The sequence below is a fragment of the Daphnia magna genome, linkage group LG4 (assembly GCF_020631705.1).
Source record: "Daphnia magna isolate NIES linkage group LG4, ASM2063170v1.1, whole genome shotgun sequence".
Lineage (NCBI taxonomy): Eukaryota > Metazoa > Arthropoda > Branchiopoda > Diplostraca > Daphniidae > Daphnia > Daphnia magna.
The window spans coordinates 6,191,782-6,476,257 of record NC_059185.1 but is presented as its reverse complement, the minus strand read 5'-3'; the positions used below and the strand labels follow the sequence as shown (position 1 = coordinate 6,476,257).

The 284,476-nt window shown below is 40.2% G+C and overlaps 17 protein-coding genes, 9 long non-coding RNA genes and 5 pseudogenes across 41 annotated transcripts; 20 read left to right on the top strand and 11 right to left on the bottom strand.

Annotated features, from left to right (window-relative positions):
• Positions 1–2,848: 2,848 nt before the first annotated feature.
• Positions 2,849–4,222, bottom strand: LOC123471258. The gene is made up of 2 exons (XM_045172361.1): positions 3,021–4,222; positions 2,849–2,947 (listed from the first exon to the last, which is right to left on the bottom strand). The coding sequence occupies exon 1, from the start codon at positions 4,057–4,059 to the stop codon at positions 3,232–3,234; it is 828 nt and encodes a 275-aa protein (XP_045028296.1). The 5' UTR covers positions 4,060–4,222; the 3' UTR covers positions 2,849–2,947; positions 3,021–3,231.
• A 10,226-nt stretch (positions 4,223–14,448) lies between these two features.
• On the bottom strand, positions 14,449–16,099 carry LOC123471193. Its single transcript, XM_045172162.1, has 4 exons — positions 15,985–16,099; positions 15,167–15,180; positions 14,992–15,093; positions 14,449–14,898 (listed from the first exon to the last, which is right to left on the bottom strand). The coding sequence occupies exons 1-4, from the start codon at positions 16,097–16,099 to the stop codon at positions 14,449–14,451; spliced, it is 681 nt and encodes a 226-aa protein (XP_045028097.1).
• A 4,810-nt stretch (positions 16,100–20,909) lies between these two features.
• On the top strand, positions 20,910–22,162 carry LOC116936184. Its single transcript, XR_006645282.1, has 5 exons — positions 20,910–21,220; positions 21,292–21,615; positions 21,693–21,867; positions 21,926–22,012; positions 22,078–22,162. It is a non-coding gene; the product is annotated as an uncharacterized LOC116936184 (long non-coding RNA).
• Positions 22,163–22,200: 38 nt separating this feature from the next.
• LOC116923166 lies at positions 22,201–23,630 on the top strand. Its single transcript, XR_006645366.1, has 6 exons — positions 22,201–22,282; positions 22,344–22,568; positions 22,623–22,709; positions 22,766–22,858; positions 22,916–23,072; positions 23,129–23,630. It is a non-coding gene; the product is annotated as an uncharacterized LOC116923166 (long non-coding RNA).
• Positions 23,631–26,904: 3,274 nt separating this feature from the next.
• Positions 26,905–28,728, bottom strand: LOC123466292. 2 transcript variants are annotated; one of them, XR_006645281.1, is made up of 7 exons: positions 28,418–28,728; positions 28,126–28,362; positions 27,977–28,051; positions 27,663–27,899; positions 27,427–27,582; positions 27,147–27,354; positions 26,905–27,082 (listed from the first exon to the last, which is right to left on the bottom strand). XR_006645281.1 is itself a non-coding variant. In XM_045172104.1 (6 exons), exons 1-5 carry the CDS (start codon positions 28,491–28,493, stop codon positions 27,431–27,433), a joined length of 777 nt encoding a protein of 258 aa, XP_045028039.1. In that variant the 5' UTR covers positions 28,494–28,728; the 3' UTR covers positions 27,340–27,365; positions 27,427–27,430. The 2 variants fall into 2 exon arrangements, 1 of the variants encoding a protein (XP_045028039.1); XM_045172104.1 differs by lacking the exon at positions 26,905–27,082 and having other exon boundaries at positions 27,340–27,365.
• Positions 28,729–33,950: 5,222 nt separating this feature from the next.
• On the top strand, positions 33,951–35,215 carry LOC123471207. Its single transcript, XR_006645383.1, has 4 exons — positions 33,951–34,259; positions 34,335–34,760; positions 34,827–34,908; positions 34,969–35,215. It is a non-coding gene; the product is annotated as an uncharacterized LOC123471207 (long non-coding RNA).
• Positions 35,216–36,280: 1,065 nt separating this feature from the next.
• LOC123471139 lies at positions 36,281–36,833 on the top strand (annotated as a pseudogene).
• A 21,521-nt stretch (positions 36,834–58,354) lies between these two features.
• On the top strand, positions 58,355–59,590 carry LOC116920658. The gene is made up of 2 exons (XM_032926765.2): positions 58,355–58,711; positions 59,300–59,590. The coding sequence occupies exons 1-2, from the start codon at positions 58,355–58,357 to the stop codon at positions 59,588–59,590; spliced, it is 648 nt and encodes a 215-aa protein (XP_032782656.2).
• Positions 59,591–132,381: 72,791 nt separating this feature from the next.
• On the bottom strand, positions 132,382–133,699 carry LOC123471066. Its single transcript, XR_006645000.1, has 4 exons — positions 133,568–133,699; positions 133,172–133,476; positions 132,868–133,100; positions 132,382–132,809 (listed from the first exon to the last, which is right to left on the bottom strand). It is a non-coding gene; the product is annotated as an uncharacterized LOC123471066 (long non-coding RNA).
• Positions 133,700–148,317: 14,618 nt separating this feature from the next.
• On the bottom strand, positions 148,318–149,100 carry LOC123471138 (annotated as a pseudogene).
• Positions 149,101–158,787: 9,687 nt separating this feature from the next.
• On the top strand, positions 158,788–160,841 carry LOC116920649 (annotated as a pseudogene).
• A 724-nt stretch (positions 160,842–161,565) lies between these two features.
• On the top strand, positions 161,566–161,928 carry LOC123471117. Its single transcript, XR_006645070.1, has 2 exons — positions 161,566–161,733; positions 161,791–161,928. It is a non-coding gene; the product is annotated as an uncharacterized LOC123471117 (long non-coding RNA).
• A 1,785-nt stretch (positions 161,929–163,713) lies between these two features.
• LOC123471116 lies at positions 163,714–168,473 on the top strand. The gene is made up of 8 exons (XR_006645069.1): positions 163,714–163,856; positions 164,003–164,078; positions 164,145–164,244; positions 164,865–164,950; positions 165,220–165,445; positions 165,511–165,671; positions 165,729–165,836; positions 168,248–168,473. It is a non-coding gene; the product is annotated as an uncharacterized LOC123471116 (long non-coding RNA).
• A 4,774-nt stretch (positions 168,474–173,247) lies between these two features.
• Positions 173,248–174,695, top strand: LOC123471508. Its single transcript, XM_045172949.1, has 4 exons — positions 173,248–173,379; positions 173,471–173,775; positions 173,847–174,079; positions 174,138–174,695. Exons 2-4 carry the CDS (start codon positions 173,481–173,483, stop codon positions 174,663–174,665), a joined length of 1,056 nt encoding a protein of 351 aa, XP_045028884.1. The 5' UTR covers positions 173,248–173,379; positions 173,471–173,480; the 3' UTR covers positions 174,666–174,695.
• Positions 174,696–174,871: 176 nt separating this feature from the next.
• On the top strand, positions 174,872–176,112 carry LOC123471509. The gene is made up of 4 exons (XR_006646067.1): positions 174,872–174,992; positions 175,064–175,100; positions 175,210–175,407; positions 175,534–176,112. It is a non-coding gene; the product is annotated as an uncharacterized LOC123471509 (long non-coding RNA).
• A 671-nt stretch (positions 176,113–176,783) lies between these two features.
• On the top strand, positions 176,784–183,615 carry LOC123471507 (bifunctional heparan sulfate N-deacetylase/N-sulfotransferase-like). Its single transcript, XM_045172948.1, is given in 21 exon segments — positions 176,784–176,966; positions 177,386–178,045; positions 178,601–178,807; positions 178,986–179,139; positions 179,205–179,303; positions 179,364–179,567; positions 179,733–179,936; positions 180,043–180,169; positions 180,250–180,365; positions 180,429–180,544; positions 180,614–180,683; positions 180,781–180,909; positions 181,108–181,289; positions 181,361–181,446; positions 181,449–181,571; positions 181,665–181,710; positions 181,712–181,802; positions 181,862–182,013; positions 182,135–182,311; positions 182,379–182,499; positions 182,580–183,615. Coding segments are annotated over 20 exon segments (2,808 nt in total). The 5' UTR covers positions 176,784–176,966; positions 177,386–177,779; the 3' UTR covers positions 182,718–183,615.
• Positions 183,616–187,241: 3,626 nt separating this feature from the next.
• LOC123466322 (acyl-CoA Delta-9 desaturase-like) lies at positions 187,242–190,202 on the bottom strand. The gene is made up of 7 exons (XM_045172940.1): positions 189,998–190,202; positions 189,011–189,315; positions 188,810–188,940; positions 188,502–188,707; positions 188,289–188,426; positions 188,178–188,225; positions 187,242–188,109 (listed from the first exon to the last, which is right to left on the bottom strand). Exons 1-7 carry the CDS (start codon positions 190,006–190,008, stop codon positions 187,779–187,781), a joined length of 1,170 nt encoding a protein of 389 aa, XP_045028875.1. The 5' UTR covers positions 190,009–190,202; the 3' UTR covers positions 187,242–187,778.
• Positions 190,203–191,262: 1,060 nt separating this feature from the next.
• Positions 191,263–196,051, top strand: LOC123471506 (bifunctional heparan sulfate N-deacetylase/N-sulfotransferase-like). Of its 4 annotated transcripts, none has more exons than XR_006646061.1 (6): positions 191,263–194,085; positions 194,461–194,665; positions 194,772–195,084; positions 195,148–195,263; positions 195,333–195,402; positions 195,504–196,051. XR_006646061.1 is itself a non-coding variant. In XM_045172945.1 (6 exons), exons 2-6 carry the CDS (start codon positions 194,658–194,660, stop codon positions 195,639–195,641), a joined length of 645 nt encoding a protein of 214 aa, XP_045028880.1. In that variant the 5' UTR covers positions 194,260–194,295; positions 194,461–194,657; the 3' UTR covers positions 195,642–196,051. The 4 variants fall into 4 exon arrangements, 2 of the variants coding, with proteins under 2 accessions (XP_045028880.1, XP_045028881.1); XR_006646062.1 differs by having other exon boundaries at positions 195,460–196,051; XM_045172945.1 differs by lacking the exon at positions 191,263–194,085 and adding an exon at positions 194,260–194,295.
• On the bottom strand, positions 195,798–199,342 carry LOC116922117 (acyl-CoA Delta-9 desaturase). The gene is made up of 7 exons (XM_032928544.2): positions 199,100–199,342; positions 197,568–197,872; positions 197,367–197,497; positions 197,060–197,265; positions 196,847–196,984; positions 196,736–196,783; positions 195,798–196,667 (listed from the first exon to the last, which is right to left on the bottom strand). The coding sequence occupies exons 1-7, from the start codon at positions 199,108–199,110 to the stop codon at positions 196,337–196,339; spliced, it is 1,170 nt and encodes a 389-aa protein (XP_032784435.1). The 5' UTR covers positions 199,111–199,342; the 3' UTR covers positions 195,798–196,336.
• A 1,087-nt stretch (positions 199,343–200,429) lies between these two features.
• Positions 200,430–205,557, bottom strand: LOC116933908. 2 transcript variants are annotated; one of them, XR_006646065.1, is made up of 3 exons: positions 205,512–205,557; positions 200,989–201,122; positions 200,430–200,912 (listed from the first exon to the last, which is right to left on the bottom strand). It is a non-coding gene; the product is annotated as an uncharacterized LOC116933908 (long non-coding RNA). The 2 variants fall into 2 exon arrangements; XR_004400389.2 differs by lacking the exon at positions 205,512–205,557 and adding an exon at positions 201,312–201,534.
• Positions 205,558–207,722: 2,165 nt separating this feature from the next.
• Positions 207,723–209,913, top strand: LOC116922123 (protein unc-119 homolog). 2 transcript variants are annotated; one of them, XM_045172947.1, is made up of 6 exons: positions 207,723–208,248; positions 208,487–208,694; positions 208,777–208,890; positions 209,197–209,308; positions 209,368–209,540; positions 209,615–209,913. In XM_045172947.1, the coding sequence occupies exons 2-6, from the start codon at positions 208,511–208,513 to the stop codon at positions 209,758–209,760; spliced, it is 729 nt and encodes a 242-aa protein (XP_045028882.1). In that variant the 5' UTR covers positions 207,723–208,248; positions 208,487–208,510; the 3' UTR covers positions 209,761–209,913. The 2 variants fall into 2 exon arrangements, with proteins under 2 accessions (XP_045028882.1, XP_032784441.1); XM_032928550.2 differs by having other exon boundaries at positions 207,729–208,248; positions 208,505–208,694.
• An 875-nt stretch (positions 209,914–210,788) lies between these two features.
• Positions 210,789–214,079, top strand: LOC116922107 (protein germ cell-less). 4 transcript variants are annotated; one of them, XM_045172937.1, is made up of 13 exons: positions 210,789–211,136; positions 211,200–211,224; positions 211,376–211,474; positions 211,575–211,587; positions 211,661–211,744; positions 211,809–211,960; positions 212,573–212,703; positions 212,765–212,937; positions 213,065–213,272; positions 213,362–213,468; positions 213,560–213,671; positions 213,746–213,845; positions 213,897–214,079. In XM_045172937.1, exons 1-13 carry the CDS (start codon positions 210,988–210,990, stop codon positions 214,011–214,013), a joined length of 1,470 nt encoding a protein of 489 aa, XP_045028872.1. In that variant the 5' UTR covers positions 210,789–210,987; the 3' UTR covers positions 214,014–214,079. The 4 variants fall into 4 exon arrangements, with proteins under 4 accessions (XP_045028872.1, XP_032784419.1, XP_045028873.1 ...); XM_032928528.2 differs by having other exon boundaries at positions 210,790–211,136; positions 213,746–213,836; XM_045172938.1 differs by lacking the exon at positions 210,789–211,136 and having other exon boundaries at positions 211,198–211,224; positions 211,665–211,744.
• Positions 214,067–215,574, bottom strand: LOC116922125 (histone H2A.V). Its single transcript, XM_032928552.2, has 5 exons — positions 215,419–215,574; positions 215,196–215,273; positions 214,973–215,086; positions 214,521–214,650; positions 214,067–214,458 (listed from the first exon to the last, which is right to left on the bottom strand). The coding sequence occupies exons 1-5, from the start codon at positions 215,419–215,421 to the stop codon at positions 214,364–214,366; spliced, it is 420 nt and encodes a 139-aa protein (XP_032784443.2). The 5' UTR covers positions 215,422–215,574; the 3' UTR covers positions 214,067–214,363.
• A 282-nt stretch (positions 215,575–215,856) lies between these two features.
• Positions 215,857–218,836, top strand: LOC123471505 (RNA-binding protein squid-like). 4 transcript variants are annotated; one of them, XM_045172942.1, is made up of 8 exons: positions 215,857–216,148; positions 217,312–217,352; positions 217,425–217,552; positions 217,617–217,763; positions 217,842–218,082; positions 218,167–218,274; positions 218,355–218,414; positions 218,515–218,836. In XM_045172942.1, the coding sequence occupies exons 1-8, from the start codon at positions 215,943–215,945 to the stop codon at positions 218,589–218,591; spliced, it is 1,008 nt and encodes a 335-aa protein (XP_045028877.1). In that variant the 5' UTR covers positions 215,857–215,942; the 3' UTR covers positions 218,592–218,836. The 4 variants fall into 4 exon arrangements, with proteins under 4 accessions (XP_045028877.1, XP_045028878.1, XP_045028876.1 ...); XM_045172943.1 differs by having other exon boundaries at positions 215,858–216,148; positions 218,355–218,405; XM_045172941.1 differs by having other exon boundaries at positions 215,858–216,148; positions 218,355–218,429.
• A 4,741-nt stretch (positions 218,837–223,577) lies between these two features.
• LOC116922142 lies at positions 223,578–227,600 on the bottom strand. 3 transcript variants are annotated; one of them, XR_004393896.2, is made up of 5 exons: positions 225,839–226,958; positions 225,466–225,775; positions 225,265–225,397; positions 225,066–225,200; positions 223,578–224,997 (listed from the first exon to the last, which is right to left on the bottom strand). It is a non-coding gene; the product is annotated as an uncharacterized LOC116922142 (long non-coding RNA). The 3 variants fall into 3 exon arrangements; XR_006645856.1 differs by having other exon boundaries at positions 223,578–225,200; positions 225,839–226,959; XR_006645857.1 differs by lacking the exons at positions 225,466–225,775; positions 225,839–226,958 and adding an exon at positions 227,516–227,600 and having other exon boundaries at positions 223,578–225,200.
• Positions 227,601–231,008: 3,408 nt separating this feature from the next.
• LOC116922115 (pro-epidermal growth factor) lies at positions 231,009–242,605 on the top strand. Its single transcript, XM_032928539.2, has 8 exons — positions 231,009–231,432; positions 233,486–234,077; positions 236,117–236,419; positions 239,628–239,817; positions 240,459–240,520; positions 240,657–240,792; positions 240,871–241,148; positions 241,240–242,605. The coding sequence occupies exons 2-8, from the start codon at positions 233,933–233,935 to the stop codon at positions 241,275–241,277; spliced, it is 1,152 nt and encodes a 383-aa protein (XP_032784430.2). The 5' UTR covers positions 231,009–231,432; positions 233,486–233,932; the 3' UTR covers positions 241,278–242,605.
• Positions 242,606–243,886: 1,281 nt separating this feature from the next.
• On the top strand, positions 243,887–245,499 carry LOC116922133 (ubiquitin-conjugating enzyme E2-17 kDa). The gene is made up of 6 exons (XM_032928561.2): positions 243,887–244,056; positions 244,484–244,547; positions 244,725–244,756; positions 244,821–244,898; positions 244,959–245,064; positions 245,207–245,499. The coding sequence occupies exons 1-6, from the start codon at positions 244,033–244,035 to the stop codon at positions 245,344–245,346; spliced, it is 444 nt and encodes a 147-aa protein (XP_032784452.1). The 5' UTR covers positions 243,887–244,032; the 3' UTR covers positions 245,347–245,499.
• A 240-nt stretch (positions 245,500–245,739) lies between these two features.
• On the bottom strand, positions 245,740–246,925 carry LOC116922124 (vesicle transport through interaction with t-SNAREs homolog 1A). Its single transcript, XM_032928551.2, has 5 exons — positions 246,652–246,925; positions 246,538–246,593; positions 246,420–246,481; positions 246,015–246,356; positions 245,740–245,959 (listed from the first exon to the last, which is right to left on the bottom strand). Exons 1-5 carry the CDS (start codon positions 246,687–246,689, stop codon positions 245,801–245,803), a joined length of 657 nt encoding a protein of 218 aa, XP_032784442.1. The 5' UTR covers positions 246,690–246,925; the 3' UTR covers positions 245,740–245,800.
• A 136-nt stretch (positions 246,926–247,061) lies between these two features.
• On the top strand, positions 247,062–248,006 carry LOC116922127 (60S ribosomal protein L34). 2 transcript variants are annotated; one of them, XM_032928555.2, is made up of 4 exons: positions 247,062–247,199; positions 247,325–247,394; positions 247,591–247,788; positions 247,856–248,006. In XM_032928555.2, exons 2-4 carry the CDS (start codon positions 247,330–247,332, stop codon positions 247,950–247,952), a joined length of 360 nt encoding a protein of 119 aa, XP_032784446.2. In that variant the 5' UTR covers positions 247,062–247,199; positions 247,325–247,329; the 3' UTR covers positions 247,953–248,006. The 2 variants fall into 2 exon arrangements, with proteins under 2 accessions (XP_032784446.2, XP_045029235.1); XM_045173300.1 differs by having other exon boundaries at positions 247,106–247,129.
• Positions 248,007–251,947: 3,941 nt separating this feature from the next.
• LOC116922138 lies at positions 251,948–252,962 on the top strand (annotated as a pseudogene).
• A 13,539-nt stretch (positions 252,963–266,501) lies between these two features.
• Positions 266,502–268,452, top strand: LOC116920647 (annotated as a pseudogene).
• The last annotated feature ends 16,024 nt before the right edge of the window (positions 268,453–284,476 follow it).

Below are 284,476 nucleotides of genomic sequence, written 5' to 3'. Positions count from 1 at the left end.
CATCAACGACAAATAAGGCGACAACAACAACTGAATTAATAAGCTAATCAACAACACATCAAACATAGAAAAACGCCATTAACGATTATAAAATATACTGATTTTTTGTTGATTGATTGGCATTTTTCTATTAAAATCCTGTCATTGATTTCTGCGCTTTTTTTGTCACCTTACAGCACACTAGCACTAGTGACTGAAGGCGAATTTAGATTTTTCTCTCGTAGTGTAAACTTCAAGGGATAGGAAAGGGCTCCAAATAAAAATATTTGTAATAAAATAAAAAAATTATACTATTAAATAAAGAACGCCGGACTTTTTGGTGCAAAAAAAATAATTTCGCGTAGTTCAAAATATTTTATTTTCCTTGGTGAAAAACGCGGTTTTAACACAGCGCTTATGGGGTAAAAGCTCGTGTCCTTAATCGATGAACGAGTGTGTAGGGGCGTGGGGGTTGTTCCTACAAAAAAGTCAAGTGTGATTGATTTGAAGATCTATTCTTAAGACTGATCAGAAAAAAGGAAAAAAAATTCTATCTCTACCCGTTAAATAGTAATTTGAGTTTTAGTTACACACGTAGTGCCATAAGAATACGTGGAAATAGAGGGGGGTGTTCTTTATCATTTGGTGGGTACTGTATAGTTTTAGAACTCAAAAAAAAGAAGAAATTTTTTTTGCGGGAATGAAGAGCAAACGAAAGAACTATAGAGGAAAAAGAAACTAGACTTAAGGCTATATTATTTATTGAAAAGAATTGTAAATAAATGAAAAGCAATCATAGATATATTTCAGTAGCAAGGTTATCTGAAGTTTTAAATATCCTTCCCTTAGTAAAAATGAATACGGTAGTTAGTAATTATCCGGCTTGTTTTCCGTTGACCGTCTAACCCATAGCAGCCTGTGAAAAATAAACCCACCTTTGAACCAATGCTTTAACATTTATTGCTGGTTTCCATCAAGAGGTATGTCACGGCCAGTCAACATGGTTTTTTAACACCGTGTGCCTATGTGACATACATCACGGGACAGTTTTTTGGTAATTTACAATTCTACCACAGCCTGTAGAAAACAAATAAGTTTTAAGTTGTAATTAGCAAGTATGTAACCGTTTCTTTTTACCCTTGAAATATTATATTAAATATTAATAATGCCAAATAAATTACACTTTTATTCTTTATTATTTCTTGGTGAACTCTTTGAACTTTAATTAGTTTACGTAGGAAAGTAACAATAAATTTATTACAACCTCACCGGTAGGGGAGACCGGACCCACCTTAGACGCCGTACCAGGTTAGACGGCGTGAAATATGCAGGTCAACGTAAAAACAAAAATATTTCGACACATATATTTTTTGTAGAATTGAATTCTGTAATTGACTGTTAATTTTTAAATCATGACATTTCACATTTTCCTAGATTTTTTTTTTTCATTAAAAAACGTCCTAAAAATGCGTAACTTTTTTACCCGTTGTTTTTAATTTTTTTCCGAAATCTTTAGCCCCCTAAAAAATTTTCTCTAACGAAATGATAGGTAATTCATCCTTTCATAACACTAAAAAAACCAAATATTTTTCATGCTAACATAATGATGCAATACGAAAAAATATGAAATTTTAGGGGGGAAATCTGGACATGGACGGTGGGTGATGTTTGACGCAAAGAGGGCGTATCAAGGGAGGAGCCTATTTATGGCGCGAAAAACTAAAACTTGAAATCGAAACGTTACCCGTAGTTTCTCTTGTAGTTCTTATTCAAGTAATTACGATAAGACAGAATTTAGGTTTAATTCTTTATTAACCAGATCACATATCTTTGTTTTTACATTTACCATCACGGTAACTTACATGGTAACATTTCATTTCCGTCAAAAACTCAGTTTTAACATTTAACATTTCAATTAAATAGAACATTGGCTGGATTAGAATTGAGGTTGATTTGAGGGAAACTACACTTTTTAAAGAGAGGCCCACAAACATGGGCTAAACAAGAGAATTCTACCTACGTCTCTGAGAACAGAATTAAATTATCACGAAGGTATGTTTGATTCCAAAATCCCACACAGCACATTTGGTTCCCCAGTACCTCCCAAGATCCTCTTAATTTCCTCCTCAGTCTTAGTTGTGAGCTTCCTAAATTCCTTTAAAAACCATCTTTTTGGTTACCTGGTGGCTTCCTGATAACCTCCTCAGTACCTCTCTCACCTTCCCGAGGATCTCCCCATAACCTCCAATAATGAAACAAATTAACCATATATATACCGGCTAGTATTCCGTACCCAGCTCCGGTTTTCAGCAATAATTGTTATGATAAAATCAATAAATATAAACAAAACACATTTTTCAAATTTTTTATTTATTCATCAACTACATTTGACTTTTCAAATTCTGCTGACAGTGACGAAGCCACTCGGTTACTTGATACTGCACTTTAACTGTAGTTTTCTCATCACCAGCAAGGTCTTTGTTACCGAGGACGGCACCTGTAGTACATTGCAAAATTTGTTACTATTAATCCAGAATAAATTAATCTTTATCGATCTTTACCAGAGATTGCAGCATAGATATTCTTCAGATCATAAAATTTAGCTTTCTCGATTCCTTTTGAGGATTTTCCCGTCCAAGTGAACTTAGTTCCAATTTCGTATGAAAATAACTTTTCCATTATTGCAAAAACCGTTTTCTGGAAATTTATTCCACCGATACGGAGCAGCAAAAGGATCTGAAAAAAAATTAAAGGGTTCAAACGGAAATAATAAAAACTGAATATTAACTGTTACCATTTGTTGTCGAGATTGTTGGTCCTTCATTGCAAGGCAAAAGAAAATGCTGTTCATTTTCTTCACACGGACATGGTTTCGGTCTCGAGTCCAAAATATCGTCGATTTTTGCATTCATTTCTCGAAATTGGATTTTTAAAAATTCCAAACTTCTTTTAGTGTAGTCTTGAAATACTTAAAAGATGAAGTACACCAAAATGGATTACATTAAATTCAGTTTAAATAAAGAAATTGTTGAAAAAATCACCTGCATTCGGCATTTCAGGAAGACTCTGGGATGACTGTTGACGGGAATTAACTCGTGAAGACGGAGTAGTGAGAGCATACTGTTGTTGAGATGGCATACTTCCCTGGCCTGCATTTGAATTCACTTTTGGGCGTAAATTCTCATTCCGAGACGGTCCAGGCCGAATAATCTGATGATGTTGTGCATTCAGCGACAGATTGGAATTCATCTCTCAAGACGGGCCAGGCCGGATAACGTGTTGCTGTTGATTACTTCCATGACGGGAATTTTCATGTTGAGGATGAGAGTTCACCTTTCTAGACGGGCCAGGCATGACGGGTTGTTGTGGTTCAATTACATTACGGGTATTTTCACGTTGGCAATTCACATTTCGAGATGGGCCAGGGCGGATAACCAGTTGTTGTTGTGGTTCGCATCCATGACCGTCATTTCGATTCAGTTGTGGGCGGTGATTCTCGTTACAAGACAGACCAGGACGAGTAACCTGTTGTTGTTGTTCCATTCCACGGCCGTCATTTTGACGGGGATTCTCATTCCAAGAAGAGTAAGGCCTGATAACAGAATGGTTTTGTGCTTTATTTTCATGGCCGTAATTTTGCTTCAGTTGCGGATGAGAATTCACAATTCCAGACGTTCCAGGAAGAATAACCTGTTCCTGTGAGTCACTCTCATAACCACAATTCTCGACTTCTAATGAATGTAATTCAGTGTAGCCTAATTGGTTATCTGGCGATTGTGATGTCAAACCTTGTAATTCCCTTTCTGCTTCAAAATTGGTGGATGCAGCAGTATCTTCTTTACTTCCCTTAGAATCTTGTGAAGCCAATGATTCATCTTCGCTAAGTGTAATATGATCTCTAAAAGACCACTGTTCGGTGCCCTGGCTTGTTTGTTGCGTTCGGAAAATTGGTCCGTCATTGTTATCATGGCTGGATTCAAAAAAATAACAATTTAGAATAAATAGAACGAAAATACATTTACGTGAACGATAAAATATTACCAGCTCCAATCGAACAGTCCTGGAAAGTGTTATCTGCATTAGCTGACGTCCTTGAGGCCTTCGGTGGTCTTATGTTTTGATTCGGTGGTACTGGAATTTTATGTAAATTTGGGGGCTCAGACTCGCTAAAAGTAGCATCCACATAGTCGTCCAAAACTTTAGCTACACGCTTTCTTTTACCAACTCGACAAAGATTGGTGGTCGAGACCTTATTCAAATTAGGCTTAGCAGGCATGTTTCCACTAAAATAACGAAAAAACAAAACTAATAACAATGAATCAGTTATATATTGTGAATGTTTACAAGTTTTCTATGGGGAAAACAGTGAATTCATCAGTAGCGATTATTGGCATCAAATACATTTTACATTCACACTGTTCAGCAGGCCAAAAATCTAAATCAAGGGACATTTTACATTTATATATGCCCAGTAGGGTGTTCCGTTTTTTGGAATTTTTTGATTTTTTCAACGGCTTAAATTTTTCCCATGTAAAACAGGTTGAAAAATTGATTGGGCTATGTTTCAGATTTTTAAAATAAAGTCTAGGGTTGCCAAAACCTCAAAACCTGAAAAAATGAAAGTTTTCGTCAATTTTTTTATTTTTTTTTCAAAAACTTTTTTTTTCATCATTGGCCTTTTGTGTTGTGATAGAACTAGTTTTAATAAATATATCCTGAAAATTTCATAAGAAAAAAATAAAATCTAGAGGTTCCAAAAAATTCTGTATTACTCCGCGTTAAACAAAAGTAAGATTTTCTTCCATTTATAATGGAATCTTTAGACATAAATGCAAGTGTATGACCAGAAAACTTTTTAAATTTTAAATTTGTTGGAGGCTTGATTTTTTGAAATCAATTATTTTCTTACGATGGGCCTCAACAACTTGAAACAAGTATTCCTGAGTGTCAAGATTTCTACACATATCTTTGAAATCACTCACAATTTTGATCCCTCGTTCAGCGCTGTCGTTCACGACCTCTAAGACAGATACAAAGGCTCGAAGGTTTTTATAATCTTTCATTAAAATCCAATATTCGACAGGAAGCTGCAGCCATTCTTGATCGTGATTCATTCCCAATAGATGAAAGAGTAGCCAGGATTTTGGTCCGACGAAATCTATTAGGCTGCTGCAGTTTTCAGTTCCAATTCTGATTTCAGGGAATGTGGGCTTGCCCGGAGGAAATTCGCTTGCTCTTGGTGTGTTGTAAAGTTTTTGGGCGACAGCAGACCTCCAAAAAGGCGCTAGTTTTTCGTCGAACAAACATAACACAACCAGTTCTTCCGTTAGATACCATAAATGGCGACTGCAAGAAAGTATTGCCTCTGATCCAGCATCGTGATCAATCGACTTCAAGTGATACATTAAACTTAAGTACTTGAAGTCGTTCGATGGTGCACTACAAGCCAACCTAGACGTTAGAAATGCTTGACTGTGAAATACACCAACAAAAAATGACATTCTTTCGACTTCTTGCTCTTCGTTTAGTGTCAGATCGAAACGCTTTGACATAAGAAACATCTTCAAGTAATATATTGCTTTTGACATGAATCGAGCATGATGATTGGCTCCTGGTTTTCTCAACTTAAAGGTTCGAACCGGTAAACTACCGCCAAGGTAAATGACAGTCAGCTCGACCAATTCTAGGTAATCTTCTCTTGGAAAACATTTTCGCAACAAACAATCAGACGCCCATATGAGAACGTTTTTAGCGTGTTCAATTAAACGCTCATCCAAGTCCTCTTCTGACCAGTCAAATAGACGGAGTCCTTCGGTTGATTGATCTAAAGTATCCCAATCAGCTTGAAATCTGACAAATAAGGTTTCCGTTGTCCCAGTTGTCTTCCCTCTAATGACTTCGGCCACATGTTTGATATGTAGCTCATAAATGTGATGTCGGCAAGCTAGCCATAGAATAGAGCGTTGTAAAGATTTCTCGAATAATGCAGCACATCCATGAACTCGTCCAGTGTTGCTAGCCGTCGTGTCGAACACCAGCGCAATCACATCATCTTTTATCTTCCATTCTTCAAGTAAATTCATCACAGCGTTGTGTTGTGATAATCCTGTCGAGTCATTCATAGCCGGTATCCCAAGTAATTTAGGTGTAGGTAAAAAAGATCCTCCACTCACTATCGCACTCACTATCTCTTTTTCTCCAAAATTTCACACAAACAAGTTTTAAAATGATGTTATTTCGACTAATTTTGATATTCTGCGTCGATCTAGACCATTCCCGTTGCTCTACGATGTATGGTTCAAAAGTTAGCTATTTTGCATAAGTTTCCTAAGTTCTCACTGTAGTAAAATGTTTATTTCTCACGAATCTTTGATATTTAAATATTAAAATGCATGCAAAAGTTAGCAAATGCGGTTAAATATGAAAATTAGCTATAACTCCTCAACCGTTAGCCGCCCTTTGAAAATATTTGCATGCCGAGCTCCCCTCCTCCTTCCCGATGAAGCCCTAGAGTCAGATTCACAATTTACCTGAACCAAAATAATCAACGGTGACGTCTTGCGGCAGACGGGCGCTTTGCGCCCGCTGCCGCGTTTACAATTATCCTTATTCCAACACAACCGATCCCCTCCTCCTAAAAATCACATTTATCGGTTTTATCTCTTTTTCTCCAAAATTTCACACAAACAAGTTTTAAAATGATGTTATTTCGACTAATTTTGATATTCTGCGTCGATCTAGACCATTCCCGTTGCTCTACGATGTATGGTTCAAAAGTAAGCTATTTTGCATAAGTTTCCTAAGTTCTCACTGTAGTAAAATGTTTATTTCTCACGAATCTTTGATATTTAAATATTAAAATGCATGCAAAAGTTAGCAAATGCGGTTAAATATGAAAATTAGCTATAACTCCTCAACCGTTAGCCGCCCTTTGAAAATATTTGCATGCCGAGCTCCCCTCCTCCTTCCCGATGAAGCCCTAGAGTCAGATTCACAATTTACCTGAACCAAAATAATCAACGGTGACGTCTTGCGGCAGACGGCTCGTCGCTCTTCACCTCTACCGGTAAAACTTTTCAATAACTTGGAATCCCAATGAACGATAGCAAACGGAGGTTTGTCCCAGTTTTGCTTGATGTTGTTTGCTGTAGTGACTCGTTGTTCGTTCCGTTGGCGCCAAGCAGAAGTAGTTGATAGAGTAAAATCATTTAGACTTGCTCCGCCAACCTTTACAATCGTGGCCGTCATAGCCAGCTGTGAGCGAATGCTCAATTGAGTCCGATCAGCTACTTCTCCAGTCAGCATTAACAAATTCTTTGTTGGTATTTGCACCATCACCCGGCTTGGTTTCGGTGGTTGATGATGTTGGGGTAAAGCGAATTCAGAATCTTCTTTTTCGTAATTATAATCTTCATTTTTTTCTAATTGATCGAGTTGATCATTTTCATATTGTTCATTGTCTGCGTCTGGAATACCATTCTTTTTCTTTGATCTCGAAGTAGTTGAATCAGATCGTTCACAAATGCGTTTCAATCGATAAAGAGACTTACGGTCAGTTCCATTCATCAGTCCAATTTGTGGAAATTTACGCTGACCAAGAAGAAATTGATAGTCTTCTTCCCAAAATTCATTGCGAGAAGCTCGAAGTCGTTCCATCACATCTGAAGGGGACACATCACACAGTTCATTAAGAACCGCTTCGAAATTATTGATGATCTTCCAATTGCTCTCGTTGTTACGAGCTCCGGTGTTAATCTTCTTGATTTTGCACCAGTGTTTGTGTAGCTCGACTAGTTGATCGATGATGTTTTTTTCTGGTTTTGTTGGGATCCCTGCCCTTTCCCAAATAGAACAAATTTCTTTCATTAGTGATCGACACAAGTCTCTGGTTGGGAGACTGTGGTTATCTGGTTGTTTGCGGACAAAAATGAATCGCTCGACGACCATACGATTTAGAGGCAGTCTTACACCAAGAGAGAGACAATGTTCACTTCCGTAACCCAGCAACCAATCAATTTGTCTAGCACGTGTACTTCTAACAGATCTATTACTTTTGTCCTGCCCGACAATCGGTCTATTCGTACACTCTGTTCGGTCTTTTCCATTCCTTAACGCCATACTAATAAAATAACCAATAAGCAATGAACACTTTCGTAGGGAGTAATAAAATTGAAGTCAAAATTACCTTAGTTCAAAATAACAGATAAAATCCAATGAAACACGAAGGTCGAAGGGCACATCAAGGCTTAATAGCTTAAACTCAAGACAATGGTGACCAAGCGTTGCCATATATAATCATGAATTTTTTGGAACCTCTAGATTTTATTTTTTTCTTATGAAATTTTCAGGATATATTTATTAAAACTAGTTCTATCACAACCCAAAAGACCAATGATGAAAAAAAAAATTTTTTGAAAAAAAAATATAAAAATTGACGAAAACTTTCATTTTTTCAGGTTTTGGGGGTTTTGGCAACCCTAAACTTTATTTTAAAAATCTGAAACATAGCCCAATCAATTTTTCAACCTTTTTTACATGGGAAAAATTTAAGCCGTTGAAAAAATCGAAAAATTCCAAAAAACGGAACACCCTAATGCCCAGCATAGTTGAATTAAATGGTGCTGGATATAAATTAGAAAATTCAGCAAATTTTCTACCAATAAGATGCGGAATTCCAGTGAGCATTACAAAGTTTACTACTTTTACGACATTTTTATCAGACATCATGACACAGTTATCACCACATTCAGTAGTCAGTTCGAAATCTGGTAGGTTTAAGAGACCGAATTGGGGAGTTGTTAAATCCATACCAGGTAACAATATGCCCCCTTTAATTGGAAGTTTCAGTAACGGGCAAGTTCTTTCAACAGTTTCAGGCATAGAAATACGGGACACTTGTATTTCATACAATCGCTTAACAATTTGTTGCAATGTTCTCTCACTTTTGCGCAACAAGCGTTTAATTATGCCGAGAAAGTTTTCAAAAGCGTACGCCGAAAACGAATATATGGGCCCAAAACGCATAACGTCATCACTAAGGTGAATAAGATTGTGGATATTATATGAGACGAAAGCATTGCCATATAATATACTTGAGTTCATAACAAAAACTTTTAAAAGATCTTTGGCTTACGCGTTGTGAGTGTAACACAATCTTTTGGACGTCAAAATCTTAACGACAACATGAAGAGATAATAAATTTGCATAACTTTCAGCTGAGAGTCTGTTTCGAAATACGACGGGGGCCGTGTACCCAATTGCCCGTGCCCATTCTGTAGCCTTCATTTTAGAACTAAACTTTCTTGCTCTACGGGCAAAATCACGGGGAGTAAATTTAGATAAAGCTTCCATATTTTCATCTACTCTACGAACACTAATTGGGCTGATTTTGTAATCACTGTCTTCCATAAAAAGCATTATTAGTTTTTGTGCAGCTCCTTTATGTACTAAATGCATAGGGTCTACGGGAAAATCATTGACCATGTCAACAAGTTCTAATTCTTCTATGATCGAATAGTAGTTATGATGTTCTGGGTCATCGCGCTGTCGAAAAGACTCGTTGTCTCTTCTTGGAGCTGCAACACAAGGGAAAACGACACGGCCCTTTGGACGGACCAGTCTCCTAAGTTCACTCGGCTTAAGCGCAGTAAATCCAACAATTGTGCATTTAGAACAGCTGTTCTTCCCAGAGTGATATTTTACCCCAGAAACAAAAACCTCTGGCAGGAGAATCACAGACAAAAATAATACCTCTAACACTGAACAAGCGTTCACAATGGAAAAATCCATGTTCTAAAACATCTTTAATATCGTTCACGAGTGCCCTCAAAAATGTATTTGGACCTCCTGTAGGTTTTTCTAGACCAAAGTAAATGCCAATGATGAAAGGATATTTTTCTAAGCCGTCAATCCCACTGATAATTCCCAAAATTACCCACAACTGTTTTGAGGTGCTATTACTAAATATGGGGAGCCCATCAACGTTAATTATGATTTCAATTTCAATCGCATTGCGGTTTCTTGGAAGAATTTTTTTATCAGTCGCAACCTTCAGACCACTCAATAAATCAAAGTGATAATACTCACCCGGATGCATTGGGATTAAAAAAACGTTTCTTTTTGTTTTTAGCAATGAGCTGGCATCAACAGGGAGATCGGAATGGCACGGATGGGATTTTAAAACAGATAATAGTTTGTTAATATGTACATGGGGGACCCCACAACGAGGTTGTTCTTCAATTTCAATAGCTATCAATGAATCATCAATGTAATCAAAATCCTCATTCAATTCAGGATTACTCTCGCTCAAAGTTGAACCATGGTCGCTCAAAGTTAAATCATGGTTGTTAACATCATTAAGGGAAAAGTCTACATGATTACGGTCGTCTACATTATCGCCATCAACATCATGAAATGATTCACAGTCTACGAAAGGTAAATTATTTAAAACGAGTCCATGCTCCTTAGGTTCACAATTACTGTTGATGTCACGTTCAACTTCAAACTGAGACAAATTAGCAACCTCCACGTTTTGATTTGCCTCCCGACGCATTCTCCTTATGTGAGCCTGAGATGTGCTGCTAGCAGTATTAACCCTTTTCATTATCAAATTTACTTTGAATAAATTGATGTTGACGTATGACGTTGACGACCAAGTTGTTTTTGTAACTATGATGCTGCAAGCCTGCAACACTGATAACAAAAAAAAATTAATACAAATTTTGACTGTAATTCTTTTAAACTAATTTACCTCTAACTTAGAGCATCAATGCACTGACAAAACAAGAGTTCAGAGTGAGTAGAGCGTGGATAATTAAGTAGACTGTACAGTTACGGCCACGAGATTCAAATTTCAATCCTGATGATAGAATAGTTTTGTAATGCCACGAGGAATTTTCACTCCTTAAATTGATTTTTTAGATAAATTACCAAGGCAAGAATATCAGGTAATTCCATTCCAGAATGCAGCAATAGTTGACGAAATCCACGAGAAGATGTAATCCACTTTTCAGTTGAAGAAGACGATATCCAGAAGGCGAACTCGCCAAAGAACGGAATAAAATGACTGCCCATTTGATAGCGGCTAAGGTTGAAAAAAGATTGATTGATCGTTTTACGTGTTGCCAGCACATCAAACGATTTCAGTTAACACAACACGATGCTGCATAAACAGCTGGATTATGGATGGCAAAGTGATGTGGTGGATGCTATTAGTAGAGAAATAAATGAGAGCGCTCACGTGCGAGGTTTGTCACTAGTACTATTCGAACTGGAAATGGCGACTAACTGAGAAGCTCCACCCTTCGTAGCCGATTCCCTACCCCTCGAGTGGCGTTGCCAGATCGGAACTAGTTGGACATCCACAAGTCTTAATTAATTTTTGCCAATAAATAAAAATTAATCAATATAGATATGAACATTTCATTTAGATAAAAATTGGTCGGAACTCCATAAAGTGATAAATAAAGACCTGATATAAAAATTACAGCTCATTCTTGCCTATAGTACTCCCACTGCTAGAGTAAAGGCAGTGATGACAGCACAGACGTCACTTGTTAATGGCCGCCATTTCTAAGTTTGTTATCAGGTTTCTTAACGGGCGCCAACAAATTTTCTTCAATTTATGACAGTAAATAGACGAAATCGGTACACAAAGAAATTACATTAACTGAAATCTAACTCTTGGTGCTGTTAGAGCTTTGAATGATCTTCTCCGGCGATTTGCTCAGGTTTTTGGCGCCAGATCAAACGCCTCCGCTGCTGTTGGCTTTATGGATAGGCGGAGGTGACGTGACTGGGCCGCCCGCCAGAGCCTTCTTGTAGGGACTCAACTGCTTCGTCATGGGGTTGACCGATTGGCGGTTGTTGCCGCTGTTGGGCGAGACGATCTTGATGGGCGGAGCCAATTGCGGAGGCGGAGTCGGAACCGTGAAGCTCTTGAGCGGATGACCGATTTGAGTGTTGCGTTTGGCATCGGCGCCGGCCATAAGAGCCGACGACGGAGGTACCATAGACGGCGGTTGGCCCAATGCAGCCATGCACAAATTAGATAAACAATTAAGAAATAATTCAAATAAACGAAACCAAAACAAAAAAAAATTTTTTCACAAATCAAGCGAAAATTTAGAAATACTGATAAAATCTTACCATACAAAAGGCATCCTGAAAACATCATAAATAGAACAGTGTAAATTTTACGAATGATGCCGTATACGCATCCGATAACCTTCCTCAGGACAACATTGGGAGGTCTAATAAAAGCTTGGGAGGCCAAAAGCCTATTGGGAGGGTCCCAAGAGGAAGCTGTGCTGTGTGGGAATGTTTAAAGAAATGTTTAATTTAAGCATTGTGTTAGAATTCAATAAAATCGAAGCACGAATTTAGTTTTCAAGTCCTTTTTATATTGTCATGGCATGGCATCGACTCAATACACACATGGTAATATAACATGGCATGAGATTAGTTAATTACAAAGAAATACTTTAACCAGAACACTTGATACTCACACCACAGATATTATAAGAAAAAGAGACTAGACACTGACAGGAAAGGAATCAAGAAGACAGATGGAGAGGCAAAACAGAAACCCCCCTTGGGCGTTTGTACAGCCTCTTTCTAAAGGGGTGAGAGCCGTAACTAAACTTCTGGCGCGAAGTATGAGATTGGTCCGCAACAGTCTCCCTCAATCTCATACTTGGTAAATCTGTTACAACACCTACACCTATTCTTTTTCTCATATCAACGAATCTTGGTCCTGGAAGTGCTTTTGTAAATGTATCGGCCAGCTGATTATGTTTTCTAACAAATTTCACTGCTAGCAGTCCGTCCGCCACTTGTTCTCTTATCCAGTGCCACTTGAGTCGAATGTGTTTTGTTCTTTGGTGCAGTTCAGGATTATGCACCAGTCTCACTGCCCCTTCGTTATCACAATACATTGGTACATTCCTGATATCCTTCCCAAGTAGATCTTCCAATAAGTAGCCAAGCCATACAGCTGTTTTTCCTCCTTGGCACACTGCTATGTATTCAGCTTCTGTTGTTGATAAAGCCGTAGTTGGTTGTTTCTTGCTGGACCAAGCCACTGGTCCATCATTGAGAAACATTATACTTCCTGATGTTGACTTGGAATCATCAATATCGCCTGCAAAGTCCGCGTCAACATAGCAAGCAAGTCCTTTCTTTTGTCCGCCAACCCAAATTCCATATTCCTTTGTTGCTTTCAAATAGCCAAAAATTTGGTCGAGGGCTTTCCAATGTTCGTTCATTGGGTTTTGACAAAATTTTGCAATTCTACACACTGCATAGGCTAAGTCTGGACGGGTTTGAAGGGCTATATACAACAGAGCGCCTACAGCTTCGCGAAAGCTGTAACCTCTCTCTCCCTCGCTCTGTTGTCCTTTACACACAGTAAGTTTCACTTTTGGATCTGCTGGAGTCACTCTGGGGAATGCTTCATTCATCCCGAATCTTGTTAATATCTTCTCTATTAAATGTTGCTGTGACAGGAAATATCGGCTGTTTGTGGGATCCATAGTGATATTGATCCCGATGTATCTGGTTGGTGGCACTACTTTAAATTGGTATTCTTCTCCAATTGCTTCTTGAACTTCAATTAGAGTTTGTTTTCTTTTGCTGCCTGTCCATGCATCATCCACGTGAACTATAATGTAGCTGGTTTCAGTATTTGTTCTCTTGATGTATACACATGGATCGGCTCTACACGGTTTAAATCCAAGACGGAGAAGAGTGCGGTCAAATCTGCAATCCCAGAGTCGAGGAGCTTGTTTCAATCCATTTACAGACTTTTTAAGCAAACACACTAAATTTTCTTTTCCTGGAGCTATAAAACCTTCCGGTTGTTTCATGTACACCTCCTTGTCCAAATCAGCGTAGAGAAAAGCTGTGCTAATATCAAACTGCATCACTTCCATGTTTTGGGCCGCACACTCGCTTAACACTACTTTAACCGATTCACTGTGTGGAACTGGTGCAAATGTTTCTTCATAATCCATTCCATATCGTTGTCCGGTTCCAATTACTACCAATCTTCCCTTGTAGGTTTCTTCTACTCCCTCGTAGGCTGGTTTTATTTTGCCAATCATTTTGCAATTTAGTGCAGTTCGGTCAACAGGAAGAGGAACAAGGATCCATGTTTTGTTCCGAATTTGAGCGTCGAATTCCTTTTGATATGCTGGTAGCCATTTTTCTTTATTCATGGCCATAGCTTCTCTGTAGCTCTGTGGCTCATTCGATTCCACATGTAATGCTCTACTGTTTTTCTCCATAAATTCTCCTATTGTTCCAAAATAGTATTCTTGTTATTTGTTATTTTCAGATGAGAAAAAAAAATTTTCAATATACCATTTCAGCAAATAAATTTAGGTTTATTCTCAAACAAAATTTATTTATTTTATTTTATTTATTTATTTATTTATTTTTTTTTTTTTTTTTTTTATTATTTCTTTTTTTTTATTTGACAAGAACAAATATTGCGAATATTATGAGCATACCGATTAATCCAAGTTTGGCCAATGGTCTATCTAGAGAATTCCTAAAGGCTTCATATCTTGCTGTATAATGCTTGGGTCGTCCAGTTCTTCTTCCTTGACCTTCCGGAATTGGTAGATCAATAACGGGAAGTGTTTCATCATCGGCTTGTGGATCGATTTGGTTAGGAACAGGAGGAGTTCTCGTAGTTTTATCTTTCGGACGTTGTTGTTTTCTTCTTCTCGGCTCTTCCTGTTCTATTTGAATTTCAATCTCTGCTCCGATTTCGGGAATTGGTTCTTCTCCTCCACCAGTTTCGTTGTTTATTTCAACACGATCAATCTCTTGAACTTTCTCATGAGCTTGATTGATTTCTTCTTGTCTTCGGTTCTCTGCCATATCTAATTCTTGTTGATCAATCTCTTGAGCTTCCTAGATATAAATATTCAAATTCTCATTAGTGTATACACATATATATATATATATTTTTTTTTTTTTTTTTTTTTAACTCCTCATTTTTATTACCGTATGAGTTTCATGATTCTCTTCTTGTTTATTATCTGCTGATGTTCCTTCGTCACTTGTTCCTGGTATTGTGCTTTTTAACTCTTCTTGGATTTCTTCATCCTATCACCACACAAATTATTTAATAAATCATTAAATAATCCTCAAACTTTAAAAAAATTGTTATTATTGTTACCAATCCAAGAATTTCTGCAGGAAGAAGGAATGGATCAAATAATGTTTCCTTTTCTCTTGTCTCTTCATTGTAGTCGTTGATCAGCAGGTCTTCATTAAAAATCACGTCCCTGCTTGTGATGAATTTTCTCGAAATAGGCTCCCATATGATCCATCCTTTCATATCTTCTGGATATCCGACCAACCATCCTGGTTGAGCTTTGGCGTCAAGTTTCTTTCTTAGCTGATCAGGTACATGAAAATAAGCTCGACATCCAATTACTCGAAAATGCTCAACACTTGGCTTCTTATTGTAGAATAACTCGAATGGTGTTTTGTTGACTCGCGACGAAATAGTTCTATTGAGAACGTGAACGGTGCTGAGTAGAAACTCTCCCCATAATTCCAGGACTCTTCTGCTTTCTTTCTTTATCAGGCTTGACTCTGACTGGACTTCTCTCATATGGATAATTTTTCTTGTTGGTTCCATGGTTCTTCTCATTTCTCTTTCACTTCTCGAGTTTTCTTGTGGAGTGTACCTGTTTGAAGTTTGTTGGATAATTCCATTTTTCTCACGAAATTCTCTATTCTTCAAGTACTCGATTCCTCCGTCCGATCTGAATTTCTTTACTTTCTTGCCTGTTTGTCGTTCTAGCCATGCCACAAAAATTTCAGATTTTTCAGCTGCTTCTCCCTTTTTCTTCAATAAATAGACTTTAGTGAATCCGCTGTAATCATCTTTAAAAATTACGAAGCAGGTTTCTCCCTTTGGAGTAGGAACATTGACAAATCCAACATCAGTATGAATCAATTCTCCCACTTCAGTAGCTCGATTGTTACTTGCCTTAAATGGTGATCTCTTCATTGCTCCAAATATGCAACCTTCACAGATGTAGTCTTCCTCTTCATCTTCTTTGTTCAGTTTCAAACCATTCACTGCTCCGAGTCTCGTCATTTTTCTGACTGTTTTATTGCATGCGTGGCCGAATCTTCTAAGCCATCGAGCGATTGAGAATGGTGACTTGACACTTGCTGCTGCTGATTCAATTGTTGGCGGTTTTTGGCTCTGGATGACTGCTGTAAACTTCATGTGGTACAATGACTTGCCTAACTTTCTTCCTTCCAGCACAGGAGTGTTTGTCTTCTTATCTATGATGAGCACGATCTTGTCAGTGAAATTCGCCTTAAATCCACGATCCATTACAGTTCCAAGGGAGAAAAGATTGGCTCCAAGTTCGGGAACAAATAACACATCGTTCAGCTTGCCAATTATTCTTTTTCCGTCCACGTACGATTCTATTTCGATGTCTCCTACTCCTAATACATCCAGCTTGATGGAACCAATTCCATGTACTTTCCAAGATCCTGGCTCAACTGATTTTAGTGAAGAGAAGAAATATTTTCGTTCCGTCATATGGTGTGTGGCGCCTGAGTCTGCATACCAGTCGTTTTCATTCTTTGACAGGAAACAGTATGATGAAAGCAGGTTGGATGCTGGATGATGTATGTCGTTGTCGCCTCCACCTCCGTTGAATTTACGATTGTTGTCAAATTTCACTTGGCGTGCATTTCTCTGCTCTCCCTGCTTTTTGTCGTAGCAATTGCGTGCTAGATGACCCGGTTTTCCACATTCGTAGCAATCATATGGACCAAATGGTGGTTTAGATCCTTGATGGTAGCCTCTTCCTCCTCGATAATCTCCTCGGTGACCTCCATTGCTGCGATGTCCTTCTCCTCGTCCGTAACCTCTGTATCCGCCACTTCCTCTTTCGCCACCATTTCCACGATAGCCTCTTCCTCGATATCCTCTTCCACGATAGCCTCCTCTGTAATCACCATGGGCTGCAAATGCAGTTTCAGTATTTTCATCAGTTGATTTCTGTATCTTGCTCGGGTGTGAAGCAAAGAATGCCACATCAGCCGGATTTATTCCACCTCCTGGTACAGCTTTGTTTCTGGTTTCTTCAAGCACCATTCTTGCAGTCAGTCGAATGAGATTTCTGTGCTCTCCAGACGGTAGAGTTTCCCATGCTGCTCTAGCGCCATGAAAACTTGGTGGTAGAGTAGACAGAATACGATCTTCAATTTGTTCATCTGATACTGGAGCTCCCACATTACTCAATTCATCTGCCATCTGCTTTATAGTGTTGATGTGTGCCGATACACTATGCTCAGGATTCATGATGTACTGGAAAAACTTCGCTGTCAATTGATTTGAGTTGGCTGCTGCCACTTGTGCGTGCTCTTGATTAAGTCTTTTCCACATGTCAGCCGCGTCAACTGATCCTCCGACTGACGTCTGATACTCGGGTTCTAGGCTTCCGTAAATAAGCCCAGCAGCCATGGCATCTCTCTCAATCCACGTGTTGATTTTCTTTCCGTTTCTCAATTTCCCTTCTTCATCATATTCCTGAATAAAAGACAACAAAGAGGTTTACTACAACACCTCTGCACGGGTATAACTTAGTTTGCTATATTCAATTCAGTTTACTATGCCAAAATTACCTCTACTTGGGTGTAACTAAATTTTACTACTACTACCTCTGCTTGGGTAAAATTTAGTTTTCAAAGTTTTTACTGCATTCACCTCTCCTTGGGTGCCATTTAAGTTACAAAAATTTGCTTCAATCACCTCTACTTGGGTGTAACAAAATTTACTACAATCACCTCTACTTGGGTGAAATTTGGTTTTCAAAGTTTTTACTGTACTCACCTCTACTTAGGTGCCATTTAATTTTCAAAATTTAATACAATCACCTCTACTTGGGTGTTACAAAATTTACTACAATCACCTCTACTTGGGTGAAATTTGGTTTTCAAAGTTTTTACTGTACTCATCTCTACTTGGGTGCCATTTAATTTTCAAAAATTTACTACAATCACCTCTACTTGGGTGAAATTTGGTTTTTCAAAGTTTACTGCAATCACCTCTCCTTTGGGTGCCGTTTTAATTTACAAAAGATTACTACAATCACCTCTGCTTGGGTAGAGACTAATTTCACTTTTACTAACAAATACATTCAGTCGTAAAAAAAATTGTATGGTGATGCTGGTTCAATCACCATTTCACACTATGTGTTCAAACTCATGCATTTTCCTTCTGACTTCTCTATTTGTAACATGTCTACCATAAATTAAAAAAAAAAAAAAAACACGAGCAAGAGTTTTGTTACCTCAACTGGTTTCTGTTCCGTTCCTTCTATAATTCCCACCAGCTTCTTGGCTCGAGCCATGATAAGGGCTCCAAACTTCCATTGTGAAAATCTTGTTCCATTAAATTTGGCTTGGAATATTAGATTATTCCCATTTCCTTCATGATTTGCCATGCTTGCTTAGTTAGCAGAGTCGATAGGGTCCCATAACCTGTTAGAATTCAATAAAATCGAAGCACGAATTTAGTTTTCAAGTCCTTTTTATATTGTCATGGCATGGCATCGACTCAATACACACATGGTAATATAACATGGCATGAGATTAGTTAATTACAAAGAAATACTTTAACCAGAACACTTGATACTCACACCACAGATATTATAAGAAAAAGAGACTAGACACTGACAGGAAAGGAATCAAGAAGACAGATGGAGAGGCAAAACAGAAACCCCCCTTGGGCGTTTGTACAGCCTCTTTCTAAAGGGGTGAGAGCCGTAACTAAACTTCTGGCGCGAAGTATGAGATTGGTCCGCAACACATTGTTCATTATGTTTCGACGAACAATGCGGCCAGCTCTAGTGCGACAAGGAGGATTAGTTGGCAGATTTTGTCCATTTACTTGCTCCTCCTCATCTACCAGGCGAACCGTTTCCACATCAAAACCTGTGACACTATTCTCTGTAGGGGAGTTCTCTTTCTCAGAAGTTTTCTTATTTTTCTTGCTTTCATTCTTCCTGTAGTATTTAAAAAACGTTTCGCCAGCATCTTTTCCTGTTTTTCCTTCTTTTTCATTTCTTGATCTTTCTTGCTTTGGTGCTCTAGTTCAATCTTGTTTTTTTCTGGTGTGTCGGTTAGAACTTCTGCGCTGCCAGCGCGACTATTTCTTTTTGGCCGAGAAACATTTTGAATATACTGCGACACTTGCGGCAATGGCCTTATATCAACTGGACTAACATGAGATTTAATGACCCCATCAGTGGATGAAGTCGAAGGTGTTGAAGTCAGGGAAGTTCCGGTGTTTTCTTTCACGGGTGGAGAAATTGCAGAAATTAATTCCATCAAATCCGATCCGATCCGCGATTGTTGAACGGAGGGAAAGGTTTTTAGCATTTCCTGTAACATTCACACTTCCAGCTTCATCAGTTGGTGGACACAAAATAACAACGTCTGCGGAATGGGGAGTGTTCGACAACAAGGTGTCCATAGTATTTCCGTTGCTTGATCATTTTCTTATAAAGAATTATCCAAAGCGATGGGGCCTATATTAAACAAATTAAATGGTTTGTTAAACCACAGTGACCAAGTTAGAAAAATTTAAATTTACTTGGCTGGTCTGTAACAAATGAAGGAGCATATCTTGCTTCTCTAATTGCATTTCTAAAGCATTTTTAAAAAAAACTATAACACCAACTGTTTCCTGTTTAGTCCCCTTTTCAGCGATAATGTTTGGCGGTTGCATCACCGTCTGGTTGTTGGTTTCGTCACAGTTCCAAACTTGATGTGGAGAGAATTTGTACCTGGTCATCATATCTGCAACGTATGCTCACAAACTTAAGACACAGGTTTGTCTTGGTTTTTCCCAAAGTAACAGAAGAAGGGTGGTCTCAAGAAAAAAAAAAGTTTTTTGATTTTTTAATGATTATAGACCTAACTAATGGTGGCAACTAATGGTTGCTGCATTGAACAATTGATATCATCACGCTTGGTTCGAGGTGTTTTCAGTTGCAGGACGGTATCATATATATATCATAAATCGTATGTCTTAAAACATAGCTTTGTCTTATGTTAAAAACTTAGTAATTTCATTTATTTTCTTTTTATTCAAGGAAAAGTAATTATGAATTGTTGTTTTTATTACTTTTTTTATTTTTATCGATTTAAAATCATGCTTTATAACTTAGTTTGCGAAAAAGAGCGAAGCGAGGCTATTGCAGCTACATTTTCTTAAGACATAGCTTTTTCTTATGTTTATTGAAAAATTTAAGTTAATTAACTATAATTTTTTTCAAGTTAAGTTAATATAAAATTTTCGTTTTATTTATTTATTTTATTTTCATAGATTTATAATTTTGTCTAAGAATTGTCAGTTTTCTCATCAGAACTTAAAATTCAAATTCTGTGCCAGAATTTGAATAAGTTTCACGTACGAAATTCGAAAAATCGTTGTTACAATTCAAATTAAATATTTTTAGAGAGAGTTGAATTTGTAAATTAAGACCCTCAATTTAGGAATGTGCCATGACTGCTTTTCCTTTACAAAATGTTTCGTCCGCTTCCTCAGAATGTGTTAATTGTTTTAACGATGATCGCTTTTCAGTCAAGAATCGAATGTAGTTTTTCATTTCGATCTTAGTTAGTTCAACTTCCTCCCTTACTCTTTGCAAAAGCATCCAACAATCAACAACATGATATTTATCGTCATACGAAACTGTCGAAATTATGTATTTAATATGTTTGTAACATCGTTTGACGTTTTCTTCTTTATCGTGTTGTAAACCATTTGTCATCATCTATATATGTATTCAACAGTATATGACAGACTGGAGGGCGAATGGGATTTTACTGAACCGCAATTCATTCAAAACCCTTTTATCATTTACCGCGTCAAATTCCAACACTTCTGACTCCTCCCATTTCCACGTTGACTTTCGCACAGTACCGTTCCAAGTTACGCGTTCCATGTATAAGAATATACGATTATCGATCGAAATCGAAAACTGTTTATTTACATTATCACCATAAGAAAATGATTTCAGAATCGGAGAGTGGCAAAAGTTGTGAGGAAGAACAAGACGTAGCAAGGAGGAGGCTGGATGAAGCTTTGATACAAAAGAAAAAACAGTTCCAGAATTTAAGGAACATTAAAGGAAGAACAGTAAAACGCCGAGATACGGATCAACAACAGAGACTTACTGCGTTCAAGGTAGGTTTTCAAGTGTTTTAATACATTTTTCTTATTTGTATACTAACGAACTATATTTATACGTCGTATAGGAGTCTTACAAAGGGAAAAAGAGGTACCTCAAAGAAACAATCCATGGTCGGTTCTTGAGTGGTAAAACCATTGGAACTCCTTCGACCAAAGACCACAGGACAATCTAGATCGCAGGAAGTCTCACTGCCATATAAGTATTGGTTCTAAGATTAATAAGATGGCAGAGAATTACAATGCCTCAGTAATTTGCTTAATCCGTTACCCCAATGGAACTCAACACACCAAGTATGTGTTAGTAAGCGGAGGTGGAATTAAATATTCCAAATAAAGAGATGGTCTTCTAAGTGAACAACTCTGGCATCGATATTGGAACAAAAAACAAAGTTAGTAGTTAGTTATATAACTTAGCAGTTAGTATTAAAAATATCTATTATTTACAATTTTAAGTTATGTTTTTCAGAGAAACGACAACAGTTATGTGAGGAGAATGGTCTGTGGCTTTGGAGAGCCAGTAAAAGAAAAAGAAAAGAGAGAACCTAGGAAAGGACAGAGAAAGAGAAAAGTATGCAATCAGATTTAGAGAGACTAGAGAAAAAGAAGACAAGGAAGTATGGGGCAATCGAATGGGGAAACAGGTAACAAATATCTACAAAATATAAACACAAGTTTTAAAGATTTTTTTTTTTACATAAGAGAAAGAAAAAAAGACAATCCGATAACGAGAGCGTAGAAAGTGAAGAAGAAAACAATGAACGATTGGACAGCGGAATAGAGAATCAGGTAGGAAGTATATACAAACTGAAAATACAAGTTTAAAAAGATTTTTAAAACAAAAATGACAATAGGACAAACACGTAATGAGAGCGTAGAGAGCGACGAAGAAAACGATGAAAGATTGGACAGGGGAATATGGAATCATAATAAGATTTATATACAAAACAAAAAAAAGTTTAAAATAATTTTTTTACAAAAAAGAAAATAGGAAAAACAGGTAATGTAGAAAGCGAAGAAGAATACGATAGAAGATGGGACAGAGGAATAGGGATTCAGGTAAAAAATATATACAAAATATACAAACAAGTTTTAAAAAATTTTATTTTCAATAAAACAGAAAATAAGACAATCAGATAACGAGAGCGTACAAAGCGAAGAAGAAAACTTTGAAATATGGGGGGGTGGAAATGGTGGAACAGGTAACAAATATATACAAAATAGAATTCAAATTTCAAATCTTGTTTGTTACAACACAACAAGGGTACAAAGCTACGCAGATAAGGTGACTTTACAAAACGAAGAAGAAGACGAGGAAGGAAGGAGAAAAGAAATGGGAAAACAGGTAACAAATATATAAAAATAAACATTCAATTTTTAACATTGTTATTTATAACAGGAAAGGGAAGGAAGGAAATTATATAATGAAACAGCACAAAACGAAGTTTACGACAAGGATGGAAGGAGCAAAGGCATGGGAAAACAGGTAACAAATATATACAAAATAAACATACAAGTTATAAGCATTGTTATTTCCAACAGAAAAAAGAAGGAAGGGTTTTCAGATAATGAAACAGTACAAAAGAAGACGAAGAAGAAGACGAGGAAGGATGGGACAAAGAAATGAAAAAACGGGTAACAAATATATACAAGAATAAACATACTAGTTTTAAACATTCTTTTTTATAATAGAAAAAGGAAAGAAGGCATCCGTTGATTGAGGCTGCCGAGGCCAGCAAGATGGCTGCTGCTGAGGCTGAATCGTATCAAATCACGGTCAAAGCCAATCGATCATTCGCGAACAGAAACGGGGAGGTTACGCGTTCAAAAGTGGCAATTGAAAATAGAGGTACTATTATTCACATCAACTACACAGAATGGAACTAACGATAAACTTTTTTGTAGATCCTAAATTGGCACAATTGCCTCATGTAAAAATAAACCGTCTGCCGTCATCTATCGCTCACCAGGAAAAAAGAACAGAAACAGGAAGAGGAGCAGGAAGAGGAACAAGAAGAGGAACAGGAAGAGGATCTGGAACAGGTTCAGGAATAGGTTCAGGAACAGGAACACGTACAGGAAGAGGAACAGGAAAAAAAAAGGAAACGGGAACGGGACAAGTAGGAAAACCATGAAAAGAAGAAAAACGTTTGTTAAAGCAGTAAAATTAACATTGCGCGTACTCTTTGTGTGTGTTTAAACAATAACTGGCATTAACCTAGTCCTTATTTTGATATTAATCCGGCCAGGCAAAAGGAATCCAACGAATTCAGAAGCAGAAGATTTTTTAAACTTTTGATTTTAAAAAATAAAATAATACGTCTTCTTCGGCAGTATTCTGGGCTGACCGACGGACGAATTATTTTTAATTCTGGACTTATCGACAAATATATTTATTCTTAAGAGACATCTTTGTTTTAAGTTAGAATCACGTCATTTTTGAAAAAGGTTCGTTTATCTTTGAAAGAAAATGTATTTGTAAATTTTTTTTATATTCTAAGAACCACAAATTTCACAACATTGTCAGCATGAGTTAGTAAGTCCTTCAAAGTCATTAATACTGGAACATTTTTATTTCAATTCGTTTTTAAATACTTCATATTGAACCGCTAGATGACGAATGGGTAAAGAATATTTTGTTAAAGAAAATATATATGATGTAAAATCGACCATTCGCAAGTATGAATGAATTTGATTGGCTAATTAAATTTCCCGCGCAATTTTTTCATCTGGTTAAAATTTTAGTAAAATGCAGGGATACCCGGGTCTGATCAGATTGGCCAAAACTTGATCCTCAACACGCCCCGAATACCCTTATCAAAAACCCACCCAAATATAAAGTAAAATGGAACCAGTTTTTTTAATTAACTTTACTTGAACGATTATTAATGAAATCAACAATTTTGAAACACAAGAAATAGCTATGTTTTAAGAAAATACATAGCCTATGAAAGCATCACTTAGGGCGTAAATCGATACAATTATTTACAGTTAAAATTTAAAATGTTAGTTAAAATGTAAGTGTGATGAAATCTCCTGTTCAATGAAGCAACCGTTTAAGGTCATAAACGGTATAATCATTTAAAAAATAAAATAATGTTTTCTTAAGACAACCCTTCTTCTGTTACTTTAAGAAAAACCAAGACAAACCTGTGTCTTAACTTTGTGAGCATGTGTTGAGATTACCTTGCTGTGTCAGTAGATCTCGAAACGCTTTTGGAACTTTCCCAAGATGATGTTCAAGACTGTAGCAAGATATGGCGCCCTCTCTGCAAGTTTCACACGGGTTACAAGTCCTCTAACAGCACATTAGCGCCCCTAGTGACCGAAGGCGATGTTAACATTTTCGCTCTCGAAGTGTATAGGGAACAAACTTCAAGGGATAAAAAAGGGTTCCTAATAAAATCATTTTCTATAAAATAAAAAAATAAAGCTGTTAGTAAAAGTCTATTTTACCCGACCATATTTACTTAACTAAAATAACTTAACTTAACTATACTTAAGTAACTAAGCAAGACCAAGCCTGAGCTATGCGAGGTAAAATAGGGGTTTTGGGTGGGTACAGTACTAGAATAGTACAGTAATTAAGTAAAGTTATGTTAAATAATTAGGTTAAATACTATAAATATTCAGTAAAATTAACAAATTAAAGTTAAGTGAAAAGTAAAATTTTAGCAAATAAGTAAAGTAAAGTACATCTATTAAGTTAATAATTACTTTATAAAGTAAAGTATAATTAAGTTAAATAATTAAATTAGTCAAGTAAATAATAAATAAAAAAAACAAATAAATATATAACTCTAATACCACTACTCTATTGCCAAAAATTAACAATGAAATATTACCTTAAAAATATGTGTTATCCAATACATAGATGTACAAACTGCAATCTTTGAAAAATGAATGAAATACAAAGTATATAATTTGTCGTCTGCAACTTTAAATTATCCGTTGTTGCATGTTATATTTAAAAAACTATATATATCAAATTTACATTCCATCACTTCATTTTCAGAAAACTAAAGTATAACTGAATTTGTTTAAATAACTAACAAACAAATAAAGTCAATTAAGAATCATTCATGAAAACTATAAATTACATAAATATATATATAAAGTCACAACACTGGATAAACTATCTACTGCTGTCATCTGCTACGAATTCAAAAACATAAAAACTACAATTACATACAAATTTTTAAAATGAACAAAACAAAAGAAAAAAACACTTCTCAGTCAAAAAAATATCTTTAGTGGCCAAAATATTAAAACTTCAAGCTGAATCAACAACTTTAAAACAAGAAAACGAAATAAATAAGGTAATGATATCTTACAATTTTGTGTAGCAAAAAATGAAAATAATTGTTTCTCTATATTAGGTTGCTATTGAAAATTACAAAAAACAATTGAAGGAATTAGAATTAAACAAGGTAAATCATATTAGAGTATAATATAGTATATTATAGTATAGTATAGTATAGGTTAGTATAGTATAGTATATTATATAATAGTATAGTGTAGGATAGTATAGTATAGTATGGTATAGTATAGTTCAACAATTCTTTTTTCTCTGCGTTTGAATCATTTTCCACATACTTCTGAGAAATTTCGCTCCACCAATAATACGTCAGTGTTAAGACTTCATGAACCGTTAAATGTGATTTATGAAACCAAGAATATCTTCTAATAGTAAATTTTTTACAACAGAACTTTTTTTTGATAATACTACCATTTACTCCAATTCTATTATTGCATTTCAGTTGGCAACCGTCAATGACAGTAGTTGAGGGAATCTATTAATAAATGTAAATACCCTAGTAGAACGAGATATCTTATACATATCTTTAAGACACAGAAATATGTATAATATCTCGTTCTAGAAGAAATTTATCTGGTAATCTATTGACATGTTGTGGTCATATTGTCACGTGGAGATCACGTGACATACGCGTGAGACACACCCCACACTCATCTCATTCTTGGAAACAAGCAAGGGCGGATGTACTCGTACAACCGACCTTGCTCAGTAATAAGTCATACGGGTTATCTCGATTGTTCGTAGAAACAGCAAGGGCGAAAGCACTCGATGATTCAACCTTGCTGTTCGCCTACCATAAATAGGCAATGTAGTGTCTCTTGAATGCAATGTTCTTACTTGACGTCCTAAAGTGTGGACGTCCTAATACACTCGTGTTACACATCATCCCCAAGTGTAACAAGATGTCAACCACATATCTTGTGACTCTACTGTTAAAATTATAAGTAACTTAGAAACAATAAAAAATTTTTGTAAACAAAGTTCTGTATTTTTTACACAAACAGTAACAATTTGAAACAATTGAGAAACATAACACATAAACAAAAACGATAAGTTTCTTGATTGAGATCTTTAAAAAGAAAAATTGTTGGCATATGCTGGATAGCATCCCTCTAGCTGCTTCTTCGGCTTCTGAAATCGTCTTTTATTCTTAGTCATCTGAGTTTTCTTGATCCTCTGCTACTTGGATGGCTTTCGCTTGTCTACGTTTGAAAGTGTCTGCAGCGTTCTTCAAAAATAGCGCCGTCTCCGATGCAAACTCCGAGATTTCAATGAATGCACAATCGTTATTTTTTTTCTACAATGAAAAGGTTGTTGGTTAGTTACAAACTGGCGTAGTAATTAAAAAAATGAACATGTTTACTCAGGACGGCCTTAGATATGAAACTATCTTTTGTCCCTCTCTTTCCGTTTCCATCATTCACTCTTTTATCTCGTCTACCAAGCCAGTTGACATCTTTTGACACTGAATCAGAAGGAACTAAACCCTCACCCATGGGGTGTTTGGTGTTTCTTTTTCCCAGTTTTTTAATCCTCAAGACCTATGAAGACATAGCAGATAACATATTGACGCATGATAAGTAATAAAAAATTGTAAACACTTACCAATTTGTTGAACATTGAATTATCTCGTTCTAGATCTCTTTCTAATTGTTCAAGTTGTTCAAGAGTAGTGAGTGGAAGAGATTATCTTCCCCGTCACTGGAATCATTTTCATTATTCTCGTCGGTGACTGGTTTCGCAACCGTTTTTCAATCACGTTTAACTTTTCCTTCATTTATGCAAACACTGAAAACACGGAACTAGCTGCTATCTTCATGGGCACTATAACGAAATGGATGTTAAAAAAATAAAAGTAAATTTTAATCTGTACAGAAAAATTTACTAATTTAAGGAAATGATTGTGAGGTTTTTCGGTTTTCATTAATCCCATTTCTGCATGGTGCTGTCAGATATTGGGTGTCCATAGAAAACGATTGTACCATGTTTCCATTTGACATTCCTTGTGTATCATTTGGAAAGCCAGTACACAACATTTCGTCTAAAAAAAAGCGAACAAGGAAGTTAAACACAAACTGAAATATCTCGAACTTAGAGTAATACAAATAATTTCTCACTTACCATTGATCTCCTGACTATTATGCTTAATATCTGTGCAATCGCTATTGAAATCTAAACATGATTCGTTACTATCGTTGTCGGTAATAGAACGTGCTGATGGTTGATTGCTGGACGTATGTGCTGGCACTAAACAGGTAGTAGATGATGACGTCTGGATCTGTTGTGATCGTGGTGTATTAATTGCTTTTGGTATAGTCTCTACTTGATTTGTATCGTGTGGCTTTTCCTTCTTCTTTTCTGTTCATCAAAATAAAGATTATTATAAAAAAAAATAAAGTTACACATCTTAACAGCACACAAGACACTTACTTAACTCTTCTGAAGTCCAGAGGGTGGAATAGGTAGTAAACTGCTTTTACTTGGTCCAGGTGCTGATCGTTTAACGATTCCTATACATAAATTTAAAATATATTGCTATTACCAATTTTCTATGATGCTTACATTTAAACAGTTTATTACAAACCTTTTCCTTTACTCGCTGTTGTGTTGGTCTTAAGTAATGACTTGGAGGTAGTAGCAAAGTAACTTTCATCGTTCAGACTGACATCACTCTCTTGTTCTGTGGTAACTTCACCAGGCAGTAGTCTGCTTTTCAAAGTAGTTTGTCGACAACCTCTGCCAGTTTGAGAGGGATCATTTGGCAGAATTGGCAAACCTTTTTCAGCACGGGGGAGATTTTGTCTAGCCTCTTCATAGGTATCTAATAGGACAAAAAGTGAATACCATCAAAACTATTGAAATATAAATTATCTTACCGAATCGATGAATTACTTTAAAACATGGATACGATTCCCAACTTTCAACAACCGGTTCAGCACCACCGATCAACATGTTTCATTTATAGGCTGACGAGTACGAGTTATCAGGTATGTACAAAATGTCCTCTTTGACCCAGTTCTCAGCTACAATCTCTACCCAACACCCTTTTAACGGGGCTTTTTTAGGGATTTCTACAACTAAATGAGACATATTCAGGCAGTAAAGCCGGAAATGCCAAAGAAAAGACTAGCTTACGGACCAATATGGTCATTAAAAAACCTGACTTCATCTGAAGAAACTCAAGCGTCTTCACCAACGACAAGCGTTTCTGCAGCGTTTCTGTCGTTTCCTGTTTTCCTGAAATGTTAACATTTTTTAAAATATTGTTTTAGAATTTCTTAATTAACCAGCATTATTTATTTTTTATATTTTGAATAGCAAATCATAAAAAAAAATATATATATTAAGCATTAAATTTAAGATATTTTAATTGTTTCTATTGTTGTGCAACACATCTATTAACTATCGATATCGAGCTATATAAGCATTATTCAGGCCTTACTGTGTTAGAGACAGATGAATCGCCATTTTTCATAGTCTTCAAATTTAAGTTTCTCTAGTTTGCATGGCAAAACAGTTAAATCTAAAAACTCTGTCATATCTATTGACCGTAGAAAGATATTTCTTTGATTGTGGTTTCCCCATTGAGTAAGGAGTATATACAGTAATTTTTCCTGTTATTTATTGGACAAATGGTGTAAAAGATAGTGTGACCACAACGTCAATGTACAGTTGCTGGAAAAGAAGGGAGCCATACGCCAAGTATAAACTCCTACCCTTATAATTTGTGGTATTATTCTTCTGATATTTATCGTTCAATTTCTGCATTAGGCACCTGGTGTGGATGTCAGTGTTGCTACAACTTCACTGATACAGCAGTTGATGGCCGAGAAGACTGCGAGCAAGTCTACAGCAAGTCTACACCACACATTTTCTTAATATATCTAAGGTGATTCCTTTCCTTGGTCCTCATCTGCATGTTTAGATTGTAGGTCATGCTATATTTTAGCTTAAAATTTTTAAAAATGTCAAACTTACAAAAGCCTAAGTTGAAATTTTTGGTCGGACCAAGACAGAGAGCACGCCGGGTCAGGGAATTTTTAGATCAAAATTTTACTTTCACCGATGATGCAAAACCTACTGAACAATCAAATGCTAATATTGAAGTCTCAAATGTCACTGTTAATTTTGACATGGTAGATGTTGCTGAGGTTAATAATTTTGAATGCAATGTTCAATCAGAAATTGATTCAGAGGACAACAGCTGTTCTGAATCAGAGTTTAGTACTTTTTTTTGATGGTTTGACTGACGACATTTGACTGACGAATTTTTTGGTAGTTTCGGGGAACAGGAAATTGCCGATGATTTCCATAACAGCGATGTCGATGAGGCAGCTGATTGGGATATTGAACCAGAAGTTGATACTAATCTAGATAAAATTGAGTATTTGTAGATCTATTCTTCTTCTGATCAGCAAAAAAATAATCTATCTCTAGCCGTCAAATAGTTATGTGAGTTTTACTGACACACGTAGCGCCATAAGAATACATGGAAATAGAGGGAGGTGTTCTTAATCATTTGGTGGGTACTGTACATCAAAATGCTCAAGCCAGCCTTTTCACGGAAATGACAGGAGAGGAAATCTACAATCTTATCATTGAAAATGAAAAACAGAAAGAAGCGTCTTCTTTACCTTAACGAATTGGTAACCATGATCTTATTTCTTTACTTAGGGTTAATTTCCCTGGCATACAAATCATATACGCTCAGTGTACGGTTAACCGAACATGAGCTGTATGACAGCCCGCCACCCGGAAACAGCGGAAGGGAAAAGCTGGAGATGAAAAGAAGTGTAACCGTTATGTTACAGTGAAAAAAGGCTTTTCCAGTTGAAAAAAGTGTATTTTAAAATTGTCCACAGAAAAATCTACTACAGTATCTATACGTCATCAAAAATCCCGTCATACGCGAAGATGCGACGTTTCATGGTGAACCTACTTTCTGACAAGAGTTAGACAAGTGCCTGCTTGCAAGACGTTCAGTCGCCTTTAGCTTGAATTGTCACTTTTAAACAGTAGACTTTTTATCTTGATGTTTTAGTTATTCTTATTATTTCACTAGTTAATCCTCCCAACTTATTTGTTCTTCTTTTCTTTCCGTGCAACGCAAACATTCAAATTATCTTCTCAACACGTATTTCAAATAATATACGAGTCGGCAAGAAGTATTGTTTCCCGTTTTTCTTCTATTGTCCTCTCTCACTTATACGCCAACGCTACCACGGTAAGATAAAGTTCCCTGCTAGTTTTGTACCCCTTTTGCCTCAGCTGAATAATACATATTCATCATTGTGGGTGAATACGCCTCTGAGTTTATTTACACAACAAATTGTATTAATTCGTAAAGCCATTTACCCAAGAGGGAGAACGCTTTATAGAATGGTATGGGAGGATCTGTGCAAATGCTCAATAGAAGTAGAAACTAAATCAACTAGCAAAACTAAAAAGAAATAAATAAATAAAAAACACATATATATATATAAATCCAAAAATTCTTTTAACCATGCCAGGTGAAAGAAATATAGAAGAAAATTAGTGCGTGTACTAAAAACACAGATTTAAAACTCAAAACTTAAAAAAAAAACTAGAAGTGACTCCGTCGTACTATCAGTGCTCAGACATCTATCGAACAATCATGTGTCAAGTAAGAAATGGAAGGATTCCAAATAGTGTAAAAAGAAAAAGAACTGGTTGTTGCAGTGAAAAACCACAAAGAGGAACCAATAGTGCTCGAAAGTGATAGTGACACAGATAGTGAAAAAGGAAGAGAAGAAGATTTATGAACAATGGGTATCCAGCCACAACGTTCAAATTCAACCCAAATACAACACAACCAAAATGCAGCAACTGTGCAATGGACATTCTCCGTGGCAAAAGCAGACGCTGTCCAAAGAAGAGTGCACGCCATCACGCAATTAAGCAATAAAGAAGTTTTCTTGGAGATGATCGATGCTCCAAGAGAAGAAATCAGAAGACGCATCATTGAAAAGTTGGGTACCGCTGCATGGGATTACCACCCGAAACTGAGTTTCTCAATCAACGATACAACGGGAAGCCACTGCAACAAAGGAGTGTTAAATTGGAAAAACTGGGCATCACGGATTTACTGTTATATTACGGAGCGGGCCCAGATATCGAAGAAGATGGCCAAACTATCGCACATAGATTGGCAGCCGAAAAAAACCAACTCTTGATTAGAATCTTAAGGTACCACAAATACAGGTGTTTTGCATATAACAGCTTTGGAGAAACTCAACTAATGGTCACGATCGCTTACGGGAATGAAAATGTCGCCAACTATTAATGGATAAGCTGAAGAACAATAGCACCGTCCTTCACTATGCCGCAAAATATAAAAAGACCGTCTCGCTAGGGCAGCATGTGTAAAGGACAGCAAAATTGACAAAAATCAGAGGACTCTACCAGGAAATTATACGCACTACACCTAGCAACAATGTATCGCCAGACTTTTGTAATAAGTATTCTCTTGGAACACGGAGCTGCTATCGGAGAAACGTATATAGAAGGAAACCTACCGACGGACTATGCGATCGACAGAAGCAGGTAAGGGGTATTATAAGATTGGGAATATTTGAGAAGCCGAAAATAGAGGATTTCTAACGATTAAAATTAGATAAAAACAAGAAAGACAAAAACAACAATATTGAGGGGCAATAATTTAATAACTAACACTTCAGACACTACAATGAAACACTACCTATCCAGACTATTCTGTAGCCAAAATCATGGGCAGAGGAAGGAGCGTATGGACTGTTAAAAGAGAAAAGAGCAAGTGCTGTGACGCTGCACTATAAGCTCCTTATCCTCAAGCTGGAACAGGATAAAACAGCAAAAGTAAAAGGAAACCAAAACGTTTCCGCGAGTTAAAGAATATCGTCGAAGTTACCCCGGTGGCACAAAAGAAAATTAAACAAATTCACTTCCATTTTATCACAAGCAAAGCGAGGTGAAGAAAAGAAAAGAAACAATGAAGAATCGACGCAAAGGATCGCGAAGAATAAACTAAAACAATTCTTTTTAGAAGAAGTGAATCAAGAAGAGTAGACAAGTGACGGAAGACATGAAATCTATCGTAGCAGTCCGATATAAAAGGAAACTGTAGGCAAACATTCATTAACTATAGCAAAACTAACGTTCTTATTAGCCTAAAGGCAACAAATAATGGTAATTGAAAATTTATCTTGTATTCGTGTTCTCAATTTTAGCCCAAAACAAAAACAACGGCGAACGGAAGAAAATAGGTTAAACTGGTGACAGACAAAAGAAAACAAGTTTTATATTTAACCGTTATTATGCTACATGCAAGGAAGAAGCCAGAAAGAGAGGAAAATTCGTGGACCAATTTCTTCTTGACAAAGGGGGAGGGAATGTAACATGCAGGAGCAGCCCCACCCAGCATAAAGGGCTTCACGTATGCATCCTTCCCTTAGGCTGAAATCATGGAAGTGAAAGCAATTTTAAACCCTCCCCTTTTACCTTCAATCTTCCATATAAAAACACATGATTGTAATAGCATAAGCAGAGTTGTCTCAGAGTACTGAGAAGACTCCTCAATAAACAGTCTGAAAAACTTTACATATTTACTTAGCAAGAGATGAGCAAGATTTCTTATCTATCTCTAGGTTACCTGAAATGGCAGTTACGACGGTCAAAAAGACGACGCTATCTCGTTAGACGTCACTTGTAACAGTAGGCCAATTAAAGGGTTCATTTCCGTATGTTCCCCTTAACACAGCATTTATATTTACACCATTAGGTAATTTGCCGACAGGAGTTTATATTGAAACATATTTTCGGAAAAGTATCGGGAGATAGAATGTTGTAGTTGAAAACTATTCGTTAAAACAACTCAAAATTCCAAGAAATACCAAATTAGGCGTAATTGAAATTATTCGTCATGTCATCGGAAACATAGCTTTAGACCATCCAGAAGCTAAGCCTAACGAAATAATTGAGCATATTTTAATCTCAGAAGTCGACCCAGAATTTCAAGCACCACTCTCTAAATTATATAATGGCATTCACGACTAGTTCGCTCTAAAGATTCAGAACTAGGCAATACAAAACCATATTAAACACACAAATGATACCCAAGCAAGGCTTCAACTTTTGGCTATATATAGCCAATTTTACTATTTTTGAGATGCTGTGCTATGGCTATGGCTTTCAATGATTTTCACGAAAATATATATATATTTTTTTCTTTTTATTAAAGAAGGCTACCAATTTTTTTTGTCTACAAATGTCTGATATATTTATACTTGGCAATATTGCCAGTCAGATCTCAGAAGCAGACGAAAAATTTTAAATTCAAGGTGTCTGTGAAAGTGTTATGCCGTGTACGCAGAAAATTTCGAACGAAATAAAAACAAAAAACAAGGTAAAAAATTTAGAATTGTGTGTGTATTTTTTGGCAGTATCCTAATATCCCTAACTTTTAGATAGAAACTTATAATTAGCATAGAAAGATTTTTCTTAATTAGACGAATTTAACCACACCTAGTTTATGGGGTTGCAAATGATTTATAACATATATAAGGATTCTACAATATAAATTTTATGTAACTGGTTCTTTATGTTGTTAAACAAAAGAGGTTAACCATTCAAAGAACTAGTCTTGACTCTTTTGAAGAGATTGATTTAGAAGTAAAGACCAGATGTCAGCGTACGCAGACAAAGAAATCAAAATTAATACCGGTACAGTGACAAATTTTTCCCATAGATTTTATTGTTAAATGATTATTTACTCTTACTGTTGTATCATTATTGCAGAATTCCATCATAAGAACATTTCAATCAGAATGGCTAACAAATAAAGATTTTAAAGGATGGCTTATTAAGAAAAAGAAACCTGATGACAGTTCTTATTGTGCCTTTTGCAAGGCTTGTTCCGTCTTCATTATGAACAAAAATATAACATCACTGTTCATATGAAGCCATCCAGCCACAAAAAGGCGATGGAGGAAGTCGTGTCAAAGCAAAAGCAGCAGAACAACCTTGCATAATTCATTGATAATATCCTCTCTAAAAATATTACCTCCTTGGAATTAAGGTTGTGTTTTTTCGTAGCAGAACACAACCTTGCCCTGTCATCGGCTGACCATATCCTGCAACTTTTAGAATCAGAATTACCTGACAATCCCATTCTCTCTCGTGCCACAATGGGAATAACGAAAACTTCTAACTACGTACGGGAAGGTATAAAATTATACTGCTATTCATTTAATTTTTTTCGTAAATTTTCTATTCCTTATTGTCTTAAAGCTATCGAAAAATATGTGACGAATGACTTGGCAGATAGAGCAAGGAAAAGTTTTTTTCTCTCATATAATTGACGAAAGCACAGGTAGAAATATATTACTTTTTATTACTTATCCATGAAATAACTTAAACTTTACTTTTTCAGATATTTCGGTGAAAAATAAAATGGTGTTGCTGGTTTTATTTTTTGGCGTCAAAATGTACGCAGAGCTTTTGGAATTGGCGTGTTGCAAAGATGCCACTGCCGAAGGGCTAACGACAGCCCTGCTTGACATACTAAAGCAATTTAATATCACTTAATGTCAAATAGTAGTGTTCTGTGCGGATACGTGCAACACAATGTTTGGAAAGCACAATTTTGTATCTCAAAAATTAAAAAAAAAAATTCCTCATCTCGTGCCCATCAAGTGCTCGTGCCATAGTTCACATTTGTGTTCATCAAAAGCCTTCACCACCCTTCCTACAATCATCGAGGAATTTGTCCGCGAGCTTCCAAGCCATCTGAGTTCTTAAAAAAAGAAGGATTAGTTGCTTGAATTTCAAGAATTTTTCAACGTTGAAATCCATTCAATTCTGAATCCCGGCCGTACTTGTTGGCTTACGTTACAGCCATGTGCAGTTAGAATTATCGAACAGTACAACCCACTCCTTTTATTCTTCACCGACGCCGTCGCCTCAAAACCAAACGATAGCAACACCAAGATACCTAACCTTTTAAAGAACCCATCTACGAAGTGCTATCTCGAATTTCGCGTCGTTATATTGGACAAATTTAACAAGTTCAACGCAACCTTTCAAAGTAATAAGCCTTTGCTTCACAATTTAGTGGAGTACGCCAACAAACTCATTCTTGATCTTGCTCGTTGTTACCTGAAAGGATCTTACGTTGATTGTCATAAGGAATCTCCTCTGCATAAAGGAATTTGACAGGGGGAAAACCGTTACACACCTGCGTCTGGTCGGTATTGGGAACCCGATTTTTTCGTCTGGTCTGAGCGGTTTAGGTATAACTTTTCACGCTCTTTTTTTTAGTGAAAATCTTATCCCTCTTGAAATTTTGCCCAACTTGGGCATTTCCCGCCGACTTCGGGAGTCGGTACCGCCTAGGGGAACCCTCTGCGGCACGGCAGACTTGCATTTCTGCCGATAAAATACCTTAACTTAAATATTTTTGGCGGTCTGCCTTTTGTTAAAAAAATTACCCCTAACCGTCGCAGGCTCTCGGTCTATGAGCCACTGCAAAGGAAAAAGCCAGGAGATACGCATTTACTTACCTCAGCAATAATCAAATTCCGCGTCCTGCCAAAAAGTCTCTTGCAGCGGATCCCATTCGTATCACTTACGATAAAGCCTTCCAAGAAGCGTTCAGTGATGAATTTGAACGTTTATTTACTCAAATTGATAATTTTTTCACATCAGTTCAAAGATTTTTCATAACTGCAGTTTCTGAAATTTAAAAACGCTTTAGTTTTGCAGATGATGTGTTCAGAACTCTGCCATTAGTTAAACCAAAGAACGCTCGTAAACTGGGTCCGCCATCTCTGTCGTCACTTTTAAAAAAATTTCCTGTCCTTTATGACCATTGCAATGCTGACATGGCTGAGAAGGAATGGAGATCTCATGTTAACTTGCCAAATGATTACTTTTATGTTCTATCTAGTCATTCTAATTTTGAATTCTACAACATGGATGCAGAGTTTTATTGGAATCGAGTATTTGCTGTAAAACTTCCAAATGGGGAGCCACAATTTCCCAATCTACAAATTTGCATTTGTCTTCTACTTTCATTCCCTTTAGCAATTCATCTGCAGAGAGTTTCTTCAGTACTATGAAATTGACAATAACTCAAATGCTCTACATGATAAGTCTGTAAGCGCATTGTTGAAGGCAAATAGTTGGTTAAAAAATCAGGGAGTAACTGCTGGGAATGTTAAAATTCCAGATAATCTTTTAAAATTGGCCAAAGTGGTTAAAACCAATGCAGCCATTGAAAATTCCGAATCGGATTAAGCCATTTCTAATAATTTATAGTGCCTTTGCGTAACTCACATGTGTAAACCCAGAAAGAAGTCAGAAACATGAAAAAGAATTTTTTTTTTTTTTCAAAATTCAAAGAATAAATCTGTGATCAGTAAGTATTTTCGGGGTTTTTACTTAGGATTTCTACTTAGGCTATTATTTTCGCTATTTTGAATAGCAGATTTGGCTAAAATTGGCTATTTCTGGCAACGTCGCCAACTTCTGTTGACGAAATGGTATCATTTCTTGGACTTGCCGGATATTATAGAAGGTTTATTAAAGATTTTGGCTCAATAACTAAGCCGTTAACTCGATTAAGGCATAAAGATTTAAGTAGGAAACCCTTTGCTTAGGGAACTGAGGAACGGGTTGCTTCTGAGAAATTGCGCACTTCTTTTGTAACTTCCCCAGTCCTCAATTATCAAAATTTTAATGAAAAGTTTTTGCTTTTTAACGACGCATGCGATTATTGAATAGGAACTGTACTGTCTCAAATTCAGGAGGACAAGAACATCCAATAGCCTATTTTAGTAGACAATTGACAAAAGCTGAAATGAAATACAGTACATCCGTAAAAGAAGCATTAGCCGTAATTGATGCAATTAAAGATTTCCGACATTATCTCTTGGATAAACCCTTTGAAACTATTAGCGACCATCGTCCTTTGCAATGGCAGATTAGGTAGATAGGCTATACTATTGGCTGCTACAAACAATAAACTTAAGTATAGGTCTGGACGTATTCAGCTAAATGCTGATTGCTTATTACGATTAAAAATTGCTAGTATACAACCTGTACCAAATAATATTAAGTTTATTTACGAAGAACAGTTAGAAGACGAACTTTGTGTAGCCATTAGAAATTATTTAAAGAAATTAGAACTCGATAAGGAAAATAGCCAATCTAAGCCTGAGTGGGCAAAACAAATTTAATATTTTGAAATTATAGAAGGTACACTTTATTGACACGAATTGCCTTCCAAAAATAGTAAGCGTAATGAAATTAACCGCCAAGTAGTTTTGCCTTTATCGCTTTGCCATCTGGTGTGGAAGGAATTTTACGACGCACCGATGGGAAGACATTTAGCTTTATATGAAATATATTTCAAAGTAAAAAAAAATTATTGGCCTACAATGAGGAGAGATATTTTAGAATATTGTCAAGCCTGTGAAATTTGTGAAGCTAACACTTCTTTCACATATAGAGCACTTTTACGCCACCATGAAATTGCTCCCTGCCAAGTAATTGTCTTAGAATTTTTAGGACCTATTACTCCAGTTTCTCCTAATGGAAATAGTTAGTATTCTAGTTATTACCGATTATTTTATTCGCTGGGTGGAAGAAGTTGCTCTAAAAGATCAAACTGCCCAAACTACGGCAGAATGTGTATATAAAACAATAGTTTAAAGACATGGTATGCCTAAAGCCATTATTTCCGATCGTGGAACAGATTTTGTTGGAAAGACAAACAATAATTGGTTTTCCGAAACTTATTAGGTTCCTGTTTAGTACCACCTTCACTGTACTTCCCTACCCCAGTTACAAGTCTTCCTGTTAGTGAGTTTCTATGGCGTCTGTCTCTCTCGGTGTCTGAATGTACAGCTGACAGGTTACTTGAATTAAAAGTAATAAAGATTACTATTGAAAGCTAAAAAACTTGTGCTTTATTCATTAGTGTAACAGGTTATGGGCCTAGAATACCGAAAAAAAAATAATAATAATACTTTTTTTTTGTATACGTATACCTATCAGATAAATTACCCTGTGTCTCATTAGAATGTCCAGTTCAACACTAAAAGACATTAGTCACTTGGTGAAATTCGACGGAAATCATTTTCATGAGTGAAAATTTGGATGCAGACTACTTCTTGAGACACATGGATTACTTGATGTTATTGGTGGTGTAGAAAAGATCCCTAGTGAAGTAAGTCACATATCTGGAAGTTTTACGAGTAAAAGTTTTTCTTTACTCATGTCTCTTTGTTTTTTCTTTCCTTGACTATACAGGTTATAGTCGATAGAACTGTTACCAATCAGAAAGTGATTGATGAGTGGAAATCAAAAGATTTAAATGCCAGAAATTATTTATTTTCCGTCATTGAGAGGAAGCAACAGAGTACATTGTTTGGATGCAAAACTTTTCATGACATGTGGCAACGGTTGACAATTCAACATGCACAGAGTGCAGCAGAAAACAAGCATCTTTTGATGTGGAAGTTTTTCGAATATAAATACCAGAACATGATATATATAATAAGAACCAGAACATGATGTTATGACACACATATCGATCATTGAACAACTGGCTTCACAACTCAATGATCTCAAAGAACCTATATCCGAATCCCAACTTATAACCAAAATCCTTATCACTCTTCCGTCTAGCTACAGATATTTTTTGTCAGTTTGGGACAATGTTCTGTCAGATTAAAAGACCATTCAACTATTGACTCAGCGTCTTTTGAAAGAAGAGAACTTTAGCAAGCTCTATCTAGACACTAAATCTAGTTCAACTGATGATCAAGCTTTCACTTGTCAACCTCAAAGGTTTTTCAGAGGACAACGTGAACGAAGCAGAGGAGGTTTTGGAGTTAGAAGAGGTAGACATCCGTACCAGACCAACAGAAAATGCCATTTTTTGTGGAGAGACAAGTCACTTCATCGCAACGTGTCGTGGGTGAATCAAAGCCAAAAAAGAAGCAGCCAAGAACAGAGAAGTCTCAAATATTGCTACCGACATACAACAACTCCGCCAAGGGACATACAACAACCAAGATCCTGCTGACTTCAGTTACCAATCTTTTTTCCCATCAACCGCAAAAATTCATGATGAAGACAAGTTATGGTTCGCAGACTCCGGAGCGACGCAACATATGACTCATCTGAAATCAGTACTCAAGAATTTCGTTCCCATTGAACCTGAGTCTTGGTTTGTCACTGGAATCCGCAACACACGTTTACCTGTGAGAGGAAAAGGAGACATAGAAGCAAAGTCAACCATCAATGGTATTACAACCGTGATATCCATTCCAAATGTACTCTATATCCCCAAACTAGGAACCAATCTATTTTCAATTGGCGCTGCAACATCACAAGGCGTAAAGGCTACTTTCACGAACGATGAAGTACACTTCTACAAGGATGGAAAACTTCAGCTGTTTGGAAAACGGACAAGAAACACCCTATACTGCCTCAACATCTCAATAGATTTGGAGGAGACCGAGGAAGCTATGGCTGCAAAACAAACCTGTCCATTATCAACCTGGCACGAGAGGTTCGCTCATACATCCAAGAACACCATCTTAAGAATGTCCACTCTAGGTCTTACAGACGGCCTGAATCTCAAGAACACTTCCCCGTCTCCCAGTCTTTGTGTGGGTTGTAAGCTTGGAAAAATGACTCGCCTACCTTTCCCCATTGGTAGATCAAGAGCAACCACGATAGGCAACTTAGTCCATTCCGACGTCTATGGACCCATGGAACACCTATCACCATCTGGAGCAAGGTATTTTGTTACATTTAAGGACGACCACAGCGGATGGTGCTCAGTGCACTTCATGAAAAACAAAGACGAAGTCCCAGTGTTGTTTCTCAATTTTGCTGCCTCTGTCAAAACTCAAACTGGAAACAACGTTGTCGTTCTACGCTCCGACAATGGAGGTGAGTATACTGGAAAAGAAATCCGAAACAAACTGTTGCAGCTTGGAATAAGACACGAAACGTCAGCTCCATACACTCCAGCCCAAAATGGCGTAGCCGAAAGGTCAAATCCGACCATCCTGAATGCAGCTCGCAGCATAATCTATTCAAGTCGGGTTCCTATTCGACTCTGGGCTGAAGCAATAGCCTACTCAGTTTACACACTCAACAGAGTCCTCTCTGGCATAGCCGAAGTAACTCCATACGAATCATGGTACAAGAAAAGGCCAGATGTATCTCATCTGCGCATATTTGGTTCACAGACCTTTGTACATATTCCAGAATCACTTCGCAAGAAGTTAGACCCAAAAAGTCGCGAAGGTATATTTGTAGGCTATTGCGAAAATTCAAAAGCATTTAGAGTCTGGATTCCAAGTATACAGAAAGTTGTTATCAGGTTCAGGTTCTGGAACATTTTGGTTTCCCCCGTATGAAACACAACCTGAATCAACACTTCCTGAACCGGCAAACACCAACAACACATGCATTCTTCCCCAAGCTACAACCGAATTCTCATCACCGGGACTTTCACCAGAGCAGAGGGATACTGAAACGGAATCTAGTACCAACACCATCGAAGAAACCAGGCCAGGTGAGATCGATCCGATACCTGAAATCACTCCGAACGTCCCAGCAGTCGTTCAAGACCAATCCAGACCGGAACCGAGGCGCTCACTACGAGTACCCGTCCCCACGGAAAAATACAGAGAGTGGAAAGAATCACTAGGACTGGTATCACTAGTCGATCCTCAGGAACCGCAGACATACACCGAAGCACTGGCCTCTGATGACTCACCCCACTGGAAAGCTGCTATAGATGACGAATACTTATCTTTAATGACAAACGAAACCTGGACTCTTCAACCACTTCCTCCGGGTAGGGTTCCGATACGAGCTAAGTGGATTTTCAAGTCAAAACCTGGCTCCAAGGATACTCCAACCCGCTACAAAGCCAAACTTGTAGCCAAGGGCTACACCCATAATACGGATTGGATTACAATGACACCTACTCTCCTGTGGTGAAGTCGAACTCTCTCCGCACTGTCCTGGCTCTTGTTGCAGCAAGAAACCTCGAACTAATTCAACTTTATATAAAGACTGCATTTTTGTATGGTGAACTGAAAGAAGAACTATACCTTGAACAACCGGAAGGTTTTGTGGTTCCAGGTCGTGAGAGTGAGGTCTGCCGGTTGCGAAAATCCCTCTACGGTCTTAAAAGGCCCCCCGTGCATGGAATAACAAATTCAATGAGTTTTTAGTCAAGTTTGGCCTGTCTCGCTGCTCGTCCGACCACTGTGTCTATTATCGCCGCCAAGAAGAGGAGATCACCTTTGTTCTCATTTTTGTTGACGACGGTTTAGTTTGCAGCAATAGGGCAAACACACTAACTGACATACTTGAGCATCTAAAATTTTTTTTTGAAGTACATTTTTTTTCAGCCAATCGTTTCCTAGGCCTGGATATCAACAGAGATCGGGAAAAACGCCAACTCCACCTCTCGCAGCATGATTTCATCTCAAAAATCCTGGAAAGATTCAACATGCAATCCTGCCACCCAAAAAGTACACCAGCAGACTTAAACGCTCGACTAAGCAACATGATGCCTCCTGCAGATTCAGTCGCTGACCACCAAAATGCGCCTACAGTACCGTATCGCGAAGCCATCGGAAGTCTCATATACGTGATGACAATGACTCGCCCAGATATCGCTTTCTCGGTAAGCCAAGCTTCTCAATTTTGCGAGAATCCCGGAAAAGGACACTAAAATGGAGTAAAAAGGATCCTGGCTTATCTCGCTGGAACGTCACATTTTGCTCTTCTCTTTGATGGCAACAAAGAAGAAAAACTGATCGGATATTCTGATTCAGATTATGCAGGGAATGTTGATAATCGTCGTTCAGTTTCAGGTCTACTCTTCACACTCTGTGGCTGCTCAATTTCCTACGCAAGCAGGCTACAACGCTGTGTTTCCTTGTCCACCACGGAGGCTGAGTTTATTGCTGCCTGCGAGTCGACAAAAGAAGCAGTCTGGTTACGCTCACTGTTATCTGAAATTCTTGGCGTAAACAACGGTTCAACCCCACTCCTATGTGACAATGAAGGTGCAATTCGTCTGGTGAAAAACCCCGAGTTCCACCAATGAACTAAACATATCGACATAAAATATCACTTCATTCGCGAAAAACATCAGGATAAGGAAATCGAGATCACCTACACCCCAACAGAAAATCAACTGGCTGACCTGTTTACCAAACCTCTTCCGACTCCGCGATTCAGTCAGCTCCGGAAACAAATCGGTGTACACCCCTTTTAATTTTTTTTTTGCGTTCATCTTCTTTCTATTTTAACCAATATGTTTGAGGGGAGGTGTTGGAAAGACAAACAATAATTGGTTTTCCGAAACTTATTAGGTTTCTGTTTAGTACCACCTTCACTGTACTTCCCTACCCCAGTTACAAGTGTTCCTGTTAGTGAGTTTCTATGGCGTCTGTCTCTCTCGGTGTCTGAATGTACAGCTGACAGGTTACTTGAAATGTAAGTAATAAAGATTACTGTTGAAAGCTAAAACACTTGTTCTTTATTCATTAGTGTAACAGATTTCACCTATAAATTTTTCCATTATTTTTGTAAGAAATTGAAGATTGACCAAAGATTGACCACGGCCTACAATCTCGCTAGTAATGTCGAGACAGAAAGGTTTAATCAGACAGGTGTTTTAGTTCACTCTTCGACAATTGAAACCCGTTATTATTTAGTCTACGATAGAGACCCTAATATTCCATTTATGAATTTTTAGACGATTCCCGACAAACATTTAAATATGTATGTGATAATGTAGGAAACCTAGCTGATAGTTAGCTTTCAGCGAGTCCTTAAAGAAAAAGAAGAGAAAGCGTGGAACCTCCAGAGTGAAGAACGAAAGAATGAAAATATGTGGTAGGTGATAGAGTCTTATTAGATATTCGTGTAGTTAAAGAAGGCGATAGTAGAAAATTCACTTCGAAATATAAAGACCCTTATAGAGCAAGTGACTGACGCGTACCCCATTGTTTTACGAACGCACCTTGGTGTTTTAAGAGAGAAATTGCGGCTGGCGACCATGTTTATCTCGATACAAACATGGCTTCCAGCCGCAATTTCTCTCTTTAAATAGTAAGGTGCGTTCGTAAAACAGTAGGGGGTACGCGTTAAACACTTTAGTCCGGTCGGGCTAGGTTTTAACCCCAAACAAATTGTAATAAGTTGTTTTTTACATGAGCTGTGTAAAAAAAAAAGCATAATCATCATAAGGGGGGTTGGGTAATGTCAGTCCAGACACTTTTTTTGCCCTAGGTGTTAAATGTCTGGAAAAAAGTGTAGACTGTATTATCGATAGACTCCCCTACCCCCCCGGCTAAGTAGAACAATTTTTGCAATACAAAATAGAATCTTTCCATTAGTCGTTATTGTCATTATCGGCTCGGGTAATCGGGTAGCATATGGAAACACCAAATTATTTTAATCAGTATGCTAGCTATTTGTTAAGAAATTGTTATTGGCTTATTGGATACGTTTCCATCGGCGAAGCGGGAGAGGCGCCCCTAGCGGATGCCTCAAAATTTTCTCGAGCTTTAGCACACGCCAAAGCAAACAGACGACAGTTCTTTGACCTCCAGTTTATAGATCATGCCTAGAACAAAAAAAGGTGTCTGGACTGACATTACCCAACCCCCCTTATGATGATTTTGCGCTAAAACCGCCTTACCTCTCCTTAAAAAGGTAAACTATTAATATTTTCTACCCCCAGATGGCTTTTTCCAAATAAATCGTTATTCACCTTTTTGTGCAGGATACTGTACATCGTTTAAAACCGTTGTGGAATACTGAACACTGACCACCACTTAAGAATTCATCTGATTTTGAGAATCGATTCCGCAAATCGATTGCAATTCAGACTACCGATATTTCCGAAAATGAAATCGGCTCCGACATTAAGAATTACGGTGACGCAGCATCAGCCGATAATACAGATACCAACGCTATATTTTACAACAACTCTCCGACCGAGTAAATTGAGAATGTTACCAACTCAGCCTGACCTTCATTGGAAGATTATGTTCCCTCCACTGAAATGTGCGACGACACTACAGATCAGCGTCATCACTCTCCAATTACCGAGGACAACGCCTCACGCGGCACGAATGACTTGGGCGAAAGTCCATCAACAGAATCCACGTAAGATGTGTTTGCAGAGAAATCGGAACAACTTAATGTCACCGGACGCAAGCAACGTAATCAAAGAAAACCTTTTCTCTATAGGGAAGGGCTCTAATAGCTCGAGTTGCGAAAAAAGAATACTTAAATCGTGACGTCAATGTCATCAGAAGTCACTCGACTATATAAGATGAGAAAAATCCCAATCGTCTCACAGATGCTCTCAGCACCGCTGAGATGTCAACTAAGACGTCTTTCAGCTTCCGTCATACCCTATCCATGGAGCACAACTATCAAAACGAACAAGAAGACGCCCAACAACAGCCTCCGACACAGACCTGGAAAACCACCGCCTCTGACGACTGGAGCTTGAGTGCCGCTCAGCAATACAGCTTACAGACGCCTGCCAACACACCTGAGGCGCAACCAGTCGACCACTCCGCAACAATTAAGACATGAACAATCAAAGCAAACGCCAACCACCAATTTCTTTCGTCGTTCGGGATCACTGGAATGTCCCTGACACACCTGCTTCGACTTCGGCACCGCCACCTGAAAGCTCCCTCGCTAGCGCCGGATACGACCCGCACCATCCGCCCCAAACCTACCTGGATTTTTAAAAAATGGAACGCAAGCAATTTCAGTGGTTGATCATGAAACCACATATCCTAGGAGCAATCCGTGAAAAGGATTACAATCTCTTTTTCTCCCTTGTGATACAACTGGATAACCTGGAACAACCCGTTAACCGAGAATCGGGTTGACTAGGATCCTTGCCTCACATGCAAGCGTCCACGGTGTAAACACCTGGAGCAAGTGCAATTTTAATTTTTTATATTACTTGTTGTCTTTGAAGTACTCCCTATTCTTTTCCTTACCCTTGTAGTGACAATACATGATGTATACCTCCCAACTCTGTTAATAAGCGATAAAAAAAACACGCCGAATGAAAAATACACGAAATAAAACTAAAACACACTCAAGGAAGCAACACACGCAACACACGCAAGGAATATTTTGAACAAGAGAGAACTCATAAACGTTAGCTTAGTTCTTAGTACATGAGAGAGTAACCCTCTCTAGAAAGAAGAATAAATATATAGTCATCAATCAATTTGTAAAAAAAAAAAGTACACTTTCCTTAACTCTCTCTTAAAGAAATTTAAATATAATAATATGAAAAAAAACGATTTATTTGTTCCTGGTGTTCTTCATAATTCAAAGAAGAAAAAAAACTGCCTTTTTGCCCGAATAATAATGTTTGGTATTTTCTTGTTGGTTTTGTATTTCAAAAATTGTTTACCCTCCCTTCATTGTTTTTTGCCCAAATCGTAAGCGAACGAAACAGTTGTAATTTTTCTAAGTCCCACCATATAATCTTCTCTTGTATGATTTTACAAAGCCTTACCATCCCTGCAAAGTCTTTCCCCATTTACACTACACAAAATGCAACGCCACCGCTAGTGCATATTATTCTCATGCACACAAACATACGCCAAGTTTTTCACTTTGCCTTTCGTAGCTTCCACGTTATAGCAATATTGAGAATATTCCAAGTCCCCTTTTCGTTTTTCCTGCATTAAACGCATGACCTTCCGTGGCAGAATTATTTTCCGTCGCCAAATTTTGAAACGTTTCTTTCTCGTCAACATTTCCACATGAATGAATATTTTTAAATTCTTTCTTTCCGATAATTAAGCATACTTCCCCTACTTTCCAACGATATCAATTTGTTCCAAAAATAATGTTTCCTTCTATTATAAAAAAACTGTTATTTTGCGACACCCTCTATTTTCCTATTCTTTTACCGTGGGGTTGCCGATGAAAAGCCGACGGGAAATGATTGATCTTTCAAAAGCCATCAGAAATTTTTTGGTTTTCTCTTTTACTTTTAGATTTCCACTCTTTCTTTTCATATTGGATTATCTTAGCTTACTAAACCCACATGACGACTTGGAATATTTGGCCAGTATACTGTTCGTTAATTTTTTTTTTGTGTCATATACCATATATTTTCGTATGTAGAAATGTCCCCCTTACCTCTCCTGCTGCTACTATGCCTTTACGGGTTACACCCGCAGGCATTTGAGACAAATGTGTGCGATTGTTCCGAAACGATGAATATGGGAATTATTCTCTTTTCCGATTCAAGCTGCTAACCTGAAACAAACAATACCGATACCGTGGAAGTGAAATATATCGTATACAGGGATGCACGCGCCACGGTAAAAATTTACGGGGTTTATTTGCGTGAAGTGGAAAAACAGAATTGCGGTGAAATAGGCCCGGACAAAATAGGACCCTACAATATAGGCCCGTCAAATAGGACCTACAAAATAGGACCCTACAAAATAAGCCAACTTTAAAAAATATTTTTAAATCGGTCCTATTTCTACAATAAAATGGGCCTATTTCTACCAAATAATTTCAAGTCTCATAAAAGCATCGGAAAACATTTGCCAAAAATTGACCAACCTAATCTAAGCAAGAGATGGCGGCTTGATAGAAACAGGCAGTCTGTATATACTTTGCCTTTTTCAAACCGCTATGACATCTGATATCACTTTACCGTCTTGTAAATCACACGTAATTTAGCCGAATTCAAGTTTCAATTTTTAAAACATATTAACCGTAGCCATAACTTTTAAGTTCATTTGTTAAAAATTTCAATTTCCTTTCAGAACTGATAAATTTTAAAGAATAAGTAAATAAACGTGCTCGCGCTCTGCAGTTTTTTTCTCCCCTAGCCAGATCTCCCCTTCGGCCTTCAACGCGTCTTCCCTCTACCGATGCTAAGGCAATGTTTGCCCAGTGCATAGGTGAAGAATTCAATCAAACAATTTCGATGAAATAATTTGTACGCTTTTATTGAAAACGTTTTTATAAACTATTAAATATATTTTATAGCACGAAACGACTATTTTTATAACATTTTTTAAATACCAAAGCACCAAAGCCTTGGTTTAAAAATTCTCCATCTATCGGTAAAAGTCGCGTGGTTCGATAGCGTCATGAAGATGGCGTCATCTATCCATCATCAACCTCAGCGTTTTACAAATAAGAAAAAAGTAAAGTTATCAAATAAAATTAACTTTCATGTACCTATTTTTTATTATTTATCTTTTTTAATATGTAAATTGTATTCTTCGTAACATTTGATTTGTTAGAAATCGATTTTGAATGGGTTTCATTTCAAGCAGACGCCAAGCATCTTGTAATAGCGTGGTCTGTGTTTTGTGATTGGGATGATTGCAGTGTTACTGCTGGAATGAGCAATTTTAGGTAAATAAGGTTATAATGTTGTAAATTTTTATTCCAATATAAAATGCTCAACTTTGTTGAAAAGATAGCGTCATGATGGCGTGCCCCGTTAACGTCGTGATCGGCGTGCCCTGTTAGCGTCATGGTTGGCGTGCCCTGTGTTAGCGTCATGATTGGCGTGCCCTGTGTTAACACGATATGTTTTATTTATTCGTGTGCTGGTATGTGTGTTTGCAATGTAATTGGCATCGGTAGAGGGAAGACGCGTTGAAGGCCGAAGGGGAGATCTGGCTAGGGGAGAAAAAAACTGCAGAGCGCGAGCACGTTTATTTACTTATTCTTTAAAATTTATCAGTTCTGAAAGGAAATTGAAATTTTTAACAAATGAACTTCATAGTTATGGCTACGGTTAATATGTTTAAAAAATTAAAACTTGAATTCGGCTAAATTACGCGTGATTAACAAGACGGTAAAATGATATCAGATGTCATAGCGGTTTGAAAAAAGGCAAAGTATATACAGAGTGCCTGTTTCCATCAAGCCGCCATCTCTTGCTTAGACTTGGTTGGTGAATTTTTGGAAAATGTTTTCCGAGGCTCTTATGAGACTTGAAATTATTTGGTAGAAATAGGCCCATTTTATTGTAGAAATAGGACCGCTTTAAAATATTTTTTAAAGTGGTCCTATTTTGTAGGGTCCTATTTTGTAGGTCCTATTTGACGGGCCTATATTGTAGGGTCCTATTTTGTCCGGGCTATTTCACCGGCTACCGTAAAAACATTCTCAGCATTACCCAAAGCTATTTCGGCCTATTAGTGATTTTGCCCGACCAAATTTCTATTGATACGTCACCATGAGATTGCTACGATATGATAAACAATAAAAGGTGTGGTGAACACCATACGACTTTTTCGGACAACATATATGTATTTGGACATGATCTGGAAATTGTCGGATACAAACATTCGATTCGGAAATTATAAACTGTGCGCTTGAACAAGTCCACCTTTATCAACAAGTAAAAGATGAAGATTTTTCGTGAAAAGTCTCCACCAATCAACGTAGAGACTTCCACGCCATCTAGTGCTGAAGATTTAGATAGAACGGCTAACAAACAATATATTCAAGACCATGTTACCGATCATGAGAATGAATTAGTGTGATGATTTAAATGTTAGAAGGTGATGCCCGGAAAGCAAAACATGAAAGAGCAATTGCAACCGCTCAGTATAACAGTTAGCTTAGCCGCTTCACATTTAAAATTACCACACTGCACGAGATTACACGCTTTTGGACAAGCTGCTGTTGTGATTAAGTGTAACTCCATGAATGTTACATTTGAGACTGTAATTACGTCATGGGGACCGCAGCCAAAATTTAACAATTATACTATTAATCTCGATGACTAGAAATTTATGAAATATTCCCTATACTATAAGTTTAAATATTGTAAAGAACCAAAAACAATTTATTCTTTATTCTTTTTCTTATTTTTTCCTACCCTTTATGCTTTTGTAACATTAATTTTTTATACGCCACTACTTTTCTATGTAATTTCTTTCTTAGACGTCTTACAGACGGACTTACCCTTCAAACGTTTCAACTTGATTTTCTTGTAGTTGAACCTTCACGAACCGCCGTATAAAAACTTTTTGTTCTATAGAAAATAGGCTAGACACCGTTCACAATTCACTTCCTTCTAGAGTTGTTCCCCAATTTTTTGTGCTACAGAAAATATACTTCACAAGAAAAGACAATGAAAAAGTAAGTTAAAATATTAATAGCTTACATTTGGTGGCAGAAGAGTCGAACTCGGCTTCCGTGTTTAGCTGAATACCGTTTGTTTTTTGTTTTTTTGTTTGTTTTAAATTTTTATGGTAATCAGTGTTACTTATTGCCTTTTCTTCGTTTGTTGGCTTTCTATTTGGTTGAAATTTTTGATAACTTTTAATCGTTATAAAAGAAGATACTTTTTTAAAAATCAGTTCGTTATAAAAGGTAAGGACAAATTAGGATAGCGGTTTAGAAACCACTTTAGAAAGAAGATCTGTAAGAAAAGGGCCACTAATACAAAAATTTGTTCGATCAGTACGTGAAAGGTTTACTCCCTTGCGATCAGCAGGCGGGTCGACGTCAATTTTGAGAAAACACGAAAATCTAGGTGTCGAACTAAATAGTGATAGCCCACATGAATCCGATATTGATCTTCTTGATTCCAATAAAATAAAAAAATTGAGAAATGATGATCAGTGGAACGAAGTACTTAATATGCAAGTATTGTCACAATACGAAACCGTAGTCGAACCCCTTATAGTCGATGAGACAAGAGAATTGCTATCATATAATAAACTTCTAGAACAGGCTCACGCGATTAAGGACCTTGAAAAAACAACAGATAGGGTAGAAAACTATAGAGATATCTCTATAGATTTCCAAAATCCAGAACTAATAAATGAAGAGAACCAAGATCGGGTATGGTTTTATCAACAATACGGAAATACGAGAATAACGGAAATTCCTGTTGATGATCTTATTTTTGAATTGCATTATTTGCTTCGAAATGAGAAAAACTAGAGTTAACAAACAAAGGAGTAGGAACAGCCTAAAGAGCATTACTCTTAACCGAGCCCACAATTTTGCCAACAATTGAACTCTTTAAACACTGTGGTCTAAGGTCATACTACAAAAGTACCGATTCAGAGTATGAATCAGTGCTCTCGGAAGAACAACAAAGTAGCTCAGTATCAGACTTAGTGCCCCAATCTTTAGTAACACTCGAAACTGAGGAGGAATCTTCTAAAAACAGCGCACCCACCAAAATTGTAAGAGCGGAAATCCACACGCAAGTTGACCAGATTCCCTTAGATTGTCCTAAATCGACCCTAGTACTACAACAATAACTTGCCCGACCGTTAATCATTAACAGTCAAGTATGAATACTCAAACTCCCAAATCACAGTTGGCGTCCACTCAGTGTAACTATTTACCTTATCAAAGACTACAAGGTCGGAAAGTCTCCTTTACTCCAGCATCGATCGTTGACCAGTAAAAAAAAATCATGCAAAACAAACCGTCAGAAGAAACAAAACAAGACATGACCATTAAAATATACGTAAAAGAATTGAGCCGTTTGAAATCCGGAATTGAAGCCATTTGGAATTGAGCCGTTTGGAATACGGAATGGATTATGAGGATGCTTCTAAAGCAGCTGATTGTATTGTGCAACACGTTCTAACGAACACTAAACGTTGCATTAATTCCTCTCAGAAAACGAAGCATAATGGACAGCCTGTTTTTACAACTAGCTCTCAGCCTTCATATCTTACCTCAATCCCTTTACATACACAACCACTTGCGTTAAGTGGGACAACAAGTGTAAAAATCCCAAGCATGTACAATAAGCAAAGTAATAACGGAACAATTCCAAAATACTCAGTTACCAGCTCAATTCCTAAAATGATTCCCTTAGTAATGTGTCCGTCAAAAGTAAACAGTATAGGAAACACAAACCATTTTATTTCTAACGCCATCGATACAAATAAAAAGCTACAACAAAGCCAAGCAATGACGTTCTTTAGTAACGTCTGAATTAAAGTAGACCATGATCGCTCCGGTCGCTTTGATGACTGGCTTGCAAACCTAGAATCAGTACTGGTTTTAGGGGATTTTGAGGAGTCACAAAAATAATCTTGGCTTACCATAATAAACCATAATAACGGCTGTCTTTCGACGTACAAACCAGACTTAAGTATAAAGAATTCGAAACTTTTAAAAAACTCATAGAAAAAGCTGAAATGACGGCCATGGCAGTAGAAGAAGCCCAAGTTAGGTCCAGACTAAATGCTTTTCAGGCCATATACGTCAAACCTAGTAGAGAATTGAATAAAGTAAAGAGGCTTCAGATCGCCTTAATACACAGGTGGAATCAAACACTCGCCAAAAACATTTAGAAGAAAACACGGAGAAAATGCAAAGGCAATTATCTACCAGAAGAAACGTGAATTTTCACAGCGCCACCAAAGTCAAACCCTCCAAGTAAAACAGGGGATTCATATCTTTGTGATTTTCACAACGATTGGGGCTATCACTCAATAAGCAATTGTAAAGCAAGGGAGAGTCAAGCTAATGATAAATGTTTTCGTTGTAAAGAAATTGGACACCGATCAAACTTTTTCTCTTTCAGCCCCCAGATAAAAAATTTGAAACCCAGTCCTTCAGAGGGTTATGACGGAAATGGAAAAAAACTCACTTCGTTTGATGAAAGGGGAAACTAAAAACTAGCGATGTAAGCGTCGGGCCCCTCGGTGGAACTAAGAAAAAGCCCGACAACATATGGGCAGTTTAGCAGTAAAATCTACAGTTCCTAGGATAAGATTAAAGATAGGAAATTTGTTGTAAAGGCGCTGTTTGACACTGTAGCCGAGAGAAGCGTTATAAGTAGGACATTTTTTCGAAAAGCTTAAAGAAGGAAAGGAATTAATTAATTTCACAAATGAGGTACATGTGGATCTTTTCAGCATAAATGACAGGCGCCTCGTCACGGAAGGCACAATCGTCGTTAATTTTTTTGTGGCAGAAGAAATGGGACGCCAAGCACTTAGGCAGAAATTCATCATCGTAAATGGAATTGTTGAAGATTGCGTTCTAGGGCGCGATGCACTTTGGAAACATCAGTTTATCTATAACGGGAGACAACAGTCCATCTACCGAGTCCCGGAAATTGATCACTTACAGGAAACAGAAAATCCCTTTGTGATTAGCAAATCTTTGAGAATTCCTCCAAATTCAACTAGTCTTCTAGGGACTAGAGAAGAGGAAATTCACCTTTTCAACCCTCTCGATACTTGTCATTTTTTTAGATGCTGTAATATTCCGTCCGAGCTTAGCCTGGAACCCTACATCTCTACGACACCAAATCGTTCGCTCCCTGTGGTGGCTGTTAATGGAACAGATAAAACTATATTTCTACCCCGTCTTACAGTGTTAGGAACCTTTCGTATTTCCAGACCTTCAAGAAAGCCTGTTGAAACAATGGCTTCCATTAGCGTAGTTTCAGATCCAATCAATACAGCAGCCGTTGAGTCGGCTCTTCCAGACATAGATGGAGGAAAACAAAGAGAAATTGCATAGATTAATAAATAATAATTATAACAGGTATGCTTTTAAAACAAGCGAGTTAGGCCATACTACTTTAGTAAAACATGTCATTGACACACAAGGACAAGGTCCTATTCGTCAAAGGGCATATCGCACGTCCCCAAAACAAAAAAAGATAGCTAAAAATATAATCGAGGAACTGATGCAAAATCAAATAATTCGTTATTCAATGTCCCCATGGGCAGCCCCGATAGTATTAGTAAGTAAGAAAACAGGGGATTTCCGTTTGTGTGGGAATTTCAGACAATTAAATGCAATTACAAAAAAAGATTCTTTTCCTTTACCTCGTATTGACGACGTTTTAGATTTACTGGTGGGACAGAGGTATTTTTCCACATTAGATCTTGCCTCCAGATATTGGCAAATTGAGTTCGAGGAGGAATTAAAAAAACAGCCTTCATAGTCGATGACGATTTGTACGAATGGAATCATTTGGCGTTTGGTTTAACCAACGCCCCGAGAACGTTTCGAAGACTAATGAATTCAGTTTTACGAAGAGTTATTGGAAAGATTTGTCTTGTTTATCTTGACGACATAATAATTTTTTCACGAACAATTAAAGAGCATTTTACCAATTTGAAGACTTTTAGAAAACGCGCACCTAAAAATAAAATTGTTAAAATGTGAATTTTTAGGGCAATCTGTTTCCTATCTTGGACACGTAATCACGGCTGAAGGAATAAAACCAGACCCTACTAAAATTGAAACCCTTGTGAATTACAAAAGACCTGGTACAGTAAAAAAATTGCAATCTTTTTTAGGACTAGCCAGTTACTACAGACGAATTGTAAAAAATTTCTCTACCGTCGCTCACCCCTTGTTATCACAGACTAAAGGAAAACCTACTGATGGTGTAACTTGGAAAACAGATGAAATTGCAGCTTTTGAGTACTTGCGACAATGTTTAATATCAGAACCTATCTTGATATACCCGGATTTTTTGAAGGAATTTCTGATTTACATGGACGCAAGTAACTATGGCTTAGGAGCCGTCCTCTCTCAGATGAAAGACGGAAAGGACCAACCTATAGCCTATGCAAGCAGACATATCAATAAAGGGGAAATCAAGTATTCGACAATAGAAAAAGAGGACGCAGCAGTAGTGTTCGGGATAAAACGTTTCCGACATTACTTACGAGATCAACCTTTTGTTATTGTAAGTGATCACAGGCCTCTTCAATGGTTGCAGACTTTTAAAGACGAAACAGGGCGACTAGGTAGATGGGCGATTTTGTTATCTAATATGAAGTTCAGTGTTCAGTACCGACCAGGTCGAGTACACGAGAATGGAGATTTTCTTTCAAGAATACCGATGAATCTTATATCTGTCATTCCTGCAGACAACAACGTAATGTGTCAAGAACAGCAGAAAGACTCTCTGTGCAAGGCGATCTTTACGTTTTTGGAACAAAATGAACCTTGGAAAAAAGAAGATGGCCCGATGCCTTATTGGGTCAACGAAGTAGATTATTTTTTGTTGAAGATGGTCTTTTCTGTAAACACTACGAACCTACGTCAGTAAAAAGAAGAAATTTTGAATAGTGTCAAGTGGTTGTTCCGCTTTCTCTTAGAAAGCAACTTTTACAAGAATACCATGATTCCCTATTGTCAGGACATATCGCAACTAGGCGAACATTCTTTCATTTAAGGAACAAGTACTATTGGCCTACCATGTTACGGGATATTAAGGAATATTGCACTTCTTGTGAACCTTGCGCCCTGGGACATCGAGTTCACAGTGCGAAAGCCTATTTCAACCCGTTAGACCTCGCTACAAGACCTTTTGAAGTATTGGGCTTAGATTTTCTAGGTCCAATCAAACCTCATTCACTTCAAGGAAACAATTATAAATTAGTAATCACGGATTACTTTTCTAAATGGATAGAAGTCTTTCCTCTTACCAATTGTACCGCCCTCAGTACTAGTAAGGCCTTAGTAGAACGAATCATTTTACATCATGGTCGCCCGAAAGCACTAATTACCGATCGAGGCAGTAATTTACTTCTGAATTATTTTCTGCGCTTTGTAAAGCTTTAAACAATAAACGCATGAAAACAACTGCGTATCACCCTCAGACTAATGGGCAAACAGAGCGATTTAACAAAACTGTTGTTGAAATGATGAAATGATGATAGGGAAATATTTGGAGAATAGATTCGAGCAGTGGGAGGATATTTTAGGTCCCGTTGTTTTAGCTCATAATAATTCTGTGTGTAGGAGATAAAGTTTTACTGGATATGCGAACGCCCTTGGCGGAAATTAGTAAAATCCCACGTTTTATAGGCCCCTTTCTGAATTTTGAAAGTAAGCAACAATAGTACTGTAGAAATACAACAAGACGTAGGAAAACAAACTCAGCTTGTACATGTGAATCGAATAAAACCCCTATTTGAGTCAATGATCTCGAAAGACGAATCAGGTGTCGACTTTTTAGATGTAAGATTTGAGAAACAGGCCGAAAAATTCGTACAAGAAACAGCAAATGAACTGGAAACTTCCCCTCCACCCCTAGAAATAAACCTTCAATCTGAGTTAGAACAGATTCCTTGTGAAAAAGAAACTCCTACTCAAAATTTGATGAGACTCCCACCCACAATTCCTCCTACTCCAAATTCGCGATGTACCGGGAGGGATCAACGGATCCATTTCTCACAACCTTGTGACCATCGACTACACTTTAGACACTGAAGGATGGGAACGGACGCCTTACAACCCCTGTTACTGGTATAAACATTTCGTCAACATTAACGGATGAGCACATTTCTACAAAAACAGTTCTTGGCATCCAATTGTCCCCGGTGTAATAATCCAAGGATATAGTTTGATCAACACTTTGCCGTATGAAATAGATAAGTTACTCGCTCTAAGTTTACACCCTGCGTTAACCCCCCACCCGATGAGCACTGCAGCTGTAATCGCCGAGATAGTTGCTGCTGCTAAAGAAGAACACAGCATCGACCTTGGAAATCTTTTTCACATGAGCACTCTTCTTTACTCACTCCAAAAAGAAAAGAACGTTTCCCTGTCGTCTAAGATTCTTAGTTGGTCAAGTAGCATTTGTAGCCTTCTAGGGATGGGATTTATCGATTCGTTTTTTTTTCATTTTTGTGGATAGGTTCCCTTATTGCAAGATACATACATTGTTGTTCTTTTCTAAGTACTTGTAACCCTTTCACTTGCTTCAACAAAACATCTGATAAAGATATAGAAGTAGGTAACCCCGCGTTATTAAACCCCTTAAATCAATCCCCGCCCATTACTACTGTAAACTTACCCACCTCTAATCAACAACCCGCCCCGGAATTTTTTGCCCCATCAGCCCCTTTTCTACAAGGAGAGCCTCCACGGAACAAATTCCATCAAGACGCACTAAGACAAGCGCATCTAGAAGCAGTTGTTCTGTTGAATTGATTATTATTGTTTTCTTTGTTTTGTTATGACTTACTTTCTATACCGTTCCAAATTTGACCTTGATTGATTGCGAGACGCAATCTTTTGGAACCGAAGAGCTATGTAAAGAACCAAAACAATTTATTCTTTATTCTTTTCCTTATTTTTTTCCTACCCATTATTCTTACGTAACATTTATTTTTTATATGCCCCTCTTTTCTATGTAATTTCTTCCTTAGACGACTTACAGACGAACTTACCCTTCAAACGTTTCAACTTGATTTTCTTGTAGTTCGACCTTCACGAACCCCGTATTAAAACTTTTTGTTCTATAGAAAAAGGCTAAACACCGTTCCCAATTCAGCTCCTTCTAGAGTTGTTCCCCAATTTTTTGTGCTACTGAAAATATAATTCACAAGAAAAGACGATGAAAAAGTAAGTTAAAATATTAATAGCTTACAATATAGTAGCAGCCATAAATGAACATCAACCGACTGAATTTTCGTTAAATCACCAGCCAGGCAAAACAAATGTGTATGTGACAGCCGCTGGAGTAGAACATTGTACCAGCTGGTGGGAGACCATTAAAATGTGATTATTCATCAGCATACTCTGCCTTTTCAGCCTAGTCATCTTACGCGTCTGCTACTGTTTTGGTTTATTTGGACACATCTGGAAGGTATGCGACAACCCAGTGCGAGAGGCTTGATCACCAACTTCCGAACGCATCGCCATGCACGTAGTTTGATTACGGGACGTAATCTTGCATCGTTGGTAGCGATGCACCACCGTATCGCTCGCCCTACGACGGTAAGCCTATCTTTATGCTATTACTATCATGTCTTTGCTCTCGTGTTTGTTTCTTGTCTTGCTATATGTTTATTCCCGTGTAGTTCTTATGGGCTTAGTTCAGTAATAGTCTGGGAGCTCAGCGCCCAAAAGATACCTTTTGATTAGCAAAATGTTTAGGGGTAAAATAGGGTTAGGGGGGTTGTCAGACGCAAGAAAACCCACGTCTGTCGACTGGCGGCCGGGGCATTCAAACTGTGGCGGGGATATCCCAGATACCCCGCTGGCATTACGACAAGTCCCTTTCCCCCCTGCTAGATGTCACGACTGGTGACACCCCTTCTTCTTCTGCCCTCACCCTTTCTCGATCGGGCACTCTGGTTCGGACTGTCAAACTGGGAACATTCTCCCCTTTTTTGCTGAGATATTGTGTAATACGGGTGCCGTGCTAGGCTCCGTCGTGTAAAAAGGTACAATGATTGATTAAGAAGTACATTTGATTGTCCTGTAGATTGTTTGCATTGCGTCTCGATTGTGTGAAAGTATTGGTTGTGTGTCTAGAAAGACAAACCCTCGCTAGGGGAGTCACTAGAGTCTGATTAAAATAGGCTTGTTGGCCTTTATCCCGCAACAATTGGTGTCAGAAGAGGGATACAGGCCTCAGAAAAGATTCACACTCGTGAACTGCTCGCAGAACCATCGTCTTGGATTAATTATATTTTTGTTCTTTGCCCGAATCGTATTTAAAAAAATTTATTTTTTTGTTTTTTTCTTTCTTCTTTTCTCTTGCTAATATTTGATTTTCGGGTGACGTAATTTTTTGCGTAAAGTTCATTTTGTTGCCGGTGGCTATAGCGTGGTCTTACGTAATTTCTCTTGTTGCCAAGGCGATAGCGTGGTCCCCAGACACTTAAGCAATTTTTTTCCCCGCATTTATTCGTCCCTGCTTTCAATTCATTTTATTTTATTTATTTATTTTTTTATTTGATTTTACTTATTTGTTGATTTTTTGTGTGGTATTTATGCCGCCGAAACGGGTTGCTGTAGTTGCCCCAGTAGATTATCATATTAGGACGCGAAGTGCCTCGAGAACTTTGATCCCAGTAGTCGTTACCCCTCGAGTAGTTGCATTGATCCCCGATAGCGATTCAGAAAGTGAAGAGAGGCCTTCACGACGATTAAATTTTGATATCTCTCCTGTTAGAGAAGAACCGGAACAAGTAAACGTACCGTTAAACATGGATCCCGACCTAGCCCAAGCTCTCGCAAATTTTGCAAATGGCGCTGCTCAGGATCGGGCACAGTATCAGGGGTGCCACGATGCATTAATGAATCTTCTAGGGGCCCAGCAGCAAGAAAGTGCAGCTTTGCGTGCACTGGTAACTGTTTAGCAGCAACAAGCAGTTGCGGCGCTTGCACATGTAAATAATGCAGTTGTAGAGTCAATCCCCATGTTTGAGGGTAAATTGGGAGAGTCCGGTAGACATTGGGTCCGTATCCTCAATCAGGCCGGCGATGTGGAAGGGTGGACAAACGCAGAGAAGCGACAAGTTGCCGTCAGGCGTCTAGGAGGAATTGCCCTTCAGTGGCATCTGCATTCGGGTGCCAATAATCCGAATTGGCAAAACTGGTTCAATGCGCTGGGGACTAACTTTACACAACGTTTATCACCATCGGAGTGGTATAAACTGATCGAGGAAAGGGTCCAGAAAGCGGGGGAACTAGGGATCGCTTATGCAGTAGAAAAATCTTGTTTACTTGATCTTTCCCCCCATGTCTTGACAAATGCGCAGAAGGTTTCGTCTCTGATAGGTGGGTTGGCGGATTGGCAGCACGTGGCGGCCATGATGAATGATACGCCGGCAGACGTCGACGAGTTCATGACGAGGTTAAGAAACCTCGAGACGTTATTCTCTACATTGCGGCCAGATGTGTCCCCCTTCCCCCCAAATAATCCGTTTTTTCAGCCATCTACGTTGCCACCAGTGCCGATGCATCCACCACCGGTTCCGACACCCCTCTCTCCTGCAGCACCACACATTGATGTCGGATCGGAACTGCTGTCAATCGGAAACCAGATCGCTGGATTGACGGAACGACTGAATGGATTGACGCTGGGAGGAGGCCAGCGCCAAATGCAGCGCCAGCCAGATAATCGCAGCTGCTTTCAGTGTGGAGCGATCGGACACATCAAGAGAAATTGTCCTCGTGGGGCGGTAAACGGCCAGGCCTCGTCGGCTGGCCCAGGCCAGCGCTGACGGGAAAACACATTGATGAGTAGTCCCGACCAATTCAGCTGCCTGTAATCCAGGTTTAAATTCAAGGAGTTGGTGAGACAGACGCGTTGCTGGACACAGGAACCAGCATAACAACAGTAAGGTTACCAGTAGTAAGACGAATTGTTAAGAATAAAAGCATTCGTATTCTTCCAGGGATAAGGGGAATAGAAAATAAGGTTGTAAGAGTAGTAGATGAAATTCCTTTACAAATTTGTTTTAAAGACACTAGTGTTTCTTGAAAATGTCACAGTTGTTGAAATGGCCCCCTTTCCTTTGATTTTGGGCGTAGATTGGCTGGTTAAAGCCAATATAAATTTAGTTTGTAAGGATAATCAAATTGTTCCAGTTTTTATAAGAGATGTAGAAGAGGAAGCTGATATTGACAAGACCAACACATCGATTCCGGATGAAGTAAAAAGATCACTGCCATCAGAAGAATTTTTTCCGGATTTAGCTAAAGATTTGCCGGCGGAGGGACGGAAATGATCCGTTAGATTTAGCATGAAGAAAGCCGTTGAAGTTCCGGGTGAATCGCTCCGGATGTTAAAAGGATCAGTCCCAATTAATTTCACCGGAACGGGCATCGTGCGGTTCGGATTTTCAGCAGAGCCCTCAAAAACCTGGGTGGTGCCTTCCGCCTTAGTTTCGTTCAAGAATGGGAGGGCCAGAGTCCCATTGTTGAATTTGGAATCAAAGCCGGTAATAATAAAGCGGAGAAATTGTGTAATTTTCATTGATATCGATTTAGACGCTGAAATCGCCGTCGTTCCAACGGAACAGAAAGAGGAAACGGATTCAAATGACGGAGCAGCAAGGCCAATGCGAATGAGTTGCGCTGCGGTTAGAGGATATTTACGAGCGACCATTCATGAGGACGTCAATACGGGACCTAATCTATCGGGAGCCGAGAAGGAAAAAGTGTTCGAATTGCTGGACCAGCATCGTCGCTGTCTCCCTTCTGAAGAGACCCAGCTAGGCAGAGTGATGGAGATCCAGCACAACATCGATACCGGTAACTCTCGTCCAATCACTAGCCGCCCGTATAGGATTTAACAGTTTGAAAGAAAGGTAATCTTAGAAAAGGTGAATGAAATGCTAAAGGGTGGGGTAATTCAGCCATTCAATAGCCCGTGGTCATCACCTGTAGTTCTTGTAAAAAAGAAATCCGGCGAGTATAGATTTTGTATTGATTATAGGAGGTTAAATGCTGTTTCTAAAAGGAATGTGTATCCGCTACCACGGATAGACGATGTTTTTGATAGGCTCGCCGGCTCAAAATATTTTTCCACGTTAGATCTTGCTAATGGATACTGACAGGTACCAGTTCCGGAGAAAGACCGCCAAAAAACTGCTTTTGTAACGCCTGATGGGCTATTTCAGTTTAAAAGAATGCCGTTAGGCTTGGCAAATGCGTCGGCCACATTCCAGAGATTAATGGATCAGGTATTAAACAGGCTCAAATGGACGGCATGTCTCGTCTATCTAGATGACATTCTTGTTTTTGGTAAAACTTTTGAAGAGCATCAGAGTAGGTTAAATTTGGTTTTGACAGCCCTGTGCGAGGCTAACTAAATCCTTAATATGAAAAAGTGTCTTTTTGCAGCACATGAAGTTAATCATTTAGGTCACATCGTCAAAGCGGATGGAATAAGGCCGGATCCGGAGAAAGTAAGTGCCTTGGAAAGGATGGAAGTAAATTCGGTGAAGTCACTAAGGACCTTCCTGGGCCTTGCATTATACTATCGAAAATTTATCCCGGAATTTTCACATCTGACTGCTCCGCTCGTGACTCTGCTGAAAAAGAACGCCAAGTGGAATTGGGAGGAGAGGCAGAAGAAGGCCGTTCGTGCCCTTGTCCGTCTATTATCGGCAGAACCGGTGTTGGTGCATTTCGATGAAAAGCTTCCAACTGAGATCCATACGGACGCAAGTCATTTCGGATTATGGGCCGTCCTTGCTGGAAGAGGAGAGGTAAAACCAGTTTCTTTTCTTGGTAGAGCGTTGTCTGACGCTGAATCCAGGTATCATTCAAATGAGCTGGAATGCTTGGCCTTAGTATGGTCATTCAAAAAATTCCAGTGTTATGTGTATGGACGACCTTTTACCGTCCGTACAGACAACTCCGGCAGTAAAGTGGTTGTGGGACAAGAAAGAGTTGTCGGGGAAATTTTCAAGGTGGATGTTGAGCATTCAAGAATATGATTTTAAAATTGAGCATGTTAAAGGTAAAAATAATGTGGTCTCTGATGCTCTCTCGAGGAATCTTGGTGAAAGGGAGGAATGCTGGACATCCTCGACAGAACATCGCGTTAGCTGTATATTAAAATCTGATGGATATACAGCCAAAGAACTTGCATTTTTGCAGCAAGGGGACAAAGAATTACGTCCAATTACTAACAGAATCCTAACTAACAGAAAAGATCCTGATTTTGCTTTAAGAAAAGGGGTTGTGTATAAAAAGAGTAAAAATAACGTGGGTAAGAAATTGCTTTTGCTGGTTTCCTCAATTTTACGTAGAGATTTAATAAGTAAATGTCATGATGAGCCGCAAGCTTATCATTTTGGTATAGAGAAAACTTTGGCTCGAGTAGTAGAAAATTATTGGTGGCCACGGATGGAGTCGAGTGTGCGCGCATATGTATTATCATGTATCCATTGCCAATTTCATAATGTTCCTCCTGGAGCCCCTGTTGGCTTTCTGAATCCCATCCTACTACCTACTAGACCATTCGAGACCATCGGAATCAATCATCAAGGCCCGTTGCTGGAAACTCCATCTGGGAATCATCATATTCTATTCGCGATTGACTCTCTCACCAAATGGGTGGAGGCGGTTGCTGTGCCAAGTACAGCCACGTGTCACGTGATAAAGCTACTTAAGGAACAGATCATAAATCGACGTGGGGTGCCGAGCAGAATGATTTCTGACCCTGGATCGGCGTTTACTAGCAGTGAGCTAGCCACGGAGCTGGACAAATGAAAGATTCGCCACGTCATCGCCACTGCAGAGCATCCCCAAATGAACGGATTGGTGGAGAGGCTGAACCGCACAGCCGCCAGAGCTATTGCTTGATTTATTTCCCCTACCCATCGAGATTGGGACGGGCGGCTGTCGGATGCTGTATTTGCCATTAACTCTGCTAAACAGTCAACAACGAAGTATTCGCCGTTTCAGCTTGTCTATGGACGACTCCCCAATTGACCGGATAACAACCTGTTTGAGGGGCCAGAAGATGGACCAGTGTCAAGGAGAAATTTTATCAATCGTGTGAAACAATTGAGAAAGGTGGCCAGATTTAACATTATCCGCCGTCAGGACAGGACAAAAGTGCTTTGCGAAGCTCGCAGAAAGGCATCGAAGCCGTATTATCAAGGTGACCTTGTGCTAGGGCGCCGGATGTTAAAAAAAAGGGATTGACAAAGAAGTTCTTGCCAAAATATATCGGGCCATTCCAGATCGTCAAGAAAGTGGCAGAAACCACTTATCTAGTGGAAGAGTTGCCATCTAGAAGAAAGAGGAAAGTGGTACGAAGGTTTAACGCTCATGTTGTGCAATTAAAGCTATTTCGAGCGAGAAGTCACGAGTGGCATGTGAGTGAACTCGACGAACCAACCGAAAGTGAAAACGACAATGAAAATAGAAGTGAAACTGAAATGACTCAAGTAGCCGTTGATCCAGTCATGGAAGAAATTCCGGTTCAGCATGTACCTGTCCCTGAATTCCCAAATCGCCCGCCAATGAGGACAAGAAGCGGACGAATTTCCCGTCTCCCCACTTTCCCCGAAGGTTTTGATTTGAATTAATTGTTATGATTTCTGATATTAATGTTGTGTAATCTGTTTTCGGAATTTACTATTCGATTGTTTTGGTGTTTTTTTTGTTTGTTTTGTTTTGATTAATTTAAATAGCGCTTTGTTCCAACCACCCATAGTTTCCCCCATCCGTGAGCTATTTTGTTTAGTTTTGTTTGATGTTGATTTTTAAACTCCCACCCAGAAGTAGGAATTGAATGCATGAGAAGGGAATGGCAAAAGTTTATGTGTTAAATGGGTTGGGTATAGCTTCGTTATAAGTTTAGTTTAGTTTATCAGAGTTTTTTTTTTTTAGTGAGTAAGATTGTGGCAAGAACCTTTATTTTGTGTGGGATGTGTTATGAGTGTTCAGTGCCTTTTAGCACGGGTGAAATTATTGTTGGTGTTATGTGTTGTTTATTATGTATGTGAATCGTGAAAAAGTCACAGGCCAGGAAAGGCGGAATGTGGCGGAGATATCCCAGATACCCCGCTGGCATTATGACAAGTCCCTTTTCCCCCTGCTAGATGTCACGACTGGTGACATCCCTTTTCTTCTGTCCTCACCCTTTCTCGATCGGGCACTCTGGTTAGACTGTCAAACTGGGAACATCCCCCCCCCTTTTTGCTGAGATATTGTGTAATACGGGGGCCGTGCTAGGCTCCGTCGTGTAAAAAGGTATAATGATTAAGAAGTACATTTGATTGTCCTGTATATTGTTTGCATTGCGTCTCGATTGTGTGAAAGTACTGGTTGTGTGTCTTGAAAGACAAACCCTCGCTAGGGAAGTCACTAGCGTCTGAATAAAATAGGCTTGTGGGCCTTTATCCCGCAACAAAACGTGATGCGATCACAAACTCGGCGTGAAGTGTAGAAAATTATACTTTGTTTAGAAAATATGAATTATCTCTAAAAAGTAAGCCACTGTCATGCTGATCAATATTCCCGCATGACAGACGTCAAATTTAGGGACCAAAATATAAACAGATCATTTTAAAAATTAATAAAAGGGTAAATTTTTCAAAGTTGTTTAGAAAATCTAATCTATACATAAAAAAATAGAGGGAAATCAACTTTATTTAATTTCAGACAGACAGACGTTATAATTTGAGGCCTTGGGGGCATCAGACGTCGGTGTGTAACGGAATTTCACGAACTTTCAGTTATTATTTCATACCGACAATGCTGTATCCAAGGCGCACATTTTAAAATAGCGAGATGGTTTTGGGAGCACGGTACGATATATAACTAGAAAAAAAATTAAATTATTTTTAAAACTTCATTTCATGAATGAAAAATTATACTTTTTATATTAGGCCTCTTCATCGTTAACGGAAGGTCGGCAACGCCTTCGTTTACGGAAATGTGATACGTAGTCGTAGTTTCATTAAGTTCTAACGTCGTGATGTGATTGTCACGATGTTTTTCACTTGTTTTCAATCAAATTTGTTTTTATTGTAAGTGAAATGGATAACCTTATGAAAAATGATAAAATTTGCGTATTGCACACTGGAACTGACCCGTCTTCAGGAAATGTTTTTTTGTTTCAAGACATAACTTTTAAAAAATGTCAAGAAGCCGAACTCGTTCACAAAGCTCGTTCTTGTTGGGCTACTTCGATTTATAAAAACGTAGTTCTGCCTTCAACTCCTAATACTATTTTAGGTTCTCATTCCAAGTGTTATGCTAAGTATACAGCTGAGCCAAGTACTGTGAAGAAGGCAGTTAGTCAGCAAACAGAAAAACCACAATACTCCATCAGCAGAAGCTTAACCATTACCAGCAATAGGTATAACAATACTAACTTATTTTTATGGTTGATTTGTGGTACCTAAATATGTCTTTTTTTCTTTTACAGAACCACTTGAAGAAGTGAACCCTAATATTGGGAGACAGTCACTCAGGTCAAAGTCGACAAACACTGACACAGATAAAACTTCTCATGTTTTTCCAACAGTCTGTTTGTTTTGTGACAAGCAAAACAAGAAGATTTCAGGCAAAAGGGAACCACTTCATCAAATTGAAACAATAACATTTCAAGATATGCTTTTGAAGAAAGCTCAGATGTAAGAAGATGAGAAACTCATTAGAAAGATATTAGGAGTGGATTTAATAGCCAAAGAAGGATGTTATCACAACTCTTGCAGGAAAGAATATTCGTACCAAGCAACTGCAATCAGTCGGCGCCTATCTGCACCATAAAAAAATGCTACTACTGACCGCCAGAGAATTGCTGCAATAAGAAAAAATGCCTTTCATTCAACTACATCTTCTATTGAATCCCACATTTACAATAACGAAGATGTCCGTTCTTTACTGCCAATACGTGTAAAAGATTATACGTAATAACTTTGTTTTGTCCCTAAAGGTTCATCGATTTAATACGATTGCAGAGCATTACCCCATGTTGCTTGCTACATTTTGATTTCATGATGACGAATTAGCCAAAGAAAGGAAGGATAAATTCCTTGAAAAACTGAAAACATATTATATGGAGAAAGGCTTCAGATTATTCGTCACCCAACTAATGGTGTTGGAAGAATTTTGTACAAATCTTCGTTGCCTGCGGAAAAAGCTATAGTCACAACATTTGATTTAAAATTAAGTTTAACCGTTAAGGTATTCAGCTTTATTCAAAGTGAATTAAAATGGTTACTTGATTATGTTTTCCATCTAACTAGGTGAAAGAAGCCGCGTTCCTTTTGAGGAATGAAATTCTAAAAATTCGAAAGAGTTGCCAGAAGCAATTTCAACTAAGGATGTTATCGAAGGTGAATGTACGGTCCCACCTCTTCTCGACACATTTAATGAAAATCTTCTCACGACAGGCGGAGATAGACATAAGAAGCGGCCCATTTCAGAAAACAAGAAGAGAAAAATTGAATGCACATGATGCTATTTGTACTGTGTCAAATGGAAGCATCATGCCCAAAAAGCACCTCTTTCTTGCTTTGACGATGAAGGCATTGACTGAGAGAAGAAAAGTCATAGAAGTTCTAAATAGATATGGCCATTGCGGTAGCTACAGTGTAACGCAAGGTTTAGAAACTGAACTCATTTTTTCTGCCATGGATAAATCGAGACTACTACCAGACGGATTACATCCATTGTCATGCCTTCACACAGGTTCAGGTTTTGACAACTTTGATATATTTGTCGACACGCTTTCCGGCAAAGAGACAATGCATGACACGGTAGGAATTGTCTACCAAGATGTCCTACCCGATACTATTCAGCCTTCATCTACCGTTGCTACTCCAAGGCCTTCAGCTCAACTCCGGCTAGCCAAAAAAAAGACGGGCATTAGAAGTAGAAGATTTTCCCATCGTGCCATTTCACAGGAGTTTAAAACTTACGCCACAGTCTTTGACTGGCCTGGAGGACGAAAGAAGAGCCTTGGTTGCACCAATGTATTTAGGCGTCGTTGTTTCTGAAATCGAAGAAGACGAAGAAGTGCACCAGAGTTCAAGTGACGATGACATTGGTTTGGATTCGGATGATGATTAATTTTATCGTTTTGCCTTAATTACCTTTGCTCAGTACTGCCTTTGCTGCTTTAACTGTTAATTATTCTTAATATGTTGAACCAAATAACCAAGAACTGCAAATAACACAAACCAAATAATCATAAAGTGATCTGTTAAACTAAACTAATGCATCAGTTTATAATAAACAGTTTACTGCATTTGCTGTTCACATTTACTTAATTTCAAAGTCATATATTCTCCCCAAACCATCTCGCTATTTTAAATTATGCGCCTTGGATACAACGTTGCCGGTATCAAATAATGACTAAAAGTTCGTGAAATTCCGTTACACACCGACGTCTGATGCCCCTAAGGTCTCAGATTATGACGTCTGTCTGTCGGAAATTAAATAAAGTTGATTTCCCTCTATTTTTTTATGTATAGATTAGATTTTCTAAACAACTTTGAAAAATTTACCCTTTTATTAATTTTTAAAATGATCTGTTTATATTTTGGTCCCTAAATTTGACGTCTGTCATGCGGGAATATTGATCAGCATGACAGTGGCTTACTTTTTAGAGATAATTTATATTTTGTAAACAAAGTATAATTTTCTACACTTCACGCCGACTTCGTGATCGCGTCACATTTGAACAACCCGGCCGCCAGTCGACAGACGTGGGTTTTCTTGCGTCTGACAACAACAATCCCCCTAACCCTATTTTACCCCTGAACCTTTTGCTAATCAAAAGACATCTTTTGGTTGCTGAGCTCCCAGGCTATTACTGCCGCTGGAAGTCGGAGTGACGACCATTGATGAGGTAAAATCTTAGAATTCAAAATGTTTAGTAAAATATTAGCCCCAAATACAATTTTCCTCAGTTGCAACAGGTGCAGCAGTAGAAGCATGGAGGAGCAGAGAAGACGAAGCCTGGGCAGTTGGTTCAATTTCGCTGGAATTAACACAATTTTTTGAAGCCAGATTATTGTTTTTTGGCGTCATTCAAAGCCTAACAGGCTTATTCGTCTTGATTAAGGCGTGGATGTTTATGAAGAGCAGCAGTTTATCTTGGAAATCAGATTCCGTCAAAGAACTGAGGGTGTTGGCCATTTTCCTGAAAAGTTCCGGAGCCATGTTGAATTGTTCCCTCTCCGTTTTAGGCATTCTGTTCCTTTTATACGTTTGCTAGGGGCAACGCTAGGGGTAAGAATTGTGTCATCCTAAAAAGAAGTAAGTAATTAAATAAAGATAATTTTTATTATCTCTTTGGAAAAAAAAACAAGAATGGTATATTCTGCTTCTAGACACTGATTTCTCCAATGATGTGAAAAGGCTCCTGCCGGGATTTCAGTTTGCCGTTCAACGTGAAAAAGAAAACGTGGCGGAAAAACAGTCCGAATTGCCTTAAATAAGAACAACTGCAACCACTTAAGTCTACTTTCAACTTGACCCACATAACGATTTAATGCAGGAACTCATCTTAAATCTGTGTTACTAGGACGTGCAGTACTGGACCGCCAAAGGACGTTATAAGGACGTGCTTAAGCCACGGTCCTTTTAAAAAATAAATCACCTTCCTCTGAAGACGTCTTATTTTGATCCATTTCTTTAAAAGCCACGTTTCCACAATTAACAGTGTAGCGTTGGGGTTCAACTTTGTAAAAATTACGTACACCACATGAAATAATAATCCAGCGTTTCTTTTTCAATACGTAGTGATTGGTAAACAAGATGAAACTCAGTCTATGAAGCGGGAGTCCAATGATCGAAACTCATAACAGTTGTGTTTCTCTTGTGGTATTTTGGTCAAAGAGCGCAAGGTGTTGATTTATTAAATGCTAAATTTTATTCAAAAATTCATTTCTTAATGATGGAACCCAAAACTATTTAACTATCAGTATAAAAATACCTAAATATAAATGAATGTTGTGTATATGGTAGACTACTCGACTGTCATGCGGGAGACCCGTGAATGAATCCGATAATAGAAAAAGATTTTTTTCGTTTTTTTTATAGAGCAATAGTGGTCCTAGTGAACGCCAAAATACGAGCTTTGGTGACCATAAAAATATGTGCATTAGAGCAGTTTTTGCCGGTCATCAACACCTGCTAAAATCGTATTTAAGTCATCATTGTAGGATTTCAGGACAGAATATTGAAATCCTAGTAGTGCCGTTAGGATGAATAAATATCCTTTAAAAGACATCAGGGTGCTGTATGGGGAACATTGTGTTCCGCGATGAAGTATGGTAAGTTGATGAATCCTGATAGCATTTGAATATCATAATTGTTTCATTTGTTAATTTAATTACAATTTTAATTGGCTTACCTCATCAAGGAAGAAGTCGTATTTTTTTTTTATAATCTTCATTTTCTGATTTAACAAGTTTCAGGCGATAGGCGATATGGAATCAGCAAATTTAATCATAGCTGGATGTTTTTTCTGTACCGCAAATCAAAGTTCCTGAATCCTTTGCTTAAGTTTCCTGTGACTTAATCGGATGAGGACAATGTCGATCAGGGGTCGAATTTTATACACCGTACTTTTGCTTAGCCAATACTTAGCTTAGAGATAAGTCTGACTTATCGATAAGTCGCAATTTTGAACAAAAATGAAAAAGTTAAGTAAAATACTTCAGCCAAAAAAGAGTTAAGTTAAGCAAGAAAATGAAGATAAGTCCAAGGTACCTCCGGAGGTACCTTATCTCTGTAAGTTTGTACTTTCGTCCCATTTAATCACTAAATTTAGCAAAATATTTGTAGTTGTGCTATAACAAAAAATTTTAAACGCGTCTGCTAGACCATTTGTTTTAAAATTGACAGCTCAGCAAATAAATAAATGTCAAAAAAGTTACAAAAGTGCATAAAATGGAATCTGGAAATTCCACGTTCATCGACATAGTTATCTTCTTCCATGTTTCATTCTTCAATTCCTTAGTAATTAGGATATTGAAGTCTCCTTCCATCAACTCCTGTGGAACGAATTATATGATTTATTGAGCACATCTAGTAAAAATTGCTGCTGACGACTAAGATATTAATATCGTATATATTACTTAACTTTTCTTCAATGCATAAATCCAACAGATAAACCATCACGCGATCGTACCAAATATCGCGTTTCACTTTCTCCTTCATTCCGTCAGTTTTCGGCCCCATTTCATCCAAGTATCACATGAGTAAAAACAACACTGCAAACACATCAAAATAATGTTTAAATACTTATGTCATGCTTGTTTCGTGTAAATTCGTCTGCTTTGTTTTCAGAAAACGTTTGCAAGCTTTAAAGTCATTGGCCAAAATTTGCCTCGTCTTACTTTTGACAAGTTAAGCGAAAAAATGCTAAGCCGACATAAGTATCAACTTTTTTTTTTCAAAATCACGTCTTAAGTGAAGAACGATAAGTTTCACTTATCGAGCTGAACTTGGCTTATGTCGGCTTGGCAAAAGTTGGCTTAAGTCGACTTTTGGCTAAGCAAAAGTACGGTGTTCAAAATTCGACCCCAGGCCCATGAGAACTTTGTCAAATCTCCTTGACTTAGTTAAAACCTCTTTAATTGTGTGATGAAAACTGATTTCCATTAGATGTAGAGATGTTTTAGTTATTAATTTTATTTTTTACCGTTCTAGGCGATTCGTCGTATTGTTTCCAGCGTACACAAATCATGACGGCCAAGATGGGTCCACTTCTCGGCGATATGGAACCAATTGTCCTCAAAATAGGATGCAATTGTTCCGTGGCCTACAGGTGAATTATCGTCAAATAAAACGCCAATGTTATTTAAATGTTAAGTTACTTTTATCAATTAGGTATGTCCTATTCTCGTCAAAAACTGCTTGCGTTTCAGCATACATGGTAAGACGAAATTTCTTAAGCATTTCTAATTTCGTGATTTTTTAAGACATTCGCCATTTCTGGTTTTCTTTAAAAAGCTATCAACTGCCATCAAAACGTGGAACTGGCAAAGGATGTGCTTTGCATCCGTAAAATGCTATTTTAAAGCGGAGATCTCGGCGCAATCCTTATCGGTAATCGTTACGTTGGTCACGGAGACGTCATTGTTCTTCCCTTACGAAAGATATTTGTTATCACATTACAAAAATTCATTTAAATTTATGTATTACATCGGCAAATATTTTCATACATGCAGAAATGGCTTCCGCCTTCTCTTCCTTAAGGAAAAACAATGCTACTGGTTGTTCAGAGCTCTTGTTGTCCTCTATGAGTAAATGGTAAAGGGCGAAACCCCCTTGTGTTGTCTTGTACGTTCCGTCTATAATTAGAGCAATTTCCCATATTTTTCGTACAGCTTGCGCTCCCTCTCCATTTGGACAAAAGTAGCAGCGACCTCTTCATCAGAATCATGCATAACGTTAACGACATTATTTTCATCTTTGTGGAGAACTTGTAGAAACTTCACGGTGTCCTTCCATTCGTCTTCTGACTTCCCTTTTAAATTGGTGAAGAATGTAAACTACACGATCGGTACACACTATATTTTCACGTTGTGCTAACCTGTTAATGTCTGCTTTATATTGATTAGGTCTTTGCTGATGAGATGTGTACTAAACATCTCCTGCAGCATCATTCTCACTTTCGTTGGTTGAGCACCGGATGCCAGTGAATCTTTTTCAAAGGTTAGAGCCTCAGGTGGCATGTGTCTGCAATCAGATGTCGAGGTAAGAAAATTATTTTAGTACATAAAAGAAAAAATATTAACTAACTTTTTCCTGGCATAGGTTTGGACATGCTCTTTAGATACCGAATGATTACGATGCTCCAAATTTAACTTCGTTATCTTGAATTAATGCTCGTTAACGGCGTAAGTAAATTGGATCTACACTGGGCAACCATTGGCCATAACATTCTAATTCAGCCTTAACCCTTTTATAGCACGCGATTCGTAGCCTCCGAAATGCGGACAAATGTACTGGACCCTTTTGTAGAGAGACATTTTCCTGCTCTAGCCCTCTCATCCACTCAACAATATCAGAATGACTATAAAAAATCTTCGACTTTATAAGAGCACTCAATATCGATATTGTTGCGTAAGTAAACAAACTCTATTGAAGAAGAAAAAAATTTTGCTCTTACTTATAAAGTTTCGTTTGTTCTTCCTTGGATTCTGATTGGTTTCTTTCTCCTCAAAATGTTCCGTCATTTTCTTCATGAATTCTTCCCGTAATTCTCCTGAGGGATGGGGGTAACTGCAAACAAGCAACACCGGCGTTTCCCCCCTTCCTACATTTCCGCCTTCCGTTGATGGTGTAAGGGTTTCCGGACTGTGTATTTGCCAATAGACAACTCTGAATAAGATGCTACAACCATGCACTTATATACCGAAGATTGAAGGTTAAGAAGGGAGGGGTTTACAATAATAACGTTAGCCTCAGGGAATGTTGCACTTGTGACGACCTTCTTGTTGGGTGGGGTTGCTATTGCTGGGAGGGGTTGCTGCGGTCTATTACATTCCTTCCCCTCTTCGACCAGAAGAATTTGGTCCTCCAATTTTTCCTCAATGTCATCCGATTTTCTTCTTCTCTTTACTCCTTTCCGACATGTGGCATGACAATAGTTAGATGAAAACTTGTTTTTATTTTACCTATCACCAGCTTGACCTATTTTCTTTCCTTCACCGTTTTCTTTGTTTGTGGGGCTATGTGTATATAGTTGGAGACACGACATACAAGATATGGTCCCTTTACCATTATTCATTGCCTTTAGCTAATAAGGTCGTTACTTAATAAATGATTGTCTACGTTCCTTTTTTATAGAAATGCTATGACATATTAAAATTTTTTATCTTCCTTTCTTCTCTTTTCTTCTTTTACTTTTTCTTGGCGTTCCCTTGAGTCAGTTCTTCAATGCACCTTATCTGTTGTTTGTTGATTTTAGTTTCTGCATCTGTTGAGCACTTGCAAAGGTCTTCCCATACCATCCCATAACCTATGACATAAGTGCATGTCATGTGTTTTCCTGTGCATTTGCGAGCTTGATCTGATTCCCAGTTCTCTTCCATAATAGGGTACATACTGCGTTGTTTTGGTGCGCTTGGTTGAGCTGGGCGTGATTGTGAAGGTCTTTCCATGGTAAGAGGTGTAGGAGCCGTCATCCTAGTGAATGGTTATTCTATTATTTCTTCTGGTGGTTGAATGTTTGAATTTGCGATCATTGAAGTTAATTCATGTGCTTCTTCCATATTGATTCCTTATCTTTTTAATCTTCTAGTTTGTCGAATTTTTTCCCATGATTCTTGTGAAGGGGTCGCAAATGATGAATATGAGTAGGCATACGATGAATTAAATGAATCCGATAATAGATAGGATGAGAATTTGCAATGTGTCGAACCATGAAAACATGTTACCTATCTGATTATCCTGTTTTTCTGACATCACTATGTCAGAAACTGATTTTGAATCTGTTTCGTGCATTAAGTCTACTAATTCGTCTAGGATATTCAATTGCTCCATTTCCATTGTTTCGTGCGCTGGATGGCTCTTCAAACTGTAATCGAAGTCATTCAAGTGTAACTCTTCAAACTCCGTGATAAGGTCTAAGTTCGGCATGTGGATGTTTGCTTTTTGTTTTACCCATTCTCCGTCTGTTGAATTATGTTCCCAGGTGTGATGGAATCCATTTAAATTTACAAAATGATTTTTCCAAAAACAATCAGAATATGGATGTATAGAAAATCCATCTACCCAATTGTGCAGTTTTTATCTTCGTAGGTAAAGAATGGTTGAAATCCACATTTGGATTCTTTTGCGGAGATAAAAATCTTTTTTGTTTCACATTGTTGAAGTGTCATCACTTGTCCGAAGCCTTGCAGTCTCGTACAAATGGGTAACCCAAGCGCTGAAGCATCAAGAATGCCATTACTTTGAGCTAGAATTACGGCTTGAGTTCTCTTTATCGTTGAAAGTTGGCAACATACATCGCATATTTCTTTTGCAAGTTTGTTTTCGTGTTCCGTTTCTATACTTATTTTATATTGCTCATGCATTTTTGAAATTTTTAATTTGATCTTGTCATTGAATTCATCTATATTTTCGGGAAGGCCGCTTTCTGTTTCTCTTTTAATTGGTATCTCCGGTATCTGTTCTAGTGTTAAAGATGCTGCAACAGGCATTTCTTGCTGAGCTGTTTGTTAATCAATAATTTCCATTATTGCGTTTTCCGTAATGGTGTGATCTTTCGTGACTGAAGGATCTTTTATTTTCTCGGTTGTTGTGTGATGTGCTGTTGATTGGCTTAATAATTCAGTTGTTTTTGTTGCCTAGTGGTTGGCTTAGTAGTTGTAATCGTAAGCTTAGTAGTTGTAGTTGTAAGCCTAGTAGCTGTAGTTGTAGGTGTAGAAGTTGTGGTGTTGTAGGTCTAGTTGTTGTAGTTGTAGTTGTAGGGGCTTATTTGTTAAAGATGTAGGCTTAGTTGTTGTAGTTGTTGGCTTAGTAGTTGTAATCGTAGGCTTAGTAGTCAGTGGTGTGCTTTTAACGTTTGTTTTTATGGCCGTTGTGGCTATTGTTGTTTTAATTATTGTTGTACTTAATTTTGTAGTCGGTTTTGCTGTCGTTGTGGTGCTTGAAGTAGACGAAGTAGATTGGTGGGCGTGGCCAAGTTTTCGTTGTTTTCTTTACTTTCTCTTTTGAGAAGAGGTGGTATAGGTGGGAGTTGTTTTCCGTCCAATGGTTGTTGAGTGTGAAGCGCTATAATGGCTGCTGCCGAAAGCGTCCGTATTTGGTGCGGGTTTCGATATTCGAAGCCAAAATGTTGTTTTCTACTTGAGGCATGGCAATGGCCTAAACTCAGGCATCCTACTTTCAGTGTGAGACACTTTCTGTCTGACGCGGATGAATGTAGGCCAGTTCTGTCCGTTGCCATGAGCTGTCTTGTATGTTCGAAAGTGCCCCAAATTGAACTGGTGTTGGCGCATTCCTGTAGAATAAGCATCGTTGTGTTTGCTTTAACGCAAGCATTAGTGTTGAACGGTCCTATGGTGAAATCAGACGTATATTCGAAGGCTTGACCCTTATTGGTTACTTTGCTGCAGTTTCCTACGGATACTTGTGATTGCACTAGGGAATCGTTGCTTGTGATGAATGTTTTCAGTTCATCTTGACATTTCGCCCAATCTGTGTCACAGTTCTACACGGTTAGTTGTTCGTTAAGTCCGTGATGTGTGACAAATTTTTTATTTGGATATTGTCCATTTTTCAACAACCCCCAAGCGATCATATCCCAGATGATATTTCCACTGCCATGATTTGTTTTCAGGATACCTCCAAATATGGCTGAGTTGATTGTGGTTGTAACCGCTTGTCGTTGTTCCAATCGAACTTCTTGTATGTGTTCCAGTGTTACGTCAGGGAAATTTTCTACTATATCTGGGTTGGTGTTAATTGTTTGAAAAATCCATTTCTGATTTTTCTTCATGTTTTCCTCTGCAGCACATTGTTCCAATTTTAACGATTGGTCGATTCCTAATATAAGACAAATTTGTGATTCTTGAGAGATTAAACAACTATTTTGTTTTTCCAATATCCATCTAGTTGATTCTTCTGAACAGGTCGCAGCGAATATGCGATCTCCTTCCGTATGCGTGATGCAGATGTTGCTATTTTGTATACGTATCGTCTGGTCGACGATATATTTGAATTCTGACCGTGATGGTAGGGGATCATTTTTTGAAAGTTGGTTGTGGGCTATTATTGAGTTGCTGCTTCCTGGTTCGTAAACAATATAGATGGTTAAATTCTTCAGTACTAGTTTCCCTTCTTCTTCGACGAATGCCATTTTTCGGTTTGCCAATCTTATAGTTCCCCAGGCGTAGAAGATGCTGTATAGTCGAGTCCCAAGTTGTTTATCTTCTAATGGGTTCTTGAATAAAAATTGGACACCTTGAAGAGTCCAACGTCTTGTCCTAGACTTATACAATTCTTTGTAATCGTTGCATACTGAAGTATCCAGGTCGGTATTTTGAAGGCATGTAGTTAGCATGGTTTTAAACATCTCATTAAAATGTGTAAAATGGTGTTGTTTCTGCAGGAAACGTCAAGTAAGTTAGATGGATTCCAACCACTTTGTGTCCTCTTGGTACGATGTCCTTATCTGGTTTGTTAAGAAACGATATTTCGAGCTGTCGGTTGGTGTCGTAGAGACGGCTGGTGTTATCTGAGTCCGGTATTCGTGGAATTTTCAGGTATCCTTTTCCCTTTAGTAATGTTTGGGTGTATGAATTGTTAGTTGTTCTTTCTCCCCATACGATCGTATTTTGATTTTGGATGAATGGTCTTTCCTGTTGTGTGGTGTTTAGCAGTCCGAAAGGGCTTTCAAATGGGCGATCTGGTTTCTCCTGTCGTAGCGTGATCTGTTCCTCTATACAGTTGAGGGTTTGGTATTCCTTGATGGCGTACCATTTACCTTCTCCTGTGGAGGTGGCCATGAAACTGAGTCCCGTCGGTCCGACTTGCATGTTATTGTCACCACATTTTTTATCGTTGACCATCCGCCAGCATTCCAGAGGGGTTAATAATATTGTTTCTTGTGAGTATACTGTATCGAAGGATCCGATCCAGAACTATCCGGTTATTTTCTTTGATTTAGTCCACTGTCTACATTTCCATCCTTTCCAAGTGGCTGCTGGTTTTTGTTTAGTCACCAATGTGCAAGCAGTTGGTATCCTTGGTGAGTGTTGTGTTTCAGGTTTTTCGTTGTCACAGTAGTAAGGCGATTCGAAGTCCAGGATTCCTCGAATTTTCATATTGTTACAATCGCAGACGGATGCGTAGATGGGGTAAGTAGGGTTAAGTGAATGAAGGAGGCAAAGAAGGAAGAGTACTGTCTGCATCTGTGAAAAAATGTAAGTTTTTAGTAATCTGGTCCTTGATATCGTCTTCGTAAGTTGTATCGGTGGTTCGTTATAGGATCGTTTTGGATTTGGTTACGGTAAAGGTTGGGTATTGTGTGGTTTGTTTGTTCTTTTGGTTTTATTTCGCTCCTGCGTGGTTTGATGTTCATCTTCACTGGATGTACCAGCTAATGTTTTCTTGGTCGGCCTGGTCTGCGTTGGTTAATTGTTGGTCGTCGTTGGGCTTCAACATTTTCTGGTAGGTCCTTACTTGGATTGGCCTTTGCCATTTCTTTTAATATTGTTCGGCAATACTCATCTTTGTGTTGGAGTTCGATCTATTTTTCCGTGTTCTTGGACTGATTACATTCCGTTTCAAAAATTACTTGTTTTGTTCTAGTTTCCTTGGTTTCGTTTTTTACTTCTGATTTCTCTTTTGTACCTGTTGACCTTGTTTCTACTTTCGCTAACGGCACTATTGGTGTGTGACTAAGTGTGTCAGCATTTTAGTGTGACTTTCCTGGTCGGTACCAAATAATGATATGAAATTCTTGGATCTTAAGAGCCCATCGAGCTAATCTTCCTGCTGGTTCTGTCTTACTCATTAGCCATTCTAAAGGTCTATGATCTGTAAATACGGTAAACTTACGCCCGTATAGGTACGACCTAAACACGTCGATGGCGTGGATTATTGCGAATGCCTCTTTCTCTGTGGTTGACCACTTGGCCTCGCAGTCGTTCAGATGTTTAGAGGTATAGGCTATGACGACTTCTACGCCGTCTGATTCATGGAGGTCCTGTCCGTCGGACTTGACGGCTAAATCCGCTGATTGAGGTGTAGGTTGTATTTGAGCCAAGACTGCTCCTATTCCATATCTTGAAGCATCCGTGTAGATCATAAATTCTCGAGAAAAATCCGGATAAGCTAGAATAGGTCTAGTGATGAGACAGTTCTTAATACATTCACAGGCGTCCCTTTGTTCCTCCCACAATTTCCATTCCGCTGACTTTCTAGTGAGCGCAGTTAGTGGGTGGGCTTTATCAGCAAAAGCCCGAATAAATTTCCTGTAGTGGCTAGCTACACCTAAAAATGAGCTCAATTCTTTTACGTTTTTGGGAGCGGGATATTTATTAATCGCGTCTAACTTCGTTGAACTTGGTGTAATTCCTTTCCCGGATACGATGTATCCTAAATAATCTAATTCCTTTTTTAAAAATTCGCACTTCTTCTTTTTCAACTTTAAACCCGCTTGTTTAAGAAGTCTAAAAACTGCTTCCAAGTGTGTCACATGATCAGTAATTGAATTACTGAACACTATGATTCCATCTAGGTAAACCAATGCGAATTTGTACAATAACGTTTTCAAGATGTTATTCATTGCTCTTTCAAAAGTTCTGGGGGCATTTGTTAAACCAAATGGCATTCGATCAAATTCGTATTGGCCAAATTCACAAATGAAAGTTGTTTTGTGTTTATCACTTTCTTCTATTTCTATCTGCCAGTAGCCGCTCAGTAAGTCCAATGTTGAAAAAAAAACAGATCCGCACAACGCGTCAATTGTGTCATCTATCCTAGGTAGAGAGTACTTATCCTTAACAGTAATTTTGTTCAAAGCTCTGTAGTCGATGCACATTCGCATCTCTCCATCTTTTTTAGGTACCATTACTATGGCTGAAGCAAAAGGACTGTGGCTTTCTCTTATTATTTTGTTACTTAGCATTACCTCTATTTTAGTCTTAACAACAAGTTTTAGGGATTCGGGTGTTCTTCGTAGTCTTTTATTAATGGGAGCGTTATTGCCTATGTTGATGTGATGTTTCACTTGTGTAGCTAGACCCAAGTCGAATTCTTGGTCTGCGAAAAGATCTTCGTGTTTCTTTAGTAAAATTTTAATTTTAGTTCGTATGTCATCTGATACATTGAGTGCTTGTTCTTCTTTTTCAGCAATCTTAGCTATCTGCTTAGTTTTATTATTAAAGTCTAATTGAGTGAAGGATTCTAAATTACGATAATCTTGGTGTGTAAGATCTTCTTCTTCTCTATCAATTGGGATTAGTGGTATATGGATGCCTGCTTTGCTTAATGTTACGATATAAATGGGCATAATATTACTTCCAAAATTATGTTCAACTCCAAAGTGATCATAACATATTTGATGATTTCTAGTGTTAATCTTCACATTATTGTTAGATAAGAAATCTAGTCCTAAGATGCATTGTTCATTTAAGTTTTTCATAACATAAAAGTGATGGTTAATAATATGGTTATCATTGATAATAACTGAAAATTCATATTTCCCTTTCGATTTAAGTTCTTGTCCCGACACCGTTCTAAAAATAGGAGGATTCGCATTTTCTACTTGTTTTAAGTTCTCATTACACTCTAGAGTATCCAATATTTTACTGGATACTAAACTAGCGGCGGCGCCAGTGTCCACTAAAGCTATGATTTCCTTATTAAAAATTCTAACGGGAATACGTATCAGTTTAGGAATTTCTACTTCTACATCTGATCCTAAATTGTATGTTAGTTGGGAGTTACGGATTGGTTTTATGGTGTTTATCGGGGACCTTGGTTGTTGGTACGTGCCATATCTGTCCAACATTCTCTTGCAATATCTGCTCTTCGGTTACACTTGTAGCAGGTTATTTCTCGATTTTCAGTGGTTCGAGGGTTGCTGCCAGTGTGCTGTTGCTGCTGTAGATGTTGGTTGCTGTTATAACGTGCTTGATGTCTGTAGTTGTCTGGTCCGTTGTAGTTTCCTTGCCGGTTTCGTTCCGATATGGGTCGCTCCGATATGAGTCGTTCCGATATGGGGGACGTTGGTGAGATGGGAATCTGGTTTGCCTGTATTATGAAGGATTATAATTTCTTTGTCCTGACGAATTGTAATCTCTGCGGTAGGGGCTGTTGTCTCTTGTTTCTACTTAGACTTCTTTCTCGACTTGATTCTGGGCTGTTATGACTGTCAGCAAATCACACTCGCGAATCACGTGATCTTGAGTAGCGTTCACTTGAACGTGGTCTTCCTTTTTCGTATTGGTCAGTTGCAACTATGGTAACGTCGTTTTCCTGTGGGGATCCACGTTTCGTATTAGTAAATTTTAATTCTGACAGAGCTTCTGATAATTTTTGCTCAAGTAGTTGGATTTTATCGTCTTGTTGTTTTTCGTGATGCGTTATCCCTGCTATAACAGCTGACATCTCCTGGTCGTCTGTAGCTTCTTTTGTGTGTAGAAATTTTTCAGAAGTGAAAAGTTGTTTGCATAATGCGTCAAAGTCTTCTGTGTTTTCTGGCATTCGTAAATAAAGTTCTGCTTAATACTTTGGTAGTAATCCTTGTAGTAGGATTTTGCTTTTTCTGTGATCCCTCATCTTTTTCACTTTGTTTAGTAATTGTTCTTCAATAATAGTTTGGTTATGGTCAGCCGTTTCTTCTTTACCAGCGATGGTATCGTAAAGATTATTTAACCTAGACACGAAAGCTCTGCAGTTTTCTTCCGGTTTTATTAGTTTTTTTTTTTTTTTTTTTTTTTTTTTTTTTTTTTTTTTTTTTTTTTTTTTTTTTTTTTTTTTTTTTTTTTAATTTTTAAAAAAAAAAAAATTTTTTTTTTTTTTTTTTTTTTTTTTTTTTTTTATTTTTTTTTTTTTTTTTTTTTTTTTTTTTTTTTTTTTTTTTTTTTTTTTTTTTTTTTTTTTCCCTTTTTTTTTTTTTGATTTAACCCGTCGTCGTGTGTTACGCCCATGTCGACCTTCTTTTTTAGCTGTTGATTTTCTTGCTTCAAATAGATGATTGTTATTTTTAAGTGTTCTATTTCCGTTTTAAGGGTTTTTATTGTTTGTTCGAAGTCGTTGGTTTGTTCTATTTCCAGCTCGTAGTGGAGTGACTTGTCTCCACTGTCTGTCGGCAAGGTCAGCTCGTTTATATCTCCCACTAGTTTGGTTATTTCTCCTGGTTCGTCCTCGTCTAACATTGATTCGTTGGAGTCTTCAGTATCGATGAATTTAACTTGAAGTTTTTTGTATTCTTTCACCCGGTTTTCTAGAAATATTTTTTGATTTTCTTGTCCTCGTACCCGATCTTGTAGTTCTTGAAGGTCTTTTTCAAGGTTCTTGTTCTTCGAAGTAAAATCTAGCAAGTTTTTCTTTAAATTGATTTTCTCTGTTGAAGCCTTGTCGAGTCTGTCTGCCAAAACTTTTATCTCTTTCTGGAGCTGCTCTGCTGTTTCCGATACTTGTTTTATCTGGTTTTCTGCAGTACTGAGTTTCTGGATCAGTCTGGTCTTCTCACCTTCAAGTTTGTTGATTATTTCTTGCCTTTCGGTCTCGACAACTGCGTTGTTTTCCTCTTTTCTTTTAAGAAGATTCTGCAATTGGCTCTCGGATGCTAAGGTGGTTTAAAGGTTTTGTTCTAGGTCGGTGATTCGGGAATTGGCTTTTTCAAGGGAGTTTTTCAGAGCCTCGTTGTTTTCTTGAAGTTGCTCTAACGAACTGCTTAAAGTGTATTTGGAACTTTTTGCCTTCTTTTTGTTACTCTCCAATTGTTTTTGCGCGTTTGAAAGTTCAAATTTTAGCGTAGATATCTGTTTTTTATCTTCAATTAGTGCAATTACTGACTCTTTCTGCAATACACTGATGGTACCGAACAAAAATTCTTTTTCCTTTCCGTGCAATGTGTGTAGCTGTGGGAGTAAACTATCGAGTATTCCGGTGTTCCCACCTTGTGCGACTATATCGTCTTTGAGTGTTTTAGTAGCATTTGCAATGGTTTCTGCCGTTACACCATCTGCTACTTTTAAAGTTTGTTCTAGAAGGTAATAAGTGTAAAAATGCAGCGAATTTTGCGTCGCCTGACTTGCTTCTTGTTTCTGTGTTTGCTGCGACCTCTTTCTCGAATTTATTCTCGGCAGTTATGATTGTCAGCAAATCGCAATCGCGAATCACGTGTTATTGAGAAGCGTTTACTTGAACGTGGTCTTCTTTTTTCGTATTGATCAGATCTTTGTTGTCTGTAGCTTCTTTTGTGTGTAAAATTTTTTCAGAAACGAAAAGTTGTTTACACAATGCGTCGAAGTCTTCTGTGTTTTCTGGCTTTCATAGATAATAGTTCTGCTTTATATTTCGGTAGTAATCCTTGCAGTAGGATTTTGCTTCTTCTGTGGTCCCTCCCCACATAACAATTTAATGCAGAAACTCATCCTAAATCTGTCTTTCTAGGACGTGCAGTACTGGACCACCAACGGATGTTATAAGGATGCGCTCAAGCCACGGTCATTTTAAAAAGTAAATCACGTCCCTCTGAAGAATTCTTATTTTGATCCATTTCTTTAAAAGCCACATTTCCACAATTAACAGTAAATATATCAAATAATAATCCAGAATTTCTTTTTCAATACGTAGTGATTGGTTAACAAGAAGAACCTCAGTCTATGATGCGGGAGTCCAATTATCGAAACTCATAATAGTTATGTTTCTCTTCTGGTATTTTGGTCAAAGAGCGGAAGGTGTAGATTTATTAAATGCTAAATTTTATTCAAAAATTAATTTCTTAATGATGGAAGTAAAAACTATTTCACTGTAAATAGTGTGTGTCTGTCTAAAATTTTTAAATATAAATTAATGTTGCGTATTTGGTAAACTGTTTGACTGTAATGCGGGAGACCCGTGTTCGAATCCGATGGTAGAAAACCACTATTTGCATTTTTTGTTTAGAGCAAAAAGTCGTCCTAGTGAACGCCAAAATGAGAGCTTTGGTGACCATAAAAATACGTGTATTAGAGCAGTTTTTGCCGGTATTCAACACCTACTAACATCGTCTTTAAGTCGTCATTGTAGGATTTCAGGACAGAATAAAGAAATCCTAGTAGTGCCATTAGGATGAATAAATATCCTTTAAAAGACGTCAGTATGCTGTTTGGGTCATCTTTTTCACTTGTTTAGTAGTTGGCCTTCAATAATAGTTTGTTTTTGATATGCCCTTTCTTCTTTACCAGCGATGGTATCGTAAAGATTGTTTAACCTTGATACGAAAGCTCTGCAGTTTTCCTCCGGCTTTTTAGTTAGTTTTGAAAGTTTTTTCTCCAGTGTAGCTAAGTCATATGTGTCTTGAAGTCTTGTTATTAGGGATTCTTTCCAATCCTGGTAATTTAGATCATCACCTTCCTCCTCAGCGTCGTTTTCATGCCATTACAAGGCTTCACCTTTCAATCGATCAGAGAAAAAACGTATTTTTTTATCTTCATCCCATTCGTTGTTTCGTGCCACGTGCTCGGCACCTCGTAGCCACTCTAATATTAGTTTTTCAATGCTTTTTCCTTTGAAGATTGGGATTGCCTTTTTGTCTTCTCTGGAGAAAAGCTCTCCTAGGGCCTTCACTAATGGTTGAGGGAAGTACCTGTTCACTTTCTTTGCGTATTCGTCGTACTGTTCAATTGCTGGAATATCGTCATCCTTGGGATTTTTCTTGGAGGTGTTCGCGAACGTCTTCTGCATTGTGTTTTTCGAAGCGTCCTCGTCATTTTGTGTTACGCCCATGTCGACCTTCTTTTTAAATGTTGATTTTCTTGCTCCAAATGGATGATTGTCTTGTTTAGGTATTCTATTTGGGTTTTGAGGTTTTCTATTGTTTGTGAGAAGTATTAATCTTAACCTGTAACAACAATTACGCTAATACCTGCAATTAAATACTTTTGAGAGTTAAACTTAGTGTTGCGGATTGTCAAAGTCCACAGGAAGAGAGAGCTTCTAAATTTGGAAGGCCCGTAAGACGGCCTATTATTTTTGACTTATAATGTATGTTGTAATTGCAAACTTTGTGTAGGCCGCCAAGGGCGCTGCCAAGCAGAGCCTTATTGGTGGCCGATATCGGCAATAGCCGTTGTTATAATTTTTCCCCTTGTAGAGGCAGACGCCATTATTTGTGTCAAAAGTTAGTTTCAATAAAATCAGTGGTAGAACCTGCCTAAGTTAAACTCACAAAGGGTTTTAATCGCAGGTATTAGCGTTGTTATTTAGATTTAATACTTTTCACTTAGGCAGGTTCTATCACTGATTTACTTGAACTGACTTTTGACACCATAATAGCGTCTGCTTCTACAGGGGGGAAAATTCGAACAACGGCTATGCCCGATATCGGCCAAAGAGAAGGCTCTGCTTGTCAGCAACCCTGGCGGCCTACACGAAGTTTACAATTACAGCATAGTTTACAAGTCGAAAATAATTGGTCGTCTAACGGGCCTTCCAAATTAAGAGACCCTATCTTCTGACGGACTTTGACAATCCGCAACAGTTTGTTCGAAATCGTTGGTTTGTTCTATTTCCAGGTCGTAGTGGAGTGAATTCTCTCCACTGTCTGTCGGCAAGGTCAGCTCGTTTATATCACCCAATATAGTTTGCATATTTCTCCTGGTTAATCCTCTTCTAACCTTGAGTCGTTGGAGTATTCAGTCTCCATGAATTTAACTTGAATTTTTTTGTATTCTTTCACTCAGTTTTCTAGAAATGTTATTTGATATTCTTGTCCTCGTACCCGATTTTGGAGTTCTTGAAGTTCTTCTTCGAGATTCTTGTTCTTCGAAGTAAAATCTAGCAAGTTTTTCTTTAAATTGATTTTGTAGCCTTGTCGAGTCTGTCTTTTATCTCTTTCTGGAGCTGTTCTGCTGTTTCTGAGACTTGTTATATCTGGTTTTCTGTACTGTTGAGTTTCTGGATCAGTCTGGTCTTCTCACCTTCAAGTTTGTTGAATATTTCTTGCCTTTCGGTCTCGACAGCGGCGTTGTTTTCCTCTTTTCTTTTGAGAAGGTTCTGCAATTTGTTCTCGGTTGCTAAGGTGGTTTCAAGGCTTTGATCTAGGTCGGCAATTCATGAGTTGGCTTTTTTCGAAGGAGTTCTTCAGAGCCTCGTTGTTTTCTTGCAGTTGCTCTATAGAACTGCTTTAAGTGTTTTTGGAACTTTTTGCCTTCTTTTTGTTACTCTTCAATTGTTTTTGCACGTTTGAAAGTTCAAATTTTAGGGTAGATATCTGTTTTTTATCTTCAATTAGTGCAATTACTGACTCTTCATGGAATACACTGATGGTATCGAACAAAAATTCTTTTTCTTTTCCACGCAATGTGTGTAGTTTGTAATGGGCAACTAACAATACTCAAAGTAGAGTATACCTACTACCAGCCGAAGTAACCACGTCACGAGCGGCGGTGTCAGTCAACGACCGTGAACGGAACAGGCAACGCTCGGGGTAACCACCGTGGGACTGCCACGTTCCAACGTGACCATGGAGTATAAAAGACGAGACGACGAAGCGTCTCGTTGGGAGTTAGTTACCGTTTTATAGTATTTCTCGTGTAACCAGTGTCTCGTGAAATACACCTTCTGAAAACTTATTATTATAGTATTTATTAAAAGTAATCATTACAAGCTGTTGGAGTAAACTATCGAGTGTTCTGGTGTTCCCACCTTGTGTGACTATATCGTCTTTGAGTGTTTTAGTAGCAATTGCAATGGCTTTTGCCGTTACACCATCTGTTACTTTTAAAATTTGTTCTATAAGGTAGTAAGTGTAAAAATTCAGCAAACTTTTCGTCACTTAACTTGCTTCTTGTTTCTGTGTTTGTAACTGTTGGATATTTTCAGTTGTTGAGATGGTCTGGTATGATTTGCTTCTTTCTAAGTCTTGCTTAAATTCTAAGTCTATTAAGGTCTTACAATGGTCAAAAAATTGTTCTCGATGGTGACTTAGGTTTGCGTCTTGGTCGGTTAAATCAGATTCTTGTAGTACGGGGTATAAAGGTAGTAATGTGTTCTCGTTTAGAGCAGTCATTTTTCTACAGGTGAATCAAACGGCATTTGCTTACCTCGATGGTGTTCCTATGTCAGTTGCTTGAAGACTTGTTGATAGAAGCGTAGAACACTTGCAGCTGGCAAATGAAGCACAGATCAGAAACTTTTCTTCCAGAGTCTCGTTGTTAGTCTCGTTGGGACCTCCAAATGTAAAGGTTTCCGGACTGTGTATTTGCCAATAGACAACTCTGAATAATATGTTACAACCATGCACGTATATACCAAAGATTGAAGGTTAAGAAGGGAGGGGTATTCAGTAACTTTTACTTTTATCATAAACAGTTAGCCTCGGGGAAGGGTGTATTCATGACGACCTTCTTGCTGGGTAGGGTTGCTGTTGCTGGGAGGAGTTGCTGCGATCTATTACAATGGATACCGTTGTTGCTTCCGAGCAGTTAATGGCTTTTTTTTAAATTACGGTTCAGGATTCAGGACCCATTAGGATGTGTGTGTTCTTAAGGTAAGTTCTTAAGGTATGGTTCAATTGCTGGAAACTTGTTCGGTTTAATATTTTATTACATTCTTTCGGATGGGGCTGTTTAAGGTATTGGGAACATTTTTAAGAAAGCGAACGATATCGTTATAGTTGACCTCTTCCATGTGATGTACAAATATATCTTGAATTGGACGGAATGGAACTAAATATCGTTTTTATTTGACTCGTTTTTTTCCCCAGCCAATGCCAGTCAATAAGGTAAAACCAGTTGCGTCCTAGGTACAATCCTAAGCTTTGTGGAATTTAACCTGATCACTCATGATGATCTCTTAATTTTGAAATATTGTCTGCTGTATCCCAGCTTTCTCCTAATACGTCTTCAGAGTGTACGACTCCTGAAACTCTTACTGAATCCGATAGTAAATCTGTTTCCCCTGTTAATTCCGCAAGTTGGTAAAGATAATTCTCAGTTACGAAAACTTAGATCAAACGTTCCATACGAGACAGTAGCAGGACTCCATCATCCCTCCTCCTCCATCCAGGCATCCACTCGGAAAACACGAAATAGGGTAGCATCAGGAGCTGCTTTAGGAAAGCCCACGCCCTCCATTTTTGCTAGGATCGCTGCTAGAATTTCACCAGCTAAGTCTATCCCCAAAGTTTCGCCTAAATCTAGTTCAGTAGCGGGGGCAGTGTTAGGATTTTTCACGGTGAGGAACACTCTGAATGGAAAGTCACCTGAACCTGAGTCTTCGTAACTTATTAACAAAATCATGAACGAACACAAGAAGATCTTTCAGCCCAAGACGAGCCAGCTTCCGTTACTAGTCCTTGCGATCAAAAGCCTGAAGGAGACAGAAGCGGACTTCTTGTCGAACGATCCGAAGAAATGGGTACAGCTGATTCGGTTGATCCAGGACATCCGGCTGTCGAACCTTTACCAAGTCAACCCGAATCCAGCGACGATGTGGATGGAACCAAATGCTGCTGAGATACCTGACGTCGATCCTACAGTTGCTACTCTACGCATGGGCGAGGAAGACAGCGACATATGAGCCACAGGCATCTAACATGACAGTGATCTTCATATCGTACGCGAGACATTTCCTGACATTCCGGCTGTGTCAGATTTATTGCATCACGGAGCTGCAGAAAGTCACTCTGCAGAAAGACAAGACTATTCTGGACTCTATCCCGGAATCTGGGCCTATTGTCAGGCAGAGAAGAGAATCCTACCTTCACCTGTCGAGCGAGGTGACCAATTACCTTCCGCAAACCCCATTAACTGTAGAACATTTACGGCTACCCCAATTTTGCACTCAAGAAAGCCTTACAATCCAAGAAAATTTTTACGGTTCATGAACAAAATCATATGATAGCGCAATTAAAATCAATCAGCCATTATCCTCAACTATCAGAACCGAAACCGTAAAACCATTGCCCAACCTGTTGCCCTTGCTAGACGAAATTCAATCCCTTTAAAACAACCTTTAGACCACACACACCCCTTACGGCTGTTGTCAGCAACAATTGAAGCACAAGTGAAAGCAGCTACAAGTGTCTCAGCCCAATTCTCACAGCACAACAGGCATACACACAACCACCCTCTGGCGAAGAAAATACAAAACACACTACAGATAAACGAGACAGCCAACAAATTCCAAACAACACCACATACACCACCACTCGGAGACTCAATGCCACTTCAACCAAACAAAACTGCCAGTGCCACCCGTGGCACAATCAACGCCAACAGGAAACAACAAGCCGTTCCACACCTAACAAACAATAAAAATTGATCCACTTCAGTATTCATTGGTGACAAATGTCATCCCAATAGGAGATCTGCAAGAACTACAGAAAGCACAACGCACGCAAACTATGGTCATTCAACTTCAAAGTTTTACGGGAGGACAATCAACTCGTTTCGATTGCTAGATTTAAGTATTGAAAATATTGCTGCCAAGTCAAACTGGAACAAAAAAGAAAAAATTGAATATGTTAGTCACCAAAATAGCCGGCTTCGCTCATGATACTCTACAAAATATCATAGAAAAACGTCACTCAAGATAACAATGAAGTAAAACGGCTGCTACAAAAACGTTTCCATGGAAACGAAAATCAAGATTTTTTTAAAAATACAACTGGAAGAAGTAAAACGACACTCAGGCGAAGCTATTCTTGATTATGGTTTCCGCTTCAAAAATTTTGTTTAACATGGATACCCCAAGGGCAAAGAAGAAACAAAAGCTGATGAAACTACACGACTATAAATGCTACGACAAAAATTTCTTCCAGGGTTATACACATGTTAATGTACTTTGTCGTTTAGCGCCGGATGCTAAGAGATGCAAATGTGCGATGTCAATCGACTTTTTTTCTCTGGCCGGTTGTCAAAGGACTCAAAAGCCCGTCAATGGCCGGCCAGAGAGGCAGTCCTATGTAGTGATTCAGACTAGTTGTTAGTGCTGTTAGTGCTGTTACTGTGTAATGGTGTGTGAAAGTGTTGTATAAGCTGTCTATGACTAAATACATCCCTTAACCCAGTGAATCGGTTACATGGTGGAGATGCTCCTGCGTTTTTCACTGATGAGGTACGAGTTTTTACTTGGGTAGGCGTTCGCTGAGAGGGGTCTCTGGAAAACGAACTCGCAATTTATTGCCGGGCACGAGGCCACAGCAACGGTCTGAGAGAGCGTGTATTAGGTGTGATAATAGACGCTGGGTAAAGGAACCGTAGACGAGCAGCAGAGGAGGCTGCCAGGGAGATTCAGACTTATTAATCGGGAGGGCGGAGACACCTCTAGCACGATTTTCAACAGGATTGCAGGCAGCAAACGCAGCTTCGGCTCGGTCAAAGGGCCGTTCAAGAGGCCCTCCTGGGGAAGTAAGCGACCTCACTTTGGGACAGAAAGGTATGTGGTTGGCCAGTGAAATGTCCCTATTGCGGGAGGTTCCAGATCTGTCACAATTCCAGTCAGAAGCTGCCAGAAAGAAAAGAAGGAGAGGACAATGAAATCTAAGAAACCCGAGGGCAAGGAGCCTAAGGTGGCCTGCGCTGTGATTGGCAGAGACCAAACTACAGGAAGAACCAATGGTGATCGTCAGCCGACCGAAGAAATTTGGATTGATGGACGACCGGTTGATGCCTTGGTTGACACAGGAGCAATAATTTCAGTTATTTTGTTATCATTGGCGAGTAAATTGAAGTTGAAAATAGTCCCGTGGGAAGGACCGATGGTCGTGACGACTGATGGACAACCGATGAACCCGAGGGGAAAGGTTTCCACAACGGTCACGAAGAAAAACGCGTCCGTGGAGGGTGAAGCCTTGGTCCTGATGACATTTGGACCAGAATTTATTATGATGAGAAATCTACTAAACCTGTTTCGAGAGCTAAAATTTGTTTTAGCGATCCACCAATAGTGGAACTTGGCGCCATCCCCATGGAAGCGAGCAGTTGGAACGAAACAGTGAGGAAAGTGAGAGCGATGGTGCGGGTGACGTTGCCGAAAACAAGTGCGTTGCCAGTGAAAGTGCCAATCACTAAATCGGGAGGAAATGACACGATTATGTTACTCAGACCGTCGAAGAAACTGCTGCAGAATAGTGCACTTTCGGTGGGTCACGCGCTGATCGACTGCTCAAAGACGGATGCAGTGGTCACGTGATGAACGTCGATCATGCGGATCATGTGATCGTAGAGGGAACATCCATCGGTCACCTAGTGCCCATTGACCAGACCAGTAATCTCTCTCTGGAAGTTGGTGAAGGGAGGGATGCAGCCGTGGAAGTGAGGGGCCGGTTGGGAAAAACGTGGGAACCAGCAGCATTCGATCAATGTGTGGCGTCGACCTTAGTGGCGCAAGATCGAAACGACCTAATTGAGCTGCTGATAGAGTTCCAGGATGTGTTTGCTGACAGTGGTGTTTGTTTGGGCCAGTGCACTGTGCTTGAATATGCTATCCCAACGGGAGGGGCGGCACCGATTAAACAACTGCCAAAGAGATGTGCATGGAGGGAGCGGGAATTGATTAAGGATGAGGTGAACAAGATGCTTAAGCAGGGGCTTATAGAGCCTGCATAAAGCCCGTGGTCATCGTCCATCTTCTTGATGAAGATAAAGGACGGGAAGTGGCGATTCTGCATTGACTGCAGCCGGCTGAATGAAATGACAACGAAAGATGTCCACTCCCTCGCATAAACCATGCACTGTCCAAATTGGAGGAAGCGGCTCTGTTTAGTGTTGTACCCCTTCAGAGCGGGTATTGGCAGGTGCCAGTCTCGGAAACTGATAAGCTCAGCTCCGAGCACATTCCAACGGTTAATGGATATAGTGTTGCAGAATTGAAGTGGACCGAATGCCTGGTCTACATGGATGACGTGGTGACTAGGAAAAGTCTTGCCGTGCTTCCGAAAGGCTAATTTAAATCTGAAGATGGAAAAATGTGCCTTTGGGAACGAGCGTGTGCGGATTCTGGGTCACATGGTAAGCAAAGCCGGAGCAAAGAGCTTTGTAGGCCTTTGCTCATTTTACTGCAAGTTCGTTCCAAACTACGCCCAGGAGGCGTACCCGCTTACGGTAATGGAAGGTAAAGTGGTTTTTCGTTTTGGAGAAATGGAACGAAACGATTTCCCTGAGCTGAAGGCTGCGCTGGTGAAAGAATCCAGACCAGGAAGCCGGATCAAGAGAAGAAGAAGGGGCTGATGGAGATAACGCAGGCAGCGGGACCCTCCGAGCGTATCGGCATTGATGTCCTTGGCCCGTTCCCGCAATTATGCAGCGGTAACACAAATATCCTTGTGGCGGAGGACTACCTTACGAAATGGGTAGAAGCCAGGGCCTTTCCGGAAGCCATGGCCAAACATATCGCAAAATTCTTTGTCGAGGACGTAGTGGTACGACATGAATTTCCACGGGAGTTGACCTCGGACCAGAGGAAATGTTTTATGACTGAAGTCACCCGTGAAGGCACTGCTGCGACTGTCATATCACATGACGGTGCCATACAATCAAATGGCGAACGGCCTAGTTGAAATTCAGAACAAGACGCTAGCAACAATGTTACCGATGTACTTGGATGAGAGCCACAAATACTGGGATGAATTCCTCGGATATGTGACATGTGCCTACAACACCACACGGCAAGAGAGTACCAACCACATACCTTTCATGGTGATGTATGGAAGGGAAGCAGTGATTACAGCGAATCTGCTGGCGGCGACGGTGACAAGCCAGTCGAAACTCGTCGGTGCAAAAGACCTAATGAAGGCGATGATGGAGCCTAAAAAGACGTAAAGGACCGGCTGGCCATCGTACAGCAACGTCAGAAGACGCAGTACAATGCCAGAGTCAGTGCGGCACTAGTGTACGAACGTGGAGACCTAGTGTTTATCTTTCGCCTACAGTGGAAGAAGGAGCTCGCGGAAAAGTTACTGCATCAATACGTGGGTCCCTAAAAGTGATCAGGCAGGTCACTGAGTTGAACTACGAACTTCGGAAACCAAGTGGGATTGCACAGATGACTCTTGTGGTGCAACTGTCGCAAATGAAGAAGTTTGTTGTGGAATGCGACGAGGAGTCCGATAGCGACGAAGAAGATGTTGTTATAATCGTCAACTACAGAAACCACCACTAGATGGTGCAGCTCTCTTGTCATTTTATGTTCCCTTCCTTGTCAGCAGACGAAGTATCTTGCCTTCTTCTTTCTCGTGTTCCTGCCAAGACAAGTGTGTTATTCCTCCTGGCCCAATTCAGTTCACTTAAGTATTACAATAAACGTTTTTCTGTTTTCTAACTAAAAGGTATTTAATTATAAAAACCCACAGGTTATGGGCCCAGATTCCGTAAAAATTTCTAATACATGTAATTTACCTTTTTAGACTGAAAGCATGGCTTACAATGCCAAAAAGACAAGTCACATTGACAAATTTAATGGAACTGACTTCACATTCTGGAAGAAACAAGTTTTGATTGTACTGAAAGTACATAAATTAGACAAAGTTGCTGACGGCACTTTTATTTGCCCAGTCCAGGAGATTGATGCTGAAGGCAATCCTCTATTGAACGAAGCCGGAGTACCAACACAGCAAGAAACCATTCAAGAATGGAACGACAAAGATTTGCAAGCACAAGACTTGCTTTTCAGCACTACTGATCCAGGTACAATCTCAACGAGATTCCTTTTTTTTTTTTTCACAATCTCACAGAGATTCTTTTTTCCACAATCTCTACGAGATTTTATTTGACACAGTCTCATAGAGATTCTCATTGTACAATCTTAACGAGATTTTACTTCTTATAATCTCACAGAGATTTTATTCAATGTCACAGAGATTAACTTACATCTTTTTGCACAGGTGTTCGCAGAATTCTCTTAGAATGCAACACATCATATGAGATGTGGACAAGGCTCACACAGCAATACGAGCAAAAGGCTGCTGAAAATCTCTTTGTATTGATTGACCGTTACTATCAATATACCTTCAACGAGAATGACAATATGATGACCCACCTCGCCAAGATTGAAGGAATGGTCGGCCAACTAAGGGACCTAGGATCCCCAATTGATGACAATCAAGTTGTCTCAAAAGTTTTAATGACACTGCCACCAAAGTATGCCAACTTTAGAGAATCATGGGGCCTCCTAGCAACTGCAGACAAGACCAAAGCTAATTTGATAGCTAAACTCTTACTGTCAGAATCCATGCTGGAACACCGACAAAATCAAGAAAATGTCCAAAGCCAAGAAAGAGATATTGCTCTGATTGCTTCAAGAAACGCCGGCCCCTCTCGAATGAAATGCTCCATCTGTGGAATGAACAATCACAATCATCTTGATTGCCGGAACAGAAACAAGAGAGAATTCTTTAAACCTCATGGGCCTCAACAACCAAAGAAGCCCCGAGTGAAATGTACGTATTGCCATTATCAAAACCATGTATACGAAGATTGTCGTACCCGCAAGAGACATGAACAAGAAGCTTCTACGTCCCAAAAACAAGAACAAAAGAACTCCGTGGCCCACTTGGCATCCAAGCAGAAGGAAGAGTCTGACAGCGAAATGTTCAATCTCGAACATGCTTTTGTTTCATTCAGTCTTGGAAAACTTCAGGCTGATGATTGGTTCGCAGATTCTGCCTCAACGGAACATATGACAGAACATCATCATTACTTCACCTCTTTTGAGCCTATTTCCCACAAATGGAATGTGAAAGGTGTTGGAAGAGATAATCAGCCACTAGAAGTGAAAGGAAAAGGCGATATTAAAATCAAAATCACTGTTGGTACAAATGTTCATTACGGGATTCTTCAAAATGTTCTCTATGTCCCTGGCATCGGCGTGAACCTATTCTCCATCGGCAAAGCAACAGATCGTGGAATTACAGCCATCTTTGAACAAGATTCTGTCCGTATGTACCGTGGAACCAACCTTGAACTCATCGGCACGCGTTCTGAAAAGGATCTTTACCAACTTAATCTGCTAGCAGTGTCGCCAGAAAGCTCAGCCACATCGTCATCATCACAGACTGTAGCAGGTACAAATTCGCTTGTTTTCCCTGCTGTTTCTCTCAATATCTGGCACAAACGTTTTGGCCATGCCCATCATGCTGTTATTAAGAAAATGGAAGCAAAAAATTCTGTGATTGGACTTAGTCTATCAAACGACCCAATCGATCCTGAACCGTGTAAAGGCTGTGCCCTTGGCAAGAGTCACAGACAACCGTTCCCAACCAGTGTCCGTCGTCGTGCAACCAAAGTTGGTGAAATTGTGCATTCAGATCTTTGTGGTCCAATGAATGTTCCGTCCATTACTGGTTCCCTGTACTATGTACTCTTTCAGGACGATGCGTCGGGTTTTCGTGTCATTTATTTTCTTAAAACCAAAAGTGAAACATTTAATTATTTTAAAATCTATGTTGCACGCATGTTAACTGAAACCGGTCACCGCATCTCAATTTTTCGATCTGATAATGGTGGGGAATTTTTGGATGGGGATTTTCAATTGTATCTTTCCACAAATGGCATTCGTCACGAAACAGGGCGCCCTACACACCAGAGCAAAATGGTGTGAGTGAACGTTCAAACAGAACGCTCATGGAATCGGCAATGAGCAGTCTATTTGATATGGATCTACCTCGTGATCTGTGGGCAGAAGCAGCGAATACGTCAGTGTATGTTAATAATCGTGTTCACGGAAGATCGACAAATTCCACCCCGTTTGAGATTTGGTATTGTCGTAAACCTGATGTTTCTTATTTTCGAATATTTGGGTCTTTCGCTTACGTCCATGTCCCAAAACAACTTCGGCGAAAACTTGATGCTAAAAGTCAAAAACTTCTCTTCGTGGGGTATAGTGAAACCCAAAAAGCGTATCGATTCTTTGACCGTTCTTCTCGCCGGATTATCGTGAGTCGAGATGCTATATTTTGTGAAACACCGACGACTGTCCCAACCGTTTCAGAAAATGTAGCAAAACCTGACCAGCCAATTCATTTACATGTCCCAGTCCCTTCAGTAAATGTAGTAAATTCCGACGGGCAAATTCATTTACCACAATCGACTCAAACCGAGCCGACAAGTGACTGTGCTACTGAATCTAATTCACCTTTTGATCCTTATGATACTGTAAAAAATTTTCATGGTTTTGAGCCTGTTCTCCGTCGTTCCCTTCGCATCAGGACGCCAAAAGTGATCCCCTCTTTCCTTGCAAAACCGAATTTTCCACTGCTAAACGATCCGGACAATCTTTTCACTTATAACGATGCAATTTCCGGTAGCAATAGTAAAGAGTGGGTTACTGCCATGTTAACTGAAATAGATGCTTTGAATCGCCTTAAGACATGGTCATTGGTGCCTCGCCCTTCGGATAGAAGGATTGTTAAATGTCGATGGGTTTATGCTGTTAAACGCTCCATCACTGGTTTGGTCGAAAAATTCCGTGCTCGTCTAGTCACAAAGGGCTTCTCCCAAAAAGCGGGAATTGATTTTGATGAAACGTTTTCTCCTGTCGTAAAGTACGACTCCTTGCGTATTATCTTATCCATTGCTACTGCGCAAAATTTAGATTTATTTCAATTTGATGTTTCTTCTGCTTTTCTTTATGGTGAACTCACCGAAGAAATTTATCTTGAACAGCCAGAGGGCTTTTGTGTTTCCGGTAGGGAAGGAGATGTATACCGACTACACAAAAGCTTATACGGCCTTAAACAAGCTGGAAGAGTGTGGAATGCTGTTTGACGGACTGGTAACCACTTTCGGTCTAATTCCCAGTGCTGTAGACCCGTGTGTTTACCGTTACCAAAAAGACAACGTTTATCTCATTCTTTGTTTATGGGTGGATGATGGATTACTAGTATGCAATACCGCCCAACTTGTGTCCGATTTCTTTTCTTACCTCCAAACCCACTTTGAAATGAAACCAAAAGAGGTGGATCGCTTTGTTGGTCTTCACATTTCCCGTGACCATGCCAATCAGAAATTGTTTGTTTCACAACCTTCTTACACTGCAAATCTATTGTCTGCTTTTAATATGACAAACTGTGATTCAGTCAGCACACCAGCTGACCCGAATAGCCGTTTGTCTGTGTCTAAACTCCCTTTGGATTCTTTAGTAAAATTCCCCTACCGAAATGCTGTTGGGGCCCTCATACATTTGTGTGTTACTCGCCCTGATCTTAACTATGCCGTCGGGCAAGTTGCCAAATATTCTTCCAATCCTGATCAATCCCATATCAATGCGGTTAAACGAATTTTTGCTTACGTAAAGGGAACTGCAGACTATGGCATTTGTTTCGGCAGTAAGAAAGATGATTGTCTAATTGCTTTCTGTGACGCTGACTATGCGGGAGATATAGACACCAGACGATCAACGACTGGGTATGTTGTAATGTTGAACGGAGGTCCAGTGACTTGGGGAAGTCGACAACAACAATGTGTTTCCCTATCGACTACAGAAGCCGAGTATGTTGCGGCTTGTGAAACAACCAGACAAATTGCCTGGTTGCGCAACTTACTGCAAGATGTTGGGATAGTTCAAAAAGCTCCAACGCCGTTATTTTGTGATAACCAGGGGGCCATTCATCTTAGTAAAAATCCTGAAAACCACAAGCGTACCAAACATATTGATGTTCAGTATCATTATGTTCGAAAAAGCCAAGCAGAGGGGGTAATTAGTACGCAATATGTGTCGACAACAAAACAATCTGCCGATATGTTCACTAAAGCCTTGTCCCGCCCCATTTTTGAAATGTCTCGGGACTCTATATCTGTATGTTCTATTCCAGGTCAGATTCCAACAACGGAATTTTGAATTGAGAGATTTAACTCACCTTCTAAATTATCCCTTTCAAAGGAATCAAGATTCACGGCGCCTAAAAGGAAAAAATGTCTCAGAAAACTCATAATTTGTTTTTCCCGTTTCCTCTTATGGGGAAGTGTTGTTATAATCGTCAACTACAGAAACCACCACTAGATGGTGCAGCTCTCTTGTCATTTTATGTTCCCTTCCTTGTCAGCAGACGAAGTATCTTGCCTTCTTCTTTCTCGTGTTCCTGCCAAGACAAGTGTGTTATTCCTCCTGGCCCAATTCAGTTCACTTAAGTATTACAATAAACGTTTTTCTGTTTTCTAACTAAAAGGTATTTAATTATAAAAACCCACAGAAGATGAGAAGCTAGAGCCTGACGACACCGGCTTTGATTTTGAGCGTACCGACACCGATTTGGATGCCGAGCGTGCCGACACCGACTCCGGTGTCGCTTGTGCCAACACCGACTCGGGTATCGCGCGTGCCAACACCGACTCGGGTGTCGCGCGTGCCAACACCGACTCGGGTGTCGCGCGTTCAGACACCGGCTCGGAAGAAGGACGACACAGTGGTTTGTGTCGTAGGCCAAATGGTTCAAGCAAATTAAATGAGAGAGGAGTACGTCACGACCGAAGGAGTGGTGTTTCATCCCGAAGGTACTTTGGCCCTGGGGGACTCGGAATGGGTAGTCATCTATGACGTGCCCAGAAAGCGAGTTGAACAAGTATTTAAACTTGTCACCGCTTGGGTAGACGATATGAAGCGTGCGTTTGACAAAATTCACGGGAATTTCCCTATGGAAGTCACTCTATTTTTGGAAGGTTCGGCGCGTGACTTGGCTGAAATCAAGGCAAGAACGGAACGCCGGAGGCTGGAATTTTTGGAGTTGAAACGAACTCTGAAAGGCGACGTAACCAGGTGGAAACGCGGTCTGTTCGACGCAGGTGGCAAGCTGCTTAACTGGCTCTTCGTGACTGCTACGAGAAAGGACCAGGAATCAGTGCACTCGAGGCTCGAGTCGTTTGACAAGAAAGGTCTGGAGGTGGAAACCTTCTCCAGTAGCAGGCGACCCTGTTAAATGTGACCAATCGGGTCCCATGGCAGAGCATGAGTCTGAAATCAGCGCTCTCATGGCGTTGGCGGGTCAGATGCGGCGAGAGCAGGTTCAGCTGAGGAAAGTCTTCAATGTAAGCTGAACCTTCTTATAGAAGGTAACGAGGTCTGTGGAGAAGGCAAATAGGGTGCTGGATTGGACGGCTGATGTCTTGCACGGCTGGCAAACCGGCTTAGCAGATGCAGCTATACGGAGACTGTCACCACTCCTTTGTCCTCCAAATGTACTGGCTAAAGTGCTGAATTCGGTTCGACAAGCCTTTCCCAAAGGATGGGGGCTGACACCAGCAGTGAATGGTACGTCAACCAAAAAAATTTACGCTTAAAAAAAAAAGTCAAAGTCATACGTCACGGAAGTTTCCTCCGTAAAAAGTCAACGTCAAAACGTCAAACGTCATTAAACAATTTCCCTACGTCAAAAGTCATGACTTAAGTCATAAAAACGTCAAATTTCCATTTTGCATTTATTTAATTAGATCGGAAGTTGTCCGATACTATTTGAAGAACATTTTAAGCAATATTAACATCTCAAGAAATACATCCGAAAGCCTATTCCGTCGCACTGTGAGAACTAGGGCTGCCTGACTAAACAAACGCTCAACAGGAGCACTAGACAGAATGGCCGTATTATACTTAATGAAGAGATTCTTAATAGCTGGATATCTGTCCAGCATTTCTATGCTAGTTTCCGGAACTCTTAAAAAAATCAACTTCGTCCGGCTTGGCTAGATCAGTAGGGCAGAAGTTGAGAAAGTCGTTTGTAAGAGAAACCGAACTCTTGTCACTCACTGGTGACACCGTATCGCTCAGCAATTGCTTGAACTGGATTATGCAAACCCTCTTTAGATAACGTCAAACGTCAACGTCAAAGTCGGGGATTTTTTAGGTTAACGTCAAAAGTCACCAACACGTAATTTTTTGCGGAAAAATGACTTAAGTCGTGACTTAAGTCAAAAAATGCCTTAAGTCAAAAAATGACGTACCATTCACTGGTCACCAGCATTGCAAGGAGAAAAAAGCTGTAGAGCGTACCAGGATGTCAGGGTGGAGGTGTTGCTGGCGAACGGCAACGTTCAATTGTTCATTCATCTGTCGGTAATTGAGTTTAATTATGCCTTGCAGATTTACAATGTGTTTCCTACGCCGGTAGCCACCAGCAAAGAGGAGTCGGTATCCCATTCGTAACGGGATTGGCTCCATACCTGGGGGTTTCACCAGATCGGCAGCTGTTCGTCGAGTTCAACGTGAACGAAGCCCGGAAATGAACTCCCTACATGGGCAGTGTGTGCCTATTCTTAAAGGCGATTGACCGAAAAGGAAGGTTGAAGAGCTGCATGGCAGCGGTCTTTCAGCAAGAGCAGGAAGGAATCCAGAGGAATGGGTGCCTAGACAGTAAGAAGTGGACCGGCATTGACCTGTTCTACATTAGAGGAAGCAAGTAGGGTTACGCTGGTAAATACAACGTAACCACCGTACTCTAGTGTCCTGGGAAAAGGATCGGTAGAATTGGCCTACAGCAAGTGCTTCCAGCAGCATGGGTCATAAAAATCCCAAGGTTGTGTTCGGCAACCTCGGACAAATGGGTTCTACAAGTGAGCTTTTGACAGATGCTGCCAGTGAACGTAACGAGTGTCATCGACGAGGAAGCTGCAGGGATGCTGATTGGCTTATTAGCGCCGGGAGTGGAGCAATTGCAACTGGTGACAAAGAGCCCCATCATGGAGAAAGCAGCGGCCGCCCTTCGAAAGCCTAGGCTTATAGACCTAGAGGGGACGAGCTCACATATGAAAGTGGTTGCACGCCTACGACGCCAATGGGAAGAAGAGGGGAACGCCAAGCGTTATCCTTTTGAATGGTTGATCGGATGCTTGTTCCCCTTGCCACTTTTGGTGTACCTGTGGATCGAATATCAGAGGCCGAGTAATCACGTGGACACCCTATTGTTGGCTCGTCTTGTGGAGGTGAGAAAGCCAGGAGAAGAGGATCAAGGCCAGTTTGCCCGAATGCGGTCACGTGAATGTCGTCGTTGTATCCGAATTAGTTTTATCAAATGTTAAAGTAGAAAACATGGGGACTCCATATGTTTATGCCTTGTGGGGTTGGTAGGTAGGAGGGTGGATACAAGCAAATCCATACCAAACAAGCAACGGTTACAATCATCAATACAAACAAAATTACAATACTTCACCCTCCTTCATTTGTAAACTTCCCTTCAAGCACGTACCAGATAAACAATCCTCCACCGCAATCCTTTTTCATATCTCAATATCCCTCTCGCTCAGATTTGATTATCTTTCATTCTTGTGGCATGAAAGTTCACGTAAAATGGGATTGTAGAAAATTCAAGAACAAAATACAGATATTCGACAGCGTCCCAAATGCTATTCCTGTTAGCAGATACGATAAGAGCGAATGAAAGCATCCATTGACAAATGCAGCTTAGGTACCAACTTCAGCTTTGAGTCATTTGGTAGGCAAACCTCTTTTTATGGAAAAACCCGGCAAATTTCTCACATTACCATTAATCAAAACAGTTCAGAATCCCGTATTTCCCTTTTTATTAATAAAATTCAATTTGATGCGCTGTTTGATACAGGTGCTGCAAGAAACCTCTTACACGAAAAAGTTTATAGATTATAACCGTCGGAAGTGCAACTGGCCAGTGCTGAGACCGACACAGATTTATTTGACGTACAGAATAGAAAATTACAGACCTAAGGGAAGGTAAAACTACCTATCCAATATGGAGAATTTATACTTGAACAAGAATTTATAATTATTATTACAAGCGGAATTTCTAAAGCTTGTATTTTAGGCTTTGACGCTGCTTTATAACAGTTGTTAGTGATTACGTGTTATGTGGACAAACTAAGACTATTTTTTTTTGGCGAGAGACAAAGCAGGAAGAGAACCCGCTTATTCAAGCAATAATTTAATGACCTCAGTAAAAAAGGCGACGACTTTCTAATATATTTGCATTGTCATTGGAGCCAGAATGAGTAGGTTACAATATCAATTGCTTGGTGGCTTTCCGTCTCTGTTTACTCCTAGTGTAACGAAGGCCTACAAAAATAGTTACTCAACATGCCCATATTTTACTGTCTTATATTTACTCCCCTTTTCACTTATGATATCCTCCTTTTTCCCTATGCTAACATTTACAATTCGTGCTGTATTTGATGCTCATTTCCTTGAAATGTTGTTTGTCAATTCGGAGATAAAGTCATCGCCGCTTTGGTCTGACCTCGACGAACACCTGCAACTGACGTATGTGCGATGCGCATATCGCACAATAAATAAACAACCGGGTGATTGGTTGCATACACGTCACAATCAATCTCTTAACAAAATATCTTTCGATTGGTTGCCCGTGCCGAGTTGCAACATGCCATCAGCGTCTGTGACCACTCCCGAAATGCGAGGTTTCATGGTGAACCCACATTTCTGACAAATAGAGGCGGTTCACAACATCCAAGCAGTTCAGACGTCAATTGCTGAGTGTTTAAACCGTGAGTTTGTCCGTACACTTGTCTTTTCTTTTGTTATCGAACTTTGTTATTTTGTGAGCACTTTTCCTGCTTTTCGCCTTCTTGAACTGTCTGTTTCTTCCGTGACGCGCTCTCGCTCCCACGAGCCACGTTTTATCGTTTTTACCGCCGTGCTCTCCTGTAACGCTCGCGCTACATCGGTAAGCTTCCAACTTCCCTTATATTTCTGTCAATATGATTTGGCTCGTTATCCCATTTCTTGTCCTGTTGTATGTCCTTTCCCGTGTAATCCTTATGGCCTTAGTCAAGTAAATACACACCAATCATTGTGGGTAATTCGCCTCCGAGTTCAGTCTATTTCCAACTCTCAGATACACATTTCAATCTTTGTAGTACTCTTCCCCACAAAGGGATGTATTACACTAGCAAAGAGCTACCGGAGGGAATTACAGTAGATCAATTTTTAGGCGAGACAAATGATAAAGGGGAATACAATTTGCTGATTCGTAATATTTCAAGTAAACTCAATCATTTACCGAATGGAATTTTATTAGGCAATGTCGAAACAGCTTGTCAGTTACTTGGGAAAATTGACGTAAAGGATGAAAATGACACATTGCCAAATGAAGAACAAACGGAAATCGACACTTACGTTTCAAACGTAGAACCTCAAAATAAAATACCTTCAATTAATTTACTAAACGATTTCAAAGACTTTTTTGCTACAACAGATTCTCAATTACGATATACCGGTTTAATTAAGCATAGTATAGACACCCAAGGAAGAGGCCCTATCAGACTTAGACCCTATCAAGCAGCAAGAAAGCATCAGAAAGAGTTAAGACGACAATAAAGACATCGCTGAGTTATCTACCTCTCCCTGGATGCCAACTGTTGTCTCGTAGGAAAGAAAGACGGATGGTTGGAATGGATATTATGGGTCCTTTTACGCCACCGTCAACGAATGGTAATAAATACATAATGGTCATTACAGATTATTTTTCTAAATGAACAGAAATAGCAGCTCTTCTGGATCAAACGGCTGTCACAACAGTCGATTGTTTCATGAACTTAATCGTACAAAGGCACGGTCTACCAAAAGCGATAGTGTCCAATAGAGGAACTAACTTTACGTATGCTATATTCCACCACTTATGTAAAACATTAGAAATCGATCAACGACAAACGACGTTGTATAATCCCGCTAGCAACGGACAAACCGAAAGATTCAATCGTACGTTAACAACAATGCCAAGGAAATAATTAAAGGATGGACAGCACGAAAATTGGGAACAAATGATGTACATGTACGCTTTGCATATCGCAATTCCGATCATTCATCAACATTAGAAACGCAATTTTTTCTTTTGTATGGACGTGATCCTAACCTCCCTATCAATTTTATTTATGCTTTACCACTTTCCACACACTCTCCCACAGATTATACGAGCCTAATGCTGGAACAAATTAAAATGGGCGTTGAAATTGCTCGCGAAGAAAATCAAAGGGTGAGAGAAAAACAAAGAAAACAATATGACAAGAGAGCAGTATTGCACGAATACAAAGTCGGGGATAGAGTATTGATAAATATCAAAGTTCTTCCTCAAGGAAATTTGTCTCAAAATTTAAGGGTCCATACAGAGTAATAAAAGTGTACGGTAATAAAACTCTTTCATGCCAAGACGAGTCCATGTCAACCGACTCCCCTCATGTTCAACAGCATGATAAAGCAAAACGAATTTTGCCCAGATATTGAAAAACAACAAGACAATCTTTTGCCTGAGCTAGACCTCGAGAGTGACACAATTCTAGGAAATAAAGACAATAGACCCCTAACGGAAGATGGTACGGATACTCTTCAGTCGCCAAAAACCGATATTGATCTGTAACAAGCAAGTGACGATACAATCGCCAAAATGACTTCCAAACGAAGACACAACAGAAAAAGACCCATCGGAAATAACCGATACGTCTCTCCGGCTCCACCCCAACCCGACCTTCCATTGTAAAAGCTAACCCAACTTTTGACACCCATCATGCACAAACTAAAAGGGTTATAAAGCAACCACGAAGGCTAATAGAGGAATGCGAATAGTCTGAAATATAAATAGCTTTCTTAGTCTCCCACTTACATGTTCTTCTCAGCTGTAACGAGCCGAAAGCCGCTTTTACTATATTACATTCTCATTATCCTTGCACGGGGGTTTGAGTGACGCATAGATTATGTCACTTAACTAATCCCCTCCCACTTCACCTTGTTACGGTTGACGTACTTCATGGTCAACGTACGTCACGGTTGACGTATGTCACGATTGGCGTGCGTCATGGTCGACGTGAGCACCAGCGGATGTTGCATCTGGAGGATGCACCACTGGCGAATGTCACTACCAGCGGATGTTACTCTCGGCGGATACCACTACCGGCAGATGCTTCATCTAAATTCATCTATCGAAAGCTGCCTTCTAGGAGTATATAAACTCGTTTCTGTCTCTTGTATTTTCAGAGCTGTTTTGTACTCTCAGTAAGAACGTTTTACTGTGTACCGGGAACAAAATACAATATTAAAACAGATCTTACGTTAGGAGGTCCCAACGAGACTGAAAGACTGAAAAGTGAGTAGAAAGACCTGTTTGATATTGTGTTAACTTGGGTAAAGTGCATGTGCTAGTGAGACTACAACGTGCGTCGGAACTTAAAACATCAGAGGTAAGCCAATGAATAGCATTTCTAAAAATTCACCAGAGAATGCTCTCAATATTAATCCACTATACCCCCTACTCTTCCTTGTACCCTACCCAAGATACCCTTGACACCCAAGACCATGAGTCCGAAACACAACAAATTAGAGAGCAGTTTATCACATATTGGAAAGAGCTCGTAGAGCTTGAGGACGAAAATTTTAACGAAAAAAAAAATAAACCCCACCAAACCATCTCAACCACACTTAACGCAAATAGAGGGGGAAAGAAGACATCCATAGAAAAACTAACAACACACTTCAACTTCATACGCACTTCAAAGGAAACTTTGGACAACAAACTTACCTTAAAAATTTGCTGAAGAAACAAGCAGCAAGGAAATAAAACAAAGCCAGGAGACAATTAACCAGCTTGAGAAAGAAAAACAATTGCTAATAGAAAATCTATACGCCACCTAGAAAGAGGTTAGGTACACTTCAGAATGGATCCAGCAGTTAGAAGACGAGATCAGAAAAACGAAAAAAGCATTTAACGAGACCCAGATAGAAAAAAAATGTTTGCGTAAAAACCTAATAGACATAACCGAGAAGAGCAGAGGCATCGAAAAAGAACTGCTAGAAGTTCAATCATACACCTCTAAGCAGCAACATAAAGCATCGATAATTTCATTTCCTGGAGGCCGAAGGAACAGACCATTCGACACGGGAAGAAGAAGTTAGAGAAGTAACAGAACTAGTAAACCAGATTACCGACCTAACATCTTTAACGGGAATTGGAGAAAAATGTTTACATTTCGAACTAGAAGCGAAAAACGTTTCTGAACTACAGCAAGTGACCCACACAGCACACTGACGTCCTTTAAAGGACATTTATTGATCCTAACAGCACTACTAGGATTTCTTTATTCGGTCGTGAGATCTTACAATGACGAATTAAAGATGATTTTAGCAGGTGTTGACAACTGGCAAAAACTGCTCGAATACACGGATTTTTATACCAAAGCTCTCATTTTGGCGTTCACTGGGACGACTTTTTACTCTACCAAAAAAAAACGCCAAAAACATTATTCTGCCATCGGATTCGAACACCGCATGACAGTCGAGTAGTCTACCATATACGCAAAATTCAATAATGGTATTTTTAGACTGATAAATTATACAGTGAATTAATTTTGGCTTCCATCATTAAGAAATGAATTTTTGAATAAAATTTCACTTTTAATAAATCGACACTTTGTGCTCTTTGACCAAAATACCAGAAGAAAAACATAATTTTTATGAGTTTCAATCATTGGATTACCGCATCATAGACAGAGCTTCTTCTTCTTAACCAATCACTAAGTATTTAAAAAAGCAATTCTAGATAATTATTTGATGTGGTGTACGTAGTTCTTACAAAGTTGAACCCCAACGCTACACTGTTAATTGTGGCAACGTGGCTTTTAAGAAAATGGATCAAAATAAGACGTCTTCTGAGGGAGGTGATTTATTTTTTAAAACGACCGTGGGTTAAGCGCGTACTTATACTGTCTTTGATGGCGGTCCAGTACTGCACGTTCTAGTAAGACAGATTTCGGATGAGTTACTGCATTACATTCTTATGTGGGTAGATACTCTAAAATCCGAGCAAAAATCGCTAAACAACGACATAGATCATCTACAAAAAGAAAACAACTGCCTGAATCGAAAACTCAAGATGGGAATCACTTACGACGCCAGCAGTAAGACCGATGCCTCCAACTTTGAGAAAGGAACTTCGACAAGCAAAGAAGCAACAACTGACAAAAAGGCATGGTAACTAGCCTGACTCAACCAATTGTAAAAGTTTTGGGAGAGATTTTCTCCAGAGAAGACAAAAAATTCATCCCACCCTTCAAAGGAATGACCTCAGACAAACTCATCACAGAATGGCTGAAAGGAGCAGAGCACGTTGCTAGGAATAACGACTGGGATGACAAACAAAAGTTGCGATTTTTCTCAGATCGGCTAAAACGGGAAGCAATGGAATGGCACGAACAATACAATGAAGACCAAGGTGAAGAACTTAACTATAGAGATAGGAGAGAGGCGATTACCGAAAGATTCCAGGACGCTTTCGATTTAGCTACCCTTAAGAAAATATTACTTAAACTAATACAAAAACCAGAAGAGAATTGCCGAGCATTCGAGTCAAGATTAAATAGCCTATACGACAGCATCGAAGGAAAAGAAGACAAATTAGATCATGATAAAACAACCATCGTGGAAGACCAACTACTGAGTAAAGTAAAGAAGATGAGCGACGGAACAAAAATCCAAATTCTCCTGCAAGGGATTGTACCGAAGATAATAGCTGAACTGTATTTAAGAATGCCCGAAAATCCTAACGACTTTGATGCTCTGTGTAAAAAAAGTTTCATATCTAAACAAATTTTACAAAACCAGGAAAACAACGAAGAAAAAGAAATCACGGCAGTTATACCAGGAATCGTGTATCACGAACAACAACAAGACAAAGAACTATCTCAACAAAAGACTGAAATAGAAAAATTAAGACAAAAGGTTTTAGAATTGGAATGCGCTAAAAAAGTCATGAACTATCTCAGGAAAATTCTGTGACAATAGCAGCAACGGACAGATACCAACCACGAGGGCAACATAGGAATGAACGGCAAGCCAGATCACCGTACCCAAGAGTACGATTCCAACATAGCCGAGACCACAGCAGGATATCAAATTATTCGCATAGCCGAGAACCTAGTTTCTCAAGGAGCAGAGATGCCAGCCCACACGGAGGAAATTACAACCACTCACCATACTTCCACGAAGGCCCAACGTCGAAAGGCCGTTTAACTACCTATACAGACATATCAAGACAGTAAAGCGTACGACCACAAAACCAGGGCCCAACCCACCAGCAATCGTACAGACCTTACCACCAACCCAACGCAACTCCTAGATATCAAAATCGGCCACAACCACCATGGCAGAACCAAGCAAACAATTTTCAACCAAGACCCCAACAATCATCCAACAATCAAAGGACACCAGAAAATAGGGAAATCATTGGCCAGAAGTGCAACAAAAAAAAATATAGCAAGAGAATGGTGGACCGATATGAGACGTATCAATCGCCCATTCCGTCGACATATGTAACATATTCACTTACCAATTCTCAAAATACTCCTACTAGCACCGCAATACCAATGCCCAAACTTATACGTATTCCCATTATAATATTCCATGTAGTAACGAAAGCTTTGGTAGACACAGGGGCAGCTGCTAGCCTAATACCAGCTGACATATTTTATAGCTTAAGAAACGAAAAATCTGAAACAAACAAAAATTAATAATGCCCCAATATTCAGAACGGTATCCGGACAACCTCTTAAATCAGTAGGACACTACGAATTTTCGATCACCATAAATAATAATCACACAATTAACCATTACTTTCGAGCAATGACAAATTTTAATGAGGATTGTATCCTAGGATTAGATTTTCTTTCTAATAATAACGTAAAAATAATTACTAGACCTAAGAATATATATTACGATCACTTAGGTATAGAGCACACTTTGCTAAATGACTTCCTCTACTCAACAACATTACAAGGCCGGAATTGACATTCCGTTGATACCAATTCCTTATAACAACGATTGGGAAGATTTAACACAGAAAGACTACAAGAACTTAAAAATGTTCACACAATTGGACATTAATACCACTCTTGATTTAGCTTCCGGTTTCTGGCAAATCCAAGTTCATGATACAGATATTGAAAAAACAGCTTTTTGTTATAGAAAATAATCTTTATGAATTTAAAAGAATGGCATTTGGTTTGTGCAATGCACCAGTCACGTTCCAAAGGTTGATGAATTATGTACTGAGAGATGCCATAGGAAGTGAAGCGTTATTCTATCTGGATGACATCATTATCTTTTCATACACTTTTGAGGATCACTTACGCAATATTCGAGAATTTTTCGGTTTATTAAAAGCAGCAAATTTAAAATTAAAACTTGACAAATGTCAATTCATTAAGCGTTCGATAAATTATTTAGGCCATGTTATCTCAACGGACAGTATTAAATCCGATCCAAGAAAAATTGATAAGATAGTAAATTACAAATCATCAACTTCTGCTGACGAAGTAAGATCATTTCTTGGTCTTGCCGGATATTATAGGAGATTTATAAAAGATGTCGGTTCCATAGCTCAGTTGTTAACTTGGTTAAAGCATGAAGATTGGAGTAGGAAACCTTTCGCGTGGGGAAAAGAGGAACAGGTTGATTTCGAGAAATTGCCCAATTCTCTAGTAATTCCCTCAGTTCTCACGTATCAAAACTTTAACGAAAAATTTTTGGTTTTTACTGATGCATGCGAGTATGGAATAGGAGCGGTATTGTCTCAAATGCAGAATGGGCATGAACACCCAGAAGCCTATTTCAGTAGACAACTAACGAAAGCCGAGATGAAATACAGCGCAACAGAAAAAGAAGCATTAGCTGTAATCAATGCGATTAAACACTTTCGCCATTATCTTTCGGACAAACCTTTCAAAAATATAAGTGACCATCGACCTTTGCAATGGCTAAAAAATCAGACATACAATAATGGTAGATAACGTAGATAGGCTATACTGTTAGCCGCCACAAATTATGAATTAAAGTATAGGCCTGGACGTATTCATCAAAATGCACATTGTTTATCCCGATTAAAAGTAGCTAGTATTCAACCTGTACAAATAATGTTAAATTGATTTGCAAAAAACAACTTGAAGAAGAACTTCGTATATCCGTTCTAAATTATTTGGAGTAAGGAAAACTTGAGGAGAAATATAGCCAGTCTAAGCCTGATTGGGCTAAGGAAATTGAATATTTTGTAGTCATAGAAGGTGCACTTTATCGGCACGAATTAGCTTCAAATGATAGTAAACGCAATGAAATTAATCATCAATTAGTTTTGCCTCCGCCATCTAGTGTTGAAAGAATTACACGATGCGCCGATGGGTGTGCATTTAGATTTTTATAAAACTTTTTTGAAGGTAAAAAAATAATTATTATTGGCCTACAAAGAGAAAATATATCTTAGAATATTGCCAAGCTAGTGAAGTTTAAACAGCGAATACTTCGTCAACTTATAGAGCACTTTTACATCCACACGAACTTGCTAAAGCCTCTTTTCAAGTAATTGGCATGGATTTTTTAGGCCCTATTACTCCCGTTTCGCCTAATAAAAATAGTTATATTTTAGTTATTACTTATTATTTTAGTCGCTGGGTTAAAGCAGTCGCATTGAAAGATCGAACTGCCCAAACCACAGCTGAGTGTGTTTATAAAACAATTATTGTACGGCATGGAATGCCTAAAGCTATTGTCCTCGATCGCGAAATCGAGATCGCGGAATCAATTTCGATTTCACATCGAAATTGTTTCGTTATTTTTGTCAGAAATTAAAAGTTGATCAAAGACTCACCACTGCATATAATCCTACTAGTAATGGTGAGACAGAAAAATTTAATCGGACGTTAACAACTATGTTAAGAAAAGAATTAAAAGATGGAAATCATGCGAATTGGGAAGATATGTTAGACGATGTTTTATTTGCATACCGTAGTTCTGCACACTCTTCGACACTTGAAACCGCTTATTATTTAGTACATGGTAGAGATCCCAATATTCCCATTAATGAATTCTTAGATGCTTCCCCTCAAACTTTTTAATCTGCTTCCAATTATGTAGGTAGAATTTAGCTGATCGCATGCGTTATAGTTTTCAACGAGTGCGTGAAGAAACCTATATGGCTTGGAATCGTCAGCGTGAGTAATATAATAAGCGGGCAAAAGAAAGGAAATATCTTGTAGGAGATAGGGTTTTGTTGGATATTCGCGTCGTTAAGGATGGTGATAGATGAAAATTAACTTCCAAATATAAAGGCCCTTATAGAGTAGTAAAAGTCCATAATAATAATACAGTAGACATAGCCGATAATTCTTATATATGTCAGCGCACGCATGTAAATCACTTAAAACCCTTGTATGAGACGATATTATGGAAAACGGAACCTTGTCCTCCAATTGAGAATCGTAGGACGTTCCGTTCCACCGCTCTCGTAGGGATAGACGCCAACAGTACCAGCCACGGAAAAAGAAAAAAAGTTGTGTCATCTAGAGTTCTTCTCAAGAAACAAGAAAATCTTTTCCTTTTTTTATATTTTCCTCTTGATACTCTGTTTATCTTTCTTATCATTCTTTTATTCGTTCTGTGTCTTTCCCATTCTGCCTTTTTTTCCTCTTGATCTTTTTCGTATACGCTTGCCGTAGCTCTCAGTAGTGCATTAAAAGAAATTGTTAGGAAAGTCATAATGATAGGTTATTTATTGAAATCCTACGATTATAACAACCAGCACATCACCAGCCAGCACTTTTGGAAAAATGTGCCACTATTTATACAAACTTTAATGCAATTAAATACGCAATAACGGTGAATGAATAAAATTCTCTTGCGTCGTCGGTGCGGGTGGATCACGCTGATGATTACAATTCCGGGCGACGCTGCATGTCCTGGGACGCCTCCACTGCAGGGCATCCCGGCTGGGTGGGCCGCCGACGCCCCGCCACCGAACACATACGTCGAGTTTCTGGATTGGTGCCAACAACGGATCGAACAAATGATAAGAGAATTAAGGATCCGCATAGCTCTTCGTGACGAAACGTAATTCCGCAAAAAATGTTGACCATTTTTCCACAGCGCCCCTTGGATGGAAATGTTATTTACGCGTGCGACTCAAATGTCAAATGTATTCTTCCCCTCCTTCGATTATTTAGCCTAATAAATGTTTCTCTACCGTTTTTTTTTCCTTATGTCTACTTATGTATACTTATTAAGTAATGTTTCGTAAATTTCTCCCCTTGATTTCTGTTTTGCGATATGAGGCTATATCCAATTGAAAAAACATAAACTTATCCAATGGTAGTTCACATCACATATACATTTTACACTCACACTAACAAATCCACACGTAGTTGAATGTCCGCTGGTTTCGTTTCTTAAATTACAATTTCTCTTGTCTTAGTTCTTTACGCAAATGCGTCGTTGTTCCATTTACATTACGCATATGCAGCGCCAACGCTAGCGCATTCCTTTCTTACACACCCAACACGAAAAAAAATAATATTTCGTTTTCTTTCCCTCGCTATAGCTTCCCCAATACTCCAACGTTGAAAATATTCCAAGTCCCTTTTTGCCGATGGCAATGAGTCTCCCATTTTCTTGTTTTTTATTCCCCCCCGTGTTTAACCCTATTCACACTTCCCCTGCATTGGACTAAGGAAAAAAACTCAAAAGTGCGCGTGACCTTCGTGGCAGCCGCGGTTTTGCCGTTACATTTTTAACCGTTTTGTTTCTTGTCTGCGCTTTTACATGAATGGTTTTTTCTCAATTCTTTGTTTTTAATAATTAAGATATTTTTCTCTTCTTTCTAATGATACCAATTTTGCCCACAAATATTACACTCGTCTAGTAGAAAATTTTGTTAAGTTGCAAGGCCCTTATTTTCCCTATCTCTTTTGCCGTAGCGTAGCTGATAAATAGCCGACGGAAAGCTGTTGACCTTTCAAAAGCCGTCGGAATAATTTCATTTTCTTTCTCTTATTTTTTTTTTACCTTAATGTTTATATTTACTCTTTAATTATTTTCACTTGTTTAGATTTAAGAAACCCACATGATGGAGTAGAATAGTCAGCCATAATATTGTTCCGTTACATTTTCCCTGTATCGTTTTTCCATATGTTTTCACATACAGAAATGTCGCCAATGCCATTTCTACTACTGCTATGCCTTTTTTACCTACGCGCGCGCGCACATGAAACAACCGTGTGGGATTGCGCTGAACCATTGAATGTGGGAATAATTCAATTTCCCGACGCCGATTGCAAGCCCAAAACTAATGTTACCAGCGCCGATTCAGTGCGATACGCTATCTATAGTGACGAACGTGCCGCGGTAAAATTTCCAGGCTTTATTTGAGAAAAATGGAGAAATGTTCACCGTGTGACAATGACCTTTTTCGGACAATTAGTGATCGTGCCCGAGGAAATTTCTATCGATACAATGGCATCTGAGTGTTATAATATGATAAACAATAAAAAGTGCGGAATGAATGAAATGACTCTCACGGATGATAAATATGAGCCTCAAACTGTCGGCTATTGGATGCGAACCATTGAAAAAGAAATCCTTAATTGTGCGCTTGAACAAGTACAGCTGCATCAACAAATGGAAGATGAAGGTTTTTCGACACCGATTGGAAAAGCTTCCACAGCAGCCGGTACCTTAGCGCACAATCATTTAACTTTAGTTAAGGATACGACCAGAGATAAGGAGATGGCTCACTCCACGTAAAGCCCAGCAGTCGACATTTTCCCTCCTCCCCCTCTCTAGCAGACGAATTCGACTGCGCTGCTCCTTTCGGCCAGCTCCGGAATCATGGCTGTACTTGGCGGTAAGGACGGTATGGTTTAAAACGTGAAGGGGGAGCGCTACTGGGAAATCCTTACCGCCAAGTACAGCCATGATTCCGGAGCTGGCCGAAAGGAGCAGCGCAGTCGAATTCGTCTGCTAGAGAGGGGGAGGAGGGAAAATGTCGACTGCTGGGCTTTACGTGGAGTGAGCCATATCCTTATCTCTGGATACGACATACACCCACAAATTGCGTATGGTTGAATCTGAAACCGGAACTCTTATGATGAAATCGGAAAGTGAAAAATTTTTCCGCCTTTTGGACAACGACCGTCAACTAGATTTTCATTAAACTCTTCAGCCACCTTGCGCTCCAAATCAAAAACATTGTACAAACCGAACAACGACTTTAAAAATCGTCGGCCAATCGAAATTAATTGTTGGGAATATACCTCGTTCCCAACATCCGACAACACGAGCTGGAAGACGGACGCGACTTCCATCACGTTTTATTTCATATGATTTGGGTGGCCCTCGCTAGGAGGCCACCATGTTACAATTTATTTTGTGTAGCCCCGCCCCTCAGCCTACCGGCCGGAAAATGTACAGTATCCTGCACAAAAATCCGAACACCGATTTAATTTTTTAAAGCCACCTATTGGCGGGGTAGTAGGTTTTTGTTTGTTTTTCTTTAAGGGGGAGGGTAGACGGGGTGATGGACACGACAGGGTAGGGTTGGGTAAGTCTAGACATTTTAAAAAGGTGCCTTAAGGTATTACGCTTTAAGGCAAGTTACAGGTCGGGACATTTTTGCAACCCCCAGGGTGGTGTGTTTTTTAAAACGACAGTTGGAAATTTAGGGCTTGGGCTTGGTAATGTTGCTTACCGAAACAATTTAGCTTATGTTCCAGCTGCCTGTAAATGTTTACGTCGCTGTCAATGGCGTAGGTGTAGCGTTTCTGAATGTGATGCTGGAGATCGGTGTTCGATTCCAGATGAGGTGATGAGTTAATATGGTTAAATTATATATAAAACAAATTTTCATCGAGCAATATGTGCTTTTTTTTGTTTATTATTATTAAAAATAAAAATCTCCTTCGTTCTAGAGAAATTAATATTCCCAGCAAATTCGAATGATGAATATTATAACGATACCAAATATTTTGCAATTCCTTATTGGGAATCGAACACTGATCTACGGCGTCGCAATCAGAGGCTCTACACATATGCCATCGGTATCGACATAATTATGCACAGGCAGCTATCTAATTTATTTGGGTAAGTAGTATTACACAGCCTAAGTCCAACATTTCCAAATGTCGTTTAAAAAAACACACCACCCTGGGGGTTGCAAAAATGTCCCGACCTGTTACTTGCCTTAAAGCGTAATACCTTAAGGCATAAAAAAAATGTCTAGAATTACCCAACCCTTCCCTATGTGTCCATCACCCCGTCTACCCTCCCTCTTAAAGAAAAACAAACAAAAAACCCCTTACCCCGCCAATAGGTTGCTTTAAAAAATTAAATCGGTGTTCGGATTTTTGTGCAGGATACTGTACAGGGCAAGGGGCAGTTAGTTACTGAATATACCTCACACCGTCAAGACAACAGCCAGTGCTCCCGCGTGTTCTTTATTTCAACTTTACATTTTCATCTTTACTAAGGTAAGTTCAGTCACGGGCTGAACTAAATCTTACATGGTCCTTCGAACCGGAGACTAAATCTTACATGGTCCTTCGAACTAGTTAAGTAATTTAAACTTTACAAAGAAATTTCGCTGTCAGTGGACTGTGGGGAGACGTAACTCACCCCCAAATTTTTCTTTTTTTTCTTCTTCGGTGAACACCACGTGTTAGCCGCAGGGCAAATTTTTCCCTTTTTCATTTTTTGCTACTTACGTCGTAGTAACTGTGACGTTTTTGTAGACAGGGTACACAATTGTCTTGTAAAAAAAAAAATTTTTTTTTTTGCTTTTTGCTTTGCTTTCTTTAAAAAAAAAAAAAAAAAATTTTTCCTCTTTTCTCTTTTTTTTCCACCGCGTGGTCAGTGGCGGCCATTACGGTGGGCTCAACCTAGCTCAAGCTAAGGATTTTTTGGAGAAACCTCCACGAAGGTTACCTCCCAGTACATTTTTTTTTTTGTTGAAACACTTTAATTTTTTTTTCTTTCTTCTCGTTTGCTACTTCCTTTGTCTTCTCTATTTCGAGCCAAAGAGTTTGAGTTTTTGTCACTTACAGTGCTGCCCTCACGGGCAGGATTGTAGGTGGCAAGGGCCTTCGGTGTGTGTTCATGTTGGAAGTGGCCCTTGCCCCCGTTGTTCAGTTGTTTTTTTCAGTATTGTACCGTAACGGTCGTAAACGAGCATCTCTCGTTTACCTCCCCCGTAATCCAGTCTAATCTTGGGTTCCCAATTTTTCTCTCTCTTTTTTTTGTTCTCCCCTTTTCAACAAAGAATAAAGCCGTGTGTTTTCCCTCCAGTCATATTTTTTATTTCATTATTTTTCATCCTAATCTCATCTCTGCTACAACGTCTCCAATGCGCGTGAGCGTTTGTAACAAATGGTGCCGAAACCCGGGATTTAACGAACACGTGCATTTCTCTTGTTATCCCTAGTAAAACTTGTTAGATTCAGTAAAATTGTCGGGTATTCCCCTTTTCTAAGACTTTGACACACGTCCACGCCATCCTGAAGGCAAAACCCGGTCTACCACGCCTTTACGTATCTGACTGTATCGTCGCTGTATCTACGTGAATCATCGACATCCGTTTACGTGTGACTACCTCCTTGTCTTTGAACGTTTCTACGTCATGAGTGAAGCCGTAGCAAAAGCCGAGAGTATTGAGTCGGGCGGCAATATCTCTATAGAAGACAAAATGAAACCAGAAGCAATGAAGAATGAAGGTCCCCTCCTCCCAGACAACGATCTCAAGCAGAAACGTGGGAGAAGAAAGGCGGTCCACACGAAGTTAACGAATCAGCTCAGAAAAGCAGTGGCAGATCACAAGATGGGAGCCATCAGACTCAAGAAGTTGCAAGTTGCAGCATGGCGAGACGAATTAATTCGTATTTACGAAGACGTCAAAGATCTTCACCACACGTATATGGAGAGCTTACCCGATATTACGGATCCACAACGTCAAGCATGTGAAAAATGGGAGGTACAATTCGACACCGACCACGTGGAAATCCTCAACTTCGCCATTAGGTATGCAACGTCGTCACGTCACTCAGCCAGCTCTATTGGTACGACAGCGTCAGACGTCACAGTTAGCACCACGCTATCACAGAAGAGGTCTAGCCGTTCGGCGTCAAATGTTTCCCTTGGTCAATCCAGCCAGCGTGATCTGTGCATCCAGAAACAGATACTGGAACTGGAAGTCAAGATGGAACGTGCAAGAATCCAGATGGAAGCGAGCACCACTTCGGCTACGGAAACGTTAAGCAAGGCGCTGAAAGGCATGGGTGAGCACCTGAGCAAACTCATTGACAGCGCGGAAAAGACGTCATCAGAAATCGCCGCTAACACCAACTTGGTGAAAGATTCACGTCAGAGTCTACGTGAAATGGATCAGAAGATCAACGAGGTTAACTTGGACCTAAATGCTCAGATTGAAGGTCTAAAAACAACGATGGAAGTCAACAAGATCCATCTGAGAACGATACAAGAGCAAGTTCTGGACCAAGAGACACGCCTTCCAAAACGATCACAGTCACTCGCTGCTACACAAGACATCCCTGCTCGGGCGTCCTTAAAGTCAATTGAGGCCACAGTAATGCACCGTAGAGACTTGTCCAATCGTTACGTTCCAGCCGGTACCTCTGCACAGGATCCTACCCGAAGACCCTTGCCCATCATGCCTTCAACCTGCAATCCATGCCCACCTCCTGGGGACGATACATCTTCGGAGAGTTCGGACACGACCCCTGAACCTCCACCTGCCGCTGGCCCTTCCAATCATCCTCATGGTGGCTGCTGTAGTCGTCCACGTACTCCGACCTTCACGATCCAGCCGTTTGATGGAAATCCGAAGAACTACGCCCGGTTTAAGGCTAAATTTCGAGCCTTATACGAACAAGAATACAACGGTTCTCCTGCCCTACTGTTCATGTTGGAAGAGCTGCTGTCGAAGGAGGTCCGGAATGAGATCGGCGAGTGCCTCGCCGATGAGGCTATGTACTCCGTGGTGTGGGAACGACTCGATGCAGTTTACGGCCGCACCGAAGTCATGGATCAAACGTACCTCGACGACCTGCTGCAGATTCCACCTTTGAAGAGTCAAGATGCGGCGAGCCTCAAGACTTTTGCAAACCGGTTGCATGGAGCAGTGGTGACGCTGTCACAATCAAGATATGCCCATGAGCTTCATAGCCGTACTACTCTGATGGCCATGGAAGTAAAGCTGACAACGTACCTTAAAGAGAAGTGGAATGAAAAACGAAAGACAACCGGTGCAGAGCTGAACGTTCTGGACCTGGACGACTGGGTAACCGTAAAATCCATGAGCAAGCAACATGGAAAAAACGTATTTGAGTCCTTGCCTACGTCGACGTCCAAAGTACGGTTTGATGAGAAGAAGCCTGTCAAGAAACACCACGCTGCTCACACGTCGACCATTGGACACGTTTCGACAGAAGAAGGCTCTAAATCAACGGCGTCGTCACCTCCGGAGGCTGCTCCCAAGGGAAAACAACCGAAGACGGAGGAGAAAGCGGCCGAAAAGACTGACCAATGGAGGTGCCTAGCTTGTAACGGCAGGGCTCACAACTTGGCCAGCTGTAACCTGTTTATGTCTTTCACGCCCACGAAAAGGGCTGAAGTCGTATTTAAGTCCGGGAGGTGTTTACTATGCCTAACCGGCAAACATGAACGCAAGGAGTGTCCCAGGGACATCAAATGTACCATGGGTCGATGCACTGGATCAAGACACCATCCCTTGCTTCTCGGGTCCGAGTTCATCCCACGGAGGAAACTATCGGATCCAATGTCTCCATCAGCGTCTACATCAACTGCATTCCTCGGGACACTAACCCAGAAGGAACCGGTAAAGCGACGTGTACGTTTCAAGATTGTACCCGTTCGTATTAGCGTCGGTAAAAGATGGGTCGACACTTTCGGATTCCTGGATACCGGAAGTGACACCACACTGATCAGGAGAGATTTAGTAAAAAGGTTGGGACTCGTTGGTCAGCATAAACGTATCAACGTTGTCTCTTATGATGGAGCCACATCAAACGTCCAAGCTGCCGTTGTGGATTTCTCCCTCTCGTCCGTTGACGGAACAAGCCGGTTTGAAGTTAAACACGCCTACGCCGTCGACAATTTGAAGGTGACGCCAAATCCTCCAATCAACCCTCGTCAGATGGAGTCCTGGACACACCTACGCGGTCTTGATGTCCCGAACATACAACCCGAAGACGTTGGAGTATTAATTGGAATTGACGTAGCAGAAGCCCACGATCACGTAGATTCCGTCAAGCCGCCGGCTGGAACAATTGGGCCTATCGCCTTCAAAACACCGTTTGGTTGGTGCCTGGGTGGTCAAACGGGCCCGCCACAAGATGGGCGTCCGTTCATCGCCCACATAGTAGCAGAGGAACGTCCCGAAGACCTCAACGAGTTAGTCAAGAAATTTTGGCAGCTGGAGGCGAAAGACGTAGACATGGAGCAGCCTGTTCTCTCCGAAGACGATCTACGTGGGCAACGTATCCTCGAGTCAACAGTAAAGAATGTTGGTAACCGGTATCAAGTCGGCCTTATGTGGAAAACCGACAACGTAAACCTTCCGGACAATCGGGCAACTGCATTGAAGAGACTTTATTCTCTGGAGAGGCGATTTCAACGAGATGTAGACTTCGCCGAGAAGTATGATGCAGTTGTTAAGGAGTACATCGGCTTGGATCACGCCAGACTCCTCACGACCGAAGAGTTGCGGAAGGGGTCAAGTAGAACGTGGTATTTACCGCACCACGGCGTCGTAAGCCCATCCAGCTCTACGACCAAAGTTCGAGTTGTATTCGACGGAGCTGCCGAGTATGGAGGAACGTCGATCAACCAGAACCTGTTACGTGGACCCAATCTTCTCGTTAGCCTACTCGGTGTCCTACTACGCTTCCGAAGGAACCTGGTACCAGTTGGCGCAGATATCGAGAAGATGTTTCACCAAGTGAAGGTCCCAGTAGAAGACCAGGCGGCCTACCGGTTTGTCTATCGTACGCCTGGCAGTAATCAAGCACCGTTAACGTACCAAATGACAGTCTACGTCTTTGGATCGGTATCTTCCCCAACGACCTGTATTTTCGCCCTAAATCGGACTGCAGACGATCATCGCGACCAGTATCCGGAGGCAGCAGAGAGCGTTCGAAGAAACTTTTACGTTGACAACTACCTCGATTCCTTTGATTCCGAAGACGGGGCAGTAAAACGGGCCCGCCAGATGAAGAAACTCTTACAACTAGGCGGTTTCAATCTAACGAAGTGGACGTCCTCATCAAGGAAGGTTATATCGGCTCTACGTGAGTTCGGTTTGGCTTCACCAACACTGGACCTTGATTTGGAGAAGTTGCCCATCGAGCGAACACTTGGAGTGATGTGGAACGGAGAAACGGATATGCTGACGTTCAAGATACGGAAGCAGCCTAGCCATGACGTTCTCACCAAAAGGAATTTCCTCAGTATAATCTTCAGTGTCTACGACCCGTTGGGACTCGTCGCTCCCGTTGTTTTCTTAATGAAGTCACTTCTGCAAGATATATGGACGTACGAGAAAAGGATCGGCTGGGATGACCCTATCCCCGAAGAATTAGGCCAACGCTTTCACTACTGGTACGAGCATCTGGATAACCTGGAGTTGTTAACAGTACCAAGATGTTTCCGGCATCAACGTGGACGTTGGACGCAGCAGCACCTGCATGTATTTACGGATGCAAGCACAAAAGGATTTGGAGCTGTGGCGTACTTCCGTTTCATCTTCGAAGACCAGTCGATCAACGTATCCTTTGTCATGGCTAAAACCCACGTAACACCAGTAAAAGGACTCACGATCCCAAGATTAGAGTTGCAAGCTGCTGTAGAAGGCTTAAATATCGCCCTAGTAATCTGTCGGGAGCTCGAAATCGATTTACGTGAAGTTACCTTCCACACCGACTCTCAAACCGTCTTACGTTGGATCCATTCCCGCACTTGCCGATTTGAAACCTTCGTGAACAATCGGATTGGCAGAATCCTCCGGAACACGAATCGAAGACAATGGCGTCACGTTTCCGGAATTAACAATCCAGCGGACCTGTGCAGTCGTGGCATTGACCCGAAGAACGTCGACGAGTTGGTGAAATTCCACGAGGGCCCATCGTTCCTGAAACTCGATCCGTCGGAGTGGGATATTTGGGAAGAGATCACAGAGCCGGAAGAAAGGGACGTTAACGTAATTCGAGTCTTCGCAGTCAAAACGGAAGACGAAAATCATCCGATTGATGACTGTGTAAAGAAGTATTCCAGCTTGCTCAAGATCCAAAGAGTTATCGCTTGGTGCAGAAGGTTCGCGACCAACGCCAGAGCTAAGATGGGAATTTACAAGCCAACCGTGGGGGAGTTGACGGCCGAAGAAATGATGACGGCCCTCACGCTTTGTGTTAAACGCACCCAAGGACTGGCATTTGCGGAAGAAATCTATGCCTTGAAAAAGAGCTTGGAGTTGCCTCTGAAGTCAAAACTACGCACGTTTAGGCCTTTTCTGGATGAAACAGGTCAGCTACGTGTAGGCGGACGTATACTTCAGGCTCCAGTTGATTATTCCACAAAGCATCCCATCCTGCTTCCAGCCGATCAACTCCTGACGCAGCGGATTGTATGGGATCATCACACACGGAATCTCCACATTAAATCTGAAAGATTGTTGGCGGATTTACGTTCACGTTACTGGATAATCTCTGGACGTAACGTCATCAAATCGGTTGTCAACACCTGCTGGCCTTGCAAGCGGAGATCATCGAAACCCATTCCGCCACTCATGGCTTCGTTACCAGTTCACAGGCTTACTCCCTATCTTCCACCTTTCGCATATACGGGAATCGATTACTTCGGCCCTCTAACGGTACGAGTCGGTGGAAGAGGATGTAGACACGAGAAACGTTGGGTATGCCTGTTTACGTGCCTAACAACTAGAGCCGTTCACCTAGAAGTCTCCGACGGCCTAAGTCTCGAAGAATTCATGCTATGTTTCACTCGGTTCGTGAGTTTACGTGGAAAGCCGAACGTTGTCTACAGTGACAACGGAACAAATCTCGTAGCTGGGGAACAAGAACTCCGACAAGCTCTAACGGAGTTAGTCAAACAACACCAGGAGTTGCAGTCGAAGATGGCATGCCAACAAATAGAGTGGCATTTCTCTCCTCCTCACGGACCCCATTTCGGTGGAGTTTGGGAAAGGCTCGTGCAATCGTGCAAGCGAGCCATGAAGGTCAGCGTCGGGAATCGTTTGGTCACCGATCGGGTCCTAAGAACGGTGATCGCAGAAGTAGCAGCCCTTTTGAACGCTCGGCCACTAACCCACCTCAGCATGGATCCCGAAGATCCCGATCCGTTAACGCCGAATCACTTTCTTCATGGAGGAGCCCGTCCCTACGTGCCGCTAAAGTTGGGAGATGCTGAGAACATGGACGTCACAGCAAAACAATTTCTCCAAAGCCAGGCCATCATACAACATTTTTGGAACAGATGGCTTCGTGAATACGTTCCACACCTGACGGAAAGGAGAAAATGGTCGGAAAATCGGCCAAACGTTACCATCGGAGACCTAGTACTCGTCATTGAGCCGAATACTCTACGTGGACAATGGCCGTTGGGAAAAGTGATAGAGGTTCTCCCCAGTGACTCTGATAACGTTGTACGAGTGGTAAAAGCGCAAATCAGCAACCACAAAAACCCCTGTATTCGTCCAGTGACTAAGCTCTGTGTTATGGCTACGGCCAAAGAGCAGGACGTTTACGTAGAAAGTGAAAAAATTGGGTCATCTGAGTAAAAATCGAGATCGTTAGGTCAAAATGTAATGTAAATAGTCAATTCCTGTAAGAAAGTAAAAAAAGGTGGTATAAATTGTAAAATGGTAAAATTGTAAAATTGTAGAATGTCAAATGTCAAAATGTAAAATGTAAAACTGGTTTATAGTCATATGTAACACTGTAAAAGGTGGGAACCTCAAAACCGCATTGTAAAATTTCCGATCGCAACGCCACCTATACTTAGTTCAAAGGGTAAAAGCAAAATTAGGTCGCCTACTGTTTAACCCTTGAACTTAGGGAAACTGTTTAGTCCTTCACGAACATTAGACGACAGTTGCTCTTAAGTTCTCGTACCCTAAACACCAAAGTGACCGTTGCCGACTCAACATCATGGCTGAAAATTTGTGCCCATCCGTCTCATCCGTCAAAGAGAAGTTAAAGGTTTCCCGTGAACGTGAAGAGGAGTGTTCGTCCAATCTTCATCTTCGTCGACAGGATTTACTCAAGACGCGAACGGCGGCTATCGACGTGGTTTTGGCCCACCAAAAGGCCATCGTCCAACTCGATCTGGAACTCGAGGAAAACTCGAAGGACATAAAGAACGTGCACGTTCACTTCATGTCCGAACGGGAAACAATCCTCAACAGCTTTGTGGGATCCCTATTAAAGGAGAAAAAGAAAGCAGCTGAAGTCCAGCCGAACGCCCCACAGTTCGTCGCGCCCCGTCACACCCCGACGATCGTGTGCTTCCTTAGGACCCACCTCAACCAGCCAGGCATGGTGTCCTGCGGCCGCAAGATCAGGGAGTGTGATGGTTTCATGCTGCTGACTAACCGGGAGCGGATGGAGCTGCTGTTCGCACAGCACCGATGTTTTGGCTGCTTTCTTCCGCTGTCCGTCGCTGGTCATTTGAAGCTGGCCGATTGCCCCCACCCGCGCTTCTGTGCCATGTGCGGGACCAACGACCATCACCAAATTCTCTGCGCACCAAGGCGGGTGTATCAGGGAGTCATCCCTGAATAAACGTGGCCATGGATGCTAAACGTGGCGAGTTTGTTTTTGTTTTTGTTGTTTCCCTTTTTTGTGTTGTTTTAGTACCTGTGGACAGGTGGGCCCGCTGTCACTTACAGTGCTGCCCTCACGGGCAGGATTGTAGGTGGCAAGGGCCAAGGGCTTTGTTCTCCCCTTTTCAACAAAGAATAAAGCCGTGTGTTTTCCCTCCAGTCATATTTTTTATTTCATTATTTTTCATCCTCATCTCATCTCTGCTACAACGTCTCCAATGCGCGTGAGCGTTTGTAACAGTTTTACTTTTTTTGCCTCTCCCTCACGTGGTTGGTGGCGGCCATATTGGCTTGAATTTCTTTACTCTTTTCTTAAAAAAAAATTCCTTGTTAAAAAAAAATTCAAAATCCATTGTTGCCATTTCCTTCTCTTTTTCTCAACTGGAGAGTAATTTAATAGTTACACTCCACAAAACGAAAAAACTTTCTCACATATTTAGAAATAGGCAACGCCATTCTCTAATTACTTAAATTTCGAGGCAGTGAACGCCATCTAGCGCTCGAAATTTCAAATTTTCTCCAACTTTCAAAAAACTTTCAAAAATTTCATTCTAACTGAACGCAAATGCCATCTGGCGTTCAAATTTACAAACCTATCACTCAATTTTTTCTTTCCCTCTCAAATTCAATTTTTTTTTCTTTTTCTCATCTACTGAACGCCTACACCATCTGGCGCTCAGAATAAGCAGTCTTTTTTCCTTTTCAAAAAATTAAAACAATTTTCTTCATCTACTGAACGCCTTCGCCATCTGGCGCTCAGAATAGCAAACTTTTTCCTTTTTTTAAATTTTCAAACATTTTCTTCAGAGCTGAACGTCTTACGCCATCTAGCGCTCAGATTCGAAACTCTTTCCTCTTTTTGTTGGTAATCTCAAAAGCAAGAATTTTTTTTCTTTCTAAGAAACGAACGTCTACGCCACATAGCGTTCAAAATTACAACTTCTTTTGTACACTTCAGAAATTGTGATTTTTTCTTTTATATTGAAGTAGTACGCCACTTAACGGTCATAAGACCCACTAATTATTATATTCTTTCCAAGAATTCCAAAATTTTCATTTATTTCATAAAAAATTGCAAATTAATGCCACTTAGCTTTTAGAAATAACGCTATGGTGGATCCCTTTTTTTTAATTTATGATTTCTTCGCTACTGCTGAAACCTTGCTTTGAATTCTTTATGCCATTGGAGGAGCCAAATTTTTTTGCACTCCGCTTAATGTCCAATAATCTTAGATCGTGCTAAACCATTGTCCAAACCTCGTGACACCTGTATAACTGACAACAAAGTCGGTACAGTGCTCTAAGTTACCGAAAGCTAACTAAGAGCCAAATTTATTCGCCACATCTTACAGTCGCCTGATAAAGGAAGGAAGAACATCCCAAGCCAGTGGAGTTTAAAAAATACGCCCACTGTTTGGAGTACAGCGAAACGCTACTCCCTTCCATTACTCGCAACTGGTGGCAACACGAAAGCTAAAAGCTTTCAACTCAATTTTTTGCCCACTTCTTTAAGGGAAATCCAAAAGTAGGACCCAGCTGTTACTACTAAGAATCAAGCAACGGAAAAGGTCGGAAAAACCCGACATCAACTGAAGAAATTTCGGTGATAGGAGCAGGAAAATCAAAGCCCCCCTTTTCTCTTTTTGCCTTAGTTCGTTCCAGCAACCAAAATAAAAATGTCACGAGGGGCATCGGCAACACGCGCAGGCCTGAAAGGCTACCTTACTAGGACAATGGACAAAATCAAGCAGTACAAAAACCTCTCCATGACGACAGAACTGGATAACGACCTTGCAACGGAAACCGAACTCCTCAAGCAACGTTACCAGAATTTCATCAAGGCAAGCGACCAAGTTAAATGACCTTACAATCCACTAACGCCACCGAGGAGCAAATCGAACAAGATTACTCCGCAGTGGCAGAAGTCGAAGAAGACATGAGTGCTGTACTCGCTCTAGCCAAAAACAAACGCGAGGAGTACAAACGGCAACTGGACGCTGAGTTCCAAGACCAGCAAAGAAAAGACGAGCGAAAACGGGAAGAAGATAGAAGCAAGCTGCTACATGATTTGCTCACACAACAACAGCAAGCCTTTGCAGCACAAGTCCTTCAGCAACAACAGGCCTACACGCAACAAATTCAGCAGCTGATAGCTCAAAACCAAGCTATGGCACAAATTGCAGCCGCAGCCGCTGCTGCTCCAATAGCAGCCGCTCCTGCTCCAGTAGCAGCCATACCTGCACCACAATCAACACGCCTTCCCCAAAGGCAAATCAAACATTTTAAAGGAGATATCCTTGAGTGGACGTCATTCTGGGAGAGCTTTAACGCCTCGATCCACTCGTCCACAATGTCGGACGTCCAAAAATTCGACTATCTCAAAGAATATCTCAAGGGGGAAGCATACTTGTGCGTGGAAAACTTGGAACTGACTGCAGCAAACTACAACATCGCTATTGCTCAATTGAAAAGGGTCTATGCCAAACCAAAGGCCCTCATTCAAACCCATCTATGCAAATTTGATAACCTGGCTCCTGTTAAGACTATGACAGACGTATCGGCTCTTCGAAGACTTCAGCTCACCGTCCAGTCGCACATAAACGCCTTGGAGACAATCGGGGTACAAAAAGACACCTTTGGAGGACTCCTGGGCACAAAACTAATGAAATTGCTTCCTGCAGAATTGCAGAAAGAATGGTCGAGTTCCGATGCAAACGACATCACCGACATCACAGCCCTGCTGAATTTCATCAGGGATCAAGTCGGCGCTGCTGAAAGGTATAGCCGATGGAAATCGGAAATGGTAAAAACACCACAGCAGACGACAACAACCACACCGGCGAAACAGCCACCAGCTGCTACAGCCTCTCAACTGGCGATTGGAGCTAGATCCCAACTAGCTCCACAAACCGGAAGATATTTAAAACAAAGCACACAGCCATCAAGTACACCACCAGGACGACAAGACAACTTCATCGTCCGACAATGCACAAGACCGTGCATTTTCTGTGGGGAAATACACTACCCCACGGTTTGTCCAGTAAACCTCAAGGACAAAAAGGCCATCATCGCCAGGCAGAAAAGGTGCGTCAGATGTTTCAGCCCTAATCACGAAACTTCGAACTTCCCCACCAACTACTTTTGCAAACACTGCCCGGCGACACACCGCACCGCCCTCTGTGACAAAAAGGTGACAAGATTTGCACACACCGGAAACAATGCCCCAACAAACGTCATGGCATCTGTCTCCAGTGCAAACACCTACGGCGATCTCGTGGTGAAAACGGCAACGGTGATGGTGGTAGGCCCCAATGGTAAAGAAACCAGGGCAATATTAATTATTGATGATGGCAGCCATAGATCCTGGGTCACCAGATCTATTTCGAAATCGCTGAATTTGAAGATAGTGGCCGTGGAAAATATCGGGACGAGAGTCTTCAAACAAAGGAAACCCAATCCAGTAGAGCAAATCAACGCAGTGGAATTGGCAATTCGGGGCACCTGGAAAGGAGCCCCACTCGTCAAAATAACAGCCCTGGAGACGGACTACATCGGAGACACTGGACCCTACTCCCACACGGCATTCGCAAGACACCTGTGGTTGGAAGACGAAAAAATGGCTGACGACAGGTTTGAAACCGACAGCCAAGAAAAAGAAGTCGGCATTTTAATCGGAGTCGACCAAATGTTTGAGATCATTCCTAACGAACCGGCTATCCAAAGTCCGTGCGGCCTTAGAGCATACAACACAAAACTAGGTCGCATGATAGCTGGACCTTCGAAGGAAAAAAGATCGAAAAAAGAAAAGGCGATAATCCAGCAAATGGTACAATGCAGTAGCTTTTCCAATCATCAGACAGTATCATCGTACGCAGCCAGATGTCTCGATTCAGAATTTTATTCTACGAATCCCTCCGAAGATATGGACGTAATGGGAGCCGGCAAGGAGGCCAAAGAATTTTTGCCCGCCCAGCCGAGGCCTATGGAAGAAATTTCCAGCCAGAAGCTCAACCATACCTCCAAAAACAAAAAGGAAAAACGGAAAATCGTAAAAGAAGAATTGAAGCGGCAAACGGACTTTGACTTATCTCTGCTCTGGAAGCTGGAACACTTTGCCATTTTAGACGATTGTGATGCAGTGGAGCCAGACGATGCTCTCAGCTCCTTTGGCGACAAAATCACCCGTCAAAAAGATGGGTGATACTGCACCCCAATCCCGTGGAAAACGGACAAATGGAGGCTAGAAAAGAATTTCCTGATGGCAAAAGGAAGACTGGAGAGTCTATTGAAAAGACTCAAAAGAACACCAGAGCTTCTATCACCCTACCATAAGGAAATAGACCAGCTTCGCGTCCAAAACTTCGTAGAGGAGGCAGACCAGAACTACGAAGGACTCCACACTTATCTGCCACACCATCCTGTCATCCGACAGGACAAAAAATCCACGAAGATTCAACAGGTATTCGACGGGGCGGCAAAATCGAAGAATGGCCCAAGCCTCAACGATGTCTTGGAAACCGGCCCGGACCTAAACCCCGATCTGCTAGCCGTCTTAATGCGATTCCGTTTGAACAAAATCGCATGGATAGCAGACATCGAAAAAGCCTTTTTAAACATCGCCCTGCATCCTGAAGACGCCGAAGCTGTCAGATTCCTGTGGATCATGGAGCCAGAAACGCCAAACTCGCCTCTAGTGGCATACAAGTGGAAACGAGTCCCATTTGGGCTCAGCTCCAGCCCATTTTTGCTGCGAGCTACCCTAAAAAAGCACCTAGACGGCATGGAATCAATCTACTCCACCACAGTAAGACAGCTCAAGGAGCAAATTTAAGTGACGACTACCTTGGAGGCGCCGACAACATCTCCACAGCCAAAACCAGGATACAGGAGACAAAATCCATCTTCCAGGAGGCAAAACTCAACATGCGAAGTTGGGTCAACAATGACAAAACAGTTCGCAAATTTCTCAGTGAAAAGGGGCTCATCAACCCCATAGTGAAAATTTTTACTCAGAAACTGGAAGAAGGTCAGCCTAAGGTCCTAGGGATTCGATGGGATACCGAATCCGACACCTTCCAATTCGATCCCGCACCTATCATCGAAGCTGCGACGGAATTGGGAGAACTAGTGACCAAAAGAAATATTTTAAGAATATTGGCAAGAGTATTCGATCCCATTGGGTTTCTAGCACCCACAACGCTCCTGCTGAAAATAATCTACCAGAAACTTTGGGAAACCGAAATTGACTGGGATGTGGAAGTGCCTCCTGAAATACGGAAGACATGGATAGCACCCATGACTGGGTTGAACGAGTTTGCCAACTTAAAAATCCCACGTTGGATAGGCTACTCGAAAAGGGTCATACAAAATGCAGAAATTCATGTCTTCGGCGAGGCATCCGAGGCCGCTTATGGAGCCGTTGCCTACACCAGGCTACAAACCAAAAACGGCGACACAGTCATCCATTTTCTTGCTAGCAAGACAAAAGTGGCACCGCTCCCAAAGAAAAAGGTAACCTTACCAAGATTGGAGCTATTAAGCTCACTTCTGGCGGCACGATTGGGAGAAAAACTCAAGAACTTTCTCCACATCGAATCGTGGCGAACAATATTCTGGGCTGACTCTCTAGTGGCACTTGGCTGGATCCGAGGAGACACCAACAGGTGGAAACCATTCGTCAGGAACCAAGTCGAAGCTATTAAGAAACTTTCTGGCCCAAATTGGTGGCGGCACTGTCCAGGCGTCCAAAATCCTGCGGATCTCGCCTCGCGGGGAGCGCCAGCCGTAACGCTGGTACATTCCGAGCTATGGTGGAACGGACCATCATGGCTGAAAGAAGACGAAACCAAATGGCCGGATTCAACGCCCGAGGTAGAAGAACCCAGTGTTCATGAAAGAATCGAAGCGGAAGCAAAATCGAAAACCGTCACCATGTCGGTAGCTTCCGTGGAGCCAGCCACTTCAGTGGAATGGCATCTGGATCGAATTCCGTCTTGGAATCGACTACTCAGAAGAACTGCTTGGATACTGAGATTCGCCTCCAAAAACCGCCCCACAAACGCCACACAAGTGAAGACTCCAATCAGGACAGGAGACGGAAAACAGATAATGGTAGAACATCTAAAAGTAGAGGAACTGACGAAGGTGGAGCTACTTATTTATAGGCAGCTCCAAAAGGAAGCTTTTCCCAAGACGTTTCAGGATCTGCAAGAAGGGCGGCAACCGTACCATAAGGAGAAAATTGCTGCACTCCGACCCGTGTGGGACGCAAGATACAAGTTGATTAGAATAACAGGAAGAGTAGAGCTAGCGCTAAGAGACAGGGAGATTGAACCCGCCATCATGCTTCCCGCTCAACATCCAGTCGTCAAACTAATCATCCAAGATCGACACGTCTCGCTAAAACACGCTGGAGTTAAAACCACCCTATCGGATCTAAGAGAACGTTTTTGGATCATCAAAGGACGCCAACAGACCAAATCAGTCTGGCACGCCTGCGTCAAGTGCCAACGGCTATCTTCACCGCCATTCAGAGAAATAGCTGCACCTCTACCGATTAATCGACTGAAACAAGCGAAAGCCTTCGAAATCACGGGTGTGGATTTCGCAGGGCCGCTGTATTACAAACACCCAACATTGCGTAAGAAACGCAAGCAAACGGATCCTACATCCTCCACGGATCCCTCGTCAACGGATGGTTCGGCTTTGGAGCCTACGGTAGAGCCTCCAGAGATGGAGCCCATTAAAGAACCTCGGAGAACCAACGGAGAAAAACGAAGAAAACCTCTAATTGGACGAATCCTCAGCCAAAAAGAAAGGCACAATTAAACAGCCAAAGAGCAATGCCTGCCTATTTACTTGTGCTGTAACGAGAGCCGTCCATCTGGAGCTAACAAAAACGATGTCCGCGTGCGACTTCCTCCTCGCATTTCGAAGATTTTCCGCCAGGAGGGGTAGTGTCTCCATCATGTATTCGGACAATGCCTAAGCATTTAGATGCGTCTCGAAACATTTGAAAGTCTTAAGATCCGACCCAGCGATCCACGACCTTCTGGCAATGCGGAAAACCGAATGGATTTTTTCGGCCAGCCTAGCCCCATGGTGGGGAGGGTTCTGGGAGCGCATGGTGCGGACGATGAAGGATTTGTTGAGGCGCTCCAATGGTCGTGCATGTCTGGAATACGACGAGCTAGAGGTTAGTCTCATTGAAACCGAGAGCGTGGTGAATGCACGGCCACTCACCTACGTAGCAGAAGGGAGCGACGACCCGCTCCCCATCACCCCGAAACAGTTTCTCAACAATAGGTGTTCGAACTGCACTCCGCCGGAGCCAGCCGAAAACCTCATGGCTCCCGACGCAACCAATTTGAAACTGCTGGAAATGGATCGTCAACGTAGGGAGTATGTCAGCGATATCTGCGAACGATTTGTGACGGACTACTTTCTCCAAATCGACAAGTTCCACTGTAAAGGAGGACCCGGCCGCAAGATCCGGGTAGGAGAAGTTGTCATCATTCACGATGACAACACCAAGCGCCTTATGTGGACGATAGGAGTAGTGAAGGAGCTAATCACTAGCAGAGACGGGTTGATCCGTTCGGTTATGGTCAAGACGCCGAACGGGAACCTTATCAACCGTGCCATTCAATCGTTACACCCCTTAGAGCTACGTGAGGATCAGCCGGACGACGTCGAAATTCCACCTACGCCAGAGCTGGAATTGGAACCAGAAGAAGCAACTCCACCCGTGGCCGCCGCAGATCCAGTCAAGCAGGAAGAGCCGTGGACCACGGGCTCTGGTGGGGAGTGTGTTGGGAATATACCTCGTTCCCAACATCCGACAACACGAGCTGGAAGACGGACGCGACTTCCATCACGTTTTATTTCATATGATTTGGGTGGCCCTCGCTAGGAGGCCACCATGTTACAATTTATTTTGTGTAGCCCCGCCCCTCAGCCTACCGGCCGGAAAATGTACAGGGCAAGGGGCAGTTAGTTACTGAAAATACCTCACACCGTCAAGACAACAGCCAGTGCTCCCGTGTGTTCTTTATTTCATCTTTACATTTTCATCTTTACTAAGGTAAGTTCAGTCACGGGCTGAACCAAATCTTGCATTAATTCTGATAACGGCGGCCATCATGGGAAAAGTTCCACCAATCACCGCCAAGTCAGCGGCTATCATGGAAAAGGCTCCGCCCGGTGGCGTTGTGGAGACTCCCACGCCATCTAGCGACCCAGATTTAGATAGATTGGCTAATAAACAATATATTCAAGACCATGCTACTGATCGTGATAATGAATTAGCGCGTATGTTTCAAACAATTGAATGTGATGTTCGTAAAGCTAAACATCAACGAGCGATTATCACCGTTCAATATAATGTTTGGCTCGCCGCTTCATTATTAAAATTACCTCTGTGCGCAAAGTTACAAGCTTTTGGACAAACCGCCGTAGTGATTCAGTGTGAATGCCACATTTGAAACTGTGATCACGCCTTGTGGACCATAACCAAAATTTAACAATTATACCATTAATCTTGATGGGTGGGGGTAAGTGAAATTTTCTCCGTGCCGGACAAATGGTTTCGTTAATTTCAACGATAAACCTTATGCGTTCTACAAAAATATCGAACAAAATATCGTACTGCTGGAACGTACATTGGCTCATTCCCTCCGCTATGAAGACGTGAAATCTTTCGACTATGACCACCGCAGCAATCCAGCCTATAATGACAATTTACTCAACCACATGAACGTTGTGGCCGACATAGTGGCCGCCATGAATGAACACCCGCCTTCTGATTTTTCATTAAATCATCGCCCTATGCAGCCAATGCGTTACTGACAGTAGCGAGAGTCTAGAAATACACCAGCTGGTGGGAAATGGTCAAAATCTCCTTACTCATCGCCTTCCTTTGCATTATTACCTTCGTCGTCTTGCGCATTTGCTGCTGTCTCGGTGTTCTTGGATTCTTCAGAAAAGCTTGCTGCCCTCCCATAAAAGAAGTTGGAACTTCACATCACGACCGCACCGCCACACATGCAGTCTGATTACGGGACGTAATTTTGCACCGCCGGGAGCGATGTAACCAAGGCCTACAAATACAATTACTTATTATGCCCACATTTTACTCTCGTATATTTTCTCCCGCTTTACATTAAGGATATCCGTTTTTTTTAATCTTTTAGTTAACGCATACAATTTGTATTCTCTTTCGTTTTTATTTCCTTGAAATGTTGTTTGTCACATAGAAGCTATTAGTCATCAACGCTTTCATCTGACCTATTTGAACACCTGCATCTGACGTACGTGCGCTCCGCATATCGCACGATAAATAAACAACCGGCTGATTGGTTGCACGTGCACCACAATAAATCTCTCAACAAATTCTCTTCTGATTGGCTGCACGTGCCGAGTATCCAAATGCCATCAGCATCTGTGTCACTCACGAAATGCAAGTTCTCGTGGTGAACCCACAAATCGGACAAAGATAGTCGATTAGTAGCTTTCAAGCCGTTTAGACGACAACTTGCTGAGTGTTTAATCGGTGAAATTCATTTGAGTTTGTCCATAAAATTGTTTTTGAATTGTTCTGAACATTGTTCTTCTGTGAGCACTATCCGTGCATTTTTCTCGCCTTTAACTCACTGTTTCTTCCGTGTCTCTCTAACGATTCCACGAGCCGTGTCTTATTCATTTTTACCGCCGTGTGCTCGCCATAACGCTCGCGCTACACCGTTAAGCCCCATTTTCCTTTTCTATTGCTGTTATGATTTGCCTCATTTATGTGTTCTTTGCCTTATTGTATGTTCTTTCCCATGTAGTACTTACGGCCGGATAAACTCACCTCCGAGTTCCATTTATTTCAATTCCAAATACATTTAATTTTGGTAATATCATGGTCTATAAACTGGAGGTCTACGGACTGTCGTCTGCTAGACCCGATTTTGACGATTCGTCTGCTAATTTTTGAAGCAAAAATCCGGGCATCCACTAGAGGCGCTGACTGTCCGCATCAGTCATCAAATTACATTGGTTAGCCCGCGGAAAATAAGAAATTTTGCTTAAACATTTTGGTTTCAACTTAATTTTTGTATTACATCTGGATATCTTACACTGTGTAAATCGATACACTGATATTGCACATTAATAAACATTTTCCACAACCAATTTTGACATTTTGCGGTGTTTTTGCAAAACCTTTTTCGACGTAAATAATAAGAATTTCTATGACCCAAGCTCTCATTCCCTACCTGAGGAACTCTTACCAGAGCTCGCCTTATCGTGCAGCACTCGGAACACACCGGTGTTCCTATCTCTATGGTTTTTTGTACCCATTTGAAGACGTCCTCAGGTAGGGAATGAGAGCTTGGGTCATAGAAATTCTTATTATTTACGTCGAAAAAGGTTTTGCAGTTGGTTGATCTCCAAGTGTCATCTTGAAGGACAGCTCCAGTGCAAAACTTAATGATGGCAAACCGCCCTTCTCTTATGCCGTGGCATTTGTGCGCCTCGTCGAAATTCTTGATAATCCTTGCTAACTGCTGGCACAGTGTTTCGTCATTTTGTTCTTGATTTAGAAACGTAGTATAAAGTACTTTGGAATTGTAGGACAAAAAAACCTGCCCGTCTTTCAAGTGGACCGACTTTGATTCAGTTGTTTCTCCCGGGATGAGTTCAAACTGAACACAAAGTGGGACCTGTAATGATAATAATTCATTAGCCAAACATAAAACCATTCATAATAATATATATTACCGCAGACTCATCTTTGGAATTAATTCAAAACCAAGTTGGAGGTAATGGACAGTCTTTCGGATTAAAAGACAACCATGGCATCCCTTCACAATTCTGGAAAACATCATCAATGTCTTCTTGAGGCTCATCCAGGTGCTTAGCATTCTTATGCTTCCTAACGTCAGCAGTCTCTCTATTTTTTGGTAATTTTCTTTTGGCTGCTGGTTTTGGCTTTGTCAGATGACTCGGGCAATCTATGTTACATTGATAAAAGAAGCTGTAAAAAGGTTTTATTATTTGAGTATAAATATATGGTTATAGTTACCTTGAAAAATTCTTGGAATTGCTCCTTCTTTAAGGGTCCAGTTCTTCCACGCATGGAAAATTTCTTTTCCATCCTTCCCTTTTATCATGCGTCCTTTAATGACGTCATCTTCTTCAAAATGTCTGGAACACACTCTTGATGATGGTTTTAGCTTTATATCCTTACGAGGAATGTATTGCTCCCATTGTTTGAAGAGAGCTTTATCCTTGGGTGGTGCGAACAATGATAGTGTAGAAGCTGGTTTGTTGCTTGGATAACCAGTCTTGCAATTGGGCACAAAGCAACGATTTGGCATTGTGCTGGTCCTGAAAGTCCATAATAAACATGTTAACACATTTCACACAACAAAGTTAACTTGTAGACTTGTCAGAAAATAATTAAAAACCAAAAACTTACTTTTCCAAATGATGCACCAGGTCCTAACCATGTCCTAACAATGAATTGTTATGACTGATGCGGACAGTCAGCGCCTCTACCGGATGCCCGGATTTTAGTTTCAAAAAATAGCAGACAAAATCTGGAGCAGACGACAGTCCGTAGACCTCCAGTTTATAGACCATGGTAATATTATCCCCCTCATACGGGGATGTATTACACTTGTGTAACTGCCCGACCAGGTAAAATTTTGTGGTATGCGATTGTGTTGTTCTTAACTTCGATATTTTAAATTTTGGTATAGAATCTGAAGCACAAGAGGATTCACCTAACATTCTAGATATTCAATTTCTAGCGACTGACAATAGAATCAGTGGAACGGACATCAGGCCGCTTCCAAAAGTCAGTCAAATTACCCTAAAAGTTCCCCGTATTCAAAAGCAACATAATCGAATTGGTCGCACTCGTTTGTTAACTGATACACCAGAGACGAATGCTATTGCATTCGATCGTCAGCGACCGTTGGAAAAGCTTAATAAAGTAAGGCGCCGATTACAACCACCAAAACCAACACAGGGGACTGTAAAAAAAGACCAGAGCAGGCCTTTAGAAAAAAAACCTTTCCGATGATTCGTTTGAGGAGGTGACGAGACGTCACTCCAAACACAAAAAGAAAAAAAAAAAAAAAACTGATTCCGTCATTAAAGAAAAGGAAAATGAATCGAATGCTTCCGATGAAGAATATGAACATCTGCCAGATTCTGTGGTTATTCGCACCAGGCCAGGTCGTGCAATAAAACGTCGAGTGTTGTAACAGCAACTGCCAAGATAGGTGCCAAAATTATCCATACGCTAAACGAACTATAACTAAAACCATAACTAAACGAACAGTTAAGGTAAATTATTGAAACTTCATCCCGAAATGCGGGGTAAAATTCCACATCACACAGTAATTTTTTACTGCCATTTCATTATTAAACTTACTAGCTATTGCGGTTGTCCCATCTTGTACGTGTCCAGTTTGGGTCCGCTACCCCCTAATAAGCACCAGTTAGAAATTAACCCTATCCTCAACAAAAACTATATCACTTCATTCCTCGACCCACGAATGTCCTATACTGAACCCCGACCACTAAACCCCACAAGCCATCAGACAAACACGCATTATAATTTACGACAAAGGAATAGAACGGATAAATTGTAAATGACATTATTTCTATTTTATAACAGATGGGAAAAAATACCTCTATTCCTTTGCCTTTTAACTGCATTTCAATATGCACACACCATTTATTCTTCCGTTTGCGACTGTAAAAACGCAAAAACAAGGGAAATACTGGATATAAACTCACCGTATTATTGCGACAAAGATAACTTAGAAATTAATTTTCAGTGTAGATTCCCATTGCAATCTAGCCCTTCCACAATTAGATATACAGCAACTCCAACAGGAGAAGGAGCATGGTATGGAACTAAAAAATACCATGTATTGAATTGCCTAGCAGAAGAAATAACATTAAGACAAGAACCGCCCAACAGTTTTATCGAGAATCCTTTTGAATTTTTAAACGCAACCCAAAAAGATGGACAAATAGTTCAAAATCATAACACTGTAGTTTGGGGAAAACGATCAACAAATGTTTCGAGTTCAAAAATTATTTTTAAATGTGAAGGATATTTGGAATTAACAAACCCTAACACAGATCGCCTACTAGATAGCACCAGGCAAAAAGAGATAATATTCCTTAACAAACCCGGTAGAGAAAACAAAGAGTTAACTCAACCTGGATATAAAATATTAGGGATACCTCTAACATTTCTCATATTACCACCAGAAGCAAGCGCATAGTTATACCACCTATACAAATTAACTCTACCCTCCTGCTTAGACCAAACTTATATAGATACTTTGACATGCAATGAATAAAGTACCGATATGAAACCCTAACCCTTGCAAAATCGCATAAGAAAACCAGTAACATAAGAAGTATAATTTTTATTAAACAACCCAATCGCAGATAAAGAATTTGGAAAACGACTTTACACTATCTCTTATGCGTGGGGATCATTAAGACTTGGCCACCCTAGAGTTACCCAAACAACCGAATCGAATCGAACCAGGAAAAGTAGTTGATTATTAAAGTAGTTGACACCATTGTCTACATTTTCTTTAATTCGTCAAAACCCAATAACCATTTAACAATACAAAGCCAAATTGATATTAACGACCCACTCCCTGCCCGCACTGATCTAGAATATATTGTAGACCAAACCATAAGGATCCAAAAAACCGACTCCTGTATCACAACATCTAAAACGAACCAAATCATCGTTGAAAAATTCTCTGACAAAACAACGCGGTGGATACTGGATATGATAAACTATCAACTTATATCCCAAGAACAACATCTATGCATAACACTTCGAACGCAAAAAGAGACAAAAATAATCACACTAACAAATACACTGGAGCTTGTCAAATGCAGCAGCATCCTCTTCTTCTTCGTGACTACTACTGGTGGTTTCCTCCTTGGCGAGAGCGATAATACGTAATTTCCCACGATGAGACGGAGCATCCGTAGAGTGGATGGTGACGGTTTACCGGATCCAGATCGAGTATGCTCTTTAATGTGTCCACTGCGGAACGCTAGTCGTCGTTCAGGATTTCGTTTTGAAGCCGGTTGGCGAGTAGGGCCGTTCTAGCTCGTGGTTGTTCTTCGCTGCGGACGTTCCGTCTTGGGTCGTTGGTTGCGGTGCGGGTTTAACTAAACATATCAACACTTCTTTAAAAAGAAAAAAATCTGTTTGTCCTTTCTCGTCCTTCTCTAAATTCGCTCTACCAGTCTCTTATTCTGTCTTTCTTTTCTCTTTGTTCTTTTATCCTGAAGTTATTCGCGTATAACTTTCTTCCCTCTCAGTAGTAAATAAAATAGGAAAAGAATCGTAATGATAGTTGTTTTATTGAGTTGATAATCAAAATATAAATAGGAATAGCGAATAAATTTGAATCGAGTAGTACGGGTTGAAAGGTTTGCGCTAGAAAGGTCGCACCGTGAACATACGACGGGTTACCCGGGTTCACCGTTCTTGGGCTGCACTTACCTTACGTCAGTCGCCCCGAAAACTCAACCCGCCAGCAAGCCGACAACCCAACCCGTCGCCGACCTAACGAACCGCGTCGAACTCTTAACTTGTTGATAGAATTTTCTACAATAAATAACTTCTTAATCGAATATATAAATTTATGAAGTAACATTACAATGATTTCATTTTTGTTCAATTACGCTTATTTTTATAGTCCATACAAAAATTACACCGTGAATAATAGTGGAAGGAATTCTTTTAATATCACAGTAGCTCCCAAATAGTCTTGAGATATTGTTTTCTTCAATATTCTTCTTTCCGCTCCTTTTCCATTTTCTTCTTCCTTCGCTATCCAATGCAACGCGAGAGTGAAAATGACCCTCGTCGGAATGGCGAGCCCTTCGTCGCCAACTCGCTAGGGTGGAATATGATTCATCCCGCTCTCGAATTCTAAACCAGCCTTCGAAGGATATTCCTGGACCTCAATGTCTTTTTGCTTTAGCTCAATCTGAACTGAAAAATAACCAAAAAACATAACACGTTACTCGCTAACTTCGCAACCAACATTCGAGCTAAACACAGGCTCCCCTCCCGAACTCTAGAAAAAAAAATTGGCCGAACGCAACACCCCAAGCAGAGAAGTCCAGCCCTTTCGGAAGTCGTGCTATATATCCCCGTCCCCGGTACGACAGACACAACAGCTGCACCACCACCTGCAGCATCGACACCGACACCACAACCCGAGGACCCCTGACCAAGCTTCAGCCGTGACCCGCCGTCTCCAACCGCAATCCCCGGGAGTTTCTCCATTACACAACTTCGAGACGCGGCTTGCATTAAGGACTTTAATCACGTCATATCCCTTCTTCTGGAACTTGATAGGCTGGACCAACCCGAACCGTCCGAAGAACAGGGCGAAGGGACACCTCAACCCGACCCAACCGAAGAACGGAATGATGGACCGACACAACACACCAGCAAGCGGCCGCGTTATTGAAGTCATCATCATTACTTCATTATATTATTTTATCATTGTAATCTTAATAATAGTCTTGTAGTGTAATAATAAATGATTTTTGTTTCATTTCACTCTTGTATTTCAACTCAACAACACTGCTCCAACCGTACTACAGCATTTAACATCGTCGGCCAATCAAAATTGACCCTGATAATGGTGGCCATCATGGAAAATTTTCCACCATTCACCGTCGACTCAACGGCCATCATGGAAAAAATGTTCTCCAATCACCGTAGAGACTTCCGCGCCCTCTAGAGCTGAAGAATTAGACAGAACAGCAAAAAATAATATATTCAAGGTCGTGTTACCGATCGTGAAAATCAATTAGTGCGTATGATTCAAATGCTAGAATGTGATGCCCAGAAAGAAAAATATAAAGATCAATTGCAACCGCTCAGAGTGTTGCCCCCAAGCAGAGAAGTCCAGCCCTTTCGGAAGTCGTGCTATATATCCCCGTCCCCGGTACGACCGACACAACAGCTGCACCACCACCTGCAGCATCGACACCGACACCACAACCCGAGGACCCCTGACCAAGCTTCAGCCGTGACCCGCCGTCTCCAACCGCAATCCCCGGGAGTTTCTCCATTACACAACTTCGAGACGCGGCTTGCATTAAGGACTTTAATCACGTCATATCCCTTCTTCTGGAACTTGATAGGCTGGACCAACCCGAACCGTCCGAAGAACAGGGCGAAGGGACACCTCAACCCGACCCAACCGAAGAACGGAATGATGGACCGACACAACACACCAGCAAGCGGCCGCGTTATTGAAGTCATCATCATTACTTCATTATATTATTTTATCATTGTAATCTTAATAATAGTCTTGTAGTGTAATAATAAATGATTTTTGTTTCATTTCACTCTTGTATTTCAACTCAACAACACTGCTCCAACCGTACTACAGCATTTAACATCGTCGGCCAATCAAAATTGACCCTGATAATGGTGGCCATCATGGAAAATTTTCCACCATTCACCGTCGACTCAACGGCCATCATGGAAAAAATGTTCTCCAATCACCGTAGAGACTTCCGCGCCCTCTAGAGCTGAAGAATTAGACAGAACAGCAAAAAATAATATATTCAAGGTCGTGTTACCGATCGTGAAAATCAATTAGTGCGTATGATTCAAATGCTAGAATGTGATGCCCAGAAAGAAAAACATAAAGATCAATTGCAACCGCTCAGTATAACGGTTGGCTTACCGCTTCACATTTAAAATTACCACAGTGCACGAAATTACAAGCTTTTGGGCAAACTGCTGTTGTGATCAAGTGTAACTCCGTGAATGTCACATTTGAGACTGTTATTACGTCATGCAGGCCGCAACCAAAATTCAACAATTATACCATTAATCTTGATGGCTGGGAATTAGTTAAATATTCCCCTTGCTATTGGACCATCGGATTCGTTAACTTCAACGATAAGCCTTACACTTTTCGCAATAACACCTGAAAACGAGTTGACGCCAACATGGTATTGCCGTAACGAACGCTGGCACATTCCTTCCGTTACGACGACGTAAATTTCTTTGATTATGAACATCGTACTAACTGTTAGAAATCCGGTATCTGAACCCGATGAACCGGAGGTTCCGGGAACAGAGGTGGGGCAGACATAGATGGAAATAAAAAACTAGAACCGCAGAACAAATTAAACGAAAAGCCAGAGAAACGCTTATTATGAGATGGGAATTAATGGATTGCTTTTGAATATATATGAGACGAAATCTAGCGCAAAGGGGAACTGGGTTTTCAAAAGATAACCTGGGGTGATCGGGGAGAAGGAAGACCCTGTTTGGATCGGGTAGGAAGACAACCCGGTTCAAAAACCAGGTTAGCGGGTAAACCGCAATTAATTAATCAGTCATCAAAGCAACCAGTTCATTAACCTTACCTGATTCACCCGCCGATTCAAGAAAGTATTACAAGAATCATCTGCGCCATCGTTTTAATTAATTTCATGCAATTAATATTTTGGTCAACGGTGTTTTTAAAAAGTTGTATATAAAGGGCTGGTTTTAGCTCAGTAATACACACATTTATTTCACCGACTTCCATGCTTTGTCTTACTTATTACGGTATCATATTTATTTACGCTATTTGCTCTATATTGTTGTGTACTGGCCGTCCACTGCTGCTGTTGCTTGCTCCTGGTCCTGTTGTCCATCTCCTTTTGATTCCGATGATTCCGGCCGTTCCTGCTTCTCGTCGTGCCCAGCTGCCGTTCAACTCAAGACCCGCCATAAGTAATTCACTCCACTTTTCTTGTTCTTTGATATATTGCCCGTTTGTGTCGCGGCAGCAATCCGCATGTAATTGTATTGCTGGAACTTCCAGTTGTTTTTCATCGTTCTTTACGGAAACCTCCTTCTATATTACGCTGATACTTCCGAAGTGTATTAGGCATTTACAAATATACATGGCCGAAATTCTCTCACCATAATCCCGGATAGAAATACGCTGACACTTCGGTTTTAGGCCAAACAGACATACGCTGACACTTCGGTGGTAGGCCAGACAAATATACGCTGGCACTTCGGTGTTAGGCCTTGCAAATATACGCTGACACTTACGTGTTAAACCCAATACAAAAAATACGCTGACCCTTCGGTGTTAGGCCAGAAACAAATACACTTAAGAATATATCTGAGTCAGCAGTTCCGATGTTTAGAACTATTCCTTCTGAAACTAACCCTGCTTACAGCGACAGCTTACTTAACCACATGAATGTCATGGCTGATATAGTAGCCGCCATGAATGAACATCCACCGAGCGAATTTTCGTTAAATCACTGGCCCAGCGCATCAAATGTTTTAGTTACAGCCGCTGGAGTAGAACTTATATCAGCTGATGGGAGACCATTAAAATGTGGTTCTTTATTAGCATATTCTGTCTTTTCGGCCTCGTCATCTTGCGTGTCTGCTACTGTTTGGGTTTCTTTGGACTCATCGAGAAACTTTGCGGCCACCCAGTAGAAGAGGTTCGATCACCAACATCCGAACGCAACGCCATGCATCCAGTTTTATTACGAGACGTAATCTCGCACCGCTGGGAGCGATGTAAGGAAGACCTACTTGTACATTGACTTATGCCCGCACTTGACTCTCCTATATTTACTCCCCTTTTTTACATTTATTCTATCCGCATTATTACTCTCTGATTTAACTCTTATATACTGTATTCCTTTTATATTCTTTTCTTTATATATTATAAGTCGCATTGTAGCTGTTAGTCATCCACGCTTTGGGCTTGACCCATTTTAACACCTGCATCTGACGCAAGTACGCTACGGAGATCACGCGATTGAATAAACAACTGTTTGATTGGTTGCACGCACATCATCATCAATCTCTTAAGTAAAAATCTTCTGATTGGCTGCACGTGCCGCGTATCCATGAGCAATCAGCATCTGGGTTACTGACGAAATACAAGGTTTCGTGGTGAACCCACAAATCGAAAGAGTGGAACCGATTCGAAGCTGTAAGACGTATAGTTACTGATTTGCTTAGCTCTGAATTGTGAATTCCTCTTTGTATCTTGCCGTAGAAATTGTCTTTTGTGTTTGTCCGATATATCTGTGACCCTTATCACTGCATTCCGTTTTGTTGACTGACTGTTTCGTCCCATCCTTTCTCGACGTTTCAACGAACCGTGCCTTATTCGTTTCTTCCGTCGTGCACTCGACGTATCGCTCGCGTTACGACGGTAAGCCTATCTTTATGCTATACCCATTATATCTTGGCTCTCGTGTTTCTTTCTTGCCTTGCTATATGTTTATTCTCATTTGGTTCAATGGCCTTAGTTCATTAATACACCTTTATCATTGTGGGTATATCGCCTTCGATTACCATGTCTTTAAATACAATTAACTTTCATTCTGGTAATACCATCCACCCTCACATGGGGATGTATTACACAACCATTAGTCATCGACATCTCAGCGTTGTCCCGATTGAATACCTGCTGTCTGACTCACACGTGTGATACAATTACGCCACTAAACAAACATCCATTGATTGGTGAAACGTGTGCCGTACATCACACCATTAAATAGACATCCTTTTGATTGATCACACGCGTGACGCCAATCAAGCCATTAAACAAACATCTGATTGGCTGCACGCGCCACACAGCGACCCGTCAACAGCATCACGCCACTTTGACGAGATGCGAAGTTTCATGGTGAACCCACAAATCTGGGAAAGATCAGACAAGTATGTAACGAAGGCTTACAAATGCAATTAGTTATAATACCTACATTTTACTGTCTTATATTTACTCCCGTTTTACATTTATGATATCCGCCTTTTTAGTCTTAGTTTAACGCGTATGTATTGTATCCCCTTTCATCTTGTTATCCTTGAAGGTGTTTGTCACATCGAAGCCGTTGGTCATCGACGCTTCGATCTGACCTATTTGAACACCTGCATCTGACGTACGCGAGCTGCGCATATTGCACGATAAAAAAACAATCGGTAGATTGGTTGCATGCGCGCCATAATCAGTCTGTTAAAAAAACGTCTTCTGATTGGCTGCACGTGCCGTGTGTCCGTGTGTCATCAGCATCCGTGTCACTCACGAAATGCAAGGTTTCGTCGTGAACCCACAAATCGGACAAAGAGAGTCGTTCGGTAGCCTTCCAAACGTTCAGATGTTGAATCTCTAACTGTGTGATTCTTGAAATTCACTTGAGTTTGTTCGTAAAATTGTCTTTGAAATTATTCGGAACTTTGTCTTTTGTGAGCACTATCCGTGCCTTCTTCTCGTCTTTAACTGACTGTCTCCTTCCGTGTGTCTCCAACGTATTCTCGAGCTGCACCTTATTCTTAATCACCGCCGTGCACTCGCCGTAACGCTCGCGCCACACCGGTAAGCCTATTCTCTTATGTAATTTCCCATCATGTGTTGGCTTACTTGCCTATTCGTTGTCACATTGTATGTTCTTTTCCGTGCAGTACTTATGGCCTTAGTTGAGTAATACACATCAATATATCCCTCAGTACGGGGATATATATTAAAACTAGGAGCTCGCTAAACGTTCAGTTGCCTTCAGCAAACCTAGTTCTCCTCCTAGCTTGCCTTAGTGTTTTCCCCTTACAACAAGTGTTTTACAGCCTACCTGCTTTCCGTAAGTGCCTATCTGATTTGTATTTCCTATCGTCTCTGTCCATTTTTTTATTTTCGCCTGGATCGCTCGCGCTACTACGGTAAGACAAAGTTACGTTGTCTCCCTTTTCGCTTTTGTTTTCCTTTATGACTTCTTATTGTTATACGTGTAGTCTCCTTATATTTTATGGCCTAGTCTAGTAATACAAATTCGTCATTGTGGGTAAACGCCTCCGAGTTCCGTGTTAATATAAATTTGTTTGAATCGGTAAAGTCACCCACGCGAGAGGGAGGATGCTTTACACTGCCAAGACTGTTGAAAGAGAATGCTAAGAGACCAGCAAGAGAATCGAAAACGACAGAAAACATTTAGTAGAAAAACTAGACTCAATCAAAAATTATACCAGACCCACTACAGAAAAAATCCAGCGGCTAGAAAATCGTTAAAAAATCGTTAACAAACATCAGTAGATACCCTCAAGCTTGTGTAACAAAGGCCTACCAATAGATTTACTTATTATGCCCACATTTTGTTCTCTTATTTACTCTCCTTTTTTATTTTTATAATTTTTGCATTTTACTCTCTTACATATTCTCATATACAGTCATGCGTGCAAGTTTCTTTAGCAGGCAAATGAGTCTATATCCTTTCATTTTTTTTGGACGGAAGGGATACTATGGTGCCTACCATGCCCTCGTTTTCTTTCCATTCTTCTCTTCCTCTACGTTTCAGTCAATTTTCCTACTTTAAATGTTGCACCTTTTTCGCAGGTAGCAAAGAAAGAGAAATAGGAATAGCATAAAGGGGTACGGTAGGCACCAAACTATCCCCTCCATCAAAAAGAAATAGAAGGATATAGACCCATTTGCCTGCTAAAGAAACTTCCACGTATTACTGTATATATTTTATTCTCTTATATTATTTTTCTCAAGTATTGTAATTCGCATAGTAGCCGTTAGTCATCGACATCTCCGCTTAGACCTAATTGAACATCTGCTTCTGACTCACGCACGCTACGCATATCGCGTGACTTAATAAACAACTGTTTGATTGGTTGCACGCCCGTCACCAATCAATCTATTAAATAAGCATCTTATGATTGGCTGCACGTGTTGCGCGTCTATGTGCCATCCACATCTGGGCTATTGACGAAATGCGAGGTTTCGTGGTAAACCAACAAACCAGACGAGAGGAGTCAATTCGTAGCCCGCAAGACAGTTACTGATTTGCCGAGCTCTGAATTGTGAATCTCTCTTTGTATCTTTCCCGTAAAATTGTCCTTTGTTTTGTCTGATATCGTTCTGCTGTGAGCGCTATCAGTGCGTTCCATTTTATTAACTGTCTGTTTCCTTCCGCTCTTTTCCCTACATCTCAACGAGTCGTGCCTTTACCTTATCTTCTGTCGCATTCTCGCCGTATCGCTCGCGCTACGACGGTAAACCGAATTCACGCTATCTTCAAATATTTTTCTGTTCCCTTTCCTATTTTTCGTACTCCTATATGTTTACTACCGTTCATTTTCATGGTCTTAGTTTGGTTATAAACATTTCATCATTGTGGGTATATCACCTCCGAGTTCCGTTTATTTAAATACAACTAACTGTAATTCGCGTACTATCATTCGATCCACATGGGGTTGAATTACACTAGGGAACACAACAAAACAACCAAAACAACCGGTGACTGGATAAAACAAGAAACAACCATTTGCTCAATACTGGGATTTAAAAGATGAATTCGAGGAATTTAGCCTAAATTACTTCGACTGCACCCTCAAAAATCATACGGCCCATGACACGATGGAAATGGAACAACTAAATATTTTGAATGGCCTAGTAAGGAGACTACAAGAAGAAGAGCTAAAAATGTCGAACATCATCGGGACTAAAGAACAAGATGATATGTTCTCTTGGTACGACATGCTTAAAATAATGGGACTCTCCGTTATTCGATTCATACTTTTCCTAATCTGCCTGCGGATCTTCACAATTTGTGTAAAGAATCTATATCTCACACTTTCAAGAACAAAATAATTAATTAATCCCATTTTTTCCACATTCTTGGCAATGATGTGGTGGGGTTGAAAAAACAATTTTACTGTTGAAAGTTAGGAAAACGCTAGAATTTTGAAATAGTTTACAAAACTGTGGGAATAGCTAAACATAATTAAAATCTTAATACATATTTTAAAAGTGAAATAGTTACAACAAAAAATTACAGTGTGTGAAGCATTAGATCAGTAGGGAAATGAAAATAAAATACCTTAAGTTCCGAAAAGTGACGATGCGCCACCAAACTGCATCGGATGTGTATGTCCTATGGGGGGGGTTATAGACGATAGTACTCTTCTATTTCGTAGTCTGATATAACCACAACAAAATGTAAATTTTCATTTTGCGAACCATGAAAAAAAAAACAGAAAAAAGGGTTAGGAGCTGTGCATAAATTACGTGGTACGTTTTTGGGGGGAGGGGTCTGACGAAATACTATGGTTTGCTTCGAGGGGGGAAGGGGGGTTCCCAAATTTACTACGAAGTGTACCGGAAAAAAAATTTATGGAAAAAATTTTAAAGTCTGCTGCAGTAGCCGGGGGGGATGGGGGAGGAGCTTCCAGACAGGCCTAGAAATGAAGGGGAAATCCCTATTGAATGGCAAACTTGATGTTTCGTTTCGTCTCAGTTGGTCATTGGTCCCGATCTTGGTCAACAATGTCTCAGCCTAATATTTACCAACAGTTATTTGAGACATATTGTAAAGCTTATCCAGACAAGAAAAAAGAAACTTGCCAAAATGAACTTAACAATTGAAACAATTGGGGTGATGATGTTTATTTAAATTTGACACCAATTACATTTCAAAACACAGCGGCAAAAACAAAAGGGAAAATATAACAGACGGAGGGAGGAAGACTGACTCACTGACTCCTCGCTGGTCGACTGGTGACTCCCCCTGCTGGTGAAGTTTGTCCGTCTTTTATACGGCATCGCAGAGAGTCGAATTTAAAGTCAAACGAGGTCAGGCGTGTTCAAAAATATAAGGTCGGCGGAAGAAGGCTGACTTTACCGTTAGAGTAATAAAAGTAGAAAGTAGGTCATCCGGGGCAACAAATTTGGGGTCAAAACAGGGCAATAAAAGCAACGCGTTAAATTTTACCGTTTGAATTTTGATTTGGTCGGCGGATCCTTACATGGGTCCCCGTCAAAATAGATTGCGTCTCGCAATCTCTTTTCTCAACATAGTAAACATGCAGTTCAAGAGAAGAAAAAGTAAGCCAGGAATATTCGAGGAGCTTTATCGCGTTTGTAGCTTTCTCAGATGAAATGAGACAATTTTTTTATTTGGAACGAAATACAGCGAAGGAGAAAAGATACAGCATTAAACGAGTAGTGACGCGGACGTCTGGGAGCGCGGAGCTCAGTGTGGCGTGTTCCGTTGAAGGAAATACGTACGCCTTTGAGCACGAAGCTCGATAAAAAATAATCTGAAGTAAAGTGTCTAAGCCTAGACGGTCTTTTGAAATCAGATTTTACAACAGCAAAACAAAGAATATGAAGAAAGAGTGGTGACGCAGACGTCTACGAGCGCGGAGCTCAGTGTGGCGCATTCCGTCGAAGGAATTTTTACCCCTTCGAGCGCGGAGCTTGATAAAACAAATCTGAAGCCAAAGTGTCTAAGCCTAGACAGTCTTTACGAATCAGATTAAAAACAGCAAAATAATGAATATGAAAAAATGAGTAGTGACGCGGACGTCTGGGAGCGCGGAGCTCAATGTGGCGTGTTCCGTCGAAGGAAATATGTAACGCCCTCGAGCCCGGAGCCCGGTACAGATACAATTGCCTCTGCAAGAGGTGTGCCTAAACCTAGAACACAGCTTCGCAAACAGATGTGTCAATAAGAGAAGAAGCGAGATTATAACCTCAATAAAACTTCAGCTGTTCCAAAATAAAAAAAAAGATAAAGAATGGTTTGCATGAGAATGTCCTCTTTGGTTAAGTGGAGGTATAGAGGGGGGAATAGAAGTGAAGTTCATTCACTCACTGACTCCCTCCTCGCTGGTCGACTGGTGACTCCCCCTGCTGGTGAAGTTTGTCCGTCTTTTATACGGCATCGCAGAGAGTCGAATTTAAAGTCAAACGAGGTCAGGCGTGTTCAAAAATATAAGGTCGGCGGAAGAAGGCTGACTTTACCGTTAGAGTAATAAAAGTAGAAAGTCGGTCATCCGGGGCAACAAATTTGGGGTCAAAACAGGGCAATAAAAGCAACGCGTTAAATTTTACCGTTTGAATTTTGATTTGGTCGGCGGATCCTTACACAATGAATGGGAGTCAATAAAATCAAGTTCAGAAAATAAACCGTTGTTGATAAAACCAAAAGCTGAAGAATATCTTAAAAATCTTACTGCTATTGCTGCAAAAAAAGAGAGGTGGATTAATGCAATTTTTCGCCAAATCATCGACATCTCATTTAAAAACCAAAACCGCCGTCGAAAGCCCACAGTAACTAGAATTTCAACCTTATTCGGATCAGTTTCGTGAGCCTGTATCGACGATAGGGTCCGGCCTGGTCGCAAATTCGCCATAGAATCTCGGAAACCGTTTGCTCTTCCGGCAAAACTTACTCCGTATCCATGTACTATGAAGCGTGCGGTTATTTTCCGCGCCTTCATCCCGCCTTCCCCCTTTTATCAAAATCGGCCAAAAACGACATCTCTTGAAATTCTCCGAAAATAACACGGAATAATCGAAATTGAACGCTGATTTCGATTTAGTTATTGGTTTTCTCGTTAAAGCAGCCATTTAAAAAATGAACTAAAAAAGTGATGTTAGCGCACCAACTTAATTTATGGTTTTTAAAGATTAAATGAAAAACTACAAGACCGATAGAAAAATAAACCTGATTTTCGTGATTTTCATTGAATTCTGAATCGAAATCATGTATTTTAAGCAAAATTTGAAATTTGGCCAAAAATGAAAAAGTGGGAAGGGGATCGTTCGGAGATCATTTGTCTAAGCAACGTTCGTAAATCAAATCATTCCCACTTCGTTGTCCCGGGTGGTTTTTTTGTCCGGTCATACAAGACCCTGAAAATTCCTGGAACAGTTAAGACGGCTTCAACCATCTTGTCTACAACCTAAGGAAAGGAAAACCTAGGGAAGAGTCTTTTAATACTGTGTAGTCCTATGTTCAATAACAGTGTAGCTAATATAAATATTTGTCATAGACCTGCATGTGAAAGCCAAATACAATCTAAAATTGCTATTGATAGGTCATTTCAAGATTGTTTACATGAAGCCGCCATTGTGCAGATCAGCACTACGAGTAGATTTTTTCCACTGCCTTTTTTGCACACTGCAGGGCTGTGGATAAGAACTGCACTTTAAGATATAAAAACATTGTTTGACATCAAACAAAAACCGAAAGAAATAACATGTGAATTACAATATATACTGTACCGTACAATTCAAATTACTTCTAGTGAAAATAAATGTTCAAACAATCGTGTGTGTTGTGAAAAAGAGTGTCCCTTAGGTTGGTACGAAAAAATGGCAAATTTCAGTGTATTAATGTCATCTCACAGAAATCAGCTTCCATGAACGGTTCTTCGGCGCTAATGATTCGAATTGACAAACCTCGTGAAGAAGCCATGTGCGAAGTGGACTCAAATAAATCCGGCCTCAAAGTACCTGTAATATTTTCATGTATGATGACATGAAGTGAGATTTAAATCGTTAGCCGTTCTATCCGCCACTTTGACAAACGTATCGCCTATATTTCGACTTTTTCCTTCCGGATTAGCAAAACGACAAAGTTTGGTGACCATGCACGTTGGTGGAAGCATCATAAAAAGGAAAACTTGCTTTAACAACCTTAAATAATTCGAAATATCAAATCTGATCGCCGGTATGAAGAAGAAATGAGAATCCACCGTCTGTAAAAGAACTCAGTCATAGAACAAGGATTATAAACCATGGAACTGAGATGTGCCAGGGCGATGCACCAAGTAATCTTGTATCAAATTCGGCCAATCATAAGATTCTGAACGGTCCAGAAAAGTATCTCAAATTGCCTGATGATTGAGCCCGAGTTGCTGTAAAGTTGCGACGACCTGCTCGACCTCATCTTTACGTAGGAAACTGTTATCGATATTGATGGTCTGCCCTCGCGACGAGTAGTCACCCTGTAGAAGTGCTTTATGGAGAAGGGCAGCACAAACGGTGGAATCGACTGTCCGCCGCTTACCAACACGAGCACGATTTCACGTCCGACCGTACTCCGAATGTAATTGATACACTGCTACTCGCGTTTCTCTAATGTGAAACCTCCTTGCAATCCACAGATGTCAACAACAACCAGAAGTTATGTAACATCCTTTGTCCAGTAATTTTACACCAGCCGTTAAGATCAATGTTTCCAACTCAATGGAAAGAAAACTAACATACCGTTTTCAGTAAAATTATGGAACTGACCTCCGCAAAGACTGCGTTCAGTATCAGCAATAACGAAAATAATAGGACACGAAGATTTTGCGACCCAACGCAACCCTTCTGCAACCTTGTCTACACTGTCACCATTGGGTCAGTAACACCATTTGCCGAGTCTCTAAGCCTTTAAACAACGGGCACTCCGTTTCTACTTGGATCTTCACTTGCCCATTTTCGCAAAAATCTTTTCTCTCCACCGTTCCGGCTTAACAAAACATAACAAAAAACCAAACAAAAATATAATAAAACAAGCGTTATACTTTTTTCTGACATAATTGTTATTTCTGACATGTTAAATAATTTGAATAATTATACACTGCTGTGAAATAATTTGATAATAAAAATTTGATATGAAACAGAATTGGTTGCCTAATTCCTTATTGAGTAATTGTATGCATAACAAATTGCCGGCAGTGGAAGACCGCAAGTAAAAAAGATTGCTGGGTCGTATTGTGGGGCATCTCGCTGCGTAAACTGGGATGCCCCACTGGGACCTGTTCAAAAGTAGTGTAAAATTCATATTTGACTCAACCATTTCAGTAACTTGACCCTAAACATATGTATACACTTCATGTTTTCAAAAGTTAAGTTTAATAATAAAGCTAAGCAAAAAAGCCAACTATGAAGAGTTGTTCCCCAATTTTTTGTGCTACTGCAAATATACTTTCCAAGAAACGAAAATGAAAAAGTAAGTTAAAATATTAATAGCTTACATTTGGTGGCAGAGGAGTCGAACTCGGCTTTCGTGTTAAGCTGAATAGCGTGTGTTTTTGGTTTTATTGTTTGTTTGAACTTTTTATGGTAATAGAGCAAGTGATTGACGCGTACCCCCTCCCTATTTGTGAACGCACTCTTGCGGATTTCGCCATGTTTGTTACGAGTCCGTTTTTCCTCTGAGGAATCCTTATAGGGAAAAAAGGGGGTCGCAAAAAAAAATTTGTGAAACCTTTCCAATTTACCAAAGGATACTAGCAATAATTTTGTGTTAAAGGTAAATGAACTAGCTACATTTTAATATTAAATTAAGGGTATTTAATTCTAGAAAACAGCTAAATTTTAATGTTTAACGGTATTGTTTACAATTTTCATTGTCTTAGGCCCTGGGTATACCATGGTAGATGTTTCTAAGTTTGACTTATCAGATTATGGGTTAAGTCTCAGTAAGTCTCTTTCTCAAAAACCGGAAGAAAACTGCAGAGCTTTCGTGTCAAGGTTAAATAATCTTTACGATACCATCGCTGGTAAAGAAGAAAGGGCTGACCATAACCAAACTATTATTGAAGGACAATTACTAAACAAAGTGAAAAAGATGAGGGATCACAGAAAAAGCAAAATCCTACTACAAGGATTACTACCAAAGTATAAAGCAGAACTTTACTACGAATGCCAGAAAACACAGAAGACTTTGACGCATTATGTAAACAACTTTTCATTTCTGAAAAAATTCTACACACAAAAGAAGCTACAGACGACAAGGAGATCTTTTTTAAAGAAGAATTGGATTATTTAGGTTACATCGTATCCGGGAAAGGAATAACACCAAGAACAAAGAAATTAGACGCGATTATGAAATATCCCGCTCCCAAAAACGTAAAAGAATTGAGCTCATTTTTAGGTCTAGCTAGCTACTACAGAAAATTTATTCGGCCTTTTGCTGATAAAGCCCATCCACTAACTGCCCCCACTAGAAAGTCAGCGGAATGGAAATGGGGGGAGGAACAAAGGGACGCCTTTGAATGTATTAAGAACTGTCTCATCACTAGTTCTGTTCTAGGTTATCCGGATTTTTCTCGAGAATTTATCCTCTACACGGATGCTTCAGGATATGGAATAGGAGCAGTCTTGGCTCAAATACAACTTCCACCTCAATCAGCGGATTTAGCGGAGTCCTACGGACAGGACCTTCGTAAATCAGACGGCGTAGAAGTCGTCATAGGCTATACCTCTAAACATCTGAACGACCGCGAGGCCAAGTGGTCAACAACAGAGAAAGAGGCATACGCAATAATCCACGCCATCGACGTGTTTATGACGTACCTATACGGGCGTAAGTTTACCGTATTTACAGATCATAGACCTTTAGAATAGCTAATGAGTAAGACAGAACCAGCAGGAAGATTAGCTCGATGGGCTCTTAAGATCCAAGAATTTGATATCATTATTGGGTACCGACCAGGAAAGTCACACCAAAATGCTAACACACTTAGTCGCACCCCAATAGTGCTGCTAGCGAAAGTAGAAACAAGGTCAACAGGTACAAAAGAGAAACCAGAAGTAAAAAACGAAAACAAGGAAACTAGAACAAAACAAGTCATTTTCGAAACGGAAAGTAATCAGTCCAAGGACACGGAAAAATGGATAGAACTCCAACACAAAGATGAGTATTGCCGAACGATATTACAAGAAATGGCAAAGGCCAATCCAAGTAAGGACGTTAAAAATAAATTTAAAATAAACGAAAAAGGAATATTAGCAGATATCAGAAGAATTGTAACGCCAGTAAGACTGGTGCCACAAATTTTAAAGGAAAATCACGATCACATATTGGCCGGACATTTAGGAGTAGGAAAAACGTTGGCTAGACTTCAAAGGCAGTATACATGGCCATGCATGCGTACCGCCGTAATAGAATACGTTAAAAGTTGTTTGATGTGTAATAAAAGAAAAGCGGTAGGCGCAAGTAAAGCACCATTGCACCCTTTGCCGTTAGTTGAAGGAATATGGGAAAGGATCGCAATGGATATTGTAAAACCCCTACTTACTTCATCTTTAAGTAAATAGCTTTTACTCGATTAAGGGAAGCTGCGGACTTCGTTCGATGGTATATTCCCGTAAAATGTTAACATGATTCAAACAAGTCGATGAATGTCTCAAACGATTGGAGGCATACATACAGGCCGTAGCCGTATAACCAGCGTCAAGCACAACAAAGACACAAATAAGACAAGTTTAAACGGGGGAACGAGCAAGCCAGTAGCAGGTCGAATAAACGACCTGACACTTGACTCGCGAAGGGGTGAATCAACACTAGACTGGGTGAACAGCCCAGCGTTGACTAACGAAGAATTACAATTGATGGGGTTTTATACGACAAACAAAGTCAACGCGATCACCAACGCAAGGTGAGCGTAATGAAAGGATGGAAAGGAAAATGACTTGTTTCCAGGAATGAGAGGGAGGATATTTTTCCAAGAAAGAGTGAGCTGATGCATTCCTTACAATATAGTGGGCCCAATTCAAGAAAACGCTAAGGGATACAGATATATATTAGTTATTTCAGATTATGCCGGTAGGTTTGTTTTTACAGTTCCAATGAGAAATCAAACTGCCCAAACAATTGCGAAGGTTTTAGTTAATAAAATATTTAATAAATATGGATCTCCAGAAGTAGTTCTAACAGACCAAGGTACTAACTTTCTATCCAGTCTGATACAAGAGGTGTGTAAACTATTCAAAGTCAAACAAATAAGGACTACAGCCTATCATCCACAAACCGATGGATTGATTGAGAGGTTCAATCGAACTCTCTGTGACATGCTAGCTTGTTATGTCTCAGACCAACATGCTAACTGGGACAAATACCTTCCGTTCGTTACTTTTGCTTACAACACAGCAAAACAAGCTTCAACTCAAGAAACACCATTCTTTCTATTCTTCGGACGAGAACCAATAATGCCCAATGATATCAAGATTAACAGAAGATACGAGACCTATGAAGATACCAGTATGGTGTATTCACAGCAGTGGGAAAAATCTCAAAAACTGGCAAGAGAACATCTCTTCAAATCCCAAACAAAACAGAAAAAATACTACGACGTAACCACGAAAATTACTAAATACAACATAGGTGACTACGTATTACTGAAGGCGCCTCAAGCAGCAGAAAAATTCATAAATCGATGGAACAGACCATTTCAAATTTCAAGAAGCTTTTCGGATATCAACTACGAGATCCAGCACACTGGAAACAAAAAACTGAAATCTGGGGTACATACCAATGGTCTCAAACTTTACATACCAAGAAAACAAGCAACAACTAAGGAAGAAGAAATACTGCAAAACCTACCAGAAAATGTTGAAGCCCAATGACGACCAACAATTCACCAACGCCGACCAGGCCGACCAAGGAAGCAGCAGCTGATACATCCAGTGAAGATGAACATCAAACCATGCAGGATTGAACCAAAAGAACAAACAAACCGCACAATACCCAACCTTTACCGTAACCAAATACGATACGATCCTATAACGAATCACCAATACAACTTACGAAGACGATATCAAGGACCAGATTACTAAACATTTTCATTTTTCACAGATGCAGACATTACTCTTCCTTCTTTGCCTCCTTCATTCACTTAACCCTACTTACCCTATCTACGCATCCATCTGCGATTGTAACAATATGAAAATACGAGGAATTCTAGACTTCGAATTGCCTTACTACTGTGACAATGAAAAACCAGAAACACAACACTTACCAAGGATGCCAACTACTTACACTTTAGTAACCAAGCAAAAGCCAGCAGCCACTTGGAAAGGATGGACATGTCGACAGTGGACTAAAACAAAGAAAATTACCGGATCGTTCTGGATCGGATACTTCGATACAGTTTACTCCCAAGAAACAATACTAATTACCCCTTTGGAATGCTGGCGGATGGTCAACGATAAAAAATGTGGTGACAATAACATGCAAACCGAACCGACGGGACTCAGTTTCGCAGCCACTCCTACAGGAGAAGGTAAATGGTACGCAATCAAGGAATACCAAACACTCAACTGTATAGCGGAACAGATCACGCTACGTCAGGAGAAACCAGATAGCCCAATCGAAAGCCCTTTCGGATTACTAAACACCACCCAACAGGAAGGACAATTCATCCAAAATCAAAATACGATCGTGTGGGGAGAAAGAACAACCAACAGTTCATACACTCAGACGTTACTAAAAGAAAAAGGATACCTGGAAGTTCCTCGAGAACCGGAGTCGGATAACTCCAGCCGCCTCTACGACATCAGTCGGCAGATCAAAATATCGTTTCCTAACAAACCAGATAAGGACATCGTACCAATAGGACATAAAGTGGTTGGAATCCCTCTAACGTACTTGACGTTTCCTGCAGAAACCACAAAAATTTTATATGAAATGTTCAAGAACACAATCGCAACAGGCCTTAAAAATACCAACCTTGCTACACCAGTATGTGAAGACTACAGAGAACTGTACAAATCCAGACCACAACGTTCTCTTCTTTAAGAAGTTCACTTTCTTTTCGACATCCAAGTCAAAGACGAACAACTTGGGATTCGCCTCTACAGTATTTCATACGCCTGGAAACTCTAAGATTGGCGCATAGAAGACCAAAAATAATCAAGGAAGATGGAAAAATCGTACAAAAGGATGCAACAATATACATTACTTACGAGTCTGGAAGCAGAAATCCTTTAATAACGTACAGTCAACTTTCGAAGGACGACCCTCTCCCACCAGGATCGAAATTTGAGTACATTTTCGACCAAACAATACGCGTACAAAACACTCATATTGTAAGGATCCGACGACCAAATCAAAATTCAAACGGTAAAATTTAACGCGTTGCTTTTATTGCCCTGTTTTGACCCCAAATTTGTTGCCCCGGATGACCGACTTTCTACTTTTATTACTCTAACGGTAAAGTCAGCCTTCTTCCACCGACCTTATATTTTTGAACACGCCTGACCTCGTTTGACTTTAAATTCGACTCTCTGCGATGCCGTATAAAAGACGGACAAACTTCACCAGCAGAGAGAGTCACCAGTCGACCAGCGAGGAGTCAGTGAGTCAGTCTTCCTCCCTCCGTCTGTTATCTTTTCCCTTTTGTTTTTGCCGCTGTGTTTTGAAATGTAATTGGTGTCAAATTTAAATAAACATCATCACCCCAATTGTTTCAATATCTGCATCACGGAAACAACACACGACTACGTATTTGCTGCAGCCTGTTCAGAGGAATCAACGAGATGGATATTAGAAAAAGAGAACAGCTACCTAATTTCCCAAGAATCATAAATGTGTCTTACCGTAGGGGTCGACGAAACCTTAAAATTGGAACAGTGTGCTTTGGAAGAAGATACCAGGAAAAACCAGCAGTAGTTTTTTCAAAAAATAAATACCAACCCGGATGTTATAGAAAATTTTCCCGACGTAACATTGCAGGATCTTCAAGAAGGCCAATTAGAACAACGAAAAGCAGAGTGAATTGTCTTCGTTATACCATTAGTGTTTAAACCGCCACCAAACAATCAAGTGTTAAGTAAAAATGGAAGTTTTTAATGTAGTGAAGAAAAACAACGAAGAAACCTTAGTGATGGAACAGAACAGTGAAGACGTAGTACAATATAATGAAGCAAGCGATATTGAAAGTCAACCAGAAACGAACTACATAGTGATCTAAAGTGACATTGAAACAGAAAGTGAAAAACAACGGGATGGACTTTTCGGGGATTATGGTTTTTATCCACCAACGTTCAAATTCAATCCAAATGCTACACAAAAAGCAACACTACCTAAATGTAGTAACTGTGCGATGAAAACGCACCCAACTTTATCCGCAGCGAGAGCAGATGCCATTCAAAAACGAACACAAGCCATCACACGACTACGTGATCAAGAAATATTCTTAGAAATGATAGACGCTCCAAGGGAAGAAATAAGAAGATGTATCATCAAGAAATTGGGTCCCGCTGCATGGGATTACCACCCGAACGCAGAATTTCTAAACCAAAAATTTAACAACAAAACACTACTTCATACAAGCGTGAAAGCGGGAAAACTGGACATAACGGATTTACTGTTAGACTACGGAGCTGATTTAGACATAGAAGAGGATGGCCAGACCATTGCACATAGAGCGGCAACAGAAAATAACAAGCTCTTAATCAGGATATAACGATATCACAAATACAAGTTTTCATCGTATAATAGCCTTGGAGAAACACCACTAATGGTCGCCATCGCCTATGGGCATGAAGAAGTGGCTATTTATTTGTGGATAAGTTCCAACGTTGCCCAAATGGCAAAGGACAACAGCACCGTCCTACATTATGCCGCCAAACATGGAAACAATAGTCTCGCTAGGGCAGCATGCGAAAGGAAAATCCACATTAACATCAATCAAACTACTAGACCAGGGAACTATACGGCCCTACACCTAGCAACAATGTATAGGCAGGATCGCATAGTAAATATTTTATTGGAACACGGAGCATATCCAAACATAACTGATGTCAATGGAAATACCCCGCGGGATTACGCGTTTGACGAACAAAGGAGAAACATATTCGAAGATTGGGACTATATAAGAGGCCGCAAGAGAAAAGCTTCTGACAGTGAATAAGACTCCAATTAATTATATTAAAAAACAAAATTAAAGAGCAAACAACAGTTTATTTCACAACACGACCAAACACTACAATGAAGACACTACAAAAACAAATTGCACTCCCATCATTATCCTAGAGTCAGCCTATAAAAAGGAACGTAGACCTTCATTTAACTAACACTCTTATTAGCCTAAAGGCGATGAATAACGGTAAAGGAAACATATCTTGTATTCTGTGTCTCCAACTATATACACATAGCCCAGCAAACAAGGAAAACGGTGAAGGAAAGAAAATAGGTTAAGCTGGTGACAGGTAAAAACAAGTTTTCATCTAACATTGTCACGCCACATGCCGAAAGGAAGTATGGAGAAGAAGAAAATCAGTTGACAAAGAGGACAAATTGGAGGACCAATTTCTTCTTGTTGAAGGGGGGAAGGAATGTAATAGACCACAGCAACTCCTCCCAGCAACAGCAACCCCACCCAGCAAGAAGGTCATCACGAATGCAACCTTCCTTGAGGCTAACTGTTTATGAGAAAAGTAAAAGTTATTGTAAACCCCTCCCTTCTTAACCTTCAATCTTTGGTATATAAGTGCATGGTTGTAACATCTTGAGTAGAGTTATTTACTGGCAAATACACAGTCTCGAAACTATTACAGTATTGTGCAACACGTTCTAAGGAATACTAAACGTTGCATTAATTCCTCTCAGAAAACGAAGCATAATGGACAGCCTGTTTTTAGAACTAGCTCTCAGCCTTCATATCTTACCTCAACCCCTTCACATACACAACCGATTGCGTTAAGTGGACAAAGTGTAAAAATCCCAAGCATGTAAAATAAGCAAAGTAATAACGGAACAACTCCAAAGTACTCAGTTACCAGCTCAATTCCTAAACTGAATCCCTTAGTAATGTGTCCGTCAAAAGTAAACAGTATAGGAAACACAAACAATTTTATTTCTAACTCCATCGATAAAAATAAAAAGTTACAACAAAGCCAAGCACTGACGTTATTTAGTAACGTCGGAATTTACGTAGACCATGATCGCTCCGGTCGCTTTGATGACTGGCTTGCACATCTAGAATCAGTACTGGTTTTAGGCGATTTTGAGGAGTCAAGAAAAATTATCTTACTACGCTCCAAATTGTACGGTGAAGCGGCTGATGAGTTTGATAACTTTAAACTTGAAAACCCAATTACCGCGCAAATTTACGAAAGAGTAAAAAAGCGTTTAATTAAACTTTTCCACTCTACAGAGACCAGATCTAAACAAAGCGTTGAATTTCGTAATATGCAACGGGAACCCGAAGAGAATATGAGACGTTATGCGAATCGTACACGCAAGGCCTTCCACTTCGCGTATCCTATAAAATCCACGATAGATAAAGCAACAGCTTTTTCCAGAGAACAAATCATGATGGACAGATTTCTGGAAGTGCTGTCTTTCGACGTTTAGACCAGACTAAAGTATAAAGAATTCGAAACTTTTGGAAAAACTCCTAGAAAAAGCTGAAATGACGGCCATGGCAGTAGAAGAAGCCCAAGTTAGATCCAGACTAAATGCTTTTCAGGCCAAATGCGTCGGAGAATAGACAGAGAATTGAATAAAGTAAAGGAGGCTTTAGATCGCTTTAGTACCCAGTTGGAATTGTTACAATTGTATCTCCCGCCAATGTCCCCATCCCTAATTATGTGTTGGTCTCTGCCAGATGGCGGGTCAATTAGCCAGACGCCTTTGTCTACCTGTTGTATGAGGCAGTAGAGGGTAAACCGTCTCAGCGACAGGACCATAGGAGGGCGCTTTGCTTATTGCTGGTTTCCCCTCGCGGACTATTTTCCATTCCTTTTTCGCGTGTCTACCGTTTCTTCCTTTTTCTGAAGGCAATGCTTACACGAAGCCTTTCAGCTTGTCAAAATCAATCTTTCCCAAGTTCGTGAACAACAAAAAGCCCAGTACGATAAACGCGTGAAAGAGCAAAAATTTAACGTAGGAGATAAAGTTTTACTGGATATGCGAACGCCCTTGACGGGAATTAGTAAAAAACTCATTCCACGTTTTATAGGCCCTTTTCGAATTTTGAAAGTAAGCAACAATAGTACTGTGGAAATACAACAAGACGTAGGAAAACAAACTCAGCTTGTACATGTGAATCGAATAAAACCCCTATTTGAGTCAATGATCTGGAAAGACGAACCAGGTGTTGACTTTTTAGATGTAAGAATTGAGAAACAGGCTGAAAAATTCGTACAAGAAACCGCAGATGAACTCGAAACTTTTCCTCTACCCCTAGAAACAAACCTTCAATCTGAGTTAGAACAAATTCCTTGTGAAAAAGAAACTCCTACTCAAAATTTGATGAGACCCCCACCCACAATTCCTCCTACTCCAAATTTAATGATAAGTTCACCAACAATTTCATTACCTTCCAACCCGATTCCAGAGACGTCAACCTTACCCATACAACCAGAGCGTCGCCTCGCTTTACGTCCTCGGAATCTTTTAAAACCAGTTGTCAAATTCTGACATTGTATTGCTGTAATTTTTTTTTTTTTGTAAATCACGTTCGAATCACTTAAACTATCTTTAAGCCGTGTTTAAATTCTAAATATTGCGTATTAACGGATTTCTTTAACTTTTAGTAATAGTTGAACAATATCACTTAAAGCACTCTGTTAAAAAAAAAAAAAAAAAAATTTGTTTTAATAATCTTAATAATTCATAGAATGGATCCCTGAAATGGATTTTGAAATTACTTTTCTCATAGATTATGTCTTCGTCCTCTCCTCATCATACCATTTTTCTGTCGTCTCCGTGCTCTTAACATCACTATTTGTAATTGTACGGTTTCTCAGCCAAAAGGGTTCCTCAAATTCACTAGCGATGACTGTGATTATCAAATAAGCCCCCTTTCCGCTATTCCAGTATATTATGTTGTCTATTCTACTCTTCCCTAAATCACCCGTTTTGTTGGCCATTCGTGTACCATGTGGCTGGAAAAGAAACACATCTATACTGACTTCTGGGGTTGGCAAACTCCAAGTCAATCAAGAGTGCCAATAGAAGTCAATGCACATGAATGTGAAAAAATGCGAGATTCCCGATTGTGCCATGGCAAAAGCATGGACTACTTAGGAAACAATAAGTGGTTGTTCGAACGTATTCTAAATGTGCAGGGTAGCTGGCTTTAAGTCACAGCTGGTCAGCTGATCAACTGTCGATTAGAAGAAGTTACTTTAGAAACTGAATGCGCTAACTGTACGATAAGTTCCCCCATTGGCGAAATACCGGGAGCGATCAACGGATCCGTTTCTCACAACCTAGTGACCATTGTCTGGAAAGAATCGCTAAGAGAAGTTCAACAGTGCAAACTAAGGCTTGTGGAAACAGGTATCGCTCAACATTACCTGACTAACAACAGTGAACTAGAAAGAATTCGTGACGTCGAACAACAACTTGACTTTGTTTACAATACAACTAACAAGAAATATTGTAATTCATCCGAAAAAAATTACAAACAAGCAATCGGAATGGAAAAAGTCATTTTACGTTTACATTCTTTAACTGACACCAATACTCATCCGAGTAAACCACTGGAAGAAGACATCGAAAATATTGCTGACATTATCCGGGCTGAAATCAGTGGAGCGGCACATTCTCAATACGCACGAGACCGAACTACCGATGGAATAAATGGAGTGTCTCGAGAAATTCGAGCTCTACAATGTGAAAATCAGGTGCTGGCACACAAAACTGCTATCGCCACCCCACAACACAGTGGATGGCTTGCTGCCAGTTACCTTAATTTAGCCACGTGTAGCAAATTGATAGCCACTGGTGAATCGATCAGCGTCTATCAATGCTCTCCGAAAATTTCAACGATCACCACTGAAATCACAAGCTGTGGTCCTCAACCCAAACTCGGCGACTACACTTTAGACACGGAAGGATGGGAACTGACGCCTTACAACCCCTGTTACTGGCATAAAAATTTCGTCAACATTAACAGCCGAGCACATTTCTACAAAAACAGTTCTTGGCATCCAATTGTCCTCAGTGTAATAATCCAAGGACATAGTTTGATCAACACTTTGCCGTATGAAATTGATAAGCTACTCGCACTAAGTTTACACCCCGCGCTAACCCCCCACCCGATGAGCACTGCAGCTGCAATCGCCGAGATAATTGCTGCTGCTAAAGAAGAACATAGCATCGACCTTGGAAATCCTTTTCACATAAGCACTCTTCTTTCCTCACTTCAAAAAGAAAAGAACGTTTCCTTGTCGTCTAAGATTCTTAGTTGGTCAAGTAGCATTTGTAGTCTTCTAGGGATGGGATTTATCGGATTCATTTTCTTTCATTTTTGTGGAGTAGGTTCCCTTATTGCAAGATACATACCTTGTTGTTCTTTTCCAAGTACTTGTAACCCTTTCACTTGCTTCACCAAAACATCTGATAATGATATAGAAGTAGGCCACCCCGCGTTATTAAACCCCTTAAATCCATCCCCGCCCATTACTATTGTAAACTTACCCGCCTCTAATCAACAACCCGCCCCGGAATTTTTTGCCCCATTAGCCCCTTTTCTACAAGGAGAGCCTCCACGGAACAAATTCCAAACGGGACGCACTAAGACAAGCACATCGAGAAGCAGCTGTTCTGTTGAATTAATTAATGTTGTTTTCTTTGTTGTGTTTTGACTCACTTTCTATTCCGTTCCAAATTTGACCTTGATTGATTGCGAGACGCAATCTTTTGGAACCGGATAGCTATGTAAAGAACCAAAACAATTGATTTTTTATTATTTTCCTTATTTTTCCCTACCCTTTATTCTTACGTAACATTAATTTTTTATACGCCCCTCTTTTCTATGTAATTTCTTCCTTAGTCGTTTCAACTTGATATTCTTGTAGTTCGACCTTCACGAACCCCGTATAAAAACTTTTTGTTCTATATGGCTGTTCGACATCTTTTTTAAGATTTGTTGAAATCGTGAAACGCAGCAACTCATGTATTTTTTCGTCTGCTACTAGTGACTTGTGTAGTTCTGCGAAATATTTATTTAAAAAAAAAACAGTGATAGAAAAGGGGGTTAAGACCTCTTTTGAACTCAGATACTTCAATGTAAGTAACAATACTGTTTTTAATGTCGGCTTCATTACTAATTATGAAACTTATTAGATCAACAATGAGGAAGAGGATGATGATGATGACAAGGAATAAGTTCGTCTCCCCGTTGTTTCGTTTTTGCTGTAAAGTAATAAAAAATGACCATTATATTTGTACAATTGTTACTGCATTAAACTTGACACCATTCCTGGACGCATACTTTCAGGGTTATTTTTACATTAAAAAATTGTCAGTATTAAGATTATTCGTATGGAACTTTAGTAGGCTGTGTACGAAGGGAATTATAATTTTGCATTAAGAAGATTCCAGGTTATGAAGGAACTTGGTCTAAGCATTTGCTAGTAAGATGTCGGATCCATTCATGTGGTTGCATGTTTCGATTTGACCAATAATTCGTATCATACATGAAGGCTGGGAAGACAGTGAAAGTGAAGTAAATGCATTCTGCGTAAAGCAATCAACCTTCAATACAACTGTTTTCAAATTGAGGCAAGTAAAATATAATTAAGTAAAACTAAGCTAATTTTCTAGATCTTGAGTAATATTTTGTAAATATTTATCTAAACTCAAAATTGAAAGCCAGACAACAAGTAATGGAATGTCATGTATATTTCTCAATTTACAAAAATTTCATCACTTGAATCATAACAAAGATCTTTATCGAAGATTCAAATCTAAATCTTCCATGAAGGAAGTTAAGTTCAGCCTAATCTTTTTACTGCCTTGACTTACGTATTGAAGAAGATTCATCATCTGCCTAGGAGTATATTCCTTCAACAAAGGCATAAACAAAATTATTAGCTGCTGACGACACGAATTTCTCAAATTAATGACAACGGTATTAATACTAAATTTGATTGAGTTACGGTTTGTTCTTGAATCCATTTTTCCAAAGAATTTTCAGGTAAATAATATGCCTTTATGTATGTTTCGACAATATGTGGGTCACGAAGAGGTCTTAGATGTGTCAAGCTTTCCACTTTGACTTGAAAATGCCTGAAGTCTAACTGCATTAGTGCACGACCTTCGTTCGTGCATTTTCTTACAGCGGAAAATCTAAAGAATTTCAAATCGGATACGGTCTTACATAAAGGTGCGTAAAATAAGGCTGAATACCCGTCAATTAGTGTATGGTAACAGGCACGAAGAATTTGATCCCATAAAATGTTGTAAATTTCAGGAGGCAGAATCTGAGGGTAACAGACACAAAGGACACTCAAGTCATAGTCACTGAGAACCTGCAAAAGAAATAAGAATTACATCATAGATGGAATATGATTTTGATAGCTTTTTGTTTCAACAAGATATATCTGAGGGAGATATCTGAGGGAGCAATTTTTGGAACAATTGGACAACAGTCTAAACCGTGTTTCCACAGAGAATTAGGAATACAATATGGACAATCACTGTTAAACATTTGTAACTTTTCCAAATAACGTGTTTTGGCCTCAATACTAAGTCCACTGGCATAATTAGACAGTGACATAGTTAAACACTAACACTATAACGAACTAATATATAAAGAAAACACATCAGAACTTCAAAACAACCCCCTTTTCTATCACTGTTTTTTTTATTTTGATTTGATTTGATACGGTAGGTGCTACCGGCCATGGCTGGTTGCCACTGGTGACAGTTTACGGGTCGCTATGGCGTCCCTTACACACCTTCGCTTCGGTTTATTGGATTTTTGTTGTAGTTACATAGCACGGAGGCAAAAAAATAGACACGAGAAAGGGGAGGGGGGAATAACACAGAATTTGGACGGTTAAATTAAATTCTTTCAATCAGATGTGATTCGAGAAGGAAGGCTATGAGGGAAACCACTATTTTCGTTTGCGTGTGTTTAGGGATTGAGCCATTCAGTCCTAGTAGAGTTGGTACGTCGAACGGGATGTTGAGGGGGATGAGTTTCCTTTCGAGTTTGTCCCTCGCTTCAGAATATTCTTGGCAGTAGAGGAGTATATGTGTCGCGTCTTCTTGTTCTGGGCACCCGTGAGGACATTCATCTGGTATTTCGGGGTCCAATCTGCTCATGAAGTGGTTTAGTTTATTGTGCCCGCTGCGTAACCGAAGCATTGCTGTTTGGATATTTCGTTTCTTGTTAATGTGCCAAGGTAAGACTCCAGTCTCGTTTCTCTGCGTCACCGCCATGTTGTTTGTTTGTGTTTTCAGTTTCTTGAAGGTGATGTTGTTGTATTTAGATTTGACATTGTTGATGGTTTGGTTAATGTCTATTTTGTTTTGGATTGTATTTTCCCAGGTCCTTTTTCGTTTTTTTCGGATTTCGGTGGCCAGTTGGTCAGCAATTTCGTTTCCTGGTATCCCAGCATGTGAAGGTATCCACATTAAAGTGACTTGTGTCCCCGATGAATTAAGATTTCTAATTTGATTGATTATTTCAGGTACAGCTGGACTTGCTTCCCATTTGAAATTTGATATTGCTTGAACAGCTGATTTGGAATCAGTGTAGATGGTGACTGAGGGAATTTCATGCTCGTTCAGGTAGTAGAGGGCTTGCCTAATGCCATATAGTTCTGCGACAAAGCTGATGGTGGGTTTTTGAAGGAACCAGGCCTTTTTTTCTCCATGTAGGGGAACGTAGAATGCACATGTGGATGTTTTGGAAGACTCGCACACTGATCCATCAGTGTAGATTGCTAGGTGGTTGGGGTCTTGTAATGAAGTAAGGGACAGGAAGATTTGGGCTGTTCGAGTTGAGTTGAGTGCTTCTTTTTTCTTAAGAGGGAAGTATTTGGTGGGAATGTGAAAGTGTTTCCATGGCGGGAGAGGTTCAACTTCCGGAGTATGCGAGACGGGGGATTTGAAGAGGGTTTTAGTTGTCTGGTCTAGTTTCCTTAGATGGATAATGGCTGCTGGGGTGCTGTTGGGTTTCCATTTCGCCGTTGCCTTGATTAGTTGTTGGACTGTGTCATACGCTGGGTTCCATGGTTTTTCATTAAGTCTGATGAGGTATCTGTAGGCTAGTTGTTCCCATCTACTTTCAACTGGGTGGATGCCGGTTTCCATGTTTAGTAGAGCTCTTGGGGTAGATTTAAAGCAGCCTAGTATGATGCGGAGAATCTGATTTTGGGCTTGATTAAGCTTGTTTATTCTTGTTTTAGGCATGGATTCAAGGATGAACGAGCCGTAGTCGTAGGCGCTCCGAATCATGGCTTTGAAGATGCGAATAAGGAGTGGCAGTTTCAAGGTATTCTTTCCGTATGTCAACGTACGGATTAAGTTAGCTCTTTTCTGTATCTTGTTGATGATTGTCTTCGTGTGGGGTTCCCATGAGAGTTTTTGATCCAGTGTGATTCCTAGGAATTTGTATTGGAACACTTCACTTATGTCGGCTCCACTGAGTTTAAATCGGTGTCCTGGTTCATTTGTCCTTTTCTTTGTGAATGTTAGCGATGCACATTTATCCACGGAGAAGTGGAAGTTCCAACTGATGGCCCATTCTTCTATCTTATCTAGTAGGTCTTGGAGTGGACCCTCTGCCTCTTTCTTCGTTTTAGCGGTGTAGTAGATCGCGACGTCATCGGCGAAGAGGGATGTTTCGCATCCGTTGACCGGCATTGGAAAGTCCGCGAGCATGATGTTGAATAGTAGGGGGCTGAGGACACTTCCTTGTGGTACTCCTTTGCATATCTCTCTTTCATCAGAGAGGTTGTCATCTATCCGGGTTCTGATGCTTCTGCCGGTAAGGAAGTTCTTAAGCCATAACAGGGTGTGTCCTTTAACTTTTGCTTTTGTTAATTTAAACAGGAGTCCAGTTATCCAGACATTGTCATACGCTTTGGATATGTCTAGGAAGATTGCTGTGGTGGAGTGGCTGTTGTTGAAGCCTCTTTTGATTGCTGACTCTATCCGGATCAGGTTGTCTGTGGTGGTGCATCCTCTACGGAACCCGGTCTGGACCTTGGGGAGTAATTTTAGATGATCTAGATGCCACTTCAGTCTGTTGTTAATCATTTTCTCCATAGCTTTACAGAGACATGAAGTGAGGGAGATTGGTCTGTATGAGTCGGCGCCTCCTGCTGATTTGTTTGGCTTTAGGGCGGGTGTCACAATTGCGCATTTCCACTCCTTCGGTACGTATCCTTTTCTGAACATTAGGTTGAGCAATTGTAGGAGAGTCTTGTGGTTTTCTGCATTCAGGTTCTTCAACATCTTGTTGTGTATTCTGTCGATGCCCATAGCTTTGTCGGGGAGGTGGGAGAAGCTCCTGGTTAGTTCTTGTAGGCTGAAATCCGAGTTGATGGGATCTAGGTCGGTTCCGGAGAGATTCTTGTTTATTTCTTCCTCGTACTCAGGGTTTGAGGGCATCCTGGACTGGTCACTATCATATGGTGGGGAGAAATGGTCAAGATAGATGTGAGCTTTCTCTAGGGGGTCAGCAGTCAGGTCACCGTTGGCTTTCTTGAGGGGAGCGCTGGTGTAATCTTTCCTTCCGTTCATCATGGCCTTGGAGAATTTCCAGAATTTTGATGAGTTGCCGGCGTCCATCGTATCTAGGTGTTTCTCCCATGCATTGTTCTTGGCTGTCAATATTGTCCTTTTCTTGATTGCTTCCATTTTGTTCAGGTTTGACTTGTCTTCTTGCAGTAGGGTAGAGCGCCAGGTTTTGAATGCTTTTTTTGCATTCTTTGCTGCAGCTCTGCACTCCGACGTCCACCAGGGTTTCTTCGACTCACGGGGGGAATCACTATTTTTTGGGGCGAAATGTTTGTTACTAGAGATCATGAGGGATGAGTAGAAGTTGTTGTATGCCGCTTCGGGGTCCCTGGTTGATGGGTTGTTATTCTTTAACTGGGTCGTGATGTCCTCGTTCCAGTTCTGCCATTTAGATTCTTCGAATTTCCATTTTGACTTTGGTGGTGCTTGGGGGGTCGAGTTTAGTTTAACTTCCATGAAGACGGGCAGGTGGTCGCTTCCCCAGTACGGACCAGTCCTTATTGTTGTTAGGTTGGCTATGTCGGGTGTGCACAGTGTTAGGTCGATTGTGGCGTTACTGTAAAACAATGTGGGGGTCATGACTTCCTAATTTTTCCGGGTGGCTCGAATCTTGTCGTCGACGATTTGGTTTGGGTGGTTCCTTTGGGGGTTCCATCCTTTGGATGTTCTGGTCTGTTCATCTGGTCTTTTTCTTTCCGTCGGGCAGCTCGGTCATTTAGGTCCTTCATCAGTATGTCTTGGAGCATGGTCATACGGTTGTCGAGGCTGGTGAATCCGGTTGACATCTGCGTTTCTAGTTTGAGTAGTGGTGCCGTTTGGATTTTCATTGATGAGATTTCTTTCTCAACATTCTGTAGTCTCGTCTCTGTTTCGGGTGGAGTAGATGGTTTCTGGGCAGTTTTCTGCATTTCTTCGATTTTCTTTTTGAGGCTGTCGATTTCCTGTCGGATTGACGCGTCTTCGGTGGTGTGTTGGTAGGCCGGTGGCCGTCTGCTTGACACGGGCGTGGGGCCGGAGTGGAGTCTGCCGGCTTCCGTAACTGACATGTTGTTTTCATACGCGAACTTGATGATTTTTTGTTTGTTTGCGAAGATGGGGCAGGCTGCTGTTCCGGCTGCGTGGTCACTTTTTAAGCATGTTGGACATTTTTGGGGGGATTTGCACTGGGCGTCTTCATCATGTGTGCTGGCGCATTTTCTGCAAACTGGTGGTACTGAGCATACTTCTTCTGGGTGGCCAAAAGTCCAGCACTTCCGGCAGAGCGATGGTCTTGGGATGTATTTTTTGACGTTGAATATTTCGTGAGCGATGGTGACTTCCCGTGGTAGAGTTTTGGTATTAAAGAATAGTGTTACCATGGGTAAGATATTCGTGGCGTCGTTCGGGCCGAGATTTGAGAATCTCTTTACTTTGATGACACCTTGGCTGGACAGAAGGTCTAGTAGTTCTTCCTCTGTGTTGTTCGGCGGCACATTGTACATGACACCTTTAACTTCTTGCTCCGATTTGCATAATGAGCAGGATATTACATGTTCGTTGACTTGTGTCTGCTGGAGTAGAAGGTTTTTTTGTTTGTTTGAAGTAGGGTAGATGTAGAGTTCCCCACGCTGCGTCCACTTTGTCCCTGGTCTCACTTGGCCAATTAGTGTGATAAGTCCGGCGATGAAGTTTTTCTTGACTGTGAAGTTCCAGGGGCGGAACGAGCATGGTTCGCTGATTAATTGGATGATGATTGGGGCACCGCTGGCTGGGCTGTTGAAAAGGTCTGAGAATCTGGGATTCGGTCGAACGTCGTGTGCGATGTCTCCTTTCCTTTTTAGTGGGGCCGTTGGTGATTCAGGGTCTTCGATGTTCTCAGATTCAAGAGAGAGGTTCTCAGAATCTACGTAGTCCTCGTTGATGTCCATGCTTGCCATGGGGCTTATGGGGGGTACGCCCCCTTTTTTTACTTGTGCACTAATGGAGAGCGGTTAGTAGGTGACTGCACTGTTCCGGGTCTCAAACGCCAATCCTATCACTGTTTTTTAAAAAAATTTATATTTCGCAGAACTACACAAGTCACTCGTAGCAGACGAAAAAATAGATGAGTTGCTGCGTTTCACGATCTCAACAAATCTTAAAAAAGATGTCGAACAGCCCTATAGAAAATGGAGAGAGACACCTTTCACAATTCAGTTCCTAAAGAGTTGTTCCCCAATATTTTGTGCTACTGCAAATATACTTTCCAAGAAACGAAAATGAAAAAGTAAGTTAAAATATTAATAGCTTACAATATAGATATACTGGACCTAAGAGATGTAAGTAAAAAATTTCATTCTTTTTCAAACTTTTTTGTTTATAAAAATTTTTTCATTGCTTTTACAGAATTGGATAGCCCTCACCAAGAGCTATCCAACTCTGCAAAATTTATTAATTTCGGGCGTATAGTTTTCCCAATAATAAATATTTTAATTATATACATAACTGGGAGGAGGGGATTACCCACTACCCGTTAAACCGCACCGACCTGCCCTAAAAATGGCTAGCCAGTTTACCATTCGAGTACTTTTTTTTAAGCAATATTTTTACAGAAATGGATAGAAATTATCAAGAGCTATCCATTTCGTCAATTTAAAAAAAATTTACTGATTGTTTTCCCTATAATGACTTTTATTGGGGCAGGAAATTCCCTGAGACCCGTCAAACCACACCGACCATATATAGGATGTAAAAATATAGGGATATATAAAATATATAGGACGTAATATATACAGTAATAATACTTATTATATATTTTATAGTAATAATACGTAGTAACACGTAAACTGTTTACGGATAAAATGTGAAGTAGTGTTGGCTAGATGGTGACGTATTGAATCGTTAAAAGTCCGGAAAAGAATCGATTCTTTGAAAGGCCCTATCATTTAGCATTGGCGTATTTATCGTCTGCACGTTAAGACGCCGTCTCAGAGACCTTGTTGGGGTCGCGTGGAAAGCAAGGCTGGAATCGAACCTGATCCGGAGCACTGTAAGGCTATAGAAATGTTACCGAGGCCGAACCTTAATGCCAATGAAAAGGCAAAGAGGAAGTGGGTGAAGAGCTTTGTAGGCCTTTGCTCATTTTACCGCAAGTTTGCTCCGAACTTCGCCCATGTGGCGTACCTGCTTACGGTAATGGAAGGTAAAGGGGATTTCTTTGGGGAGAGCCGGAACGGAACGGTTTTGCCGAGCTGAAGGCAACGCTGGTGAAAGTCGAGCAGAGCAACTTGCTCATCCGGATTATTCCAAGAATTTCGAAGTGCATTCTGATGCCTGGGATTGCGGCATAGGGGCGGCGCTGATGCAAGAAAGAAACGGGCACCCCATCCCAATTTGTTTCATCAGCAGAGTGTTGAACAAGTCGGAGAGAAATTACACGATAACGGAAAAAGAGTGCCTCGACGTTGTATGGGCTGTAAAGAAGTTTCAGCCATACATTTGGGGTACGAAAATTGTGGTAAAAACCGATCATCATGGCTTATGTTGGCTGATGACCAAGCGGGAGCTAAGCGGCCGGCTTGAGAGATGGAGTTTGTCGTTGCATCTTCCGTGCCGACACCGGCTCGGAAGATGCCCGTGCCGAAACTGAAGAGGGTATGACTTGTGCCGAAACTGACACGGGTGAGATGCCTGAAGCCGACACTGGAGTGACACCCGACACCAGCACTGCTGCGGCAGCTGTGGAGCCGCCATCCAGGAGAGAAAATGGGACAATGAGGCGCCGGCCATTAGAGCCGATTGCTGAAATGGACGAAGGCCTACAAGACGGAAAGGATTCCGTGGTCCCAGCAGCAACGGAATCACCGGCGGGTCGTCCAACCATGAAGAAACGGGCACCCGGTTTGATGAAGAATATCCTGTTCTTCACATTGGTCTGTGTCGTAGGCCAAATCGTTCAAGCAAATGAAATGAGAGAGAAGTACGTCGTGACCGAGGAAGCGGTGTTTCATCCCGAAGGTACTTTGGCCCTGGGTGACTCGGAATGGGTAGTCCTCTATGACGTGCCCACTAAGTGAGCTAAACAAGTAATTAAACTTGTCACTGCTTGGGTAGACGATATGGCACGTGCGTTTGGCATAGCAATCACGGGGAATTTCCCAATGGAAGTCAACCCGTTTTTGGAAGGTCCAGCACGTGACTTGGCGGAAATCAAGGCAAGAGCGGAGCGCTGGAGGCAGGAATTTCGGGAGTTGGAACGAGCTCTGAAAGGCGACGGAACCAGGCGGAAGCGCGGGCTGTTTGACGGAGGTGGCCAGCTGCTTAACTGGCTCTTCGGGACCGCTACGACAAAGGACCTGGAATCAGTGCACTCGAGGCTCAAGTAATTTTACAAGAAAGGTCTGGAGGTGGTACACCTTTCCCAGGAGCAGGCGTCCCTGTTAAATGTGACCATAAGCACCTGGCGGAGCATGAGTCCGAAATCAGTGCTCTCATGGCGGCGGCGGGTTAGATGCGGTAAGAGCAGGAGCAGTTAAGGAAAGTCTTCAATGGCAGCTGGACCCACTTTGCCAGAGAATTACTCTTCCTACAGAAGGTAACGAGGTCTGTGGAGTAGGCAAATAGGATTGGACGGCTGACGTCTTGCACGGCTGGTAAACCGGCTTAGCAGATGCAGCTATAGGGAGACTGTCACCACTCCTTTGTCCTTCAAATGTACCGGCTAAAGCACTGAATTTGGTTAGACAAGCCTTGCCCCAAGGCTGGGGACTGACACTAGCATTGCAAGGAGGAAATGGCTGGAGAGCGTACCAGGAGGCCAGGGTGGAGGCGGCGCTGGTGAACGGCAACGTTCGTTTGTTCATTCATCTGCCGGTATTTGAGTTTAATTATGCCTTTGAGATTTACAGTGTGTTTCCTATGCCGGTAGCCACCAGCAAAGAGGAGTTGGTATCCCATTCGTACCGGGATTGGCTCCATACCTGGGGGTATCGCCAGATCGGCAGCTGTTCGTCGAGTTCAACGTTGACGAAGTCCGAAAAGGCACCCCATACATGGGCAGTGTGTGCCTATTCTTGAAGCCGATTGACCGAAAAGGAAGGATAAAGAGCTGCGTGGCGGCTGTCTTTCTGCAGAAGCAGGAAGGAATCCAGAGGAACTGTCACCTAGACAGTAAGAAATGGACCGGTTTTGACATGTTCCACATTGGAGGAAGGAATTGGGGTTACGCTGGTAAAGACAACGTAACCATAGTGCTCCAGTGCCCTGGGAAAAGGATAGGCAGAATTGACCTACCGCAAGGGCTGCCAGCAGCGGGGGTCATAAAAATCCCACGGTTGTGTTCGGCAACCTCGGACGAATGGGTTCTGCAAGCGAGCTTCTGACAGATGATGCCAGTGAATGTAACGAGCGTTATCGACGAGGAAGCTGCAGGGATGCTGAGCGGTCTATTGGCACCAGTGGTCAAGCAATCACAACCGGTGACAAAGAGTCCCATCATGGGGGAAGGACCAGCCGCCCTAAGAACGCCTACGCGTATAGACCTAGCGGGGAAGAGTTCACACCTGAAAGCGGTCGAACGCCTACGACGCCAATGGGAAGAAGAGGAGAATGCCAAGCGTTATCCTTTTTAATGGTTGATCGGATGCCTATTCCCGTTGCCACAGTTGGTGTATCTCTGGATCGAGTATCGGAGGCTGAGTAGTCACGTGGACACCCTAGACCCTACTGTTGGCTCGTCTTGGGGAGGAGCGAGAGCCAGGAGATGAGGATCAAGGCCAGCCTGGCCCGAATGCACCCGCGTGAATATCGTCGTTTAACCCGGATTATTTTTACCAAATGTTAAAGTAGAAAACATGGGGGACTCTGTTTGTTATGCCTTGTGAGGTTTGTTATCCAGTTTAGGGAACTCATGTCAGTAGGTAAGAGGGGGGATGTAGCGCCAATGTACTTTTTCGCTTAGCGCCGGATGCTAAGAGATGCAAAAGTGCGATGTCAATGGACTTTGCCACTCTGGCCGGATGTCAGAGGACTCAAAAGCCCGTCTATGGCCGGCCAGAGGGGCAGTCCAATGTAGTGATTCAGACTAGTTGTTAGTGCTGTTAGTGCTGTCACTGTGTAATGCTGTGTGGGTGTGTCGTGTTAGCTGTCTATGACTGAATACATCCCTTAACCCAGTGAATCTGTTACAATACACAGTAATAAAAGCTAACAGATTTTATGACTCATATTTTTTTTTTTTTTTGTGTTAACAGGTGTTTTGTAAATGCACGAAGAGTCTAGTTTTATTCCGCTTCATCGAAGTAATCGCCAGGTATCGCCAGGGATCATCTGCACCTGCAGACAGCAAAATAAACTGGCCTTGGAAATCCTGCACCAATGATGCAAGCTGAAAAAAGACAAGTTGAGATAATTAGATTAGTTTACGCATGGCCAACACTTACAATACTGTCAAGGGATCATGGATTTACTCATTCTTCCCTTTACGGGATAATTAAATTAAAGGCGGTTTAAATAAATAAAAAGGAGACGGCTGATCCACAATGCAAATGTATTGGTTACTAAGTCTAAGTCTACAATTATAAGTTAAATGAGGTGTGACATACCAATTGGGAACAGTTGAACAATGGTAGAGGGAATACCTGGTTCACCGAATTAAGTTAACTGAACTAAACTGGTACTTTAAACAGAGCTGTTAAGTCACAGAGCTCGAAAAGGGTCCGGGATGGAGCCGGAAAGGAAACTAAAAGAAACTCGTCGGAAGCCCCAAAGGAACTGTACCGTTTTTTAGAGGAAAGTCACGGCCTTTTTATATGGAAAAGATGCGGCCGTGACCTGAATAAAGAAAACAATTGGGAAAGAAGGCTCCGTGAAAATGCCACCCCCGACTCGAGTTGACAGTTCTGTCAACTCACTTAAGTCGAATTTTAGGGAGGTTAAAGAGTACCCATCCGCTAGGATGAGTCACGGAGAGGTGGGAAGAATTATAGTTTAAAGTCAAGAGATTTGCGGGAGAAAGCGTGAGTTTGAGGTATAAATAGGCCGAGCGCTAGCTATGACCATGGTCTATAAACTGGAGGTCTACGGACTGTCGTCTGCTCCAGATTTTGTCTGCTATTTTTTGAAACTAAAATCCGGGCATCCGGTAGAGGCGCTGACTGTCCGCATCAGTCATAACAATTCATTGTTAGGACATGGTTAGGACCTGGTGCATCATTTGGAAAAGTAAGTTTTTGGTTTTTAATTATTTTCTGACAAGTCTACAAGTTAACTTTGTTGTGTGAAATGTGTTAACATGTTTATTATGGACTTTCAGGACCAGCACAATGCCAAATCGTTGCTTTGTGCCCAATTGCAAGACTGGTTATCCAAGCAACAAACCAGCTTCTACACTATCATTGTTCGCACCACCCAAGGATAAAGCTCTCTTCAAACAATGGGAGCAATACATTCCTCGTAAGGATATAAAGCTAAAACCATCATCAAGAGTGTGTTCCAGACATTTTGAAGAAGATGACGTCATTAAAGGACGCATGATAAAAGGGAAGGATGGAAAAGAAATCTTCCATGCGTGGAAGAACTGGACCCTTAAAGAAGGAGCAATTCCAAGAATTTTTCAAGGTAACTATAACCATAAATTTATACTCAAATAATAAAACCTTTTTACAGCTTCTTTTATCAATGTAACATAGATTGCCCGAGTCATCTGACAAAGCCAAAACCAGCAGCCAAAATAAAATCACCAAAAGATAGAGAGACTGCTGACGTTAGGAAGCATAAGAATGCTAAGCACCTGGATGAGCCTCAAGAAGACATTGATGATGTTTTCCAGAATTGTGAAGGGATGCCATGGTTGTCTTTTAATCCGAAAGACTGTCCATTACCTCCAACTTGGTTTTGGATTAATTCCAAATATGAGTCTGCGGTAATATATATTATTATGAATGGTTTTATGTTTGGCTAATGAATTATTATCATTACAGGTCCCACTTTGTGTTCAGTTTGAACTCATCCCGGGAGAAACAACTGAATCAAAGTCGGTCCACTTGAAAGACGGGCAGGTTTTTTTGTCCTACAATTCCAAAGTACTTTATACTACGTTTCTAAATCAAGAACAAAATGACGAAACACTGTGCCAGCAGTTAGCAAGGATTATCAAGAATTTCGACGAGGCGCACAAATGCCACGGCATAAGAGAAGGGCGGTTTGCCAACATTAAGTTTTGCACTGGAGCTGTCCTTCAAGATGACACTTGGAGATCAACCAACTGCAAAACCTTTTTCGACGTAAATAATAAGAATTTCTATGACCCAAGCTCTCATTCCCTACCTGAGGACGTCTTGAAATGGGTACACAAATGTGCAATATCAGTGTATCGATTTACACAGTGTAAGATATCCAGATGTAATACAAAAATTAAGTTGAAACCAAAATGTTTAAGCAAAATTTCTTATTTTCCGCGGGCTTACCAATGTAATTTGATGACTGATGCGGACAGTCAGCGCCTCTAGTGGATGCCCGGATTTTTGCTTCAAAAATTAGCAGACGAATCGTCAAAATCGGGTCTAGCAGACGACAGTCCGTAGACCTCCAGTTTATAGACCATGCTATGACCAAGGCCTACTTAATGGTTAAGGCCTGTAAACTTGAATGTTCCCCTATGACGGCGAGAGGATTGGCAAAATTCCCTATCCTTTCCCCAGTCAAGAGCCAATCAGAAGAAAAAAGGAGGCGAAGACTTCGCCGTCTGGCGTTCAAAACTGCCACCTCGTAAGGATGGGAAGATAGAAAGAAAATGGGGGTTGGGACTAACGTTTGACGTCTTCAGCCAAATAATGGTAAGCATTTTGTTATGTAAATTTAAGAAATAGAAAATGCTGCAGAATTTGAGTTTCATTTATTGTTTCAGTGTTCTGGCCCTACGTTCCTTATTGGCTGGACCAAAGGTACTGGTCTTCTTATTTAAACTTAAACGCAACTTTCTCTTTTTAGACAAAATTGGTTTCAAAAATTTTCTCAAAATAACTTCAATTAATGCTTTGTTATTTTCACCAGGACGAGCGATTTCACAGAGAAAAGTGTTACATGTCTCCAGATGGGGCAGAAGGAATTCAACAAGGCCCTTCAACATGAAAGTCGAGCTTGACATCTGTCAAAGGCACTCTTTTACAAATAGATACACCGTCCACAGCCTTGACACAAACTCAACTGTGGGATAGAAAAGGCCACCACAGTCTGTAAAAAACAATAGAGGTAATGTTGCTTATGAGATTTTAAGTTTTTTAAATAATATTGAGTAGTGCCCTCTCTCTTCTCAGCAATTGAAGTAAATTTGCATGTCTTAATTTGTTTTTGTTTATCGGAATTCATAAATGACAGGGTTTTTTCTTCCGCACGGCCACCAACTTCATCTGATTGCCAACTTGATAAATCTTCCCAGTCATTGCGAGAGTTATATCGTCTTGTGATTGAGGGACGGATTTGCCTTTCCCTTGGACGGCCTTGCTTTGCAGTTACTTCACTCGGCGGAATGGTTGTAGCTTCCATTTCACTTGGCGGTATGGTTTTAGCTTCCATTTCACTCGGCGGTATGGTTGTAGCTTCCATTTCACTCGGCGAAATGGTTGAATAACAAAACCATCGAATTGTAAATTGGCTGATCCTGATTGTCCATGTCTGAATTGTCTAAGCAATCGACATTCTTTAATTCATCTTCCAAAAAGTTTATTCTCACATTTAAGGCGCATCGAGGAATTACCGTGCATCTAATAGCTTCTAACACCGTTCCCTGATTCCATTCTCAACCCCTAATAACAGTTCCCTGCCTTTTTTATTTCCGTTTAAGTCGTGAACACACGCTGAAACAAGATTTCTGTACATTCGACAGGTTCGAAAATAGAACGAATGATATTTATTTGATTGTTATGCATGTAAAAAATATATCCGTTTCATAACTAATTTCCCTTAATTTTTTGTTTATTTTTTCATTTCATGCCTCAATATTTATTTTTCAACGAGTTCAATTCTGAACACCAGATGGCGAAGTCTTCGCCTCCCTTTTTCGTCTTATTGGCTCTCACAGGGGCAGGGATGGGAATTCTGGCTACACCTGTCGCCTTCATGGCAGTAGATACATGTTTACAGGCCTTAACCATTAAGTAGGCCTTGCTATGACTCTGGTTATTAGCGCTCGGCCCCGCGCCAATCGGGGAGCTTTTTAGTCAATTGGGTGCGGGGATGATCTTTATCGGTGCGGTGATTTCGGTGCTCTGTGCGGTGATATCGGTGATCGGTGCCTTCCACGATTATCAATTAATAGTGATCTAAATTGCAGTTGCCCTGCGGCCAACAAGAACAAAATGTGACGGTAGTCACGTGATTCTCGTTGTCCTATCAGAACTCAAGGTCACTGGTAAGACTAACCCCCTATGGCTGAAACGGTGCTATCGGTGCAGCACCGATTATAGCACAGTTCCGCATCGATAAAAGAAATCCCCGCACCGAACTTCCCCGATTTCTTTTTATCGGGGAAGCTTAGCGGTGTCCCCGATTAGAATGTGATCGGGGCCGAGCCCTACTGGACGTACTGGTTATAGTAGTCCATGCCCAGCTCTAGTTGCTGTTAACAAAAAAAGTTGCCAACCCTCATGGTGGAAATCTTCAGAAATGTTTAATAACAGTAACTAGTACTGACAAGTTTCTCATGTATTTTCGACGATGTTCTGAGTTATTCAAAAATTTCAGATTTTTGCGCACATCGCTGAGGGAAAAAGTATTGGTTGTCATAATTGACAGTAGAATATCGCTGAAATGTAAGTTCCATTATGGTAAATAACACACTGAATGATTTTCTTAAATCTTAGTTCTTATTATCTATTTGTTTCTTTTTACATTATAGTTTATTAAGAGGGTTTTATGTGATAGGCAAGCATATCCAGGTAAAATATTTCGGTGAAAACTTTATCATCTTCAGATTAGATTGAAGATGTAATATAGATGTAAGATATTCTCTGTAATTGAAGATGAAAATAAGAAGATGTAAAAAGTACATTATTCACGCTCCCCTTTTTTTGAAATTCACATTGAGCAGGTATTTTTTTAAGAAATCATTTTCATTCCTTAAGGGTTAGATAAATTTACATCTAAGCTATCGAATCTACTTTAATTATGAAAGGTAGAAGTCTTCAATTCAAATATAATTGTTAGTATTTCTTACCCTTTCTTATCATAGAGAGTTGGATCTGCAGCATCATCCAATGATATTCGTGATGCAGGAAATTTGCTACCTTAACAAGGGGAATGCTGATTGCAGGTGATATCAGCATCATAATGCAATACGGAATGGTCACATTTAAGGAAGCAGCACAAAAAGAGGTGGTCAATTTTCAAACGCAAAAAAGTGAAAAAGTGTTCCAACAGTGCACCAACGGTGTTTCAAATTCATCAAAACAATAATGAAACTATTCCCATAGCTGGCTGTTGTATTTCTCTTTTCTTTTTTTTCTTTTTTCTTAATCAATTTATTTTTTTATTTGTTTCCTGTTGTATCGAACCGCTGCCGGTCAGCTAAATTACGAGCCCTCAAGTTCGGTTTCAGAGGCCGTTGTTCTCTGTGTTAGTGCGTCATGAACGAAGACTTTGATGTAGCTCTTCTTGATGAAGAAAGTTCGTTTCACGATGCAAGAAAGAACAACTATGTTAATAGCTACGTTTTCACCAAGTTCGACCTATTGCACAAGTGGCTAATGCGTCAGACATCAAGACTAGGTCGAAGTTGCATCTGTTTGGGCCGTTTGGCCCTTGTGCGTCGATGCGTGGTTTTCCTCTTATTCCTGTGCCTCGTTTTCGTATTGTACTCAGCTTATCATCTCTCGTCAGTTCGGTTCAATATGTAAGTAGACATTATTCATAACGGTAAAGTAACATACAGTATGTAACCTTGATAGTAAAAACTAAAGAATAACATGAAAACTTTTTAATCCTAAGGTTCTGTAATGGTTGCTATTTTGGCCATCTGATTCGGTTTATAATTCAAAAATACCGCTGACTATCCCTTATCAAACTAGGTTGGTCTCTTGACAATCCAACACATTCATGAAAGACTGCTCATGTAATGGCGAACGTTTCAGTCATGGAATTTTTGTTGATTTAGATTTTGAATGGTTCAAGTTTCGTTTTCAAGTAATAGACTTCATTATCTGCGAGTTTAGTTCAAAGCACCCATTTTATAACTTATAACAAGCCATTAGAATCCGCAACATTTCAAAGGAGTACTATTTACTTTGTTAACATAAATTATTGCTATTCCCAACTTTGTGTATATTTTTTGGGAGTGTGTTAAGTGTGGCCCAAATCGTAAATACTATGCAATTACCAGTAACATTGTTATGCAGCTATATCTGCCTGTTGTGTTCATGCCTTTGCCTTACTTTCGTTCATCCAATAGTATTCTACGTGGACCGCGACTGGATCCATCAATCCATTGTTCGTCTACGAGGGAAAATGGTCTGCGCCTTGGTAGCGTAATGGGAAGTAGAAGCCATGCTTCTCCAGGCCGCACTAGAATTGATGCCAAAGTTTTGCTTTTTGCGGAAACACAATACTCACATCTCGGACGAGATATCGCTGAACTTTTGGTCCACAACCGCCTAAAGTAATTATTGACTTCATTTATTTGGTTACATAGAATTTATCTGTATCTTTTTTTTCGTTTCCAATCCGATTTCTGTTGGTTTCGAGGAAATCCAAAAATGCCTTTTTTTACGTGTAAAAAATATGGACGATGAAGTTTTTATTGCCAAACTCTATTTTCCTGTGTAAACTCCTTTTAGGTACAAATTAGAGGTCGTAGGGAAATCGCTTCCAATCTTGACTAACGTTGATAAAGGAAAATATGGAGTGATAGTCTTTGAAAATATGGATCGTTACCTGACGATGGATAAATGGAACAGAGAGCTACTCGATAAATATTGTCGCCAGTATCAGGTGATTATTTTTAAGGACACATATCTAATGAGCTGAAAGGCATTTACTGAATTCGTCAATTTCAGGTTGGAATAATAGGTTTTATGTCTCCACGGGAAGAAAGTCTAATTGGGGCCCAGCTTCGCGGTTTCCCGTTACATATCCATACAAATTTTAAATTGAAGGTAAAAGCAGTTTCCACCACGACTGTTACTTAAAATTTTCATATTTACTTTGACATACAGGATGCCGAGTTAAAAGCAGATTCTCCTGTGCTTAGGATAACCCGAGGGGGTGACGTACTTTGGGGACCTTTGCCTGGGAATGACTGGACAGTGTTTTCGCCTAACCATTCCACGTATGAACCCTTGGCTATGGGCTCTATTCAAGCCCCAGAAGATAGTGCTGCTTACGGAGGGTTGTCCTCGAACGCCATTACAGTTATTCGGGTATAAAACTATCGTACCAATCACCTATCATTCCCTCGAAACTACTAAAATCACTGAAGACAATTCGAGCTTTTTGTCCTTTTAAACTTCAGATCAACGAAATGCCAATTAGTTATCTCTCCTAGATTTACGATATGTTATACTCCATTTAAACTTATATTTCAGGACTGTGGAGAGTTTGATGGAATTCAGCGAATCTTATTTGGATCTGGGTTAGACTTCTGGCTCCACCGTCTTCTCTTTCTAGATGCCATGTCTTTTTTATCACATGGGCGGTTGTCAACAAGCTTGCAACGCTACATTCAAGTTGACATAGACGACATCTTTGTTGGCCAGAAAGGCACACGCCTCACTCCCAGTGATGTGGAGGTAAGTCTACAATTCTTCCACCAATTAATACGGAGCCATTTACAGATTGCTGCGTAGTGTGCAAGTCAAAGCTTTGCGTTATCGCCTTTTGTTACGTTTGTGACAGAGCATCATCGATACCCAAAATCGTATTCGAACGATTGTTCCTGGCTTCAGATTTAATATGGGATATTCCGGCAAGTTCTTTAACCATGGAACTGACGAAGAGAACAAAGGGGATGAATATCTTTTACGTGAGTTCAATTCATTCATTTGTTTGTCCAGTTAACAAATAAAATTATTTTATTTATTTATTTTTTATTATTTTTACCAGAACACGCCAATGAGTTTACGTGGTTTGGGCATATGTGGAGTCACCAGCAACCACACCTATATGAGAATATTTCCTTATTGGAAGCAGATATGCTTCTTAATAAAAAATTTGCGATTGTAATCTCCTTTCTGCACTGAAAACATAAGTTGAGCTTGAAAAATTATCCAACGTTCTCTTAGGAACATGGCATTCCAACAGACTCTGGTTATTCCGTATCTCCACATCACTCAGGGGTCTATCCTGTCCATGAAGCGCTGTACGAAATGTGGAAAAAGCTTTGGAATATTCATGTCACGTAAGTAACCATCTTTTTCAGTTTTCTAATCATCTGATAAAAAGTGGCTCCTTTGCATACTCAATACAGGTCTACAGAGGAGTATCCGCACTTAAGACCCGCTCGACTGCGCCGTGGATTTATCCATAGGGGGATCATGGTAACGATAAAATATTCTACATTTTTTTTTTTTTTTTTTTTTTTGCGGTTTAGTAATGCTTTTTTATCAAACGTAAAATGGCTCTCAATTACATAAGGTGCTTCCGAGACAAACTTGTGGACTCTATACCCACACCATTTTTATCGACAAGTATCCTGGTGGTCGCTCGACATTAGATAGCAGCATTAAAGGAGGGGAGCTTTTCCAGACGATCGTCTTTAACAGGGTATAGTAAACATGGGAAATATCGTTATGTCTGATTAATTTGTCCTTGCTTTTGGCTTCGTGCTTAAAAAAGTTGAAAGCAGCCTTGAATATGTTTTTAATATTTTGATATTGAACATAATATCATAATAGTTTTCATGATTTTCCTTTTACGCTATTTTTTAATTTTTTTTACTTAAAAACTACTTACTCGTTCCAGATAAACATCTTTATGACTCACATGTCGAACTATGGCAACGATCGCCTGGCTTTGTACACCTTTGAAGCAGCTACAAAATTTTTGCAGTGTTGGACCAATCTGCAATTCCAAAGCATTTCTGCTCTCCAATTGGCTGAAAAATACTTCCGGATGTATCCTGAGGAGAGCGAACCAGTGTGGGGGTAATAAGAATCTCTAAAGCATTTTTTTTTTTTTTTTTTTCAAAAATGTACTCATTCGCATGTTTGTAACAGAATCCTTGCGACGACCAGCGCCATATGAAAATATGGTCTCAAAATAAGACCTGTGATCAGTTGCCCAGGTTTCTGGTGTTAGGGCCACAAAAACTGGTACAACTGCCCTGTATACTTTCCTCTCCATGCACCCAGCTATAGTAAGCAATTATCCCAGTCCAGAGACTTTTGAAGAAATCCAGTTCTTCAATGGGAAAAACTATTACAGAGGTATCAGTTGATTTTGATGTTCTAAGCTTTTTTTTTTTATATATATATTTTAATTCTTGTATCGATTTTTGTTTGTCAATGATGTTCTCGTAGGACTGGATTGGTATATGAATTTCTTTCCTGTACCCAAAAATTCAACCGCAAAATTTCTTTTTGGAGAAGAGTGCAACATATTTCGACGGCGAGCTGGTCCCTCGACGGGTACACGCTCTTTTACCTAAAGCAAAACTGGTGAGAGAGTAAAATTATTTTTTTATTAAAGCAAGATTACAGTTTTTACTCTTTTGTAGGTCATCATTATAATTTCCCCTGCTAAAAGAGCTTATAGTTGGTATCAACATGTGAGATCTCATGGTGACCCCACAGCACTTAATCATACGTTCTATCAAGTGCTCACCGCCGGAGATGCACAATCCAAAGCTTTGAGAGATCTTCGATTTAGGTATCTATGACTTTGGGTTAGGGCAACGTTAGCTAATGCAAAATTTAAACTTAAGCCTGTACTCTCATAAATTTTCTAGGGCGTTAAGCTTATTTGAAATAATTTTTTCTGAATTTCGTAGGTGTCTGAGTCCAGGAATGTATGCACACCATTTAGATCGTTGGTTGCTCTATTTTCCTCCACAACAAATTTCGGTTATCGATGGCGAGCAAGTTCGGTTAGATCCTGTCACTTCCATGACCAAACTACAGCATTTTCTAAAAATCCGGCCAATTTTCGACTACTCATTACATCTCAGGTACGAAGATTTTAAAAAACGTAAGGCTTTCATGATTTTAACAAGAGAATAAATAAATAATATTTAGATATGATGCGCGCAAAGGCTTCTTTTGTCAAGTAGTGAATGGTGACCATACCAAGTGTTTAGGTCGGAGTAAAGGACGCCACTATCCCACAATGGATTCACAATCGGCCAAATATCTTCAGGTATTTTAAGTCAACTTACATCGCTACGTTGCAGTAATAGAATTTGTAATGAAGTGTTTTTTACATTTGATGTTTTACAGTCCTTTTATATGACACATAACATAGCATTGGAAAAATTGCTCAAACGCCTCGGTTATCCAATCCCACTTTGGCTGGAAGAGGACTTAAGTGACCGACCCGTTAATAACCAGGCAGTCGAGATGCCAAATTCTCTCTGAGAAATTATGAACCCAGCTTTTCTTTGTGCGTGCATGAAGTTCACAGTTGACGTTCTCTTACTGGAATTCCTCATGTTGGATTTGTGTTCATGTGGCTATCGGAAAGGAAAGAGATATCAAGTTCACATAAGCTAAATTGACCAACTCGACGTCAAGTGCTTTATTTCAATAATAGTAATTCAAAAAGTGCAAATTTCAAACTAGACGTCGATATCCAGTTGGCAGCAAGTTTTTTTCTTTTCTTTTGTTTGCTCCAGTTTGTTAAAATGCACGTTATTATCTGCGATCGAATTGATAGTTTGCTGCATTTCTTGAATTTATGGTCTTTCCATCATCATTTTAACAGACGTGACGAAATTGTCACGAACTACCGTATTTTTAATATAAACAGCAAACGTATCGATTCTATCTATTTCAATCCTTAATTCCACGCTTGTTTTATGTGCTTATGCGTCCCTTTGGATTGATTTCTTTTTTAATCGGATTTTTTGTAACCACATGGCAATTAAGCATGTCGTACAGTCTATAAACAATTTCAGTTGAGGAATTATAATGATTTCAATTGTTGTGACAAGTCTGTTTCCTGTACAGTTTTTAGAAATCGCGCGACAAATGCTCTCAGGCCATGAAATTATCTCTTTGTTTTGAAGTTCCGATATAAACATATTCCGTGCTGAGGCGACATATCTTCTTTTTGCATGATGAAACCAAATTCCTACAACCGCCACACAAAATATTTATTCCTAAAATTCCCTTTTCATGTTAAAACATATAATTAACAAAAATATTTTGAAAATAAAAATCAGGAGGAAAAATGAAAGAAAACCTACTGCCAATGCAAGCATGTATGACATAAACATTGTAACTCTCGGAAAAAATATACCTTGCTTCTAAAATACCAGCATGATCATTCTAAATTCTAAACAAGCTCGATGTCATTTGTTATAAGTAATGATCAGCACAAGATTTACCAATGTTTGACAATACATTTTTTATAACGCCGTCCCCTTGAGGACATTTTAAAGTTTCGCAATATTCTAGTGATCCTCCATTACGTGTTTCATAGAGACTTTTCAAGTAAAATACGTGTGGTCGGGGAAGTTTTCTGTAGACATCATAGACGAACTAAACTCTATGAAGCGAGGTGAGGAACCGCAGGCATGGACAAAGGCCATGACTGTCCATTCACATCCTCTACCATACGCAATTGTAGAATGTAATTCTAAACAGACAGTTCCAAGGAAATTAGAATTCTCAATCCACACTGATTATTTTACAATTGGTCTACCATTTGGAATGGAAAACCTTTTATTATCATTATTATTATTAAAATGATTCGTTTGACAAGGCCATTTCGGATAAGTACGTCGTACTTGACCATGGAACTCTTCAAATTTAAATAAAACTTCCTAAATTAGATGCTTTGAAGGGTACGTGTTCTATCGCCACTCTGGTTACCGACAGTAGTGGTTCACCGACGCTACAGAATCGAATGGAAAACACCCATTCTGTCCTTGAAAATGTAAAATTTTGTATTTAATTGACTGATATGGACATCAGCTTGATATTTTGGAATCCCAAAAAGCTACCGAAGAAATTCAAGTTTCACTGACCAGGGCATTCGTGTTTTCATCACGCCGAAGTATTTCTTACCGTTCTGCAAAAAGTTAGGCTTAACACATTTGTTTGAAGGCAAATACATGTGTCAAGTACAATATAGCCTACTGTATTCACCCTGTTCAATATAATATAATCACCTGTAATTTCTGTAATCCAAGTGTCAAAAGAAGTGTGTGGGAAATATTCAAATCACGCTAACCAAAAGTGTGACATAAGCAATTCCCGCTACTACTGGTGCCGATGGCCACCCCAGGGGCAAGCAATCTGGGGTTTGTTGTAGCTTGTAAGAGACTTAATTGGAGTAAGCCAGCGAGTTACGTCGCAGTGCCGTTTAGCTGCTAGTTTCTGAGCCGAATATTCGATAATTACTAAGGTGATGCTTCTATTGCCTCCTTTACAACTCTTAAAGGCTTGGTTACGGTTATATAACCATATTTATATTCACGCAACAACGGAGAGAAAAATTGTAAAATCAAAATTTTTCCTGATTACAACAAGCTAGAGCTTACATTTGCTTTTGTCAGTTTTTAGTATGAGAAATGTTGATAAGTGCATGTTAAAATTCATGACGGCATACTTATACTCGTCGATTTTGTGTCCCAATTTGCATTTTTATTCAATGCGTTTTGTTATCTAGAAATGATTTTATTACTATTTTTAACTGCCATTCAAAATTGTCTGTGTAATCGAATTTTATCAGAATTCAAAAAAGGTTTGTCGATCTAAAAACGCTAGTGGCATTGAATAAAACTGGAACGGGCTGGTTCAATCCAATTTATTAACATGTTGCAAGACTGATTCTACCTGGCTTAAATTCGTTATCTTTGTTTCTCGTTTTTTTGTTTGTTTTTTTGTTTTTTTTTTTGTTTTTTGTTTTTGTTTTTTTTTTTTTTTTTTTGGGGTGGGGGGGTTACAACTAACGTCGCACCCTTGTTTTACCGTGTTTCAGATATCATTTTTTTTTCTTTTTACCGATCGGACATTCAAAATAATTCCTCTATTTTTTTTTTCCCAACTTTGATTTCGTAACTTCTTTTTAAAGTAGAAAATCCTTTTTCCGTAATCAGTTCTCCGCAGTTAAGGAGTTTTAATTTGACAAACAGAGAAACCAGTGAAAAACAGAAATGGTAAACATCTCGACTCCAACCGGTTGGAGTCACCTGGCGGTACTAAGGTGCGCAATATTTATTTCCTTTCTTTTTGTTTTTATCGCCACTTTCGTTTTCCAATCTTTCTTGTAGTACAAAAGCGTTTTGGTTATACACGTGTACATAACGATAAAAGCAAACGATTCCCGTAACATTGACAATATTTTTAATGGGAATATTTTTCAGATTCAAATTGATGTTTTTGGTTAACGAAATTTGAAAACCTATTTTCCTTAACGTGAATAAAAGAAAAACAAACACGCCGGAAGTTGAAGTATTTTAAAACAAAGGTTACGTAAAATTTTTAGGAAAAAATTGCAATTCAAAATCAGCCATCTAAAACAAACCCGTTTAATCAGTGACCAGCAGTACAGCCAAAAAAGGCAGTGAAACGAATTGCACAATGGTTCCTCAGACTACTTTTTAGCGGCTTCGAACTGCGTGCATTAATAACATCAAGAGCAAGCAGACTAAATTCGGTGTTCCAGAAACTTTCTTAAGGTTTGCTGAAAACGGGGCTAGTAGGCCCGAATATTTAGGTAAAGTTTCAGCTGTAACAGATGTGAGCTAGACTGAAACGTTAACTTAACTAGACTAATTGAATACTACCTGTATGTTATACGACCGACGTTAGTGACGGAGCACTTTAATCACATATAGATGGCTATTCAATGGGAAATAATTTTTTGTTTCTTATGTTTAATTAGTAAAGAAATTGCACGGAAGCAGAGATTTACCGTGCAATTATTTTGCCTAGTGAGCAGTATGATCGAAGGTTTCCTCGTATTATACTTGGGGGCATTTAATCAAGGCACATGTCATGCTATGGAGAAATTCAGAAATCTGTTGGTTTTGCAGACTTTTGACTACTTGCTTGTAGTCTGTAGCCACCGCATCATTTTTGGGGAAAAAAGCCAGATAGGCAATGTCACAGGCCATAAATACTTTATCGCAATGCCACTATAACTGCAACTGAATAGCCAATAGGAAATGTACGTATGCTAGGATACAAACTTTCAGACACGAGCCCCAACGCAGAAGTTCAATGTGCAAGATTTCACTGTTCCATATTTTTAAAATTTCACCAAACGGGTTCATAAGGTAGGCGAGGAATATTGCAGCGTGCTGTTACTAACGCAAAATCAAGTTCCTTTCCATCATTCACCAACTAAACCCAAGAGGCAAACACATTTTTTAATTGGGGCGACGCAACAGTGTTTGGTATATTGCACTTGTTTGGTTCCACAAACAGTTTCGCAACATCAAAGTAAAAGTGATTAAACAACCATTTAGACCCCGCCCGCTATAGCAACTTTTCCTTCGCAAAACAGGAAATGTATTTGTCATATCTTTGCTGAGTAATCAATCAAGGAAAGTTATCGCACAGCACATTTGGTTGCTAATCGAAGATCGGCTCCACCAAGCTCACCCTGTAGTTCACCGTTGGAAAATGATGTTGTTTTATTTTGATACGGCACTCCTTTCCTTCCAATTTCGTTTAATATAAACACCAAAAATGAGGTTAAACCGGTGAAACCGGCACCAACTCTGCAGGACGAGCTTTCTCTTGCCCTGCGTACTTTTTGGATCACATTTCAAAACGTTCGCGATCGTAGACCAAAAATTCTTTTTGCATTCAGTCATGTCGCCTGTGGCTATTTTGCTGTCTTCACCAAAAAGGGCCTGAACATAGTTTTATATGTCCAAGACGGAATTTACTAGGTCGAAAGCGAAAAGGAATAACTTTTGAAAGAAATTGACATGAAATTAACTGTATTTTCTTGTGTTCACAGATTCACTTTGTATCCGGAGTGCGTCATTCTGACGAATGAGCACGAGGATTCAATTACATAAGTTTGGTGATGGTACAAGAAGAAAGAGGAAAGGAAGTGTAAACAAAAAAACAGAATTTAAATTTTACACGAGTTTCTATTCCGAAATATTGCTAATAAAAAAAAGGTAATAAGGTCTATTTGGATCTACTTGGAAATAAAACCTGTGACATACAAACAGTTGAGTTTTTTTTTCTCTTCTTCTAGAGCAAATTACAAGTAAAAAAAGTTACGTTCCAATCGATGAACAAATTGTATCTTTTTGTTTAGACCTTTGAGCAGTGTAGCTTTAGTATCCGTGAAGGTAAAGATTCAATATTTCTAAACAAACTTTAGAGAGCTAGTCAAAACATGCCCTAATTCTCCATCGTTCCAAAAATAGGCATTAAACACCTACTTAGAACCAACAACTGAGCGCCAAGTGATGAGGGGAAAGGAAAAAAAAAAGAGCCAATTTCCCACTAATTCTTCGTGTCTTGCGGAATAATTTCGCAAAACGCTTCTTCTTGTTTAATGTCTTCGGCTGTAAATTGACTGTCTTCTAAGGAAAAAGGATGCGAGCCATCTCCTGTTCGATGAACACGACTGCGAACAATTCTGTCTGGCACGCTTTTCAGGTCGTAAGCCAAGCCAAGCCATTCGAAGAAATCGATGGCAGCTGTCGTCATATTCATGCTGTCATCTCCTAGTTCTGCTGCTTTATAGTCCCAGGGAAACACATGATGGTAGTTGTGCCATCCTTCGCCAGTTGTCAGGAAAGCAACTGCTCGGTTTTCGGCAGGATTGATACCTCTGTATAATAAAGGAAAACCAACATTTAGGTTGCACGCTAACAGTAATCTTTCGGGGGGTAGACTCACTTGTCGTAGGGATGGTTACCCCAAATGTGGGCTGCACTGTTAACCAGCCTAGTTGTAAAATTTGAATTAGACTTGCAAAAAGTTTAAATAGACTCTTATTAACAGACATACCAGGTAACGTTGAGCGTGAACACGTAACGAAAGATGGAAGCGACGAAAAAAGACGTTTTGAACGATTCGCCCCAACAGTACCATGGCACAACTGCTGGCATCGTGAAACAGAGAGTCAAGACCAAAGGAATGTAATACCTTTGGGGTAAAAAAAAATTGTCACGATCATTTAATAACCGCCATCAAATAATTCAGGCCAAGGCAAGTACTCACTTTCGCTGGAAAACAACGACGGGATCTTGCAAGAGATCGCTCACGTCAACAGTTTTTCCACGCCGAATGACTTCGGGATGTTTTTTGCACAAAAGCCAGCCGACATGAGCAAAAAAGAAACCACGGCGAGCGTTATGTGGGTCAGCATCAGTTTCGCTAAATTTGTGATGAACACGATGATCTCTGCTCCATTCGTAAATATCATTCTTAACGGTTGTAGATAAATAGATAAAGAGGAAGAGATAGAAAAAAACAAAACAAACATGTTAAAGCTAGGGAGTTTTCCTTTGTTTCCTTCAAATCCTTACCTGAACGGCAATTGTTTGAGCAACAGCAGCAAAGATACGCAGCGGCAATTTGGCCTTGTAACAACGGTGAGCCCAAAGTCTGTGAGCACCACCCGTAATGCCGAAACCACCGAACAAAAACAAAAAGAACGCTACACCGCCAAACAAGATGAGTTAGCTTATTAGCGTAATTTCTATATGATGATATTATTGAAAACTTACACCAAGCAAGAGTTGACGGTTTGGCTGCCGTGAAACAGAGATAGAATCCATACAAGGCAGCAGCATGAAGATAGATAAAAACCAACACATTTCGCCAAACGATTTGCATAGGTGGATCCTTGGCAACCGAATCTTCTGGGCTTTTGGAATGCGAGCCGTTCCTAGTTTCAGGCGTGACCATACGACTGGAATTGGTTTTGCGGAGAGTCGACCGTTGTTGCTTGAAGTCATTGTCCTCCGCTTCGACGCCAAGAATCGAGCCAACTAAGTCTGCACTGGGAGAAGGTCCCATACCATGCAAAATCCTAGAACACAAGACGGAAATCACACTTAACATTGTGTACGTTTCTTCTCCATTTCACTTAACAAAAGGAAGATGTAACTGGAAAATGTTACGTAACAAATGAACTGCACTTTGCAAAGGACAATCGTCTGAAAAGTGCAACTAGCAAAAATGGGAGATTTTATCAATTCAAGTAAAGGCGAGTGGGTACGTGATACTGTTACCATGGTATAGGAGTTATATGGTACGCGTACTCGAGAGGGCGAAAGTGGGACAAAAATTGGAATTGTCTGTTTTGGCAACTCTGGCCGGGTGTGTAACTAGAGGGCCTACTTTAACGTAGGCTCTTATGGGACTACCCCTTTTGAACTGTTACATTAAGGTGTTTGAATATTTTTTCATTCAGAAATTTTTTTATCGTGCGTAGAATTAATTTTAATGCAAAGTTCATTTTTTGGATTTTAATTTAAAAATGCTTGTATAATAAAAAAAAAATAAAAATGGTCCAAGAATTTCTGAAAGTCTTTAACTTTCCACTTCTGCTAGACAGTTCCACATTATATATTAAAAGCGGAATTTGTAAACTTAAAGGAATACGGAAATAAAGTTTTTCTAGTGTCAGTGAACGTTGGCCATTGCCTACAAACCATTTCTAACAATGTACAAGTTGGACAAGATGGCCCAAACAAAAAGCCCGTACTTACATGTCAGTCATTGTCGAGTAGTTACTAGTTGTCCTTGGCTTGACCAGTTCAGTTTGTTTAGCTTAAACAAGCGATAATTGCTGGTGATGATTAGTGTCACCAGCCAATAGTAGTTGTCTTAATCCTTGAAAAGAGTACAGCTGTCTGAAAACAGACTACCATAAGCCGCGATGGAGTGAGGAAGACTGAGCAGGGAAAAGCAAGTCCAGAGGTGCTGAGAACACTGCAAGTTCCAGCCAGTCCTGGCTGGAGATGTGAGAACTTCTGGGTAACCGGTTCTCTGCAGACGAAACTAAGTCTCAAGCGTATACGTGCCACAAACGAAGTCCTCTGATTGGTTCCCATTCGTAGTCCCGGTTTCTCTACGCCCGTTTAAGAAGGCAATATATCCCTTTGGCTTTTCTTTTCTTTTTTTTCAGTATGACGCAGAGAGAGTAATATTAGTAATAGAACTAGCGGGTCGTGCATGCACGTGAAACAAGTTATATAAAACAAACACATAGGCCTTCATTAGTCGGACAGCTGTTCATATATTGATATACAGCAATCGTTAATACAGGAATTTAAATGGTTGGATTGTCAAATCTTATAAGACAGGCAAGTTTGAGTCCGAGAATGAAGCCAATATGTATCCAAAATTAAATCAAGCAATATAAAATGTAGGCAAACAAATTTCTAGAACCGTTTGTCACGTAAACTTTCCATTTTCATACTAATAACCGGTTATTCATCAAGTAAAATCGCTCCAATGGTATTGGTACACGTGGCTGACTGAAAACGTATTACGATTCACGTTGCGCCACCTTTATTTTAAAAAAGAAAATCGTGTCACCACTAGGCCACCTGCACACAGTATCAGGTGATTTTTTTTAAGGACACATATCTAATGAGCTGAAAGGCATTTACTGAATTCGCCAATTTCAGGTTGGAATAATAGGTTTTATGTCTCCACGGGAAGAAAGTCTAATTAAGGCCCAGCTTCGCGGTTTCCCGTTACATATCCATACAAATTTTAAATTGAAGGTAAAAGCAGTTTCCACCACGACTGTTACTTAAAATTTTCATATTTACTTTGACATACAGGATGCCGAGTTAAAAGCAGATTCTCCTGTGCTTAGGATAACCCGAGGGGGTGACGTACTTTGGGGACCTTTGCCTGGGAATGACTGGACAGTGTTTTCGCCTAACCATTCCACGTATGAACCCTTGGCTATGGGCTCTATTCAAGCCCCAGAAGATAGTGCTGCTTACGGAGGGTTGTTGGTCTGGCGACGCTGCTTCTATTTCCCGCATGTTCTTTCCGCATTTAGTATTGTAGTGTATTGAACTTGTATGACATGTAATGGCGTCAGTTAGTCTGAGACGAGAGTCAGAAGAGTAAGCTGGAAGTCAGCAGTTAGACGCGAGTCAGTCCCTATGTGGTGTACGCCCACGTTGAGTCCTTTTCCCATAGTACTATTGTAACTTAGTGGTCCAGCGCTACAGAATTCGTTAACGTCCGTCATCATCAAATTTCGTGAGGTAGAAATCGCTTGGGCATCCGACGTAGAGGTGATGTTCAGTCGCATTCGTCTTAGGACCGAAGACTCACGTTATTTTCGTTTTCTGTGGAACCGAAGAGGAGAAACAGAATCGCGACTATGTGAGATGCGGAGACTACCGTTTGGGGCCACCTGTTCCCCATTTATTGCAATCGCCACTACTCGAAGAGCAGCAGCTGATTTTGCCGGACCCTCGTTCGTGTCCAAAGCCATTGAACACAAGATGTACGTGGACGATTATTTGAGTTCAGCGAAGACAATCCATCTTGCCATTCAATAAGCGACTGGAGTTCAAGAGGCGTTGGCGGCAGGTGATCTATATCTCCAAGGATGGATCTCAAATTCCGTTGAGTTCTTGAACCTGCTGTCCGTCGACGTCAAAGCTAGTCTCGTTGAAGAACGTTCCCTTGACGGAGACCATGAAGAAAAGGTGCTTGGGGTGTACTGGAATCCTACTACCGACGTGGTGAACCTCCGAGAGCTTCAGATCCAGGGGTTTAATGGACCGACGAGGTGACCGGAGAGGCAGAGCAGTGGTGGAAGAAATGGTTCGAGACATTGAAGCAGCTCAACGACTTAGAGATTCCACGTTGTCTATTCGAGAGGGAAGATTTCATCGTTCGGACGGAGTTGCACAGTTTTGGAGATGCTTCAGAAGAGGCGTACGCTGCAGTGGTTTACCTGAGAAACGTGTACGTCGATGGAACGGTGTTAGTCCGACATGTACGAGCGTCGACGAAGCTGGCTCCGAAAAAGACGATTTCCATCCCTAAACTCGAATTGAACGCAGCCTTGCTGGCGGCTAGATTGGTGCGTACCCTACAAATGGCTCTCACTCGTACCATTCACGCACGTTATTTGTGGACGGACAGCAGTACCGTGCGAAACTGGATCAGAGCAACTGCATCCAAATACCAAGTGTACGTCAGTCACCGTAAAGGCGAGATTCAAACGTTGACAGAGCCACAGGAGTGGAGGTTTCTGCCAGGTCGGATTAATCCGGCAGACGTTGCGACCCGTTCCACGCTCGGAGAAGAGATCTTTCCGTCTTACTGGTGGTGTGGCGTAGAATTCCTACAACATCCCGAAGATCGTTGGCCAGCTGATCTGCCCTGGATGGTGGAGGTTGAAGAGATTCGGCCAGTTCGTGCTAACGTGGTCCAGTGCGAATCGTCGGCGCTGGACTGGGAGAAGATGAAGATTACAGTTGAGGAGATCCCAGCGTTGGTGAAGCTGCAAGACCCCTTCCTCGAACTTGTACGACGGGGTCAAGAGGAGGTGTATTCTGCAGAGCTTAGTTGTCTACAGAAAGGAAAGTGGATCCCTTCCACCTCAAGTCTGTTAACGTTATCACCGATACTCGGAAAGGACGGATTAATTCGGCTAGGGGGTAGAGCTGGACGCGCTCAACTGCCTTACGAAGAAATTCATCCTCCTGTACTCCCAGCAGGACATAAGTTTACCGTGAACGTTGTCAGGGCTTTCCACTTGATGCTCAAACACGTCGGGACTGACTACCAAATTAGTTTTATTAGACAACACTTTTGGATTCCCCGCGGTCGGGAATTAGTCAAGAAGGTTCGTCGGGAATGCACCGTTTGTCGAAGAGAGCGAGCCAAGCCGGGTGAGCAGCTCATGGCGGAACTTCACGGATCACGTTTGGAAGCAGGAACCCCGCCTTTCACGCGAACAGCTTGCGATCTGTTCGGTCCACTGGACGTAGGCCTGTCTAGAAATAGAACCGCCAAAAGGGCACTCTACTGAGCGTTAGATGCAGAGAAATTGAAGTTGCAGTATCCGTCTGAAGAAACGTTACGTACTTTATTATACGAAGTAGCCGGCTTATTGAATGGGCGACCGCTGACAGCCGCGAGCAATGATCCAGCCGGTTTCCGACCGTTAACTCTGGCCGACTTTCTGAACCGGGGCAACACGGCGTGCCCACCCGTCGGCCACTTTGAGGACGCCCTACCTCGAGAGAGATACAGATACTTGCAACGTGTACTCAATCTGTGTTGGGACATTTGGAAGAAAGTTTATTTGCAGTCTTTGGTTTCCCGTTCCAAATGGAAGAACCCGAAACCTAATTTTGCTGTTGGAGATGTGGTACTCGAAATCAACAGCTCTTTGAGAAGAAGCCAGTGGAATCTTGGAAGGGTTACGAAAACCTATCCCGGAGCTGACGGATTAGTTCGTGTCGTGGACGTTCAATTTGAGAGAGGCCTATTTCGACGAGGAATTGGACAGCTAGCTCTGCTGAAGACCGGCTCATCCGCTGGATCGCCCTAACGACCCATCCGATTCGGGGGAGTATGGTCTGGCGACACTGCTTCCATTTCCCGCATGTTCTTTCCGCGTTTTAGTATTGTAGTGTATTGAACTTGTATGACATGTAATGGCGTCAGTTAGTCTGAGACGAGAGTCAGAAGAGTAAGCTGGAAGTCAGCAGTTAGACGCGAGTCAGTCCCTATGTGGTGTACGCCCACGTTGAGTCCTTTTCCCATAGTACTATTGTAACTTAGTGCTATTCTCCAGCCTCGAAGTGAGGTTAGCTTCCCTTTCGTACACGTATCTATTTTCCTGTACGTGTTGCGTCGAGACCTCGAAGTGAGGTGCCCTCCATTTTCCTTTTGTCATTTCATCCTCATTCCCCATCACCCATTGTCCGAGAATACAATCATATCCTTGACGATTAGACCGGTCTCTTACTCCCGAACTATTGAACAGTTGTCCTCGAACGCCATTACAGTTATTCGGGTATAAAACTATCGTACCAATCCCCTATCATTCCCTCGAAACTACTAAAATCACTGAAGACAATTCGAGCTTTTTGTCCTTTTAAACTTCAGATCAACGAAATGCCAATTAGTTATCTCTCCTAGATTTACGATATGTTATACTCCATTTAAACTTATATTTCAGGACTGTGGAGAGTTTGATGGAATTCAGCGAATCTTATTTGGATCTGGGTTAGACTTCTGGCTCCACCGTCTTCTCTTTCTAGATGCCATGTCTTTTTTATCACATGGGCGGTTGTCAACAAGCTTGCAACGCTACATTCAAGTTGACATAGACGACATCTTTGTTGGCCAGAAAGGCACACGCCTCACTCCCAAGTGATGTGGAGGTAAGTCTACAATTCTTCCACCAATTAATACGGAGCCATTTACAGATTGCTGCGTAGTGTGCAAGTCAAAGCTTTGCGTTATCGCCTTTTGTTACGTTTGTGACAGAGCATCATCAATACCCAAAATCGTATTCGAACGATTGTTCCTGGCTTCAGATTTAATATGGGATATTCCGGCAAGTTCTTTAACCATGGAACTGACGAAGAGAACAAAGGAGATGAATATCTTTCTATTCATTCATTCGTTTGTCCAGTTAACAAATAAAATTATTTTATTTATTTATTTTTTATTATTTTTACCAGAACACGCCAATGAGTTTACGTGGTTTGGGCATATGTGGAGTCACCAGCAACCACACCTATATGAGAATATTTCCTTATTGGAAGCAGATATGCTTCTTAATAAAAAATTTGCGATTGTAATCTCCTTTCTGCACTGAAAACATAAGTTGAGCTTGAAAAATTATCCAACGTTCTCTTAGGAACATGGCATTCCAACAGACTCTGGTTATTCCGTATCTCCACATCACTCAGGGGTCTATCCTGTCCATGAAGCGCTGTACGAAATGTGGAAAAAGCTTTGGAATATTCATGTCACGTAAGTAACCATCTTTTTCAGTTTTCTAATCATCTGATAAAAAGTGGCTCCTTTGCATACTCAATACAGGTCTACAGAGGAGTATCCGCACTTAAGACCTGCTCGACTGCGCCGTGGATTTATCCATAGGGGGATCATGGTATATTAACGATAAAATATTCTACATTTTTTTTTATTTTTTTTTTTTGCGGTTTAGTAATGCTTTTTTATCAAACGTAAAATGGCTCTCAATTACATAAGGTGCTTCCGAGACAAAATTGTGGACTCTATACCCACACCATTTTTATCGACAAGTATCCTGGTGGTCGCTCGACATTAGATAGCAGGATTAAAGGAGGGGAGCTTTTCCAGACGATCGTCTTTAACAGGGTATGGTAAACATGGGAAATATCGTTATGTCTGATTAATTGCATTGAGATCATGTCGCCTGTGGCTATTTTGCTGTCTTGACCAAAAAGGGCCTGAACATAGTTTTATATGTCAAAGACGGAATTTACTAGGTCGAAAGCGAAAAGGAATAACTTTTGAAAGAAATTGACATGAAATTAACTGTATTTTCTTGTGTTCACAGATTTACTTTGTATCCGGAGTGCGTCATTCTGACGAATGAGCACGAGGATTCAATTACATAAGTTTGGTGATGGTACAAGAAGAAAGAGGAAAGGAAGTGTAAACAAAAAAATAGAATTTAAATTTTACACGAGTTTCTATTCCGAAAAATTGCTAATAAAAAATAGTTAATAAGGTCTATTTGGATCTACTTGGAAATAAAACCTGTGACATACAAACAGTTGAGTTTTTTTTTTCTCTTCTTCTAGAGCAAATTACAAGTAAAAAAAGTTACGTTCCAATCGATGGACAAATTGTATCTTTTTGTTTAGACCTTTGAGCAGTGTAGCTTTAGTATCCGTGAAGGTAAAGATTCAATATTTCTAAACAAACTTTGGAGAGCTAGTCAAAACATGCCCTAATTCTCCATCGTTCCAAAAATAGGCATTAAACACCTACTTAGAACCAACAACTGAGCGCCAAGTGATGAGGGGAAAGGAAAAAAAAAAAGAGCCAATTTCCCACTAATTCTTTGTGTCTTGCGGAATAATTTCGCAAAACTCTTCTTCTTGTTTAATGTCTTCGGCTGTAAATTCACTGTCTTCTAAGGAAAAGGGATGCGAGCCATCTCCTGTTCGATGAACACGACTGCGAACAATTCTGTCTGGCACGCTTTTCAGGTCGTAAGCCAAGCCAAGCCATTCGAAGAAATCGATGGCAGCTGTCGTCATGTTCATGCTGTAATTTCCTAGTTCTGCTGCTTTGTAGTCCCAGGGAAACACATGATGGTAGTTGTGCCATCCTTCGCCAGATGTCAGGAAAGCAACTGCTCGGTTTTCGGCAGGATTGATACCTCTGTATAATAAAGGAAAACCAACATTTAGGTTACACGCTAACAGTAATGTTTTGGGGGATAGACTCACTTGTCGTAGGGATGGTTACCCCAAATGTGGGCTGCACTGTTAACCAGCCTAGTTGTAAAATTTGAATTAGACATGCAAAAAGTTTAAATAAACTCTTATTAACAGACATACCAGGTAACGTTGAGCGTGAACACGTAACGAAAGATGGAAGCGACGAAAAAAGACGTTTTGAACGATTCGCCCCAATAGTACCATGGCACAACTGCTGGCATCGTGAAACAGAGAGTCAAGACCAAAGGAATGTAATACCTTTGAGGTAAAAAAAAATTGTCACGATCATTTAATAACCGCCATCAAATAATTCAGGCCAAGGCAAGTACTCACTTTCGCTGGAAAACAACGACGGGATCTTGCAAGAGATCGCTCACGTCAACAGTTTTTCCACGCCGAATGACTTCGGGATGTTTTTTGCACAAAAGCCAGCCGACATGAGCAAAAAAGAAACCACGGCGAGCGTTATGCGGGTCAGCATCAGTTTCGCTAAATTTGTGATGAACACGATGATCTCTGCTCCATTCGTAAATATCATTCTTAACGGTTGTAGATAAATAGATACACAGGAAGAGATAGAAAAAAACAAAACAAACATGTTAAAGCTAGGGAGTTTTCCTTTGTTTCCTGCAATCCTTACCTGAACGGCAATTGTTTGAGCAACAGCAGCAAAGATACGCAGCGGCAATTTGGCCTTGTAACAACGGTGAGCCCAAAGTCTGTGAGCACCACCCGTAATGCCGAAACCACCGAACAAAAACAAAAAGAACGCTACATCGCCAAACAAGATGAGTTAGCTTATTAGCGTAATTTCTATATGATGATATTATTGAAAACTTACACCAAGCAAGAGTTGACGGTTTGGCTGCCGTGAAACAGAGATAGAATCCATACAAGGCAGCAGCATGAAGATAGATAAAAACCAACACATTTCGCCAAACGATTTGCATAGGTGGATCCTTGGCAACCGAATCTTCTGGGCTTTTGGAATGCGAGCCGTTCCTAGTTTCAGGCGTGACCATACGACTGGAATTGGTTTTGCGGAGAGTCGACCGTTGTTGCTTGAAGTCATTGTCCTCCGCTTCGACGCCAAGAATCGAGCCAACTAAGTCTGCACTGGGAGAAGGTCCCATACCATGCAAAATCCTAGAACACAAGACGGAAATCACACTTAACATTGTGTACGTTTCTTCTCCATTTCACTTAACAAAAGGAAGATGTAACTGGAAAATGTTACGTAACAAATGAACTGCACTTTGCAAGCGACATTCGTCTGAAAAGTGCAACTAGCAAAAATGGGAGATTTTATCAATTCAAGTAAAGGCGAGTGGGTACGTGATACTGTTACGGAAGGCCGCAAAGGTGAATGCTCCTTTAGTGGCCCGTCTTCACCTTTTGACCTTATTGATACAATAGAATGGATGCTCGTTGTGTTATCCCATTTACATTACATTTCCATCCCTATGTCTACAGTGAAACATGTTTGAGTTCAATAATGTACTGTGGGGCATTCCTTTACAATGCCTTACAGGGGCACTCAAATTCACCAACTTGTATACTAAAGCGTTTTAATGTGTTTGTGTGCCGGTGCAAAGTGAACACCCCGACAAGCCTTTGAAAGAGGCTAAAAAGAGGTCACCGTAAATTGATATCTTTGGCACAGCATCAAGCCGTACGTGCAAGGAAGGAATGTTGAATGACAGACATTTTCAAAAGCAAATACTAGCATTCAAGTCTCTGTAAAGAGAATTTCACAGTTTGCTGAATTTCTTATGATTAAACGTCCTCTTGTGGTCGTTTTTTCTAATTTTTTACGACATCTCGGTCAAGCAACACATTATTTTTTTTTTTTACACTAGCAGTCGGTTTGAGTTGAAGCAACTTGGCTACATTTGAAAAAAGTTTCTCATCGATTGACTTAAATACTTTCTTTAAGGCTTTCCATTTACCATCCGCCACCTGGAAACAAAAAGAAAAATCGCCAGAAGCAGTCTCGTATTGAGTCCAGTGGGACACATGAATACGTTCGTCTCGTCTGTTGCCTCCTTCGTCTCTTTTCGTTTCTTCCCCTTTCTTCCAGGTATGCCCTAACGGTAAATTTGGCTGTACCCAGCGCCCTCTGGACACGAGAAACGTAGAGAAAAGAAATGGAGAAAACCGACCCCCTTTTTCCACCCACTAAACCACACAGCCTGGATTTCAACAGAGTAAGGTCAATCAACTCTATTCTTAGCTACGTTTTCAGCCTGTAAACTTAAACGAATACGAAAATAAAGTTTTACTAGTGTCAGTGAACGCTAGCCATTGCCTACAAACCATTTCTAACAATGTACAAGTTGGACAAGATGGCCCAAACAAAAAGCCCGTACTTACATGTCAGTCATTGTCGAGTAGTTACTAGTTGTCCTTGGCTTGAACAGTTCAGTTTGTTTAGCTTAAACAAGCGATAATTGCTGGTGATGATTAGTGTCACCAGCCAATAGTAGTTGTCTTAATCCTTGAAAAGAGTACAGCTGTCTGAAAACAGACTACCGTAAGCCGCGATGGAGTGAGGAAGACTGAGCAGGGAAAAGCAAGTCCAGAGGTGCCTAGAACACTGCAAGTTCCAGCCAGTCCTAGCTGGAGATGTGAGAACTTCTGGGTAACCGGTTCTCTGCAGACGAAACTTAGCCTCAAGCGTATACGTGCCACAAACGAAGTCCTTTGATTGGTTCCCATTCCTATTCCCGGTTTCTCTACGCCCGTCTAAGAAGGCAATATATCCCTTTGGCTTTTCTTTTCTTTTTTTTTTTTCAGTATGACGCAGAGAGAGTAATATTAGTAATAGAACTAGCGGGTCGTGCATGCACGTGAAACAAGTTATATAAAACAAACACATAGGCCTTCATTAGTCGGACAGCTGTTCATATATTGATATACAGCAATCGTTAATACAGGAATTTAAATGGTTGGATTGTCAAATCTTATAAGACAGGCAAGTTTGAGTCCGAGAATGAAGCCAATATATAACCAAAATTAAATCAAGCAATATAAAATGTAGGCAAACAAATTTCTAGAACCGTTTGTCACGTAAACTTTCCATTTCCATACTAATAACCGGTTATTCATCAAGTAAACTCGCTCCAATGGTATTGGTACACGTGGTTGACTGAAAACGTGTTACGATTCACGTTGCGCCACCTTTATTTTAAAAAAGAAAATCGTGTCACCACTAGGCCACCTGTACACAGCTGTACATTTGCTTGTTATGCAGATGTATTTCCAAATAAAGGAATGCGGAGTAAAACTGTGAAAAGTTGCTCGACGTTCTTCAAAGTTGCAGGGAGCGAAAGAAATCTTATCGTACAACCGGGCAAGTCATAGTTTTCAAATAACTCTGTTTTAACCTGTTATTAGGGTGTTCCCCCCTTTACTTTTGGAACTTAGATAGCAAGACAAAGGGAAAGCTGATGAAAACACCGATACCCGTTGGACCATGCAACCCATACCGAGAAAGTTCCTTTGGTTTTCCACTTCTTCAGCTTTCGACTACTTCATTTGGATCCAACATTCTTAAATTTTTTTATTAGTTTCTTCTTTTTCATTCTCTTAAGCCGGAACTTTGAATAGTTGGAATGTTCGCCGTAAGAAGGCAGCACTAGACGATTTCATTTAACAACAGTAGCACTAGGCCTGATTTTAGGAAATGATTTCAAATTTAAGACAAGTTTTTTCTCCTTATATTTTACCGATGTTTTAATAAATGAATAAAAAATTATAACTTGGTTGACTTGGTTAAAACGTATAAATAATATTTATATTTTATACGTACGTAAACCTTTGAAACAAGCGCATTCACTGAACAACGAAAATTATAACGGGGCAAGTGTAGGCTACTATAACATCATGTTATTCTATTGCCATTTAGCTAGAAAAATCATGAAGGACTTGCAAAAGGCAATGACACGGCTAGACAAAAGGCAGGCCTCCCGTTCTTTGAGTCTTGTTCAGGTATCCTGGAAATTGCAATCAGGTAAAACATGCTGAATGTAGCGTTTTCCCTGGGGGTTTTCTTGCAAGAGAAGCTTAATTTAGACTTGGAGTTAGGAGGAAATGAGATAAACGGCGATCTCCACAGGCCGATAGGTATGGCCGTAAGTTATTTGAAATTCCTGAAAATATCATTCATCCTCAACGACGCTTCGCACTGTCAAATTGATGTTTGATAAAACAGGACGGAAGAAAAAGAGAAAAATAAGTTTCATACATTTTTCGCTACGTACCTTTTTGTTTCCTTCTTCCCATTTGAACTTTTTTGGCCTCTCAGGCTAACGGCCTATATTCAGGCCAAGCTTACAGATTCAGGGAAATGTCAGTCACTTATTGGTTGGTTGTCATTGACCTTCAAGAGAATAGTCTTCATCGGATTCCATACAAGAAAACAGGAAAAATGTCAAAAGGATACTATCATTTTCAATGCTTTGCCACCAATTACAGGAAAAAAGGTAAATTGATAGGAAATTATTCATGGAAAATTTCATGCCGAAGTACGATATGTGTCGATTTGTGAAAAAAAAGTAACAATGAATAGAAAATTCCTGGTAACCTTCTCATTGGATCATCCTCACATGATGATACCTTGCATCAACTCGTGGAGTTATTGCGATATGTTGTTTGTGTGAGTACGCTATCGATAATTATTCATAGATTGACGAATAGCCTTTTCTATGAAATTAATACTATTGAACTACAATTAACATAGATTTCTAAGAGCACTTTGCTCCCCGTTGAAGAAACTTGCTAAACTTTTTGACCTTCCGTGATGAATTCAATTGAAAATTCTTTGTTCAATAAAACCACGATAAAACTAAAGTGTGATCCCGGAGGTTGTCAACTCGAAAAAATATTCGTACACCTCAATATTTTTAAGCAAAAAATACGAAATACAAAAAAAATACGCAAAAATATGAAAAAAATAAAAAAAATATATAAATATATTTAAAAAAAAAAATCCGTAATAGTTATACTTAATATATTGAAATTATCATACGGACGCAGTTATGATCCAAACGGAAATAGGTAAAATAGAAGAACCCTACCGTAAAATAAGATTTACGCCGAAAAAATTTAGTTTTTTGACAAAATTTTGATATGCTTCCAACTCTAATAGGTAATAGATGGCGCAGGTTAAAATAACATTACATCAAAGCTTATGGCTTCATGGCTTTACTTATGGCGTTACACGCTGTAACTCTATTTCTAATACAGTTACAGCGTGAAACGATGGAAGCAAAGAAAATACGAATAGACTATTCGTATAAAAGAATCGAATATCGAAATTTTTTCGGGTCAGGTGGGTCGGGTTTTTGGGTAAGCTAGAGCGCCCCACGATTATTTTTATTGACGAACCGTCAATGATGGTTTAGGAGTCCACAATTTTTATATTTGAAATTTTAATTCGTTGTTATTTTTTTTGTTCTTTTTGCTTTATTTTTCTATTTGCGAAACGACTAACATTCTCTGTTATCCCACTATTATATTTTATCGAAAGTGGTAGCTGTAGTGCTAAGGCAATAGAGACAATTCACATCGCGGTTTCGCGTGTCAATTGTTTCGATGTCCGCCATTTTCTCTGGTTGTTTATGTCATGTTTTGCGTTGTCTGTATAGACCAAGATCGGATGCTGAGTTGCCAAGGCTGAATTCCGACCTGGGGTATTTTTCCTCTCGGGCCCTATAGGAGGGAAATGAAAAATAATATATTTAATTAAGTTGTAGTTAGTTTTATTACAAAATCTTTTGGAATCGTGTACTATACCTCTGTGCTGATATAATACAAAAAATTTTATCTCCAAAAAAGCTGTTATTTTTCCAGGAAACTTTTTGAAAGGTACTTGTTTACCTTTCCACAACACCCCCCCCCCCTCCCCGTATTACAACTGTAGAACAAGAAGCAGACGTTTTTCTAAGTAAATTTCTTTTTCCTTATGAATAAGTCCTTTAGCATAATCAGATAACTTAAAAAGACTAATTGTGTCAAATAACTCATTACTGACATCACAAACTACACTACTCATGACATAAAAAACGAAAACAGTTTGACACTACAGTCACTAGTCACAGTCAATCACTTTACGTCTGCTACGGTACATTGTAAACAAGTACCTTTCAAAAAGTTTCCTGGAAAAATAACAGCTTTTTTGGAGATAACATTTTTTGTATTATATCAGCACAGAGGTATAGCACACGATTCCAAAAGATTTTGTAATAAAACTAACTACAACTTAATTAAATATATTATTTTTCATTTCCCTCCTATAGAGCCCGAGAGGACAAATACCGCAGGTCGGAATTCAGTCTTGGCAACTCAGCATCCGATCTTGGTCTATTATATCAGCACAGAGGTATAGTACACGATTCCAAAAGATTTTGTAATAAAACTAACTACAACTTAATTAAATATATTATTTTTCATTTCCCTCCTATAGGGCCCGAGAGGAAAAATACCCCAGGTCGGAATTCAGCCTTGGCAACTCAGCATCCGATCTTGGTCTATTGGCTGAAAGTGTTATTTCCCTATACAAAGTGGATTTTGTTAATTAGTGTTTTATTTTTTTAATTTTTTTTTGTCAGTTAATTGCTACGTATCTTGGTTAGTATGTGTAGCAATTTCTGTTTCCAGATCACATTTCTTGTATTTTTAAAAAAATCTTTTCTGTAGGGCTGTCATGGATGACACAGAACTATTTGAAATAGAAATTCTGGAGCCATAGACCAGTTCCGGATGCTGCGTTGCAAAATTTAAAAAAATCCAATGGGGTTTCGATTGCAGGGGGAGATAGGAAAAAAGGGGGTTTTTGATTTATTTACCCTAGTAATACTTTCCCAATTCAGAAAATATTCTAGAATACTACACTTTAAGACATTCTGCGTCTTCTTCAGTCTTTATAAATAATTGATCATCCCTAGTTTATCCATGAAAATTAATTCAAGTAAAAGGCTAGGTAGTAATACTTTTCCAATTCAGGAAATGTTCTAGAATACTACACTTTAAGACATTCTGCGTCTTCTCCAGTCTTTATAAATAATTAATCATCCCTAGTTTATCCATTAAAATTAATTCAAGTAAAAGGCTAGGGATGCTGTTAAGTATTTTTTGCGTTTCTAATGTCAAGAAAATATGTAAACATGGGTGATTCAAATGTGGATATGGGGATAATGGATAAACTAGGGATGATTAATTATTTATAAAGACTGGAGAAGACGCAGAATGTCTTAAAGTGTGGTATTCTAGAACATTTCCTTAATTGGAAAAGTATTACTAGGGTAAATAAATCAAAAACCCCCTTTTTCCTATCTCCCAACAAACAACCCTGGATTTTTTAAATTTTGCAACGCAGCATCCGAAACTGGTCTATTATCTGATCAAGACTCTTCTGTTACTAGTGACGGTCAAATTATAGAATTATTTGACTTGTCTCTTTATGTTTCGAAATTAAATCAGGAAGATAAACGACGACCTGTGTCGGATGCTGCGTTGCCACTTCATCATGATAGTCAAAAGTAAAAAATGTCAGCAAATCAAAAATTTTAAATAACCCAGTGCCGAATTCGGACATTTTCACTAAGCTACTACCATGAATCTGCCAAAACTCATCAAAACAAATGTAAACAACAGGTCGGGTAATTGGAAAACTGTACTTTAATTAATTTTAGTAAATAAAAATTTATGAACTAAATCTGTATTATTATGGGGCACATTTTTGTAGAAGATTTCAATTTAACCTACTCAAAAGTAAATGTAAAATTTTAAAAACCACTTTTTCTCCTATAGAGCAGTAAAACATCCTGCGTTGCGCGTTTTCCACAAATGCGAAAATCTCATTTGTGTCCAAGTTGGTCTGCTGCGGCTGCAGCGTCTTATGGAGAAACCATCTTCTTCACGTTAAAAATTAAGTTTTCATAACTATAATTTAGATTTCCCCCTTTTCTTCCTAGCAGTGGGTACCCTATTCATCTTTTCATTTCCCAATTTTTTTTCTAGCCCCAGTTCTATCTACTTTATTTTTATTTTATTAAATAATCTAATAAATAATATAATTTTAATAAATAATTTTAAGAAATCAAATTAAATAAATTTTACAGATCTCGATAGCCCTCGTCAAAATCTATCAATTTCTGTAAAAATTTTGAAAAAATATTCATCAATAAAAAACTTGAGACAAGAACGTTTTTTTATAGTTTTTGCGCTCTATGGATATCCTCGACCCTATTGATAAAAGTAAAAAAAAAAAATCCTTTTTCATTATTTTTTTTCTATGAACATTTGTTCAAAATTTTTATAGAAATAGATAGATTTTGATGAGGGCTATCGATATCTGTAAAAAAATTTTTACTTGGACTTATAGTTTTTCCGCAAAAAATTATTTAAGTTTTACATAAATCAGGGAGGTTGGGGTTACCCGATACCTGTGAAACCGCACCGACCTTAACAAAAAATTGTAAAATGGTTTACTACCTTATAAAAAAAATTTTATGTAATAATTTTGAACAAATTGATAGATCTTATCAAGAGCTATCTATTCCTGCAATTTTTTTTTTCAAATATAGAGCTTATAGTTTACCGATTATAATTTATTTTGTTTCAAGATCCGTCAAACCACACCGACAAAAATATCCAATCGGTTTACTACTCGGTTAGATATATTGTCACACAAGTTGTATTTGAACAAGAACAAATGAATACAACAAGTGATGACTTAATTCTAAACAATCGTTTAACTCGAACAAAAAGGGGTAACCATTACCAAAAGTTGGAGAAGCGTCTGAAGACCTCTAGGGAAACCAGGGAACTTCTCTTACGGAACCCAGCTCCGGGAGCTCACCCGATGGAGACTCATCTAACGCAGACTCGGGGCAGCGTTTATACCGTCGCGCGAATTACTCCCCTTCCGGACTGCATATCTGCGTATCTTTCTTAGAGCGGACTTCTCCCGATAATTTCTTCACCACGATCGCAGCGTTGACCAAGGAGCGGATGACTCATCTCTGCGAAGAGATAACCAATCTCCCTTTTCACCCACGACAAAATGTTAAGTAAAAATTTAACGGAAGTGGATAGCCCCCATCATCGGCTGTCCATTTCTGTAAAATTTGTTTATTAAGACATAATATTTTTACCTTTGAAGCTATTTTAATTTTGTGTACTGGGATAGAGGGATTACCCGAGACACGTTAAACCGCACCGTCCTGCCTACCTGAAAAATAGCTTATAGGTCATTACTCGGGTAGGTGCTTTTCAAGCGGTTTTCTTTCGTTCAAAATACCTCCTTTAAAAGATATGGCCCAGCCTTAACTTTAAAAAGGGTGGGCAAGTGAAGGAAAATAAATAAAACTATAATGTATAGAGTGGTTCGAGTTTGCCATCTTGGATAGGTATTTCTCCCAGTTTGGTGCAACCTTAAACAAAAAAGCATTGGCAATATTAGTATTTTTGGTGGGAAACGAATGAAAGTGAACAATTTTTGTAATGGGTGTAGTTTACAATGCCTGAACCACGATATAATAGGAAAGGTACACTCTCGGCTATCCCCAAGACCGGCGGGTGTTCAGTAAAGGGTCCCAAGATTCCCCGCCAGGTTCGCTAGTATAGGAGGCCCCTCGCCTCTCGGGGGTATAGTAAAAATTTGGGTTTTTCGTTCGTTATCTAGAAAATTACCAATCAATGTGTCCAGAAATTTATTTCATTTAAGCTTAATTTAATTCCCTATCCTTAAATACCTAATTCATCTAGATTAGGCAATTATTTATATGTTAAATTTATGATTGAAATTCACAATTTTTTGAAATTTGCGCCTTTCGCAACATTGCCTATTTCATTATATTAAACACGTTTGTCTTCTCTCTAGTGAAGAATTCATTATAAATAGAATTCGTCAATATTTATTAAATATATCCATTTTTAACAAAGGTGTAAAAGTTGCTGCACTTAATTTTCATGGATAAACTAGGGATGATTAATTATTTATAAAGACTGGAGAAGACACAGAATGTCTTAAAGTGTAGTATTCTAGAACATTTCCTGAATTGGAAAAGTATTACTAGGGTAAATAAATCAAAAACCCCCTTTTTTCCTATCTCCCCCTGCAATCGAAACCCCCCTGGATTTTTTTAAATTTTGCAACGAAGCATCCGAAACTGGTCTATTAAGTAATATTCTAATAAATGAAAAAAAATATATAAAGTTAAAAGGCATTGTATTACGGAAAGGAAACAGAAAGAATAATAAAGAATAAACAAATAATAACTTATTATTTATGTTTATTCATAACAAACGCAAAACAAAAAAATAACGGCTCGGGTGTTTTGGGTTTTTGCCTGACAGGGTTCAGGTCCCTGAACGAGATGGAATTGCAACTGAATGCGTAAGGCAAGTTGCGCTAGTATAGCGAATTGAGCTGCCTATCTCTTGCTGCAAATTGAGGCCAGGGACCTGAACCCTACCAGGAGTTGTCGTCATGTTTTGTCTGACAGCGTTCAACGATGTTTCGTTGACAACGAGATGGAGCTGCTATAGGGCCAAGTAGGGATCGGCCCCGACCCTAATCGGGGCGCATTTTGCCAATCGGGTTTCGAAATTTGGGGGGTGGGGCGGGGCGTTCGAAGCTCGTGGGGAAAATTTTTGAACCCCGATCTCAATCGGGGTTGTATCGGGGTGCCTAATCGGGGATGCAACCCCGATTGCAATCAATCAATCGACGTAATATTAGAAAAACGAAAAAATATTAGAAAATACGAAAAGCTATAAATGTAAAAAGTATGAAAAAATACAAAAATATGAAAAAATATAAAAAAATACAAAATATATTAAAAAATAAATTTTTTATTTTTAAATTCGTACACCCAAATGACAAGTCGACAATCCCCCGTGTGATCCCTCTTGCTGCAAGTTCTTGACTTAAGATAACGGAATAAATAAATTGTGATTAAAGAATCTGTGTTCACGAAGAGTAGCCAAGCGTACAGATGCACTAGTTGGGTTTCTAGTTTGGATGGCCGGCCTCCGTATAGTCCCTGTTTGAGGGATTGGCCCATAAAATCTCTCGAAGCTGAAAATGTGAAAAACAATTGAAAACAAAAAAGTTAAACCTAACAGACAGACTGAGAGAAATACGGAAACAAGGTGCAGTGCATAGTAATCCTATTTAACGTGTTTAATTAACACGATGCTTCAATTGCTATTGGCTGAAAAAGAAGACACACTCGTTTCTAAAATATATCTATCCCCAGCCTCTGCTATGAAATAGAGCTGAAAATTATGCCATTAGCGATACTGCGGGCAAACCAAGTGATGGGGATTTAAGTTTACCGTAACGATACGCAAGTCGAATTTGCCCGGGCTTTGTCACGATTGTATACCTATTAGGCGTGTCGATATAGTCAGCAGCAGCCATGCTGTAGTCATAGAAACAGCTGAAACGTCAACAATATCTTTGCTTCTTGCTAGAAATCCATCGATGTACTAAGACCGTGAGACGGTAACAGGTAAAAATTTTATTTTATTGGCTTTCATTTTATTGAAGCTGCCGACACATACGTGAGTTTGGATTGCAACATTAGGCTAGTCCTATGTCAATACCCCATTTAGGCCAAGAATTCAATCTGGAAACAAGTTAGCAGTTTAAAATATGAAACTGGCTTTATTCTATACATATTTTATTCCTAGTACAAAGTTATCCACATGCTTTAGAAGGCCATACACGTTTCTTATAACTTTATTTAGCTGTTGTTTGTCCTCCAGGGAGAAATGAGCACTGTTCATGGTTCAGTAGGATCCCATGCAAGTGTGGGATTATCTACCAATAGTGATGATGGTGATACATTAGGTGCTGCTTCAGTGTCAGACAAAAAACAAGAATCACCTTCAGAACCTCAATTTGCCAGCAACATCACACCTGAAGATGTTTTAAAACTAAAAAGGATAACTGATGGTAACACATAATAATTACATGTTTCATCTCTCCTCTGAGTATCATCATTATTAAAATTCTTTCACATCTTCTATATATGTAGGCTACCTTTGCCAACCAGGTGCCAATGTGTATGATATCGATTTCACCAGATTTTGTATCAGAGACTTAGAGAGTGGAACTGTTCTGTTTGAAATTGCAAAACCACTGCCTCCCGGTATGGTATCACTGTTTTTTTTTTCTGTAAGACATGGCTAATCCACACATATGCCAATATGATGTTTCAGGCCAACATTGCTTTATCCTTTTTTAAACTTTTCCTTGTGATATTTAGTTATCATGAACATTTGGGTGATTATTCATCTAACAATGCTATTTGTTTGAATACTGGAAATCCAAGGGGAAAAAAAGTTATTTTTTGTCATACTGCTAAATCAGGAAAGAGATAAAGAAAAATATGGCCTGAGACTATCAATATGCTATGTAATTAGATAATGTATTTAACATTTTTTGTACTACAAAGAATTATGCGACAGTCCGCCAGGGGATACAAATGAATTGGATCCGAACGCCGGTCGGTTTGTACGTTATCAATTTACACCACATTTTTTGAAACTTAGGACTGTTGGAGCTACGTAAGTTGACTTTTTTTGCGGTCGGGAACGCCTAATCATAAATTTATATCGTCGTGCAGAGTTGAATTTGTCGTTGGTGAAAAACCTGTAAATAACTTCAGAATGATAGAACGCCATTTTTTTCGAGATCGTCTGTTAAAGACCTTTGATTTCGAGTTTGGTTTCTGCATCCCCTACAGTAAAAATACATGCGAGCATATCTATGATTTCCCAGCTTTATCTTCAGAAGCAAGTAAGTCTCGAACGTTATTTTTGCATTGAAATATTTACTGATTTGTTTCCCTTTAACTGCGTTGCCTTATTTAGTGGAAGAGATGATCAACCATCCGTTTGAGACTCGATCAGATTCATTTTATTTCGTCGAGAATCGGCTGATCATGCACAATAAAGCAGACTACGCCTACAATGGGGGAACAATTCAAAGTAACATGCATAACGAGGTTTCCAAATGAAATTAACGAATTATTATGAATTAATTAATAATATAAGTATACGTTCGTCATTCCCCTAAAAGTTCTTGCTGAAATGGCCAATTTATTTTACGGTTTGAATCTTTCACTGTCATACGATTAATACAGATGTTCGCTAGTTGGACCTCAAAATTAGTTTATATTGTTCATGGGAATACTTTGAGCGCACATGCATCCCAATTCAACCTCAGGTTACCAAAAAAATCTAGCATTCGAAAGGTGTATGTAATTGAGCTAAGATAAGATCCCCTTCCTTGTTATGTTGTCCTGTAGTTAACGTAAATTGCATTTTCCAAATAAAAAATGACGAATGTACGTGCAGCGTTTCGTTTTTTCATTGTGCCAGTGTGCCACCGATGCCACTGCTGTTAGCATATTACTTTAATCTTCGGCAGACGAGGAGGAAATCGTTCGTTATGCGTGCAGACTCTTTACCCAGAGTAATAGAATACATATACGTATTCTATTACTCTGCTTTACCCCTCAGGATGGATCTGCAAGAAATGCCTGATCCAAACTAATACTTTGTTGAAAGTCTGGCAAAAAAACGGGGCCAAATAAGATAGAACTTCAATAATAACATATCAAAAAATGATAAAACAAGAAAATTGCAATAAAACTCCACCGACCGTACAGCCTTGATTTTTTAATTCGATATAAGTGACAGAGAGTCCAATTTAATTAGAACCTGAGCGACAATAAAAGTCTACCTTTAAGGATACATTATGTGTCGTGCCATCTAATTTATCGCACTGATATGTTGTTACAGCGGGTGAGTTGTCTTACTCGGTTATTTAATAGCTGATATGGGCATTGTGGGAAACGTCCTAAGCTGCTCCCCTAACAAGATAATGAGAAATCCTAATTCCTATCATAACCTAATTCCTAACCTAACCGACCTAACCGAACCACCATGGTTGGCCGAACCTAACGTTCGGTTTTTGACATATAATAAGAATCTTTTCCAGAAAATCTGGCTTCACAGCTTCCATGCTTCCCAAGCTCCGCCCACTCTGGAACATAAATAAATATAGCCAGAATTCCCAATTTCCCATTGAACATACGTATGTGTGGTGTAGATTGTGTTTGTTTCAAACAAACGGTAGATCGTCGTCTTTCAGGGAGATTTTTCAATATCCTAATGAAAACCACAAAATTTTTAAAAAATCCGACACAGTCGTGGATTAATTGTTAAACCAGTCATTCAAAATGGGGTTGGCTCAAAGTGCATGCACTTACGTTTTGGATAATACGAGGAATTACCGGAGGAAGCGAAGGCGTCATTCAGGTGGATGGCAATTGAATTATACAGAAGAAGATGATAGTGACAGTGATTCCAAAGTATATGCAAGCAAAAGGTACAATGTTCTATGTACATAAATTCTTTTTATTGTCTGTTAAAGTTAAATATTTTGATATAGGATGCGACTGATGACAACATCACAGGTATAATATATTGTTCTCCATAGCTATTGGGAACAGTGTACTGCAGTAATCTGGAGTGATTATTTCTTCTTTACAATTTTACTCATTTATAAGTCGTTTGACTTAATATATTCATAATGTAATACTATGAATGATTGTCTGTGTTTGCCAGTACATCTACAAAGCACTTTTTCAAGAAGGTAAAAATCATGATGTTACTCTTGTTATATTTGGAAAAGAGTGGAATCTCCATAAGATCTATCTGTGTCAGGTATGGTTGTGTATGTCAAATTATTCATGAACATGTTTAAAATTTTAAAAGTAGTTTATGCTACCCTTATCTTAACCAATATTTTGATCTCTATTTACAGAGCCCATATTTTGGTAGGTAGATGATAGAATTTTTATCAGCAATGCCATACATGCTAACAAAATAATCAATTACACCATCTGGTAGCCAGCATGTTTTCAGGATCTTGGAAGGAATCAGACCAGAGTGTGATTCAAATTGAAATATTAGATTCAAATATAAACTTTGAGTGTGAGTATATAGTTACTGGAAGCCAATATGAAACTCATAATAACTCTATAAAATCCTGTCTTAGCATTAAATACTGTATTGGGGTCTCTTTATCAAGATGAGCTTGTGATTCAGCCATCTGAAGTAGTTTCAGTATTGGCTACAGCGGCACTTTTGCAGCTAGATGCAATCATTTCAAAATGCTGTGAAGTTATGACTCAGACGGTGAATATTAAGGTATTACAAGTATAGGTTTTTGTGTGTTTATTTTTGGAAAAAGTATTTTGGATAAAATCATTGGTGCGATATTGACCAGTAACTAGCCTGGCAAGGCCTTGAAAATTCCCTCTAATCTAATTGTAGTTAGTATTGCATAGCTGCGTATGAAGTCATCTTTTCCTAGTGTTTTTCGCCGATGTAAAAGCATTAATGTTCTCCGACAAAATAAGATTAAATTGTTTTTACAACAAATTTCACTCCAAAATTTCCTAGTTCTCTGACTTCTCTCTGCAGAATTTCAATCGTTCAAAAACTTTCTGTAAAGTACTTGTTCACATTCAACAATTGTGTTGAGTTACGCAACGGTCGGCCGTTAGTATGGTAAATAAGTTTGTTACCTAGTTGAGTTCTAGAAAATTTATTACACTGAAAACTGTATCAGCACGGGCTGGCATGGGCAAATATTGTGATAATCGACCAAAAACTATTTTCCGAATCAAGTTGCGTAGTTAACTTAGGTTGTGATTCTTTGTAAATCAAAGTCAGCGTCTTACCAAGCTGTTGTAGTTACGGACTGTAATGTAAAAAGACTGATTTCTACGTATGTTATAAGGCTTTTAATTTTGTTAGACCGTTATTAGGTACTATGAATCTTCAAAAAGTTACGGCGTTTCCGCTGTGGAAAAGGCGTGCCTTGAGTGGCTTCTGGTGAACCTGCTATGCTATGTTCCTGAAACACCAGATCGCTTGCGCGAAATCAGGTATATTCTATTAAAATGTATATTCGACCAATGACGTAACCAGTTGAAATGATGGAACTAGTGTTGACCTAATGGAGCTGTTGGTGACATCCCAGAATCTCTGTGTTGTTCAGACAGAATTTTCTCTCTATGTGTTACTGAAGTTCTGGCTATATCTAAACTTTCATCCTAATTGGGAAGGATCGGCCCAAGACGGAATTTCATGTGCTCATAACTATTTCAAGGAGCAAGGCTGTACGTATATTTTTCTTCATTTTTGTGTTTGATTTTTTTGTTTCTATGATTATATGTATAATAATTATTATTATAAACGTACTTAAGAAGCCTAAGGAAGAAGACGAATTGTTTATTTGCTTTGTAGCCCAATCAGATTTGGAGTTTCTTTTAAGGGACGTTGGCAGTCCTTACTTAAAAGCCTTCCGTGGACTTCGACTTGCGTCTTTGATTGGGCATCCACAAGACGTTGACATGATACTGGGCGATCGCATTATACCAGCGTCCCTCCTTCTCCCCGTCTTTCGCATGCAGTGGTATCGGATGCTGCAAACAGACCAAGGATACGACAAAGGGTACATGGATTTAAGATTTCCATTTTCGGGATTTCACTCTTAAAATACTGCTAATTTTTCCTGTGTGAAATTTTTTTTTTGCTCTTCAGGCCTCGTAATCTCACTGAGGTCGAATTTAATCAGCATAGTCTAAGATGCGGACGAGTTCTTGGTGCCAGTAGACACCAAATGTGGCGATGGACTGGGTTTCACTTTGGTAATTATTATAACAGTAAACATTTGTTAACTCCGGAATTCGCACTAACTTGCAACAATTTTGTTCAAATTTATTTTGCTTTTGACGATAGGACTGGATTTGGTTTTGACGTATGAACGCGGTTCTTTAAAACTGCGTAGAAATCATCGGACGGAAAATGAAATGGCACTTAGTCAACAAACTCGTCGAAATTTAATGTTTAGGTTCCTACAAGTGATGGGAAGGAAAACGGTTTGTTCACTTTACTATTTGATGTTCTTTTTTTTATTTGAGGTAGGTTGACTATCTACGGGCTGGACGAACAAAGAATGGTTCGGTATACTCAAAGCACTGGTATACAATCGACGACTTTGGGAAAAAACGAAGAAGTAAATACGGTATTTAAATCAGGATCATGTTTGTCACATGGCTTATGTTTTGTATCGTAGATATGCCTTATAACTTTGGAGAAGGAAGAACTCCCGCTTTTCTTATCAGCTAATTTTCTGGTAGCAACACCCTTAACGCCAGGGGTTTCAGAGATCCAAGATAATCTTACTGTATAATGAAAAAAATTTGAACCGAGATATATATTTTTAAACGACTTTCTCATACAACGTTTAAAAAAGCGACATTGTATTTCTATTTCTCTTTTGAGTTCTCTTAACAATCCGAAGGGTGAAAAAACGAGCGAATAGATGACAATTTTAGAATGAAAAATAAATGAAGTGGTCCATCGTAGGAGAAGAAAAATGCAGCTGAAAAAAGGTCTGGGATGGTTTGATGAGGTACGACAAGACAGGGAAGAGAAACCAAAACTGAAATTGTAGTCGCGTCAATACAAGGAGATAATTCTTATTTTTCGATGAGGTCACGGGCGAAAGTTGTTTCCATTCAATGCTGATAATCCGGATGATCAATCTTCATTACAGCTAACTTTATGGTTTTGGATTTCCTGGGGTAGGCCCCCTTTCTTACCAATAAGGGACTTGTGAATGTGAGGAATAACACCTAAAACAATAAAAAAACAATCAAGATCTGCAATTTTGACCAACTTCTTTGCCATCTTTTACCTCCTCCAGCAATGGTCGCTTTGATTAAACTGTCAAGCTCTTCATCACCGCGAATGGCAAGCTGTAAATGGCGAGGAGTGATACGTTTCACTTTGAGATCTTTCGAGGCGTTTCCCGCCAACTCCAACACCTGAAGATCAAACATACACTTTTAAAATCTATTAACTACTACTATCCCTTACACAGATAAAAGTTAGTTAATAATTCACTTTCTTTAACTTAGCAATAACTCTGTTATTCTTCACAATTACAAGTAATTTCCGTTAGAAAAATAAAAATTCAAACACTATGGGGGAGGGCAAAAGTGGGAGGAGCTACAACACTTTTGTGTTTAGACGACATACTATAAAATGGCGGGAAAGTCTACACAAGGAGACGCCGAACTGTGCGGTTTTCGAAATACAGCAATTACATTGCATCAAATAAAATGGCATTAATTCGAGATTGCTTACCTCGGCTGTCAAATATTCCAGAATTGCGGCACTATATACAGCAGCAGTAGCACCAACTCGACCATGACTCGTTGTCCTATTCTTTAGATGCCGGTGGATGCGACCAACAGGGAACTATACAACAACAAAGAATAAAATGTAAAAATGAAATTTAATAAACAGTCTTAGGAATAACCAGTAAGTAAAAAAATGAAATTCAAACATCCAGTTTGTAATTGCAAACCTGAAGTCCAGCCCTTGCCGACCTAGACACAGCTTTAGCTTTGGCTTTTCCCGAATCCTTTCCAGCTTTACCTCCAGCCTAACATTGCGAAAAAAAACGGATAAACCGAGTGAATTTCGCATTCAAACTTTGGCAGACGGCTCAACACACGATAAAGAATACAAATATCCATGAAATGGATGTCGATGACAATTAATCGAAATGAAAACTTTGGATACAATACCATAATGTTTTAGGTCACTATCTAGAATCGTTCGAGAATCGGCTGACTCAAGCTCAAGTCTCTAACAGACGCTACAACAAATGCTACCCTGTTCCTATAAATATATAAATAATGGTACAGAGAGAGCCTCTCAGATACTAGTAAGCCTGCACAATTTCTAGCTGTCTGTTTTGGCCACCAGGAGTAGTACTTGTCACCTAGCGCCACAGTTATCATAATGCAAAAACTAAATTATTTTTATATTTTAATATTCTTGCCAAAAATTTGTCTTAAATAATTTGAATCTTCTTTCTACTATTGAAATATTTTATAACAGGGTAAGAAACGATTACCATAAATCATTTCAAATTGAAAAATCCAATTTCTTCCATTTAAATTTTGACTAGGCAACAGCGCAGACTGGTCGCATAGCATCTTCTTTTTCAGAAACGCGTCACATCCGCTGCGTCTCTTGTAATTTTAGGGAGTTCAATCGTTCTTTCGTTTCTGTCTTTTGGAAACCTAAATCGACGTGTTAACAGAAAATGGCTGCTAATCAAGATTATACAGAGGATATGGCCCAAGGAGACTTCAGCAATGAAGGTTATGGTGATTTTCAAGAGCCGGAATCGCAGCCGCAAGTGCAGGAAAATGCTGAATTAAATGGTAACGAGGCAATGGAAGAAACTACTAATGGCGATGGACATGAGGATTCCTCCTCCCAAGACCCGTTGGGGAAAGATGAAGATCGGTAAATAAGTACTTTTCGTTTCTCTCAGAATATTTTTACACTTTTTCGTGTGGGCCCCTTTTGTTCATGGAACGTAGTTTGGTATTGAAGTTTTGCTCTAACTTGAAAAACTACGGTCGTAATTAATTTTGACTGTCAAATATTTATGCCTCCTGACATAACGGTTCAGTAAATCCGCAGATATCGGTTTCATCTTTGCTTGTGTACTGTACAAAATTGTGTTTAGACTTTGTTATTTTCATGTTCATTATTTGCTTACCGTAAAAGTTCTACAACTTTCAGCATCCTGCTAAAGTAGCCAATGGACAAAGGCTTTCAATTTGTTTGGGAAGTGTCATAAAATGTTGTTTGTAATTGATAAGTGATTATGATGAAAGGAGCAAAGACTTTTTTTTTCATAAGTATCAAAAACCCAACCCAAAAATCCTCCAGACAGTGTTCTTGCAGAGCACATGGTGACCAGAGCAAGTAATTGAAGACACCTTCTCACCAGTTGGACGGGAGATGCATCTGGACGTCATTGGATTTCGTAAAATGACCAATCAAAGGGTATATACTGGCCATTTTCATAAGCTTCCCTTGCCACAAACAACTTAGCATTGGCCTAGAGAATGTCAGTGCCCAGTTGATTTTTATAGACTTTGCAAACAATGTTCATCAAGAAGTTTTGTGCTAAAGTTTTAAATTCATCATTGGATCCTCGAGTTCTTCAAAATCAAGTAATTTGAGATACATCCTGAAACTTAAAGTTGACAATGTAAACCATCTTTAAAAGAGCTGTCAAAACATTCAAAGAATTTTCAGATGGATTTGAAGATTAAACAAATTTGTGTTAATGTCTTTTCCTTTAATACATGAATATATTTGTATAAAGTTTGATTTCAATCTTGAAAATTGTCTACTGAAAACAGTGCAGTTGGCCCTCCCCTCTACTCCTTTTATATATTTATACAATGTGCTTTCTTTGTTGCTATTTTTGTAGTCGGAAATGTTGAAGTAAATTCCAGATTTTTTTTTTTTTTTTTTTAATTACATTTTGTCATTTCTTAATAAATGTTACCAGTCGTGGCTTACTCCGTTCTTTTAGTGAACGGAATTGTTCAGTTTTTCCTTTCACTATTTGTATTTCTTTACCAAAATTTTAACGATCTTATTTCTTTCAGGAAACTCTTCGTTGGCGGTCTCAGCTGGGCTACAACAGACAGTAATAATTTGCCAGTTTAACTTGCGTGTTAACGATACTTAATTTTTGTATTTATTAATTTTTTATTTGCAGAGGAATTACGAGAGCATTTTGGAAAATACGGTGAAATAGAGAGCATAACGGTAAAAATGGATCCCCAGACAGGAAGATCTAGGGGTTTTGCATTTTTAGTTTTCAAGTCCGCCGAAAATTTAGACAAGGTAAAAAGAAATATATATTTTCTTAAGTTTCACTTGGACTAACAAATTTAACTTCCCACTTTAGGTTATGAATGCCGGAGAACATATAATTAATGGCAAACGAGTGGATCCAAAAAAAGCTAAAGCACGCTCTGGAAAGATATTTGTTGGAGGTTTACCTCAAGATACCACTGAAGAAACTATTCGTTCATTTTTTGGAACCTTTGGAAATGTAAAACATTTTAAATTTCTTTAAAAATTTTCAAAGCTTACAAGTTATTATAACCGTTTTTAAATTCAATTTTGTTAGATTGTCGAAATCGAAATGCCATTTGATCGTGTTAAGAACCAACGGAAAAATTTCTGCTTTATAACATATGACAATGAAAATGTTGTGTTTGATTTACTGAAGACACCCAAGCAAGTTATCAATGGTAAAGAAGTTGATGTTAAAAAGGCAACGCCCAAACCAGATTCCTTTGGACCACCAGCAATGAGAGGTGGAAGAGGCGGTCCTGGTGGAATGCGTGGTGCACCACGTGGACGAGGGGGTAAGTAACAAAAAGAAATCTGCTGTCAACAGCGAGATTAAACTAGAATATATATGTATGTATAAATATAATATTTATTTTTAGCATGGGGCGGTTGGGGTGGTCAAGGCGGGTACGCTGCTGGAGGATATGGAGCTGGATATGCAGGAGGCTACGGAGGCGGCTATGGTGGAGGCTACGGATACGGCGAAGGTAAATTCAGCATAGCATAACCTGGTTAACTTTTGTATTTTTTATGCAGATGTGTTTCATTAAATGTTTATCATTTGTAGGATATGGATACGACTACTACGGAGGCGGATATGATTCGTACGGAGCTTATGGTGACTACAGTTACGGCGGATATGGTTAAGATTGATTTTTAAATGTGCCCTGAATGTCAGCTAGTATGACAGATGATGACGCTTGAATTGTTGGTTTTTTCTCATGCAGGCGGTCAAGGTCAACAGTACAGCGGAGGTAAACAGCGTGGCGCTGGACGCCAGGCACCGAGGCATCAACCTTATTAAGAATGTTAATCAGTCGATCCGGTCCTGCAATAGAAATGCCATGTGTGTGTGTGTGTGTGTGTTTTTTTTTTTTTTTTTTTTCTGCTCCCATTGACAGGACACTGTACAAACAGTTTTATTGTCTGCACCTCTTTCTCAATTTGGTATAAACCTGTCTCATTTTATTTGTCACTCGAAACCATCGATCAACTTGATTACATTCTAAATCATTGGAAAATACTCGGATTACATTTTTGTAAATTGTTTGGCGTTTGGTTGCCATTTTTACACCAGATTCCAACACTTAAACATTATAAGCTGGAAAATCAGCCTTCACACAAGAAAGCTAAGTGGTGCATGTGTACAGTTTAATGGGCTGTATACCACGACGAAAGCTTGGTGCTGAAGTCAATAAAATCTCACTTGATTCGTTTTGAAATCTATTAAAAGGAACTGCGCATAGCCAACAAGAGATTATTGCGATAACGACATGTTAGTACGATTTGCGGGTAGAGGAATATTCAAATCATTTTTGTTCGTTGAGCCATTAAAGATCTGAGGAAAATGGTGTTTGAAGTTACCAGACGTCACATCGCTATTTCAAGCAGTGGTAGATCTACGTGTCCATTCGATATCTTTTGGATGAAAGAATGGCATAGTTTTTTGTTTTGTTTTAGATTTTTTTTTTTTTTTCAGAAAAGCTCTAGCCAGTGTTACACATCGTTCTACTCGTGGCTTCTTGAACTGCATATTTAAAAGAACAGATAATCGATGAGATAAACAGGAGATTTTTTGCGAAAAAAGAGCGAAGCAGCTAGCTGCTGAAACCGTGTTTTTAAAAAATCAAATATCGGGGATGGTAGCAATCAACTTACAATAAAAATTCAAGAATTTGCACTTGAAACAAAGAAATTTACATTAATAAGAAAACAAGATCTTAGGATCAGTGCCTATAACAAAGATGAAAGGATGTGTTCTGTAATCTATTCATCTTTGTTGTAGAAACTGCTGTGAGTGGAGCCACTTACACAGCATGCTGTGGCTATCTTTTCAAAATTCAAGCAGCTTGACCCTATCGTTATACTTGTTATCCGTCACGGATGGCAAGTATGGGCACCAGATGTTCGTACTTGGTAAGGTGAGCAGAGCACGTGCCGACATGTGACACCTTGCAAACAGCATCGACTGTTCAAAAGCAGACTGGAAAGGGGAGGGATGAATAACTTCTGTTTGCGCGGAAGTTCAAGTTAAAATGGTTTGCAGGACTCTAGTGGAGCAACTAGAGTACTCTTATGAGAAAGTGAAGCAACAATTTAAAGGCCGTCTTAACACAAAAATGTTCGGTATGTTGTGCGCTCTAAATCGATACAGCTAAGATAAACATCTAAAAGACGGGAAATAATTTCAAATGAAATGTATACATTAATTCATCAAGGAGTTTGTATGGATTTTCGCAATATCTACTACCTCCTGGTGAATAGTTCGATTCGCTGTTTGTTGAAATTTTAATGCACATGCTCTTCGACAATCATGTTGCCGTGGTGATCGCAGAAACATTCAATATCTTAAATAATGGATCGAGGGCAGTCCACAATGCTGCGCAATCAAATATTATTAATTCAAATCAGACAACTCAATCCGAGACTAAAACTAGAATTTTAATGGGGACATAGCCTTGGTATTTGGTCATAATTCTTTCAACAAATAAAGGGGGTCCTGCCTTGATGAGATGAGATGAGGAAAGATAATCGGTATGCGGCTGTATTATGAAATTCGAAACAAGCGCTGCAATTATATTACTTAATAACGATTGCCAGCAAGGTTGACTTGAAAGTGAGTGGCATTCTTTTTAGGTTTTTCAATTATTATTACCTACCCTTGTTCTTTGAATAACATTCACAATTTTTTTATCTTTTACAGATAAAGAGTAAAATTTGCTAAAAGCTTGCTTGTTTTGTTTTTAAAATTTTATTCGATTCGTATAGTTAATAGATAAATGTGGCCCTTAAGTGTCACGCGTCATGTTTAAAATGTCCAGGCTTGATAACACCGACAGAAAAAGAAAAAGAAAAAACTAGGAATCGGGGCTGATTGCCCCACACATGAGTTGTTTTATGATGGATATAAATCTCTTGATTATATTAGTTATTGTTGGTAAAGCTTGCCTATAAGGAAATAAAGCCGCCGCAAGTCGTGTTTACAATATAAGGTCGATTCATTTTTATTGATCGTGCTAAAGGAAACGATAAAAGAGCATCAAATAACCCCTCGTTGATTAGCTGTAGCATAAAACAATTGTACTGCAATCCTCGTCGACAGCTGGCTGCGTGGCGTTTTTATGGGGCGGATATCTTTAGCTGACCACGACGTGAGGGATACATTTACCGCCGCATAGGCATGTGGCAGCCACTGCTGTTGCTTCCATACAGAGCCCCTCTGCTCGAGCATTCGTTGTTCGATTAGTCGAGGGTTAAATCCTACTTGCTGGAAAGGGGAAAAAAAAATGACTCAAACTGTAACAACATGAGGTTCGTATCAAAAACATTTGTAAACACGAGAACCAGACCACCTGCTCGGCTTTCTAGCTTACCTAAAAGCTTGTAAATTTAAGAAAAATCAAACATGTTATTTTAGAAAGTTATGTCGCTAGCCTTTAGCATCTATTTTAAGGAAACATATTTTGCCTTGTCCGATTTAAATACAAACTTTTAATCTGTGTTTTTGTGAAGAACGTGTAGTAGCGTTGTTTTTATATCAAAAAGATATGTATTATATATATTGTAATCCCCAGCTTTAAATAGTTTTGTCCAACAGAAGCGATCCGCAAAATCGGAAAAATGCGACTAATTCAAGTGAACTAAACGAACAAGGAAACAAACCCCAAAAAGTTAACTGTAAAAGAATGACGAAACGAATCGAAAAGTCATTACCGGTACTACTGAATAACACTTAAGACGTATACTATCTTAAGTCTCACAATATCTACACCAACTGTTTCTAAAACTGAACAGAATCAGGCTGTACTTGTATGGAGCTGTCCTTCAAAATAAATTAACATGTTAAACAAAAACGCTGTAGCATTTATTTAATTTCTGCTTTCGTTACAAGAAAAACGCCGTTGATGACCGTGAGTCATTTAATCAATGACACTATTCTATATACTTGAATTTGATTTCATTTTTTAAATATTTGTGCATAGCATTACTTGCGTTTGTCATGCAAGAACATTTCTTTTTATGTGGATAAAGCCAGCATAAAAGGAAATGAGAGCGCCAAGCAAAAGCAAAGTGAAAAAGGAAAAGTTGTGGGGGTCTCCATGGGTGATCTGTCGCTCACAGAAAGAAACCGACGTTCTTGATGAACACCCACGGATCGTGTCCAGTTTTTACCATGGTGACTTAGTCGTGACATTTTCGAAATTTCAACTAAGCTAGACTTGTACGAGTTGCATGACCACAGTCAAGTTTCCCACCTTTTTCCGTCTTTCTTCGGCATGCCACTTAAGAATCCCCCCCAACCAAAAAAAAAAAAAAGATTTTGGACAACTGAACAAAAGTGCAGTTTAGTTATGCGAAAATGTTAATGCTCACCTAAATTAGAATAAACCGACAAGCTCAAGTTATGTATACCGAGATCTATTCGGATCAGAGGTCAACAGTTGGGTTTGGAAATATCTTAATTTTCGAAAACGAATAGTCAACGAGATATCTATAAGAGAATAAAAGATAAAGCGACGTTATATGCATCCAATTGTTGTGTAAATCCAAAGTTCCATCATCAGTACGAAATGAATTGATAGGGAATCATGTTTCGCTTTTAGGTCGTGAGATAAACAATACGACAGAAAGATTGAGAGATAAAGGTGAATACAAAAGAGTTTGCACCATATCCGATTACGTCATACACGTCAGCAAACAATACCGGCTCCCAGTTTTGTTCTCGGTGAATTTTTCAAAAGATCTTCGGTTAACCTTTATTATGTCATCAATGGCGTTGTGAGAGCTATTTTTATTTAGCAGGTCTGTGGGCTATTTACAGCGGCGTTCAGCTTCATCCCACTATAACCATTTTCATTAATAGATACATTTTGAACAGTTTCTCCTATGTAATTATTATGAAAAGGAAACGTGCCAATCAGAATTTCATACGAGACCCTCTTTTTATGAAATCGACACAAATGATTGAATTCGAAGAAAAACCAAACTTGATTGCCAACATATGGCTAATAGAATAGCTATAAAGTGCTGGTAAGCTGTGAAGCTGGCAATAAAAAGAAATGGGAGAGAACGTCAAATAAGAAACAAAAACCCTTCGAGTGGATACTAGCGAATGGGGGGGAGGATTGATAGGCGGTGTAATTAGAGTTGCCTTACAAAACAATAAGTGACCTACGGCAGTGCTTATAACTAGACTCAAAGGGCACCGAGTGGGGTCGACCAGAACTGTTTTTCCTCCATCTGCTCTTAAACTACGGCACGTGTCCATTAAAACTGTAACGAATGCTTTATTTCGTAAAGCCCGTTGGGTTCTTATAGATTTTGGTCTCTCTCAATTTTCATCTTCTACGATGGTGGCATTAGCGCTGTTGTTTTCCGCTGCCCCTATTAACAGGAAGCGCAATGCAATTAGATTCCACCACGCTTATAGTATATCAATGGCAGGGGAACGATCGCACACACCTGCCTTTGTCCACATCAATTGCCACTTTGATAGAAAATAATCCCGTAGTTCAGAAATTGGTCAAATATTTTCTTGAAAGAACGCATGCACAAAAGTGACAACCTATTGTCGCTTTATGGCTGTGCATTTTGTTGATTGGAGCCATTGTTGTCGTTCACAAGAATATTCCACCAATGCGAAGAATTTTTTTCCTTATTTTGTTGTCTATTTCATCGGATTGATTCATATGCATGAAACGCGATGAAAAGAAATAAACGGATTCTTTTTTTTTTCTTCTTTCTTTTCATTTTGTCATTCCGTTAGGCCATTAACTGATCAACACAGGGAAGTACAAAGCTGAGCGGCAACTTGCCAACACAGGCAAATGTGTTGGCAGCCAATGGCGGTTAAGGTTTTATAATGTGGAAGATGGCAGATAATTGTTTGTCAGTGCGAGCCTGTATATATGTCGAGCAGCTCAAAATGTCTAGTTCCAACAGATCAGGATAATTAGCATATATTTTAAGGGGGGAAAGTTCCAATATGTCTAATGAAAGTAGGAAATATAATCCGTGACGGTCGACGAAAAATGAGTAGGAAGGTACAACAGCGGGTGGTAGCTAAGATTAGGGGACGGTGGCTATACACATATAGCCTATGAATATAGGGGAACGAACCTTAGAAGGAGTGGTCGAGTTTTTTTTTCTTTCTTTTCAGATGAGGGTACATACAATACGTTTATGGGCTTTAGGCAGCCTTAACCAGTTGTTCTCTAAAGCCTCTACAAGCGCCGTTAAAATTCCCGGATTTTTCTTTTTACGAGCTAAAACTGCTCTAATTGAAAAAGACCAAATGCATGTGATTTCTTAAATATTCTCCTTGTAGGTTCTGGAAAAAGATCAACGTGATCTGCAACAAGGGGTGATATTATGCAAAAGACACCGATTTAAACTGTGGCACAGGGCATAAACAACAGCTGTGGGTGGTGAGCAGTTTTTTCATGACCGACTGCACAAATAAAATAGGCGTTTTATGCAGCTAAATTAATACAAGGAAAATATTATTCCTTCATCATAGCATAATGGTGCGATATCAACTGTGCCTTTTTTCCGCCAAGTCACTTGACCAATGTCAGGTGCCACTCTCCACTAATGGTTGCTCAGCAATTAAGGAAACCTAAAAATCATGTCTTTCTATCTATACGTCGCATTGCTAGAAGGAAGTGTGGAACAGGGTCTTAATTATGAGCAAAAACAATACAGTAATCGTTTATCAAACAGTCAACAAAAATGTGTAACGTAATTCTCTGTTGCATAAAAAGGTTATTAACTTAATTTGCAGATGTCTCATAGAGTTATGAAAACTTGAATTTTCGGTTTCCTCAATGAAGACAGCCAATATTGATAATGAACAGGATTCATCTTGAAGGCATCGCACATTATACACACATACCTTGTGACAGACCAATTCGAGGTGAACACCAAAAAGAAACGATAAAACAAATTTCTTTTAATTGAGATCGTTTTTTGTTTATCTTATTTCTCCTGGTTTCGCCATGAATTTGCTTTTATTTAAATATACACACATAGCAAAAATCGGTGCAGCATAGCAAACATGATTTCCCATAAAACCTTTAGCCGATCATGGAAAATGCAGAAAGGGTAAAAAGAATTTTAGAAATCCATCCCGAAAAAAAAAGGTGAAGAAGAAATATTTAGAAACTGGGAGTTTTGCCAAAACCCAGGGTGGTATCACATACTATTATACCCTTAAAAAAAAAAAAGAACAAGAACAAGAAAGAAGCTTATCGGACTTATGGGGTAAAAAGGGGTGTACCTGTCGTCTGCCCCGATCTATCGAAATGTCGATTTCCAGACGATAGCAGAGCGGCGGTTTTTCAAACTCAAAAAGAAGATTTTCGAAAAACTGGTAGAAGAAAGCCGAGCTCAGGCAATTGCTGAAATGAAAGCACTGAAAGAGGGGAGTAAAAATGAACTGGCATTCTGTTGAGCTCAAAGGTGGAGAGGCCGAATACCTTTTCCAAACATCGCCACTGTTCCACAGACTCGTCGCCCTCGTTCCGTCCATCTTCCGCCAGCCTAAAATGACACACACCAGGCCAACTGTCCTCTGTTGTGCATCAATAAAGAAGCAAGCGAAAAAAGGACCTACATACAAAAAAAAAAAAAAAAAAGTAGTGGGTGGTTAAGAGATCCATCCATACCCTCGTCGACACCTTTCTCGTGTTGAAAGAGCACCTGGTTTTGGACCTGGTTGGCATACTTCCCTCAAGGGTCATCTCCACGCCGTTCATGAATCGGTTCACAAATAATGCGTTTGCAAGAGGCTTATCCTACTGCCCATTTTTTCTTCTTCTTTACTTTTATTTTTTTGCTTGTACTGCCGCACAGAAAATATTAGACAACCATAAATAAACTTACGAAACACGTCTCATAGATAAACCATTGGCTATATGGTCATTCATGCCATAGTGGAATGTTCTTTTAATGCCAGAGATTTTCACAAGTGAAAAGCTTTATTATATTCTAGTAGAAAATGGACTGATTAAATTATTTTGTTTTTATTGTTGTGACCAGGCCCTTGGGTACCTGTTACGGAAAACGTTCAGTCCCGAACCAAGTGTAGGTGCATTCCATTTTCTTCCAGGAAAAAAAAAATCGTTACTTTCAATAAACTAATTTTAATAACGTGATTAACCATTGGCAAACGACAGGTAAATCACAAATTTGTGATAGGATTCCATTAATTCTGCCACCAGAGACTACGAAAAAAAAAAAACGCTTAAAATAATTCTTTCACACTGCAGGCAAGAGGTGATGTGAGAAATAGCAGCACAACGAAAACCTTGGCTGTTTGCAGACAACTTTAGGCTTGTTTAGACTTGGTTGTATACCCTGCGTCAGCTGTGTACATTTTTGCACATGTTAAAACGTCAAACACTTGACAATGATGAAAGAAAATAAATGAGAAGCTACCGCTGCAGGTCGAGTCGGTGTCCTGGAGTGGACAAGAAAATAATGAAGAGATCTGACATTAGGGTCATTTACTCATTTCATGGTTAATTGGCCCACCACTACTTGCAGACGGGGTAGGGAAATATGTGAAGTTGAGCCGTATCTAGATATACGTACAGCTATACAGCCTATACAGAGCCATAGGAGATAAAGAAGGGAAAAAAAGGATATAGCCTACGTAGGTAAAAATGTACAGAAGGGGATAGCATCAGTAGGCTTTGGTCGAAAATGTGTCTATTAAGAACATGCAGCATATAGAGAGGTCACAGCATGAGCTAAAGCAAAAAGAAGTGTCGGCGAATGCTTGTGTGTGGGCCCCCCTCCTTAGTCGGGGCACCACTGCCAGTCTGTTGGGGGCACATAACAGTCATTAGTCTGAAGGGAGGTTTCAGTTCTTTTCTCTTTTTCTCCTTTTTTATATATACAGAGCAACCCTTGCCCGCCTTCTTTTCTTCTTCCACTGTGCAAATTGGAATGCCGTATACACACCATTGACCTGAAACTATATCCTACCATCTTCTATCCACTTTTCGACCTCTCTGTTAGATTAGGCTGCGGAAAATGGGGACAAAATTGTCCCACCATGATAATGGTTCTTCTCCCAGACCGACCCCAACTCTGCCTCCCGCTCAGCTTCACGCTGAGCACCAGGCTACCATTTACTTTTTTCTTCTTTATTTTGTTCCTCCCCATCCCCACCCACTTTTTCCCCTCTCAAACAAAACTAACCTTGTGACATATGCCGCCGCGTATAGATTACCCAGGTATTTGCGCACCGATTCTACCATCAATCTTTCACCAAGCCAGTGGGAAATCAGAATGAAAACCAGAAGTGAAAGCCATGCACAATCCCAAGCAAAACACAAGGAATCAAAAGCGAAATGAGCAAACAATTCAGAACATTCATGGGCAGCTGGATATGGCACTGCTTTTCTAGCAAATCTTAATCTGTAGAATCATAAACGTCGATACAACATGAGATGAAATGGGCCTTAAAATACAGTTTTTTTTCGTAAAAATTGTTCTAGACTTGAGCGCGTAATTCGGGTTACTGGAAAAGTTAAACTCTTTAGGGGCGACATCAGATTCAAAACGTGTACACTCGGTAAAGAATCATTGTCAATCTTAATCCAAATGCGTTAAACTTAATTTAGGCCAACATTTTTAGTTTGAAGACATAATTTGCAGAAAATCTTCTTTAAGACAGAATTAAATGTAATAAAACTGTTCGGAAAACTGAAAAGGGCTTACTTTATCACAAATTAAACTGAGTCACACTGTAAACGACGTTAGAGCAAGAAATTTTCCGTTGACAGCAGATTCGCACTTGCTTAACACCAGGTGGCAATGACAGATTCAATAACAGAACCAATTATCGTCTGCTCAGAAACTGATTTTCGATCATTTCAATATTATTAAAACAAATTCCAATGCAATAAGATATATGGGTTCAACCTAATGCCATTGTCATAGTCTTCACATTCACATTTGTAAAACTTTTTCTTTGACGTGCATTGGTTTTAAATTGTTCAGAGCACCTGGCAAGGTCGAAAGGTGCAAAACCCTAATGCGACAAACCTGTGTCTCACTACTTCACCATTATGTAGTTTAACAATTGTTCCCTCGATGGAAAAAACAATTTTTATCGCCTGCAATTTTGAGTTATAATTGAAACAGCTTAAATGTTAAACGAAAATTGTTGATCAAACGCCATAATTTGGGGTCCTCTTTGCTTATTCGCGTTAAAATTTGGCCAACCTGCCGATTAAATTGTTGAAATGTTTGTCTACATTAAATCATATTATTTGTCGGCATTGGAAAAAGAAATGAACATCTTTGCTCTTAAAAAAGGAAGCATGGGTTCAATCAGAAAAGGAGAATAGAAAAGCTGTACATAGCAAAGCTTCACATTAGCGCTTTTCAAATTAGCCAGTGACGACAAACACTGCTGGCTGTATACAAGCCGCACATCAGGTAGTGATATTTCTTCTGAATTTGGAATTCTTTCCCACGATTTGTTCCTTTTTTTCGGGTGAAAAGTTTCATTGTCGTACTGAATAAAAATTTATTTATAGTTGGCTAGAGCGCAAGGAGGCAATATCGTCATGAGAGCAGCAAGGAAAAAGCAGCTGAAATCATGCTAGCTGGTTGACATTTAGAAGAAGTCTTTTTGGAAATCAATAATCCATCGTCCACCGACTTTTCAATAACTGCGACATTCTCAGCTATACTATATTCTTAACATTCCTACGCACATACAGTGATGGACGACCACTTTGCTTTGTTCATTTTGTTGCTTAGCTGTTCTCACCTCATCGTAGCCTATCATTTTTTGTTAAGGCGGTCAAAAGAGAGAGAGTTTCGAAAGGAGGGAGAAAAAAAAAACGAAAGAAATTTAAGGTTAAAGGTACGTGTATTGTATATACAGTAGATATCCCCCCTTCGGCCATAGTTAAGAGTCCAAAGATCTGCTGGGCTCATAATGCTGCTGATGCTATATAGTAGCAGTGTATAGGTCTCTGGATCTCTCATGTCAACCGGTCTAAAGTACTTCAAAGAGTGTGACCATTTGTTAGTGGATTACTGCTACGTTAAGCCTGAAAACCAATGGTCATCGGCAAATCCATGAATTCGACCGACACCCTCCCTTTTCAGACGCATTTTTTCCCTTCTATTTCATTTCTGTCTGCAGCAGCAGCAGCAGGAGTACATTCATCCTGAAAAAGTGTTTTATAACCTACAAGACCCTGGACGATAGAGGAAAGCTTGAGAGGAATGTCTCCCTTTTCATTGGCTCCACCAGAAATCTACCCTTCTATATATTCACATTTATTCTAGACCGTTATGCTCATTGATGTACTTTGTACACGTTTCACCCGATTCTCCCATCGGTCCTATACAACGGCCGGCCATAAATTGCTGTCGTCCTCTTGATTATTATAACAGGTGCCTAGGGTTTAGTCGGCGGCAATCATTGGCTCAATACATATACATACGTATATATACTGTACCCAATGTCGATTGTTTGCCTATTGAAAATAGGATGAGGCCCACACAAGATTCAATGGACGAGAGCTAAGCCTTGGTTAGCCATTTCAGCACCGAGTTATGCACAATCGAATAGTTTGGCTATTTCTCTTTGACAGCAAGAGGAGCAAGAAAATGTAACTCCTCGTCCACCGACTTTCCGTCCTTATGTCTATTGCTTGACGTGTTTCTTGTCGCAATGGCACCTAAATTACAGCTGCACCACGTATAGTTTGGTGTATCGACTGAAAAACACGACTGACTCGAGGAATGCGTATCATCCAAAAGAAGAAGGTGACACAGAGCCAAATGTCAACTATAGTACAGTAGGCCATCACACGATACGCAAGTTTCATGTTCGGGTTACAATTCCCAACTTTGATGTTCTCCCTTTTCAATATGTTGGCTATACCATCAAAGTTGTAGCTCATTGATTTTTCGCAGGCACACACTGACTCTCAATTCACTGCTACTGTTATATTCATTTCAAAAGAATCCGACTAATGAAACTAGCTGACGTTGATTAATGTTGGAATTGTAGATCGTTCCCTAATAGGATAGGAAACATCAACTATTACCCACATATTTGGGTTGTTTTGTTAAAAAAATAAATTTAAAAAATTTAAAAAAAATAAAGAAAATTTGATTTTTAAAACGATACCGACAAGGTTGAATTTGTTTTGTTTTGTTTTTACATCAAGGGCAAATGAAATCTTTCCGTTTAAGACAAAATATGCAGACAATTTTTGCTCCGCTTATTTATTAATGTTTTTTGTGTGTCGTTTGTAAGAGTAACAACGATGCTGCTTCATCATCATTTTGTTGGAATCATAAGCATGGTAAGACAGTGAAGGCAAACTGCTGCCAGCGAACGCAGTAACAATAAAACAATCAACGGCATTCAACTCTCGATGAACAGTTTCTCGTATAAATTGAATGTGTTTTTGTTGTGATTTCAGCGGAGTGCCAAAACATCCCGAGAGGGACTGGTGGCGCACCTGGTGAGTCTGTGTAAATTTCATCATTTTATTGTATGTTTTATCTATTTCTGATGGGGGCGCTGTCCGACGCGTCGAACCCCGGAAACGTCGGTATGTCCTAGCGCCTTTTTCTCTTTTCTCGTGTTCTTTTTTCTCTGTGTCTCGTTATTTCTTTTTCTTTTTTTTCTTCTTTTTTTTTTTAAATACAACCATCGTTGCTACCGAGCTGTGGTTTGCTTTTCCTCCACTTGGCTAACGAAGCGCTTCGGATTCGGAGCTGCAGCTGGCGTTCTTTCCGAACAGAAGCAGTAATGCAGTATACTAGTAACAACATTATGGAGGGACGGGTGGTTCTTCTCCCCTCTTTCGCTATTCCCTTCCTTCCGACGCTGCTGTTTTGTAACAGCATACAGCGGCGAGTGGAACGTTGAGTGGATGTGTGTGGCCAGCCCTCCCCTTCTTCCTTCTTCTCTCTCTGTCTCTCTCTCTCTTTCTCTCTCTCTCCTCCTGCGTGTGTCTGGACACACACACACACACAAAAAGGAAAAGAAAAAAAAAAAGGAAAAAAACGGGCCTCGAATAAAGTCGAACCCAAGTTCACTCGCTTGGGCTAGTTGCGTGCCTGAGGGCATATCCAGTTCTGCTTTCCTATTGGCTTTTAGGAGAACAGCCACCAGAGAACGCGCCAGGCCACCCTCCTGTCCTGGGGCTAGACAGCAGTCGACTACGTAGACCAGTCACTATTCCATCCATGAATTCAGATGGTATACGGTCGTCGTGCAAAGAGGACGTCGTGATCTACACCGCCCACCATCCTGATCGTGACTCTCATTTCTACTCGTTTTCCTCCTCGTTCTCCCCCTCGCAGTTTTTTTACAAGTTTTTTCGCGCATTGAGCCCTTCTTCACTCAACACTTGAATTATTATTCGTGCCTTTTATTTATCTTCGTTGGTTCGACATCGGACACAAACCGCCAGCTCTGAAACGAAGAAGTCGAAACATTTCCAACTGTGAACTCGGGGTACCTGTGTTGATTCGTGGAAACCAGCAAAAGAAACGAAGAAGAAAACAACACAAGTGTGTGAATATTGTTGACGTATCTGTGTGGATTCTGGCGATTAATTGTAGCCGAGGAAAAAAGGAACACTAGCAATCGTTTGGTGAGTTTTTCTTTTTGGGTTTGTTTGTTCGTTTTTTTTTTATCGCTCGACATTGAGTTGCATCGAGGACGGACGTATTCATTTTGTTGTGTATGTTTAAGCTGGTGAAAGTTGGGTGAAAATCGTGGTAGGTGACACGAGAGACAGACCAGTAGCTTGGATGTTTCGTTTTCCCTTACAACTGACCGAGTCTGTTGGTTGTGTTCCACGCAAATTACGGATCAATTTTTACACCGGCACCATGGCTGGTTGACTAGGGCACGCTGCCGCCCGCCATTCCGTAATTCTTTTCCTTTTTTTCCTTTTTTTCCTTTTTTTCCTTTTCTTCTTTTTCTCCCTCCCTCTGCCACGTATCCAACTTGTTTGGGACTCTTTTTTGTGTGTGTGTGTGTGCGTATGTTGTTGTTTCGATTGCATTTTCCAAATGACATGTATCTATAGCACTGAGCATTAAGTTTTGACCCACTCTACAAGCTTAGAGGTAAACCAACAAAAAAGCCAACAAGCAAAGCTATTCGCCGTGGCAATATATTTTTGATAACTAGCAGTAGAAAGTTTTATATAACTAGTTGTTTCTTTTTTTCTTCTTTTTCAAATCGTGTGGGCGCCGTGTGCCTGAGAAATAGTTTACGTTTGTGTGTTGAATGTCAATGTTGTTAAAAGAGAGGGCAAAAAAACAAGAAAAAAGGTGGAGGGTCCAAAATATTCGGTGGAATGCCAAACACAATGATAAGAGTACGACGGATGGGTCGAGAAAAAGATGGACACTAGAATAAGAGAAGGGGGCAGGGGGGGGGGAGACATCTATCTCTCTGAGCCGCCTCTTTAGTCTATTCAATTGTTAAAGTTGGAGCGCTGTGAGGCAAAACATTTTCAGCTCCAACTGGTAGGAAGAGCTACCTGTAAAAACACATTCCGAAACCTTGAGAAAGACGACGACGCCTCGTGGAGCAGGTAGACATTACAGAAAGAAAAGAAGAATAAGAAAAAACAGAAAAAAAAAAAAACCGGACAACAACTCTGGGAATTTTTTATTTATTTATTTTTTTAAACCAATCTTTTCTAGAAGAGATGGCTGTTCAATATAATAAGACGTGAAGCATTATTGAGAGTGAGACGATCTAAATTGTTACCTACACATTCAATGGGGTCGGCGTCCTGCGTACGTTTTCTTTCCGAACAGACCGTATTGGTAATCCGTTCAAATACCTACCCCGGCACGTCCAGACTAGGTTGTTGTTTTCTCCCTTTTTTTTTCTTTTTTCTTTCTTATTATTATTATTTCTTTATTTTTTTATTATCGCGCTAAGGCTTCTTCCTGTGCATTTCGTTTACTTGCACAGCTCCTGTCACCCGAAATTTTAGTTGTCCACATCATTTGTTCCAAATCCTTTGACAACGGACGTTATTCAGTCTGGTGCGTCCCTATGGTACAATGACTTGCCAGTTACGTTCCCAGACGTTTTTCTTTTTTTTTCTTCTTTTTTCTTCTTTATTTTGTCTCAATTTGAATGTGTCACTGATACAAGAAAAAAAGGAAAAAACTTTCGACCGACAAATGTTATTAGTTTACGTGTCCGATAAGACTTCTTGGAAAATTCGGCGAATGTGTTTGGTTAAAAGTCTGGGGCGGGGAAGATTCCTTACCTTTTTTGTTATTATGATTTTCTTTTTTTTTTCTTCTAAAAATGGCAAAAAGTGTGCACGTCTTTTACTATTTAAAAAAAATTAATAATAATAATAAAAAAAAGGACAGGTAAAACAAAATGATTCCTCTGTTTTCTTGTTTGCCTCGAGTGCTTCGTAATCTATTCAAGATAAGGTCGACCAAGACGAGAAATGGCTGTTGTCATCGGCTCAAGTTTTTCCTCATATTGTACAACTGTCTAGACCGGAAACGGGATTGAGTAAAGTCATTGATATTTTCTTGTTGCCCTTTGGCCGCCTACGCTTATTGACCTCGTGTTAGAAACTAAGAAACTTCTTTCGAATAACGAATAGCCTCAACGTTGAAATGGAAATTAATGTGCCATTCTTTTCTATGCCAATGCAGTCGTTAAACATCGCCACATCGAAGACGTTGCCAACGGTATGTGGCATCTTGTTTCCATATACACCGAGTCGGCCTTATAGACAGAAAAAGGGATCCTTTCGTCATCGAATCATCATGCAGTTGCTGGAACTTCTACCATCACAACAGCCACTCTAGAAGAACGTGTTGTGAAAGGTCTTTGCGAACACACACAGAAATCTGCGGGTTTTTTAAAAAGTAACCATCTGGACCGTTTTGATAGCACCAGAGGAAAAAGAAAGAAGAAGAAGAAGAAGAAGCAGTAGTGTTGCTTTCGTTGTGACAAATCGCTCGGCTGAAAACGGTTTTCTAAAAAGAACAAGAAAACACTTTGGTCGTGTTGTTTTCCATTGTGGTGGCCACTGCTTAGCATATCGGCAACGAAAAATACAAACAGTGGTGGTGTTTTTGTCTGCTCGTCTGCGAACAATGTCACTCTCTCCCGAAGAAATGTTTTATCTAGCCACTGGATTGCTGGATATGAACTCGTGGGCGGGCCATGCCAAAAGTAGAGCCGAACAATCCGGAGCCCGCTGCGTGAACAACAACGAACGCACGAGGACCAATTGTGCCGGTATGTATCGTTTGGCTTTTTTTTCTTTTATCATTCCGTTTTGTCCAGTCGTGTGTGTTTTGCGTTTCCGACGTCGACGCAGAGAACGCCCGTTTTGTCAGTTGAACGAATCCAGTTAAGGTGTGGCATATTTGAAGGTTAACATGCGCAGGAATTGATAACGCTTTCAAAACGGTACACAACTGCCATTCAGTGTGTGACACCTGGCTGGCTGGCTGACTGGCAGTGCGCCAATTCCATTGTCGTTAGCAACTAACTAAGAATGTGTCGATGCAATTCTTTGATCATTTTGTATCGGTAGCCCGGGGTTGCATTATCGCATCAATGCCATTATCTTTGTTTTGCTGATGGATGGTGAAAGGGTTTGTTGATCTGTTGTAGGACTGGAGCAGAAAGAAAAGAAAACGAAAACAAAACAAAGGAAAAATCAATGATACTATTTAATAAAAAAATAAAGAATGGTTGGTAAGGAGGGTGGTAGAAAGCCGACTCGAGTGGGCAGGTGGATTGCATTCAAAAGTGAGAAGGTGGCCAAGAGAAGTTGAGAGATTAGCCGTTTTGGACGCACATGGCTACCTTTTCTACTCGTCTTGTGTGCCCACCTGATAAAAAGAAAATTTACCCGAGGCGAGGTTTTGGTGGTAATCAACCAAGCGTCGCTAGCAACGTCACGGATGCAGAACCAAAAGTCTCTTTTCTCTTTTTTTTTTTTTTTTTTCTCTCGTTTTTATTTCTCTTCATTTTTCTCTCTCATTTCTTGTTTCCTTCTCTCTCCCCTTTTTTATTCTTTCTCCCTCCTCTCCCTTTTTTCCCTTCTTCTTTCTCCCTACCTTCCGCCCTCTTTCTCTAGTCGCCCTTGTAAAAGCAAAGGGTTGCATAGTTGAAACGAGACTCAACTGATGGAAACTATCGATCTTTTGTCAGTTGATGACGGACTATTTGTGGCGACAACGAGAATCCTCGGGAAGAAAACAGAAAAAAAAAAGAGGACCCCGAAACATAACTAGGCAGGCAAATCGACGGGTGGAGGTGGGGAGAGGGAGTTTAAAAATGGAAACGTGTTGGGTGGAACGAAACAAGACGAAAAAATAAAAAAAAACTGGCAGAGTGTGGGCATGAATGGCTTACGATGGCCTGAAGAAACGAAAAAATAAAATGCACAGGGAAAAGGGAGAGAGAGAAAAAGTACGACTTTGTTCTCCGCAATAGTTTGGCCACCTGTTGGTCTGCACCAACCGTGTCGCTGCAATGTTGTGGTGCACGCTCCTAATACAACGACATGGAACAATTGGCACTCTATTTTCGTCTCGTTGAAAGACTTGTTTGGAATTTATCAAGAGATCGTTACGTTCTGCCAATCGTCCACCATTATTGGCGCCGCCGTACACAGACCAAGTTCACCGTGAGTACGCACATCGATTCGCAGACGAAAATGAACGGTGCATTCCAGTTTTGCCACATCTGTCTCCCTATCAGCCAAAAGAAAAATATGTTCAAACCAAATAGCGTAGATTCTAATAGAAGCAAAAACAATGAGAGTAATAAATCGCGCGTTAATGTAATCAGCACTAAAAGTCGACTGATGCGGGTACATCTGTTGGAAGGGGCAATCGAGATTTAGTTCTTTTGTGTGTAATAGCGATGCCTTAACGTCAAATGGGGACGATTTGTTTTACGACAACGCAAAAAACGTCTTTTTGGATACGTTGACAAATCGGATTCTTTTTTGCCATCTAATAACCCGAGTACACGTACCCGTGTAAGACGCACCAAACAAAAACAAAAAAAAACTAACGAAAAATAGCTTTACCGACTAACAGCGGAGAGGCGGGGGGCAGTTTCCCATAGCAGATGATACCCAATGGCACAGTCATTTTGTGTGTGTGTGTGTGTGTGTGTGTGTGCCTTTGACGGACACTGTGACAAACAAACATTTAAAAGTTTGCCTAGAAATGAGTGAAGCATTGTAAAAGAATTATCTGGCTCTAATGTAATGAATTGTCTCTTTAAAACAAAACCAAACAAAAAAAAATATTTAGGTGACAACAAGCCACTTAGCGATCAAGGAGAAGAACTGCTAGGATTGCCCGTGCCTCAATCGATGCGTCCGACTCCGACCGCTTTCAAATGCCCACCGTCTGCGCGAAAGAATGGCTGCTCATCTCCGTCTAGTCTTTCATCTCATTCTGGAAGGTGTTCTTCAACGCCCAATCGTCTGGGTCTCATTTCCAACTCTCTGAACAAAATGTCATCCCCTTCGTCATCACCGGGTCGATCCAGTTGGCGGAATATCTCCTTCACCGTGCTCGTCGTCTTTTTGGCCTTTTCTTTGCAAACTGCAGGTAAGCATTCCCATCTCTCTTTTGTTTGGTTTTGGTTGGAAATTGGCTTTCATGTTGCCGATGATTCGCTTAAATGAATGGAAACAAAAACGGCGTCTGTGACTAGCCGTCCTGCTCTTCAATGGCCGTTCCCTTGAAATGTTCGTCACAAACTTCGTCGACTATTCGAGTCGTTTAGTGTCACCCGAGCCGTCGCACGTGGCACGCAGACGTTGGTGTCGTCTACCAGTAGACGGCGCTTCCCGTCTCGTGCTCAATCGATTTCCTTTCTCTACCCGCAGAGTACCACACATTTAATTATTATTTTTGTTTCTTTCTGTCTCTCGCTCTCTTTGGTGCGAGCTCAATGGCTTCCAGCGGCTGAGAGAGGGGGTGGGGTTGGAGAGGGTGTCTGGGGGTGGGATAGGAAAACTGTTGGAATAAAAATGAAATGGGAAGATTCAATGCCGTTATTCTAGTTTGAAGCTTTGGCTAATTTTCCGTTATGGCTTTCCTGCAGTATGCGCTCATCTGAAATTCATCAGGTGAATTTCGCAGTTGGCGCTGCTCTTCGCCGTTTAACCAAAGGGGCGGTTTGTCATTGGCGGCCGCTACACTTGGCGATGCGAAAATTCAATGAGATCGGCATTTAGTTGTTTTTAGCTGTCATTTTCTGCCTCGCCCTTTTTTTTTTTTTTTTCTCATTTCGTATCGTTTTGTCTGCTTGGATAAATGCCACAGAACGTAAAGTACGTAGCATAGAGAATAATTCGTTGAAACAAAAAGAAAAAAAGGAAAAGGAAAAAGAAGCGAACATTGATGGTTGATAATTTAATAGTGAGGGACGGCGGTGAGTGTCTAGCTGGCCTAGATGCGTGTCAGAAAGCATGGCTGACCAGAAGAACAGCTGCTTGAAACAGCCCGAGGTCTCAGACCGCAGAGTCATGAATGTGCAGCTGCTGCTCTCCCCACCGTGCGCGCTCGCCATGCACACACCGCAAATGATGTATACATAACTGGAAGCAGCTTGCTCAAGTCATTCGCTTGCCACGGCCGCACTAGGCAGATGCAACCTTCACCAAGCCTTTTTTTTTTTTTTTTTTTCTTCTCCTGATTGTGCCATTTAATATCATAATTACTTGGCCTTCTACGCGCTTCACTCTTTTTTCAAATCTTGTGCCACGAGCCCGTCACATGACAAAAAGTGTTTGGACAGCAAAAGACTCCCCAGATGATGTTTTCAACCCCCTCTTTTTTGTTGTGAAGGGCATAAAAAAAAAAAAAAATCCACATATGAAATCGATGACAGGTCACCGGATATAAGCGTCGGCAGGTGGCGCGCCTCTCCCTCGGCATGTGCTTACACCCTCTCCGGAATCATCGCCACCATCAGAAGGCTTACTTATGTCTGTCTGTGTATGTGTGTGTGTGCACTCCATATGGTCACACATGGGTAGGCAGGAACCAGATGTGACATGCGCTCCTTTTCCTCTCCCCCCTCCCCTTCCCTCATTCTCTTTTGCTTCCTCCTTCTGTTTCCTCACTTTTTTTTCCCTTTCCCCCGTTGTTCATTTTTTTTCCCTCTCCTTTCCGAAAAACGTGTGGTGTCCTGTGACAGGACACAGAATGGAATAAGGGAAATTTTCTAGTTGCATTTTTCGAGACGTTGCACGTTTTCTCTAAAAAAAAAAAAAACAAAAACAATTGCTGTCTGCTTTTCTTTTTCAGGTAGTTTTTTTTTCCTTCCCCAAAAGTATTACGTTACACATGCCAGATCAGTTATATAAGCAACATCTTTGTTTAGAGATCGATGGACGTTGCTCATCACATATTCCAAAACACCTTTTCTGCTTGGCTATTCCTCGTGTTTTTTTTTTGTTTTGTTTCTTTCTTGAAACTAGAAAAAGAAAGGGAAAAAAAGGAACTTTTGACGAGTCGTTCATGACCGAAATAGAATGGTATAGGATCGTTAGAGTTTGTGTTGCAAGAGAAAGGAATTGAAAGTGTTTGGAATTGTTTCTTCGAACTTGTGTTTTTCCTTGTATTACGGCAATGGTAATGGTATTTAGGGAATAGGTAGGATCCATCCGCTTACCATCTGACAGACGGGTAAGAACCCGTCTGACCTCGATGACCCGTCTTATATTTTCTTTTCGCTTTTCCTCTTTAATCTAACAGAAGGGTGTAAGACATAAGCTTTCCAATCGTGCCTTACTTGTGAAAGGAACGATGCTCGCAACCCCCTCTCCCTCCGTCAGCGGTGTACAAGAGTCTACGACGGTGTCGTGTTTCCTATCGGGTCTGCTAAGGTTGGCAAGAGCTTCCAGAAACAGTTGCAGAAGAACCGAGTACTTTTGGGTTCTTTTTTTTTTTTTTTTCTTTTCTTTTCTTTTTCTTCAATCTCTTGAACGTTTCGCATTACGCTTTAATATTTTCGCCTTTATTTTTGCGTAGCTTCCCTTTGTCAGACTGACAGACTTTAAAGGGCTGAAATAAAAACAAAAGAAACCCTTTTGAATTAGTCTTGACCAAAAAACGCGATAGTGCAACTCTTACTCTATTGCTTTTGTGGATGTAGAGCCACATAACCGGAACTTACAAAAACTCCACAATATAACGGCAAATGACGAAGCGGTTCCGGTTGGGCTTGTTCCGGATGTGATCCTCTTTCAAACAACATGTTTACCATGTTGCGGCCAGTTTTTATTTATCTATTCATTTTTAGCTGGCGAAAATTGTTACGTTTGCAACGTAACAATTGCCATTTTAGTTTATTACTTTGCCCACTCGTCGAAATGTCCATTGCCAAATTTGATTGATCGAAAAACTGCCAACGAGCCAAAAGGGCGTCGTTAGTCAACCGAAACGATCCTATTGGTGATGCGGCTGTCCAATAGAGGACAGCATTGGGCCTAAATAGGCTTTTATGAGGCTTTGATGAGGCTTTGATGAGGATTTGATGAGGATTTGATGAGGATTTGGAACAATTCGTTTGCTTCTACCATCCTTGCGAGGCATGTTGCCGTGTTGGACGAAGCGATGCCTTATAGTTGGCCTGGAGACTTGTGCGCATTTCGTAGAAGTGAAGCGCGCATGTTCTCGTGATGTTTAGCCTATTGAAATCAGTTGGAAGTCTTTTGTCAAGAAAGTTGGTTGTGAGGTGGAAAGAAAGGTCAACAATACCTGTCTTGATGTGTTTTAAACAATGATTTTTTATTTCATTTTTCAGAGGGTTGCTCGAGTCGGTCGACACCCAAGCCACGACCCCCGCCTCCCCTGCCGAGCCCGACGCCCGCTGTTCGACCCAACATCACGTTCCAGACGTATGCATGTCCGCCGACATATGCCACGTATTACTGTCTCAATGGCGCCACGTGTTTCACTATCAAAATAGGAGAGTCCATTCTCTACAATTGCGAGTAAGTTCACATTCGCTTCGCTCGTCTGCCTTTCTGCTTGTCGCCGTGTTGGCTGTCTCGCAGATGAGCATGTTTGCTTACGTCATCTCCATTCTATCTATTCATAGCGATTCACAGTACGTCATTCCTAGTACGTACGTCACCTCTCGGCCTTTGTTACGTCTTCATTTGTCCGCGTACAAACGCAGAATGCAACAGTGGGAACGATGTTTGTTTCCTCTTCGTAGCGGTTACTTTTATCGTCTAAAACGTTTTTACTTGCACCTAGACAATGTCAGAATTCCGGAAATTTTTTTATTTCACGACAAAGAAAAAGAAAAAGAAAAATTAACATAATTGATATTTGTCTTCCATGTGGTGGGAAGGATCTAGCTAAACCAGCTAAGATGCAGCATTCCAGTTACTCTGGCTGCCCGATTGATTCAACGCACGTAGCTTACCTTAACTAAATTGTTTAGGGTGGAGGAAGCGTTAAGGGACTATGCATTCCTTTCCTCGTATGGCATTTCCTCTTCCATTTTCCTTTCTCTTTGGATTGGGTGGAGGAAGGGGGGGGGGAGACGGATATCATTACGTGCATCACTTGCTACATGGTCTGAATAGACAGCGCAAACTAACCTTTATTTCTTATTTCTTTGCAGGTGTGCTGAAGGTTTTATGGGCCAGCGTTGCGAATACAAAGATTTGGACGGATCGTATCTGCGTAAGTCTCTTTGATTTTTACTTCAAATATATGGTGTCGATTTGAAAATGAATTCAATTGGTTTTTCATTTCCAATTGTAAAAAATAATGTTTTTCATTGTTTGTTTGTTTTTCCGTTTCTTCTAACTCTCTGTAGCATTGAGAGAGAAGATTATGCTTGAACGAGCAAGTATCGCAGGTGGGGCAACCGTTGCCGTCGTTTTGGTTGTTATCATTTCCATCATATTTTACACATACGTCCGTCAACAAAGGAAGGAACAACGACTCGCAAGGTCTGTTTCAATTGAGCTTCTCGCCTTTATTCACTTACATTTTCGAGTGGAAATCATATTTTGTTTTATTTCGCTTAGTTTTGAGCAAGTGACAATGGACAGAATTCAAATAAGAAACGGAGGTTGCAGTTCTTGTAGCAGCATTGGGGTGTGCCGTTTTGGTGTAGCTTGTACGAAGAAGAGTTCCATCCCTCCTCACCAGCACTGCCTTCACCAGTTTCACTTGGCTTCTGGCGAGAAAAAAATGAACAATCCAAATCTGATCAATATCGATGCCCATCACGCGCAGGCTTTTCGCCTGACTGGCTTAGCCTTTAATCCACTCGGCAATAGCAATACGTCCATCACCTATATTGGTAAACATATTTCCACTGGGAAATTCGCCAAATTTCTTAGCAAAAAGGATGTACGCTAATCTAATAACGTTATTTTTCTCCCATTTTCTAGGCGAATGCCCTTTTGGCAAATGTGACGACAGAAGGTGAAGCATCTAAAAGTTGTCACACGATATTGTCATTACCGAACGGAGACTGGGACCGCAAAGCAAAAGTGGTCACACCAATGTGAATATTTTAAATGCTCAGCCTATTTCTTCATTAATGTACGCTTGAAGCAAAAAAATTTAATCGTCGGTCATTTGGGAGACATCGCTACCACCCTATTAGTCTAACCGTGCACCTTGCAAATAGCAGAGGGAAACCTAGTTGAATATAAAGAATGGGACCATATTCAGCAAAAGTGGTATTTCTCCCTCGTACAAATACATTCCATGCCACCGTTATTAATGATCCTTAAAAGACAATAGTGCGAGAAAAAAAAAATAATAATAAAAACAAAAAAAAAAAAACGAAGAAAAAAAGAAAAAACAAAAAGAAAAAAAGATACTGCAACGCAGAGCAACCTTTTTTTTTTTTTTTTCTCTTCAAATATCATTACGCGATTAGTATTTACCGTAATCCATCGTAAAGTCGTGCAGGCAAATTCACCGGATCATCAATAGCGTCTGGCCGAGGTCCCAAATAGTCGGAATGTTCCAAGTATAACTAAAGCGAGTTGGATGTTAGACCGTGAGATGAAGTAAAAGAGCTGCCACATAGTGCTTGCTTCATAGCAGACCGTTTAGATCGCACAACAAATGTTATGCATTGTACAACAGTTTCCAATCTTGATGTCCCAAGTGCATCATGTCTGTAAATGATATAGTCAAGGAATGCATCAAATGGGAATTCCCGTGGAAAATGCGTTTTTGAATTATTATTATTATTTTTTTTTTATTATTATTATTATTATTATTATTATTATTATTATTATTATTATTATTATTATTCCCCTACCGCCCTCTCCCTTTTTGCTAATAAGAAAATTTAGTTTGAACTTTTTTCTTTGCTGAAAATCTCCTCCGACTCTATAGATATAAACTGTGTGTAAATGCCGTGCTAGTGTGAACATTTTCGGTGAGTAATTAAAGTTGTCGAATGTCAGACCATGTATGTATCAAAGATGCAAAAGTAATTCAGACTTGTTTGTTTTTGTCCACGTTTTTCCTCCCATCTTAAACTTATCTATTCATATTTTCTTTTTCTGGACTGCGTGAATTATTATTTACTATGTACAGTTACAAGTGTGTCTGTTTCGATTGAAGCCGCTTTATTCAGTTTTCTTAACGGCAAATTGTTGTAATGTTGTTTGCTGGAGCGTCTTGCATTTACATGTACATACCAACGAAACGTTAAAATGCCTACACTTATCTTCTCTTCTCTCTTCGGTGAACCACTTCTTTGATCAGACTGTTGATTACACAGTTCACATATCATACGTGTACAAATGCTAACTGCCGTCTATCAGTTATTGACATTGACAGTCCTTGTGTTTAGTGATTGGTGGACACTTCGCTGCCCAAAAGTCGTCGCCTTCTGCTTGTATTTAATTGCCGACAATCATTTCAATTTCAAACTACGTGCGGAGAAGGAAAAAAAAAACAAAACAAACTAGTAGACTAAAAGAACTGCCATCTAGCAAACGAATCGAAATGCTCAATCGCACATCGCATTCCAGTTATATCGTAATTGTATATTCCATTGCTTTTGCCCACATAGTATGTATTATACGTACGTAAGCACCTGAAGGCTTCAGGACAAGGCCATTAGTAAGTTTGGCTACTTTCCATTCGTATAAGCACAACAAAGCGGTCAAGAGCCGAGGTACGGGATGAATTTTCGTTTTGGCATGGCAGGGAAGTACGTGTGATATGTTATTGAACAACGGGAAAAGCCAAGTTGACGCAATGCGTTAGTTGGCGCGCACCGCATACGTTGAAAATTGAAACTGCATCGCAATAGGCCACTGATCATTATCCAACGTGGTGCTAGAAGACGAGGAGGTTAATACTGCGCGTTACCTGAAATGCACGATTTTATGTTAATTCCATTAATCGAAGCAGACGAATTGTTAGCGGCTATCCTCGCTTGACGGAACGAGTCAGATCCATTAGAAGCCCGCCTAAAAGACGGTAAATAGGTTTTACATGTTTTCTGGGCCATATCTCTCATCCACCGTAACGTCATGAAGAAGCTCTTTCATCGAGCTGTTGATTATTGTAGTAGAATGAAAGCCGTTGCTAAGGGCCTCATTCTTCTTGTCCTTGAACCTAGTCGGCGTGTAAAATTACTGGTAAAGCTCAACATGATGTTTAGTTTCGCAGAATCGAATAGATATTGGATTTTTGTTTCTCAGAATTTGGAAACTCCCTCTTGTATTAAAAGATGAAAGAAGAAATATCGTCGTGAAGGAATTAGTTGAACGTCTCAATAAAGCTACGATGGAAATGAACGCGACATCGAATTCTGCGACCCATTATTCCACACTGAATTTCTTTCTTTGTCGTGCATATGAGTTGCCAAGAATTTCAGCAATGCATTACAATTTGGTTTCGATTTTCTTTCTCTCTAGGGTGGGTGCAACGAGATAAATGCGGGAACACCCATAAATTTAAAAAAGCCAAGTGTCACCCGTTAGATGGCGTTGCAGTTATTGCGCAGATGCGCATTGTGGTTGAACGCAACGTTGTACGGGTTCGGCACTCTGGTTTCGGCATCGAGAAAGCAAAGAGATTTCAATTAGGCAAGATACCTTTGGCAACGCTGTTCTTCCCTATCCTCCATATTGGAAAAAGAGTTCCTGTTGGTGGTGACAAGGACTAGTCTTTCGGCAAAACTTGTATAGCGTGCATATATCATAAAGATGGCATTGAAAAGAATCAATAAGGTAGGTGTAATCATTTAAAGCCTGCTTCAAATGAAATTGGACCTTCAATTTATTTTAAATTTCATGTTCATTTGAGAGGAAATCACGTAAATGTAAAACGCGATAAAGGAGTCGCCATGTTAAGGCTTGCTCGGCGAAAGTTCTGGTTGTGACTAAACGTATTTTTACATGTAATACGGGTAACCAAAGTGGTAGCTATCAATACTTTCTTTCGCCGACAGATTTCATCAGATACTTAAGAATTATTGTTTTCGATTATATGCTTTGACAAACGTGTTAAGCTACTTGACATTTACAACACCACAATTTATAATTACCACTTATTTTTTGTTTTCATTTATAAGTGAATTCATTTATGTGATCTTATGCCAGTGTGTGATGTTATAGCTTTTCACTTTAGAAAATTGGTTTTTCTTTTTTTCTCCAGGAACTTCAAGATCTTGGACGGGATCCTCCTGCACAGTGCTCGGCAGGCCCTGTAGGAGATGACTGTAAGCAGATTGGTTTACCTAAGTTCAACCAAAGGATAACTAGTTATTTATTGCAACTTGTTTAAAATGTTGATTTCAGTCTTATTGTGTTCAGTAGACAGATAATTTAAAGAAATATTTAGGTTATGTAGATTGAGTGGAAACAATTACAACTCATTATAACATTATTTCCAACAGTATTCCATTGGCAGGCCACAATCATGGGGCCCGTAAGTTTAATCTTTTCTTTTTTAGTTTATGTTTTTTTTTCTAAGACTATTGGGATATTTTTAGCCTGACAGTCCCTATCAAGGTGGAGTTTTCTTTCTCACCATTCACTTTCCGACAGATTATCCATTCAAACCACCCAAGGTATGAAGTGCCATTGAGATTGTTGTTTAATTTTTTCAACCTCTGATTCTTTCACTCTAGGTGGCATTTACCACACGCATCTATCATCCCAATATAAACAGCAATGGTAGCATTTGTTTGGATATATTGAGATCCCAGTGGTCACCTGCACTCACCATTTCTAAAGGTATTTACTTGCACATCAATTTTATAAAAAAGGTTGTAAACTAAGCTTCTGTGGTTCAAAACCTAAATGGGGAAATATTGGTTTGTCAAATTCTCCTATGGTATGAAGAAGATTTTTAACTTGTACTTCTTTGAAATTCCAGTGCTGCTGTCAATTTGTTCTCTGCTATGCGACCCAAACCCGGATGATCCTTTGGTTCCGGAGATTGCCAGGATATACAAGACTGACCGAGAGCGATACAATGAACTCGCACGGGAATGGACTCGTAAATATGCCATGTGATGACGCCGTCATCTTCTTGGTCCAGCTCTTTCCCCCCCCTTTTTTTCAAAATTCCCTCACCCCAACTTCCCCGCCCATCTACTCCTTGCGATCGGAATGTATCGAGATGTCGATGGAACTTAATTAATTCTAAATAAAATCCTTGTGCCGTCACATCTTGCTCTTGTGCTAGTCTTTTACTCGTTTTGGTATCGAAGTCAAGTTGGTGAAAATAGATCGAATAATGAATATCAACGACGAATAATAACAATGGAATACAAAAGAGCATTCGCAATGTAAAATGAGTTACTGCGCTTATGGCAGATGAATGTTCAAGTGATAGCTTTCCTCCACCTTAAATAACAAACAAAACGGTTATTGCCGTTGGCAACAATAAACTTTAATTTGCAGTGCAAGGGTGAGCAAAACGCTAACGTATATTTTTATGTGAAACACGGGCAGAACAGAAGGATGACTAGGAATTTGCTCTGAACTTTATGTACAAAGTAATTATGATAAAAAGTATAACTAAGGAAATTAAGCCAATGAGTATAAGCCGATTGTGAATAATTCTCACGAGCATGTGATTAAGCAAACGTCCGCTTCGACCAAGTTCTTGATCTGTCTCTATCAACTACATAGGAAAGAGATGTTAATGCCAAACATCAGCCAAACTTACAAGAACTTACTCTGTTTCTGGTTCTTTGCACAGTTTCTCGTTGGTGATTGAGGTCAGCAAGAATATTATTGCCTATCTGTTCTGTTTCAATTACTATCTGGTAACCAGCCTCTAAACGACTTTTTCCTCTCTCTAGTTTTTCACTGTTTATCAAGAACTGGTTATGGTCGTATGTGTCTTCCACTTCTGTATCTCCAAACAGTTCTTCTCTATCTCCATGTTTTGCAAGTTTTTTATTATTAAATTCCTTTTCAAGTCTTGAAAGTTCAACTCGATAGCTTTCAATGCGTGTAAAATATTTGTTCCTTGATGTTGTATCAAGTTCTCGAACTTCCAGCTCCATCTGCTCCAACTAGGTATAGTTTTTCTTATGCATGAATTATGTATGTTTAGAAAAGTTGAGTTTGATTCTTACAATATCTTTTGTTTCTTCTAGTTCTCTCACAATCTGTTGAACAACAGATTTTTTGTCCTCAGCTATCACATCAAACTTGTTACTCAATGTAATCTTTAAACTTTCAGTATGGTTCTACCTGTTATTGTCCCATTCAGTGTTGCTGTTTTTGCTGTGATGCTCGCGGTCGTGACACTAAAACACGTGAAAAACATTAATTACTTGGATGATATTTGTTTTTTTCACATAATACCTGAATTGCTGTTCATAACTTTTTAACAGAGACTCCATTTTATGTATAAATCAATTATCGTGTGCCAAGAAAACAATAATATTCAAACGACAACATTAATTGACGGTGTACCTCTGCTTCCTCTCTGTTCACCCTAACCCCGAAGTCCCTAGGGCCTAAGCTCCTTTTGTGGCTGACAGGCTACTGCCAGGCCAGTACCCGGTAATGAGCAAATCAAATTATTTGTTTACATAATTCAAAAAAGTTTTACGACATCTTATATTTTTAGATCCTTCTGGATTACATTGCACTTTCATAACTGGACTTCAATCTTCTATATTTCCGTAATTTTTCATTTTGCGGCCCCAAGCCCCATTGCCTCTAGCCCTCTACAGTGTACAGTCTACACTACTCTACACATAAACGATAAAGTCGAAACAAATTCTTGCTGGCAACGCCGTACTCGCCACCGAAACAAGTGACGGCCGACAATTACCAGGCAAGCAGTTCTCTTTAGCTTTTTTACTGTTTCGTCCTTTCTTTCCTGTTTGAGCCTTCTATATCAAAAGGTATGAAGAAAGTTGTATCGGTGTGCATCCACTTAAAATAGACATATTTCGTACTGCAAGAGTCAAAAGTGTCACACTATTTACGTTCGGTTCTTATTAAACATAAATCTATTTGGTATTGGCAGGCAAAATGGCTCAACGGTTAACTTATCGGAGGCGCCTCTCGTACAACACTGCAAGCAACCAACGTCGCATGTAAGTTCTCGTTGACGTTTTTTTTAAGCTTAGTAAAATTCTCAAAACTTAATTCCGAATCCGATTAATTTGTAAATGTGATTCTGGAACAATTGTTACCTCGTTCAGAGTTCGTGGTAGTGTAAACAAATTTGATATGTTGTTCCAATCATATGAAGTATTGGACGTAATTTGTTACTGATTTTGTCGTCTCTAGTGTGAGAACGCCTGGTGGACGTCTTGTATATCAATACAAGAAGAAGCAAAGGAAGATTCCAAAGTGTGGTATGTGTAAGACCACCCTGAGAGGAATCCGGCCAGCCAGAGCTCATGAGAGGAAAAGGATGTCATTGAGGCAAAAGAAAGTATACCGTGCATATGGAGGATGTCTGTGTCACAGCTGTGTCCGGGAGAAGTAAGTCTTTTTACGATACTAATTTCATTCAACACTAACACTAATTTTATCCAACAAATGATTACAGGATTGTCAGAGCATTCTTGATTGAGGAGCAGAAAATAGTAGCCAAAGTGCTGAAGGCTCAGCAGGCTGCTGTGAAATCTTCTAAAGGCAAAGTTTGATACCTTTTCCGATGATGTGTGGGTGTAGATTAATACACCTTGTGTCATGTGGTACAGTCATTTGTCAGATTTTTTATCTCAACATCTAAGGGCTATTTGGCACTCATATTATTTTTAATAATATGAGTGCTTTTTTTCAAAACATTTCACAGCGATGGAACAAATTGAGCTATGTAACCAGCAGATATGTGGTTATGTTGACCCTGCAAGCAGGAAACAGTGTTTTCCCACGCACGTATAGTATTTACGAGCAAAATTTCGTTTAAATCCTAGTCTGTCGATATGTTCACTATTATCCAAAGTTTTTCGTGAAGTTATTTAACATGGTGATGGTGGGAAATACCATGAATTTACTATATGCTCGTCCTGTGTTAATCAGACTATCAAACGTTTCAGCATTCTGTCGTGCTATTGCACTTGCATTCTTGTTAGCCACATGGTGGAAACAATACGTGTTTGATGTAAATGTTTAAAGCCTTACACTTGTATGTCAGAAACTAAGCAAAGAAGACAAGTGAAGAGTAGTAAAAAGTGAAGGATTTGTAGCAATTTAACTTCGTCATTCAATTTCTATTGTTTAAAATCAGGCTTTTGTTGGACAATAACAATAATCAACACCACGTATAGGACAAAGCTGACGAGTTAAAACATTAAAGCTGACAAAACAAACTAGCAAATGAATCCGAAACGCTGACTGGTTAGACAGCTCTAGTCTAAAGAATAAGATCAGGTTGTTAGCGAATATTCTGTATTTGTGCCCATGACATACCCGGGTCTTATGTAGGTAACGAAACTGGTTCCATTACCCGGTTCTTAACTCATTACATCGGGTTTTACACCACAACATGGCCAGGTGCTTTATGGTTTAGCTACAAGATGGCGGGGTGGAAGTAATTATAAGTTAGGTATGAAGTTAGCAATCGGCCCCGATTAGCCAAAATCGGGTTAACCGGCCCGCCCCGGAAAAGGGCGATCGGGTCTGAATCGGGGTGCCACTTCGTCAGCCAGGGCAGAGCGGGGCAAAAATCGAGTTTAATCCGCTTGCCCCGACGCCTTTTGCAAAATGGCGCCTGATTCAAACTCCGAGGTTGAGTCGGGTTTTTATCAGGGCTACCCGGTGCGAACTCAACAAGGTATCTGAGACGGCGTCTTAACGTTCAGACGATAAATACGCCAATGCTAAAGCATAGTCATAGAACCCTGGTTGGTTCACGCTGAGAGGAATCCCTAAAATACCGCGTTTCGTTGGTCTGAATGTCTAAAATTTCGACGGTTTTGGGGCGAGGCACATTATTGGAAACTAGAATCAGAGTCATCTATCGAGAGAAACTGAGTTATTCAACGGCCATTGTCAGTGTTTCTATTCGAGCTTCAATTTTTCTGGTATCGTCTGCCCTGTTCGTTTCCTTTATCACTGTTGTGATTGGCTGTTGAAGTTTTCAAACATGTTTCCTTATTGGTGCACTTATCACATACCCGCTGGAGGCTCTGACTGCTATTTCCGAAATTAGACACAACGACAGACGATTCCCCCCATGTCGTGAACCAACCAGGGTTCTATGACTCTGGCTGAAGGATAGGGCCTTCCAAAGAATCGATTCTTTTCCAGTCTTTTAACGATTCAATACATCACCATCTAGCCAACACATACTTCATATTTAATCCCTGAGAGATTTTACTTTGGTAAAGATGGAAGGCTATGCCGTGGTTATGGGCCCCAAACTGTTTATTGTTTCCCTGGGGGTTCCAGCCGTTCTGTGATTGGCTGCAAATTGGGCAGAATTATCGCGGGTAAACTGGAGAACTTTTCGTTTTCATTTATTTTTTATTTGATTAGCCGTATTAAACTACGTGTCTGGGCAAATTTTCAATTCTGTTGGTGTTTTTCTTCATTTTATATATTTATTATTCGGTCGAAATTCAAATTTTTATGGTTCCCGCCGGTTTGTGATTGGCTGCAAATTGGGCAGAATTATCGCGGGTAAACTGGGGAACTTTTCGTTTTCATTTATTTCTTATTCGATTCGCCGTATTAAACTACGTGTCTGAGCAGAATTTTCAATCTGTTGGTGTTTGTGTTCATTTTATAACTTTTATTTCGTGTTTGACTGTTTGTTTACAAATATCGTAGGCGGCTGTCGTTTGTCATTTGTTCTGGATGCTGTCATGCAGAGAAATGCGACTTTTGGATACACCAACGGTTCGGCCAACGCAGCCCCACATAAATCTCGAAGGCCGACACCCAGTGGCGTTTTTCCCTGAGAGATTTTACTTTGGTAAAGATGGAAGGCTATGTCGTGTTTATGGGCCCCAAACTGTTTATTGTTTCCCTGGGGGTTCCAGCCGTTCTGTGATTGGCTGAAATTGGGCAGAATTATCGCGTGTAAACTAGGGATCTTTTCGTTTTCGTTTATTTTTTATTCGATTCGCCGTATTAAACTACGTGGCTGGGCAAATTTTCAATTCTGTTGGTGTTTTTCTTCATTTTATATATTTATTACTCGGTCGAAATTCAAATTTTTATGGTTCCCGCCGGTTTGTGATTGGCTGCAAATAGAGTTGGCTAACGTCCGAAGTTGCCAGTTCGATGAAATTGTGAAAAAAAAATTGGACACGAACTAGTAACAGTTCTTGCATGGCGGCTTACGGAGTTTCGCCCGTTGTAGTTTTAGTTTTAATTTTTTCCATTGAAATTATCTTCCGTTCCATTCATAATTGGATCACGAAATTCCTTCGTTATCAGGTAATCTTGTAATTTTTATTTGACCTCGATATAGACTGTACTTTATTTATTATTAATTTTTTTGTAGACGTGTTTAATTTCTGTAGCAGACAAAAATGGATGTTGTAGAGGAAACTGGCGGGCTGATAAGGGAGCCCATAATAACAATCTGTGAATTAAGTGACTATGCACAGGGACTTGATGAAAAAGACAAACGACAGTATGTAGAACCCACCCCGACACCCAGTGGCGTTTTCCGTAAACATTTTACGTGTTACTACGTATTATTACTATAAAATATATAATACTTATTATTCCTATATATTACGTCCTATATAAAAACGCCACTGGGTGTCGGCCTTCGAGATTTATGTGGGGCTGCGTGGGCCGGACCGTCGGTTGGTTGTCAAGTCAAAATTTTTCTGCATTACAGCTTAAAAAACAAATGACAAACGATCGCCGCCTACGACATTTGTAAACAAACACAAAATAAAAGTTTAAAATGAACAAAAACACCAACAGACTTGAAAATTTACCCAGACACGTAGTTTAATACGGCTAATCAACTGAAAAATAAATGAAAACGAAAAGTTCCCCAGTATACCCGCGATAATTCTGCCCAATTTGCAGCCAATCACAAACCGGCGGGAACCATAAAAATTTGAATTTCGACCGAGTAATAAATATATAAAATGAAGAAAAACACCAACAGAATTGAAAATTTGCCCAGCCACGTAGTTTAATACGGCGAATCGAATAAAAAATAAACGAAAACGAAAAGATCCCCAGTTTACACGCGATAATTCTGCCCAATTTCAGCCAATCACAGAACGGCTGGAACCCCCAGGGAAACAATAAACAGTTTGGGGCCCATAACCACGGCATAGCCTTCCATCTTTACCAAAGTAAAATCTCTCAGAGATTTTATATATCCCTACATTTTTAATCCTATATATCCTATATACTACGTGTAATATGTATGAATAACTTAACGTTATCCGTAAAAATATAAATATGGAATAGACAAATTTTACAGAAATGAATAGCCCTCATCAAGACTTATCCATTTCTGTTAAATTGCATGTCAATTGCTCGACCTCAACCTTGTGTTGACCTTTTTATTACCCAGCCTTTTAATGCAAAAAATGATAAAGAAAGAGAGTCGACCCATTAGGGTACCGCTCCCTTCTACATCAAACCTTTTTCAGCTCTTGAAAACACAGGTTAGACTTTGTAAGCTCTTAAGAAAAAAAAAAAGTTCAAAGTATTTAAGATGCCACGCTCATCCGATTCGGAAAGTACATCTGGGTCATCTAGTGCATCATCAGAAGACTCAAGGAGATCGAACCGAGGTTACAGAAGATCGGGCCGAGACTACAGGAGATCTGAAGCCGGGACTACAGGAGATCTGGTGCCGGGACCTCAAGCCAGGCCAGATAGGGAAGCAACGACCGTAGACGAAGCAGAAGCCCCACGCCTCAGCCTCAGCCACAGCCTCAGCCGCAGCCGCAGCCACAACCTCATCAGGACGTGGACTTTGATTTCATAGATCCGGAAGAGGTTCCCATCGCACCCGTCAGGAAACGCTCGAAAGAAGAAGCGGACGATTCAGCTTCAAGAAAATTCACAGTAAGCAGATCACGTAGCAAGAAATTTCGTAAAGCCATGTCTTTTTACCTCCAGCCGTCGGACGCAAGAGTGATACGCAAGTATTACGAGCCCAAATTTCAGAAACGGTCAGTGTCTCTCCACTGCCTTAAAATTGACCATTCCGTGGCCCGGAGAATGAAGGAGAAGAGAGGTCCGGAACTCACCAAGGTGGAACAGAAGGAGAACGCGCTGACGTCGATGCAATTCAAACTATTGGACATAGCACGCCCACTACTCTTCATCTCCGAGTCCCTAGCAGCCGACAAGACTGACGTGACCTGGACGTTCCAGATGCATGCAGCGATTCGATACGCCTACTTGGTCACGCATTCGCCAGCATCACAGCCAAACGACGGGAGAACGTTCTTAAGTTAACGGACCCAAGATTCGAGTCCCTCCTAAAAGAGCCCAAGCGTTTCGACCTAGACGAGAGTGAGGAACTTTTCGGTCGCTCATTTCTTCGTAGCATGGTGAAAGATGCAGACAACGAAACCAAGCTAAGAATCGTGAATCGGGCTAGCAATTCCGGACAGAAACAATCCGGCCACTCCGGTCCTTCGGGTAGCAGCCATCATCATGGTCGTGGGTGCCAGTCAGCGAGCTCAAACTTCCCGTCGGGTACCAGCAGAGGAGGTTTCAGCAACAACTTTTCCGGAAAAGGGTATGTCCATCCATCTGCTTCTCTTGTTAACGATTCGGACTTTGTTGGTGGTCGGGTTCGTTTTAGCGCTGATTTTTGGCCCACGCTTACGAAGGATCAATGGGTTATTCGTTCGGTATCAGAAGGGGTCCGTATTCCATTTATTTCAATTCCTTAAATCCCTTTCACCCAATCTAATATCGGCATGAGCGCGGAGCTTGAGGCTATCTGTGATGCAGAAGTTCAATCCCTCCTTAAAAACAATGTGATTGAAATCGTTACGGAAACCGAGCTCTGTTTTGTAAGTGGCCTTTTCGTAATCACAAAGAACGGGCGGTTACCGCCCCATTGTCAATATGAAAGGTCTCAATATATATATTGAATACCATCATTTTAAAATGGAGAAGGTTCAGATTCTGAAGGACACTATACGCCCACTCGATTTTTTCACTAAGATAGATCTAAAGGACGCTTACCTTACCGTCCCCGTTTTTTACGAACACAAAAAATTTCTTCAGATTAGGTGGAAAGGGGTTTTGTACCAATTTACCTGCCTCTGCTTTGGGCTAGCTTCGGCGCCCTGGGCGTTCACTAAACTTTTGAAGCCGGTTGTAGCTTTTTGTAGGAAACGCGGGTTACGCCTAATTATTTATTTGGACGATTTCTTAATTTTAAATGAAAGCAAGAGTAGGGCAGAGAAGGATTTCGAGCTAGTGGTATCTATTTTGGAGCGTTGTGATTTCCTAGTTCACCACGAAAAATCAGTCGGGGTGGCGTCTCGGAAAATCGAATATCATGGTCTGATTGTGGAGTCACATTTCTATCGTTATCACTCCTGGAGGAGAAAGTTGCAAGTATTGTTAGCCTATGTAAAATTGCTCTCAAAGCTACTCATGTATCCTTTCGTGATATTGCCAAGCTAATAGGCAATTTCGCTTGGGCCATTCAGGCTATTCCGTTTGCACAGGCCCATTATAGGTCATTGCAACAGGTTTACATTTCCGAGTCAGAAAAAAGTCGCGAAGACTTACAGATCAAAGTTTTTCTCAGCGCAGAGGCCAAGGATGATTTGCTTTGGTGGGTCCGCAACGTAGCGATAGCAAATGGGAAACCAATGACAGCCGTGGAGCCAGATCTGATTTTATTTTCCGATGCCTGTTTAATCGGGTGGGGTGCGGTACTAAACAGCAGTAAGGCCCGAGGTCAATGGACCTCTCGTGATTCGAACAAGCACATCAACGAGCTCGAGCTCATGGCAGCTCTTCACACCCTAGAATCGTTAGCCAGCGGGGCAACGAAAATCTCAATCCGCATAATGATGGACAATGTGACGGCTGTCAATTATGTCAACAAAGCATTTGGAACCAAGTCTGCAAGGCTCAACAACATTAGTCAGAGAATAATATCTTTCTGTGAAATCCGCTCTATTTCATTGCATGCAGTCTATCTACCGGGAGCGATGAATCACGAGGCGGATTTTCAGTCCAGAGCCCGCATGGACGCGAGCGACTGGATGCTCGACCAGGCAGTTTTTCGAGAATCAGTTGTCACTGGATTCTAAAGATAGATCTGTTTGCATCGGCCAAGGCGGTAGATGCTTTCAGCCTGGATTGGCATCAACTGCAGGCTTACGCCTTCCCGCCGTTTGCTCTGATCCAGCGATGCCTGGGGAATATCAGAAAAGATCAGGCCGAGCTAACCTTAGTAGAGCCGTATTGGCCAACGCAGCCCTGGTTCCCATCGCTGCTAGAACTAGGACGGAGTCATCAAATATCTTCTGGCCGCAGATCGTGCCTCCACATCTGCTACTTACCAAAGCGCATGGAACGCTTGGATTGACTGGTGTGTTAGGAGGAACCAGAATTCCCTGTCTCCTTCTTTAAACAAAGTTCTGGACTTCCTATGCAACCTAGCTGATCAAGGGAAGGCGTACAGGTCAGTGAACGTTTATTGGTTCATGCTGTCAGCGACCGTCGAAAAGATTGAGGGCTTCGATCTAGGTAAGCAACCGTTGGTGATAAGGTTGTTGAAAGGGATATTTACTTCAAACCCGCCGTCGGCTAAATGCAGAGGATTCTGGGATGTTAATTTGGTGATTGTATATCTTGAATCTCTTGGCCCTAACGGCAACTTATCTTTCAAATAGCTACCTTTAAAGTTAACAGTTCTCCTGCCTCTAACCTCCCTGTGTAGGATTTCGGAGTTGGCAGCTATCGAGCATGATTCCATCGTGGTGAGTAATTTAGGTGTGAAATTTACGCTGTCCAAATTGCGTAAAAATCAGAAAAAGGGACCTCTTCAGTCCTTTGCGCTCGCCCGAATAATCCGGAATATCTCGCGTGTCCATTAGCCTGCATGTCCACTTACTTGATTGAATCTTTTGACTTCAGAAGCCACGTTTTTGGCAAAACGCTTCTTTTAGGCCTAAATACCCCTCACAAATCGGTTGGGGCATCCACGATCACCCGCTGGGTCAAGGAAGTCTTGACAAACTCCAGAATTGATGTAAATATGTTTTCGGCGCATTCGACTAGAGGGGCCGCAGCCTCTAAAGCATTTGCATCCGGAATTCCGGTGGAGCATATACTAAAAGCCGGAAATTGGGCTACAGAGTCCGTCTTTTCGAAACACTATCAGCGCCCGGTTGTCGAGCCAGAACCGGACGGACTGGCAATAGTCAACTGATGCTTTAAAATCACAAGGTTGAGATCGAGCAATTGACATGCAATTATACAATTGCTCGAGGTCGCGTAGCGACCGAAGAGCAGTTAGGAAAGTATGTCAATAAAGAGAAGACCTCAACCTTGTCGGTCTTCCCCGCCCTGCCCAACCCAATTTACTTATATCTATCTAATTTTTTCCCCAGGTGCGGTGGATCCTTCAACCGAAAATATTCCGGTAGAAGCAAAGATCAGTCCAACAGAGGAAACAGATTCAAAACCGGAAAATGGAACTCATAAATTTTTTGTGTATTCCTGGTGAAAAAGGCCTGATGTAGAAAGGGGCGGTACCCTAGCGGGTAGACTCTCTTTCTTTGCCATTTTTTACGTTAAAAGGCTGGGTAATAAAAGGGTCAACACAAGGTTAAGGTCTTCTCTTTATTGACATACAATCCTAACTGCTCTTCGGTCGCTACGCGACCTCGGTGCGGCAAACAAAAAAGTTTTAAAAAGAATGAAATTTTTCACTTACATCTATTAGGTCCAGTATATCTATAGAACGCAAAACTAAAAAAAAATTCTTGTCTTTAACTTTTTTGTTTATGAATATTTTTTCATAACTTTTACATAAATGGATAGCCCTCACCGAGAACTATCTATTTCTGTAAAATTTATTGATTTCGGGCTTATAGTTTCCCCGATAATAATTTTTGAAATTTCGTGTATGACTGGAAGGAGAGGATTACCCATTAAAACCGCACCAACCTGCCCTAAAAATGGCTAATCGGTTTACCACTCGAGTAATTACTTTTTAAGCAATTATTTTACAAAAATGGATAGAGATTATCAAGAGCTATCCATTTCGGTAATTTTTATAAAGTTTTGACCAATTGTTTTCCCGATTATGATTTTTATTGGGCAGGAAATTCCCTGAGACCCGTCAAACCACACCGAACTACAAAAAAAATAGCCAATTGGTTTACTACTCAAGTTTATGCTTTTAAAGCAACAATTTAACAGAAATGGATACGTCTTGTTGAGGGCTCTCCATTTCTGTAAAATTTGTCTATTCCATATTTATATTTTTACGGATAACGTTAAGTTATTAATACATATTATACGTAGTATATTGGATATACAGTCATGCGTGCAAGTTTCTTTAGCAGGCAAATGGGTCTATATCCTTTCATTTTGTTTGGACGGAAGGGATACTAGGTGCCTACCATACCCTCGTTTTCTTTCCATTCTTCTCTTCCTCTACGTTTCAGTCAATTTTCCTACTTTTAATGATGCATCATTTTCGCGGGTTGCAAAGAAAGAGAAATAGGAATAGCATAATAGTCCGGTCGGGCTAGCAAAAAGTGTATGTTGAACCCCAAACCAATTGTAATAAGTGGTTTTTTACATGAGCTGTGTTTATATCCCTTTGATCTATGCCCTGTTAAAAAGCTCCCGAAAAATATTAATATTTAGTGTACTTATTTTAATTTTTAAAATATGCGTGTATTTGTGATTCGATTAAAACTATTAAAATACAAGAAAATAGAAATTTGAAAAAATGAACTTTGTTAGTTATTCCCTCATTTATATTCAGGATAAATTTTGTTTACATAACCTTAAAAGTGTGAAATTCACAGCCACTTTTAGCTGGTCACCTCCTTTTTTTCCCCCTTAAAAACGCGTCCGTGTTTAACACGGCTCTTATGTAAAAATCATGACAACGAAAATCGTTGCCGATAATGAACTAGAGTTCGCTCCTCATCCATTAAGGTCTCATTTTAATCGGCGGTTTATCCTTTACCACCCCAATAAATGATTTCCGGGAGCTAGTTTTACTTTTCAAGTTATTTCATGATATATAAACCCAATTTTCCCCAAATTTTCTTATTACACGTTCTAGTTTCCGCCACACCCGCAGTGAGCGCTGTGGCGTTCTGTTATATTGTTTAAATTTATATCCAACAGTGGCCCTCCAGTGGCGGAAACTAAAAGTGGCTGTGAATTTCACACTTTTAAGGTTATGTAACCAAAATTTATCCTGAATATAAATGAGGGAATAACTAACAAAGTTCATTTTTTCAAATTTCTCTTTTCTTGTATTTTAATAGTTTTAATCGAATCACAAAAACACGCATATTTTAAAAATAAAATAAGTACACTAAATATTAATATTTTTCGGGAGCTTTTTAACAGGGCATAGATCAAAGGGATATAAACACAGCTCATGTAAAAAACAACTTATTACAATTTGTTTGGGGTTAAAACCTAGCCCGACCGGACTATAAAGGGGTACGGTAGGCACCAAACTATCCCCTCCATCAAAAAGAAATAGAAGGATATAGACCCATTTGCCTGCTACAGAAACTTCCACGCATGACTGTATAGGATGTAAAAATATAGGGATATATATAACATATAGGAATAATAATTATTATATATTTTATAGTAATAATACGTAGTAACACGTAAACTGTTTACGGATTAAATGTGAAGTATGTCTTGGCTAGATGGTGAAGTATTGAATCGTTAAAAGACCGGAAAAGAATCGATTCTTCGGAAGGCCCTATCCTTTAGCATTGGCGTATTTATCGTCTGCACGTTAAGACGCCGTCTCAGAGAACTTGTTGTGCGAACTCCCCGATGTTCATCATAATAATCGATTTCGACTCAATCGATTATGTTTTTACGTCGATTGATTGACTGTAATCGGAGGTGTATCCCCGATTAGGCACCCCGATACAACCCCGATTGAGATCGGGGTTCAAAAATTTTCACCCCGAACCCCGAACGCCCCGCCCAGAGCCCCGAATTTCGAAACCTGATTGGCAAAATGTGTCCCCATTATGGTCGGGGCCGTTCCCTACATGAAGTACAGTATCCTGCACAAAAATCCGAACACCGATTTAATTATTTAAAGCCACCTATTGGCAGAGTAGCGTTTTTTTTTTTTTTTTTTAAGAGGGAGGGTAGACGGGATGATTGACATGACAGACAGGGCAGGGTTGGGTAAGTCTAGATATTAAAAAATGCCTTAAGGTATTACGCTTTAAGGCAAGTTACAGGTCAGAACATTTTTGCAACCCCCAGGGTGGTGTGTTTTTTTAAACGACAGTTGGAAATTTAGGGCTTGGGCTTGGTAATGTTGCTTACCGAAACAATTTAGCTTATATTCCAGCTGCCTGTGAATGTTTACGTTGTTGTCAATGGCGTAGGGTTAGCCTTTCTAAATGTGATGCTGGAGATCTGTGTTCGATTCCAGATGAAGTGATCCATTATTGTGGTTACCTTACGAGAAATTCTCGTTCATATTTAAAACAATTTTACATCGAGCAATATGCGCTTTTTTTGTTTATTAAATAACTTAAAAAATAATAATTCACTTCGTTCTAAAAAAATTAATATTCCAATCATATTCGAATGAAGAATATTATAATGATACGAAATATTTCGCATTTCCTTATGGAGAATCGGACACTGATCTACGGCGTCACAATCAGAGGCTCTACACATATGCCATCAGTATCGACATAATTGTGCACAGGCAGCTATCTAATTTATTTTGGGTAAGGAATATTACACAGCCTAAATCCAACATTTCCAATTGTCGTAAAAAAAAACACACCACCCTGGGGGTTGCAAAAATGTCCTGACCTGTTACTTGCCTTAAAGCGTGATACCTTAAGGCATAAAAAAAACTTTTTCTAGACTTACCCAACCCTGCCCTATGTGTCCATCACCCCGTCTACCCTACCTCTTAAAGAAAAACAAACCAAAACCCTTTACCCCGCCAATAGGTGGCTTTAAAAAATTAAATCGGTGTTCGGATTTTTGTGCAGGATACTGTACTCCAGGAATAGTAACAGGGGTCCCTTTTGCATTGTAGAGCTTTGAGCTACGCATGTTAAGCTCCATAGCTGGCGTTGTGTCTGTTTGGTCTGGAATTTGAAGGAAGAGAATAGGGGGATACAAAGGTAGTCATTTTGAATTTCGTCTGCTGGTTTTGTAGAGTTAGTCTGCTGTTGGCCACAAAAAAAGCACTGGCGATGCCCTTACCAATGTTGTTTTTCTTGCTGGCACTGCTGTGGTTTATAACAACAGTAGACGAGCTCTACAAAGCCTTAAACAGTGCATTGGATTTGGGGCCATCAAATCACTCAAATCCAGATCAAATTCGAAAACTTCGAGGATTTTGATTGGATTTTCGATTTTGGGAAAAGGAAGTGATTTGATTTGGATTTGACGCAAATTGTCGGAAAAATCAAATCAATTTCAAATTCCAAATCCAAATAATTAAGATTAACTAAATCAATGACCACCAAAGGGCAAAGCGCAGAGGCGAAAGGTCCAATTTCGCTGACACTTTCAGTTCGGCAGTTGTTTTCTTATTCCATCCTACTTGTCATGTCTCATTGGTCATTTTCCCCATTTTACAACTTCTTCCTTCTTTCAATACGCGAGTGTTTGTAACCAGCCACGATTGTGTGTAACATTGAATATATCGTTAACTAGGTGGTTTATTAAAATACATTATATATAGTACTATACTATAATTTTCTCTGCAGGTATAAAATATTTAATTCATATTTCTATTTCCTACTCGGTTTTATATGTTCTCCTTTTCATTAGATTGGCACTACTTAAACGTGATTGTGGCAACTTTTCTGTCCATATCTGATATCTCTCAACTCATTGAAAAATTCAAAGATAATCAAAAGGTAGTATAAGTCCATTTAGGCTAAAAGTGTATAAATTCTGTTTATACTCCATGTTCCAAAGCCTAATAACAGTAATACGTTTTCCTTTGTAGATAAGTTCTAGTTAGGTCTGCAAGTTATGTTTCTTTCTGTTAGGAGTAACACATGAGTGTTACGATAATGTCTAGCCACGTGAGGTGGGCTTGTACATGCCAGCGCTTTGTCATTGTGTGGGGCTGTTTAACATGCATAGAATTATATAATGTATAGTACCTGGTAACTCTATAGATGTGTAAATAATTGTTCCTTACAATTGATTCAATCTGTGGGGATCAAGAGTGCTCTGTATTACAGTCACTAGAAGACAGTAGCGAAGAAGACCAAAGACACTGTTTAGCAGAACCTAAAGAGAGGCCAATGCGTTCCACGGAATGGTTGCACTAGTCCCCAACACTCCGCCTCAAACATACCGTGAGATAATCACATAACAAAATTAAAGAGTCGAAGTGCTGAGAGAAAGACATCTATAAGGGCGTAGTACAAACACGATATGGAGCATGGAGGGATTTACTAAACGACAGCTGTTAGTCCTGGATGAGATGGACTACTCCGGCACTGGAAGAACTCCCAGCTCTGCGCGCAGACGGGAGAAACGCGGCTCGGGCAGTGCCTTGGTGAATGTGTCAGCTAATTGATTCTCGGATGTGATGTACTCCATTTTGATTGCTCCTGCTTTCTCTTGGCTGCGGATGAAGTGATAGCGGACCGCTATGTGCTTCGTTTTCTGTCTCTGGTGAGGGTGTTTGATTAGCTGAATCGCGCTTTGGTTGTCGCACATGATGAGAGTCGGCCCGCTTTTCTTCTGTGAGAGGTCCGGTAAGATGCTCCGAAGCCAGACGGCCGATTTGCAAGTTTCATTGGAAGCAACAAACTCAGCCTCTGTCGTCGACTGTGAGATGCAATCTTGTCGTCGGCTGAACCAGGTCACCGCACCGCCGTTGAGGATGAAGACACTTCCGGAAGTGGAGCGTCGTTCATCTGGGCAACCGGCGTAGTCCGCATCGGTGTATCCAGTGATGGTGCCTGGATTTGATCCGTTGATCGGATGCCGTAGTTAACTGTTCCACGGAGGTAAGAAATCACGCGACGAACTGCTTTCCAATGGGATGAGTCGTGTCTTTCGACGAATCGAGACACCTGTCCGACGGCGTAGGAAATGTCCGGTCTTGTCATCAGCGCCAGGTAGAGTAGACTGCCGACCGCTTGTCTGTAAAGGTCAATACCTGTGCTCTCTGCCTGCTCCCCCTGCGCTGATGGAAGAGTGAGGTGCATGTTGGGTTCGGCTGGTGTCGCCTTAGGGTGACAAGTTGACATGTGAAATCGATGGATGATTTTCGACGTGTAGCGCGACTGGGTGAGGTACAGTTCTCGTTGGAGTCTTTTTCTTGTGATGTCCACTCCCACAAAACGGCCTGGCGTGTAGGATCGGATCTCGAATTCTTCTTTGAGAGCCTCCAGGAGGTCCGTGATGGATGATGGTTGATTACTGGCGATTATCCCGTCATCCACGTAGATGACTAGGAAGGTGGTCTCGTTTTCTCGTTTACGAACGAAGAGGCAAGGGTCGGCATTACTCTGCTTGAACTCCTGTTGATGAAGGAAAGCACTGAATCGCGCGCTCCAGACGTGGGATGCCTGCTTCAGACCGTAGATGGACCTTTTTAGGCGGCACACCTCCGTCTCGTGGCCGGCCACAACAAATCCCTCCGGTTGCTCGAGGTAAATTTCCTCTTCAAGGTCGCCATACAGAAATGCGGTCTTTACGTCGAGCTGTACCATTTCCAGGTCCAGTGCGGCGACGGTTGACATCAGGATGCGGAACGTGTCGTGGGATACGACTGCTGCATACGTCTCATTGTAGTCGATGCCGAGCCGTTGACTGTAACCACATGCTACGAAACGTGCCTTGTAGCGCGGGTCTTCTCCATTGGCAGCTGGTTTGTATTTGAAGGTCCAGCGACCCTTGATTGCTCGCCGTCCATGAGGGAGTGACGTCAAGATCCATGTGTCATTCTTCATGAGCGACTCGTACTCGTCCATCATCCCTGTTTTCCACTTGTTCGCATCTGGGCAGCAGATAGCATCACGGTATTGATCTGGCTCGTACGGTTCGTCGGGATCGTCTTGGTGATCGGCGGTTAGCATGGCGGCCCATTCCCGCCTAGGAATTCGGCCGCGAAGAGATCTGCGAAGTGGCTCCCTCTGATCAGGATCGACCGTGTCTGAAGCCGAATTTACCGTGGAATTTGGTTGTGCGGGGCCTGAAGAAACGTCGGCTACTGATTGGACCGGGTCGTTATAGTTGGGCTGCTCGAGATTGATGGATGATTCACCAGGGACGTCCACGAGTCGGTGTTGTTCGTAGAACTTGGCGTCGCGGCTAATCTTGATTGAATGTCCTACTGGATCCCAAAAACGATAGGCCTTTTTCGTCTCGCAGTAGCCGACGAAGACGCATCGCAGGCTCTTGGTATCCAATTTCCTCCTTTCTGGCTCCGGAATGTGGACGAACGCAATTGAGCCGAAAACGCGTAAATGAGTCACGTCCGGTCGTTCCTTGTGCCAGCGTTCAAAAGGGGTGACCGTTGAGGCCTTACAGAGCACTCTATTCCGAGTGTAGACGACACAGGAAGCTGCCTCTGCCCAGAGGTGAATCGGTAGGTGAGAGTATTTGATGAGGCTTTCAGTTTTGCTGGAGATCTTGTCGGAAGATTTGAAGGGCTCATCTTGATCGTGAGAGTCGTAGAGGTAGCTGCGAGCGCCTTCAGTGACTGTTCGAATTGAACGTTCGGAGACTCCGTCTTGTTGAGGTGTGTGCGGAGCACTGCTTTCGTGTCTGATGCCCTTTTTGTTGAGCCATGCGGCGAACTCGTTGCTGTTCCATTCTCCTCCGCCGTCGGTGCGTAGGACACGAACTAAGTTTCCGGTCTCACCGCGGACGACGTTGATTAATTCCATGAAGCATTGAGCCGCTTCAGATTTCTGTTTCAGAAAACGAATGAAACGGTAGCCGCTGAAGTCGTCGACGAAGATGACGTAGTACAGCATGCCTCTCGACGTTGCCTTCTGCATTGGTCCACATAGATCGGAGTGGATCAGTTCACCGGCGTACGTCGCTCGTTTGCGGCCAGCTGGAAAGGGAAGTCGATGGCTCTTTCCGTACTCACAACCCAAACATGGATCGGTTGGGATGTCTTTGCTGACGACGTCTAAACCGTGGACTGCTCCATCAGATGCCATTCGAAGGATGTTCTTGTACCCGGTGTGAGCGAGTCGTTTGTGCCAGGTGGCGAGGCTGGTGGACAAGGATGAAGGAAAGGCTCCGTCTAATTGCGGTTCGGAAGAACGCCTTGGGCTGATGGCCAACAGGTAAAGAGTTTTACCAACTCTCTCTCCAACCATTGTTAGTCCCTCTTCTTTGGAGGTGAACTCGACTCTAGACGCGGTGAAGGTTGCCGTCCATGCAGCATCAGTTGCAGCCGCAATCGAGAACAGATTCGTTTGTAAACCAGGAACGTAAAGCACGTCCTTTAAAGTAGCGGGTTTCAGCGAGTTGTTGATGTGGATCCAGATGTCAACGTCGCCAGTTCCCAAAACCGGATAGTTGGACGAGCCGATACCCTTGACTGACCAAGTGCCATTCTCCACGGGCGTGAAGTTGGATAGCGTCTCCTTTTGGTCGGTCATGTGGCGAGTGGCTCCAGAGTCAGCAAAGTAGTCACCGTTGCTTCGGGTGGCAAATCGAGAAGTGAATGAGATCATGCTGAAATCCTGTTCTAGAAGACGTGTGTCCATGTTGTTGGTGTCGTAGACGGCCATGGCTCCGTTGTCCTCTTTCTTGAGCTTTACTAAACCGGCCATTTCTTGCATTGCTCGCTGGTGTCGGGCTTTCGTTCGGCATGCGTCAGCTGTGTGGTTTGGCGTCGTAATTCGGTGACAGTATTCACATGCCACGCCTTCGGACTGTCGGTTTTCTTGCGAGCCCTGAAAGTGGTCTGATGGTTTCCATTTCTTGGGATTGCCTTGATTGGGATTGTGAGCGCCCCTCCTCTTCTTAAACAAGCCTCGGTTTGAGTGTGACGAAAAAGGGTTGACAGACTGCTGAGCAAAAAACGCTGCATCGGAGGAAGCTGAAGATGTGCTTGGAACCACCGTGGGAATCTTCCATCTGGCTTTCATTCTTTCTTCCTCGAGTAAGTCAGTAGTGATGGCTGCCAGAGTTTGAGATGTGGCGGGTGCATATCGCAGGTTCGATACGAAGCTTTGATATTCCTCAGGTAGTGTGCAGGTGATTTTGGTCACTATTTGTTGCTCAGTCTGTGGCATGCCCACGTCTTTCAGGCGCTGGGCGAGATTCTTGATCTCGCTGATATGGGTTTTCATGTCGTTGCCCGGCTTGTAGCTGTAGTGGTAATAGCTGGAGAGAAGGCTGTACTGATTGTTAGCAGCGTGCTCAACGTGCTGGGCTGATAGTGCTTCCCACATTTGATGAGCATTTGTGCAGCTGATAAGAAGTAATTGCTGATCCACCTTCACGGTGGATAGGATCAGGCCTCTGGCTTTGCAATCGCGTCTCTTCCAGTCAGCTATGGCAGCTGCGTTGGTGACGTGACCTGGCTGTGGTGGGTCACCACTGGCTGGTCCTCTTTCTTCAACTGGCTTGGTTGAGATACCGGTGACAATCTCTTCCAGGTTGTGCTCTTCAAGAAGGGTCCACAGTCCCAATTTCCAAAGTGGAAAATTTGTCCCATCGTATTGAGCGATATGGCTAACTTCTCTGGGAGTCGTTGAGCTCATTTTATGCTTTGGTTAGGTAGCGTGAAGCTGGGCCCATAACCTGTTAGGAGTAACACATGAGTGTTACGATAATGTCTAGCCACGTGAGGTGGGCTTGTACATGCCAGCGCTTTGTCATTGTGTGGGGCTGTTTAACATGCATAGAATTATATAATGTATAGTACCTGGTAACTCTATAGATGTGTAAATAATTGTTCCTTACAATTGATTCAATCTGTGGGGATCAAGAGTGCTCTGTATTACAGTCACTAGAAGACAGTAGCGAAGAAGACCAAAGACACTGTTTAGCAGAACCTAAAGAGAGGCCAATGCGTTCCACGGAATGGTTGCACTAGTCCCCAACACTTTCTGTTCACATGGTGTTACTGTGAGCCAATTTTAAATTTTGATTGCGACTTATTAGCCAGGTCTAGTTATGTAGTTCAGATGATTAAGGTAATACTTAAATAACTAATATTTTAGAAATCTGAATTCATCAATCGTTTTTAAACTGACATTTTAGAATGAGTACCAGAGGAAACCAAAACGGATCACGAGGTAGTGGTTGCTCACGAGGTGGTAGCTCACAAGGACGTGGAAGCTCAAGAGGACGTGGAAGCTCAGGCAGTGGGCATATCGTTCAATCTACAAATTTTAGCAATACTGCTCTTGCTCAAGGCATTTCTCTAGGAGTCGAAGAAGATGTCCTATTACGTCTATTAGCTGAAGAAGAAGATCACGAGCTATCTATTAATATGGAAACGGAAGATGTCCAGTCGGACCAAGAAACACAACTACCTTCCACGTCCAAGTTACCAGAATGTGCGCATTCCATCCCGATTTTTGAACAAAGCAAATGGCAAGAATGGAGGAAAAACTGTTCATCGGGTAAAGTACTTGCTAAGTGCAAGTTCTGCAGTTCTGGTGGCTCATCATTCCGGAAACAGAGACTCGTTTTCAAACTTTCTACGACATATCAAAAGGAATCACGTGGACGAATAAAGCAACATTTTCACCAAAGTGTCACCTAAACCAAGACTCAACCAATCATCGATGACAACGTTTGTTTTTAATCGAAAGAAAACTTCAAATGCCAAAAAAGAACAATGGGATAAATTGGTTACGTTAATGATCTGCAAGGACAACCTACCCTTCACAATTTTACAGCAAAAGGGGTTTCGAAACTTAATGGCCGCTGCAGTTCCCGATTATAAACTTCCTTGTTACCAAAGAATGCGAGACACTTTAATTCCTAATCTTTACGAGGAGGTTGCAGCAGCAGTAAAAAAACGTCTTGCCTCATCACCTGCATGTTCGGTAATGATGGATTTGTGGTCTTCGAATGCAATGGAGGGATTCTTGGGAGTATTATGTTCCGCAGTGACTTGTGACTATGTACTATTCACAGCATTCCTTGCCCTACGGGAGATGCCAAAGAATCTTACGGCAGCTGCTGTCTTTGCAGAATATGAGTCGTTCATTGAAGATTGGGAAATCAATAAAAAGGTAAATGTTTCAAAAATCAAATCCTTCTGCTAACTGAATCTATTTTTATTGCTTCTGGTTTTCACAGGTAATACAGTGTGTTACAGATAATGCCCGGAACATGGTAGCTGCTTTAAGGCTTCAGCTTCCTACCTTTGTGAACGAGACGGAAGAGGAGTTGGTAGAAATTGAAATTGAAGCCAGAATAAATGTTCCAAATTATCTACTGATGCCCGAGTTTGCGGAATTTATTGGCGAAGCAGATAACGACGACGGAGGAAACAATCCATCGGGATTTCGAAGATCATTTGGCCTTTGACCTGGATTTAGATACGTTACTCAACGATAACAGTTGGAGATATAATGAAACTGGATACAACATTACGGCTTCTGATCACGCAAGATGTTTGCCCCATCACATCCAACTAGCCATCAAAGACGGACTTCTGGTCCTTGAGGACGGTTATTTTATTTTTCTTTGATTCTGTAAGGGACGACCAGCCGCGTTCCTTACATCCCTTTCTCCTTTCCCACGCTTACAACCCTTTTCCCCTCTTCCGCCGATAGGTCATCTACCGATGGCTCCGGCCTTCAATCTCCCTTCTGACTGGCCTTCAAACGTGTGAATTCTTCACATAGGTGTTACATTTATACGCAAAGTATTAATTCCCTTTGTGACACCTCACCCTAAGTGACCTTGCTCCGTCGTATAAAGGTTGCCCTTTTCCCCGATTGTCAGTCAGCATTGTGTCAGTCTTGAGTCAGTCTTGTGTCAGTCTTGTGCCAGTCATGTTTCAGTCACCTTTCGTTCATCTTTGAGTCTCTTTTGCAGTCTTCACCAGTTCACCCTGCAGTCGTCTTCAGTCAAGTCTCCTTTAGTTTTCTGCAGTCTTCGTCAGTAAGTCTCTTTTAATCGGGCTCGTCTTGTTAACTGTTATCTCGGTCTTTATCAAAAACGTTGTGCAACAGTAAACTCATCATCATCACACACAACTATTCCCCATATTCAATATTAAAAGTAAGGAAAACTAGAAAACCATTCCCCATCCTTACAATTCTTTTTCTCATTAAAGGTTTATTTAATCAGAAAGTTGCCAAAGACTAATTGAATCTTCTAGGGAAGATTGTTGGTGGTATTAGAAGAAGTGTTGTGGACACGAAGACGTTATTGAATTGTGTTGGTTTCAAAATTCCAATGTGAAATCAAACCCGCTGGAGTTCGCAATATGGGATGATAAAGGGTTCATTGGAAGCCATAGAAAAGGATCCCAGCATACAATCAAAACTTAACAGCTGTGCTGTTCACGGTTCTCTTACAGCCATACAAATAAAGTGTTTGCGTGAGCTCATCATTTTGCTTGGACCATTTAAACTGGCAACGGATGCATTTAAGAAAGAACACGAAACGTTCGGACTGGTAATACCATTCTGCCTAGATCTAGTAAACAAGTGTAGCCTGGATCCTGAAGTAAATCCTGATGCTCGATCCATCATATCATGTAAAACAGAGGCCAAAGCTCTCCAAAAGTCCGTCAAGGCTAGACTGAGTTACGTTCTTAATGATTCACTCTATTTAATTGGTAAGTGTTAAACTTTTGACTGGGATTAGTTTAATTATTTCATGTTCTTCGCAAATATTTGTAATAATTATTTCTTATGAATAGGATCAATACTAGACCCTCGCATCAAGACATCGTTCATAAAAGCTAGTGGTCTCGACGAGAAAGCTGTTCTCAAAGCAGTCTCAGATGTCATTTTGTCCCGCTATCCAATAACGTGTAGGAAGAAATTTCAAACTTCATTGAAATGTTAACTGAATTTACATTTCCCTGGAAGTGATTTAATGGACTAATTTGTACTTTATTTATAGTTAAGGTGAGAGGAAAGTGAGAGTTCTACCAATGAAAGACGTCAGAATTCACTGGACTCTCAAGAGACTTCAGCGGCTGCGAAGCAAAGTAAATTTAATCGCCCTATGTTGTCCTCGGTTTTGCCTCAATCACAACCTCAGTTTCATGGTGCTAGAGAGAAAGTATTGGAGGAATTTCAAAAATATCTTGCCGAACCCGTGATTGTTAACGACTCAGGAGAATTTGATTTGTCTTATAGTCCTCTGCTATTCTGGAAACTAAAGGCGCACAGATTCTCAGCTCTTTCCCTCATAGCTAGAGACGTGATGGGCGTTCCAGCGTCATCAAGTAATATTGAGTGTGGCTTCAGCACGGCTGTTGATATTAAATCAGCAAAACGGAATGGAATCAAAGCTGGCCTTTTTCAAATGTTGTTGTTTATAAAAAAAGAACTGTCATTTCCTTTCATAATCATTTGCCATTACTACATGGCTGTCACTGTCACTTATCCCAATCTAGTTTGGTTGATATTTTCTTGTGGGTTGGTGCCACCTGTTAACCTTTTTTTTGTTTTGTTTTTTCATTGAAATAAGTAGATAGGTTCCACTTAAAACAGAAGACTTTAAATAGTAAGTTTTGTAGTGTCAGTTGAATAAAGTACTCAGAATAAACAAGTTTGTTTCTTACTTTGGTTTATTATTTTGATTGGGATTTGATTTGGATTTGATTTAATTGAAGTATTTGACAAAAATCAAATCAATTTATGATTGATTTGGATTTGACTCTTTTTCCATTTAACTTGATTTGAAATTCTTAGATTTTTAAAAAAATGATTTGATTTGGATTTGAAAATCGTTGAAATGAATTTGTCAAATCCGGCAAAATTTACCAAATCCAATCCACTGCTAACCACTTTAGAAATTATTCAACTATAAAAAATAATCCCATAAGAGACCCTGTTAAAAAAGGGTGTGGTTTTCCTAAGATGGCGGATAGCAACATTGCCGGACTACAGGAATCCTGCTATCCACGTTCTGCAAGAGGTCTATTGAAAGAGTAACCCAATTTTCCATTTTCTGTTTAGGTCGGTGCGGTTTAGCCGGTATCCGGTAATCCCCACCCCTTAATAATAAGTAATATTTAAATAATGTTTTGCGGGAAAACGGAAAACTCTAAGACCAAAAATAATAAATTTTACACAAATGGATAGCTTTTATTTAAAGAGCTATCCATTTCTGTAAATTCATAAACAAAAATATTTTGGACAAGAAGTTTATTGTAGTTTTTGCGCTTAAGAGATATACTCGATCCTATAGACTTAAGTAACAATTTTCTTTGTTTTTTTAAATTTTTTTGTGTATGAATATTTTTTCATAAATTATATAGAAATAGAAAGTGCTTATCAAGAGCTATCCATTTCTATAAAATGTATTTATTTTTGTCTTATAGTTTCTCCGCAAAAAAATATTTTAATTTCACGTATTACTTGGAGATGGGGGATACCTTAGACCCGCTAAACCACACCGACCTACCTGAAAAGTGGCGAAGCGGTTTACTTCTCCAATAAGTACTTTTTAAGCAATATTTTTACAGAAATGGATAGATCTTATCAAGATGTATCCTTTCGTATAATTGTTAAAACTTTTGAAGAACTAAAGTTAAAGAGAGTTTCAGAAATAAGGTCTTAGTCTAATTAAGCCAAAAAGGGTAAGAAGGGGCTTCGCTTGGCGTTTCGTTACATCACTCCCCGTTATACCAGATTGCGTCCCGCAATCCAAAAGAAAATTCAGAGACCTGCCAATTGGATGCTCCTTGGTTGGTAAACCGATCTAGGTGGAGGACGTGTGGATTTACAACAACATTTCCATATCAAACCACAAAATCCGAGGGGGTAACAAGATTGAGCGATCAGTAGGAAGATAGCGATGAGCAGGATGATGAATGAGTAGACTTTAAAATTCTCGAACTAATTGGTAAAGGTTGCGAGACCTGCTTTTCGGCAGCGGATACGACGATAGCCGATGTCCCTGCCATTTGATTGGAACCAGTTATAGAGTGTTCGTTCATTGAGGCTGTGATATCAGCCATGATACCCATCGGATTAATGTGGGCTTCCGAATAAGCGGGATTGGTTTGATGTTGGTACTCGAAGAAATTGACGTCCTGGTATCGGAAAGCGTCGGCCAAATCGCACTGTGGGATGACGGCAGATGCTTCGACCGGTTGCTACGCGTTTATGCGATAGGCGTGAGGGTTGTCGTTGAAATTCACGATTTCTCCAGCCCAGTAGAATGGCGTGAGTTCCCAACCTGACCGGCAAATCGGGAAATTGTCAAACCGTGGTTGAGGTCCATAATTTTTTGTCTCCGTCGTGAAATTGGCTGTTGTAAGGGTCCATTGTTCCATTGTAGGGCTGAAACAATGTTTCCGGTTGCAATTAGTTTGACTTATTGCCGAAGACCAAGCTCTTCGGCTACCAGCCATCTATTGTATTGGGCCGTTGAAACAGCTTTTGCGTGTTTAGCACGTCGTTGGTCACACTGCATGCTCTGTATGATGCGGATGAGCTCCTTTTCGTGGCGGATGACAGCGTCCTTTAGGTACTGAATCCTTGCGCTTTGTCGGTCCAAGGATGTTGATGGTTCTTGCGATGTTGACGTCCAAGGACGAAACATATTTAGTAGAGTCCAAGGACTCTACTAAATATGAAAGACAATTAACAGACATTACCTATCCTCTTTTCGGATTAAGTCAGAGAATACCGCATTCAAGTGAACGCTCTTCAAGATAACGATATTCAAGAGTCCGATTCGAAGACAGACATACCAGTAGAGAGTCGAGTCGTGACAGAAGTCTCAGTCGGAGCAGAGAGAGCAGTCCATATCACAGAAATTACAATTCAAGACAAAGAGACAGTACCTAATCGCGGTACAGACAACCTAAATATCAAACCTATCAACGCCCACCATACAGAAACACATATCCAACGATACTTTAGCGCCCTGGGTGTAACTTCTACAATTTTTTCATGTTAAGATAACTTTTAGAGCACTTTCTCTTCTGATAAAGGAAAAAAGAAAAAAAGATTTAGTCCTGATCAGTAAAAAGATATTCAAGTTTTCCTAAGACCCGTAGCGCCATAAGAATGCACTAAAAAACGAGGGTGTACCTAATCGTTTGGTGGGTACTGTACGTTATGGAAAATTTAAATAAACATTGTAACTTAGGATTAGATTTCTTATCCAACAATAATGTAAAGATTAACACTAGAGATAGGCAAATATGTTATGATCACTTTGGAATAAAAGATACTTTGGGAGTAATACCCTACCCATTTAAAGCCTAACATTTAGCAAAGCAGGTATACATATTCCACAAATTCCAGTCGATAGAGAAGACGATGACCTTAAACCAAAAAAATTATCGTAATTTAGAATCCTTTGCCCAATGAGACTTTAACAATACAACTGAGCAGACAAACAATACCGTTGAAGAACAAGTACTTAATATGTCAGATGAATACGAAACAAAATTTGTATTTTATTGAAGAAACACTCAAATCTTTTTGCAGACAAAGAATCTGATTTAGGTCTAGCAACAGATGTGAAAAATCACATCACCATTGGTCATCACTCCCCCATTAATAAAAGACTACGAAGAACACCCGAGGCCCTAAAACTCGTCGTTAAGACTAAGATAGAAGTAATGCTAAGTAACAAAATAATAAGAGAATGTCAAAGCCTTTTTGCTGCAGCCCTAGTGATAGTACCAAAAAGACGGAGAGATGGGTATGTGCATCGGCTACAGAGCTTTAAATAAAACTACTGTCAAGGATAAATATCCTGGACCTAGGATAGATGACACAATCGACGCGTTGTGTGGGTCTGTCTATTTTTCAACATTGGACTTGCTGAGCGGCTACTAACAAATTGAAATCGAAGAAAGTGACAAACAAAAAACAGCTTTCATATGTGGATTTGGCCAATACGAATTTAATCGGATGCCGTTTGGACTAACAAATGCGCCAAGCACTTTTCAACGAGCTATGAATAACATCTTGAAAACAGAATTGTACAAATTTGCATTGGACTATTTAGATGACATCATAGTGTTTAGTAGTTCAATTACTGATCATGTGACACACTTCAAAGTGTTTTCAAATTTCTCAAACCAGCGGGTTCAAAACTAAAAAGAAATAAATGTTAATTTTTCAAAAGGGGAACTCGATTTTTTATGGTACATTGTATCCAAGAAAGGAATAACACAAGTACGAAAAAATTAGATGCAATTATTAAATACCCCGCCCAAGGAACGTAAAAGAATTGAGCTCATTTTTAGGTCCAGCTAGCTATTACAGAAAATTCATACGGGAATTTGCTGATAAGACCATCCATTAACTGTGCTCACTAGGAAGTCAGCGGAATGGAAATGGGGGGAGGAACAAAGGGACGCCTTTAACTGTTTTAAGAACTAACTCATTCTAATCTTGTTCTAGGCTATTCGGATTTTACTCGAGGATTTATCATTTACACGGATGCTTCACGATACGGAATAGGAGCAGTTTTTGCACAAGTACAGCCTCCACCGCAATCAGCGGATTCAGCGGAGTCCAACGGACAAGAGCTAGGTGAATCGGACGGCGTAGAATTCGTCATAACCTGCACCTCTAAACATCTGAACGACCGCGATGCGAAGTGGTCAACCACAGAGAAAAAGGTCATACGCCATCATTCACGTCATCGACGTATTTAGGACGTACCTATATGGGCGTAAGTTCACAGTTTTTACTGATCATAGACCTTTAGAATGGCTAATGAGTAAAACAGAACCAGCAGGAAGATTAGCCAGATGGGCGCGAAAATCCAAAAATTTGACATCGTTATTGGACAACGGCCAGGGAAGTCACATCGAAATTCTGACACTCTTAGCCGTACTCCAATAATGCTGATAGCTAAAATAGAAACATGGTCAACAGGTACAAAAGAGAAAACAGTAAAAAGCGAAAGCGAAAAGACCAAAGAAAAACATGTAACTTTCAAGGAAGAAAATTTAAGAATCAATAGACGCAGAAAGGTTCATTGCATTCCAACACACAGATAAGTATTGCCGAACAATACTACAAGAAATGGCAAAGGTCAACTCAGACAAATATGTTAGGAATAATTTTAAGGTAATGGAAAAAGGAATATTGACAGATATCAGAGAACGAAGTGTTGTGCCATTCAGATTGGTGCCACAAATATTACAAGAAAATCATGATAATATATTAGCAGGACATCTAGGGATAGGAAAAACTCTAGCTAGACTTCAGAGGCAATACAAATGGCCATGCATGCGTCCCTCCGTCATAGAATATGTCAGAAGCTGTTTGAAATGCAATAAAAGAAAAGCGGTAGGGGAAAGTAAAGCGCTATTGCAACCCTTACCCCCAGTCAAATGGATTTGGGAAAGAATAGCGATAGATATAGTGGGTCCAATCCAATTCAAGAATGGGCGAAGGGATACAGGTACAGTATCCTCCACAAAAAAGAGGCACCCCCCCGGTAGCCCAAAAAATAAAAATTATTTATGAGCGCTAGATGGCATAGTTTTTAATTGCAAAATACAAACAAAAAAAAGCATGCAACTTTTTTTTTGTTTGTTTTGACTACAAAAACGAGACTGTTGCCATGATTTCAGTATTTTTTGCTGCGAGCAAAATTTGGAAAACGGAGAATTCTAGAAAAAAGTCAGGGAAAGGCTAACCTCTGAATTGTTACCTTTCCCCCACCCCGACTTTTTCTCAAGTTTTCCGTTTTCCATATTTTTTCACGACATGAAAACTTATTGGAAACCATGGCAACCATTTAAAGCTGTCTGATTTCGACGGACGCGAAAGATTCCCGAAACAAAGAAGAAGATTTTGCCCATACACAGACCGCTTGGCAAGATCTTACTGAAAAAGACGCTTATCGTAAAAAATTAGCGAATAACAAAAAGACTTATATTATGCTTTGAAGCTAACGGCTGGTGGATGAAATATTAAACATATTTCATTTGTCAGTTTGTTTAAATTAAATGAATCCTCTTTTTAAAATTTTTTTTAAAAATGTTTTCTTAGATTTATTTTCTAAATGCTATAATTTTATCCGTCTTTTAAAATCGTCTGTAACCAATAAGTTTTCATGTTGCGAAAATAAGAAAAACGGAAAACTGAAGAAAAAAGTTGGGGTGGGGGAAAGGTAATAATTCAGAGGTTAGCCTTTCCCCAACTTTTTTCTCGAATTCTCCGTTTTCCAAATTTTGCTCGCAGCAAAAAATACTGAAATCATGGCAACCGTCTCGTTTTTGCAGTCAAAACAAACAAAAAAAAAAGTTGCATGCTTTTTTTTGTTTGTATTTTGCAATTAAAAACTATGCCATCTAGCGCCTCATAAATAATTTTTATTTTTTGGGCTACCGGGGGATGCCTCTTTTTTGTGGAGGATACTGTACATATTAGTTCATTCAGATTATGCCAGTCGTTTTGTCTTTACAGTTCCAATGAAGAATCAGACTGCCCAGACAATTGCGACGGTTTAAGTTAATAAGATATTTACAAAATACGGATCCCCAGAAGTAGTTCTAACAGACCAAGGTACAAACTTTCGATCTAGTTTTATACAAGAAATATGTAAGCAATTTAGAATTAAACAAATAAGAACTACGGACTATCACCCACAAACTACAGATTGGTGGAGAGGTTCAACCGGACTTTTTGCGACATGCTAGCTTGCTAGGTCGCAGATGAACCCAAAAATTTTGAAAAATATCTTTTATTCGTCACTTTTGCCTACAACACGGCAAAATAATCCTCAACACAAGAAGCTTTATTCTTTCTATTCTTTGGACGAGAACCAAACGATATCAAGATGAACAGTAGATACGAGTGTAACATATTCACAGCAGTGGGAGAAGCCTCAAAACTGGCAAGAGACCATCTCTTTAAAGCAGAAACCAGACAGAAAAACTATTACGACAGAGGCGTAAAAACAACAAAATACAACATAGGTGACTTTTTTTTACTTAACGCGCCAAACAACAGTAGGAAAAATTCATAAACCGATGGAATGGCTCATTTCAAATTTTGTCGAGAATTACGACTCTGTCTTGTAGTCTCAATCAGTATATTGCAAGAACAAACAAGTACAGACCTTTTTAGAGAAAAAGGAAGGGAAAAAGAGCGCTCTTTGACCGACCACTGTTCTCCTTTTAAGTTTAGACAAAAAAACCCTTTTTCTTCCCCGAACAGAAGGGGGTGAACCAGGAAGGGGAGGGGAAAGTGTGCAACGTTGTGACATGGCAATAATTGGGAGGACAATAATTTCCGACATACTCCCGGCCCGAGAGTTTTCTTATTCTTTCGCCATGATCCTGATGCGTTTCTTCACGTCAGTTGCCGCCCTACGTTTGGGACGGGGAGAAATTTCTTGAGCGCTGGATGCGGATTCAGTTTTAGGAGGTGGAGAGACCTTGTTCCATTGTTTATGTTACTTCCAAGGGGTACAATTTGGAGATCGGACGGTTTGTTTTCCCTTCGGCTGTGCGGATAAAGGCGGCGCGGACTTCATCGTCAGGGCTGACAATAAGTTCTTCGACGACGGCTAGCTTCCAGTCGATCCTTGGACCTTCGTTGTGCACCAGAACAACATCGCCGATTTAGACACGAAGTTCGGGTCGTTTGTTGCATGTGATGTGGCGTTCGTGGAGGCTGGTTATATAATAATTTTGCCAGCGTGACCAGAAGGATTTAAGGATTCTCTGGCGACGGGAAAACATGTTCAGAAGATGGGAAGGCTTCTCACCGAAAGTGGGGTTCAATAATTCCTCTTCCGTGATTTGATCGTAGGGAAGGGAAGTCAGGCGACCACCATACAGAAGGTGAGAAGGAGTGAGTGCCTGAGGATCGTTCATGTCAGATGAGACGTAAGTGAGTGGGCGGTCATTTAAAATGGCCTCAATCTCGGCGACGATCGTGCGGAACTCATTGAATTTGAGTCGTGTGCAGCCAAGCATCTTCTTTAAGGTCTCTTTGGTAAGACCGACGAGGCGTTCCCAAAAACCGCCATACCATGGGGCTCGCTTCGGGATGAAACGCCATTCAATCTGGCAGTCGGAAAAATATCTCGCGACCTCAGGGCTATTGAAGAGCTTTTTGAAAACACGAGCGGCGCATTCAAAGGTAGTTACGTTATCCGAAATTATTATTCTCGGTTGGAAATGATACGAAATTAAGCTTCGGAAGGCTAATAGAAAGTTAGCTGTAGTGTGGTCTTCTGTCAGTTCGAGATGGATAGCGTGGGACGTAGTACAAGTAAAAAGGCAAATGTCTGATGAATTGTTGTCTGATGGAGGGAATAAAAAAAACGTTGACGAATATGACGAATCGTGATGCTGACTCCCGAATGAAGTGATCGTTCGTGGTGGTATCGAATTATGAGACGTGTGAGATCAGCGTTCTTCGGTAAAAGAACAGGATTCTGCGCCACCCTGGAAATATCGGCGTTGAGCAAACGACCTCGGCACCAAATTACCAAGTCATCGTCCAGATAGAGGTCCAGTTGAGTCACTAATGGCGGGCGGCATCCATTTTTGTCACCGCGAAGATACTCAGTTCGGCAGCGAGAAAATGGAATTGAAATGAGCGAATCCTTGGGAGTTCGGCATGTAGGAGTTTTTTTTGCTGTAAGAAGACTTCGAATCCATTCTTCTTTTTTAAGACGGAAATTTCTCAACTGACGAAACACAAGGGCCGTGGCCCTTCTCAGAGAAGACCAATTGAAACGATCGATTTCCATGACGGTTGAAACATCAATCGCTAAAGGAAGACGAGCTCGTGCTGCTTTAGCTGAGATTTCGGCCAAATGAAGCACCTTTGTAGAATTGAGGTTCGAGACGTTCCACTGCGGCCAATTTTCACGAACAGTTAGCCACGATGGTCCACTGATCCAGATGGAAGAAGTTTTTAGTTGTTGCAGGGTTACGCCTCTTGTTAACAGATTGGCGGGATTGGACGCAGTTGGGCAATAATGCCACATTACCGAGTAAAGTCGGTTGAAGTTCAGAATGGTTGAGACGCGATTGGAAACGAAGAGAGTCTTGATGCGATCATTCGTGGAGAGCCAGTACAGTACAATTTGGCTATCTGAACACATGGTGACTGATAGAGAAATGGCGAGTTCTTTTAAAGGCATTGATGATTAAGCTCGCGAGGAGGGTACCGACGACGGCCGCAATTATTTCCAGTTGAGGAAGAGTCAGCTGCGGGCCGTTGCCTTTCAATGGTGCAACTCTGGCTTTCGACATGACAAATGAGCTGTGATCACCATCCAGAAGATAAGCAACGGCACCATACGCTTGTTGGCTAGCGTCAACGAAGACATGGAGAGAATGAACGCGATTTTTTGTTCCAAAATAGGAACGGAGAATCTTCGGGCTAGCGTTGGCGAGTAAACGAGCAAGGAGGATCCATCTATCCAAGAATGGAGGACGTAAGGAGTCGTCCCAGTTAACCTTTTCTTCCAGATTTCCTGAATGAGGATTCAAGCTGGTATTGAAAGTGGAGAAATGAATCCGAGCGGATCGTACATTGACGATATTCCTCGAAGAAGATCTCGCTTTGTAGCTGTAGGCAAACAGAATGGTGAAAGATCTACGACTGGCAGCTCTAAAACGTCAGTTGAACGGTTCCATAATAAACCGAGAGTTTTGGTGAGAGTTGAAATATCTGTGATGCCATCGAGTGTTTCCTGCTTGTTGAGTGAGGGACCGTTAAATGCCCATGACTGTAGAGACAAAGAGGCTGCTGCAAATATGGAACAAGATTCTGTACAGTAGTTTAAAGCTTCAGGTATAGTTTCAGAACCCGAAATCAGGTTGTCCACGTAGATGTGTGATTCAATGTCAACACTGACTGGGGTTGAAAACCCTTGAAGATACTTCTTGATGACCGAGTTGAGGATAAACGGACTGCTACTAACTCCGAACGGAATTACTTTGAAACGGTAAATCAGCGATCAGCTTCGTGAAGTTGTATCTTGTGAAAGGCTTTTTCGACGTCTGCAGAAAGACCAATACGGTGGGTATGAAATCCAAGGAGCATATAAAGAATGTCTTTCTGAAGGGGCGGCCTAGTCAGGTGGCAGTCATTGAGACTCGCTCCAGATCGTGTTCTACAGGAGCAGTCATACACGATGCGGATAGGAGTAGTTTTGGAATCCTTTTGAATAGCAAAATGCGGGATGTAGTGGCTTCCTCGTTGGGTTGGGAGATCACGAGGCACCTTTACAATAAAGCCAGCATTAAGTTGATCGCGGATGATTTCACTGTAAAGCTGAAGCATCGGTGGTTTCTTCAGAAAGCTGCTAACTGTGTGGCGAGTTCGTCGTTGGCAGATTAAATAATTAGAGGGCAGCTCTAGATGGATAGTTTTCCATGGTAATTTGGCTGTGTTCTGATTGTGTACAAAGGAAATGGAATCGGATTGATAAGCTGCCATTGAATCAGCATTCTTAGCATCCGGAAGAATGCCCAGAGTTTCAAGTGACCACAATCGAGTGATGTCATCCTATTAAATAGCGGAGATGTGATAGGAGGAACCCTGTGATGGAGTGACGGTGTCGGGAAGTGGCCCAGAAACAAGATAACCGATGAAACTGTTGACGGCCGTAGGACATTTGCCGTGGATGCTCTCATCGCCAACAATGGACCAGTAAGAATCGGCTCCAATCAAAATATAGATTGAGAATCGATCATTAACTGATGTAGGATGAGCCAGTTGTAGATCTTTGACATGAGGCAATGAAGAGAGGATCGCTCGATGAGGATCTTCCAACGGATCGAAAATGGAATTGAGAACCACAGCTTTAATTTGAATACGCTCACCATTCAGACCGTTGAGCCAAAAGTGTACGACGTCGAAGTAGCTGGGCTCTGTGGCGGTGGCGGCTAGCCCCTTGAAACCAGAAAGAGAGAGTAAGACTTGTCCGGTTGGATGAAGACGAAGCATTTTGAGCGAGCCTTAATCGATTAGTATATTGGCAAGAAAGGATACTACATGAGAACAGACAGTAGCGACTGCTGTCTTAAGAAAAACGAATGGTAGTGATTCCGTTGTCATTGTTGCTATGACTCTGGGGGATGATTTGGAAATTAGGCATACCGTATGAGCGGAGGTACCAACACCCTTGTCGGAGTGGAGACTTGTGTGGTGTGGACGATGGCAATGAAAACAGCGGAAACGAGACGGACAGTCTTTGGGATTGGTGTGTCCGGAATTGAGACAGTTGAGACAGAGTTTCTTTATCTTGACGAGTTTTGCTTGTTCCTCCGGTCCCTTTATTTCAATGCACCGTGTTGGTGTATGTTCACCAAAGTAAAATGGACACAGCTTTCTCTTATTCGGCTGAATTTGTTGAGATGTTCCGAACAGAACTTGCTTCGTTTCCGAACGAGCTGGTGACGGCAAGTCACAGGAATCATCCATGATTTCTATTTCACGTTTGATAGCTGTTCGTAGTTCGTCGAGAGTCCATTCTGCGTTTCCTTGGTGGCGTGTGAGATTTCTGCGAACGTTGAATTCAAGTTTATCGACCAGAAGACAGACTAAGAGATCTCCGTAAGAAGTGGGTGCTGTGCCAAGAGCTTCGAGGCCTCGAATATGAGATTGAAGTTGGTCTGCAAATGAACGTAGGCTTGAGCGAGTCGAATTTGCGGTAGGCAGATTGATTAGTGCTTTATAATGAGCGGTTACGAATTTTTTGGGTTGACTATAACGTTCGCGAAGGAGATCTTTTGCTTTGAGGTAATTTTCATTGGAGAAGGTAAGGCCAAGAAGGGAGAATTTGGCTTCTCCTTCGAGTTTGGAGATAAGGAAATTAAATTTAGTGGCTCCTCCGTAGTTTTTAGCATCTACTTCCGCTTCAAATACGTCCCAAAAAATGGACCAGAAAAGAATATCCCCTTTGAAGATTGGCAGTTCCAATTTGGGAAGGGCACTAGCTGAAGGAGCAGTTGTAGCAGTAGCTGGAACTGCTGGAACAAGAGCAGCGTTCGCGGAATGTTCGGCAGCTTGCAGTGGGTTCATTTGGAACGTAAAATTGTCTAAAGCATCACGAAAAACTTGGTTGTGTTGGTCAGTGTTATCCATCACAACTTGCAAATCTACAGCATCGGTTTCCTCAAAAATGTTGGAATCAAAACCTTCGATAATCGCAAACTTGGCTTCAAGGTCGGTTAAATTTCATGTTAGTTCGTGGATCTTTTGTAATCTACTTCGGGTAGCATCAGCCAGGATAACAGTGATCATGTTTATTGCTCGCGTAGCAGCTGCGCGATTGCCTCCGCGTTGAGCGATGAGACGAGCAATGTCTGCCATCTTGATAGAAGTATGTTACTTAATTAATTTTGGAAGAGCTTTGTACAGTGACGGAGAGGATGGTAATTATGAGGGATCACCCAACGAAATAAATGCTCTACGATCAGAAAGAAGCGCGTTAGCCGGAATTGATGAAGTTGATTCAGTATCTAGGGACCCAGTAAAGCTCCGACCGAAAAACACAAATGACTAACGACCAAGAGAGTAAGGATCGCCGATGTTTAGACTTCTATATTTTCTTCGATGGCGAGTTGCAAAACGTCGTAATCTGGTTCTTCTTCAAGATCGGGAGGAATTGAGGACTTCCTTTCAATAAAAATGGCACTTGCAATTTCCTTCGTATGTTTGCTCAAGGCCGTTTGATTAGCAGGTTGATTCGGTGGAGTCTTTAAATTCTGGCGACGATCTTGTGTCTCCTTTAAGATTTTTCCGGCAGCCTGAATCAAAGCCGTGCGATTAGCAGCAGGGATTTGATTTGCACGTTCAGAGATTTGTCTTTTGTACACGGTGGCTTCACGGCGTGGCGCCCTTTTTTCTTCATGGACCGCAGCCCGTATTTGTTGACTCAATTGGCTGATGCGTCGTCGTGGCATAAAAGTGTCATCAAGATCAATCAGAGAAATAATTCTGACCCAATGAATCTTCGACCGAATAAGCCAGTGAGGGCAATCGACCAGAAGACTAGGACCACGAGAATTGAAGATAAATTTCTGAAAGAGGATGAATAAAGAGAAAGGAATGCTGAAGTCGTAACGTGTGGTAGACGACGATGGAGCTTGCCTTAAGTAATGGCTGCTGTCGGACAACGTGGAAAGTGTCGTGCAAGGAGGTGTAGTGCTGTGCGTAGCCACGCAATCTTAGCGAGGGAGGGGCTCAGACGAAAGATTTAAAGAATTCAACGACCGAATAATCAAAATAGACCAACGACCAGAAAAATAGAAATATCGACTCAATCAGCCACCAAATGGTGAGAAAAAGAAAACAAATGAGATTTGAGAAACTGCTTTGATAAGCGAGCAGTGTAGAGATTACTGTGATAAGCGAGTAGTAGAGTGTTCAAGAAAATGAATGGAATGACTGAGATCGTTAAAGGATCCTGATTCCGGCACCAAAATGTCGAGAATTACGACTCTGTCTTGTAGTCTCAATCAGTATATTGCAAAAACAAACAAGTACAGACCTTTTTAGAGAAAAAAAAGGGGAAAAGAGCGCTCTTTGAGCGACCACTTTTCTCCTGTTAAGTTCAGACAAAAAATAACCCTTTTTCTTCCCCGAACAGAAGGGGGTGAACCACGAATGGGAGGGGCAAGTGTGCAACGTTGTGACATGGCAATAATTGGGAGGACAATAATTTCCGACAAATTTCTCGAAACTTCTTGAATATCAACTATGAAATCCAAAAAACCAAAAACAAAAAAGTGAAAGCTGTGGTACACGCTAACCGTCTAAAACTTAATATTCCAAGAAAACAAGAAACAACACAGGAAGACGAAATAATACATATCCCAATAAACCTATCGGAAAATGTGGAAGCTCAACGAAGACAGCAACTACACAAAATAGCAACACATTCACGACACCGTCCAGGCAGGCCAAGGAAACACCAGCAAATTCATCAAAGAAGAATTGACATCAAACCCCGCAGAAAAATGGCAACAAAAGAAGACGTAAATTCCATAATGCCGAACCCATATGGTGACAAAATCCTAAACGATCATAAAGCAAACAGCCGATACAACTTATGAAAGCGTTTTGAAGAACAAAATTACTAAATCCTTACATTTTTTTACAGATGCAAACACTACTACTCCTTCATTGCTTCCTTCACTCACTTAACCCTACCTACCCTATCTATGCACCCGTCTGCGATTGCAATTACGTGAAAATTCAAGGAATCCTGAACATCAAATCGCCTTACTACTGTAACAACGAAAAACTGAAACACAACACTCACCGAGGATACCGACTAACTACACGTTGGTGACTAAGCAGAAACCAGTAGCCACTTGGAAAAGATGGGCATGCAGACAATGGACTAAAACAAAGAAAATAACTGGGTCATTCTGGATTGGATCCTTCGACACAGCATATTCGCAAGAAACACATCTAATAAATCCTGGAATGCTGGCGGATGGTCAATGACAAAAAATACGGCAAAAGTAACATGCAGGTTGGATCAACATGACTCAGCTTTACACGTGAAGGTAAGTGGTACGCCATTAAGGAGTATCAGACCCTCAACCCAAACAGCACACTGACGTCTTTTAAAGGATATTTATTCATCATAACGGCACTACTAGGATTTCTTTATTCTGTCCTGAAATCCTTCAATGACGACTAAAGGCGATTTTAGCAGGTGTTGATGACCGGTAAAAACTGCTCTAATACACGTATTTTTATGGTCACCAAAGCTCTCATTTTGGCATTCACTGGGACGACTTTTTCCTCTATAAAAAAAATTCAAAAAGAAGTTTTCTACCATCGGATTCGAATACGGGTCTCCCGCATGTCAGTCGAGGGCCCATTTCCATCATGGTGCACCAAACCCCGAAGCTGAGGATCTCCCCCCTCTTCCCGTAGAAACTCCATACTCAGTAGATTAGTAGACTCTTTCCTATTTATGCAATTTATGTAATTTTAGTTATATTTTTAAATGCACCCACCCCATACATGTTTATTCCCCTTCCGGAAACCACTCCATAAACCTAACCATATACGCAACTTTCATTTATGTTCAGGTATTTTTAGACTGACACATATTACAGTGAAATAGTTTTGGCTTCCATCATTAAGAAATGAATTTTTGAATAAAATTTAGCATTTAATAAATCTACACCTTGTGTTCTTTGACCAAAATACCTGAAGAGAAACATAACTATTATGAGTTTCGATCATTGGATTCCCGCATCGTAGACTGAGCTTCTTGTTGTTAACCAATCACAACGTATTAAAAAAGAAATTCTGGATTATTATTTGATGTGGTGTAGGTAATTCTTACAAAATTGAGCCCCAACGCTACACTGTTAATTGTGGAAACGTGACTTTTAAAGAAATTGATCAAAATAAGACGTCTTCAGAGGGACGTGATTAATTTTTTAAAAGGACCGTGGCTGAAGCGTGTCCTTATAACGTCCTCTGGCGGTCCAGTACTGCACGTCCTAGAAATACAGATTTAGGATGAGTTTCTGCATTGAATTGTTATGTGGGAACTGTGAAGCAGAACAAATCACACATGCCAGGAGAAACCTGACCGTCCAATTGAAAGCCCTTTTGAACTGTTAAATACCACACAGAAGGAAGGACAGTTCATACAAAACCAAAACACTATTGTATGCGGAGAAAGAACAACAAACAACTCATACTCCCAGCTACCGTTAAAATGAAATGGTTACTTGGAAATTTCGCAAACACCGGAAACGGATAATACCAGCCGTCTCTACGACAACAATCGGCAGCTCGAGGTATCATTACTTAACAAACCAAACAAAGAAATTCCATCAATTGGATACAAAGTAATTGGAATTCCTTTAACATACCTGACATTTCTTGCAGGAACAACAAAAATATTATATGAGATGTTCAAAAACACGCTA

Excerpts from the sequence above, each read along its gene's own strand:
- LOC123471508 (XM_045172949.1), top strand. The coding sequence starts at position 173,481 with ATGCCAAATCGTTGCTTTGTGCCCAATTGCAAGACTGGTTATCCAAGC. Across the intron at positions 173,776-173,846 it reads AATTCCAAGAATTTTTCAAG|ATTGCCCGAGTCATCTGACA; the intron begins GTAACTATAACC and ends AATGTAACATAG. Across the intron at positions 174,080-174,137 it reads ATTCCAAATATGAGTCTGCG|GTCCCACTTTGTGTTCAGTT; the intron begins GTAATATATATT and ends TTATCATTACAG.
- LOC116922124 (XM_032928551.2), bottom strand. The coding sequence starts at position 246,689 with ATGGAGTCTCTGTTAAAAAGTTATGAACAGCAATTCAG. Across the intron at positions 246,594-246,651 it reads AGTTATGAACAGCAATTCAG|TGTCACGACCGCGAGCATCA; the intron begins GTATTATGTGAA and ends CACGTGTTTTAG. Across the intron at positions 246,482-246,537 it reads ACTGAATGGGACAATAACAG|CTGAGGACAAAAAATCTGTT; the intron begins GTAGAACCATAC and ends TTGATGTGATAG.
- LOC123466322 (XM_045172940.1), bottom strand. Across the intron at positions 188,941-189,010 it reads ACCGTCAACTCTTGCTTGGT|CGTTCTTTTTGTTTTTGTTC; the intron begins GTAAGTTTTCAA and ends TTGGCGGTGTAG. Across the intron at positions 188,226-188,288 it reads TTCACGCTCAACGTTACCTG|GCTGGTTAACAGTGCAGCCC; the intron begins GTATGTCTGTTA and ends TTTTACAACTAG.
- LOC116922127 (XM_032928555.2), top strand. The coding sequence starts at position 247,330 with ATGGCTCAACGGTTAACTTATCGGAGGCGCCTCTCGTACAACACTGCA. Across the intron at positions 247,395-247,590 it reads GCAAGCAACCAACGTCGCAT|TGTGAGAACGCCTGGTGGAC; the intron begins GTAAGTTCTCGT and ends TGTCGTCTCTAG. Across the intron at positions 247,789-247,855 it reads CACAGCTGTGTCCGGGAGAA|GATTGTCAGAGCATTCTTGA; the intron begins GTAAGTCTTTTT and ends AAATGATTACAG.
- LOC116922125 (XM_032928552.2), bottom strand. Across the intron at positions 214,651-214,972 it reads TGGAATATTTGACAGCCGAG|GTGTTGGAGTTGGCGGGAAA; the intron begins GTAAGCAATCTC and ends TTTGATCTTCAG. Across the intron at positions 214,459-214,520 it reads AGCGACCATTGCTGGAGGAG|GTGTTATTCCTCACATTCAC; the intron begins GTAAAAGATGGC and ends TTATTGTTTTAG.
- LOC123471506 (XM_045172945.1), top strand. Across the intron at positions 195,085-195,147 it reads TTAATAAAAAATTTGCGATT|GAACATGGCATTCCAACAGA; the intron begins GTAATCTCCTTT and ends ACGTTCTCTTAG. Across the intron at positions 195,264-195,332 it reads CTTTGGAATATTCATGTCAC|GTCTACAGAGGAGTATCCGC; the intron begins GTAAGTAACCAT and ends TACTCAATACAG.
- LOC123471505 (XM_045172941.1), top strand. The coding sequence starts at position 215,943 with ATGGCTGCTAATCAAGATTATACAGAGGATATGGCCCAAGGAGACTTC. Across the intron at positions 218,083-218,166 it reads TGCACCACGTGGACGAGGGG|CATGGGGCGGTTGGGGTGGT; the intron begins GTAAGTAACAAA and ends ATTTATTTTTAG. Across the intron at positions 218,430-218,514 it reads CTACAGTTACGGCGGATATG|GCGGTCAAGGTCAACAGTAC; the intron begins GTTAAGATTGAT and ends TTTCTCATGCAG.
- LOC116920658 (XM_032926765.2), top strand. The coding sequence starts at position 58,355 with ATGCCGCCGAAACGGGTTGCTGTAGTTGCCCCAGTAGATTATCATATT. Across the intron at positions 58,712-59,299 it reads GTGCAGCTTTGCGTGCACTG|CCATCTACGTTGCCACCAGT; the intron begins GTAACTGTTTAG and ends CCGTTTTTTCAG.
- LOC123466292 (XM_045172104.1), bottom strand. The coding sequence starts at position 28,493 with ATGTTGATCGGTGGTGCTGAACCGGTTGTTGAAAGTTGGGAATCGTAT. Across the intron at positions 27,900-27,976 it reads ACCCTCTGGACTTCAGAAGA|AAAAGAAGAAGGAAAAGCCA; the intron begins GTTAAGTAAGTG and ends TTTGATGAACAG. Across the intron at positions 27,583-27,662 it reads TAATAGTCAGGAGATCAATG|ACGAAATGTTGTGTACTGGC; the intron begins GTAAGTGAGAAA and ends GCTTTTTTTTAG.
- LOC116922123 (XM_045172947.1), top strand. The coding sequence starts at position 208,511 with ATGAGCACTGTTCATGGTTCAGTAGGATCCCATGCAAGTGTGGGATTA. Across the intron at positions 208,695-208,776 it reads ACTAAAAAGGATAACTGATG|GCTACCTTTGCCAACCAGGT; the intron begins GTAACACATAAT and ends CTATATATGTAG. Across the intron at positions 209,309-209,367 it reads CTTAGGACTGTTGGAGCTAC|AGTTGAATTTGTCGTTGGTG; the intron begins GTAAGTTGACTT and ends ATCGTCGTGCAG.
- LOC116922133 (XM_032928561.2), top strand. The coding sequence starts at position 244,033 with ATGGCATTGAAAAGAATCAATAAG. Across the intron at positions 244,548-244,724 it reads AGGCCCTGTAGGAGATGACT|TATTCCATTGGCAGGCCACA; the intron begins GTAAGCAGATTG and ends TATTTCCAACAG. Across the intron at positions 244,899-244,958 it reads ATCCATTCAAACCACCCAAG|GTGGCATTTACCACACGCAT; the intron begins GTATGAAGTGCC and ends CTTTCACTCTAG.
- LOC116922117 (XM_032928544.2), bottom strand. Across the intron at positions 196,985-197,059 it reads GTCGTTGTTTTCCAGCGAAA|GTATTACATTCCTTTGGTCT; the intron begins GTGAGTACTTGC and ends TTTACCTCAAAG. Across the intron at positions 196,784-196,846 it reads TTCACGCTCAACGTTACCTG|GCTGGTTAACAGTGCAGCCC; the intron begins GTATGTCTGTTA and ends TTTTACAACTAG.
- LOC116922107 (XM_045172937.1), top strand. The coding sequence starts at position 210,988 with ATGGGGTTGGCTCAAAGTGCATGCACTTACGTTTTGGATAATACGAGG. Across the intron at positions 212,938-213,064 it reads CTATTTCAAGGAGCAAGGCT|CCCAATCAGATTTGGAGTTT; the intron begins GTACGTATATTT and ends TTTGCTTTGTAG. Across the intron at positions 213,672-213,745 it reads CGTCGAAATTTAATGTTTAG|GTTGACTATCTACGGGCTGG; the intron begins GTTCCTACAAGT and ends TATTTGAGGTAG.
- LOC123471193 (XM_045172162.1), bottom strand. The coding sequence starts at position 16,099 with ATGACGAGACTCGGAGCAGTGAATGGTTTGAAACTGAACAAAGAAGAT. Across the intron at positions 14,899-14,991 it reads AGAATCATGAAACTCATACG|GAAGCTCAAGAGATTGATCA; the intron begins GTAATAAAAATG and ends ATTTATATCTAG.
- LOC116922115 (XM_032928539.2), top strand. The coding sequence starts at position 233,933 with ATGTCACTCTCTCCCGAAGAAATGTTTTATCTAGCCACTGGATTGCTG. Across the intron at positions 239,818-240,458 it reads TCCATTCTCTACAATTGCGA|GTGTGCTGAAGGTTTTATGG; the intron begins GTAAGTTCACAT and ends ATTTCTTTGCAG. Across the intron at positions 240,521-240,656 it reads TTTGGACGGATCGTATCTGC|CATTGAGAGAGAAGATTATG; the intron begins GTAAGTCTCTTT and ends AACTCTCTGTAG.
- LOC123471258 (XM_045172361.1), bottom strand. The coding sequence starts at position 4,059 with ATGCAGATAACACTTTCCAGGACTGTTCGATTGGAGCTGGTAATATTT.